Source organism: Aedes albopictus, chromosome 3 (assembly GCF_035046485.1).
Source record: "Aedes albopictus strain Foshan chromosome 3, AalbF5, whole genome shotgun sequence".
NCBI classification, from domain to species: domain Eukaryota; kingdom Metazoa; phylum Arthropoda; class Insecta; order Diptera; family Culicidae; genus Aedes; species Aedes albopictus.
Genome location: NC_085138.1, coordinates 225,302,742 through 225,578,217, shown reverse-complemented (window position 1 = coordinate 225,578,217; position 275,476 = coordinate 225,302,742). Strand labels below are relative to the sequence as shown.

The 275,476-nt window shown below is 41.6% G+C and overlaps 2 protein-coding genes and 2 long non-coding RNA genes across 4 annotated transcripts; 3 read left to right on the top strand and 1 right to left on the bottom strand.

The window, feature by feature from the left end:
• Positions 1-2,709: 2,709 nt before the first annotated feature.
• LOC134289668 (uncharacterized) lies at positions 2,710-3,069 on the bottom strand. The gene is made up of 2 exons (XR_009998606.1): positions 2,963-3,069; positions 2,710-2,893 (listed from the first exon to the last, which is right to left on the bottom strand). It is a non-coding gene; the product is annotated as an uncharacterized LOC134289668 (long non-coding RNA).
• A 115-nt stretch (positions 3,070-3,184) lies between these two features.
• On the top strand, positions 3,185-3,631 carry LOC134289667 (uncharacterized). Its single transcript, XR_009998605.1, has 2 exons — positions 3,185-3,311; positions 3,378-3,631. It is a non-coding gene; the product is annotated as an uncharacterized LOC134289667 (long non-coding RNA).
• Positions 3,632-71,469: 67,838 nt separating this feature from the next.
• On the top strand, positions 71,470-274,035 carry LOC134291451 (potassium channel subfamily K member 18). Its single transcript, XM_062859206.1, has 10 exons — positions 71,470-72,952; positions 166,657-167,350; positions 177,172-177,319; positions 184,657-184,805; positions 224,302-224,403; positions 224,626-224,756; positions 249,160-249,296; positions 249,419-249,542; positions 268,889-268,993; positions 273,619-274,035. The coding sequence occupies exons 2-10, from the start codon at positions 167,212-167,214 to the stop codon at positions 273,721-273,723; spliced, it is 1,140 nt and encodes a 379-aa protein (XP_062715190.1). The 5' UTR covers positions 71,470-72,952; positions 166,657-167,211; the 3' UTR covers positions 273,724-274,035.
• On the top strand, positions 119,526-124,586 carry LOC134290636 (uncharacterized). Its single transcript, XM_062857811.1, has one exon. The coding sequence runs from the start codon at positions 119,526-119,528 to the stop codon at positions 124,584-124,586; it is 5,061 nt and encodes a 1,686-aa protein (XP_062713795.1).
• Positions 274,036-275,476: the final 1,441 nt, after the last annotated feature.

The window sequence follows — 275,476 nt, the reverse complement described above, 5'->3', positions numbered from 1 at the left end:
AGCAAAATGTATACGAGGATCAAAAACTATAGGTAAAGAACTCCATCTCTAAATTATTTTCATGTAAAAGTAGTTAATATTGACTTTTTAAGCGAAAAATTAAATTCTTTGGTGTGTTTTCCTTTTTTAACAGTTTCAACCTGTTCTACAATCACATTTTATTCTATTTGTCAGTGTTTGACATTTATGTTTGGTAAATCAAACAAAATGAAATTAAAATATGGCCTTGAAAGGCTTAACTGAAGGGGTTTCGATAAAATAGAACTAAATTCAAGTATATCAGACGGCTATCCCCATAGACTGTAATACGACTTAAAGTATGCAATGACCCTGAAATTACAATTTCTCCAATAGCTTTCATTCAGAAAAACGTTGACTACTCAAAAGTACGCACTTTTAAGCAGCTGGATTTTCTATTAACCTCAAATAGGATGTAAAATCTTGTGTTATAGGTCGTCTCGACCCAGCAATCGCCAGCAATCAAAAACTGCAGATGTTTCTTTGTTTGTTTTCACCTGAGGGAGCCCTAAAGTATGAAACTATACACATTTTGCAGACATGAATTATGTTATCACCTTGTTGCCACGTTTGTGGTATGTTTTGTCTATCGAAACTGACTTTGCGGTTAAAAACCTGAACACATTACCAAACGGCCAGAGACAAACTTTAGTCAAAAATTGTAAAATTCCTTAACCCTAGCTTTGACCTAAAGCAGACTTTGTGTAGGTTTGTTTGATGGAAATTCGAGTATAGGGCATTATTCCACAACTATCCATGTAGGGTCTGGGACCATTTGGGCAGGAGCACCTATTTAGGGCACTTGCTGCTATGACTCAGTCAATTTTGAAGCGATTGACTTGATTTTTGAAACACGATCAGATAGGCACAGTATCTAGCCATGTTCAAAAATTCAAGTCAATCGGTTTGAAATTGACTTAGTTATAGCAGCAAGTGCCCAAAATAGGTGCTCCTACCCAAATGGTCCCAGACCCTATCATATTCAGTACACGTTTTCACAATATGAGCGACTTTGAAAAATGACTTATGGCCAGCTAGATTGGCCAAACGCCCCTTAGTGCGCCGGCATTTCGAAACTTCATGGATTCTGAGAAAATTCATGTGGGTGCACAGGACCCACGTATGACCGGATTTTTTGTGGAATATTAACGTTATCTCCCTTGTAACCATCGGTTCCAAATTATGCTTGTAGCGCCACCACAAATTTAGTATTTAACATTTTTCCAATTCTTCTCCCAAATTTCTTGCTTCAAATTAATACGCCCTTTAAAAAGAAAGAACCAACTAAGACTATGATGGGACAGTGGCTACTATCAGTGGCTTGGTGGGAGTAAGAGCGTTGTCCCACTATCGTTATGCATATGGTTTGAGTGGCGATCTGCTGTATAACAGTAGAGCTGTCATGGCAAAAGATTACGCAGCCAATGATTACTGACTTCCAGATAGAGCTAGTAAAAATAGAGTGTTTCATCACATTTCTAGCATTAAAAAGGAAATTCATGCAAACAGCACTCGACAGTTACAACGACTGCTGTTTGTTCTGCAGTTCCTTACGAAGCAGAATACACACGCTATAATGCGAACCAGTACATTCCACGTGAAGAAACGCGCATACTCTCTAAAATAAAAACTCTAATTTTTGGTTAACACCCATGCCGCACAGGCACTGTGTTGGAAACACACATTTTTTTAAATTGCTCGTACGCTCACATTTTTGCAAAATATCAATATTTTTCGGTATTTGAAGGTGGTTTATAAACCCAGTAAGGTTGCCATGTCGAAATTATTGCAAAATACATGCTCATGTGAGCGTACGAGCAATTTAAAAAAAATGTGTGTTTCCAACACAGTCACTGTGCGGCATGAATGTTTACTAAAAATGTGCAGGCCGAACACATTTTTGAGCGTAGCCGTTTTTGCGTGTAGGGAATGTAAATACAGGTACTCTTCGATATAACGTACAGAAAAGTTTTCTCTTTGTACGTTATATCGAAGTGTACGTTATATCGAAGCAGAGAAAAATTTAATATTTTTTATGCTAGTATTGATGTATTCGACGTGAAATTAATCCTAAATAATGATTCCGGTGAAATTCACAAAACCAATAATTAAAAAACTTGAGTTTTGACGAAAAAGTCATTTCGTTTTTTGTGCTTCGATATAACGTACATTTTGCTTCGATATAACGTACACTAATTTTTTTCCCAAATTGCGCCAATTCTGGGTAACAAGGCTAATGCTGCAACAAAACATGGATTTGAGTGATTTCGTAGTTTATCTAAGGGTTATTCGTGGGAAAAATAAAATTTTTCTATGTTATATCGAAGCAAAATGTACGTTATATCGAATTCGCTATATCGAGGGTACGCTATATCGAGGGTACGTTATATCGAAGAATACCTGTAGTTATTTATGTAACGAGTTGCAAAAAGTTGATTTTTTCAGCACGAGTCGTACATTTATCCAACGAGGCTTGCTTTTCATTCTACAACTCATTTCAGTTGCATAATGAACCAGTTCAGAAAAAATGGCCCTTATGAAACCAAAATGAGTTACATAAAATAGAAATTATGATACTGAATTGCATAAAAATATACTTAAAATTTCTTGCTAGCCACAATACTACAGCACGCAGTGCAAACTCAAATTCTGCAGTTAGGACGTCATCGTATGGAGTATAACCGAGACAAATAATTCCCTCCCCATAATTTAATTCACATAAGCACGATTTCAGCCTCTGGCCGACAGTACAGAGTTATACCATACGAAGAACAAAAGCAGACGTTTCCATCCTGATAGGTCTCCTGGTTCAGCTCATTACAAGACAGACCATTCAACTGCATTGCCAACATTTTTGCAAAGCACGACAACGGACCTGTGGATAATTGCAGTGGTTAATGTCAACCAAAATAAAACGCTTCAAGACATGTATCTCGTCAATTACCTGCTAAGAAAAATAGCACAATAATTAGGAGAGTTGGCAAATGTGTTACTTTGAACATCGTTTCAGACAACCGAATGGTGAGTCGTTAAAGCTGCCATCATGTTTTATCGCTCTTTCGAATCACCAGACGATTAACAAGCATTAAGCAAATTAAATTTGATTGGATGTGGTCGGGTACATGGCCGTAATCAGTTTGCATGCCTTTCAAATCGGGTTTCATATAATGTCTCCGACGAGTGGATTCCGTTTCTAGTATACTAATGATCAACGCACGCAAAACAACTGTAAAAGATGAGACAGGTGGCAATTTTTCTGCTGGGATTACTTGTTGTGGTGGTTTGCGTAGTTTGTAAGTTATCGAGTTTAATACCAGTACATCATAAGTAATAAAATTTGTTTCTAAATTCACTACCAGATTCACAAGGACAAGCGCTGAAAGGCAAACCTTTGGGTCAACCATGTAACAAACCAAATACAATCGTACCAATTGGACAAGGAATCCACTGTGTCTGCAACCAGTGGAGCTATTATCAGGCGTGCCGTCGAGAAATGCTAGATCCTCCCGTTTCTAGCTGATTTATTCAGTTATAAATATAGATAAATACCTATTTCAAATTCAACAGTTTTTTTTTGTAAACTAGAAACGATTCTTAAAATGATGTTATTCAATTTGGAAGCTATTTCTTATCTTTGTGAAATCATATTCGTTGTAAAACTGTCACGTATGTATCGTTTTTAACTCTTTAAATGTTCGATTGCTAATACACCTGATATGAAGAATTTTTTTTTGGCTGAATTGGGACTTTGGTCAAAAACGCGTATTGAAACGATGTACTGTCGGAAGTCACCATGATTCGAAAGGTTAGTTAGGTGAAATGTTACTTCCCCATTGCGCCTGTTAACCTAACTATCTACCCTCGGGATCAACCTGGGTCCACCATCCTTTGGTGGAACTGTCTGCCTCTTGTGCCACGCATTTCGAAGCACTCTTTGTCCTCCCCGATAAGGGACTATCAATTAAGTACGTCGCGGTCCTAAGGCGAGGGGGGTTTAGTGAAAATGTGATAAGCAATGTATTAGGTATGGTAAAAACACGTAAGAAGGGGGGAGGGGGCTCAAAAATTCCCAATATTATCGTGACGCACTTAATGGATGCTCCCTAAGTATACATCGGTATCCTTTCACCATACCAGTAATGGCGCAGGGCACATCGTGTCGCTCCAGTTTCTTGGATTTTATCCACTCCTCCACAATCGCGATCGAGTGGGCAGCCAGCAGTCAGTTCCACTTATTCACCGTAAACCTCCAGCGTAATGTTCGGACCTCACAAGGAATATCGATTGGCAAAAATATGCAGAAGCGGTATCTTTAGGCATCAACTCATTCAATCGCCTCCCACCTTTGGATGAATATCGATTCCTGTCTGAACTGATATATAAGAATGCATTAGAATCACAAAAACGACGTGTTCCAAGTGCAACCTTCAAAAGAAGGCTTGGATGATGATTGCACCCAGTTGTGTCTTAGAAAATCTGATGCTTTCAAAAATTTTCGTAGACGCGGTACCTCAGATCTTTATCAAGAGTACGCTAAGCTCGAAAGACTGCTGAAAGCGATAAAGCGTAGTTATTGGCGACACTTCATTGAGGGCCTCTCAAGAGAAACTTCAATGGCAACGCTTTGGAGAAAGGGCTCGCAACATGCGAAACCGCTCTTCTTCTAATGAGAGTGCCGAATACTCCAAACGTTGGATATTCAGCTTCGCGATAAAGGTCTGCCCAGACTCAGTCCCCGCACAACCGATTTCTTGGGAAACATCCTCAAGAGACGGTTCTCTGGACAGACCCTTCACTATGCTGGAATTTTCTATGGCTCTCTTTCATCAAATAATTCCGCTCCGGGACGCGATATGATAAAGTTCAATCTTCTTAAGAATCTCCCAGATATCGCGAAAAGACGACTACTGGACCTGTTCAACTCATTCATGGAGAACATCATTGTTCCGCCAGAATGGAGACAAGTCAAAGTAATAGTTACTCAAAAGCCTGGTAAACCAGCGTCTGATCATAATTCATACCACCCAATTGCTATGTTATCATGATTAAGAAAATTGTTGGAAAAAATGATCCAATCGCGACTCGACCATTGCACAATGGTCCGAGGACCAACATTAAGTGGAAAAAATTAATAACTCAAAAACCATCCAAGATAGAGTCTTCATGTCTTCTAGACATTTGCTCGTGAGTCCAAGCCGCGTTATATGCAAAAGTGTCCTAAACGCCAAATCTTAAAATACTTCATATTTTAGCACCTAACTTTTTTATTTCAAAAGATATCGAAATAAAATGTTCTGCAAAGTTGAAGAAGGTAAAAACCCCGACAACTTTCTCGAAGAGCAGTTTTTTCTATCTCTTCAATCTGAGGAGATATAACTTATTGAAGAAATAAAAAGTCCGAAATCGGTTTTTTGTCATATGTCAAAAACTATCATTTTTTCAAGCCTACTATGTTCAGAGCAATTGTACATATTGCCAAAATACACATTTCGTCAGAAGACATCAAAGCTGTACGATGTTTCTATCAAAAGATATAAGTATTTTTGTACTTTTTTAAGGCAATTTTTCTAGCGTAACATTTGAAAAAGGCGCAAGTGAATCATTAATTTTCTCCCACCACCGGATCTAGTATGGCAAAAACTGCATTTTAACAAATTTTGGAGAGGGTGTTTTTTTGTTTTGCGTTTTAAATGTGATTTGACTATGACCGTATTTTAGGCATCAAATTCACGAAAAATGACATCCATAATGTCCGAGTTCAACATCTACTCGTGTTTCAAGATCACTTATCTTAAACATTCGAGTAGCGATGAACCCAATGTTGTCTTTTTTGTTTTGTTTTGTTCCTTTGTGTAAGTGAGCAAAAATATAAAACAAATTCCCTATAGTTTTTCGATTTCTTAATTCATCAGATATATGCATCTGGTGATCGTATGCAAATTTTAAATTGAATTGTGGACCGTCCAGTTTTATATGTTTGACATATATTATGAAAGGCCTTTGATCCTAGGATAGGATGCGACACGTAGTCAGTCAATTTCGTCAACGATCAAAATCAAGTGCTGCCACTTTTCTTTATTCCAAATCTTTAAAACTATTTAACTTGCTCTTTCAATTATGATGAAATCTATCAAAAAATCAATTGATTTTGCACCAAATCAATGGTTTTAACCGGTGTCAAGCCATGGGAGTCACATTAGGTTGATTTGCTTTTTAATGCTGACATATTTGAGGCGATAAAGCTTGAATAAAAAAAATACAATAATTTGAAATGTTGGTATCAAATGCTAAACCTACAAACTAGCAACACGGCCAAGCCAACAACAAAGCGATATGATCGCAGCAAACGGATATCAATTTCGACCAATCAGCGACTGGTCTCCGTTTGACAGCAAATTGGTCTCAAATTGACTGACTACGTGTATCATCCTATCCTAGGATCAAAGGCCTTTCATAATATATGTCAAACATATAAAACTGGACGGTCCACAATTCAATTTAAAATTTGCATACGATCACCAGATGCATATATCTGATGAATTAAGAAATCGAAAAACTATAGGGAATTTGTTTTATATTTTTGCTCACTTACACAAAGGAACAAAACAAAACAAAAAAGACAACATTGGGTTCATCGCTACTCGAATGTTTAAGATAAGTGATCTTGAAACACGAGTAGATGTTGAACTCGGACATTATGGATGTCATTTTTCGTGAATTTGATGCCTAAAATACGGTCATAGTCAAATCACATTTAAAACGCAAAACAAAAAAACACCCTCTCCAAAATTTGTTAAAATGCAGTTTTTGTCATACTAGATTCGGTGGTGGGAGAAAATTAAAGATTCACTTGCGCCTTTTTCAAATGTTACGCTAGAAAAATTGGTTTAAAAAAGTACAAAAATACTTATATCTTTTGATAGAAACATCGTACAGCTTTGATGTCTTCTGACGAAATGTGTATTTTGGCAATATGTACAATTGCTCTGAACATAGTAGGCTTGAAAAAAAATGATAGTTTTTGACATATGACAAAAAAACCGATTTCGGACTTTTTATTTCTTCAATAAGTTATATCTCTTCAGATTGAAGAGACAGAAAAAACTGCTCTTCGAGAAAGTTGTCGGGGTTTTTACCTTCTTCAACTTTGCAGAACATTTTATTTCGATATCTTTTGAAATGGAAAAGTTAGGTGCTGAAATATGAAGTATTTTAAGATTTGGCGTTTAGGACACTTTTGCATATAACGCGGCTTGGACTCACGAGCAAATGTCTAGAAGACATGAAGACTCTATCTTGGATGGTTTTTGAGTTATTAATTTTTTCCACTTAATGTTGGTCCTCGGACCATTGTGCACTCGTCATTGAGGAAAACATGGCTACCAAATGGAAGCGGTGGTGGCGGCAGTTCAAGTGGTATTCGGTCGCGACAGAGCTTGAAAACAAACCACCACCAATACAAGCGGCAACGTTTCTCAGCTGTATTGGTGAAGAGTGCGTTCGCGTGTTGGATACTTTCGGTCTGACAGATGCCCAAGAAGCAGACATCAAAGTGTTAAAAGACAAATTCGAAGGATATTTTGTTCCGAAATCGTGCATCACATATGAGCGCTATGTCTTCGGAAAAATCGTGCAAAGTGAGGGAGAACAATGTGATGGATTTTTCACCCGAGTTCGCGAACAAGCAAAACGATGTGCATTCAGTGTGTTACATGATTCGATGGTGAAGGATAGAATAATTGCTGGCACGATTCACACGAAACTTCTTCCGCAACTACTGAACGATGACAACGATCTTCAAAAAACGATTGATATTGTGCGGAATCATGAACAATCGGTGAAACAAACAAAAGTGATGCTTGAGAAATCAGCTATAGAAGTTGCCGTCGTACGGCAGAAGAAATTCGAGAATAATGCCCAGAGTGAAACACCTTTTCCATGCAACCGTTGTGGCCTAGAGCATCGTCGAAAAATGTGCCCGGCATTCAACAAGAACTGTTTGAAGTGTGGGAAGAAGGGGCATTTTGCTAGCAGGTGTTTTGGTGGTGGTGCTTCAGGCGGTTGTGCGGTTGCTGCGAGTGGTAGTGGTGCTGCGGGCGGTGGTGCGGCGTCCGGCGGTTCCGCGATAAAAAGAGCGAACAGTCGATACGTGAAAGCATTGGAAGTCGCAGAAGAAGAAGATGAAGAGCTGTCAGTGGAAGAGCTTTACATTGCTGCAATTGATGACGATGACGAAAATAGTGATGAAGTGTGGTACGAAACAGTGTCGATTAACGGGAAGAATGTCACACTGAAATTGGACAGTGGAGCAGCGTGCAACGTGCTACCGTGGCATATTTTTTGCAACCTGGGGAAAGAGTTGCAACAGTCCGACACAAAGAGGCTGATTTCGTACACAAACCATAAAGTGAGTGTGAAAGGTGAAGCAAAACTTCCAGTAGTAGTGAGGGGCAGAAAAGAAAGTGCAACATTCAAAGTGGTCGAAGGTGATATGATGCCAATTCTGGGAAGGAAAACAAGTGTCCGTTTCAAGCTGATCACGCGTTTGGATGAAGTGAGTATGGAAGGGTCGTTGTTCAATGGGCTCGGGTGCATCAAAGGATTTGTCTACGATATCGATCTGGTGGACAATCCGACGTTCAGGAACGACTTGCCCAGACGAATTCCTCATGCACTTCGGACGGCGGTTAAAACGGAACTGGATTCGATGCTACAAATGGGAGTAATTGAACCCATTGCGGAGCCAACGCCCGTGCTAAATGCAATGGTCATAGTGCGGCAAAAAGGTAAGCTCAGAATTTGTATCGATCCATCTCAAGTGAATAAGAACCTCCTCCGGCGCGTGCACCCATTGTCTACCGTAGAAGAAATTTCCGCGAGGATTTGCGGCTCCAAGCACTTTTCGATCTTGGACATGAAGAAAGGTTTTTGGCAAATACCAGTGTCAGAGCGAACAAAGAAATATCTGGCATTTGGCACACCTTGGGGAAGGTACACCTGTAGGAGATTGCCTTTCGGATTAGCATCTGCACCGGAGGTATTTCAAAATTTGATGAGTTCGCTGTTGGAAGGTATTGATGGGGTTGAGAGCTCAATGGATGATATTCTCATCCATGCGGCAACCGAGGAAAAATTGAACGAGATTACCAAATTGGTACTAAAAAGGATTGAAGACTCCGGTTTAAAACTTAATAAAGACAAATGTATATTCAACCAACCAACTGTCAAGTTTTTGGGACATTTGGTCACCGATACAGGGCTAAAAGCCGACCCTGAGAAACTTGAAGTCATTCAAAAATTGAAGCGACCGACGAATAAGCTACAACTCCAACGGGTTCTGGGAACAATAACATATCTGGGAAAATTTGTTGAAAACCTATCAGCGATTACAGAGCCACTAAGAAGACTGTTAGCAAAAGATACGGAATGGATATGGGAACATGAGCAAGAGGAAGCTTTTAAGAAAATCAAGCGTATCATGATGACTCCACCTGTTCTTGCGTATTATGATGTCAATGCCAATGTCACGTTGTCCGTTGATGCCAGTTCTAAGGCATTCGGCGCGGTTCTTTTGCAAAACGGTAAGCCGGTTGCATATGCCTCAAAGTCGTTGACCAAGGCGCAAGAAAATTATCCGCAGATCGAAAAGGAGGCGGCAGCAATTCGGTTTGCATGCAACAGGTTCCATGACTACATTTATGGTAAAAACATAAAAATCGAAACCGACCACAAGCCACTGGAATCGATTTTTAAAAAATCACTAGATAGAGCTCCTCCTAGGCTAAAACGTATTCTTCTTGACGTGCTCCAGTACGCCCCAGAAATAATATACAAAAAAGGAACCGATATTCCTCTCCCAGATATTCTCAGCAGAGATGTTGACAACGTGAAGACAATAGAACCCCATGATGAGCTAGAAGTTCACATCGTCTTGCCAATGTCGAAGCCAGCGCGACAAGAGATTGTTGCAGAGTGTTCCAGGGACACAGAAATAGTTAAGCTGACTCAAGTTATTATGGATGGCTGGCCAAATGAGAGGAAGTTGCTTCCAGATAACCTTCGGAAGTATTGGTCGTTCCGAGATGAAATGGCGGTCTATGAAGGACTCGTGTTTCGGTCTCATCAAATTTTGATACCAAGTGGTCTGAAGAACAAGATGCTGAAAGAGATACACAAAGGTCACACGGGAATCCAAGGATGTACACGTCGAGCAAAACAATCCCTGTTCTGGTTAGGAATGACTTCGGACATAGCAAGAATGGTAGAGCAATGTACAGTCTGTGAAAAACATCAACGATCAAACGTCAAACATGAGTTGATGACTAGCGAGATTCCGGCGCTACCATTTGAGATAGTAGCATCAGACATGTTTCATTTTCATGGGAAGGACTACCTGCTGATAGCTGACAGTTATTCAGGCTATTTCGACTTCGAGGAACTGAAGGAACCCACAGCGAGAGTCGTCATCGAGAAATTGAAACGATGGTTTGCAACACACGGTATACCGAGAGTGCTATACACCGATAATGGGCCACAATACTCGGCTAATGAGTTTGCTATATTCTGCCAAAAGTGGTCTTTCGATCATGTTACTTCCAGCCCGCACTTTCCTAGAAGTAACGGGCTTGCAGAAAGGTTTGTGCAAACTGCGAAAACTCTGCTTAAGCGGTGTGCGGAGGATAGTTCGGACGTTCAGTTGGCCCTACTGTCGATGCGGAATACGCCCAGAGATGAGGAATTACAGTCACCGAGTCAAAGATTGATGAACCGTACTCTACGTTCTACCATTCCAGCATCGGACGCGGTACTGAAGCCACGGATAATCAGCGGAGTAGCAGAAAACTTGGAGCGGAAAAGACTACAACAGAAAAACTACGCCGATAGAAGTACAGTCAAGCCACTGGAGTACCGAGAAGGACAAGCAGTCATGTTGAGGAATGTGAAGTCAGGCTTATGGACAGGAGGAAGAATAACGGAGAAACTGGAACAACCGAGATCGTATACTGTTCAGCTAGGAAATGGAAAAGTAATAAGAAGAAACGTTCGTGACATCCGAGCCAAAAAGACGCCGAGTGAACCGTTTAACGAGAGCAGATACGAGTTACCTACCGAGTACTATCATCAGGATCAACGCGTAGCAGAGCCTGAGGACAACGAGGGTCCAGAGAGACTGGAAGAGGATCAGCAGTTGATTGACCAAGCCAGTACGCCCGCGACCCCCACAATTAGAACAAGGAGCGGACGAGTGGTTCGTCCGATTCGGGATAATGAATTTGAGTACTACTAAATTGCTTAAAAGGGGGGATGTGACAAAGATGCGTTCTATTTGTTTAACGTGTATTACACAACACCTGTTTAGACAACAGACCTTTACTCTACACTATCCACAATGTAACCACACATACACACAGATACACAATCCAAAGAGAGAACCGAATAAACCATTCTGTACCGAGACTCCGTCGTCTTTACAAGTCGAATATCACACCTATCTGATTCAGATGGAAGAAGTGGACGAAAACGGTCGTTTCGTTGTGAATTTAGGTAATGCACAATTTTGTTCACCTGTAGTGTTGGGAAGGTTTCGGGTCATTTGGCCGAATGCCGTTTGGCCGAAAAATGGTGCAGAAAATTGCACCGAAAAGGTACCGAAAACACCGTTAAAATATAGTTGGAACAATACTCTACAACTTTGCCGAATACACTACGGTGTTTAAATTGCTTATTTCAAAGTTATTCAACAATTTTCGTTAAAAAATCTCGGAAAAATACAATATTTTTACGGTTTTTCATGTAAAAGTCATGTAAATTTACATTGTTTTAAGTGACTAATTTAATTAGCTATTGCTCCTATGTGTTACAAACATTTCGTCCATACATCATTTTATTGTAGGAATTCGTTTTCATTGACTAATTATCAAAAGTATGTCACGTTGATACTAAAAATCGCATAGAGTTGCCAGCACAAAATTAAACGAAGTTACCCATGATTGAAACGTCATTACATTTCTTTGTCTCATCTGCATCAGTTTCAATTTGGTGTAGATGGTTGAGCATGAGACTGCCGATTCGAAGATTCAAGGTTCGAGCCCTGGAATAGGATTTTTTGCTTCTCGATCCAGCTATAAGTTAATGAGACTACGCTCTGCATCTCATTGCAATTTGGCATCATAGCCTTGCTTCGAAACCGTAGAGTGCATAGTAAGAATGAAGTTTCCCTTTATCGTTTAGTTGTGTTACTTGTGGCTAGATAGATGCAAGTAATCTCCACAGTTGTATGATAAATTTTGCATCCAGAAGCAGTTCCATCTTCGTGTTGAATTGTTTTAGCTAAATTAATCGGTATCAAACAGATGTCCAATATTTCGTCCAGCTGATCTCGTCGACACGATTTCTTGTCAACAAGTAAACTAAATATCTAGCTAGTCCTGGAATGGGCTTAATTTGCAGGTCCCGATCATCATTATTTGGGAGATTGCGTGTAAGTCATGGCAGATTCATCATCCTAACTGCTACAAAGAAAGAAAAAAAAGTTTATTATGTATTTGAGCTTGAACCTGGGACCTTCTGATCCGCAGGCTCGAGCCTTATCATCTGCGCCATTTCTGATACTTGAATCAAAAGACATTAGAGTACGATGGCATGACGTCTTAATCATGGGTAACTTTGTTTTAATTCGTGCTGGCAACTCTACGCGATTTTTAGTATCAACGTGACATACTTTTGATAATTAGTCAAAGAAAACGAATTCCTACACAAAAACGATGTGTGGACGAAATGTTCGTTACACAAAGGATAAATAGCTAATTAATTTAGTCACGTAAAATAGTGTAAAATTGTATGACTTTTATATGTAAAATCGTAAAAATATCGTGTTTTTTCTTGATTTTTCAACTAAAATTATTGAATAGCTTCGAAATAAGCAATTTAAACACCGTAGTATCTTCGGCAAAGTTGTAGAGTATTTTACTAACTATATCCTAACGGTATTTTCGGCACCCTTTCGGAGCAATTTTCTGGATTTATGAGTAAATTTCTGTGAAAACGGTTAAAAAAACACAACATCGATTTGATACACCTTTACATCTTCATCAATTTGGCTAAATTTTGGACTGAAGACTTGTTTTTGCATGTGGATTGATAATTTGATGTGTCACGGAGAATCGAAAAAAAAAAGTTTCAAAGTGAACAGGTCTAGTATACAGTATAATAGAGCCTGCCACACGATATGTGTAGGTACTCATGCAAAACGGCCATTGGCAGAGGAAGCTATCAGTTAATCAGTTAAGGACAAACGTCTTGAAATCCCACTTCAACAGCGTATCAGAACTTCAGACGCACAAATCTTAAGAAACAAGCTTCAAACAACAGCGCATTTAATTATTCTGTTCTTGCTCACTTGTAATAAGCTTAAAATAAGAAGATCAGGTGCACTGGTTTTGTTTACGAAGAAATTTGTGCGCTCGAAATTGTGAGTAGGTGCCAAAGTCGGCCATTGTGGCGGCCATTTTGGGATTCTAACAAGTCTGTCCTTAATGCAAGGATACAAAAAACCACAGCGATTAATTTCTTTCGAAAGTGATTGAATAATTCCAGTTTGGTTATTTGATCTTTCTCTTCTCTGATGAAGCTTAGAACCATTGCTCATTTATTGTAGAGAACACAACATTCTTGCATGAAGAAAGGTAAACCACATGCCACAAAACCAGCACATGGTTGACTATGTCGGTATGGATCAAACGTTCCGAAATCTTGCGTAGTTAAAAATACATTAGAAGCATTGGTCTAAAGAATACTGCGGATAGCCTCCGTGTCAGATGTCACTAAAAGTGTGGTTGGCTGACTGTCAGTCTGTGCACAGAATTTCCGCATCCACCCCCAAACACATCACACACTTCTCCCGGTAAACCACACTCCAATATCGGTTATCCCCGCACGCGAACGACCGTACAACATCCGTCACACGTACCTATAATCCACAATCGTATGGAAGATTGTGGTCAGCTCACATCAGAAATTCACACCACCTCTCAACTAAACTCCTGCACGTTTTCCAAACGGCGAAAAAAGAAATACAAACCGATCGCATAACTCGCAATCTGCAAACCGCTGCCATATCCAAACCTTCCCAACCGATCGTCAACGACATCTACCTAGGAGCATCATCAGGCAAATCGTCATCAACGAACGAGCAGAAGGCAGCAGCACAACAGCGCAGCGGGGTCAGCATCAGGAGGGTGCGAAAAGCCGCAACAGAAATAAAAAATGTATACATCGAAAGGTCCGTCCCGCCTCAAATAAGCAATGGATGTCAAAACAGCAATATTTCCTTCACGTCTGTGCTATTTTTGGAGCGCGGGGGAGGCGACGTGCGCTGGTCTGGGGCAAAATTCTCACTTTTATTTATCGCCGTCGGTCGCCGACGTTTTAAATATAGTTTTTGGCGTGAACCCACTACCAGCACGCTGAGGCTTTGTGTTTGGCCAATGACAACCGTAGTTTTAGTCCGTGTTCAATGGTTGCATGGATAGCGGAACACGTTTTATGCTTTTATATGCAGTATGGCCATTGGATGTTTGGATGTAATCCGTTTAGCACGTGGGAGGGTTCATAAAATAGAACTGCAGTGGATATTGGGTTTTTGGTGAGGCGAGACATCGTAAGCACACCTGGATGTCCCCGTATGGCCATACTTGCAACCAAAGGATGTGTTCTGTTTAGGGGTCGCAGTACCGACCACTTTTGGTGAGTACCGGTATTTCGGAACTGGAGCTTACAGTACCGGTAGTACCGGTAAAATACCGGTACTGGGATTTTTTTTTACTCATGAAGAATGATCTATTGCATTGTAGATTTCCTAATTTCCAGTTGTATTTCGGTTTTCAGGGATGTCATATCCCGAGCAGAGGGGAATATCAAATTAATAACTACGAAATCACAAAACCTGTTTTTATATCTTGTTTTGCTATTATTGAATTATCAAGGCATTACGTTTCCATAACATGTTTTGTTGGACAATCTTATTTTGTTATGACCAAGCAATTGGTATGCAGCCCATAAATAACATTTCAATATTACATTCTGTTGTGGAACAAGTTTGGTTATTATTGTATTATTGAGAGTGCACACATACTTTATGGTATTGCTATCTAAACTAAAACAAATTTTGAAACAAAACCTACGTCATTATACTACGTTATTTACAGCATTTGAGGGAAAGCAACTGCATATTCACTCATCAATTTGTCTTCCTCTTCCATTTATCATTACATCCAAACTGAGACAAAGTGCATGCCCCATATCACTAGCTAGTATTCCGTGGGAAAAAGTTTGCATAATGCACCAGAAAAACTGTTTAACGATTTTTTGAAAAGTGCGCAAAGTTAGGCCCTAGGTGCGCAAAGTATGGTACGCTTACCGTATCACATTTGATAAGAGGTGTGGTATATTACGTGACATGGAGGTGCTGTACACATTAACAAAACAAAGTCCCTGCTGGGCGGCGCGAGGTTTTGCTAAATTTCTGAAATTGACTGAGTTGTAGCTGAAAAGTACCCAAAATACCAGCCACTGCCCAAGTGGCGCAGTACCCTGCATACATCTAAACGAGAACATAGCAGACGATATTGAAGGTTTTTAAGGTTTTCAAAGGGACGTTCCAGATTCCGCCTTTGACATGTGAATTTCAATGATAAAAATGTCAAACTTATGGAGTAAACTTGTATGAACGAAGCTAATACAGACAGCTGAATATGGTTTTGAATGGGATTTTTCAGAAATATTTTGTATTTCACATGTTTTCCCTGTCGTTCCAGAGGATGAAATCGGATCTACCTATTTGAAAGATAGGTACATGAATAGTTGAAAATACACCTATTAGGGAAGAGAGAAACTGAAGTTCGCATTCTCACATGTTGGTCTAAATATATAGAATTCTCAGCCATCACGAAGTCATATATGATGTAGAATAGGATGCTAAAGTGGAGGCCATACCCGACTAGATGAACATAACAAGAATATATCATAATTATATCTTAATGTGATATAACTAACAAATTATGTCATAATTTTGTTATGACATGGACTGTTTCAAACTTTTTCAAACTAAATTATAACAAAACATATTATAATCTTTTGTAACTAGTTTTGTTACAAATAAATCAGAACAAACTCTGTTAAAACTTTGTTATTTTTGCAACTGAACAAAATAATCAGTTGCAAAAATAACATAATTATATCAGAATAGGAAATAATTTTAATTTTTAGCTATATTACAAAAAATGAGAAATTTGATTAAGTATTCGTTTTTTTTATTGCTTGTAGAGCAAAAGGTCGATGGATAGCAGGTAAAAGATCAGAAAATGCTTATAAGGAAACAGCTTTATTATATGCAATTGAAAAATTAAAAAAAAAACATTCAATTGCTGTTAAGGGCTGCAGTTTTGCTTGTTTTTTCATTGCGTAGAATGCCGGAAGCGTATCCGGCTACCCTCAAAACTGAAAAGTACTCATATTTTTTCAACTTTGAACCGATTTAAGTGAACTTCGACTCGTTTGAATAAGAAATCTTTTTTTTTATTTATTGGTTATACGAATAGAACGATTGGGTTACGCGGTATTCCCAAAAGTCCAAATTTTCTGGAACATATCCTTATGCTATTGAGGGGCCCAGATGCAAAGAGGTGTAAGTGGCCGTTTTGTCGACTTTGAGCTGAACATATCAAAAAACCTTCAGATTTCAAGCTCACAAGAACTTTTTAAAGATTATTTTTATGATTAGAAAAATTACAGTAAATCAGAGAAAATTGGGTTGATATTGAAACTCCATACATTTTGAATGGGATGAAAAACTGGTGAAAAACTTCAAAGCTCATTTACTCGAAAGTGGGTTTTTGTAACTTACACCCCTTTGCTTCTAAGCTCCTCTATTCTAATATCGGCGTTGTTGGAGTTAGCGTATTGAAAAGACATGGTCTCTCGTGAAACATGCTTCGTAATTACACTGTTGAAAACGCTTTGACATCCACGTGCAGCACAACAGAACATGTGTTCGATGAACAAATTGAGATTTGAATTTGTAAATGCTACGGTCAACCTTGGCTTGGTCAGCCAAAGCAAAATCAAGAAATTGACATTTATGCTTCGTAATGATTACTTTGAAGTCAATACTTTGGGCCTAGGCTGGGCAGATATGCTATTGGTGATTTGATGGTGCATGAAGAAGAAGAAGATCGATGGTGTTTTGAAAAATCCTATCCCTACCACACAGGAGAAGATTTTAAAATGCCTCTATAAAATCTAAAACAAAATCTAATTAAAAACGGTTTGATGTACGGTGTAAGACTTTGGACGGACTACATATTGAACGTATAAATTTAAATTTAACATTTTTTTCTTGGTAAGGTACTTAATTTGTATCAATCACCAATTGGGTTTTTAAATTAAGAATAATATATTGATTTTTTTTGATTTTATTCGAAAGAGCACCTTTTTTCAAGCCAGTATGATTTTTTTCAGATTTTTAAAACTTTATTTTGATATCTAAATTCAATTACAAAAAGATTTTTTGAAATCACCTTTTGACAGCTGGGCAACTGCTTGACAGCTCCGCCCAGTACGAAATGCGACGAGGGGTGATTCGACAAATCGCTCCCATACAAACTTTAAATCGATTTTTAAATAGGTTCCCGGGCACCAAAGTTCATGGAAATTTGGATTTCGGCTCAGTTTGGCTTGTAGATTGTGAATATGAAATTATCTCAACACCACTAAAGAAGCCAATTGCAGCTGGTCTATGGAAAATTCCACGTGTATGGCAATTCGGGTTTTTTTCTTAACTCACGATGACCAGATCGGTTCAGTCGGATTTGTTTTTGATGAAAAAAAAAATAATCTGGATCAAATGAGATCAATATTGTCAAAATCGGAGAAAATTTATCGCAGATATAACCATTACATAGTCTACCTTCTTTATTTTATTGTCTGCTGTTTCATATTATGAAGTAAAAAATAAAGGCATTGCAACTTCTAGAAATTTCATCAGACTTTTCCGTATTTTTTATTTTATTCATTGCTATAATTTGAGTTTTGGGTAAATATAGCATCATAGCTAATGATATGTTTATCTTTGTATTAATTTCCTTCTTTCAATATCCCAGTCCCGTTACGGTGCCAAATTCCTATCACTTTTCTACGATTCCCAATTCTTAAAGGCACACTTATTTTAGAGTCACTTGTTCAGCTGTTCTATTTTCGGTAAAAGTTCGGATTACCGAAGTTCAGCACAGTTTTACCGAAGTTCGGCTATTACCGATGATTCAGTAGAGTTTACCGAATGTTCGGTAATTTTTTGACGAGCTTCGGTAATATATTGCTGAACATTCGGTAATCTGAACTTTTACCGAAAATAAAACAGCCGAATACGGTACTTTAAGTGGGTTAAGTAAAATTTTAGCTTCAAAAAGTGATACATCTGCAAATGAGTTTTTTTTATCTCAAAATTGAGTAAACTTAGTTGAATTTATATGTCATTTTTACAGTACTGCTATTCTAACCTCTAATTATAACGTCAAAAACTACCGAACAGACTATGTAATACGAAGTAATGAATGTAAGTGAGAGTGGAGATAGCAAATATGGTACCTACTAAATAATTCTAATCAATAAAAATGTCAACTATACAAACAATTCTGCTCAATTGATGATTGCATTTGTCTATTATAACTTTTTTCTTTCGATCTATTATTATTCGATCATATATTGTTTGACATTATGTCATAAATATCTTTTTTCATTACTAAAAATAATCTAAAACAGAATAAAATAAAACAGCATCTGCAGAAGTAATCATATCGGCATATGATATAATTACCTTTTACCTTCGCTCACGTAGGTACGTGTATAATCGCCGTTCTCACAACGCGAACAAAACAAAAAATAAAAAAAAATCATCTCCGTCTGGAAAGAATCTTTGTCGCCGCCAAAATGCACCCCATGACGAAGCTCAATCATAAATAGTCGACGAGCAACTTTTTCGTCGTTCTCTTTGTTCCGAAACAGCCGACGACGGGCCATGCGAACGTCACCACTGTTATTAGTGTTTCTGTGCGCATGTCTGCGCACCGCGATAGCGCTGATGGTAAGAGAGAGAGGTTCATTGTTTGATCTTGCATTCAAATCTCTGTCTATTTTTGTCCTGCGACTGACAAACAAGAGATGGGGGAATAGGGAAACTGGCAATAGGGAATCGCGCCACTTGGGCGGTGGCTTCTATATTCGTCTGTTTTCCACTATAACTCAGTAAAATTTGAACCAATTGACACAACTTTTGGAATTTGGTGAGATAGGTATAGTATCTACTCGTGTACAACATTTCAAGTCAATTGGTTTAACATTCACTGAGTTATAGTGGAAAACAGACGAATATAGAAGCCACCGCCCAAGTGGCGCGATACCCTACGTAGAACCAGTAAGCTTCTTTCGTCCCTCACTTCAAGTGCTGTGATAGCCTCATTGGTAAAGGCGACCGAAAATTTACGATGGCAGGATTGGTGGTTCAAATCCCGTCCATGTTTGCAAGTTTTATCATGAACTCGAAAGTTTTTTTTATGTGACCTATCATTTTCTAAAAATAGAATAACACACTTAAAATAATTACCCAAAAATGAGTAAAAAAGGTAGTTTTTACCCTAATTTTGCTTCGGAATGTTATCAATAACTCTTTAATATCAAAATTTGTTATTGAAATATTTCCCAAATTCACTGTTATTAAGTTGTTATTGCCACTAACAAAACATGTTATTAAATTGATTTTTCAGGAACAAATTTTTGTTATGTGACTTGTTATTTTGCCGCTTATGACAGACAAGTTTATAACTCAATATGTTATGTTAATAACATGAAAATCACTAATTCCATTATGCAGTTATTTTGCCAAAATAACGCATTTTGTTATGCTGTTGTTATTCTCTTCTGCTCGGGATAAGCTAACCATAAAATACTAAATTGAACAAAAAATATAGATAGACAAAAAAGATAGAAAGAAATGAGCTGTATGAAACTGTTTTTGGAGCTATTCTTATAGCTCAGTTTCACAGGCAGTATCTTGGTCAGTTTGAAATGAAAGAGGAACAACTTTACATTACCCAAATCAGATAGATAGCTGTGAGGTGAAGACAGAAGAAGTTTTAACTGATTTTTCCTTGATGATCCAACGGATTCTAAAAACTGAAGAAATAACAAGAACCCCTAATCTAACAAGTTTTATTCTATGTTAGTTAATCCATTTCCAAACTTCAACGTTTATTGAACCAATCATTACTAAGATATCCTGGATTTGCAGAAAGGTTGCATATATGGAATGTTTGTTTGTCAAAGTAGTTGGTTTTAAATGTTTTCGTTTATTTTCACTGCATATTGGCTATACTAATGACCGGATCTCAGCATTTCGGGAGAGATTTCACGGTACCGAAAGTACCGGTACCAAGGATCAGTCAGTACCGGTATTTCGGTACCAGGAAATGGTCGGTAATACCGGTATTTTCGGTACCGGTACTACCGGTACTACATCCCTAGTTCTGTTAGACGACCAGCACTTTTTGGGCATAATCGATGTGAGGAACTTTCGAGACTTTTACATTAAGAATCGTGGTCATAAACAATAACTCACTCATCGTTGCGTTTCGTAAATAGCCTTCGAATGATTCAACACAGAAAGTGTGTCAGAAAAATACCGCGTAGGGAATTCAATTGCTTCCACGGCAAGCACGCCGGGAGAAGTCATGGATGAAGCGTGGTTGACGAGGGCCATGAACTTAAATAGAGATGGGCTTTCTGTGATGGACGTGGCTGCATATAGCAGCTTGACTTAGCGTTCTCTAAGTTGAATAACAGCAAAGACGAAAAAAGGGCTTGCTGAGACTTCGTAAGTCGATGAAGCCAAGCAAGACCATGATAAACTCAAGTTGAAAAGCTACAAGGCGGCGTTCGCAAGGTCAGAAGGTGGTTAACCCCAGAATTAAAGGACAGTGATGGCAGCAAGTTTTTTGGGCTGTAAAACGGTGAGTCGATTAGGAGAGCGTTCAACATAGCTCTGGTCCTCACAAGTTCCTACCTCATGCTTCCACGGGTCAAGCGATGACAAAGACCGCCAGCTAAGAGTTGTGTGCTTAGCTGGTAGTGCAGCCTGGGCACTGTTATCCGTGAAAATCGTTGTCGGTGACATGCACGCGCGGGTAGAAAGGGATGACATGTACAGACCGGTAATCGGGCGAAACAGCCTGCACGCCGTAGCGAATGATAACGGCCAGCGATGCGTAAACTTTGCAGCCTCCCGTGGTATGGTAGTCCGAAGTACCTTCTTCCCCCGCAAAGATATCCACAAAGCCACCTGGAGATCACCCGACCACAGTGAAGAGAATTGTCATACAAAAAAGGCACAAAACAAGCAACAAAGAAGGTGCGACAATTAGTCTTTATCCCTACTGGTGACAGATAATGACATGATCTCGAAATTTTTTGTTGCAGACAAAACGGAAGCTGAATTTGTTGCGTATTTTTCAACTCGTGAATAATCAATTATTACTAACCCAAAGTCGAAACTGTTTGATGATAGAGCTTCACCAAAGTTGCAGTGTTTACCGACTCGAAGTTACCGTTCGAAAATCGAAATGCAAGGCTTAAAAATCTCTAAACTCGTGGTGTACGATGTTAATCCCATTATTTTCAAGTTGGGACAAACTTATGTCGCATGGGTTGTTTTGTCGCAACAAATACAGGTTGCGACATTGTCATTATTGTTGCGCGATGGTTGAATTTTGATTCACTGCCCGACCATCAAACAGAAAACCAAATCGACCACGTTCTAATCGTCGGTAAATTCTTCTCGGATATAACAATGTCCGCACATACCGCAGTGCGAATATAGATTCGGATCACTACTTAGTAGCTGTAATGATGCGCTCAAAACTTTCGACAGTTATCACCACGCGCCGAAGTCGAACGCCACGGCTCAACATCGAGCAGCTGCGTAACGTAGAAGTGGCTCAAGACTACGCGCAGCAGTTAGCAGTGGCACTACCAACGGAAGAGCAGCTTGGCGCAGCTACACTTGAATATGGCTTGAGGAATGCTACATCACCGTACGAGAGCGAATGAGGCACGTTATAGACAGGCGCGGAACAGGCAGAACTCAGCCTTCCGGATGAAGAAGCACCAGCAGGAAGAACGAGATCGCGAAGTGATGAAAGAGGAACCACGCTAAGGACACTCGGAAGTTCTTCGAGAAACTGAAGTTCTACGTGAACACGGGAATATTCTCACGAGCGAGCGTGAGGTGGTCGACAGGTGGCGGCAGCATTACGATGAGCACCTCAATGGCGACATTGCAAGCACCGAAGGTGGCGCAGTAACAGATCTAGGAGTACGTGCGCAGAACCAAGGTTGCGACCATTCATTTGCAAAGATTTACATTCATTTGCTATTATCTCAGTTCAGAAGCATGCTATCGAAAAACAATGTATGGGTGAATTTAACCTTGTAATTTTCTCTTAAAGTTTTCCGAATAACATTGGGGTCGCACACGCATATCAAAGTCGTGAGCGAGCTGTGAAGGCAACTTTTCACAGCGTGAATGTAATTTACATTCACCGCGTGGAGAGTTGCCTTCACAGCTCGCTCACGACTTTGGTATACGTTTGCGACCCCAATGTTATTCGGCAAACTTTCAGATAAAATTCCAAGGTTTAATTCATCCATACATTGTTTTTCGATAGCATGCTTCTGAACTGAGATAATAGCAAATGAATGTAAATCTTTGCAAATGAATGGTCGCAACCTTGCGTAGAACGAAAGATTTACAGCCCCTTACCTCCAAGAGATTGAAGAGGAGGTTAGCCGGTTGAAAAACAACAAAGCCGCTGGAGCAGATCAACTACCAAGCGAGTTACTAAAACACGGAGGAGAAGCACTGGTGAGGGCACTACACTGGATCATTACTAAGATTTGGGAGCAGTGATGGAAAACAGTGAGGATTGCAGCTGAGTAGACACAAACGCAAAGCTATCCTACTCGTGAATAACAGAAGCCAGAATATATTCGCACTTCCTTCACTCGCGAGCTAACGAAGCTGGTCGTACTCGTGATTGATTCGCGAAGCAGCTCTGAACATTTTTCAATTTTGTGAAAAAATTGTCGTGTAAATTCGGCCGACAGATTAACTTTTCAGGCACAATAAAGCACAAAACACTTCTATCTGATGAATAATTACTTGTTTTGCTATTAAAATCGCACTAAAATGCAATTCCCGCATCTCCACTTGTTCTTCGCGAATAAAAATTCATGAGTGTTTTTGTTTTTGTTTTGCTTCATACTCGTGAAACAAGCGGGTGCCAATAAACTCACACACGGCTTACTCTCGGCACCGTGAGTAAACCGTTTGTTGCTTTTACACTCGCGAGTTGATTCACGATGAGAGTATTTCCATCTCTGTTTGGGAGGAGGAAGTATTACCGGAGGAATGGATGGAAGGTATCGTGTGTCCCATATACAAAAAGGGCGATAAGTTGGACTGCGGGAACTATCGCGCGATCACACTACTGAGCGCTGCCTACAAGGTACTCTCTCAAATTTTATGCCACCGTCTATCACCGATTGCAAGAGAGTTCGTGGGGCAATATCAGGCTGGATTCATGGATGAACGCACCAGATGTTCGCCACCCGCCAGGTGTTGCAGAAATGCCGCGAATACAACGTGCCCACACATCACTTGTTCATCGATTTCAAATCGGCGTATGATACAATCGATCGAGTACAGCTATGGCAGATTATGCACGAATATGGATTCCCGGATAAACAGATATGATTAATCAAGGCGACAATGGAACGAGTGATGTGCGTAGTTCGAGTATCAGGGACACTCTTGAGTCCCTTCGAATCTCGCAGAGGGTTACGGCAAGGTGATGGTCTTTCGTACTTGCTGTTTAACATTGCGTTAGAAGGTGTAATTAGGGAAGCGGGGATAAACACGAGTGGAACGATTTTCACGGAGTCCGTTCAGCTGCTTGGTTTCACTGATGATATTGATATTATAGCTCGTTAATTTGACACGATGGCGGAAACGTACATCCGACTAAAGAGTGAAGCCAGGCGAATCGGACTAGTCATTAATGTGTCGAAGACAAAGTAGATGATGGCAAAGGGCTCCAGGGAGAAATAACCGCGCCCGCCACCCCGATTTTATATCGACGGTGATGAAATCGAGGCGGTTGAAGAATTCGTGTACTTGGGCTCACTGGTGACCGCCGACAACGACACCAGCAGAGAAACTCAGAGGCGCATTGTGGTAGGAAATCGTGCTTACTTTGAACTCCGCAGAACTCTGCGATGGAATAAAGTTCGCCGTATCACGAAGTTAACTATCTACACAACCCTGATTAGACCGGTCGTCCTCTATGGGCACGAAACATGGACCCTACGTGCAGAGGACCAACGCGCCCTTGGAGTTTTCGAACGGAAGGTTTTTTTTATCTGTATTAACGAGATTTTTAGCCCTAGGCTAGTTCATCTCGGGACCCACACTTTACTTCCTCACATTTCGCAAGTTTGTCGGGAGTGGGATTCGATCCCCCTCGGCGTGATAGTCAACCACCACACCAGGTCCGCTCCACGGTGAACGGAAGGTGTTGCGTACCATCTACAGCGGAATGCAGATGGAAGACGGGATTTGGAGAAGGCGAATGAACCACGAGCTGCATCAGCTGCTGAGAGAACCAACCATCGTCCATACCGCGAAAATCGGGAGGCTACGGTGGACGGGTCACGTCATCAGGATGTCGGATAGCAACCCGACTAAAAGGATTCTAGAGAGTCATCCGATCGGTACAAGAAGACGTGGAGCGCAGCGAGCTAGGTGGGTCGACCAAGTGGAAGACGATCTGCGGACCCTATACAGAGTGCGGAACTGGAGACAAACAGCCACGGACAGAGTGGAATGGAGATGGCTACTATGTACAGCAGAGGCCACCCCGGCCTTAGCCTGATCGGTAAGTAAGGTTGGTATCCACCGAGATAATTCTCCACCGTAAGAAAAGGAGCATTCGCTGCTGTCCAGTAGTAACCTTGAGTGTAATGAACGCGTTCGTTAATGTAAGTTGGGCAGCTATTGCCGATCTGAACCTTCATCTTGGAACACCCCAGTATGTACTTATATTAGATTTTCGGAAGCTACTTTTGAAATAGAATACTGGTACAACACAGGGGTAGGTAGGAAGTGATTACAAATAACCTCAGGACTTCCGCAAGATTGAAACTTTGGTCCGGTGTCATAGAATGTCATGTAGGTGTTGTTACAGTTTCAGGTGGGCGTGGAAATCATCAGTATTCTACTCCATCGCAGTTGTGGAGGAGTGGATGAGCTCCAGGAAATTGGAATTGGCTCACCACAACTAAGGTGGTGGTTGTTTACAACTGAAAGTCTATAGTACTAGGAAGGACCCAATCTTTCAGGGGAGAGAGGACAACCTAAGGCGGTAGCTGCACAATGGTTTATTTTCCTATTTTCACGCTCTTAAGGCCGCACGGGAAGACGTGTATTTTGACGTTGAATAACGTCCTTCGGCAACATATAGGGGTGTAACTTCAGAAAATCCAAAAATCGGCCGCGTCACGAAAAGTGGTCAGCTTTTGAACGCTAATAACTCGGTCATTTATGAACGAATTTTAAAAATTTTAGCACCGATCAGACGCAAATATTTCCAGCAATTATGTCAATTAACAACAACTATTGATTTTCAACAGCGAACTATTGAAAATTTAGGAAAAGTGAACCCATGTTTTATCCAGCCAATCACGTTCGAGCACAGTTTTGGACTTTTCCGTCGAGCGCCTGGCAGTATAAAAGCTATTTCTTCTTCCCCTCTTCCTTCATTCTTCATCAACACCTCGAGGGGAACGCATCGGCAGAGAGCTGTGCAGTTTGCTCCGTTTGCGTTTTCATTTAGTGTTCTTTGGCAAGCCGAGCGCGGTGGTCGGTGCGGTGCGTCTTCGCGCGCGGCAGCTCGAGCGGAGTCGTTCACCGGATCAGAACGGAGGAGCACAGCTCGGTTCGCATTTTCGCTCAGCATTCTCACAGCACATTTTCACGCTGTCGACCGCGGTAGACGGACGGACGCAGCAGCAGCGACGGTGGTGGAATAATTTATCATTTCCCCAGTTCGGAAACGGATGGGCGCCGACGACACGGCAGCAACGCGGTTAGGTTTTGTGAAATGAAAATTAAACAGCCCTTATTAGGGCTACAATTTTAAATTCCACGAAAGAGTTGATTCGAATTCCACTAGAAATTGAAGAAACGCAAGTGAAACATCTTGAAACCTACTTCGAGAGCACCGCCGAGCGCGGTACAAGCACCGCCAGCAACCTAGCAGCAGCGGCGGTGGCTTATTAGCATTTTCCCCGTGCGGTAGCGAATGGGGCATGGCAACAACTGGGAATATTTTAACCGCTTGATGTCGAATCTATTCTAAATTCAAGATACGGTGACAAAAGCCTAAACTTATGCGCGCATAATAAATCTGCTTAAAATTTCTTCAACTTTGAAGAATGGCAGGTTTACTGGAAAATGAAAATGTTAACCAGCGTTGCTAAATTTCAATAACAATTTTAGAATTTCAAATATCTGTAATCTTAAGAAAGTTTTGGTCGAAAATACATGACTTTTGTACTATATACTGTCATTCCTTACTAAACATTATAATATTGGTTAATCCTAAGCCTACATACTGATTTGGAAATGGCTAATAATAATCATTTTAGTATATTTTAATACTCCGCTATAATGAATTATTGCAGATAAATTTGTATGGCATCGTTGAATTTTACTCCCCTCACATTTAACCAATCACGTTCGAGAGGGGAAGCCCGGTCATTGTGCCGTATAAAAGCAAACTGTTCTTCTCATCTTCCATCATTCTTTCTTGACCCGTCGAGGGGATCACATAGAAGGAGAGCTAGCCAGTTTCTCCGTTTGCATTTTCCATCAGTATGCTTTGGCAAGCCGAGCGCGGTTGTTGTCGGCTGTTACGCTCTCCTTCGTATCGTTGTACGCGGCGCCAGTGGAGCAATCAGCCAGTTCAAACTGGTGCGCGGCAACAACGAGGGCTTTCTTTTGCCCCGAGTTTGCGCAGCATCGCCATCGCAAAACCCCCATCGGAATCAACGCCACCGATGGCGCTCTGGATTTGGTTGGCATAGCTACCGATTTTCACCTCATGCAACAATTGAACGATTATTGTACAACAAATGAAATTAAACAGCCCTTCTAAGGGCTTCAAAAATGTTCCTCCCAAGAGTGAATCGAATAATTTTCTTAGACGACGCGTCGGGTCACAAATATGTCAAAACCGACTAAGTCCTAAAACCGTAGCATAAACTTTGCAAGCGGAATAGTGGAAGTATATTAGATTGTTGTAGCATCCTTTATATTTCCCAGCCAAATATCAATGTGTGTTGTGTTCGCCAAAATTGAACATTTCTTTGCCCATTTTTGTCACACAATCTAGAAGAAAACTGTATGATATCTAGAAATTCTTAGTTATATAAATACATATTGGTAATTCCAGTCCACCAATTAGCATAAGCTAAATGATTTGCATTTTTGATTGGTCTGTTAGATTGCATCTGTTTAAATTCTTATAAAATGAACGGTTAAATGGTTTTGACAAATTCGTTTATGGAAACATTTTAAAACCAACTACTACGCGGAACAAGTCTTGTCGCGTCCATTCTAAATTTCTATATATAAACCAGCAAAAGCAGAGAAATTGTGCGAGAGGATTTGAAATCTGCATCAATTTTCTTCGCAAAATAATTACCTGTTAGCATCCAAAGAAATTCAAAGGTCTAGCAAACTACAGTTGGCCCGCTGAAATTATTTTGCAAATTGACTCACTGTATTTCGAGAGCAACAACATAGTTTAATGAAAGAGAAACTAGTTACGACTACCAATACCTGGGCTGCCCATAAATGGTGAACCAAGAAAACCTAGTGCTGGGCTAGTACACAGGTTTAAATAGTTCTGACGTTCGATTTGAATAGGTCGTATCTGTATAGCAATCCAAGCAAATTTACGACCTATTCAAATTGAACGGCAAAGTTTATAAGGAATGAACCGGATCGAAAATAATGATAAATAATAAACTCCACTATCAATTGCCGTCTACAATCAAACTAAACTAAACCAAAATTTCACATCACAGTCTTTATCAATGTTAATACAGCATTCAATAACCGAAACTAATGATTGATTAATTGATTGATTTGTCTTTATTAAAGAGACTTTCCGAAACTAATGCATAAACGGACGTTATTCAACGTCAGACATGCGGTCGTGTCTAGTATACAACCCCTCCAACTTTTTTTCGTATCTTCCCTCTCTTTCTAACAATTTGCCTCGCAATTTTGAAGATGCAAATATCAATTTCCACTGCACTGACGTAGCTGAAATTTTAGTCGATTGTGCACCGCCAGTGAGCAAATGACCGATCAAATTTCTAGCCAATAATATGAAGTAGAAGTTGAGATTTGCTTCTTACTAGCAACAGAGCAATGGCGGACCATTCAACCACCGTCCCGTCCGGCCTTAAATAATAGCTCATAGGGTTGAGGAAATAGAGCAATGATGTCTTCGGCAAAGTTAACGGGTATGACCATCGCCTTCTTTTGACAGTTAGAGTTTTCGGATCAATCCCCCTAAAAGTGAGATACAAAATTTATTTTTTCAAATTGTTGAGATAGAGGGTTGACGTCTTCGGCAAAGTTGTAGCATTTTTGATTCCAAACAACTCTTCTGAAGACGTCAATGTTGTAATTTTCACACCAATGGAGATAGAGGCCTGTGTTTGAAAGTTAACCCCGAAAACACGTTTTTTAAGTAAAACATACATTTGTTGAATTTTTAGACCCACACAATGTTTTGCAAAGTTGTATGTATCAATAAAATACGCAACTTTGCCGAAGACATCAAAGCTGTAAGAATTAAATGAGACGAGTTATAGATAAATTTATGATGTTTTTATTCGAAATTTAGGGATAAATATCTTTCTTAGGGGCAAAAAGGTGCAGCTGAGGATACCCTTATCAGAAAGTACATCTAAAAAGCTTTCAAATAAGGGTTAGTTTGTCCGTCCACGATTGTCTACTGAGGAGATATGACCATAATAAAAAACGTTCATATTACGATTCAACTGCATTCAATTCTACGTTGACAGTAAAATTCATGGCTACTATGACCAAATAATATATAGCCTTCTCTAAGCTAATTTGCGCAACAGTCCGGATTGTTTTAAATACCAAATTTGTTCTAAAAAACGTTTTCCACTGCCTTTTTATAAGATATCCACTATTTAGTACAAAACCCATTCATTGAATAAAATATTAAAATTCATCGGGGTTTCATACGCTCTCACAGAGCCAAGCAACTCACGAGTTCTTCTGGAAATCAATTTAAAATTTAATATGAAGAAAGTCAACACAATGAACTTCTATTAAGATAAGAAGAAAGTGGGTTTAACTTATATTTCATCATAGTAGCCATGAATTATTCTGTCAAAGTAGATTTGATTGAAATTAAATCTTAGTAAGGACATTTTTTATTGTGGTGATACCTCAGTAGACAATCGTGGACGGACAAACTAACCCTTATTTGAAAGCTCTTTAGATGTACTTTCTGATAACGGTATCCTCAGCTTCACCTTTTTGTCCCTAAGAAAGATATTTATCCCCAGAATTCGATGAAAAAAATCATAAATTTATCTATAACTCGTCCCATTTAATTCTTACAGCTTTGATGTCTTCGGCAAAGTTGCGTATTTTATTGATACATACAACTTTGCAAAACATTGTATGGGTATAAAAATTCAACAAATGTATGTTTTACTTAAAAAAACGTGTTTTAGGGATTAACTTTCAAACACAGGCCTCTATCTCCATTGGTGTGAAAATTACAACATTGACGTCTTCAGAAAAGTTGTTTGGAATAAAAAATGCTACAACTTTGCCGGAAACGTCAACCCTCTATCTCAACAATTTGAAAAAATAAATTTTGTATCTCACTTTTAGGGGGATCGATCCGAAAACTCTAACTGTCAAAAGATGGCGCTGGTCATACCTGTCAACTTTGCCGAAGACACCATTGCTCTATTTCCTCAATCCTACGAGCTATTAATTAAGAGCGTGAAAATGGGAAAATAAACCATTGTGAGCTGGTGTGGTGGAACGCTGACCAATAGAGAGTACACTCATGTACAGTCCCCCTTCTCGAAGCATTCGAACCAACCGATACGATCGTTGTTTACCGAATTAGATGATCGATCGCAATTGCCAACTGGGATTCAGCAGCAGAATATCGGCGCGTTTCCGGTGGCTATTCTGAAAGAACAGACCGAGATCATGGAATGCAATGAGAAGACGGAAGGAGAGAAATTTGTACTCTTGCCTTGCCATGCTGGCGAGAGTAGCGCAACGTTTCGAGAACTACGGAATTAGAATACTGAGTTGTACCATATACAGACGAATAGCTCTTCACATCTGTATGGTTCCACCGATCAGGGACTACCGATCATCGCATCCCCACGAAAGATGCAGCACAATTTCGTAAATGAGAGAAACACCATGGGCTATACGAAGTTAAGAAAAACCGAATGTCAACCAGTGGTCGATACCCAGGTAGCAGAGAGAGAGCGAACCAAGTGCCGTGCGGCAAAAGACTGGGTAACATTGATCGACGTTCAGATGGATCCAGATACTGGTGGATTGGTGAATCTGTTGGATGTGTTCGACAGGAATGATGACGTTGGAGCGTACCAGAATATTCATAGCCATGGCCGAAACGTTTCCGTTTGGATCACTAGAAAATACGTAAACGAACCATGGAAACTATACATTAATTGTTGTTACATCGCATGGGATCAGAAGTGTCATAATGATGAATTGGCATACTTGAATCATGAGACACAAGAGGTTGCTATTCCACAATCGATTGGGGATTTTGTCTGGAGTTGTATCGGCCGAAATCGCTGTGGCATAAAAATACTGGAGAATGAGGGGAATGTTGTTCGTGTTAGCGAGTTGCATCGTGCTGTCTTGGATAGAGAAGTGAAGTGTGCAGGCATGATCAGGTGTACAGGCAAGGGAAGGGCCAACAATTTGTGAATGAAAATCGTGATAACCGGAATGGCAGACTACGGCAGTTAAATGATGTTATCATCAGGCAACAAAAAGTTGGAGGGGTTGTATACTAGACACGACCGCATGTCTGACGTTGAATAACGTCCGTTTATGCATTAGTTTCGGAAAGTCTCTTTAATAAAGACAAATCAATCAATTAATCAATCATTAGTTTCGGTTATTGAATGCTGTATTAACATTGATAAAGACTGTGATGTGAAATTTTGGTTTAGTTTAGTTTGATTGTAGACGGCAATTGATAGTGGAGTTTATTATTTATCATTATTTTCGATCCGGTTCATTCCTTATAAACTTTGCCGTTCAATTTGAATAGGTCGTAAATTTGCTTGGATTGCTATACAGATACGACCTATTCAAATCGAACGTCAGAACTATTTAAACCTGTGTACTAGCCCAGCACTAGGTTTTCTTGGTTCACCATTTATGGGCAGCCCAGGTATTGGTAGTCGTAACTAGTTTCTCTTTCATTAAACTATGTTGTTGCTCTCGAAATACAGTGAGTCAATTTGCAAAATAATTTCAGCGGGCCAACTGTAGTTTGCTAGACCTTTGAATTTCTTTGGATGCTAACAGGTAATTATTTTGCGAAGAAAATTGATGCAGATTTCAAATCCTCTCGCACAATTTCTCTGCTTTTGCTGGTTTATATATAGAAATTTAGAATGGACGCGACAAGACTTGTTCCGCGTAGTAGTTGGTTTTAAAATGTTTCCATAAACGAATTTGTCAAAACCATTTAACCGTTCATTTTATAAGAATTTAAACAGATGCAATCTAACAGACCAATCAAAAATGCAAATCATTTAGCTTATGCTAATTGGTGGACTGGAATTACCAATATGTATTTATATAACTAAGAATTTCTAGATATCATACAGTTTTCTTCTAGATTGTGTGACAAAAATGGGCAAAGAAATGTTCAATTTTGGCGAACACAACACACATTGATATTTGGCTGGGAAATATAAAGGATGCTACAACAATCTAATATACTTCCACTATTCCGCTTGCAAAGTTTATGCTACGGTTTTAGGACTTAGTCGGTTTTGACATATTTGTGACCCGACGCGTCGTCTAAGAAAATTATTCGATTCACTCTTGGGAGGAACATTTTTGAAGCCCTTAGAAGGGCTGTTTAATTTCATTTGTTGTACAATAATCGTTCAATTGTTGCATGAGGTGAAAATCGGTAGCTATGCCAACCAAATCCAGAGCGCCATCGGTGGCGTTGATTCCGATGGGGGTTTTGCGATGGCGATGCTGCGCAAACTCGGGGCAAAAGAAAGCCCTCGTTGTTGCCGCGCACCAGTTTGAACTGGCTGATTGCTCCACTGGCGCCGCGTACAACGATACGAAGGAGAGCGTAACAGCCGACAACAACCGCGCTCGGCTTGCCAAAGCATACTGATGGAAAATGCAAACGGAGAAACTGGCTAGCTCTCCTTCTATGTGATCCCCTCGACGGGTCAAGAAAGAATGATGGAAGATGAGAAGAACAGTTTGCTTTTATACGGCACAATGACCGGGCTTCCCCTCTCGAACGTGATTGGTTAAATGTGAGGGGAGTAAAATTCAACGATGCCATACAAATTTATCTGCAATAATTCATTATAGCGGAGTATTAAAATATACTAAAATGATTATTATTAGCCATTTCCAAATCAGTATGTAGGCTTAGGATTAACCAATATTATAATGTTTAGTAAGGAATGACAGTATATAGTACAAAAGTCATGTATTTTCGACCAAAACTTTCTTAAGATTACAGATATTTGAAATTCTAAAATTGTTATTGAAATTTAGCAACGCTGGTTAACATTTTCATTTTCCAGTAAACCTGCCATTCTTCAAAGTTGAAGAAATTTTAAGCAGATTTATTATGCGCGCATAAGTTTAGGCTTTTGTCACCGTATCTTGAATTTAGAATAGATTCGACATCAAGCGGTTAAAATATTCCCAGTTGTTGCCATGCCCCATTCGCTACCGCACGGGGAAAATGCTAATAAGCCACCGCCGCTGCTGCTAGGTTGCTGGCGGTGCTTGTACCGCGCTCGGCGGTGCTCTCGAAGTAGGTTTCAAGATGTTTCACTTGCGTTTCTTCAATTTCTAGTGGAATTCGAATCAACTCTTTCGTGGAATTTAAAATTGTAGCCCTAATAAGGGCTGTTTAATTTTCATTTCACAAAACCTAACCGCGTTGCTGCCGTGTCGTCGGCGCCCATCCGTTTCCGAACTGGGGAAATGATAAATTATTCCACCACCGTCGCTGCTGCTGCGTCCGTCCGTCTACCGCGGTCGACAGCGTGAAAATGTGCTGTGAGAATGCTGAGCGAAAATGCGAACCGAGCTGTGCTCCTCCGTTCTGATCCGGTGAACGACTCCGCTCGAGCTGCCGCGCGCGAAGACGCACCGCACCGACCACCGCGCTCGGCTTGCCAAAGAACACTAAATGAAAACGCAAACGGAGTAAACTGCACAGCTCTCTGCCGATGCGTTCCCCTCGAGGTGTTGATGAAGAATGAAGGAAGAGGGGAAGAAGAAATAGCTTTTATACTGCCAGGCGCTCGACGGAAAAGTCCAAAACTGTGCTCGAACGTGATTGGCTGGATAAAACATGGGTTCACTTTTCCTAAATTTTCAATAGTTCGCTGTTGAAAATCAATAGTTGTTGTTAATTGACATAATTGCTGGAAATATTTGCGTCTGATCGGTGCTAAAATTTTTAAAATTCGTTCATAAATGACCGAGTTATTAGCGTTCAAAAGCTGACCACTTTTCGTGACGCGGCCGATTTTTGGATTTTCTGAAGTTACACCCCTATATGTTGCCGAAGGACGTTATTCAACGTCAAAAGAAATTTGCGATGAAAGATTGCAGGACTATAATAAAGGTGACATCAATCAACGATTTCGTTTAGGTGATTCATGTAGTGAGGAAAATTATGATTTTGATCACGTTATTGTTTTCATGACAGAAAACCTTCAATTGAGACAAGCTGTAGGAATATGATTGGTGAAGGTCGCGAATGTTGTTTGATAATGAATGATCGTTTTTATCAACATGTAATGACAACATTCAGCAAAAGCAAAACAGTAAGTGTAGGAATGCGGCAAGAATTGTGTTTAACGATATGTTTGGTAAAACTGGAACCACCAGTGCTAGACCTAGTGACCAGTATTACGGGAGGGGAGTATGTTGCCGCTGGGAACACTGCTTTCTCTCCGATATTGACAGGCGAGAACGAAAGCGATCGACAGGAAAGCATAGAAAAGATAACTGAGTACTGAAACCACAAGTGAACTTCTATGACCACTTTAATTGTGTGAATTCTATACGTAATTATTATTATTCTTTATAAAATGAAAGCAAATGAACTAAACGTACCTTAATTACAGTAACGATTAATTGTTATGTGTGGATAGGCAGATATTGGGCATATGTGCGGGGAAAGCACTGATAGTGTAAGTTCCTTGTAATGTAAAACTTAACCTTCAAATCTAATAAAATTAATTTGCAGTTTAAAGCTGTCCTCAACCGAAGCCCGATGTTGAAGCTGCTAAAAACCCAGTGTCCGAACCACCAATTTGCCTGCCGCCGTAACAAGGGGTCATTGCCGACATCTATAAGCAGCTCACAACTCAGGATTGGTGTGAATCAGCTGTAAGCTGAAATATTTATTTCATATTAGATTAGGGTTCACAAAGTTTACATATTACTTACAAAAATCGGTTTCGGATAGTATTTTCCGGTTACCTCCTTGTTCGTGCCGTTTTAATTCATCTTCTGTGATTTTAGGTTAGATTAGGAACTGTAAAGTAGCACTATTCATTTTAGAATTACTTACGATCTGTGATTTCAAACTGTGATAATTACACTTAGATTTAAGTAGTATAAGTTCAATTTTAGCACATTTGTAGTTTAAGCATTCTTATTAGAATTGATTGTTAATGCACTAATTTCACGTGACGATTACGTTGCATCATCGTATATACTTGTATGAAGTATGACATCTCTCCTATCTCTTCCATCTGTCATATCTGTCATTTCACACCGTTCGATTTGAGCGACAGTGACATTCAGTTGCGGAGCAGTGTTGCCAGCAACACCTACCCTTCTGTAGCTGTTATGCGCCTCCGCGGTGGCCGATCGAGCGGTTCACGCAAATGCTGGACCGCTTAACGACTGTGCTAACAGGGCGAAGGCCGGTGGTAATAGCGGGTGACTTTAATGCCTGGGCTGTGGAATGGGGTAGCCGTTTCACGAACCAGCGGGGTCAGATCCTGCTAGAAACACTGGCCATCTTAGATGTCGACTTGGCTAACGTCGGTACCAAGAGTACCTATAGTCGAAACGGAGCGGAGTCAATTATTGACGTGACCTTTTGTAGTCCTGGCCTAACAAGTAGTCCGAACTGGAGAGTAGATGATGGCTACACTCACAGCGACCACCTGGCGGTTCGCTACAGTATCGACTACAACAACAGCAGACAGCGGATAGAAGAATAGGCGGCTAGGCCAAGGGCAAGCCCTCGTAGGTGGAAGACATCATACTTCGACGAAGAGGTATTTAGGGAAGCGCTCCACCGTGAGCGAAACTTAATCGGGTTAGACGGCGACGAGCTGGTGGCGGTGCTCTCACGTGCGTGTAATGCGACCATGCCTAGGCAAGTCCACCCTAGAAATGGGAGGCCACCGGCTTACTGGTGGACCGACGCGATTGCGGACCTGCGCCGCGCCTGCCTACGGGCTAGGCGGCGGATGCAGCGAGCACGATCAGAGGAAGAGCGAAACGATGGGCGGGTGGTGTTCGCCGCTACAAAAGCCGCGCTCAAGACCGAGATAAGAGCAAGCAAAAAGGCCTGCTTTGAGGGTCTCTGTCAGAGTACCAATACGAACCCGTGGGGTGACGCCTACAGGATCGTTATGGCCAAGACGAGAGGTGTGATGGCTCCTACAGAGCAATCTCCAGAGATGTTGGAGGGGATCATTGGAGGACTTTTTCCGCGTCATGATCCTAGTCCTTGGCCTCCTTTCGTAGGACATCCGGGGACTAGGGCTGGCGATGAGAAAAGGGTCACCGATGTGGAACTTGCGGGGATAGCTAAGTCCCTTAGCGTAGGTAAGGCCCCAGGTCCGGACGGAGTTCCGAACCTGGCCTTAAAAGTAGCTATTGCAGAGGCTCCCGAGATGTTCAGGTCTGCTATGCAGAAATGCCTGGACGAGGGAGTCTTCCCAGAAGCTTGGAAGAGGCAGAGCCTGGTACTATTGCCAAAGGCGGGGAAACCACCCGGAGACCCGTGTCGGCATATAGACCAATATGCTTGATTGACACGGCGGGGAAGGTGCTCGAAAAGATCATCCTCAAAAGAATGTTGAGGTTCACTGAAGGCGTAAATGGTCTCTCGAGCAACCAGTATGGCTTCCGGAAGGGGAGGTCCACCGTAGACGCTATCTTGTCGGTTACAAAAACCGCCGAGAAAGCACTCGAGCCTAAGAGGAGGGGAATTCGCTTCTGCGGAGTAGTGACTCTGGACGTAAGGAATGCATTTAATAGCGCCAGTTGGGCTGCTATTGCCGATGCGCTCTTGCGTCTGGGGATACCGGAGTACTTGTACAAGATTCTCGGAAGCTACTTCCAGAATCGCGTACTAGTTTACGACACGGAGGTGGGTCGGAAGTGCTTTCACATAACCTCAGGAGTCCCGCAAGGTTCCATCCTGGGTCCGGTGTTATGGAATTTCATGTACGACGAGGTGTTGAGGTTAGAGTACCCAGTGAGAGTGGTGATTGTCGGATTTGCCGACGATATTACGCTCGAAGTCTACGGTGAAACGATCGAGGAGGTAAAGTTGACTACCAACCACGCGAATGGAGGAGAACGTGCCTCTAGAGCCGACCTACTGAACCACTCGATCAAGGTTGTGGAGGCGTGGATGCGGTCCAGGAAACTGGAGTTGGCTCACCACAAGACAGAGGTGACGGTTGTTAACAACATGCAATCGGCGCAGCAGACGGAGATCAGTGTAGGAGAGTACACTATCATGTCTAAGCGCTCTGTCAAACACTTGGGCGTGATGATCGACGACAAGCTTACTTTCGGTAGCCACGTCGATTATGCCTGTAAAAGAGCCTCCACAGCTATTGCGGCACTGTCCCGGATGATGTCCAATATCTCTGCGGTGTACGCCAGTAAGCGCAAGCTTCTGGCTAGTGTTGCTACGTCCATACTTAGGTATGGCGTCCCGGCGTGGGGCACCGCGTTAAGTACTGAATGCTACCGACGGAAGCTGGAAAGTACTTACAGGCTTATGTGCCTGCGGGTTGCGAGCGCGTACCGTACCGTGTCACACGACGCTCTCTGCGTCATTACTGGTATGGTGCCTATCAGCATTCAGTGAGGACATGGAGTGCTTCGAAATGCGCGGCACAAGAGGCATACGCAGGACTGCCAGGATGGCCTCTATGGTCAAATGGCAGCGCGCGTGGGACAGTTCCACCAAAGGAAGGTGGACCCATAGATTGATACCGAGGGTAGATAGTTGGATTAATAGGCGCCATGGGGAAGTTACATTCCACCTGACACAGGTCCTTACAGGTCATGGTTGCTTCCGACAGTATATACACCGTTTCGGGCATGCGGATTCTCCCGAATGCCCAGTGTGCAATGGTTTAGAGGAAACGGCGGAACACGTTTTGTTCGTGTGCCCGCGTTTTCGCACAATGCGTGACCGCATGCTTGCCACATGCGAGGAGGACACGACTCCGGACAATTTGGTCCAGATGATGTGTAGGGATGAGTTTGGCTGGAACACCGTTTCAACGGCTATTACCCATATCGTCTGGGAGCTACAGAGGAGGTGGCGCGTGGACTCGGGGAATGGCTAGTCCAGATGCAGTACAAGAGGTGGTCTAGGAGTTCGAAGTCGGCTTCGTAGGTCATACCGGTACCCTGCGGTCGAGATCCACCCTTACAGCGAACCCTGAAGCAATACCTTCTTGGTGGTTCCGGACAGACGTAGGGTTTGACGACCATAGGAATGTGTTTAGTGGGTCGAGGAGAGAGTAGTAGTCCTGGCTTCTACTATTGTAGTATAAGACGGCCTCAGCCTCACACTATCCTATACTTCCTGTTAGGGTGTCTGTTTGCAGATTATCCCCCTATGGTTTAGAAGGAAAAAAAAGCCATCCCTACCGAGCGTACCGCGAAAGTAAGGAAGAGAGAGAAAGAATTTTTAGTGAGTCGATCCCCGCATACTCCTCTTGGATATCTGATGAGCTGGTTTTCTTATTCTATATAAAATAAGATTCGTTAAGATGCGATTAGCTGGAATGCCGTTTGTTTAGAGCTACAGCGGATGCGACGCCTGAAATCTAGGTGTGGTAGTCTGGCTGTAACTAAAAGATGATCCGAGGTTACTGTTGCTGCGTCTAACAATATTGAACTCAAGTCAGCGAATGTTATCTGGTCCAGATAAAGCACGTGGTTGAGAGAAGTCCCATTTCGATAAGTCCTTCCTTGCGTGAGCAGATGAAGCCATATTGTCAGGAGGCAATATTGCGGTGTAGGGTATCGCGCCATATAGAATCGTCTGTTTTCCACTATAACTCAGTCAATTTAGAACCAATTGACTTGAAATGTTGTACACGGGTAGATACTATACCTATCTCACCGCATTCCAAAAATTGTGTCAATTGGTTCAAATTTGGCTGAGTTATAGCGGAAAACAGACGAAAATAGAAGCCACCGCCCAAGTGGCGCGATTCCCTATTATCTTCTTAGGTTCAGTTGATCAGATTTTCCCAATCCTTGACATGAAAAACGACGCTGATGATTTTTTTTACGAATGTGAGAAACCAACAATATACTCGAGGATTTATGAGATCTACTTACGCATTATGAGTAAAACATCATTAGCTTAGTTAGACAATAACTTATTAAAAATGTTGTTTTGTGTTTATAATTATTTGTCACTTCCAAAATGAATCGCTCCCGCATTATTGGTGGAAACCGTCCCTAAAGCAAAATGAAAAGTTTTTCTTTATGATTGTCAAACCTCTTGCTAAAAAGAAGTCCTTTGTCAAAACTCTTGATTAGAAATGATTATTTAGGACACTTTTCAATCCCATCACCCGGATCCTCACTTTTCTTTCTCATATCTGTATAATCTAGGAGCTCGCACTGGATTCTCTCTTCAACTTAGGGTTCGATATTAAAAAAGATGCCTTTTCAATTAGCTTTCCACTGGTCCCGACTCAGACGCAAACTATGACGAAAGCAAACACATTCCATTCCATTGCTGGAGACCCATAAATGAGGGAAAATCGACGATTGATATGATTTGATTATTCCATTCCACCCTGACACATTTCCTCACACTTCACTGCTCCTTGCGGAGGGTTCTTCCGAAGGATTTTGGAAGATTTTGTGGCATTCCAGTGCGTATCGACTCCCGGGAGTAGCGCGAGAAACCGTCTGCCTGTCGGATCAGTTCAGCTTATGAATAATTGAAAAATCGATTCACCAAATATTGAAACTGGCTGAGCCTGCCCGGTTGAAAAGCCTCGCTTCTATCTTCCTAACGTGCGTTGATGTTTAGCTGCGGTGTGGCGTGGCGTGGACTGGACCGATCCTTTTTTCCATTTCGATGCGGCCAGAGCGACAGGAAGTTTTGAGCACACGGAAGAGGATTATGTGATTTGTTCGTCAGTTTGGCGCGTTGTTGACTGACTGGGTGACTGCTGATTGGATGCTCTTCACCATATGCCATCGTGACCGTGTGCGTAAAATGTAAATTTTCTGTTTATTCAATTAAGTTTCGATCAACCGACGGATAGTTATTGTTTCTAATCGAAGCTGCCAGCTCAGCCGAGTCGCGAATGTGCATCAATATTTGAGAGAGGGTTTTTTGCACTCCATCGAGTGCGAGTGCAAACTATATCAAATGGTAATATATATTTTTTTTTATTTTACTCAATGCACCCTTATCTGAAGTACGAATGAACGTGAAAGCGTTGTTGATTGTAGCAGTTTGTGATTGAAGTGCTATTCACAAGTCGAAGCTTTTTCATGCTAACTTTGAGTTTTGGTTGAATGGTCAGAAGATAAATTGACATGTATCAATCTTCACGAGGAAGTGCTGTTTCCATTTCGTGCATTAATTTTTTGAAGCGGGTTGAATTGTGTAATTTTTTTCGAGTTTCTGGGACAGTAGGTTGTTCGTCTAGGATCACTTAATCACCGTGGTGGGGCTGCCACCTTAGGTTTAGCCAGGGATGGGATCATTCATTTGCAATCAGTTACATTCACTTGCTGTTAACCCGCTACAGAAACATCGTAGCAAAAATCAACTTTGTAGACCAATGTACACTGGTACCTCTTTTTATGTACATGGCTGGGACTGCATAAATTAAAAATGTGCATGAGTTTGGGCTTAGAGAATCTAGTTCACGAGAACAGATCTTGCTCCTGGGCAGTTGAGGTAGGGCTAAGGGGGTTTCCAGAAAGTTCCCAGTGAGCCCAAAAAGGGTGTTCCAAGAGGCTTCAGGGGCGTTTTGAAGGGTTGTTTCGGGGCATTTGAGGAGCCTTTTAAGGGTGTTCTGTCATGATTTTTGGTGTTTTAAGGAATTTCAGAGTCTGTTCTGAAACTTCCTGAAATGCTTCCAAAATCCCCCTTGAACCCCCCGAGGACTCCATGTTACGCTCCTGAGAGGCTTCGAAACCTCTGAAAACTCCTCCGTAACGACTTTGAATCCCGTGAAAATGCTCTGAAACGTCTTGAAATGCCTCCAAAATCCCCCTTAAACCACCTCGGACCACATGTAACGCACCTGAGAGGGTCCAAAACCCCCGAAAACTCCTTCCTAATGCTTTCGTAACGCTTCTGGATCCCGCCGAAAATGGTCTGAAACATCCTGAGATGCCTTCAATATCCCCCTTAAACCCCCTCGGACCCCATGTAACGCGTATCGTGACGTCACATTAGTTGGAAGCTCAGCTTCGTATTTGTCTGCGCTCCTGGTGACGAAGCTTCCCTGGATTCGGATCGGCCGCGAGCGTGTCGTCGTCGTCGTCGGCTATTTTACAGTGCTCATCTTCGTACGGGGCGGTTTATAGCATGCACTAGGTAAGAAACAAAACCTACTCATTCCATATCATTTTCACAATGAATTTTGACAAAAATACACATACACCGGGTTGGTTACAGATACTTCATGCCAGATACGTCGCTTTTGTATGGTACCAGTTCAAAATGTTTGAATGCGGTCTCCTTTTGCCAACCGACGTTCCCCACTGGGTTTCCGTATTAATCTGGAACCGGTCAACAAACTTGCCCAACCGATGCTTTCTATAAAACGGTAATAATTTCCAATTGTTAGGTCAAATTTTCATCAAAATCGAGTGAAAATTGCAGAAAATAGAACGAAATGAACATCAAATTTTAAGTACGACGTTGGTGACGCAAAGGTTAAGACTGCCATATTGGGATCATTCATGGAATACATAAAAATACTAAAGGAAGAAGGATAGTTCTACCGTTGTGTTAGCGCTCATATAAAACTTATAAAAAAATCCGTTTAAATGCGGGAGAGGGTGTAAAAATGTGATATGTTGTGCAACATAATATTTGAACTACTCTCTATCTTAAGATGGAGTGATGTGCTTTGGAAATATAGAGGCCAATAATCATTTACATAACAGTTTGTAACGGAGGGTTTCGTTAAACATTTCTTATGCAGTATACTAAAATATATTGCTTTTTTAAGCAAACTTTCAATGCGCCTCTCTATCATGGAGGTTGGAACTTTTAATTAGGATCACTATGGGGGCTAAAAACGGCAATATAACATACAAACTCTGTATTATCAAACTCTAACAATGTTAACGGTGGTATCAGCCCTTTTAGGTGGATTAACCATCTTTTAAAATTACCTAAGATTTTATTCGTCATGGTTTTAAGTAGGTTTACTATATATGATCAATCAAATTTACTTATATTCTTAGACAGGCGACTTTGAATACTTTGACTAATTCTCACCCCCTCTAAGGGGTGAGATTGGGTCAATTTTAAATCATAAGTAAATTAGTAAACAATTCATATGATTTGATACTTTCTTGCCAAACTATTATGGCCACATAGAAGAGTATATATACGTAATAAAAAGTTATTCTGACTTCAATTGCATTTGTTATGTAACAAACAATCTTTGAGTATCCTTTTTTGACCCATTCTCTCCTCCAGCGATGGTATTCATTTTTCGAGTTTACAATTGTCAATGGAATTTCGCACCTCCGGATAAGGCGGCCGTTAATGGAATGGCACCTTAATATTAAACGAGTGCTGTACGTTATGGATGGGATATTCACCAATATGGAACAAGATACGCTGGAAGCCTCAGACTACCGAACTACAGAAAAACATGCACGCCAAATTCGTTGCTTCACAAAGGACATATTTAGTTTGTTTAACCATTTGCTTAAAGATGCACAGTGTTCCGACAACCTACGATGGGCATACACGGAAGTAAGAGGAAACGGCGGAACACGTGTTGTTCGTGTGCCCGCGTTTTCGCACAATGCGTGACCGCATGCTTGCCACATGCGGGGAGGACACAACTCCGGACAACTTGGTCCAGAGAATGTGTAGGGATGAGATTAGCTGGAATGCCGTTTCAACGGCAATCACCCATATCGTCTGGGAGCTACAGAGGAGGTGGCGCGTGGACTCGGAGAATGGCTAGTCCAGATGCAGTACAAGAGGTGGTCCAGGGGTTCGAAGTCGGCTTCGTAGGTCATACCGGTGCCCTGCGGTCGAGATCGACCCTTACAGCGATTAAGTGGCCGCGGAGAGGAAGTCCCGGTAGCGGTGCTGTCGTGGCGTCGGTCTACTGGGTTGGATCTGAGCCCGCGGTTGGAAAGGGGTCCCCGGCAAGGGTCGGGGTAGGTGAGATCCTGCTGTCTGCAACCTACGGGTGCATCTGATAGGGCCTGAAGGGTAGTGATACCCTTCCTTTGCGGGCAGGTCAGATCGGGTTGCACGTGGGCATCAGTTCTTGATGTCCGCTCAGCAGTAGGGCGCGGGCGGGGTTGACCCTGCCCGCCTTCCGAGGACAAAGGGAGTGGCGAGGACCACTCGGGAAACTGGCTAAGCGCCAGCATGCTATCGTGATGGACTCTCCAGTGCGAGTCATCGATGTTCGTTGCTGCTAGGCTACGGCAGCTAACCTTGAGGGTGCGATATGCACTAGCCCCTCTCTGAAGCAATACCTTCTTGGTGGTTCCGGAGAGACGTAGGGTTTGGCGACCATAGGAATGTGTTTTAGTGGGTCGAGGAGAGAGTAGTCCTGGCTTCTACCGGCATTGTAGAAGACGGCCTCATCCCCACACTACCCTAACCTTCCTGTTAGGGTGTCTGATGAGCAGATTTATCCCCCTATGGTTTAGAAGGAAAAAAAAAAAAAAAAAAAAATACACGGAAGTAAAGTACAATCCAAGGGAACTCTCTGAAGCTGTTACAAAGCATTTCGAAAGATATCTGCTCATAATCTTTCCATTAGGGTGGCCCACACTTATATGAAAAACAAACATTTCGAAAAATGCCAAGTCTTACCTCCTAAATCAGTTGTTTTTGACTCCCAGAAGCTACGTTCAAAATTTGAGCAAAATCGGTTGAGCCTAAGGGGGCGCTCAAAACGCTTGAAGTTTGTTTGGGAAAACTTGGCCAAATGTATGCAGAAATTTTAAGTTTTCGTATTTTGCCGCTAGGCGGCGCTGTAAGCATTCAATAAATAAACCCTTTTGTATTATTGTAGGTGACCATATGCCAAAGAACTTTGTTGAAGACCGCGAGGTGATCCGACGGCTGTGAAAAAAGTTATACCCTAGGTAAAGTAAGGCCAAGTGTTGAGATTTTATTATTGATATTATTCTTTTACATGTATTAGAAAAACAACAATAAAGTTTATCTTCACTTTTACATAGGGTATAACTTTCTTCACGGACGTTGGATCACTTTGCGGTCTTCGACAAAGTTGTTTGGCATATAGTCACCAACTATAATACCAAAGGGTTTGATTATTGAACGCTTACAGCGCCACCTAGCGGCAAAATTCGAAAACTTAAAATTTCTGCATACATTTGGCCAAGTTTTCCCATACAAACTTTAAGCGTTTTGAGCGCCCCCTTAGGCTTAACTGATTTTGCTCAAATTTTGAACGTAGCTTCTGGGAGTCCAAAACCAACTGATTTAGGAGGTCTTACCTTACCGGTCAGGCTAAGGCCGGGGTGGCCTCTGCTGTATTTTTTTTTTTATGTCTTTATTTATGAGATTTTCAGCCCGAGGCTGGTTCATCTCAGTGCCTCTGCTGTACATAGTAGCCGCCTCCATTCCACTCGGTTCATGGCTGTTTGTCTCCAGTTCCGCACTCTGCGTAGGGTCCGCAGATCGTCCTCCACTTGGTCGACCCACCTAGCTCGCTGCGCTCCACGTCTTCTTGTACCGGTCGGATGACTCTCGAGAACCATTTTAGTCGGGTTGCTATCCGACATCCTGATGACGTGACCCGCCCACCGTAGCCTCCCGATTTTCGCGGTATGGACGATGGTGGGTTCTCTCAGCAGCTGATGCAGCTCGTGGTTCATTCGCCTTCTCCAAGTCCCGTCTTCCATCTGCACTCCGCCGTAGATGGTACGCCACACCTTCCGTTCGAAAACTCCAAGGGCGCGTTGGTCCTCTGCACGTAGGGTCCATGTTTCGTGCCCATAGAGGACGACCGGTCTAATCAACGTTTTGTAGATGGTTAACTTCGTGTTACGGCGAACTTTATTCGATCGTAGAGTTCTGCGGAGTCCAAAGTAGGCACGATTTCCTGCCACAATGCGCCTCTGAATTTCTCTGCTGGTGTCGTTGTCGTCGGTCACCAGTGAGCCCAAGTACACGAATTCTTCAACCGCCTCAATTTCATCACCGTCGATATGAATTCGGGGTGGCGGGCGCGGTGATTCCTCCCTGGAGCCCTTTGCCATCATGTACTTTGTCTTCGACACATTAATGACTAATCCGATTCGCCTGGCTTCACTCTTTAGTCGGATGTACGTTTCCGCCATCGTCTCAAATTTACGAGCATTTATCAATATCATCGGCGAATCCAAGCAGCTGAACGGACTTCGTGAAAATCGTCCCACTCGTGTTTATCCCCGCTCTTCTTATTACACCCTCCAAAGCAATGTTGAACAGCAAGCACGAAAGACCATCACCTTGCCGTAACCCTCTGCGAGATTCGAAGGGACTCGAGAGTGTCCCTGATACTCGAACTACGCACATCACTCGATCCATCGTCGCCTTGATCAACCGTATCAGTTTATCCGGGAATCCGTATTCGTGCATAATCTGCCATAGCTGTTCTCGATCGATTGTATCATACGCCGCTTTGAAATCGAAGAACAAGTGATGTGTGGGCACGTTGTATTCGCGGCATTTCTGCAACACCTGGCGGATGGCGAACATCTGGTCCGTTGTAGCGCGTTCACCCATAAATCCAGCCTGATATTGCCCCACGAACTCTCTTGCAATCGGTGATAGACGGCGGCATAAAATTTGAGAGAGTATCTTGTAGGCAGCGCTCAGTAGTGTGATCGCGCGGTAGTTCCCGCAATCCAACTTGTCGCCCTTTTTGTAGATGGGACACACGATACCTTCCATCCATTCCTCCGGTAATACTTCCTCCTCCCAAATCTTGGTAATGACCCAGTGTAGTGCTCTCACCAGTGCTTCTCCACCGTATTTTAGAAGCTCGCTTGGTAGTTGATCTGCTCCAGCGGCCTTGTTGTTTTTCAACCGGCCAACCTCCTCTTCAATCTCTTGAAGGTCAGGGGCCGGAAGTCTTTCGTCATGTGCACATACTCCTAGATCTGTTACCACGCCACCTTCGGTACTTGCAACGTCGCCATTGAGGTGCTCATCGTAATGCTGCCGCCACCTCTCGAACACCTCACGCTCGCTCGTGAGAATATTCCCGTGATTATCTCGGCACATGTCGGCTTGTGGCACAAAGCCTCTGCGCGAGCGGTTCAGCTTCTCGTAGAACTTTCGTGTGTCCTTAGCGCGGTACAGCTCTTCCATCGCTTCGCGATCTCGTTCTTCCTGCTGGCGCTTCTTCATCCGGAAGACTGAGATCTGCCTGTTCCGCGCCTGTTTGTAACGTGCCTCATTCGCTCTCGTACGGTGTTGCAGCATTCTCGCCCATGCTGCATTCTTCTCGTTTTTCAACTGTTCACATTCGCCGTCGTACCAGTCGTTTCTGTGATTCGGAGTCGCGAAGCCTAGTGCTGTAGCCGAGGTTCTACCTATGGCGGATCGGATGTCCCTCCAGCCATCTTCAAGTGTAGCTGCGCCAAGCTGCTCTTCCGTTGGTAGGGCCACTGCTAACTGCTGCGCGTAGTCTTGAGCCACTTCTACGTTACGAAGTTGCTCGATGTTGAGCCGCGGCGTTCGACTTCGACGCGTGGTGATAACTGTCGAAAGTTTTGAGCGCATGCATACAGCGACTAAGTAGTGATCCGAATCTATATTCGCACTGCGGTATGTGCGGACGTTGGTTATATCTGAGAAGAATTTACCGTCGATTAGAACGTGGTCGATTTGGTTTTCTGTTTGTTGGTCGGGTGATCTCCAGGTGGCTTTGTGGATATCTTTGCGGGGGAAGAAGGTGCTTCGGACTACCATACCACGGGAGGCTGCAAAGTTTACGCATCGCTGGCCGTTATCATTCGATACGGCGTGCAGGCTGTTGCGCCCGATTACCGGTCTGTACATTTCCTCCCTTCCTATCTGCGCGTTCATGTCGCCGACAACGATTTTCACGTCACGCGGCGAGCAACCATCGTATGTTTGCTCTAACTGCGCGTAGAACGCTTCTTTCTCGTCATCAGGTCTCCCTTCGTGTGGGCAGTGGACGTTGATGATGCTGTAGTTGAAGAAACGGCCCTTAACTCTCAACATGCACATCCTTGCGTTGATCGGCTGCCACCCGATCACACGTGTCGCATCTTGCCCAACACTATAAAACCTGTTCCCAGTTCATTGGTGGTGCCACAGTTTTGGTAGAAGGTAGCCGCTCGATGCCCGCTTTTCCACACTTTCTGTCCAGTCCAACAAAGTTCCTGCAACGCCACGATGTCGAAGTTGCGGGGATGTAGTTCGTCGTAGATTATCCTGTCACATCCTGCGAAACCTAGTGACTTGCAATTCCATGTTCCAAGTTTCCAATCGTAGTCCTTATTTCGTCGCGTGGGTCTTTGCCGATTGTATCGAGTCGTATTTTCTCCTATGTTATTCGCAATGGGGATTTTTACGGGTGGCTTATTGGGCCTACGCCAACACTCCTGTCTCGCCGGAGGGCCATCGTGCCAGTTCTGTTTAACGTCCCAACCAACACTGGGACGACCACGCTGATGGGGCTACCACCTTGGATCTAGCTGGGCGTGGTGCAGCGTTTCTTACTCAGCCGCTGGATGCCAGAACAGACGCTGTTTGAGCCGCATCTCCTTGGTGAACAGACACTCGGATCGTACCTTCTCAATCTAGCTGAAGTCAGAAGGACAACAGTGCCCAGGCTGCACTACCAGCTAAGCACACAACTCTTAGCTGGCGGCCTTTACATCGCTTGACCCGTGGAAGCATGAGGTAGGAACTTGTGAGGACCAGAGCTATATTGGACGCTCTCCTTATCGACTCACCGTTTTGCAGCCCATTTAGGAGGTAAGCATTTTTCGAAATTTTTGTTTTTCATATAACTGTGGGCCACCTTACTTTCCATACTGCAAAAGATGTATGTGGGTATGAGGTGGGCCATCCGAAGAATCTTTATGCTTTGGTATCCGACGAGAAGGAAACAACTTTCAATGGGCTATGACTGTACCACCTACGAATTTGTGCGACTCGCCTAATGCGTATGCAAATGATAAATCAAGCTGAAAAAAAATCTTGTTTTTGGAAATGCAAGTTAACCCTCGAGCAGTCGCGTCTTTAACTACCTGTAGGGACGCTGCGCTCACGCTGTGTACCACATGCGTGCATTTTTCATGGTGCGTGTGCTCAGTACACGACGCGACCGCTCCCGGGTTGTTTGTCAATTTCATGATCTATAATTAATGTATGCTTCCAACCAACCAAATTTTCATGTTTTAACTAAGTCACAAACTACACAAATAAAGTAAGCTTTGCAACCAATATTCACTGCTATATTTCACTCCAAACTGTGGGACCCCACGCATCCTAAAATATACAACTAACAAGAAGTAATTTTCAACCATGCAAAACAATCTTCCCTCAACGCAATTTTGAGACGCCCATTGCCAAATTCCTTTCCTTGCGATGATGGGAAAACAGCAAGCTAAGAAGAAAAGGAAACCCATTCTCAGCGTAACATCATTTCGGAGATACATATTTCTCATGTACCCTATAAACTAAGTTGACCGAACTGCCAGAACCGAAAAAGCGAATAAAATCCATACTGAAGCCAGTGGAGAGCCAACAACAAGAAGAAACCCCAAAATATCTTGTCTAATTATCTAGAAAACGACATGCCAAGAAGCGAGATATAAAACGTGTAAAAAGCGAACAGCATCGTCCCGTAGTACGTAGTATAAAATTTTCACCATCAATTTCGAAACAACAACAAGATTTTTGCTGACGCTGAGCTGCCGCCAAGTGTTACAGTATATATGGTATTCGCCTGCGGACGGGACGCCATGCCACCGCGCCACTGGCCATTCAGTGACAAGATTTGGCATGTGCCATGTGACGGCGGCCAGAAGATCCATCCCCGAGACCGAGATGGGAGATGGTGACCCGACCGGCCAACCCGAACGCGCTCGCCCGGCAGTTAGTGGTTAGTTTTGTTCTACGCCCGAGTTGGTCTCCATGGACGGACAATTTTGCCCCCGCTTGCCACATCGTATAACGTGGGAAATTGCACGATCATCAGTCATTTTGTTGCGCTTTCTTCCCGGTGATGGTTTTGCGAGTTTTATTTTTCAACTTTCAACATACCGTGTCACGTTCCTCCTCCGAATGGTTGCTAGCTAGGTACACTGCCGAAGGTGGGTGGACAGAGATTGGACGCTTTTGGCTTATTTCATGAAACTGACCGTATCCATGGGATCACCCCTCGGGCAACGGAGCAACGTGGACGTTACCTACTGCTACTGCTGCAGAGTTATTTCCCCCTTAGTATTTATGGCATGCTTCTGTTACCTGTGGTGTCTCCAAATGGACGGAATCAACATTATTAAAACGTATAAATTTGTTGGTTTGTGGTTCTGGTTTGGCTTCTGGTTATGGCCCTAGTCGCGTCGGTCGGCCAGGGCCAGGTGTTTGAAAGTTTGGTAAACTTATGGAAGCAATAGCAATCATTTACCAGGTGCAGCAAATAATGGCATGTCGACGCTAAAATTGAACAGGACTCCTTCTCTGTTAGAGGTATTGATTGGATATGTTGATAATCGCGTGCAGTGATTGAAATTCATTTGTTTTTCAGTGTCATTGACTTTTGTTCTTTAGGAAATCCATTTTGAAATTCATCTGACTCCTACACAACAAAAATTTCTGAAAATTACACCAGACGTAAAATAAATTGCATATAAATTTCATTTTATTTCACTGAATTTTACATTAAAGAATTTCTTGTGTGGAATTGTATGGAATGTTGAACACAAGCTTCATACTGAGAGCAAGCTGTAAATTTATAAACAGATTTTAAAATGTGTGCGATATCACGGGGTCCTTTTGTTACAGGTGATATGCTGTAACATTTTTTAACTGTGTAGTCTCACTCTGATTTAAACAATTAGCATTTTAAATTCCAGCAAAAGTAATTTCACCGTTCATTGACGCAGTCATCCTTAGCGCCGGAACGCCTATGCGGGGGAAAAGTGGATTGATACGATCATCAGATGGAGAAATTCGTGGAAAAAAGAAGCGCCCTTCACGAAAGTAGAAAGTAGGACATCCTGGAGGCGGGTCCGTCAACGCAAGAAATCAGGAGCGGCGGGGCAAAGATAGTCCAAATGAAAGAGGCATGTAACATACGTATCGCGAAGAAGGAGGGTCCACCGTGGGGGTGGAAGCTCAGGTAAAATATTATCTCCCCGGCGAAGACTGGCGCTTGAGCCTAGCTATTTAGCACTGTAGTTGGAGGAAATGCCAATGCAGAACCCGTAGCTACTGGGATGGTAAGCCCAGCTCCCTGGGTTAGTGGGTTGGTGTCAGGCCCTGCGAGCCAGCCGTAAAAAAGACTAGCTCCGGAAAATCAACAAGAGAAGAATGCGAACCGATACCAATAGCGACGACCACAGCGACGAAAAGGAACTTGCGATTGGAAGCTCGGTACGTGGAACTGCAGATCTCTCAACTACATCGGGAGCACCCGCATACTCGCCGATATACTGAAGGACCGCGGGTTCGGAATCGTAGCGCTGCAGGAGGTGTGTTGGACAGGATCTATGGCGCGAACTTTTAGAGGTAATCATACCATCTACCAGAGTTGCGGCAACACACGTGAGCTGGGAACAGCTTTTATAGTGATGGGCGACATGCAGAGGCGCGTGATCGGTTGGTGGCTGATCGACGAAAGAATGTGCAGGTTGAGGATCAAGGGCCGATTCTTCAACTTCAGCATAATAAACGTGCACAGCCCTCACTCCGGAAGCACTGATGATGACAAAGACGCATTTTACGCGCAGCTCGAACGCGAGTACGACCTCTGCCCAAACCACGACGTCAAGATCATCATAGGGGATCTTAACGCTCAGGTAGGCCAGGAGGAGGAATTCAGCGCCCACCAGCTGACGAACGAAAATGGCCTATACCTTTTCGATTTCGCCGCCTCCAAGAACATGACCATTCGTAGCACCTTCTTCCAGCACAGCCTCCCGTATCTTTACACTTGGAGATCACCACAACAAACGGAATCGCAAATCGACCACGTTCTGATTGATGGACAGCACGTCTCCGACATTATCGACGTCAGGACCTATCGTGGCGCTAATATCGACTCTGATCACTACCTGGTGATGGTTAAACTGCGCCCAAAACTCTCCGTTATTAACAACGTACATTACCGGTGGCCGCTCCGGTATGACTGAAACAACCGGATGTCGCCACCGCATAAGCGCAGAATCTCGTGGCAGCGTTGCCGGACGAGGGTGTGCTCGATGTGGCCCCTCTAGAGGACTGCTGGAGTACAGTCAATGCAGCCATCAACAACGCTGCCGAGAGCACTATCGGGTACGTAGAACGAAGTCGGCTGCAAAACGGTGAGTCGATAAGGAGAGCGTCCAATATAGCTCTGGTCCTCACAAGTTCCTACCTCATGCTTCCACGGGTCAAACGATGACAAAGACCGCCAGCTAAGAGTTGTGTGCTTAGCTGGTAGCGCAGCCTGGGCACTGTTGTCCTTCCGACTTCAGCTAGATTGAGGAGGTACGATCCGAGTGTCTGTTCACCAAGGAGGTGCGGCTCAAACAGCGTCTGTTCTGGCATCCAGCGGCTGAGTAAGAAACGCTGCACCACGCCCAGCTAGATCCAAGGTGGTAGCCCCATCAGCGTGGTCGTCCCAGTGTTGGTTGGGACGTTAAACAGAACTGGCACGATGGCCCTCCGGCGAGACAGGAGTGTTGGCGTAGACCCAATAAGCCACCCGTAAAAATCCCCATTGCGAATAACATAGGAGAAAATACGACTCGATACAATCGGCAAAGACCCACGCAACGAAATAAGGACTACGATTGGAAACTTGGAACATGGAATTGCAAGTCACTAGGTTTCGCAGGATGTGACAGGATAATCTACGACGAACTACATCCCCGCAACTTCGACATCGTGGCGTTGCAGGAACTTTGTTGGACTTGACAGAAAGTGTGGAAAAGCGGGCATCGAGCGGCTACCTTCCACCAAAGCTGTGGCACCACCAATGAACTGGGAACAGGATTTATAGTGTTGGGCAAGATGCGACAACGTGTGATCGGGTGGCAGCCGATCAACGCAAGGATGTGCATGTTGAGAGTTAAGGGCCGTTTTTTCAACTACAGCATCATCAACGTCCACTGCCCACACGAAGGGAGACCCGATGACGAGAAAGAAGCGTTCTACGCGCAGTTAGAGCAAACATACGATGAATGCTCGCCGCGTGACGTGAAAATCGTTGTCGGCGACATGAACGTGCAGGTAGGAAGGGAGGAAATGTACAGACCGGTAATCGGGCGAAACAGCCTGCACGCCGTATCGAATGATAACGGCCAGCGATGCGTAAACTTTGCAGCCTCCCGTGGTATGGTAGTCCGAAGCACCTTCTTTCCCCGCAAAGATACAGCACTAGGCTTCGCGACTCCGAATCACAGAAACGACTGGTACGACGGCGAATGTGAACAGTTGAAAAACGAGAAGAATGCAGCATGGGCGAGAATGCTGCAACACCGTACGAGAGCGAATGAGGCACGTTACAAACAGGCGCGGAACAGGCAGAACTCAGTCTTCCGGATGAAGAAGCGCCAGCAGGAAGAACGAGATCGCGAAGCGATGGAAGAGCTGTACCGCGCTAAGGACACACGAAAGTTCTACGAGAAGCTGAACCGCTCGCGCAGAGGCTTTGTGCCACAAGCCGATATGTGCCGAGATATTCACGGGAATATTCTCACGAGCGAGCGTGAGGTGGTCGAGAGGTGGCGGCAGCATTACGATGAGCACCTCAATGGCGATGTTGCAAGTACCGAAGGTGGCGTGGTAACAGATCTAGGAGTATGTGCACAGGACGAAGGACTTCCGGCCCCTGGCCTTCAAGAGATTGAGGAGGAGGTTGGCCGGTTGAAAAACAACAAAGCCGCTGGAGCAGATCAACTACCAAGCGAGCTTCTAAAATACGGTGGAGAAGCACTGGTGAGAGCACTACACTGGGTCATTACCAAGATTTGGGAGGAGGAAGTATTACCGGAGGAATGGATAGAAGGTATCGTGTGTCCCATCTACAAAAAGGGCGACAAGTTGGATTGCGGGAACTACCGCGCGATCACACTACTGTGCGCTGCCTACAAGATACTCTCCCAAATTTTATGCCGCCGTCTATCACCGATTGCAAGAGAGTTCGTGGGGCAATATCAGGCTGGATTCATGGGTGAACGCGCTACAACGAACCAGATGTTCGCCATCCGCCAGGTGTTGCAGAAATGCCGCGAATACAACGTGCCCACACATCACTTGTTCATCGATTTCAAATCGGCGTATGATACAATCGATCGAGAACAGCTATGGCAGATTATGCACGAATACGGATTCTCCTCGGATAAACTGATACGGTTGATCAAGGCGACGATGGATCGAGTGATGTGCGTAGTTCGAGTATCAGGGACACTCTCGAGTCCCTTCGAATCTCGCAGAGGGTTACGGCAAGGTGATGGTCTTTCGTGCTTGCTGTTCAACATTGCTTTGGAGGGTGTAATAAGAAGAGCGGGGATAAACACGAGTGGGACGATTTTCACGAAGTCCGTTCAGCTGCTTGGTTTCACCGATGATATTGATATTATTGCTCGTAAATTTGAGACGATGGCGGAGACGTACATCCGACTAAAGAGGGAAGCCAGGCGAATCGGATTAGTCATTAATGTGTCGAAGACAAAGTACATGATGGCAAAGGGCTCCAGGGAGGAATCACCGCGCCCGCCACCCCGAATTCATATCGACGGTGATGAAATCGAGGCGGTTGAAGAATTCATGTACTTGGGCTCACTGGTGACCGACGACAACGACACCAGCAGAGAAATTCAGAGGCGCATTGTGGCAGGAAATCGTGCCTACTTTGGACTCCGCAGAACTCTACGATCGAATAAAGTTCGCCGTAACACGAAGTTAACCATCTACAAAACGTTGATTAGACCGGTCGTCCTCTATGGGCACGAAACATGGACCCTACGTGCAGAGGACCAACGCGCCCTTGAAGTTTTCGAACGGAAGGTGTTGCGTACCATCTACGGCGGAGTGCAGATGGAAGACGGGACTTGGAGAAGGCGAATGAACTACGAGCTGCATCAGCTGCTGGGAGAACCAACCATCGTCCATACCGCGAAAATCGGGAGGCTACGGTGGGCGGGTCACGTCATCAGGATGTCGGATAGCAACCCGACTAAAATGGTTCTCGAGAGTCATCCGACCGGTACAAGAAGACGTGGAGCGCAGCGAGCTAGGTGGGTCGACCAAGTGGAGGACGATCTGCGGACCCTACGCAGACAAACAGCCATGGACCGAGTGGAATGGAGGCGGCTACTATGTACAGCAGAGGCCACCCCGGCCTTAGCCTGACCGGTAAGGTAAGTAAGAACGAAGTCGACGAAACGATTGGTTCGACGAGGAGTGCAGAGTGGTTCTGGAGGAGAAGGATGCAGCGCGGGCGGTAATGCTGCAGCATGGAACCCGACAAAATGTGGAGCGATACAGACAGAAGCGGAAGCAGCAGACCCGTCTCTTCCGAGAGAAAAAGCGCCGCCTGGAGGAAGCGGAGTGTGAGGAAATGGAACTGCTGTGCCGTTCACAAGAAACACGTAAGTTCTACCAGAAGCTCAACGCATCCCGCAAAGGCTACGTGCCGCAAGCCGAAATCTGCTGGGTTAATGACGGGAGTCTCCTGACGGACAAACGTGAGGTGATCGAAAGGTGGAAGCAGCACTTCGACGAGCACCTGAATGGCGAAGAGAATGTAGGCACGGAGGACCAAGGCAGCGGAGGAAATGACTATATTGGTGCAGCAGAGGACGGGAACGAACCAAATCCCACGCTGAGGGAAGTTAAGGATGTCATCCACCAGCTCAAAAACAACAAAGTGGCTGGTGGGGCGGTCCAGAATGTCAAATTGTTTAAAAATCCATATTCACTAAAACTGATGTGGTCAGGGCGTTAACAGTGTGCACCCAAAATAACCAAAATTGGCATTTTATAATATTTCGCTACCTGATGGGGCGGTCCAGAATGTCAAATTGTTTAAAAATCCATATTCACTAAAACTGATGTGGTCAGGGCGTTAACAGTGTGCACCCAAAATAACCAAAATTGGCATTTTATAATATTTCGCTACCTGATGGGGCGGTCCAGAATGTCAAATTGTTTAAAAATCCATATTCACTAAAACTGATGTGGTCAGGGCGTTAACAGTGTGCACCCAAAATAACCAAAATTGGCATTTTATAATATTTCGCTACCTGATGGGGCGGTCCAGAATGTCGAATTGTTTAAAAATCCATATTCACTAAAACTGATGTGGTCAGGGCGTTAACAGTGTGCACCCAAAATAACCAAAATTGGCATTTTATAATATTTCGCTACCTGATGGGGCGGTCCAGAATGTCGAATTGTTTAAAAATCCATATTCACTAAAACTGATGTGGTCAGGGCGTTAACAGTGTGCACCCAAAATAACCAAAATTGGCATTTTATAATATTTCGCTACCTGATGGGGCGGTCCAGAATGTCGAATTGTTTAAAAATCCATATTCACTAAAACTGATGTGGTCAGGGCGTTAACAGTGTGCACCCAAAATAACCAAAATTGGCATTTTATAATATTTCGCTACCTGATGGGGCGGTCCAGAATGTCGAATTGTTTAAAAATCCATATTCACTAAAACTGATGTGGTCAGGGCGTTAACAGTGTGCACCCAAAATAACCAAAATTGGCATTTTATAATATTTCGCTACCTGATGGGGCGGTCCAGAATGTCGAATTGTTTAAAAATCCATATTCACTAAAACTGATGTGGTCAGGGCGTTAACAGTGTGCACCCAAAATAACCAAAATTGGCATTTTATAATATTTCGCTACCTGATGGGGCGGTCCAGAATGTCGAATTGTTTAAAAATCCATATTCACTAAAACTGATGTGGTCAGGGCGTTAACAGTGTGCACCCAAAATAACCAAAATTGGCATTTTATAATATTTCGCTACCTGATGGGGCGGTCCAGAATGTCGAATTGTTTAAAAATCCATATTCACTAAAACTGATGTGGTCAGGGCGTTAACAGTGTGCACCCAAAATAACCAAAATTGGCATTTTATAATATTTTGCATCCTGAAAAAAAAATTTTTTTTTGAACTGAAGAGCTGGTTACTCAGTGCGTAACTTGGAGTAACCACGATGACACCACTGCCCGAGGGGGCGGTCCAGAATGTCAAATTGTTTAAAAATCCATATTCACTAAAACTGATGTGGTCAGGGCGTTAACAGTGTGCACCCAAAATAACCAAAATTGGCATTTTATAATATTTCGCTACCTGATGGGGCGGTCCAGAATGTCGATTTGTTTAAAAATCCATATTCACTAAAACTGATGTGGTCAGGGCGTTAACAGTGTGCACCCAAAATAACCAAAATTGGCATTTTATAATATTTCGCTACCTGATGGGGCGGTCCAGAATGTCAAATTGTTTAAAAATCCATATTCACTAAAACTGATGTGGTCAGGGCGTTAACAGTGTGCACCCAAAATAACCAAAATTGGCATTTTATAATATTTCGCTACCTGATGGGGCGGTCCAGAATGTCGAATTGTTTAAAAATCCATATTCACTAAAACTGATGTGGTCAGGGCGTTAACAGTGTGCACCCAAAATAACCAAAATTGGCATTTTATAATATTTCGCTACCTGATGGGGCGGTCCAGAATGTCGAATTGTTTAAAAATCCATATTCACTAAAACTGATGTGGTCAGGGCGTTAACAGTGTGCACCCAAAATAACCAAAATTGGCATTTTATAATATTTCGCTACCTGATGGGGCGGTCCAGAATGTCGAATTGTTTAAAAATCCATATTCACTAAAACTGATGTGGTCAGGGCGTTAACAGTGTGCACCCAAAATAACCAAAATTGGCATTTTATAATATTTTGCATCCTGAAAAAAAAATTTTTTTTTGAACTGAAGAGCTGGTTACTCAGTGCGTAACTTGGAGTAACCACGATGACACCACTGCCCGAGGGGGCGGTCCAGAATGTCAAATTGTTTAAAAATCCATATTCACTAAAACTGATGTGGTCAGGGCGTTAACAGTGTGCACCCAAAATAACCAAAATTGGCATTTTATAATATTTCGCTACCTGATGGGGCGGTCCAGAATGTCGAATTGTTTAAAAATCCATATTCACTAAAACTGATGTGGTCAGGGCGTTAACAGTGTGCACCCAAAATAACCAAAATTGGCATTTTATAATATTTCGCTACCTGATGGGGCGGTCCAGAATGTCAAATTGTTTAAAAATCCATATTCACTAAAACTGATGTGGTCAGGGCGTTAACAGTGTGCACCCAAAATAACCAAAATTGGCATTTTATAATATTTCGCTACCTGATGGGGCGGTCCAGAATGTCGAATTGTTTAAAAATCCATATTCACTAAAACTGATGTGGTCAGGGCGTTAACAGTGTGCACCCAAAATAACCAAAATTGGCATTTTATAATATTTCGCTACCTGATGGGGCGGTCCAGAATGTCGAATTGTTTAAAAATCCATATTCACTAAAACTGATGTGGTCAGGGCGTTAACAGTGTGCACCCAAAATAACCAAAATTGGCATTTTATAATATTTCGCTACCTGATGGGGCGGTCCAGAATGTCAAATTGTTTAAAAATCCATATTCACTAAAACTGATGTGGTCAGGGCGTTAACAGTGTGCACCCAAGATAACCAAAATTGGCATTTTATAATATTTCGCTACCTGATGGGGCGGTCCAGAATGTCGAATTGTTTAAAAATCCATATTCACTAAAACTGATGTGGTCAGGGCGTTAACAGTGTGCACCCAAAATAACCAAAATTGGCATTTTATAATATTTCGCTACCTGATGGGGCGGTCCAGAATGTCGAATTGTTTAAAAATCCATATTCACTAAAACTGATGTGGTCAGGGCGTTAACAGTGTGCACCCAAAATAACCAAAATTGGCATTTTATAATATTTCGCTACCTGATGGGGCGGTCCAGAATGTCGAATTGTTTAAAAATCCATATTCACTAAAACTGATGTGGTCAGGGCGTTAACAGTGTGCACCCAAAATAACCAAAATTGGCATTTTATAATATTTCGCTACCTGATGGGGCGGTCCAGAATGTCGAATTGTTTAAAAATCCATATTCACTAAAACTGATGTGGTCAGGGCGTTAACAGTGTGCACCCAAAATAACCAAAATTGGCATTTTATAATATTTCGCTACCTGATGGGGCGGTCCAGAATGTCGAATTGTTTAAAAATCCATATTCACTAAAACTGATGTGGTCAGGGCGTTAACAGTGTGCACCCAAAATAACCAAAATTGGCATTTTATAATATTTCGCTACCTGATGGGGCGGTCCAGAATGTCGAATTGTTTAAAAATCCATATTCACTAAAACTGATGTGGTCAGGGCGTTAACAGTGTGCACCCAAAATAACCAAAATTGGCATTTTATAATATTTCGCTACCTGATGGGGCGGTCCAGAATGTCGAATTGTTTAAAAATCCATATTCACTAAAACTGATGTGGTCAGGGCGTTAACAGTGTGCACCCAAAATAACCAAAATTGGCATTTTATAATATTTCGCTACCTGATGGGGCGGTCCAGAATGTCAAATTGTTTAAAAATCCATATTCACTAAAACTGATGTGGTCAGGGCGTTAACAGTGTGCACCCAAAATAACCAAAATTGGCATTTTATAATATTTCGCTACCTGATGGGGCGGTCCAGAATGTCGAATTGTTTAAAAATCCATATTCACTAAAACTGATGTGGTCAGGGCGTTAACAGTGTGCACCCAAAATAACCAAAATTGGCATTTTATAATATTTCGCTACCTGATGGGGCGGTCCAGAATGTCGAATTGTTTAAAAATCCATATTCACTAAAACTGATGTGGTCAGGGCGTTAACAGTGTGCACCCAAAATAACCAAAATTGGCATTTTATAATATTTCGCTACCTGATGGGGCGGTCCAGAATGTCGAATTGTTTAAAAATCCATATTCACTAAAACTGATGTGGTCAGGGCGTTAACAGTGTGCACCCAAAATAACCAAAATTGGCATTTTATAATATTTCGCTACCTGATGGGGCGGTCCAGAATGTCGAATTGTTTAAAAATCCATATTCACTAAAACTGATGTGGTCAGGGCGTTAACAGTGTGCACCCAAAATAACCAAAATTGGCATTTTATAATATTTCGCTACCTGATGGGGCGGTCCAGAATGTCGAATTGTTTAAAAATCCATATTCACTAAAACTGATGTGGTCAGGGCGTTAACAGTGTGCACCCAAAATAACCAAAATTAGCATTTTATAATATTTTGCATCCTGAAAAAAAAATTTTTTTTTGAACTGAAGAGCTGGTTACTCAGTGCGTAACTTGGAGTAACCACGATGACACCACTGCCCGAGGGGGCGGTCCAGAATGTCAAATTGTTTAAAAATCCATATTCACTAAAACTGATGTGGTCAGGGCGTTAACAGTGTGCACCCAAAATAACCAAAATTGGCATTTTATAATATTTCGCTACCTGATGGGGCGGTCCAGAATGTCGAATTGTTTAAAAATCCATATTCACTAAAACTGATGTGGTCAGGGCGTTAACAGTGTGCACCCAAAATAACCAAAATTGGCATTTTATAATATTTCGCTACCTGATGGGGCGGTCCAGAATGTCGAATTGTTTAAAAATCCATATTCACTAAAACTGATGTGGTCAGGGCGTTAACAGTGTGCACCCAAAATAACCAAAATTGGCATTTTATAATATTTCGCTACCTGATGGGGCGGTCCAGAATGTCAAATTGTTTAAAAATCCATATTCACTAAAACTGATGTGGTCAGGGCGTTAACAGTGTGCACCCAAAATAACCAAAATTGGCATTTTATAATATTTCGCTACCTGATGGGGCGGTCCAGAATGTCGAATTGTTTAAAAATCCATATTCACTAAAACTGATGTGGTCAGGGCGTTAACAGTGTGCACCCAAAATAACCAAAATTGGCATTTTATAATATTTCGCTACCTGATGGGGCGGTCCAGAATGTCGAATTGTTTAAAAATCCATATTCACTAAAACTGATGTGGTCAGGGCGTTAACAGTGTGCACCCAAAATAACCAAAATTGGCATTTTATAATATTTCGCTACCTGATGGGGCGGTCCAGAATGTCAAATTGTTTAAAAATCCATATTCACTAAAACTGATGTGGTCAGGGCGTTAACAGTGTGCACCCAAAATAACCAAAATTGGCATTTTATAATATTTCGCTACCTGATGGGGCGGTCCAGAATGTCGAATTGTTTAAAAATCCATATTCACTAAAACTGATGTGGTCAGGGCGTTAACAGTGTGCACCCAAAATAACCAAAATTGGCATTTTATAATATTTCGCTACCTGATGGGGCGGTCCAGAATGTCAAATTGTTTAAAAATCCATATTCACTAAAACTGATGTGGTCAGGGCGTTAACAGTGTGCACCCAAAATAACCAAAATTGGCATTTTATAATATTTCGCTACCTGATGGGGCGGTCCAGAATGTCGAATTGTTTAAAAATCCATATTCACTAAAACTGATGTGGTCAGGGCGTTAACAGTGTGCACCCAAAATAACCAAAATTGGCATTTTATAATATTTCGCTACCTGATGGGGCGGTCCAGAATGTCGAATTGTTTAAAAATCCATATTCACTAAAACTGATGTGGTCAGGGCGTTAACAGTGTGCACCCAAAATAACCAAAATTGGCATTTTATAATATTTCGCTACCTGATGGGGCGGTCCAGAATGTCGAATTGTTTAAAAATCCATATTCACTAAAACTGATGTGGTCAGGGCGTTAACAGTGTGCACCCAAAATAACCAAAATTGGCATTTTATAATATTTCGCTACCTGATGGGGCGGTCCAGAATGTCAAATTGTTTAAAAATCCATATTCACTAAAACTGATGTGGTCAGGGCGTTAACAGTGTGCACCCAAAATAACCAAAATTGGCATTTTATAATATTTCGCTACCTGATGGGGCGGTCCAGAATGTCGAATTGTTTAAAAATCCATATTCACTAAAACTGATGTGGTCAGGGCGTTAACAGTGTGCACCCAAAATAACCAAAATTGGCATTTTATAATATTTCGCTACCTGATGGGGCGGTCCAGAATGTCGAATTGTTTAAAAATCCATATTCACTAAAACTGATGTGGTCAGGGCGTTAACAGTGTGCACCCAAAATAACCAAAATTGGCATTTTATAATATTTCGCTACCTGATGGGGCGGTCCAGAATGTCGAATTGTTTAAAAATCCATATTCACTAAAACTGATGTGGTCAGGGCGTTAACAGTGTGCACCCAAAATAACCAAAATTGGCATTTTATAATATTTTGCATCCTGAAAAAAAATTTTTTTTTTGAACTGAAGAGCTGGTTACTCAGTGCGTAACTTGGAGTAACCACGATGACACCACTGCCCGAGGGGGCGGTCCAGAATGTCAAATTGTTTAAAAATCCATATTCACTAAAACTGATGTGGTCAGGGCGTTAACAGTGTGCACCCAAAATAACCAAAATTGGCATTTTATAATATTTCGCTACCTGATGGGGCGGTCCAGAATGTCGAATTGTTTAAAAATCCATATTCACTAAAACTGATGTGGTCAGGGCGTTAACAGTGTGCACCCAAAATAACCAAAATTGGCATTTTATAATATTTCGCTACCTGATGGGGCGGTCCAGAATGTCGAATTGTTTAAAAATCCATATTCACTAAAACTGATGTGGTCAGGGCGTTAACAGTGTGCACCCAAAATAACCAAAATTGGCATTTTATAATATTTTGCATCCTGAAAAAAAATTTTTTTTTTGAACTGAAGAGCTGGTTACTCAGTGCGTAACTTGGAGTAACCACGATGACACCACTGCCCGAGGGGGCGGTCCAGAATGTCAAATTGTTTAAAAATCCATATTCACTAAAACTGATGTGGTCAGGGCGTTAACAGTGTGCACCCAAAATAACCAAAATTGGCATTTTATAATATTTCGCTACCTGATGGGGCGGTCCAGAATGTCGAATTGTTTAAAACTCCATATTCACTAAAACTGATGTGGTCAGGGCGTTAACAGTGTGCACCCAAAATAACCAAAATTGGCATTTTATAATATTTCGCTACCTGATGGGGCGGTCCAGAATGTCGAATTGTTTAAAAATCCATATTCACTAAAACTGATGTGGTCAGGGCGTTAACAGTGTGCACCCAAAATAACCAAAATTGGCATTTTATAATATTTCGCTACCTGATGGGGCGGTCCAGAATGTCGAATTGTTTAAAAATCCATATTCACTAAAACTGATGTGGTCAGGGCGTTAACAGTGTGCACCCAAAATAACCAAAATTGGCATTTTATAATATTTTGCATCCTGAAAAAAAAATTTTTTTTTGAACTGAAGAGCTGGTTACTCAGTGCGTAACTTGGAGTAACCACGATGACACCACTGGGCTGGTAAGGACGGTATCGCAGCAGAACTCATCAAGATGGGCCCGGAAAAGTTGGCCACCTGTCTGCACCAGTTAGTAGTCAAGATCTGGGAAACCGAACAGCTACCGGAGGAGTGGAAGGAAGGGATAATCTGTCCCATCCACAAAAAAGGCGACAAGTTAATGTGTGAGAACTTTCGAGCGATCACCATTTTGAATGCCGCCTACAAAGTGCTATCCCAGATCATCTTCCGTCGTCTTTCACCTAAAGTAAATGAGTTCGTGGGAAGTTACCAAGCCGGTTTCATCGACGGCCGGTCGACAACGGACCAGATCTTCACCGTACGGCAAATCCTCCAGAAATGCCGTGAATAGTAGGTCCCAACGCATCACCTGTTCATCGACTTCAAAGCGGCATACGACAGTATCGACCGCACAGAGCTATGGGAAATTATGGACGAGAACAGCTTTCCCGGGAAGCTGACTAGACTGATAAGAGCAACGATGGGCGGTGTGCAGAACAGCGTTAGGATTTCGGGTGAATTATCCAGTTCATTCGAATCTCGACGGGGACTACGACAAGGTGATGGACTTTCCTGCCTACTATTCAACATCGCTCTGGAAGGTGTTATGCGACGAGCCGGGCTCAACAGCCGGGGTACGATCTTCACGAAATCCAGCGAATTTGTCTGTTTTGCAAATGACATGGATATTATTGCTAGAACATTTAGAACGGTGGCAGAACTGTACACCCGCCTGAAGCGCGAAGCAGCAAAGGTCGGACTGGTGGTCGATGCGGCTAAGACGAAGTACATGCTGGTAGGTGGGACTGAGCGAGACAGGACAAGCCTTGGCAGCAATGTTACGATAGACGGGAATACTTTCGAGGTGGTAGAAGAATTCGTCTACCTCGGTTCCTTGCTAACGGCTGACAATAACGTGAGCCGTGAAATACGAAGGCGCATCATCAGTGGAAGTCGTGCCTACTATGGGTTCCAGAAGATACTGCGGTAGAAAAAGATTCACCCCCGCACCAAATGTGCCATGTACAAGACGTTAATAAGACCGGTGGTTCTCTACGGACACGAGACATGGACGATGCTCGCGAAGGACCGGAAAGCACTCGGAGTTTTCGAGCGACGGGTGCTAAGGACGATCTTGGGCGGCGTGCAGGAGAACGGTGTGTGGCGAAGAAGAATGAACCACGAGCTCGCTGCACTCTACGGTGAACCCAACATCCTTAAAGTCCCTAAAGCTGGACGGATACGGTGGGCAGGGTATGTTGCAAGAATGCCGGACAACAACCCTGCAAAGTCGGTTGGTACAAGAAGGCGTGGAGCGCAGAGAGCACGATGGGCGGACCAGGTGGAGCGTGATCTGACGAGTGTTGGGCGTGACCGACGTTGGAGAGCTGCAGCTGCAAATCGAGTATTATGGCGGCAAATTGTTGATTCAGTATTATCATGAATGTGATGTTAACTAAATAAATGATGAATGAAATGATGATGAATGAGGGTCCACCGTATGGATAGAGCAGAAGTGGTAACTGCGAGGGATAAAGACCAGGTGATGAGCTCAGGAAGCTCCTCCAGCACCGGTCTGCAACTGCTCCAGCCAGTCTCTTCTGCGATCTAGAGGAGGAGTTGTACTGCTGAATGAAGGACGGTGACATGCTCCGGGAGCTTATATCGTTTTCGAATCCAGAGATTTCCACTACACTGCAGCTGGCCAGTTCAGGTGAGTTCCGAATGTGGCACGACGGAGAGTCAGCTTATTAATGTTTCTTCAAAAGGAAGAATCATTAATAAGCTAATGCTTCGTCATACTGAAAAAAGTCAAAACCGTGAGTTCCGTGTGGGATTGTCCCCCGGAAGGGCTTATATGCCCCAGTCGGAAGAGGCTTCTTCTCTTCGTGCAGATTTTGATCGTTTTTAAAAAATGCGCTTCAGAGCAAAGAGCAACTCGTTAATATCCTTACAGGCGTAAAAGTAGATTTTAGAGCCCATGTCAGGGTAGGTTGAATGCTGTTTCTCCACCTGGGAGACCTAGATGTTAGAAAACTGGTGTGCGTAAAGGCGGCCGTATCGTCAATCAAAACATCCCAGATGCTGCTGGACCACCTGTAGATTCATCTCGGACCTTCGTACATGGGACGGTTACAAATGAGGTGTTAGACCAAGTTGTGTATGCTCACGGGGAACTCGGAAGGTTCACCGCCAAAGTTATAGGCAAATCGAACGTGACCCATCTTGAGACGCAACTGAAACTGGTTCTTGAGAAAATAGAGTTCTGTTCAGCGTTCTATCTCTGACCTGACGAATTCCTCCACCACCTTCAAGATATCCCCGTCTATCGTAACATTACTACCTAGACAATCCCAGTCGTGTTCGGTTCCGCCTGCCAGCATGTGTTTACCTACTTTGTTTTTGACGTATTCATCACAAGTCCAATCGGGTGTATTGTAACATTACTTACTAGAGCATTGGCGTAGTCGTTCCCTCCATTGTCGTGATATTCCGTTCCTTATCACTGTATATTTGGGCTCGTGGCATGAATCTGTTGCAGGATGCGTTGAGCTTCTATAAGATCTTCCGTTTTCCATGGGAACGGCACGGCTGCTCTATTTCTTCGCTCTCCACTTCTTGGCTCTTTTTCTCCTGAAAGAGGCAGGTCTGCTGTTTCCACTTCCACTGCACCTAACGTTCCACATTCTGTCTGGCTCCTTGCTGCAGTATTAGTTTTTCAGTTTTCTCCTCGGAAATCGCTCTGCATTCGTTGAATCATTCGTTTCTTTGACTTTTTTCCACGTATCCGATGGTGTTCTCGGCTGCATCGTTGACGGCTGCTTTTTTCTGTACTTCAGTAGTCCTCTAGAGGATCACATCGAGCACACCCTCGTCTGGCAACGCTGCCTCGAGATTTTACGCGTATGCTGAGGCGACATCCGGTTGTTTTAGTCGCTCTAGATTGTACCGTGGCGCGCTGCCATTTGACCATAGAGGCCATCCTGACAGTCCTGCGTATGCCTCTTGTGCCGCGCATTTCGAAGCACTCCATGTCCTCACTGACAAGAATGCTGATACGCATCATACCAGTAATGACACAGAGAGCGTCGTGTGACACGGTACGGTACGCGCTCGCAACCCTCAGGCACATAAGCCTGCAAGTACTTTCCAGCTTCCGTCGGTAGCATTCAGTACTTAGCGCGGTGCCCCACGCCGGGCCACCATACCTAAGTATGGACGTAGCAACACTAGCCAGAAGCTTGCGCTTACTGGCATACACCGCAGAGCTATTGGACATCATCCGGGACAATGCCGCAATAGCTGTGGAGGCTCTTTTACAGGCATAATCGACGTGGCTACCGAAGGTAAGCTTATCGTCGATCATCACGCCCAAGTGTTTGACGGAGCGCTTTGACAGGATAGTGTACTCTCCTACACTGATCTCCGTCTGCTGCTCCGATTGCATGTTGTTAACAACCGTCACCTCTGTCTTGTGGTGAGCCAGCTCCAGTTTCCTGGACCGCATTCACGCCTCCACAATCTTGATCGAGTGGATGGCAGTCAACTTTACCTCCTCGATCGTTTCACCGTAGACTTCGAGCGTAATATCGTCGGCAAATCCGACAATCACCACTCTCACTGGGTACTCTAACCTCAACACCTCGTCGTACATGACATTCCATAACACTGGATCCAGGATGGAACCTTGCGGGACTCCTGAGGTTATGTGAAAGCACTTCCGACCCACCTCCGTGTCGTAAACTAGTACGCGATTCTGGAAGTAGCTTCTGAGAATCTTGTACAAGTACTCCGGTATTCCCAGACGCAAGAGCGCATCGGCAATAGCAGCCCAACTGGCGCTAATAAATGCATTCCTTACATCCAGAGTCACTACCCCGCAGAAGCGAATTCCCCTCCTCTTAGGCTCGAGTGCTTTCTCGGCGGTTTTTGTAACCGACAAGATAGCGTCTACGGTGGACCTCCCCTTCCGGAAGCCATACTGGTTGCTCGAGAGACCATTTACGCCCTCAGTGAACCTCAACATTCTATTGAGGATGATCTTTTCGAGCATCTTCCCCGCCGTGTCAATCAAGCATATTGGCCTATATGCCGACGGGTCTCCGGGTGGTTTCCCCGCCTTTGGCAATAGTACCAGGCTCTGCCTCTTCCAAGCTTCTGGGAAAACTCCCTCGTCCAGGCATTTCTGCATAGCAGACCTGAACATCTCGGAAGCTTCTGAAATAGCCACTTTTAAGGCCAGGTTCGGAACTCCGTCCGGACCTGGGGCCTTGCCTACGCTAAGGGACTTAGCTATCCCCGCAAGTTCCACATCGGTGACCCTTTCCTCATCGTCAGCCCCAGTCCCCGGCTGTCCTACGAAAGGAGGCCAAGGACTAGGATCATGACGCGGAAAAAGTCCTCCAATGATCCCCTCCAACATCTCTGGAGACCCTCAAAGCAGGCCTTTTTGCTCGCTCTTATCTCGGTCTTGAGCGCGGCTTTTGCAGCGGCGAACACCACCCGCCGTTCGTTTCGCTCTTCCTCTGATCGTGCTCGCTGCATCCGCCGCCTAGCCCGTAGGCAGGCGCGGCGCAGGTCCGCAATCGCGTCGGTCCACCAGTAAGCCGGTGGCCTCCCATTTCTAGGGTGGACTCGCCTAGTCATGGTCGCATCACACGCACGTGAGAGCACCGCTACCAGCTCGTCGCCGTCTAAACCGATTAAGTTTCGCTCACGGCGGAGCGCTTCCCTAAATACCTCTTCGTCGAAGTATGATGTCTTCCACCTACGAGGGCTTGGCCTTGGCCTAGCCGCTTCTTCTTCTATCCGCTGTCTGCTGTTGTTGTAGTCGATACCAAGGGGTCGGACAGCTCATTGATACTGGGATTAATATTGGTTGATATTTTTAATATTTATTAAAATCCATAATTTCATCAAAGCAGCTTTGGTTTTCTTTTCAATCAACATCTGTCATAAACCAGGATGTTGAAGACAACGAAAGTCAAACCGTAGACAAACATTGGCAATGAATTGAAGTATTTGAAATCATATTTCATTTTTCTATTTGTAGTACATCACACACAATTTTTACAGTTTCAGGAGCTGACGATACAAAGACCCACACCAAAGAGGATCCTTTGCTGAAGACGAAATCAGCTCTACTTGATGTTCCTTGAGATAACAAATCAAATACCAAGATCTCTTACATATAATCTTTCAATAAAACCTAATTCCTTTAAGGCAGATTCCATGCAAATATGTTCAACAAGCGTATGTGTATCATGCTCGATTTCCACGTAGCTGAGGGAGGTTTGGTAAATCAAACTCTGGGGTATATATTATCATAAGAGATTATTTATTAAATTATGTACCGACACGTAGAAGGCTCTCAGAATCTACGTGTCTATAAAAGTAGTGAAGTATTTCAGGGGAAAATAATTACGAAATGAGAACCATAGAGCTTGGGAGGGTAAAATTTTAGCCAGGGTTTCGGTTTCTTTGATGATTTGTTATGTTTCGAAAACAGTATGTTATTGGTATGATTTGGGTATCGCTTCCGAGGCAGGATAGTTTCATATTCAGGCCGCTTGATGCCACAAACTAAGCTGGCAGTACCAGCATACATTAAGCAGCATCTCATTGATAAACAAACGGTTGTTCTAACAAAAACCCAGGCTAACATAAATTTTGAATATACCCTGTGCACAAGATGAAGCTGTATGGTAGCGAGGACCGAGGAGTACGGAAATGGCCAGCGGTTTTTTATGTACAACATCAGGCTGTTCACAAAATAAGATCTGTACTAACTTCTGTGGCATTCTTGTTTGACATGATAACAAACAAAAATAACCATCACGGCACACTTGATCATTTTTGTGATATTTGGATTAATATTTTTAATATTTTTTGATATTTCGATCCCAGATCAGGCTGTCCGACCCCTTGGTCGATACTGTAGCGAACCGCCAGGTGGTCGCTGTGAGTGTAGCCATCATCTACTCTCCAGTTCGAACTACTTGTTAGGCCAGGACTACAAAAGGTCACGTCAATAATTGACTCCGCTCCGTTTCGACTATAGGTACTCTTGGTACCGACGTTAGCCAAGTCGACATCTAAGATGGCCAGTGTTTCTAGCAGGATCTGACCCCGCTGGTTCGTGAAACGGCTTCCCCATTCCACAGCCCAGGCATTAAAGTCACCCGCTATTACCACCGGCCTTCGCCCTGTTAGCACGGTCGTTAAGCGGTCCAGCATTTGCGTGAACCGCTCGATCGGCCACCGCGGAGGCGCATAACAGCTACAGAAGAAGACCCCGTTTACTTTGGCGACCACGAAGCCCTCGTAGGTAGTAGACACCAACTCCTGCACGGGGTATTTACCCGTCGTCCATATCGCCGCCATTTTCCTGGTCCCATCCGAGGCCCAGTTGCCGTTGCCGGCGGGTACTCGGTATGGGTCCGAAATGATGGCGATATCCGTCTCCCACTCAGAAACCGCCTGACAAAGCAGTTGCTGAGCCGCATCACAGTGGTTCAGATTCAGCTGCGTTACCTGCACTGTGATTTGTTGTTCACTGCGGCTTTCTCAAAGGCCGGGCACCCTGGACCACCCATCGTATGTCTGTTTTTCGAGGTTTTCCCGGTACAGATCATGCAGATGGGCGGACTCGTGCAGCTTTGGGCATACTTCGGTGATCTCGTCAATGTCTTTGACCTTCAGAGTCGCCTCATGTGTCAGAGCCCTCACCTGCACACCCTCACCAAGGACCTCTTCTGCCAGCCTCTTGTAGGCGGCGCCCTTGTGTTCCTTCTGGTGTTTCAGCTCCAGGATCATCTCACCCGTACGAGTACGTCTAATACTGCGTACGTCGGCTCCAAGACCTTCAAGCTTGGCGTCGCTTCGCATCGTCTTCAAGACGTCCGAGTACTTAGACTGTTCCGTCTTGATGACGATAGCGTCGCCTTTCTCGCGCCTGGCACCTGCCTTCCTACGCCTTGGCTTGCCGTCCTGCACTTCTGCCTGCGGATTCACCTTCTTCTTCCTCTTCCGCTCTACCTTTGTCCAAGGAGGGTCCTCTCCTTGGATCGCCCTGCTCTGTGGCTGCTGAGGGCCCACCATTGGTCGCAACCCCTTGTTCCCATCGTTCCGGAACGGGCCAGCCTTTTCAGGCCCACCCTTCCCAGCTTTCCGGGAACCCTGGCTGGGGTCCGACTTTCCGGCATTACCACCGGCTTTCGGGGTTAATATACGCCTGGCCTTGCGGGCGCCGCCAGACAGCTCCTCACCTGACGGCTGCCTCGCCCGCTTCTGCGAATGCTTGTCAGGGGCTGTTCATAAACCACGTGGTCATTTTTTTGATACTTCTCAAACCAACCCCCCCCCCCACCGTGTGATCATTAGTCCATACAAAATTTTTTATTCGTACATACAAAATGGTCATTGGCCGAACCCCCCTCCCCTCCCTCATGACCACGTGGTTTATGGACAGCCCCTCACGTTTGTCACGAGCATTCGCTTCCACACTCTTCCTGCTACTGCAAAGGAGAAGGCCTCCGTTTGTGTAAACTTCGACGCCTTCTCTTTTGCGGGTTCCACCGCTACAGCAGCCAGCAACGCGACCGCGTGCTCCTGCTTGGCCTCATCGACAGACACTCTAAGTCTAAGCAAGGCCGTTTTCAGGTCCTTGCTTATATTCGACTTAGTTGTCGCAAAGTCGATGATTTTGCCAAGCTGGTGCTCAGCAACCTCTAATGCGGGCCGTCCTTTTCCTACTTCTTGGCTGATGCCCCTCAGCAACCACGCTCCGTCCATGACCTCCACCGGCTGGCTTGCCGTGGAGTGGACAGCAGCTCCCACGCTTGAGTTACGTAAGCAGCTTCCAGCACCTGACTCCTCACTTCTCCTTGTCGGAGACCTCATCAACCCGCTTCTTGCGAAGGGGTTGATCGCACCACTACTTCCACCTATGTTGTAATTTTTTGAATTTTTGCTCATAATGTATTCCCACGAGTTGCACGAGAAAGAGTGTCCGCCACGCCAGAGCTCTGCATTAACGCGGTAAGGGACAGCTTACTGTGGGGGGTGCCCAGGTTCCCCACAGGCTCCGTTAAAGATCGAGCATCTTTTTCACCCCCTCGATTACTCATTCCTCGGCACGGGTCGCTTGACACCTTGAATTGGGGTTAGTAGTCCTATTCTTAGCCGGCAACTACGCGGCTGACTCGCGAGCGGGAGGGTGCGTCAGGCCCCAGGACATCCGTCCCTGCTGCCCCCAAAATTAACACAGAACAAATCACTCCATCCGGATTGCGTAGCAGTGGAAAAATCGGAAAAGCACCGGAATCGTGAAAAAGAGTAAAAACAAATACTGGCGAACGCTAAGGAAATGTGAAGAGCAGCTCAAAACACACCTGCTCACGACAATGCCTACTATGTGCTCTCATTAATCCTGTGTGGAGATTGGTGAAGAATTACCGCACCCGCCCTGTAGTATGTATGTATGTATGTATGTGGATTGCAAGGCGTTTTGCCCCGGGGGTGCATATTACCCCAGGTTACCCTACCTAGGATTTAATGGCACACCGATAGGCATAAACTGAGTGGTATCGTGTTATAAGATTATCGACTGTATTTACATTTTCCATACATTTCCCAGCTTACAAACATGGATAAAACCGGCCCCACTGTGCCCAAGATAGGACAACTATTGTCAAGGTCTCCTCTAACGGTCGTGCGTGATCGCAGCAATATTTTCTCCGCTAATGTTGTTCTTCTTTCATCACGGTAAAAATAGTCCAATATAAACTCGACATAACTAAAATTGATTACTGTCGTTGTCGTCGTCCCGAATCTGTGAAATGTCCATCGCAACCTGACTCAATATCTCGAGCAAGCGGCAACCCTTGCTGGTTCGTTTGTTTGGGATCCCATCTTGCATACAGATTGCCTCTGCTCAGCTCATCTCAGCTCAGCTCGGCTGGTTTCGGCTTCGCTTGCTAGAGATCAGTGGCGTCATTTCGAACACGTGTGAGCTGATGATCCAAATTATGCGCGCACTCAATCTACTTTCGTCTGCGGTTCTGACTCTGACACACGGTGGACACAGCCGGAGCAGAGGCCCCGATGAGCGGTTCTGGTCGGTCTGGATGGATGTGGGATGTTGAGTTTTTGCCAGTCGCGGTCGCCGTTTTCGTCGTCGTTGATTCTCTTGAACGTCATTACTACCACACTCTCGAGGCGGGAATTGCGGCATTCAAAGTCTTTTACCGCATCGCCGTCGCGCGCGCGATCTCGCTGTTTTCCAATAACGGCGGCGGTGGTGCGCGGCGGCAGGCGAAATCACCATGAGGAGCTGCGATGAGTGTTGTGAACACAGTAGTGGTCCATTGAAAAAACGTGTTCGAGATGGTGTGTCGGTCGAATTTTCGGCCTCGGTAGACTGTTATTGTCGGTACGTGCCCCTTGAGCTAAACGAGAGTCAAAGTTTTGGCCGTTGAGGAAAATGAGAGGAGAGCCAGCTAACAAACCATGCAACTGTTTTGCGGCAGCTTAGATTGAATTTTCTATACAGTTTTGTCATAAAATCCGTCGAGTAAGGAGTGACGCGTATTTTCACGGGTGAAGAGTGAAATTTTTTCGAACGTGCGTTGTTTTTTTTTCATGTGTTACACTTTGCCGGAGATATATTTATCTCGGTTCACCGTGAAGAAGCGGCATTTTCTTCTGGGAGCAACTCATATCGTTCGCTGGTTGAATGCGCGAGCCGTGGCAATCATCGTGAAAAAGCGAATGAATGTAACTTCATGTGATAATGCAATATATTGTACGTGAAAATTACATGAGAATCAAATATGAAAAGAAGAAAATGTGCCCCCAGCAACGAATGATTTCGATTAAATTAGATAGAGTTACAGCTTGCATCGATATCCAGAAATAAAGGAAGAAATGCCGGTTTTCGAAAGGTTCTGTTGCTGTGAAATAAATGAGTGTATAGTGGATTGCGATAAAAGTTTTGGATTGGAAAACCAAGTGAAGCCGTTCAAGATGGCATTGATTCAAGGAGCAATATATCATGCCGAGTAATAAAACAAACCGTCGTTGACTTCACCAGATTCGAGAGCAGCTATACAGGGCAGTCAATTTTGTAGCAAAGTACCAACAGGAATGAAAATTGTAAGCAATAATAAAATTTAATTAAAATTAAGTAAAACTTGAAGTGGGATACTAGAACTTACTGTTATAGGAACAATATAACTTTAACGCGAACGTCATTCGCATTTTTAATTTCGGTACGTTATATTTTTTTTTCAGAATTTGGTTTTAAACGTATATTTTGAAAAGATCATTACCCTATAATCATGTTATTTACTCAATAGTGGTTTTAAGTTTTTCTTAAATATGTTTTTTTCTTCATAGCAGTTTAAATATTTTCAAAAATAAGTAAAAACATACATAAGTTAAATTTATAGCAGCGTGCCTTTTATATCTAACTATTTAAAACATAAAGCAATTTGATTCTTCTTCGATATTACAAGTAGATCTGGTCAAGCGTCAAACGTATCTGTTGATGTGATTATAAGTAAGAACTCTTCCCAGCAGGTGGCGCTGGTGTATGCAGAAGTGGAAAATGTAAAATTTTCCGTCTAATGTTGTCTTTAAGAAATCTTCTTGGAATTCCTACAGAATACACTCGGCAATTTACCCAGGGATGGAATTACCTACTCATGAAATACTTTTTGTGTTCGAATGAGTGTAATTGGTTTATATCTTTTAATTCCACCGTATTTGTGTTTCATGTTGGAATTTCTTAAGTAGCTTCCCCAGAGGTTTTTCCTAGGATCTTTTTATGATTCCTTCATAAATTTTTGCTGGGTGCTAGGATTTCTTTTGGAATGTCTGCTGCATATGCTACAGATGTTCTTGATACGATTCCCCCAAAGATATCACCTGTGGTTTCTCGAGGGAATTCCAGAGATTTTTCCAAGGATATATTCTGTAACTCTTATAAAAAAATCTACTGGGATTATTCTAGTCATTTCTACTCCATAATCCCTGCATAAATTCAACTATTGCTGCTCAAGGAGTATTTGCTAATATTTACATACGAATTCATGCTGGAACTTATTCAGACTATTTTTTTTGTTTTTTTATAATTTCTACAGTACTTCATACTCAGATTTTTCTGTAATTTCTCCCGGAGTTTCTTCAAAGATTTCTCAGAAATTTCCTTCTGAGGTTGGTAATTCTTCCAAAACTTATCGCTTCTTGCTTCCTTTTCGCTGAAAATTTTTGACCAGTATTTCTCTAGAATCTCCTACTTGGACGTCCCCAGGGATTTGTTCACAAGAAATATCATTGCATCCTTGGTAGCAATTCCTCCTGGGATATCTCACGGAACTTATTCAAGAAATTTCATCATACATTTATCCAGGATTTTTAAGAGTTCTTCTAGGGATTTCTTCAAAGATTCATCCAATGATTTCTCAAGAAATTCCCCCAGGAAATTTTCCAGCGATTAACTGAAGGGTTTTCTATAAGACTGAGTGGGTTTTTTCGTTAAGCTGTCAAACACAGTATCACATTAAATGGAATTCGCTTCCACTGTTGTCAACTGCAATGTTGTTGGGAGTTTAAAGATTGTCATCCAGTATGGATTTTATGTCAAGAATAAGTGAAAGATGTAATAGTTATTGTTTATTTGTTTATATAAAGTCGCAGTCGAAAAAATTTCTCATCACAAAGCGTTTTATACTGGAAATTTGTTCCACTTAAACCTACTCGCCCCCCCCCCTCGGGTTTACGCCAGTGTCAACAGGTAATACAAATTACCCCAATGACACTTAACTTACATTTACAGACTAATGTGGCACCTTACATAATTAACGTTTAAAATTACACTTATTTGCCTTGCGTGATACACATAAAAATCACATAAAAAAACAGAATAATATACTATATTGAACACGCGGGACATGCTATGAATCGGTTCGTACTTACTTTACCGATCAGGCTAAGGCCGGGGTGGCCTCTGCTGTACATAGTAGCCGTCTCCATTCCACTCGGTCCATGGCTGTTTGTCTCCAGTTCCGCACTCTGCGTAGGGTTCGCAGATCGTCCTCCACTTGGTCGACCCACCTAGCTCGCTGCGCACCACGTCTTCTTGTACCGGTCGGATGACTCTCGAGAACCATTTTAGTCGGGTTGCTATCCGACATCCTGATGACGTGACCCGTCCACCGTAGCCTCCCGATTTTCGCGGTATGGACGATGGTTGGTTCTCTCAGCAGCTGATGCAGCTCGTGGTTCATTCGCTTTCTCCAAGTCCCGTCTTCCATCTGCACTCCGCCGTAGATGGTACGCAACACCTTCCGTTCGAAAACTCCAAGGGCGCGTTGATTCTCTGCACGTAGGGTCCATGTTTCGTGCCCATAGGGAACGACCGGTCTAATCGGCGTTTTGTAGACGGTTAACTTCGTGTTACGGCGAACTTTATTCGAACGTAGAGTTCTGCGGAGTCCAAAGTAAGCACGATTTCCTGCCACAATGCGCCTCTGAATTTCTCTGCTGGTGTCGTTGTCGGCGGTCACCAGTGAGCCCAAGTACACGAATTCTTCAACCGCCTCGATTTCATCACCGTCGATATAAATTCGGGGTGGCGGGCGCGCTGATTCCTCCCTGGAGCCCTTTGCCATCATGTACTTTGTCTTCGACACATTAATGACTAATCCGATTCGTCTGGCCTCACTCTTAAGTCGGATGTACGTTTCCGCCATCGTCTCAAATTTGCGAGCTATAATGTCAATATCATCAGCGAAACCAAGCAGCTGAAAGGACTTCGTGAAAATCGACCCACTCGTGTTTATCCCCACTCTCCTTATTACACCGTCTAACGCAATGTTGAACAGCAAGCACGAAAGACCATCACATTGCGGTACTCGAACAACGCACATCACTCGATCTATCGTCGCCTTGATCAATCGAACTACATAGTTTATCCGGGAATCCGTATTCGTGCATAATCTGCCATAGCTGTTCTCGATCGATTGTATCATACGCCGATTTGAAATCGATGAACAAGTGATGTGTGGGCACATTGTATTCGCGGCATTTCTGCAACACCTGGCGGATGGCGAAAATCTGGTCCGTTGTAGCACATTCACCCATAAATCCAGCCTGATATTGCCCCACGAACTCTCTTGCAATCGGTGATAGACGGCGGCATAAAATGTGAGAGAGTATCTTGTAGGCAGCGCTCATTAATATGATCGCGCGGTAGTTCCCGCAATCCAACTTGTCGCTCTTTTTGTAGATGGGACACACGATACCTTCTATCCATTCCTCCGATAATACTTCCTCCTCCCAAATCTTGGTAATGACCCAGTGTAGTGCTCTCACCAGTGCTTCTCTACCGTATTTTAGAAGCTCGCTTGGTAGTTGATCTGCTCCAACGGCTTTGTTGTTTTTCTATCGGCTTACCTCTTCCTCAATCTCTTGGAGGTCAGGGGCCGGAAGTCTTTCGTTCTGTGCACATACTCCTAGATCTGTAACCACGCCACCTTCGGTACTTGCAACGTCACCATTAAGGTGCTCATCGTAATGCTGCCGCCACCTCTCGACCACCTCACGCTCGCTCGTGAGAATATTCCCGTGGTCATCTTGGCACATGTTGACTTGTGGCACAAAGCCTCTGCACAAACGGTTCAGCTTCTCGTAGAACTTTCGTGTGTCCTTAGCGCGGTACAGCTCTTCCATCGCTTCGCGATTCCGTTCTTCCTGCTGGCGCTTCTTCATCCGGAAGAATGAGTTCTGCAAGTTCCGCGCCTGCCTGTAACGTGCCTTATTCGCTCTCGTACGGTGTTGCACATTCTCGCCCATGCTGCATTCTTCTCGTTTTTCAACTGTTCACATTCGCCGTCGTACCAGTCGTTTCTGTGATTCGGAGTCGCGAAGCCTAGTGCTGTAGCCGAGGTACCACCTATGGCAGATCGGATATCCCTCCAGCCATCTTCAAGTGTAGCTGTGCCAAGCTGTTCTTCCGTTGGTAGGGCTACTGCTAACTGCTGCGCGTAGTCTTGAGCCACTTCTACGTTACGCAGCTGCTCGATGTTGAGCCGCGGCGTTCGACTTCGACACGTGGTGATAACTGTCGAAAGTGATCCGAATCTATATTCGCACTGCGGTAGGGGAGGAAGGGGTAACCCCGTCACCTTAAGCATTTGGATTTTTCAAAATAAATGTAATACGAAATTTGATATTTTCAGTACGCAGAATATTTGATTCATTAGTTTTTTATAAGACCTGTGCATTAGAATTGTCAAATTATGTTGATTCTGGTGAACAATGCACATAACACAACCATAATAAATATTGATGTTTTTAATTCAGTGCGGGTAAGACCGTCACCCCTATGGGGTAAGTCCGTCATATATATTTTTATATTGATACTTTTGATGATTTCAATTTTAAAATATTTTCATTACATTTTTGAAGTGCAGTGAAGGTTTACCAATCTTTCAACAGTCGATACTCTTATAAAATCACTGGTCGGGGAGCGCAATTGGAATCCGCTTAATAGGAGACTAAGCTTATGGGATTTGAGCTTTTTGGGGATGTGGCCATTTATCCCGGGTGTGTTAAGAGATAGCGCAATACTTTCTTCGGCAAAGTTTTAGGGTTTGAAAAGATCTAACATTTAGAACTTTGGTTGATATGATTAGTTTATGGCTTGGCCACCAGAGGCGCCACCAACAGTTTGATGCTAAATTTCACTGCAGGAACCATATTAGGTTGTCAAGCAAACGTTACGATATGCGACAGCTCAAGACCCTGATAATTAGAAATAGTCTTCGGAAAAATTATTGGATACGCTAATAACTTACAGATGATGAGCTACGAAGTTCGAAATTCCCCCACTGGGCGGCGCTAGTGAGCATGTAAATTTTCCAAACCTTATATCTCAGAATCCAATGATTTGGTGTCTTCGGCAAAGTTGATCAGTATGACATAGACTTACATAAAACGGGACACGTGTTTCGAAATTCTGCCACTAGGCGGCACTAGTGAATTTGCAATCGCTGAAAAAAACAATCCACAAGTTATGCCCTTAGAAGGTCCAGAAGGAACAGGAAGAGTCCAAGCCGGAACTCCTAAAGAAATCCTAGTAGATTTTGTTGGATAAACCGTAGGAAATACTGAAAGAAGCCTTAGAAAAAATCCCGCAGGAATCCCAGGAGAAACCCATATGGGGTCGTCCATAAATGAGGTAGCATTTTTTGACGATTTTTGAAACCCCCTTCCACCCCTCGTAGTCTATTTTCCAATACGTAATACATAGCTCGTAGCATAATTCGAGACTCCAACTCACCCCCCCCCATAAAATGCTACGTCATTTATGGGCGACCCCTATAGAAATTTCCCAGGTTGGTCATCAGTTTGTAGTTGCGTGGCATCTATTAGAAATGCCTAGCCAGTTCAACAAACATCCGGTGATCTGAAGAGCATGACGGTGTTACCCCCACCGATGAGTGACGGGCTTACCCGAAAAGGTCACTTTTCTTAAATTACACCGTAATGTCTGAATAATTGTTGAAACTGACCATTCAAAGAATCTTGGCACTAAAGAATAGTACAGATGAGAATACATGATTGATGAATGTTAGTTTTTGCACTTCTTTTATATTCCAGAAGCTAAATTCTACCGACGAAATATTACATCCGGCGTTGGTACAATGACGCGCGCGTTTGTTTTATTTATTTTCTTCGTGTTTGACAGGTCAATTTTGGTATCATTTGTCTCGAAAGAGTAAAAATGGTAAAAACAAATAAGGCGTATGGCCGAAGAGCTACTAAATAACTGTTTTCTGGTAAAATCATTGGGGTGACGGGCTTACCCACCCTGACGGTGTTACCCACTTTTCCCCTATGTGCGAACCAGGGATGCCATATATACAGATTTATCTGTATTATACAGATTTTTGAGCACCCGTACAGATTTCGTTTTATATGAAATACAGATTTTTGAGCAAGAGAGGCCATTTTATTTTGTATGGGATACAGATTTTCGAAAAGATTGATATAGATTTTTCAAAAAATCATCTGGCGAACATTGGTTATATCCGAGAAGAATTTACCGTCGATTAGAACGTGGTCGATTTGGTTTTCTGTTTGATGGTCGGGTGATCTCCAGGTGGCTTTGTGGATATCTTTGCGGGGGGAAGGAGGTGCTTCGGACTACCATACCACGGGAGGCTGCAAAGTTTACGCATCGCTGGCCGCCCGATTACCGGTCTGTACATTTCCTCCCATCCTACCTGCGCGTTCATGTCGCCAACAATGATTTTCACGTCACGCGGCGAGCAACCATCGTATGTTTGCTCTAACTTCGCGTAGAATGCTTCTTTCTCGTCATCGGGTCTCCCTTTATGTGGGCAGTGGACGTTGATGATGCTGTAGTTGAAGAAACGACCCTTAACTCTCAACATGCACATCCTTGTGCTGATCGGCTGCCACCCGATCACACGTTGTCGCAACTTGTCCAACACTATAAATCCTGTTCCCAGTTCATTGGTGGTGCCACAGCTTTGGTAGAAGGTAGTCGCTCGATGCCCGCTTTTCCACACTTTCTGTCCAGTCCAACAAAGTTCCTACAACGCCATGATGTCGAAGCTGCGGGGATGTAGTTTCTGTCACACCCTGCGAAACCTAGTGACTTGCAATTCCATGTTCCAAGTTTCCAATCGTAGTCCTTATTTCGTCGCGTATCGCCGATTGTATCGAGTCGTATTTTCTCCTATGTTATTCGCAATAGGGATTTTTACGGGTAGCTTATTGGGCCTACGCCAACACTCCTGTCTCGCCGGAGGGCCATCGTGACAACACTGGGGCGACCACGCTGATGGGGCTACCACCTTTGATCTAGCTGGGTGTGGTGCAGCGTTTCTTACTCAGCCACTGGATGCCAGAGCAGACGCTGTTTGTGCCGCACCTCCTTGGTGAACAGACGCTTAATTAGTGATATCAAAACACAGTGCGGGCTCGGAACCTTTCGGGTGGCGTTGTCTACGTCCTGCAGGTCAAGCTGTTTATCAACGAACACACTACTGAATTGAGAGCGGAACAAATCGGTAATTGCGGCGGTAGTATTGGCTCCATGTAATCCATTAGTCAGCGTAGAGGTGTTTTGTAGGCGGTCTAGGTTAGCATTTTAGAGGCGATCATTAAGTTGCTTATAAGCCATGTTCGCTTCTAGGGTATCGCGCCACTTGGGCGGTGGCTTCTATATTCGTCTGTTTTCCACTATAACTCAGTCAATTTTGAACCAATTGACTTGAAATGTTGTACACGGGTAGATACTATACCTACACACCAAATTTTTCGAAACGCTTCCAGCACAAAAAAATCAGCAAAATAAATTGCTGAATTTCAGCAAAATTTTTGCTGAACTTCAGCACAACGTTGCTGATCAACTGTCAAAATTGCTGGATGGTTCAGCAAGTTGAAAAATAATTGCTGATATTCAGTAAATTCATATTGCTGAATGAAATCAGCACGAAAAAAATCAGCAAAATTTGCTGAATACCAGCAAACAAAATTTGCAGTGTGTAGTCAATTGGTTCAAATTTGATTGAGTTATAGTGGAAAACAGACGAATATAGAAGCCACCGCCCAAGTGGCGCGATTCCCTATGTAACATGATCTAGTAGAATCCGTGCAATATTTGCTGTGAAGTCTCAGGGCTGCTTGTTCCACTCTTTTCGAGGTCGGCATTTGACCAAGCGGGTTTTGCCGGTTCACGTTTAGACTTTTTGGGAACAAACTGGTCAAAAGCATATAGCAAAACACTAGATAAGGTGCTAGCAGCAAGGTTTACATCCGAATTACTCAAAATTGCGTTCCTATCGACATGAGCAATGGAACCATCCATTTCGTTGAAGTTTGCTCGGCTGAAATTATACGTGACGCTTTCAGAAGGGTCGTGGAAGCAACGATATGTTTTTTTTTTAATTGATCAACAGTGGGAGGCGATCCCTCCTGATTTTAAAGAGCGGTGCAGGAGCTTGCGTGAACATACAGTTAACGGTCTCAGCTCGTTGCTCACAAAGCATAAATCAAGTGACCGATTATTCTCGTTTTCCACTGTGTCTGTCTGAGCCCAGCGGTACAATATGCTTCAAGCAGCTCGCGTAAAGGTTCACCAAGTGAAGATCGGGAACAGCGTGGGAAGAAAGTTCCGAGGGGATTATGCTGCCAGGAAATCGAGCTCATGTTAAACTCTCTGAGTTGTGCTGTAAAGAGCTTGATAACATTTTTATATACAACAAGCTTTCAGTTATTTTTACCGGAAATTCTCATGGAACACTGAACTAATAAGCAGGCTTGGTCCCAGTTATGATGTTATGCCAAGAGGAAGAAAACTGGAAGGGAGTGTCGTGGGGTAAAATTGTGTTAGGAACAAGAGTAAAAAATCAGGAGCTGTGATATTATGACATTATGTCGTGAAGCCCCACATTTATTTGTGTAGTTTTGCTAGATTGAATACGGAAAAAAAAATCATTTTTGAAGTGTGTGGAAAATCCTTATAGAACATGGAACAAATATGTGGTATATGGTATTGGTAGAACAAAATTTATTGAAGTGGAATCGTAATTTTATTTTGTGGCGCGTATGTAACTACAATTTTACCCGACGTCATGAAACGAAACATGTTTCGACCTCAAGCAGAGCATAATGCAAACTGAAACTGTTGCGAATCAAGTGGGATGCGAATCGTGGCCTGATGGCGTTCCACTTATCCGTGCAAGCTGACCCATCTCTGGTTTCACACCCACGTTTTCCCAATTCCACACCGCACAGCCATGCGCCAGTCGTCACTAACGAGCTTCGGTGTGGCGTCGAGCGTCGAAAACAACGCTAAAATCTTCACAAACGCTGTGTGCCAAAAATTTACATTTTCAATAATTCAGTTTTCCTTGAAATTCTTGCTCGTTGTGAGAGTGGAGAAGATATAAACCATTCTTGTTTGAAGACAGCGAGTTCATCCCTCATGATCCATGTTGTTGTTGTCGTGTCGGTAAGGTATAAGGGTGACTTTCTCGTCTTCCGGCGACGAATCGATTCAAGTGACGGTCTCCGATGAATGGAATTAAGGTAACGGGTGTGCTGTTATCATCCTGATGGCATAAATTATCCCACGTTCCTCTAAGCATTTCAATGGCACTTCAGCCTTCCAGCTGGCGAGGAGTCCTCCTGCAGAGCTACTATATACTCACTATCCGACCCCCAGTTGCCAATTAGTGCCACTTTAGATTGTTTCTGTTATTGACCATAATCGAACTAATTAGCATAAACATAAATTCTGTAGCTCACTGCCAGTTGCTCACATCCAGCCGGTTTACACAATATGAGAAACCCCGTTGCTGAATTGCAGGGTCGGCTTATGGGGAAATTTGCATGAACTCCGAAATCGATGTTGAAAATAAGCGCCGGAAAAATAATTGGCAAGTCTTTTTCTTTTCGTGGTTCAATGTTTGCCAGTGAACATATCTTCTCGACTGGATCACAGACAACAGACAGTTAAGTCCAATTCAGATTTTTTTTAGTAAACCGCTCAATAAGAAGTAAATACTAGGGCACTTAGAGGTCTTTTCTTTTAACTGAATCATATGGTGCTATAAAATCAATGGACAATACAGGCTTACCAATGAAATGGTAAGCCTGTAAGTAACACTTTTAACGTCATATTTCTTAACAGAAGTATGCTTCTGCCATCAAAACCTGAAACGCCATTCTCTTTCTTTATCATTCCTACACTTCTGAACAAATTTTTAAAATAATCGTTAGACGAAATTCTGAGTTACGCCCTTTTAAAGGGCCTTACCCCTAAAAAATCAGGGTTTCTATAGAAAATCATCATACAGGGGATAGACAAAATGATCGGGACAAGCAAAATTTTCACTTTTTAAAAAATGTTCAACTAGCTGTAACTTTTCGAAAAGTGCATCAAATATTCTCAAATTTTTACTGTGAGTGCATCAACTAGTTGTGCATCTGTGGTTAAAATTTGAAAAAGATCGGACCATTCTCCACGAAGTTATAAAGATTCTTAAAAAAGGTAAAATTATCCGATAGCCAACATTAAGCTGTTATATCTCCGGATTCAATGAACCGATTGAAATGAAATTTTGACCATTTATGACTTATATAATAAACTCTGAAAAACAATTGACTTAACTTGACATTTTTAACAAGAGACAAAATTATAGCGATTTTAATTTTTTTCACGATTTTTTAGCAAATTGGTCCAGTTTTAATATGCATTCTATAATTTTATCAATTTATTGGTAGTTATGTTGTTACTTTCCTTCAAAACACATTTATATATAATTCAATTAGAGGGAAATTAAATGAACTATAATTTGCATCTTGAATTTTGAAACGATGTTGATATTTTGGAAAATTTGGTGTTTTATTAGAAAAATAGTCAAATCGTTATAATTTTCTTCCGTGTTAAAAATATTAAGTTAAGTCAATGGTTTGTCATAGCTCATTATATAAGTCATAAATGGTCAAAATTTCATTTCAATCGGTTCATTAAATCCGGAGATAATACTGCTCAAAGTTGGCTATCGAATAATTTTACCTTTTTCAAGAATCTTTATAACTTCGTGAAGAATGGCCCGATCTTTTCTAATTTTGGACCACTGATACAAATCTAGTTGATGAACTTACAGTAAAAATTTGAGAATTTTTGATGCACTTTTCGAAAAGTTACAGCTAGTTGAACACTTTTTGAAAAGTGAAAATTTTGCCTGTCCCGATCATTTTGTCTATCCCCTGTATTTCATAATAAAAGCATGCCTTGAAGTCCCAAATAATAAAACGTATCATAAATAATGCTACAATTTGATACTATGCGCTAGTATTGGCTATTTGTATTGATGTTTGTATTAAAAAGTATTTTCAAACATGTAGGAAGCAATCATTTTTGTATCAATTGCCATTCATAGCGTGGGACGTAAGTTTTTTGTATTGCTTTTTTTTATAGACAAAACAAGCGATGACATGCGCCTTTGTCATTCGTTAGTTTTATTGGTGAATGCCGTTTTCAATTAATAAACATACAAAAATAAGGATTGAGATGATCAATTGTAATGATAGTTCTATATTTAACTGCTAAACTACGTTACTGAAAAATAAACATGATTAACTGAAACTAAGTTTTATAATAATATTCTTAAAGTACTTTTAACCTTCAAATGGGCGTAACTGAAGAATTTGACCAACATTATTTTTGAAATTCAGTTTATGGGTGTGCAATAACTATATAAGTGAAAAAAATAAATGAACTGTCGTTTATGTTTTTCATTGTATATTGTTCTGGCTATAATAGTAAATGAAGCCGAAAACGTCCGTATCCTACAGGTTAAAGAATACTTCCCTTATACTGGCGTTATGGCTAATTTTTATACAAAATGCCGTCAATATTAGTGCATAGTATCAAATTGTAGCATTATTAATGATACTTTTTATTGTTTGGGACTTTGAAGCATGCTTCCGTTATGAAATATGATGTTTTTTTATAGAAACCCTGATTTTTTAGGGCTTAGGCCCTTTAAAAGGGCGCAACTCAAAATTTCGTCTAACGATTATTTTAAAAATTTATCCAGAGGTGTAGGAATGATAAAGAAAGAGAATGGGGTTTCAAATTTTGTTGGCAAAAGCATGCTTCCGTTATTAAATATGATGTTTTTCTATAGAGATCCTGATTTTTTAGGGGTTAGGCCCTTTAAAAGGGCGTAACTCAAAATTTCGTCAATCGATTATTTTAAAAATTTATACATAGGTGTAGGAATGATAAAGAAAGAGTATGGCGTTTCAAATTTTGTTGGCAAAAGCATGCTTCCGTTTTGAAATATGATGTTTTATATAGAAACCCTGATTTTTTAGGGGTTAGGCCCTTTAAAAGGGCGTAACTCAAAATTTCGTCCAACGATTTTTTTTTTAAATTTGTCCAAAGGTGTAGGAATGATAAAGAAAGAGAATGGCGTTTCAGGTTTTGATGGTATATTTTTTTTGATAATAACGGTAAATGAAGCACCGTGATTTGATAACTTATTTGTGCCTGATGTGAACCATATAGGCTTTTCGATTTCGTCAATAACGTGTGAAATAACTCCACCCGCAGTCCATAAGACTAAAGCAGCAGTGCTAATTACTATTGGTGTCTTCGGGTCAAAAAATGTGAGAACTTTCGCGCTTATTATTTTTTTCTTTACAGTTTTTGAAAGCTTTCTCACATTTGATGTTCCATAGAAATCTTACATTCTTTTTTAACAAATGATAGAACGGATTTAATGTAGTTGTTTCTGGAATTTTTGGCGCTAAATCGGTCTTCGGGGTTTCTTTAAAAACAACCGGTTAGGTTAAGAGCCGACGTTTCGAATGTTTATTCATTCATCCTCAGGGCAAACTACAAATTTCACATTTAGTTACTTATTAACATATAACATACAGATTATTCAAATTACTTACACCAAACAGTTATTTCTATGTCAAGTGGTTTTTGAGCATGTATTTTAGAAGGCGAAATAATTTTATCTCTTTCTAGCAGATTTAAATGGTCCAACACCTTGTCTTTCAATCTGTAAGGCATCTCATAAGGCTTCCTGAATATAGTTCTATCCTATTTTAGTATTAAATCCGCCTGAAATCCTATAATCGGCGATGGAAAATCGCTATTAAAAGATTCCGAATAACGCTGTGTGACAATGGCTATGGCTTGTTCTCCATTGTCACCAACGCTATTCACTCCGCATATATTTGTTTGTTTAGAATGTTTCAAAAAACTGTCTCTCCAGCTCTGATCCAGATGATCCCCGTTTAAAACAATCAGTTCCAACTCAGCCACAGTATTTTCAAACGAAACTGAATCCAAAGCTTTGCCAAAAATCTTCAAACTTGACCCATTGATCACTATCAATTTCCTAGAGCTTGTTTTAAATTTGACGCCATGAAACTTCTTTTTGAATTCAAATTCGCTCATCACAGACACTACCGAAACACTGTTCAACTCCATTGAACAAAATTGACCTTCTAATTTGACCTCGAGTGCTAATTTTTCTAACAGAAGAAATCATAAGACAAGGATAATCACTTTTTTCCTCACGCTAAAACCGCTCAGCACTATAGTGCATAATTTCCAGACTACACCAAAAATGTGTAACACTTACCACGGTGCCCCCACAGACCGTAATTATAAAATAAAAATGTCCATCAAAACTAAGTTCAGGGATCGAATCCTGGTGCCATTCTACACCTCTGGGCAAATTTTTAAAATAATCCTTAGGAGGAACCTCGAGAAATCTCGATTTGATGTTTTATACTAAGAAATTCCAAAGAAATCCATGTTCAGATTGGACAATATCGCTTAACTACCTACAAAAAAAGTCCCCAAGTTTTCAAAGTTGTTCCAAACCCGTATATATTTATTAACGTTACTTCAATTATACTTATTTACTACTCACCCAACTCAATTAACTGATTAAACTGACTTTAGTATGCTATTCTAAGCCATGCATTGGTTTTAAGGAACGCATTTAAAAATAGATTTTTTCATCATTGTTTCATAAACATATTTTACTTCCAAATGTTATAGGATAAGTGTACCAGTTATGGCTATAGTGGTTCCCTATTTGGCCATACTAGAAGTTTAGAAAGTTTTCAAGCTTTGATCTATTATGAAAGTTTTAATAGCAGGAATTCGAATGTATCTTGCCCTTAAAACTCTTGAAATGATGCTAAATATGCAATTATCTCAAATAACAACTATGGCCAAATAGGGAACCTCTATGGCGATAACTGGTACACGCAGCCTACATCAAAATATTCCCCGATTCTACAACATGTTTACAATTTGCACTCTAATTTTCATAGCGATATTATTACTGTGGAGTTATGGCAATGAACGTGAAACAGTGTTGAAACATATTTTTTTTTTCTACAACTTTCTTCTGAGTTGATTATGTGAGTTGCGGCATATACGATAGACGATCTTCATAATCAGAATCATAATTAAAGATTAGCTGAACTTGAATTTGAATAACTTACACTGACATAACCCGGTATCTCAGCATCATCTTCCAAACATTTGGCAGTGTACAAAAATCAGAAAAAAAATCTTAGCCAAACGTTACTTGTTGTATGTGCTTTTGATTACCAACACTATTGTTAATGTTAGAAAAACTGGAGCTGGCCTTTGAAGGCAGTTTTCTTAAAATGAATAATGTTTTTGTCAGAATACTCCAAAAATTTGTTCTTTTTTATATTGCTTAGCAAGCATTTTGAATAGGGGCGCTCAGTGTTTAGTATTGTATTGTTCCTTGCTGTAAATGCATTGCTCCTATATGGGGTATTGACACATAGTCGATCCGATGACCGTAAGGACGTGGCCAGCGCTGTTATTGACTTTCAAATGATGAACTGTCCAATTGTGCACATTAAGAATGGTTAGCTATTCCCAAACCTTACATTCATTGACTCTCTGTGCAACTACGATTGATCTGGTCAATCACGGAGTAGCAACTACGATGTCTATGGTTATCATTGATTTGCTTTGATATTGCCTAGAATATTGAAAATTTTTTGAATGAAAAGTGCTACATACTCTTGCAAATGAACACTACGAAAGTCACTGAGAAATATGTGTTAAATAAATATCTAATAGTACACCAATTTTGGGAGAACAGGAATCTGCGACGCAACGTACCTAAGTAACCACGGTGTTGAAGCCTTATTGCATGCTGATATAGGGTGTTTTTAGAGGAATCATTACTTTCCATGCAAACTTAAGGTTGATTTAAAGTGGAAATGGGCAATTATAGAATCAAATTACGATTATACAGGTATAATCTTAAATCAGTCGCATAATTGCCATTTCCACTCTAAATCAACCTTAAGTGTGCATGCACAGTAATGATTACTTTAAATACGGTGTATCTGCATGCAAAAAGGCTTCAGCACCGTGGTTACTTGGGTAGGTATAATCATAAATTACATAATGCGTTGTTGTGGAGTGGATTCATGTCGAAGTATGATAATATCTTCCAAATGATATTTCCTTACAAAATAGGATAACCTCTCGTGAACATTTGGCGCTATTTATATGAAAGTTGGCCACATTTTTAAATAATATGATTTACGCGAGGAGAAATATGATGCAACTGATTTTCTTTAAAATTCACACCCAACTGAAAAATAAATATTTTTTTAAAAATTAATTAAGTTTTCCATACATTTGGTTGATAACGAAAGGTGTATCAGTATGCATTTTTGAACAGTTTTATCTCAACGGAGCATAGAGGCATACCACAACACACTTAATCAACTCAGTAGAAAATCATAGAAAAAATGTGTTTCAACACTGTTTCACATTTATTGCCACAACTCCATTATGAACGCTAATATCGCTATGAAAATTGGAGTACAAATACTTAACAAGTTGTAGAATCGAGGGAAATTTTAATGTAGGTATAACACACGAATGTAAAATATGTTCATAAAACAATAAGGAAAAAATCGCTTTTTTTTATGCATCGTTTACCCTCCTTTGGCATTAGGGTCATTTTTGACCCAAACTGAACACTACGTCGCGTCAGCGAGCTGCTGCCATAGTGATGCAAAAAGAAGGTTAAAATCGATGCATGGCTTAGAAATATATATTTGTGTCAGTTTGGTCAGTTAATTTAGTAGGGTGAGTAGTAAATATGTAAAATTGAAGTAACGGTAATAAATATATACTGGTTTGAAACACCTTTGAACACTTTGGGGACATTTTTTGTATGTATTTAAGCGATATTGTTAAGGTGAATATATAATGAAACCACACCTCGAATTTTCAAGAGCACAAATCTGACGAACTAAAAGACGGATTGCGCTGAAAAGTTGATTGATTGGTGATACGCTGGTGGTGACTAATCGATCAACTTTTCAGCGCAAACCAAACATCAAATTGAGATTTCTCGAGATTCCTCCTAAGGACTATTTAAAAAAAATTCTCAGAGGTGCAGAATGGCACCAGGATTCAATCCCTGAACTTAGTTTTGATGGACATTTTTATTTTATAATAATGGTCTGTGGGGGCACCGTGACTTATACATTCACAAAATCTGCTCCAGCGTCCGCAATAAATATCATGAATTTGCAAACAAATTCGTACGGCGATCTAGCTAGGTTTACTAGTGACCTTGAAAAACAAAAAAAAACGACATTTCGCATCTAGAAGAGTGTACGAGCTGTTTTTGTGAATGTGTAACTATTACACATTTTTGGTGTGGTCTGGAAATTATGCACTTATGAGTGGGGCTTACAAATTTTAGTGTGAAGTAATCGTGAACGTGAACATCTCCAGCAGCGTTTTCCTCTTCCTTCTCTGAATGTATTTCCTTCTCGAATTTTACGGAGCTCTTGTGGCTGTCTATGCACCGATAGCATTTTTTTAAATGTGGTCACGCTTCTTGCAGAAATGGCATACAAAATTTGCATATCTGCCTCGGCTCAAACTCCTGTGATCCGACCTCGAACGTCCTTCATAGCTTCTGTAATCTTGCCTGTAATTACTCCGAGAAACCTAATTCCTATAATAGGGCCTGTTCATAGGCATGCTCCGGCTGCGGCTGCGATGTCTATCCGTCTTGGATTTCCTATCTCCTCCGAGCCTATATTTCACCGAATTTACTACGCCATGATTTTCGGCTGATTCCGAGTGGAAATACTGCGTGTTGCTATTCGCCATCTCAGTAAAGAAACAATAAAATAAAGAAAACAATCATCGTTGCACTAGTGTAGAATTAGCATAAGTTAAAATACACATAAATACAAACAAAAAAAAAATCGTTGCACTGTTTCTTCAATCAACCGATCCGTTCCAACGACGCTGTCTGCTTGATGTGCCCGGTCCTACTACCGGCTCGACGTTCTACTGCACTCCGATGCTTCCCCAAACACCGTATGCAACTCACAATCCGCAAAACCACCAGCTAGATTTCTACCTACAGCTTCCGACCTCGCTATGCCACCGCTTTCACGCATCAGCATCACCCTGAACAACCAGCGTCACCCTGAACGTCGGCGTCGCTACACGACCAGCTGACTCAACATGGAAACAGAAAAAAACTCAAATTAGCACTTTTTCCCAATACCTTGTTTCTTCTATAATTCCACAACTCATCGGACAAGATCTCACCTTATGCGCACTCCGTACAATTGCCTTCACTGCCTTAATAGCTTTTCCGCCGACCGAAATTTTCCCAAATTGGCTTTATAGAATTCACTTCGCGACCATTAGCTCTTTCCGCACTGAATGTTCAAAGCACCGCTTTTGGTTTACCACCGAAGACACTGCCAACTATTAGGCTTTAACGCCATCGCACTACCGTGTTTATCTTCGTCGCGAACTGAAACAAACTAAACTCCAGGTTTGTTGTTCAACTTACGAATGCTCTCGTTTATTGGCTTCATATTATTTATATCCTTTTTCAACAATAGGTGATTATATTTCTTCTTGAAAAGGGTTAATAACAACAACAGTAACAAGTATAGTATCTGACAACTACCAGAACCACCATTATGATTCTGAGAGCCACTGTCGGCGGTATTCACTTCCCTTAGGCATAAGCGTAACTAGGTCATAGGCCTAAGGGGGGCCAACGCCAAGTCGAAATAGATTTTTCATACTCCAAAGATACTTATCCACCTGAATCTCGTGATGTTTTTTCCTGAAAGGATTATTCTGGAGAGGGCCAGGCAGCCCCCTGACCACCCCCTATTTACACCAATGCTCTTAGGTGCACTGAACGAAATCGTACTCAACACCAGCCAATGCTAGTTGCTTGTATATCACTGCAGTATTTTACTCTTTTAATCTTCGCTATTGCGTCCTCGTCCTCGGGCGACGTGGGAATTATTTCCTGGACCGGAAAGCACCCGGTTGTACTGAATGCCGACGTTAGCTTGGCCTTATCCGTTACTCAGCTCCCGTTATCGGGAGGGATGCGATGTCTGTACTTGACTCCGAGACTAACTGCCACAGCAACTGTTGTGCGGCTTCACAGTGGTTCGGATTTAGATGTGTAACCTGCACTTGAACCTGCATTATCAACCACCTCGTGTGCCTGGACATTTGGGCCTGCCCTACATGTGGCCCTTTTTCGTCGTGCAAATCATGCATTTTTGTGGCCAGTTCACTCCCTGGCGATGTTTCACTCACTGCAGAGTTTTCTCATGTCCTGGCCTTTACACGCCCACAACTTGTGTCCTTACTCGAAATACTTGAAGCACAGCTCTGGCGACACGTAGGTGCTGAGCAGGCACATCGACCAACTAACTCTGATGTTGTCGACTGCAGTCGTCTTGTTCACCTCCTTTCGTGGCGATCCTCATGGCTTTGCAGTGGTGCATCTTTTCACACAGCTGCTTGAGGGCGGCTGTGAGCTCCCCTGCGTCGGTGATCTCGTCCAGCTTTTCAAGGCTCTCACCTGCACCTTCTCATCCAATGCCACCTGCCTTAGTACCTTGTAATAGGTTCCCTTATTGGCCGCCTCTTTCTTCAGCACTAACATCATCTCTACGGTCGTGGTGCACCGGATGCGTTTTACTTCCGCGGCCAGCGGTTCAAAGACGATTTTCGCCTCGCAAGTCCCTCAACCTCAGTTTTGAAGAGCAGTGCGTCACTCCTCTCGCACTTTCGGATTGGCTTTACTTTTCTCAAAGCCTTCTTCTTCCGAACCGTGATGTCAAAAGATCGGTTGGCTCCTAGTTTTCTTAAGGTTTGCCTCCTGGGGCTTGGTTACTCTGCTCCTTGCGCGTTTTGCATGCGGCTTGGGAGCGTGATTGTTCGCGCTGGCCGTCCCCTCTTTCTTCGACGTTCCGCTTTCCTCTGCCGGGTTTTTCTTGCTTCCCGGAGGCCACGCCTCCTTGGTTGGTCTCTCCCCTACGGCCCAGCGAGCTGCATGGTTTAGTGTGCCATCGTCGCGCTGACAGCAAAGAAGAATCTCTCCGTTTGAGCCAGAAGGCCATGGTCACCAACTTGCGGAGCTTCAGCAGTTCTTATTAGAGATCCTTGCTGATGTTGCTCCGCCCGCTCGTGCAGCCAACCAGCTCGATGAGTGCTACGTCCTCCTTAGAGCCACTATCCGTCACTGCCAATAAAGCAGCCGCCCCTGGTAATTACCTAAGTTAGCAGGGAGGCCACTTGAGGGTTGGTCTTGGCACAGACCCTTATGAGGACTTTCTAGAACACACGGTGACCTTTGTGGTTACGCGAGTACGTTGCCAACATTATCAAATATCAGTAGGTCGGCTCCAGAGGCACGTTCTCGTCCGTTTGGGAAATGTATACCATACAGGTGGATATTTTCGCAGGCCACTTACAATTAAGGACAAGTGATGGCAATAATTATTAATTGATCTTCGGTAGTGCCATATTCATAAAAGTATCTAAATGAATCAGTCGAAAGCCTTTTGTTGTCATATTCACAATTTTACAAATTCCTCCTTCCATATGTTCATTTCGCCCGTCGACTAATCCGGCCCTTCATCCATTCCCGCATATATCGCACTGCGCGCCAACAACGGTTTATTCATGGATCGAAGACTGCCTCAACACGTGGATCGATTTATATTATGTTTCACTAAACAATTTCCACATTCGCCATATCCGGCAGGCAAATGTTTGCTGAGTGGTGCTATCGCTCGGATACACACATTTCACAGATAATTCAAATAACGCACTGGGTGGCGGAGCAATTTGCCACACTCAACTGGTTTCGCCTGCTGCCGACGCCCGACCGAGACCGTAGGTAATCCAGGAGATCCTTCAACCGCAACCATGTGTGCCGCCATGGTGCAGGGCATTACACACTTACTTTGAAATTAAACCAATTCTTATCGATTTATGACCCGACAAGTGCGCAATTATTCCGATACCCACTGGCGTGGTGAATTATTCAACCCGGTGAGTAATGCAAACAGCAGCGGTCGGTCGGTCGGTCGGTCGGTCCGTGCTCTAGCTGGCCTCCGACGAGGTCAGGCCAAGATTTATCACCCCGGTTATCTGAAACGGGGTGCTGACGTATTTATCAAGGCCAAAGCTAATCATCACAGCTTGTAGCTACATCAGTTGGCACGGGCGTGTGTGTGATGACAAATGGATTTTGTTGCACCAGCCGGGCGGTTTCCGATGCAACTGGAGATCGGAGATGATTGCAACGAAACGGACGTTGAAACATCCATGAACAACTCAAGAAATAATCATTGAGTGATTAATTCTACACAGAGGAGCAAATTCATAGGAAGAAAGAACTTAGAAACCAATTTAAAAAAAAATCAAATCAACTGTTGTGAGGTGATACAAGCATTTACACTCCCGAAAAGTTTGGGGTCACCCTAGGTTTCATTCAAAAAATAATAAGTCAAAGAAACTTTGAACATGATTGAAAAGACACTTTTTCAAAAAAAACTGTATGTAAACTTAACCCAAAGTTGCCACATATTCTTAAAAAACGAATATAAACTTACGACAGTGTCGCTGGAAATTGGGTCGACCAAATTTTAAGATGAGAGTGGAAATATAACCTATTTTCTATTAGCTTTCAACTACTTTCTACAGAACCTAGATAAAACAATCTAGAAAAAAAGTTATTAAGTAAACTAACACTTGATGTCACCTACCGAAAGTTTGGGGTCACCCCTCAAAAAGGTGTATCGGCCAAAAGTTTGGGGTCACTATCGTAAATCATGGAAAAGTGATTTGTAGATATCTTTGTCATCTTTCATCCAATTTTAATTCTTCTTGGCTTATTTGAAACATAATATTGAACCACACATATTTGTTGAAATCTACATACTAAAACTTAACGTAAATTTGCCTCATTTTTTATAATGTGATGAATTGTGGTAACTTTACATAACATTTTCATATGCAAAAATCGTTGAATACGTTAAGTTAAAGACATCAAACGTAAATTTAGTTAATTATCTTTGAAATAAGCCAAAAAGAATTGAAATTGAATTATAGATGACGAAGATATTACCAAATCACTTTTCCATGTTTTACGATAGTGACCCCAAACTTTTGGCTGATACACCTTTTTGAGGGGTGACCCCGAACTTTCGGTCGGTGACATCAAGGGCTAATTTACTTAATAACTTTTTTTTCTAGATTTTTTTATCTAGGTTCTGCAAAAAGCGGTTGAAAGCTAATAGAAAATAGGTTATATTACTACTCTCATCTTAAAATTTGGTCGACCCAATTTCCAGCGACACTGTCGTAAGTTTATATTAATTTTTTAGAATATGTGGCAACTTTGGGTTAACGAAGGAAAACCCCAGGAATTCCTTTAGAAATTCTTTCTGGAGGATTCAGGGTTGCCTTCTAGAGATATGTACATCAGATATTCATCCAGAAGATCCACAGGGTCTGAGAGTTTATTCAGGGATTCCTTCTGAGTTTCTTTAGGAACTAGTCCAGGAGTTTCCTCAGAGATTCCTCCAGGACATCCTTCACAAATTCAACTATAATTCCAACAAGGGATTTCTCCTGCTGTTTTGTAGGGATCGCTCAAGGAGATCCTTCAGGATTCACTCCGGGAGTTTTATCAATGCTCCCTACAGGAAGTCCTTCTGGCATCCGTCCTGAAATTCCTTCGGAGATTCCTCTTGGAATTACTTCGCGATGCCTCATGAAAATTTTTCAGAGATTTTTTCAAGAATTCTTTCCAGGATTGCTGCATCCTTCGATGATCTCTCCAGGAGTTCGTTAAGGGATCCTAATAGCTTCAGGAGGAATGCCTCCAGGCGTTCAATAGTAATTCCTTCAGAAGTTTATTTAAACAGGAGTTCGCTTAGCTATCCTTCCCAGTGTTGGTAAAAACTCAAGTTCTCAAAACTCATGGTTGAGTTTTTTCACGCGCGATTCTTGACTCGCCAAACTCACCGCCAAAAAAATCAAGCATGAGTTGACTCATGATTTTCCTCATTTGTTTATTTCTCGGTCTGCTTATTGTTTACAACAAAGTGTTAACAGTTGCATGACATAATGAGACGACATCTTGCATCTAATAACATTAAATGTCTTTTAAATTGATATGGATTCGTTTTACAAACAAACGAGTTTTCGGCGCTTGACTCGCGAGAGCGAGATTTCGCATGAAAACCTCGCGCGTGAGAAAATGATTCAGAGTCGCGCGCGAGTTTGCTCACGCAAGAGTGGTTCATGAGTGAGACTTGAGTATGATTTTACCAACACTGATCCTTCCAGAAGTCCCTTCAGAGATTCTTTCAGGAGGATTCATATATACCTCCTAGAGATCCATCAAGAATTCCGTAAGAAGTTTCTTCAGGAATTTCTGCAAGAGGTCTTCAGAAATTAATCAAGGGGTTCATTCAGATATTTCTCCTGAAGTTCTTCAGGGATTCCTACAGAAATCAAAAATCTCTCCAGGAGTTCCTTCAGAGAGTCTTAAAGGAGATTCCAAGAATACCTCCAGAAGAATTCAGGGATATCCTCGGAGGTTTATTCAGAGAGTCCTATATAAGAGTTCCTTCTAAGAATTCTTTAGGATATCCTTAATCCCTTGAGAAGTTTCTGTAGGGATTCTTCCAGGGATCGCTCTTTCAGATTGTAGATTAAAATAGAGAATTTTCCAGGAGGACTCACGGATGCCTCCATGAGTAACATCAGAGATCTCTCCAGAAGCTCATTCAGGAATTCCTACAGGAGTTCGTTCAGGGAATGTTGTAGGAGTTCCTTCAATGAATTCCTTATGATTATAATCACGCATATCTCTCGAATATTCTTGAGGAATCTTACATGGTGTTTCTACAAGAATTCCTCCAGGATATTCTTCTGAAATTTGCCTACATTTGCTACCACTGTTAAGATTTCGCACGCCGCCCATTTTGACCACAGTTCGGAAATCCTTCCTAGAATTCTTTCGGGGGTTCTTTCTGGACTTCCTTCGAAGATTCCTCCTTAAATTTATCCGACGATTCCTCCTGATATTTCGTCGGGGATCCCTCCTGGAATTCATTCGGGGTTTTCTCTTGGAATACCTTTGGTGATTCGTCTTATTTTTTTTCCGAGATTCCTCCTAGAATTCCTTCTGGGATTTCTCCTGATATCCAATCGGAGATTCCTTCTAGACTTCGCTCTTGGAATTCCTTTCGTGATTTCTCTTCGAGTTTCTTCAGAGATTCCTCCTGGAATTTCTTCGGTAATCCGTCACGGAATTCTTTCGGGGATTCCTCTTCGAATTCCTTCAGGGATTTTTCATTGAATACCTTCCGGGATTCCTGCTGGAATTCCTTCGAGGATTCCTCAAGGAATTCTTCGGCAATTCCTCCTAGAATTCTCTCAGGAATTTATCCTGCAATTCCTTTAGAGATTCCTTCTGGGTGTTTTTCGTTGATTCCTCCTAGAAATACTTAGAGAGGATTTCTTCTCAAGTTTCGTCGGGGATACCTCCTGTAATTCCTTTGAAATTAAGGAATTCTGCAGGAATTCCGGATTCCTGCTTGAATACATTTGGGGAATCCTCCTGGAATTCCTGTGGGATGATTTCATGGATTTTCATATCAAATTCCTCGAAAATTCCAATCAGGAATTTCTTCAGAAGTTTCTGTCGGGATCTCTCTAAGGGAGACTCTTGTACCACCAGAGATTCCTGCAGATGTTTCTTCAGGGTTCCATATATTTTTTGTAGACAAGACTGAGGTGCTGAGGTGACGGTTGTGAACAACTGGAAGTCGGAGCAGCAGGCGGTGATCAGTGTAGGCGATTGCACTATCCCGCCGAAACGCCCCGTCAAACACTTGGGCGTGATGATCGACGATAGCCATTTGATTACGCCTTCAAAAGAGCCTCCACATTTATAGTGGCACTGCCCGGGATGATGCCAGTAAGCGCAAACCTCTGCCTAGTATCGCCTTGTCCATACTACGTAGGTTTGGTGTTGGTTTTTGAGGAAACGGCGGAACACGTTTTGTTCGTGTGCCCGCGTTTTTGCACAATGCGTGACCGCGGAGAGGGCATAACTCCAGGCAATCTTGTCTAGAGAATATGTAGGGATGAGTTTGGCTGGAATACCGTTTCAACGGCTATCACCTACATAGCTACAGAGGAGGTGGCGCGTGGTCTCTAAGAATGGCTAGTTCAGATGCGATACAAGAGGTGGTCCAGGAGTTTGGAGGAGGCTGCGAAGGTCATACCGAGGCCCTGCGATCGAAATCGACTCTTACAGCGATTAAGTGGCCGCGGAAAGAACATCCTGGTAGCCTTGCTGTCGTGACGTCGGTCTACTGGGTTGGATCCGAGCGCGGTTCGAAAGGGGTCCCCGGTAAGGGCCGGGGCAGGTGGAGGCCCTATTGTCAGCGATCTTCTGGTACAGCTAATAGGGCCTGAAGGGTAGTGATTCCCTTGCCTTCAGCAGGTCGGATCGTGTTGCACGTATCCTTCAGTTCTTGTTGATGCTTGCAAAACAGTTGGGCGCGGATGTGGGGGTTGGCCCACCTTCCGTTGACAAAGGGAGTGGTGAGGACCACTCGGGAAACTGGCTATCTTGGCCAATTCTCCAAAGCGAGTCATCGATGTTCGTTGCTGCAGGCTACGCAGCTTACCTTGAGGGTGCGATGTGCACTAGCCCCTCTCTGAACCAATGCCTTCTTGGTGGTTCCGGAGAGTCGTAAGTTATGGTCACCATGGGAATGTGTTTAGTGGGTCGAGGAGAGAGTAGTCCTGGCTTTTACTTGTTTGTAGAAGACGGCTATAACCCCAGATTACCCTGGTTTTCATGTTCGGGTGTCGTTTGAGCAGACTCCCCCACCCCATGATTTAAAAGGCTCTTACATACATGTGAATTTGTGTTTTGACCCAGTATGGTCAGGTCTGTGATTTCCCATACTTCAATTATAATTGGATGCTATGGTCATTGGTCATGCATTGCTAGAAATATTAGTTGTACTTCATTCTGAACATTGAATGCAATTTAGAAAGCTGTTGCCACTAGAGGCCACTAAGAGGCCATTTGACACGACCGGACGTAACACAATGAAATTTATGAGCTCTGCTCTGATTGCCTCACTCTGGAGTTAAAGAAGCCCCAATCAATCAGAACCCATCTGGCTGGCTGGCTATAGGTTGCGTATTTCAGTCTCACTCCTCTGAGCATGGCGCAATAAAACATCCACTTTCGCTGGACATTTTTACGAGCACGTACTTTCTTCTTCGACCAGGTCATCCCAAATATGTTTGCCATGCCCTTATGCGTGAGGTCCATAAACCATAAAATCGGTAACAGATTACCTCTAGTCATGTACCACCCCGCCGTCACGGACACTACTGTGCTGTGACAGTCAGTGTTGAGAATGAAATATTATCGTCACCCTGCTGAAACCCATCATCAGTCAGCAAGCAGTAGCCAAAAGGTTAGTCGAAGACATTTGCAGCACTCGCTCCGTTTCGCACATGGTAGTAAAACGTCGTCGTCATTCCCCTTCATCGCTGACGGACCCTTCTCTAGTTAGTGCTGGCGATCTCTATAAAAACGAGAGCGAACATACTCCTTCATCATATGCGTATGGAATGGTCGAGGGATTGGTCACAATATCAACCAAAATACGGCCCTAATTAAATGTCGATGTCTTTCTAATCATGCTCGGTTGTCATATCATAGTTGATACATTTGCCATTTGTAACAGTTGTTTCAAACATCCCAAAAACACCTCCTCCATCACGTTTCGGTAGGGCTGACATTCTTCTTAGGTTCGCTCGTCGTAAAACTAGTTCTACCAACCTCGTAACGACTAGCAGCGACGACGACGACGACGACGAAAAGGCAATCCTTGTCGACCGACAAAGGCAACAGCTGTGATCTCTCTTTTGACGTCACTTTGAAAAATATGATTCTTTTTATGTGACGATAGGTTTGCGGTAGTTTTGGCCTGTCTCCATTCGTCTCCACGACCCCAAACAGTAGGTAGGTGTAGTCGCAGTGAGTGTTCGCCCTTCCAGCAGTCACGTGTTGGGATGTTTGCGTGACGCTTTTCAACACTCACCGAGCGCCGCCGGTTTGGATGACGCAGGTGCCATTGTGGATAAATTATGGCGCACAACAAAAATGGAGTCTGCGGTGGAAAAATTATTTGTGCGCTGCTGAATTGATTGTGCATGTTCTTTTTTTGCTGACGGTTACTGCGGATGTGGTGAACGGGCCTACTCACACACCGCGCTGAAGTACACTCAGCGAAAAATACTAGCGAAATTCATCGAAATACCTTATGAAAATTTGCTATAACTAATTCTTATGGATGACATAAGAATACCTTATGAAAATCGATCGTGCTTGCTATGACAAATTTCATAAGATAGGCTTATGAAAAGAACAAAAAAATCTTAAAATGATGCAGACTGGATTCGATCCATGAACGTCGGGATCACCGAGCCCGTGTTCTATCCACACGGCTACCGACGCTTGAGAATACCAAGTTGCTAAACATCAATAAAAGCCAAGCTGTGAGACGATTTTACGTCATAGAGTGACCTTATGAAATTCATCCGAATCATTATGAATTATTTAAAGGCCGTTTCATAAGTTGGGCGTTATGGAAATCTTAAGGTTATTTGGCTGAGTGTAGTGTTTATTTGATGAAGTGCATGTGCCACATGTTGTACATTGAAGCGTACACCTAGCTCTGTTTCGCAATTGCGGGACATTGGTCATTAAATATGTTGATGGCGAGTTTAGGCGCTAGGTGGGGTATTATAACCAATCTCTGTGTGCAGTTTCACCTAGAGTTATGTATTTTGTTTTAGACACATTCATCACCTCACCAGTCTATTGTACTGGAAGTCTTATCTTCGCTGCTTCAAAGTTCAGGTAAATGTGCATCATTGCTGCCATTTCTACTATTTAGTCCTGTACACCTATTTTTAAGTGGTGTACACTACTGCAGTTGTGAGGTCACCATTCCATTATTTATGAACCTCAGGTATCTATAACCGTTAAGTGTTATTTGATCGTACACACCAGGTTTCACTGCCGGTGAACACAGCACAGTTACGACTCACTTGAAGTGCAAATTTTCGGTAATACCAATCCGTGTGGTCAAATTATGAAATTCAAATAACTCAACGTACATTTGTACAGATGGGTAAATTATTGGTTAAATTGGGAAAAAATCCACAGCTCAGGTGAGATTTGAACTCACGACCCTTATTCGCTAGACCATGGTTTCCCAAACTGTGGGTCGCGACCCCCTAGGGGGGTCGCCGACGTTCATCCAGGGGGTCGCGAGGGACAGTAAAATATTTTACTGTAACAGACAACAAATGAGGGAATTTCTATGGGGGGTCGCGAAAACTACGTCAGTTGGCAAAAGGGGGTCGCGCGACCTGAAAGTTTGGGAACCTATGCGCTAGACAAGTGCTTTACCAAGTAAGCTACCGAGCCAATTAATGACCCGACAACTTAGTTGTCATAAGGTTCAATTCTAATCTCATCGATCTATATCATCTTCCCCTAAACCGCAAATATAATCATCTCTGTTGTACATATGTACGAAGAGCGAAAGCGATTTGTTTATTGTTTGAAACTGTTTGCCTATCGTACAGGCAACGCTTCCTCAACCACTTGTAGAGGAAGAACAATGCTACCTGGAAGGCGATCAAACGCGTCGTTCGCATTCTATTTGATACAACGGGTAACTAGGGTAATTGATCCGATCATGGAGGAGTTAAGCGCTGGGTTCATGTTTAAACCACAATTGTATCGCCCCAAGCAAACTTTTTACATGGATTGAATTGAAAATAATAAAATCCATCCTTAATCTACGGGAAAATAACGAAATATTGCCACTTTGATGTTGTTATGAGCATTTTATTCGTTTTTATCTGAAAGATCATTGTGTTCCTAATGTTGCGGTATGTGTTCCTAATGTTGCGGTATTTTGTTCCTATTGTTGCGGTATCCCATTGAAATCATATGGGATACCGCAACATTAGGAACACTACCGCAGCAATAGGAACACAGCAGCAAACACATTTATGAAAATATTTTTTTAAAATAGGTTTTTGGGCAAATCTTAAGCAAACAAATGGTGCAATCTCAGCACCATACATCTATTAAAAATACCTTTTGGTAACATTTCAGTCGAAAAAGTGCTCAATTGCCATTACCGCAACAATAGGTACTACCGCAACGATGGGAACAATTACCCTACGTTGAGTTATTTGAATTTCATAATTTGACCACACGGATTGGTATTACCGAAAATTTGCACTTCTAGTGAGTCGTTTTCGAGCATCTACCTCTACGTAGGGTCTGGGACCATTTCGGCAGGAGCACCTATTTTGGGCACTTGTGTCTATAACTCAGTCGATTCCAAACCGATTGACTTGAATTGTTGCACATAGCTAGATACTGTGCGTATCTGATCGTGTCTCAAAAATCAAGTCAATCGGTTTGGAATTGACTGAGTTATAGACACAAGTGCCCAAAATAGGTGCTCCTGCCGAAATGGTCCCAGACCCTAGTTACCCGTCGTATCAAATAGAATGCGAACGACGCGTTTGATCGCCTTCCAGGTAGCATTGTTCTTCCTCTACAAGTGGTTGAGGAAGCGTTGCCTGTACGATAGGCAAACAGTTTCAAACAATAAACAAATCGCTTTCGCTCTTCGTGCATATGTACAACAGAGATGATTATATTTGCGGTTTAGGGGAAGATGATATAGATTGATGAGATTAGAATTGAACCTTATGACAACTAAGTTGTCGGGTCATTAATTGGCTCGGTAGCTTACTTGGTAAAGCACTTGTCTAGCGAATAAGGGTCGTGAGTTCAAATCTCACCTGAGCTGTGGATTTTTTCCCAATTTAACCAATAATTTACCCATCTGTACATATGTACGTTGAGTTATTTGAATTTCATAAAATACAGCACAGTTTTCAATTCGAATATTTGGATTACGGTAAGACAAAAATCTGATTGTTTTGATATACTTATTCTAGTCTCGACAAAGCAGCTCTTTATTCTTTTTTCAATCCAGTGGGGGTGGTAAATCCGTTCAACAGACACCTTAACCATCCGTAACTCGCCATCGAATGGCCATCACCGTCAGCACCGCTCTAATACTGAATAATGAAAGAGAATTTTTCAACGTTATATACGAAATACAACAACGCGATTACTCGAGGGTCAAATGAATTTCAGGCAGTGAGGGACTGGGATCACCTTCGACGCCATCGAGGGAGAAGGGGCTAGATACGTCCCAATCTAACCCTAAACTTGTGAGAATTGGGAAATGCTTTAGCGTAGGTATGTCCGCAGGCCCAGACGGAGCTCCGAACCAGGCCTTAAAAGTGGTCATTGCAGAGGCTGTTCAGATCTACTCTGACTTAACAACCTTGAATATTAATCTTCTTCTTCTTTATGGCTCGACGTTCCCACTGGGACTTGGCCTGCCTCGCTTCAACTTAATGTTCTTTGAGCACTTCCCACAGTTATTAATTGAAGGGCTTTCTTTGCCTGTCATTGCATGAACTTGTATATTGTGAGGCAAGTACAATGATACACTATGCCCTGGGAGTCGACACAATTTTCTCGACCGGAACGGGAATCAATCCCGCCGTCTCCGGATTGGCGATCCATAGCCTTTACCACTAGGCTAACTGGAGACCTCATTGAATATTAGTATTAATACTTATATCATCAATGACAAAACAATATCACATGCTTTTTCCAAGCAGCGTTCGAGAAGCAGTGTGGGTGTTTGAGGGGCTTTGGGACAGAAGGTCGAAGGACAAATGGTCGAAGGACAAAAGGTCGAAGGACAAAAGGTCGAATGGACAAAAGGTCGAATGGACAAAAGGTCGAATGGACAAAAGGTCGAATGGACAAAAGGTCGAATGGACAAAAGGTCGAATGGACAAAAGGTCGAATGGACTTAAGATCGAAGGGACAAAAGGTCGAATGGGACAAAAGGTCGAATGGGACAAAAGGTCGAATTATAGTAGACCAATTTACCAGCTGGTATTTCTCGCTTATAAGACAAACATTTTTGAGAAGTCTTTGTTGCCGCTCATTGAAAGAAACATTGTAGTGCTGTTATAGAAATCATATGCATTTCAGTCACTAACATTTCCATAGGAAATTTTTCCTTCTTTTGTTTGTAGGCTGTTCTTTCAAGTTCTGTTAATGTAGTATTTATTTAATGGCAATTTAGTTTAGTTTTTTGTTCAGGAATTTTTCCTTCCTAAATTTATAGGCTGTTCTTTTAACTTTAGTTAGTGAAATAATTATTGACTCCTTAGGGACTTATTTTTCAATCAGAAATTTTGCCTTCTTCTTTTCAATATCTGTTCTTTCTAACTGTACTGCAGAAACATTCAATAACTACTTGTGCTTAGTGATCATCCCCTCTTGGATTGATAGGTAGATCCTAATAATTATACTGTATAAGTAAACAATTTCATTTTGTTTGCTCATACAGGCGTTACGTCAAAAATTGAGAATTTTCGATCCCCCTCTCTCTGTCCTATACTAACTATATTGCTTGTTACACTTTTGCAAACCACCCTCCCTCTATAATCGTGACGTACTTCATGCATCACCCCTATAATACCCAGAGATTTGTCATTGTCTAATTTATAGACTGCTTGACTTTATTTAATCGCATTAATGATTGGAATTTCAAATGAGAATATTCCGATCTATGATTCATCCTTCTTTAACCCATAGGCTGTTCTTTCAAGGAATCAGAGATGGCATGCTCCTCAGTGCGAAACGTGTGAAGAGAAAACATACACTTCACACACGACTTTCAACGAGAGCGAGGGTGAACTACGCAACTTTTTTCACACACAAACCACCCGCTCACCCTCAAAATGAGTGCTCAAACAAATGTTACCACAAACATGTTTTTTTTCAGTTTCTGCGTGCACATTATGTGCGCGCAGAAAATGTGCACACAAAAATTCGTGTTGAGAGCGCACTCAGTCGTGCTTCCAGTGCAATACTGTGTGTACCACAGGAGTATAAAAGTACTTGCTTGTCTAAGATATCACATAAATCACAGACAAATAGATGTGACACTAACGAAATTTCAATCTCATATATCTCATGATCCTGATTACTTAGAAAGTTGGTGTCTTCGGCAAAGTTGTTTGACTGGTCAAGGACTAACAGATAATAAGATTTAAGATTCAAAATTCCACCGCTAGGCGGTGCTAGTGAGCTAAAAAATTTTGTTTTTCATAAATATCAGGACAATTTGCCAAAAAATGCAACTAGCGCCGCGTAGCTGTTGAAACTTGAACCAAACGGTAATTATTCTGACAGCCCTTGATCTACCAAACCATATTGCCGAAGACACCATCTTTCTACAAAATGAGGATGCTGAGATATGCGAAATTTAAAATTTGTTTGCTCTCTAGCGCCGCCTAGTGGTAGAATTTTAAATCTTAAGTCTTATTATCGGTTAGCCGTTGACCAGCTAAACAACTTTGCCGAAGACACCAACTCTCTAAGGATTCTATATCAGGTATCAGTAGGTCGGCTCTAGAGGCACGTTCTCCTCCATTTGGGAAATTTGTGCCATCGCCATGAACACGAGCCTATTCATCATTTACCTGACGGAGAAGGGAAGGAAAAAGGATAGGAGATGGGAAAGGACAGGTAAGGGAATAGGATCGTCATACTCGCAAAAGCGTACCACAATGGGTTCACATAGCGTCCTGAAAAGGACACTGTAATAACGCATAAGCGTGCCACAATGGGTTCGAACAGCGCCCTGAGAAGGGCACTGTGATAATGCATAAAGCGTTAAGAGAGCCTATAGCTCTTTACCACAGCGGGTCAAGAACAACAGAACGTCCTGAAGATTTAGGTTTCTGAAGTCAGTTTCACTTAATAAGTGTTTCCCGAGTACTCGGAAACGCAATTGCGCAAAAGCTGGACAGTTACATATTAAATGATACGAAGTTCCATAATCGGATTCACAGCTATCACATGCAAATGAATCAGCTTGCTGAATATTCGCCATGTGATAACTGAGTCGGCAGTGGCCAGTCAATGCTTTGACCAGCATGCTGCAATTCTGCTTTGACAGATTTGTTAGATACTTTGCCACCCCTAGAGATGGCTCAGTACAATACAATTTTGTTTGACGACATGACTCCAAACTATTCCAGTATTGTTTGTGCTGAGTGGCAGCCCAGGTGTCAATCTGAAGCTTCACCCAACACTTGGATACCGGAATAGCTGGCTCAGGGCCAATGAAGTCATGTGATGCTCCAGTGCGAGCTAACTCATCAGCCAATTCATTTCCAGCGATGGAAGAATGGCCAGGTACCCATACAAGGTGAACAGCGTTTGCTGAATTCAGCTCCTCAATTTGAGTTCGACAAGCGATAACTATCTTCGACCTGGAGTTGGTCGAAGCAAGTGCTTTAATAGCAGCCTGGCTATCTGAACAGAAGTATATTACTTTGCCCATTACGTGCTGCTGAAGTGCTGATTGCACTCCGCACATAAGCGCAAAGATTTCGGCCTGAAAAACGGTGCAGTGTCTGCCAAGTGAATAAGACTGATACAGCCTTAGCTCACGAGAATAAACACCAGCACCTGCTCGACCTTCTAGAAGGGAGCCATCAGTGTAACATACGATGCCGTCTGAAATACTTCTCTCCAGATAACCAGATGTCCACTCTTCCCGGGAAGGGAATTTCGTGGAAAATGTCCTATATGGAAAATTACAAGCAATTGTAAGATCACTTGGAGCAAGGACAACTTTGTCCCAATTCACCAAAAGTGGAAACAACGAGGTGTGTGTTGAACTGCGGTTCACAGGAGTTTCCTCTAGTAAACCGAGTACCCATAGACGGTAAGTGCAAGAAAGTGCTTCTTGTTTGAGATGAATGTGTAGTGGGACAACGTCAAAGATAACTTCGAGCGCTGCCGTGGGAGTTGAAGAGAACGCTCCAGACATCGCCATTAAGCACATCCTTTGGAGATGGCCTAACTTTGATTGGACCGTTCTCACTTCGCCCTTTTGCCACCACACAAGACATCCATAGGCCAATATTGGCCGAACAACAGTTGTGTAGATCCATTTGATATACTTGGGTTTTAGACCCCAAGTTGTACCAAAGGTTCGCCGGCATTGCCCGAAGGCCATACAAGCTTTCTTGATTCTGAACTCAACATGAGGTGTCCAGGAAAGCTTGGAATCAAGAATGACTCCAACGTACTTTACCTGTTCAGTCACATTGATTTCAGAATCAAAGAGACGTAAAGTTCGAACACCATTACGGTTTCGCTTTTCCGTGAAAAGAACAATAGATGTTTTACTCGGATTTACCGAAAGGCCATATTGGCGACACCAACCCTCAACTACCTGAAGAGCGTTTTGCATCAGGTCGAAAAGGGTGCTGATGCACATACCGACTAACAATGTAAGGTAGTCGTCGGCAAAACCATAAGTAGGAAAACCGCTATTATTGAGTTGCCTCAATAGCGTATCTGCTACGAGATTCCATAAAAGTGGTGATAAGACTCCCCCTTGGGGACATCCACAAACACTCAATTTCCTAATCGCCGCTTGACGCAATGTCGAGAAGAGATGTCGGTTTTTGAGCATTTGGTGAATCCAATTGGAAATCATTGGAGATATGCCATGACCCCGTGCGGCTTCCAATATGGCATCGAAAGGCACGTTGTCAAAGGCACCCTCGATATCTAAGAAAACACCCAAGCAGGATTGCTTTTCAGCGAATGCCTTCTCGATATCGTAAACAACTTTGTGTAAAAGAGTCACAGTGGACTTTCCAGATTGGTAAGCATGTTGGTTTACATGAAGAGGCACATTGGCCAGATAAACATCACGGATGTGATGATCCACAATGCGTTCTAAGCATTTCAAAAGAAAAGAGGTCAAACTGATAGGTCTGAAGCTCTTTGCTTCTTCATACGACGCGCGACCCACTTTCGGAATAAACTTCACAGTAATATCCCGCCAGGATTTGGGAATATACCCTGTAGCAAAACTGCAAACAAATAGTTGTTTCAAAACATGTTTGAAATGATCAAATCCCTTCTGAAGCAAAATAGGATAAATCCCATCTGCCCCAGGAGATTTGAAAGGAGCAAAGCTATTAAGTGCCCATTCAATCGATTCTAAAGTTATGATACTCCGAGCCGAAGCTAAAGAATCATAACTACAAGAAAAGACATCAGGTTCATCCGAAGATGTAATATCCACACATCCGGGGAAGTGTGTACTGAATAAACATTCTAAAACTTCCTCATCAGAGGAAGTGAAATCACCATTTGGCAAACGAAGTTCGTTCACTTGAAAATCCTTAGATTTTGCAAGGATTTTGTTCAATCGACTGGCTTCACTCAGACTGGAAACATTTGTACAAAGGTTTTTCCAGCCGGATCGTTCAGCAGACCGAAGAGCTTTCTGGTAGGCCTTGCGAGCCGACCTGAAAGCCTCCGATCCAGCCGAACGTCGTCTGTTCCAACCTTTTCTACATTGTTTCCTGAGCTTCGCCAGATCGGAGTTCCACCAAGGGGTTCCTCTTGTGGTCTTCACAGACCGCAGAGGGCAGGCTTCTTCAAAAGCTTCCATGATGAAGGCCGTTGTAGTATCAACGGCATCATCTAAATCACTTGGAGTGTCAATTGATGGTGAGTATCCATGAAATTTGGCTGCAACCAAATCGGTAAAGAGATCCCAGTTGGTTGACCGGGGATTCCTGAAACGCAAAGTTTGCGAAGTAAAATTCACATGTTCAAACAAGATGTAACGATGGTCAGATAAAGATTCTTCATCTGACACATGCCAATTGGTCAGCTCATGACTAATTCTGCTAGAGCAAAGCGTTATGTCTAACACTTCCTCTCTACCAGATACCATGAAGGTTGGGCGGTTGCCTATGTTAAGTAATCCAAGATCTGTACTACTCAAGTATTCCATCAAACTGGAGCCTCTCAAATTGATGTCTGAGCTGCCCCAGATTATATGGTGAGCATTAGCATCACTACCAACAATTAGCGGAAGGCCTTTTGAAGTGCAGTATGCAATGACTTGCTTGAAAGCATCCGTAGGGGATGGTTCATCATGCGGTAAATAAACCGAACAATAAACGTATTTCCTGTTGAGGTTTCCAACAGATACATCTATTATGATAGCACATACATCTCTGGTAGTTAGTTCAGAGATGAGTGTAGCAACGATTGCGTTGTTGACAAGCACACATGCTCGAGGCATGACACGTGAGTTTGCCATTTCATTTTTACTGAAAGTAGCAAACACCGGATTCACAAGGTTTCCTAAATAGAAATTCCCCTTACGAAAGTAAGGTTCTTGGACTAACGCCACTTGGGCTGTACCATTTTGCATAAGTCTTCAAAGATTGATCGTTGCTGTTCTTTTGTGCTGAAGATTGATCTGAGCTATCCTAACCGTAGCCACTACCCAAACTAGGCAAGATTAAACTCTTAACAATCACAGCACAAAAAAGAACAGCAACAATAAAGCCAGATCGGTATCGAATTGAGTGCGCCAAAGGCGAGGATGCACAGAATACACTGTGTAAAACGCATAATGCGAAACCATATAGGTGAAAATCTAAACTAATTAACAACATCTTCATAATCCCGCCCTTATTCAGCCTCAAGTATGAGATTGAAGAAGGGCAGCTGATTGTCTCGGAGAAACACAAGGTCCACCGCGCTATTGCTCCGGTTAGCACAGTAAGGGCAAATACTGTGGAGGGTGCCCTGGTACTCCACAGGCTCCGTTTGCGGTTAGGTTTTTATTAGACCCCCCTAGCCATTCATTCCTAGGCACGGTAAGCATAAAGCCGCATAACACCATGAATTAGGGGTCACCTGATTAGTGGATTCCTACCACTGGAACAGGCGGTCCGTAGTGCTATTCTTAGCCAGTTCAACTAACCGCTACCGACACTACACAGCTATCTAGGCTGATCGGGAAAAGAAGTTGATATTGGTGATCAACTTCATACGGGCCCGAAAAGCCGGAAAAGTTTGTCACATTATGTGCGCGCAGAAAATGTGCACACAAAAATTCGTGTTGAGAGCGCACTCAGTCGTGCTTCCAGTGCAATACTGTGTGTACCACAGGAGTATAAAAGTACTTGCTTGTCTAAGATATCACATAAATCACAGACAAATAGATGTGACACTAACGAAATTTCAATCTCATATATCTCATGATCCTGATTACTTAGAAAGTTGGTGTCTTCGGCAAAGTTGTTTGACTGGTCAAGGACTAACAGATAATAAGATTTAAGATTCAAAATTCCACCGCTAGGCGGTGCTAGTGAGCTAAAAAATTTTGTTTTTCATAAATATCAGGACAATTTGCCAAAAAATGCAACTAGCGCCGCGTAGCTGTTGAAACTTGAACCAAACGGTAATTATTCTGACAGCCCTTGATCTACCAAACCATATTGCCGAAGACACCATCTTTCTACAAAATGAGGATGCTGAGATATGCGAAATTTAAAATTTGTTTGCTCTCTAGCGCCGCCTAGTGGTAGAATTTTAAATCTTAAGTCTTATTATCGGTTAGCCGTTGACCAGCTAAACAACTTTGCCGAAGACACCAACTCTCTAAGGATTCTATAACATTTACCCGAAAACCATTTACTCGAAAACCATTTACCCGAAAGACATTTACCCGAAAACCATTTACCCGAATGTAACATATACCCGAATGCCAAATACCCGAATGCGACATTTACCCGAATGCGACATTTACCCGAATGCGACACTTACCCGAATGCGACACTTACCCGAATGCGACATTTACCCGAATAGTTTATTACTATGCACAAATTATGATTTTGAGAATAAAGTTCACTTATTTTGTTCTATTTAAAAAGTGCATGTATTATTTTGTATTGTGGATCAGAAAAGCATTTTGATATTCCTCAAGAACCCATTTTTTCAAATTTTCCCTGAAATGATCCGCGATAGGAATTCACAGGGCATATGCTTGAATAAAACTCATAACTGCAGCCTACATTTGTTATGTTAACGCTGTTAGCGTTCACTCTAGATATTTACCCTTCTTTGATTCATATGCTGTTCTTTTGATAAGAAAAGAACAGTTTATGATTTAAAGAAGGGGAAATCTCTGTTTGTATCCCAAGGTGTCATTAGTTCGAAACGATTAGAAACAGCCCTCGGAAAATCAACATATCATTAGAAAATAATATTTGACAGAAAAGTTTGCAGATTGTTCACCAAACAGAACATCCCATTATTAAAAGAAGGAAAAAATCTTAGATGTAGACTTGGAATCCATCACTCAATCATGTAAGAGTGTAATTCAAAAGAACATCATATAATCGAAACAAGGACAAAACTTATATGCATCCCAACTAACAATAATGGTAGCTGAATAACAGCTTATTCAATCAAAACTTCAAAAATTAAGCTTATGATTGACTTATTATTCTATTGTACAGCAACTATGTTTGTTCTGCAGTTAGTAGTTCGAACGCCAACAAAATATGCAGCAGTGCAACTCGAAAGAACAGCCTTTGAAGAGAAGAAGGGAAAATCTCCGAAGGATAGGTAATAGTTTGGCCACCAAAGAACACAGTGATACTATGTCTGTTAAAGAAACTCTACCCCCTTACCCCGAATGACATCATAACCTCGAATAGGACATTATTCCAAAAGCCATTTCCCCGAATGGGTCATCACCCCGATAGATATGTATAATAGTTCCCTAAAGGATATAGATAGAAAGATGGATTCACGGGTCTCCTATGGAGTTTGTAGTTCGTCCGCAACAAACTAAATAACATTTCAACTCCAACTTGCAAAAGTAGCCTCTTATGGAAAGAATGAATACATTATATGGAGAAATTACCAGTTTAGCCAGTACCAGCCGACCAACTCATCAACAGTTTACGGGTGGACAATGTAAATTCGAAAGGACAGCCTATTTTAAAAAGAAGGCAAGTCTTAGAAGAAGTGGATAATACTTGCGGTATGGCTGCCAGTTTGTGATCGTGTATATAAGTAGCTAATTTTGCATTTTTTGGGCGACCTCCTGATTGATTCGGATTGACGTTCGGGCTAATTGGATGGAGCCGTAAAAGAACAGAATATCAACAAAAATCCTTTGATCAAAATAGCATTGTGACAGCCAGTTAGTCCTGTATGAGGGTGCTTGATGATCACTCAGATTATTAGGTCTAACCAAAGCCTGCTATATGATACCGGGCCATAATATATACCGCATTTAGTTCACTACTGGACTGCGAACTGCGACATTATAAGTGCGAAAACGTAAATAAAAGTGCGCGATTGCATCAAATCAGGTTGATGTCTTCGGCGCACTATTTCTTCAATCTATAGAGAACAAGTGCTCTGAAGACACCGAGTTGATTTGATGCAATCGCGCACTTTTATTAGCGTTTTCGCACTCGTGAAAACTAGTGCGATAGTCCAGTGGTGAACTAAATGCGCTATATTTGTTATTGGCAAATCATATGGGGATCAAGTACACATTTTTTTTATTTTTCGGGTAAGTGTCGCATTCGGGTAAATGTCGTATTCGGGTAAATGTCGCATTCGGGTAAATGTCGCATTCGGGTATTTGTCGCATTCGGGTATTTGTCGCATTCGGGTAACTGACGTTCGGGTAAATGTCATTCGGGTAAATGTCTTTCGGGTAAATGGTTTTCGGGTAAATGTTATAGAACCCTCTCTAAGTAATCAGGATCATGAGATATATCAGATTGAAATTTCGCTAGTGTCACATCTACTTGTCTGTGATTTATATGATATCTTTGACAAGCAGATGCAACACTGACAAAATTTCCATCCCATATATCTCAGGAACCTGATTACTTAGAGAGCTGGTTTATTCTGCAAACTTGTTCAGCTGGTCAAGGGCTTCAGAATATGGGCCGTGTGATTTTTGATTTCACCGCTAGGCGGCGCTAATTAGCGTACAAATTTTACATTTCACATATCTCAGCATTCTGATTCTTTAGAAAGATGGTGTCTTCGGCAAAATTGTTTGGTAGATCAAGCGCTTTCAGGATAATTATCGTTTGGTTTGAGTTTCTGCAGCTAGGTGGCGCTAGTTGCAATTTTTTTGCAAATTTTCCTGATATATATGAAAAACAAAATTTGTTAGCTCACAAGCACCACCTGTTGGTGGAACTTTAAACCAAAATATTCATCAACTGTAAGTCCTTGACCAGCTTAAGACGTCTGCTTGTCTCTGATATCACAGGATTTGATACCCCTTAGCGGGTTTTGGACTTACTGGCATGCTTTCGGTTCACCAAATGCTCAAACAACACTGACCCCTTGAAACACACTGCGTGTGCACTGAGTTCTGTTTTTTCTGCGTGCGCGCAGAAATTGCGCACTGGGATTATGATCTGCGGGCTCTCATTGCTCTCACGCAGCACTCTAATCACCCGCACAAAAACTCTGCGTGAGAGAAATTATGTACATTTTATTGTGCATTTTTTCTCTTTCTCTTTTGTAAGGTAAATGAAACTGAGAAGTTCAGTGAAAGATGAGCGTAAATGGGCACAATTTCTGCGTGACATGCCATGCAAGGAATATTATTTTCCATATTTAACCTTAACTTTCGAATTGCAAAAATTGCTGCATATAAGCTATTGCATGTTTTAGAAGACCCTTTCCTATTTTCCAATAATGATTGTTTTGAACTTGTTGAATAATTTTTCTATCACTCGTTCTATTTTTTAATCGTCGTTTTTGTGTCGAATTCTGATCACTTTTTCATGTCTTCCAATTTGTCTTTAGTCTATTTAACCTCTTTACCCTTTTAGACCTTTTGTCCATTCGACCTTTTGTCCATTCGACCTTTTGTCCATTCGACCTTTTATCCCATTCGACCTTTTGTCCCATTCGACCTTTTGTCCATTCGACCTTTTGTCCATTCGACCTTTTGTCCATTCGACCTTTTGTCCATTCGATCTTTTGTCCATTCGACCTTTTGTCCTTCGACCTTTTGTCCTTCGACCTTATGTCTTTCGACCTTTTGTCATAGATTCGACTGCGGCATAAGGGCCTCAATGGCCTAATGCCAACGTGCGTGAGATAATTCCAGCAAAGGAAGGTGGACCCACAGATTGATTTTGAAGGTGGAGATGGTTGACTACACACTCAATCCTGAATTGGCTGTTCAGTAAAAAATTACCGAATACTGTAAAAAAATCTAAGTGTGTACCAACGTCTACTCAGACGGAGGCCTTCGCATTCGCAGGTAGCCATAAGAGTGCGGTGGAAGCTGTGACAAGCAATCATAGGAGCATGTGAGGTGGGCAGCCGTCAGGAAGGACGTTCCAGATCGAAGGGAACAAGGGGTTGCGACCATTATTAGTAGATCCTCAGCCAACACTTGGTTAGGGCGGGTGAGGAAGAGGACGCCCCTTGTACCCTAGTTGAATGAAAGAAGAAAAAGCCTGAGGGACAAGGGTGCAGGGACACCTGGCCAAGGAAATCTAGAAGGGCATGTGCCAAGTGAAAGAAGGCCCCAAGTATACGGAGTCAAATGTTTGACAGCAAACTAACTAAAGAATTAACATCTGTTTGGCACTTATGGAAATTCGAGCTGTTTGAGCATTGATTTGTATTTGGTCAAATATTTGACCTTGTGTACTTGAGAGTCTTGAAGGCAATGAGGAGGCAAGCTCGTCCCGAGCAGAGGAGAATATCAAATTTATTACAACAGAATCACATTGCCTGCTTTTATATCATAAATTGTTATTTCTAACTTATTTAAGTATCACTTTTTATAACATGTTTTGTTCGGCAATCTCATTTTGATATGATCAAGTTATTGAGATTCATCCACTAAATAACATTTCAATAATAAACTTTGTTGTAGACCAAGTTTTGTTATTATACTACTATTGAAAATGTACAAATATGTGATAAACTATAACACATCAATAACAAGTTTTCAAATTCACAGCTAGATTCATTGTTATTAAGTTGTTATTGAGGGGATGAAATATTATCTCCTGGGCGCCCATTAAAAACACCACTCCCGGCGAAGACTGGCGCTTCCCGAGCAGAAGGGCATCAGGTATCAGTAGGTCGGCTCTAGAGGCACGTTCTCCTCCATTCGGGAAATTTGTGCCATCAGAAGCAGAAGGGCATACCTTACAAATACCATGCAAAGAGCAATATGTGGTCTAATACCTTAAATTGATATTGCTGCGTTATTCTACGAAATGTTATGAGAGCATCACAATAACAGTAGGAGGTATTTGAGCAGAGTTTGGTATTGATGTAGTATTTGTTGGTTAAGCAGTGAAAATAACCGAAGAACAAGATTTGCTATTAAATCATGAAATCATCAAACAAATGAAACATTTAATAACAAGAAATGTTATCAGTTTGTTATTCAATAACTTTGGAATAACAAATACAGCTCTTGAAATTTTAGGTATGCATTCATTATTGAAATAACAAGACTTGTTATTTTCTAGGTGTTATTTATACAAAACTTTGGTATTCATTATTGTTATTTTGCCTCTTATGTCCACCTCATGAAGGGCCTCTGGAGCCGGCCTTCTGATACCTCATGAAGGGCATATCTAGGTATGGTAGTATTTAAGATAAATACCTTGATATGTTATTCACTTGTTTTTTTCTTCTGCTCGGGTTGAGCCTAGCTATTTAGCACTGTAGTTGGAGGAAATGCCAATGCAGAACCCGTAGCATCCGGGAAGGTAAGCCCAGCTCCCTGAATTAGTGGGTTGGTGTCAGGCCCTCACGCAAAAACGGCTACGCTCAAAAATGTGTTCGGCCTGCACATTTTTAGTAAACATCCATGTCGCACATGACTGTGTTGGAAACACACATTTTTTTTTAAATTGCTCGTACGCTCACATGAGCATGTATTTTGCAATAATTTCGACATGGCAACCTCACTGGGTTTATAAACCACCTTCAAATACCGAAAAATATTGATATTTTGCAAAAATGTGAGCGTACGAGCAATTTTAAAAAATGTGTGTTTCCAACACAGTCCCTGTGCGGCATGGGTGTTACTCAAAAATGAGAGTTTTTATTTTAGAGAGCTGCGAGCCAGCCGTAAAAAAGATTAGCACCGGAAAATCAACAAGAGAAGAATGCGAACCGATACCAATGGCGACGAAAAAAAACTTGCGATTGGAAGTTCGGTACGTGGAACTGCAGATCTCTCAACTTCATCGGGAGCACCCGCATACTCGCCGATATATTGAAGGACCGCGGGTTCGGAATCGTAGCGCTGCAGGAGGTGTGTTGGGCAGGATCTATGGTGCGAACGTTTAGAGGTAATCATGGTCCACTGCACGAATTTATGCTGGCCTGCTTACTCTCACGCGAAATTTGACGTTTGAGCGGTGCCGACACCGCTCAAACGTCAAATTTCGCGTGAGAGTAAGCAGGCCGGAATAAATTCGTGCAGTGGACCATACTGTTCGCGCGTACGTGAGGCACCATTTCGACATCTATCATCATCACCATCATCTGTTCGACGACGATCCACCACTAGGGCAAATCAGGCGAAATGCATCAATCCACTGAACCGAAACTCGCCAGTCATCGTGCTTCGGGACTTTTCGGAACGAGTGATGGCGATCATCGGCGGCGATTATAAATACGAACCCGAAACGCCATGAGCTTCTCTCTTGTACCAGCAGGTTCGCATCACGGACGTTAGGAAGCCGCCATACCAGTGTTCGGTGTCATACTACTAATCAGTATACTAGATAATTATTTGAATTTTTGCATTGTAAGAAAAGTTACGATGAGGAAGATCGCAGCAGTCTGTGAACGCGCGCGGATGCATCAAAATTTTCTGCTGTCATTTTTTTGTACCTTTTAATTTTTGATTTGTTCGACCCCTTTTGAACTATTTAATATTTATAGAAAATGCATTGCGATTTCGTGAATTTATTCAGTGCTACAAAAAGTGCAACATGTACCCACAGTTTCAAATCATGATTTGTACATAACATGCAAAAGTTCAGTCACGCGGGTTTTTCTCGGAAAATTGTTCTTGTGAATGGTGATTCGGCTGATAAGTATAATCGAAACGGTGCATTTCCTGTGAGCTTTTTTTTATCATACGGACAGCATTTCATTTACCAGTTCTGGGAGCGTTTTCCGATCGTCGGTCAGTTTTCGGGTCGTTTCGGGGTGATTTTGGACGTTTTGACCTCAAAATGTGTTGCAAAGGGAGAGTCTGCGGTCGTGTCTCTCGTATTATTATGACGAGAAAAATTGTGTACAACGAAAATAATCCGGAAACCTGGAGAAATTAATACGTCTATGTGTGGTGAACCGGAGAAACTTTGGCATTCGGCAAAGCACCGGCGGCTGATGCATCAGCTTGGTGGATCATCGACAAGGAAACGCTATTCGGGTGAGAAATTTCCAATTTTTGTTGTAGTAGTGTGTAAAGATCTAGTTGAATGGAAAGTTTCTTTTGATTTCGCTGGGCTCGACGACGACGCTGCTCGGAGTTTGGCGATGATTGGTGCCTCTCTTTCCGAATCGAGCGGTCGATGGTTTCATGATGAAAGAATGTTTTCGTCAAGAAACCTGGAGACTGGATTTCGATTTTCAGGTACAAATCGAATAGCAAAAATGCAGCTAAAATCCATAAGCATATTTCATAATTTTGATTTTATTTTATTTTTAATTCCTTTGTTATATAACTACATAAAGTTGGAAATTCGCTATTTTCATCATCCTTTCATCTATTGGAAGCTGCTTCAGTTCTGGGCTCTTTCTAAGTTGATGAAGGGATTTAAAAATGCTTGCAAGGACTTGGCCAGGTGTGTGGAGCTGAGTGAGTCTATGGCATTGTAAATAGTAGCGACATCAGCAATGTCAATGGATATATTCAACTTTGCAACTCCATCCAAGATTTGTGCAAGTATTCATGCTATGCTATGCTATGCTATGTAAGAAAAGTTACGATGAATTAGTTATTAGTAGAAATAAGAAAAGTTGAACTTAAAAATAAAAAGTGAATTCGTGGACAATTAGTAGCAAATTAAGTGAAAGTTTGAGTTAAATAAAGAAGAAAAGGAAGAAGAAGAAGACTTACCTGTAGTGACGCTAATACTTACCAGTTGAATTACCTGAAACCGTGACCTGAAAGAAAGTGTACCCGTGTAAACCCTCCCGCTATACTGAGCACCTAAGACATGGTCCTTCGAGCCGGATGAACGTCGAACTCCGTTCATCAACGATCCAGCCCGCCAGATCCGCCATCTTGCTTCTGGAACTCTCTGGAGTGTCCAGCCACGTGGTACATCCCCTGGAAAGGTCATCGTAGACGCAGTCATCCGGTCTTTAAGACGTTAAAAAACTGCAAGGCATTGAATTGCCTATTACAGGTAATTAGCTTTCCTATCATCTACCCCCGTATCGTTTGAGCTACGCGGTCTTACGTTTGCAGGCCATGTCCTCAACCGAACGCCGCGTCCGTCACCTCAAGCTGCGGCTTCGCAGCATTTCTGCATCGTTCTTCCTCATCAAGAACTTCGTAGACCGTTATGAAGAGGAGAAAGATGCCCCGGAAGTTGCTGTTCGTCTGGAGAGCCTTGTGGATCTGTGGAACGACTACCTCAAGGTCCAGACGGAATTGGAATCGTTGGACGAAGCTTCCATTGCACTAAGGGCCAGACTCGCAATCTAGCGGAACAAAATTAATTACTCCAAAACGAAGCATTTCCGGCACATGGTATCTTCGACAAAGTTGCTTGACATCAGCAGGGGCATCTATTGCTATGAACGTAGTAGTTCGCAAATCGTCCGCATAGGTAGCGCCACCATCTAACTTCTTTGTTTTACATCCTAGAGACTTGGCGTCTTCGGCAAAGTTGTTCATTTTGGCAAAATAAACAACACTCTCTCAGACGTCAAAATTCCACAGCCTACTGTTTTCGAGTTATTTTAAAATTAAAATACATTCAATGAAGAAACAGTTTTTTAAGTTTATTTTGACATTTTTACTAGAAACCATGTGAGTTTAAATTTTTTCTCAATGCGAATATATCAAACCAAACACATTCTATGGAAATATATTCAATATTATCATTAAAAATTTTAAATTAAAATACAAATTCGAAAAAATAGTGTGAATTTCAAGCCTTAATATCTCACAAAGCGCAAAAAATCGCAACTTCAAATTTTCAGCAAATACGAAGCAATACTAGGTGAACATACTGTCAAAAATTTGGAGAGGTATTTTTTGGTGTTTTTGAGATAATAGCTTTTTAGTAACACCATAAATATAAGTAGTGCCAGCGTGTAACTTTTTACTGTTGCACATTAGAGAGTTTATGTCTTCGAGAAAGTTGTTCATTTTGACTAAATAAACAACTGTTTCTTAGACGTCAAAATTCCACGGCCTACTGTTTTCGAGTTATTGTATATAAACTAGATTTTATTGATAAAATTTGTCAATAAAACACATTTTGATGCAATAGTATGAACTATTTTTTATTGTTTTAATTTTTACGATACATAGTAGGTCATGAAAATATCAGTATACTATTGTCAGCATGGCTCAAGGTATTCTTAATTTTCTGCATGTTATTTTCCAAATGTTGTAAGCTTAACCTTTTTTGTCAATCTTTTTAAATTTTAGACCGCGAAATATCTTGCTGAGAGCTCGTGGATTTGTTCCTGGATGGAAAGGACGTTGATCAATCTCTAGAGATTGTGAAACTGGAGCTCCACGAAACTGACATTTTCATGACCTACTATGTATCGTAAAATCAAAAACAATAAAAAATAGTTCATACTATTGCATCAAAATGTGTTTTATTGACAAATTTTATCAATAAAATCTAGTTAATACACAATAACTCGAAAACAGTAGGCCGTGGAATTTTGACGTCTAAGAAACAGTTGTTTATTTAGTCAAAATGAACAACTTTCTCGAAGACATAAACTCTCTAATGTGTAACAGTAAAAAGTTACACGCTGGCACTACTTATATTTATGGTGTTACTAAAAAGCTATTATCTCAAAAACACCAAAAAATACCTCTCCAAATTTTTGACAGTATGTTCACCTAGTATTGCTTCGTATTTGCTGAAAATTTGAAGTTGCGATTTTTTGCGCTTTGTGAGATATTAAGGCTTGAAATTCACACTATTTTTTCGAATTTGTATTTTAATTTAAAATTTTTAATGATAATATTGAATATATTTCCATAGAATGTGTTTGGTTTGACATATTTGCATTGGGAAAAAATTTAAACTCACATGGTTTCTAGTAAAAATGTTAAAATAAGCTTAAAAAACTGGTTTTTCATTGAATGTATTTTATTTTTAAAATAACTCGAAAACAGTAGGCTGTGGAATTTTGACGTCTGAGAGAGTGTTGTTTATTTTGCCAGAATGAACAACTTTGCCGAAGACGCCAAGTCTCTAGAACGTAAAACAAAGAAGTTAGATGGTGGCGCCACCTATGCGGACGAGTTGCGAACTACTACGTTCTTAGCAATAGATGCCCCTGCTGATGTCAAGCAACTTTGTCGAAGATACCATGTGTCGGAAATGCTTCGTTTTGGAGTAATTAATTTTGTTCCGCTAGATTGCGATTCTGGCCCTTAGTGCATTGAGGACCAACTCAAGCAACGGTCTGATATGGAATCCCAATACTACCGAGTCAAAGGGTTTTTGCTGAACAAGTCGCCTATCGCACCACCCCCCTCGCCTGCTCTTCCTCCAAGCGCCCAACCTCATGCTCCGTCTACACACGTTCGTCTACCAGATGTGAAGCTCCCTGTTTTCAACGGAAGTTTGGAGCACTGGCTAAACTTCCATGACCTCTACATATCGCTAGTCCACTCTTCGCAAGACCTGTCCAGTATCCAAAAATTCTATTATCTCCGGTCGTCACTTTCCGGAGAGGCTCTGAAACTGATTCAGACCATACCAATTACCGCTACAAACTATCCCGTTGCGTGGAATCTGCTGGTTGAACATTTTCAGAACACTGGTCGTCTGAAAGCTTCCTATGTCGATGCGCTTTTCGAGTTCCCCACCCTCAAACGAGAATCGTCTGTAGAATTACACTCTCTCGTAGAAAAGTTTGAGGCCAACGTCCGAATTCTTCAGCAACTGGGGGAGGAAACCAACGCTTGGGACATTCTACTAGTCCGTATGCTAAGCAGTCGCCTCGATCCCACTACAAGGAGGGACTGGGAGGAGCATTCGTCCACCTTACGTGCCGTTACCTTCAAGGAGCTCACCACTTTCATTCAACGGAGGGTCAACGTACTACAGAGTATCAGTCATAAGGCTCCTGACACCTCTGGACCCACCTCTGTTAAGAAGCTGTCTAACCCACGTCCATTCGCCAGCCACGGGGCTTCTCCGGTCAACGGCAGAAAATGCATCCTCTGTCCTGAGCAGCATCCGCTGTACATGTGTCCTACGTTTTCCAAAATGCACGTCGAAGATAAGGAGAAAGAGATACGCCGTCACCAACTCTGCAGGAATTGCCTTCGCAAGGGACACATGAGTAGAGACTGTTCGTCAAACAACACCTGTCGGCGATGTAAGGGTCGTCATCATACTCAACTGTGCAGCAACGATTCGTCATCCACGCAGAAGACACCTGAAGTCGCATCGAAACAACCACCATCGCAATCTACGAGCGAGCAACCTACCACCTCCGCGTCTGCAACACACATGCAACCGAAAAGCTACGCTTCAGCTGGCCGAAACCGTGCAACCGTACTGTTAGCTACTGCGGTCGTGCACATAATCGACGACACCGGCACTTCGCACATCGCTAGAGCGCTCCTCGACTCGGGAAGCGAATGTTGTTTTGCAACCGAAACATTTTCTCAACTCTTGAAGGTGCATCGCAAAAGGGTCTCTATTCCAATCGCCGGCATCGGGCATTCTACTACGCAAGCCAAACACAAATTCACCTCTACGATTCGTTCGCGAATCAGCGACTATTCTGCCACCGCCGAATTTCTCGTGCTCCCAAAAGTCACGGTCAGCTTACCGTCAACGTCGTTGGACATCTCGACTTGGGAAATTCCTTCAGGGGTGCAGTTGGCAGACCCATCGTTCTGCACCACCAGCACCATTGATCTTGTTCTTGGTGCCGAAATCTTTTTTGATCTCTTTAAAGTCCCTGGCAGAATTCCCCTTGGTGAAGATTTGCCGATGCTCATCAACTCTGTCCTTGGCTGGGTGGTCTCCGGTCGTTCTAACCATTGCCAACCGTCCACTACCATCACCGCCAACGTCGCAGCTGTCGGTGACCTGCACCAGCTAATGGAACGATTTTGGACCATCGAAGAAGGCGAAGCATCCCCCTGCCACTCGGTAGAAGAAGCAGCTTGTGAAACACACTTCCGTCAAACCGTTACTCGCACTCAAGAAGGCCGATACGTCGTTCGTCTCCCACTGAAAGATGACGTCATCAAGAACCTTGGCAACAACCGTTGCACCGCTGTTCGCCGTTTCCAACTGGTTGAGTCACGCCTGCAGCGAAACCTTCATCTGGGCACCCAGTACAGCAGCTTTATGAAGGAGTACTACGACCTGGGCCATATGCAACGAGTAGCTCACACCGAAGAATCAACCACCCAAACATATCACCTCCCCCACCATGCTGTGATACGCGAGGATAGTGCGACGACGAAGGTGCGCGTCGTCTTCGACGCGTCATGCAAGACGAGCAGTGGAAACTCCCTCAACGATGCGATGCTAGTTGGACCGATCGTACAAGACGACCTTCGATCCATCGTTCTACGTTCTCGGATTCATCCCGTGATGCTAATTGCGGACATTAAGCAGATGTACCGCCAAATATTGGTCGACGAACGAGACACGCCGCTGCAGCGTATTGTGTGGAGAGAGTCCCCCGACAACGCCCTCGACACCTACGAGCTCAAGACTGTTACATACGGAACCGCTAGTGCCCCATTTCTAGCAACGCGAGTCTTACAACAGCTAGCAGACGATGAACAACACGAGTTCCCGGAGGCAGCTGCAGTCCTACGTAAGGATTTTTATGTGGACGACCTTTTCTCCGGTGGCAGCAGCATACCCGAGACGATCAACCTCCGAAGGCAATTGCACTCATTGCTGGAACGTGGGGGCTTCGAATTACGAAAGTGGGCATCGAATGAGCCCGCAGTTCTGGAAGATATCCCGGAGGAAAACAAGGCTCTGCAGCAGACTGTCGATTTGGATCGAGACCAGCTCATCAAAACCCTCGGACTTCATTGGGAACCAAACGCCGACATATTGAGGTACAACGTGAAACTACCTCAAGCAGATCCGACCGCAACGCTCACCAAACGCCTGGCCCTCTCCTACATCGCTCAGCTTTTTGACCCACTGGGATTGGTGGGCCCCGTTGTAACAACCGCCAAGCTGTTTATGCAGGCATTGTGGACTCTCAAAAGCAGCAACGGCAGTATTTGGGGTTGGGACGAAGAGCTTCCTGTAGCAGCACGGGACCGTTGGCAATCCTACCACGAGCAGCTTCCGCTGCTAAATCACATCAAAATCGACCGCTTTGTCCTATGCTCTGATGCGACGACACTGCAGCTGCACTTCTTTTCGGATGCATCGGAGAGTGCATATGGTGCATGTGTCTATTTGCAATCCGAAAATTCGTCTGGGCAAGTTAAGGTTGCGTTGCTGACCTCAAAATCAAAGGTTGCGCCTTTGAAACGGCAAAGCATTCCACGTTTGGAACTTTGCGGTGCCCTTCTCGCAGCGCAATTATTCGAAAAGGTGACCTCCTCTCTGTCTATGCGCCCCGAAACCTACTTCTGGGTCGACTCGACAACTGTCCTCAGTTGGCTAAATTGTACACCGTCTACTTGGACAACCTTCGTGGCGAACAGGGTTTCCAAAATACAGCTGTCCACAACCAATTGCAATTGGAAGCACGTAGCTGGTGAGCAAAACCCCGCTGATTGTCTCTCTCGAGGAACCTCAGCCGAGCTTCTTCTCTCTAATGACCTGTGGTGGCACGGTCCAAGGTGGCTACAACGAGACCAAGCGGACTGGCCCAGTGGTCATCTAACTGCAGTGAATCCTCAAAGCGAATGCGAAATCAGGAAGACACCAGCAACCATCATCTCTGCAACAGTTGAAGAATCTTTCATCGATCTCTACGTCAGCAGATTCTCCAACTACCAGCGCATGCTTAGGGTGACCGCATACTGCAGACGTTTTCTGCAAAACTGTGGGCGAAGCAATCAACCTCGAACAGCATCTCCCATCATCAGCGCAGAGGAAAAACAAGAAGCTGAAAAGACTCTGATTAGATTGGTGCAACAACAATCCTATCCTAACGAGTGGAAATGCCTCCAAAACCAGCAACTCGTTTCGACCAAGTCCCGGCTAAAATGGTTCCACCCTATTCTCGATTCGGAAAATCTGATTCGCATTGGAGGCCGCCTGCACCGATCCCAGCAATCCTACGACACTAAACACCAAATCATTCTTCCATCGACTTCCCCAATCTCCGCTCTACTGGTTCGGAGCATTCACGAGGAAAATCTACACGCTGCCCCCCAACTGCTGATTGGTCTTCTCCGCCTCCGGTACTGGATTACAGGGGCCAGGGACCTGGCCAAGAAAATCTTCCACACATGCACCATCTGCTTCAGAGCACGTCCGAAACGCATCGAGCAGTTCATGGCGGAATTACCATCAGCCCGAATTACTGCATCACGACCTTTTTCCTCGACTGGAATCGACTATTGGGGACCGATCTTCGTACAGCCAACACAACGCAAAGCATCACCACGGAAGGCCTTCGTTGCAGTTTTCGTGTGCTTCTGCACAAAGGCCGTCCACCTTGAATTGGTTGCCGATCTGTCTACAGCCAAATTCCTCCAAGCTCTGCGTCGATTTGCCTCCCGGCGAGGACTGTGCTCGGATATCTACAGCGATAATGGGCGAAACTTCGTCGGAGCTGCCAATGAGTTACGCCAACTTCTTCAGAACAAGGAACATCACGAGCAAATCGCCCAGGAATGCGCACACAACAACATCAGATGGCACTTCAATCCTCCTAAGGCGTCCCACTTCGGTGGCCTCTGGGAGGCCGCAATTAATTCGGCACAGAAGCACTTTATCCGGGCTCTGGGGACACAAACACTCCCGTACGACGACATGGAGACGTTGCTGTCCCAGATCGAATGCTGCCTGAACTCGAGGCCCCTTGTGTCCATCAGCGATGACCCGTCGGACCTGGAACCTCTAACGCCTGGCCACTTCCTGGTCAGATCAGCCCTCAAAGCAGTTCCTGACGCTGACGTCACTTCGATTCCCTTTAATCGGCTGAAGAAATGGCAGCAAACGCAGAAACTCTACCAACAAATATGGGAGCGATGGCATCGGGACTATCTCGTCACACTCCAACCACGATCGAAATGGTGTAATCCTCCTGTTCTCCTCGAAAGGAATCAGCTCGTCGTTCTGTTGGATGAAAACCTTCCTCCTATGCGCTGGCCGATGGCCAGAATACACGACGTGCATCCCGGTCCAGACGGTGTCGTTCGTGTTGTCACCGTCAAAACATCCACCGGCTTGTACACGCGGCCGGTAACGAAAATATGCCTGCTGCCAATCTCTCCAACAACGCCTCCATCCGATGAATCACCACAAGCACCAAACAACAGCATCCAAATCGAAGAAATCCAACCAGCCTGCAACTGACGACTTCGGCACTTTCTCCGAGGTTTTCCGCTGTCCTGCTGCTCCTGCAATAAAAATTCAAGGCCCTAATTGATTAGGGACTAGGTAAGCACCTGTCCATTCTGTTTATCCCCGCAAAAATCAGGCTACCGGGTCTTATTTGATTGCCAGGTTAGAACGAAATGACCAACGATGAACGAAGCGAGTCCAGCAATGTAAACAATCATCCTGTCATCAACATCGTCATCATCGATCCACCCAACGAGAGAAGATGCACCGCTTGCTCCCTCTATGACTGTCAACGATCATCATCGAATCAGCACACCAGAAATGGGATTTCTGGAGGGGCCAGTGTGTTCGCGCGTACGTGAGGCACCATTTCGACATCTATCATCATCACCATCATCTGTTCGACGACGATCCACCACTAGGGCAAATCAGGCGAAATGCATCAATCCACTGAACCGAAACTCGCCAGTCATCGTGCTTCGGGACTTTTCGGAACGAGTGATGGCGATCATGGGCGGCGATTATAAATACGAACCCGAAACGCCATGAGCTTCTCTCTTGTACCAGCAGGTTCGCATCACGGACGTTAGGAAGCCGCCATACCAGTGTTCGGTGTCATACTACTAATCAGTATACTAGATAATTATTTGAATTTTTGCACTGTAAGAAAAGTTACGATGAATTAGTTATTAGTAGAAATAAGAAAAGTTGAACTTAAAAATAAAAAGTGAATTCGTGGACAATTAGTAGCAAATTAAGTGAAAGTTTGAGTTAAATAAAGAAGAAAAGGAAGAAGAAGAAGACTTACCTGTAGTGACGCTAATACTTACCAGTTGAATTACCTGAAACCGTGACCTGAAAGAAAGTGTACCCGTGTAAACCCTCCCGCTATACTGAGACACATACCATCTACCAGAGTTGCGGCAACACACGTGAGCTGGGAACAGTTTTTATAGTGATGGGTGACATGCAGAGGTGCGTGATCGGTTGGTGGCTGATCGACGAAAGAATGTACAGGTTGAGGATCAAGGGCCGATTCTTCAACATTAGCATAATAAACGTGCACAGCCCACACTCTGGAAGCACTGATGATGACAAAGACGCATTTTACGCGCGGCTCGAACGCGACCACGACGTCAAGATCATCATAGGGGATCTAAACGCTCAGGTAGGCCAGGAGGAGGAATTCAGACCGACGATTGGAAAGTTCAGCGCTCACCAGCTGACGAACGAAAATGGCCTACGCCTCATCGATTTCGCCGCCTCCAAGAACATGGCCATTCGTAGCACCTTCTTCCAGCACAGCCTCCCGTATCCTTACACCTGGAGATCACCACAACAAACGGAATCGAAAATCGACCACGTTCTGATTGATGGACGGCACTTCTCCGACATAATCGACGTTAGGACCTATCGTGGCGCTAATATTGTTTCTGATCACTACCTGGTGATGGTTAAACTGCGCCCAAAAGTCTTTGTTATTAACAATGTACATTACCAGCGGCCGCCCTGGTACGATCTAGAGCGACTGAAGCAACCGGATGTCGCCACCGCATACGCGCAGTAGCAGCGTTGCCGGACGAGGGTGTGCTTGATGTGGCCCCTCTAGAGGACTGCTGCAGTACAGTCAAAGCAGCCATCGGGCACGCGGAACGGAGTCGACGAAACGATTGGTTCGACGAGGATTGCCGAGCGGTGCTGGAGGAGAAGGATGCAGCGCGGGCGGTAATGCTGCAGCATGGAACCCGACAGAATGTGGAGCGATACAGACAGAAGCGGAAGCAGCAGACCCGTCTCTTCCGGGAGAAAAAGCGCCGCCTGGAAGAAACGGAGTGCGAGGAAATGCTGTGTCGTTTACAAGAAACACGTAAGATCTACCCGCAAAGGCTGCGTACCGCAAGCCGAAATCTGCAGGGATAAGGACGGGAGCCTCCTGACGGACAAACGTGAGGTGATCGAAAGGTGGAAGCAGCACTTCGACAAGCACCTGAATGATGAAGAGAATGTAGGCACAGAGGACCAAGGCAGCGGAGGAAATGACTATGTTGGTGCAGCAGAGGACGGGAACGAACCAACTCCCACGCTGAGGGAAGTTAAGGATGCCATCCACCAGCTCAAAAACAACAAAGCGGCTGGTAAGGACGGTATCGCAGCAGAACTCATCAAGATGGGCCCGGAAAAGTTGGCCACCTGTCTGCACCAGTTAGTTGTCAAGATCTGGGAAACCGAACAGCTACCGGAGGAGTGGAAGGAAGGGATAATCTGTCCCATCCACAAGAAAGGCGACAAGTTAATGTGTGAGAACTTCCGAGCGATCACCATTTTGAATGTCGCCTACAAAGTGCTATCCTAGACTAGATCATCTTCCGTCGTCTTTCACCTAAAGTAAATGAGTTCGTGGGAAGTTACCAAGCCGGTTTCATCGACGGCCGGTCGACAACGGACCAGATCTTCACCGTACGGCAAATCCTCCAGAAATGCCGTGAACACCAGGTCCCAACGCATCACCTTTTCATCGACTTTAAAGCGGCATACGACAGTATCGACCGCACAGAGCTATGGAAAATTATGGATGAGAATAGCTTTCCCGGGAAGCTGACTAGACTGATAAGAGCAACGATGGACGGTGTGCAGAACAGCGTAAGGATTTCGGGTGAACTATCCAGTTCATTCGAATCTCGACGGGGACTACGACAAGGTGATGGACTTTCCTGCCTACTATTCAACATCGCCCTGGAAGGTGTGATGCGACGAGCCGGGCTCAACAGCCGGAGTACGATCTTCACGAAATCCAGCCAATTTGTCTGTTTTGCGGATGACATGGATATTATGGCTGGAACATTTGGAACGGTGGCAGAACAGTCGCCCGCCTGAAACGTGAAGCAGCAAAGGTCGGACTAGTGGTGAATGTGACTAAGACAAAGTACATGCTGGTAGGTGGGACTGAGCGAGACAGGACAAGCCTTGGCAGCAATGTTACGATAGACGGGAATACTTTCGAGGTGGTAGAAGAATTCGTGTACCTCGGTTCCTTGCTAACGGCTGACAATAACGTGAGCCGTGAAATACGAAGGCGCATCATCAGTGGAAGTCGTGCCCACCATGGGCTTCAGAAGAAACTGCGGTCAAAAAAGATTCACCCCCGCACCAAATGTACCATGTACAAGACGTTAATAAGACCGGTGGTTCTCTACGGACACGAGACATGGACGATGCTCGAGGATGATCTGCAAGCACTCGGAGTTTTCGAGCGACGCGTGGTAAGGACGATCTTTGGCGGCGTGCAGGAGAACGGTGTGTGACGGAGAAGGATGAACCACGAGCTCGCTGCACTTTACGGCGAACTTAGCATCCAGAAAGTGACCAATGCTGGAAGGATACGGTGGGCAGGGCATGTTGCAAGAATGCCGGACAACAACCCTGCAAAATTGGTGTTTGCTAACCATCCGGTTGGTACATGAAGGCGTGGAGCGCAGAGAGCACGATGGGTGGACCAGGTGAAGCGTGATCTGGCGAGTGTTGGGCGTGACCGACGTTGGAGAGCTGCAGCTGCAAATCGAGTATTATGGCGACAAATTGTTGATTCAGTATTATCATGAATTTGATGTTAACTAAATAAATTAAATGAAATGAAGTTGTTATTGAATCTAACAAAACATGTTATTAAATTGGTCTTCCAAGAACATTTTTTGTTATGTTTTTTGCTATTTTGCCGCTTATGACAGACAAGATTATAACATGATAAGATATGTTAATAACATAAAAAATACTGATTACATTATGCAGTTATTACGCCAAAATAACATATTTTGTTATGCTGTTGATTTTCTCTTCTGCTAGGGGTGGATCTGGGAGCTGTCGTTCGCAGATATAGACGTATTCGTACAGGTCGAGGATGGTTCTCGAGCTTAAGCGCGACAAAACGCGCAAATGCATCGCCTACGAGTGGCGGAAGAGGTCCTCGGCGAGGGTGTCGAGGTAAAGGCTCTAACAGCGGAAGCGAAGACTAAGACCTAGACCTGGCGCAGCAAAACTCACAGCATCACCAGAGAAGATGAGATCGGGATTTACGAGCGTTACGCTGTGGCTCTTCCAGCACTGCTTAAAACCGACTAAAAATTCGCGATCCGATACGCCTTACCAGTTGCAACAATAGGCTACAATGAGGCCACCCTCCAAAAGGAGGTTTTATGCTAAGTAAGATAGACTGACTACCGGGCAGAAAAATTTTCGACTGCGAAACTTTAAAATAGTAATGTTGTGCTGTGAAGTAGATAAAACGAATGCAGGTATAGGTACAGAAAGTGTACCGAGGATGAGCGAGTGTTAGCGTGGTTCCACGTTAGTCGGCATCCACCAGTGCCATCCAACGATTTGCTGTCGACGCTGCCCAGCCAGGAGAAGGCCCTAGAATTTCTTCACCGCTACGCCACGTCCTGCAGACCCCGAGTCCGTTGGAGGTAACCACCCATCGGCGAGTGCCGGTGATCCCCGCTGAACGACCGTCGACGCGATCCGGTCGAGTTCGGGACATGCCGTTCAACAAACCGTATTGAAGTAGTCTACAGTGTCAGCCAACAGTTTGGTGACCCAAGTCACCATGAAGGTTAAATCTTTCCTTTTTTATTATAAATCCTAAAGTTTATAAAAAGTGCGCGCACAATCCTAACCAAAACTAAAAAATAACTAGGATCCTACTATACAACGTTACTGTATCTTCCATTTTACTAGTTTGTTTGATCTATTTGATAATAATTTCGAATGGCTTAAATTCTAGGGTTTTGGATTGAGCTTTGAGGGTGGATCGCGTTCGTCATTCCTGCCCTGAGCAAGCTACCGGGAAGGCTTCAACAGGCATCTTCGCATCATACTTGCGAATTTGCTGTTTAAATTTCAGTTTATGGTGTGGTCGAAGCCAGTTCGCGACAGATGAAAAGCAGATTACCGTACACTTTGGTCGAGTTGGATTTGGAAAGTTGTGAGTGATTGCCTGCCTTCCTTTGATGCAAACTTCAGTGACATTTTGTGGCCATGCACATCACAGTTTCGCAGCAGTGGAAGACATCATACTCAAACGACGAGGTGTTTAGGCACACCACGTGGTCAAAACTTACTCGGTTTGAGCGCTGATGAGCCCATCCTAGAAATACGTGATCACCGGCTAAACGGTGAACTCAAGCTATTGCAAACCTTCCACTAGCGTGCGCAGGGTTCTTGCTTAGGGGGGGCACTATAATAATGGTGCAATATATGTATGATCATGGTGCAAAATAGAATGATGGTGTTACACGCAATATGAATTCCCAAGTAGGGGTTTCAACATGTTGTGGTGTTAACATCTCCAAGTACTTCATATTGGGATTCTGGAGAAGGCTTCGGATGGTGATGATTTCAAGGCAATACGAAACTTTAGTATGAAGTCATTATCTCGACTCTTATAAAATTTTATAAACGTATCAAATACAATGGAAAATATCTAGAAAATTATCAATTATAGAAAAAAAATATTGCCGTTGTGAAAGAATTTTGATCCTAGACAATAAGTGATGCTAGAATTGGAGAATGTCAGAACTCCTAGATAGAACATTTTGATCGGAATCCTTGTTGCAATCTACAGAGATTCCTCCAGGATTTCTCCAAAGATTCGTACATGAGTTCCTCCAATAATTCCCCCAGAAAATCTTCCAATAATTCCTTCAGAAATTCCTCCAGGAAGTCTCGTATTTCTCCAGAAATTCCTCAAATAATTCCTCCAGGAATTCCTCCAGTTAATACTCCAGGAATTCTTCCAAAATTACCTCCAGGAATTCCTCCTGAAATTTCTTCTAGGAAAAATCCTCTAGAAATGCAGAATTCCCCCAATATTTCCTCCAGGGATTCCTCTAGGAGTTGCGCCACGGAATCCCTCAGAAAATCCTGAAGGAATTTATGAAGAATATTTTCCAGGAATTCCTCGAGAAATTCCTCCAGAAGTTTCTTCAGAAAATTATCCAGGAAATTCTCAACGAATTTCTTCAGCAATTCCTTCAGGGATTCATACATGAATTATCTCAAAAAATCCTTAAATTCCTCAACAAATACCTCCAGAAATTTCTTGGAAATAACGCCAGAAATTCCTACAGGAATTCCTCAAAAAAAAAATCCTCCAAGAATTCCTCCTGAAATTCCTCCAGGAATTTCTCCAGAAAATCCTCCAGGAATTTCTGCCAGAATTTCTCCAGAGAATCATAAAAGAATGTCTCCCGGGACTCTTCCAAAAATTCCGCCAGGAATCTCTACAGGAAATCCTCCACAGATTCCTCCAGTAATTTCTCCAGGATTTTTCCAGGATGTTTTTTTTTCAGGAATTCCTTCAGGAAGTTCATTATTGAATTTCTTCAGAAATTCCTCCAGATATTCCTTTAGAAATTCCTCGAGGGGTTCCTTCAGACATTTCTTTAGAAATTCCTCCAATATGCAACCAGTGATTTTTTTTCAGGAATCCCTCCACGGATTCCTTCAGAAAATCCTAAAAAATATCCTCAAAATTCTTCCAGGAATAACTCCAGGCAATCCTCCAGAAATTTCTCCAGGAATTCCTTCAGAAATTCCTCGAGGAGTTCTTTCAGACATTTCTCCAGGAAGCCTCATATATTTCTCCAGAAATTTCTCAAATAAATCCTCCAGGAATTCCTCCAACAAATACTCCTAATATTCCTCCAGAGATCCCTCCTGACATTTTTCTAGGGAAAATCCTGAATATCTGTCTGTCAGAATTCCCCCAATATTTACTCCAAGGATGCCTCCATAACATGCTAAAGGAATTTCTCACGACATTCTTCCAGGTATTCCTCAAGTAATTCCTCCAAGGATTTTTCCATGGATTCCTTCAGGAATTACTTCAGGATTTTTTCCAGCAATTTATCCAAGAATTCCTGCAGGAATTTATTCATAAATTTCTTCAGAAATTGATCAAAAAAATCCTCCAGGTATTCGTTCAGAATTTGCTCGAGTAGTTCCTTCAGACATTCCTCCAGAAATTCTTCCGAGATGCCTTCGATTTCGCCCCGAAATTCATCCATGGACTCCACCAGAAAATCCTAAAGTAATTTCACACGAAACTCTCCCAGGAATTCCTCCAGGAGTTCCTCGAATGATTCCGCGAGAAATTCCACCAGGGAATCCTCCACGGAATTCCTTAGGAATTTCGCCAGGATTTTTTTCCTGAAATTTGTTCAGGAATTCCTCCAGGGATGCAATAATTAATGTCTTCAGAAATTCCTTCAGAAGGTATTCCTTCAGAAATTCCTTGAGAAGTTCCTTCAGGCATTCCTCCATTAATTTTCCAGAAAACCTCATATATTTCACCACAAATTGCTCAAAAAATTACTCTGGTAAATACTCCAATAATTCCTCCAGAGATTCCTCCTGAAATTTTCATTTAGGAATGACTGACAGAATTCCTACAAGATTTCTTCTAGGGATTCCTCCAAGAATTGATCCTCGCATTCCTTTAAATAATACTAAATGATTTTTTAACGGAACTCTTCCAGGAATTCCTCCTAGAATTCTTCGAAAAATTCCCCCATGGATTCCTCCAGTAAATTCCCAAGGCATTTCTTCAAATTGCTCAAAAAAATCCTTCATTAATTCCTCGAGGACATTCCTCCAGGAAGCTTTAAATATTTGTCCAGAAATTGCTTACAGAATTCATCCAGGAGTTTCTCTAGTTATTCCTCTAAGAATTCATAAATGAATCCAAAAAATTCTGTAGGAATTTATCCAGAAATACCTCCCGGAATGCAAACATGGATTATCCCAGAAATTTTCCCAGAGATTCCTGAAGAAAATCATCCAGGAATTTCTCCAGGAATTCCTCCAGGAATGTTTCGCAAAAAATACCTCAAAGAATTCTTTCGGGAATTCCTCCATTCATTCGTTCAAAAATTTCTTCAGTAATTCCATCTTGAATTTCTACAGGGGTTCCTCCAAGAATTTCTGCAAGGATACTTTAAGGAATTCCTGCTCGGATTTCTCCAGAAAATCCTGAAGAGATTTCTCCCGGAACTTTTCCTGAAATTCCTCGAGAAATTTTTCCAGGGATTTCTACAGATTTTTTTTCAGAATTTTTTTTTTCTGGAATTTTTCCAGAAATCTCTCCAGAAATTTCTCTTGGGACAACTACAAAAATTTCTCTAGTTTTTGCTCCAGAAAATCCTCGAAAAAATTCTTCATGGGTACCCCCAAGAATTCCTCTAGGTATTCCTCCAAGAGTTCATCCACGGATTTCTCCAGAAAAAAAAACTTCTCTTGGAACTGTTCCAGGAATTCCTCTAGGAATTCCTCTAAAAATTTCTCCATGGATTTCGCCAGTAATTCCATCAATGAATTTTTTCAGATATTCCTCAAAAATCCTTCTAGGAAATCTTTCAGAAATTGCTCGAGGAATTCCTTGAATCATTCCTCCAGGAAGCCGCAAACATTTTTCCAGAAATTTATCAGAGAATTCCTTAAGGAAATCCTCAAGAATTTTTTCCAGGAATTACTTCATTTTTCCAGGAATTTCTCTAAAAAAAAACCTTTAAGGATTCTTCCAGAAATTTTTCTAGGAATTCTCCAGGGATTCATCCTTGAATTCCTTCACAGATTCCTTCAGAAATCCCTCCTAGGATTACAGCAGAGATTTTTCCCGGATCTTTTCTTGGAATTTCTGTAGGAATTCCTTTAGGGATTTCTCCATGGATTGCTCCAGGAATTTCTCCGCGAATTCATCTAGGAGTCCATCCATGAGTTTCTTCAGATATTACTCAAAAAAAATCCTTCAAAAAAATTCCTTGAGGAGTTCCTCCGGGAAGCCTTAAATATTTGTCCAGAAATTCGTTAAAGAATTCATCCAGGAATTTCTCTAGTTATTACACAACAAAATTCTTCAGGAATTTATCCAGAATTACCTCCCGGAATTCAAACATGGATTCCTCCAAGAATTTCTCCAGAGATTCCTCAAGAAAATCATCCAATACCTTCAGGAATTTCTACAGATATTCCTACAGGAATTTCTTCAAGAACTCCTAAAGGAATTCCTGCTCGGATTTCTCCAGAAAATCCCGAAGAAATTTCTCCCGGAACATATCCAGAAATTCCTCGAGAAATTTATCCAGGGATTGCTACAGACATTTTTTCAGGATTTATTTCTGGAATTTTTCAACGAATCTGTCCAGAAATTTTTCCTGGGACAACTATAAAAATTTCTCTATTAATTGCTCCGCAAAATCATTCTTCATGGATTCCTCCAATAATTCCTCTAGGTATTCCTACAAGAATTTATCCACGGATTTCTCCAGAAAATAAACTTCTCCTGGAACTGTTCCAGTAATTCCTCGAAACATTTCCTCAGGTATTACTCCATAGATTTCGCCAGGAATTTCTCCAGGAATTTTTTTTCAGGAATTCCTCCAGGGATTCATCAATGAGTTTCTTCAGATATTGTTTAAAAATCCCTCTAGGAATTCTTTAATCATTCCTCCAGGAAGCCGCAAATATTTTTCCAGAAATTTTTCAAAGAATTCCTTCAGGAAATCCTCTAAAAATTCTTCCAGGAATTCCTACCTTTTTTTAAGGAATTTCTCCAGAAAAACCTCTAGGGATTCTTCCAGAAGTTTCTCTAATAATTCTCCAGGGATTCATCCTTGAATTGCTTTACGGATTCCTTCAGGAATTCCTCCTAGGATTACAGCAGGGATTTCTTCAGGAATTTTCCAAAGCTTTCTCTATGATTTTTTCTGCGAATGTCTCCAGGGAATCCTCCAAGTATTCCTCCTTAAAATCTTCCAGAAATTTTTCCAATGATTCTTGAAATAATGTCTCCAGAAATTCCTCCAAGAATTTCTTTTCGCGGATTCTTCCAAAAATTCCTTCAGGAATGACTCCACTGATTCCTCCAGAAATTGCTCCACAAATTCCTCCAGAGATTTCTCCAGTAATTTCTGCAAGGATTCGTCATTGAATTCCTCGAGTAATTCTTCCACAAATTCATGCAGGATTTTTTTCAAAAAATCTTTCAGGAACTCCTCCAGCAATTCATCCTGGAATTCCTCCATGAATTATTTCATGGATTCCTTCTTTTACCCCTCCAGTGTTTCATCCTGTAATTCACGGATTCCTTCAGGAATTCCTCCAGGGTTTACACCAGGGATTTCTCCAGGAATTTCTCATAGCTTCCTTCAGGAATTCTTCTAGAAATTCCTCCAAATGTCCCTCCAGAAATTTCCTCAGGGATTCCTGCAGAAGTTCCTCCGGACATTCTTTCAGAAGTTCCTCTAGGAATTCTTACAAGGAAACCTCCAGGCATTCTCCCAAGGATTTCTTCAGGAATGCCTCCAGAGTTTATTCCAGGGGTTCGTTAATGAGCCCCTGTTGGAACTCTTCCAGAAATTTGTACAGGAGTTTTTCGAAATATTTCTCCACAAATTCCTCCATGAACTCTTTCACGAATTTCTCTACGGATTCCCCTTGAAATTTTTCAAGGATTCCTTTAGGAATACCTCCTGGGAATTCCTTCAATAATTTTTCCAGCAATTCTTTCAGTAGTTCCTCCTGTAAATTCTACAGGAATTTCTCTAGACTCCTCTTCCAGTTTTTGAGAGCTTCGTTTAGGAATTCTTTCAAGCACTTCTTTAGTAATGCCTTCAGAGATTCCTCCAGAAAGTCCTTCAAAGATTCCTCCTGAAATTTCTCCAGAGATTTCTCCTGGAATGCCTTCACGGATTACTCCAGATATTTCTCGAGCTGGTAAAGTGATTCTCAAAATGATCCACGGAATGCTGATTGGATGCGCGAACTAAATGGTATATAAAATGCAATTGTGGATGATACAATGAACACGAAGAAGGTGCATAGAATTTTAAAAAGGTGTGTGATGTGAGTATGGTACATTATATACCTTAATGATCATGGGAACGTCGAGATAGTGCATGCGTAACAAGTAATTACAATATGATGTATAGAATATAGAAGAAGATAAAACATGAGATTTGGAGATGGTGTAAACATAAAAGTGTTTGTGCTGCGTAAAAATCAAATTGCGTGCGGCAATAAAGGTGCATGATGTCACCGTGGTGTATATGTAGGATCTTCTGATAACACTGAGTTCATTGGTATGGTGCATTGAATGCTGATATGGAGCATGTCATTCAAAGATGGTGCTTGATGTCAGTATGATGCATTAGAGTTGACATCGTACAAGAAATGCAATTTCGATGTACGAAACTTCATACAATAATAATGGAGCAATGGATGCCTAGATGATATAGTGAACGCCACGATTACGCATTAAAAGCTTTAGTAATGCATGAAGTTTAACGATGGTGTATTATTTCGCAATTAGGCACATATTTGATTCAAAGATAATGCGTGAGATGGTGCCTGGATGATTCTGTGAACATCATGGTGGTGCATGGAATGAATGATGTATGGTGCATTAGCTATGATTCTGTTATATTCGTCATGTTTCATATTAAGGTTCACATGCAATTTGTGCAAAGGTGCAGGAAACTCAATGTGGCACTGAAATCGACATGTTCCAGTTACCTGGAATACTATTTTGTATACGAAATGCCATAATGGTGCATCAAATTTAAATGTAAACCACATCATAATGGTGCATAAGATACCTAGATGGTATAATGAATGCCAAAATGGTGCATGGAAAGCATTGAAGAAGGCGTATGATGCTAATGTGTTGCATTAGTTGTCGCCGTTATTCAAAGGTTATCAACATGTTGCATGGTTAGGTGCACGAATTGCAAAAATGGAGCATAGAATGCTAAATAAAAGTATTTTATGTGATGCTCATAAATAAATAAATAAATAAACATAATGGTGCATCAGATGCCTAGATGATATAATAAACGCTGAAATGGTGCTTGAAGAGCTGTGATGGTGCATGGAATTTAATGATGGTGCATATCTGTATGATGCATTAGATTTCTAGTTGATTAAAAGATATTGAATGAGATCAGCATAATGCGTGGATACCTAGTTCATTCTGTGGACGCTTTGAAGAAGGTACATTATGTTAGTGTGCTGTATTAGTTGTTACCGTTATTCAGCGGCACTCGCCATTGTGTATGGCTAGGTGTACGAATTGCAAAAATGGTGCTTGGAATTCAATGTGGTGCCGAAGTCACCATGGCTCACGTACATGGATTACAGTTTTGGAATACGAAATGCCAAAATGGTGCATGTTATTCGAGTATGGTGCTGACATCACTGATTAGTTAAAAGATGGTGCGTGAGATTAGCCTAAAAATGATTCTGAGAATATCATGGGCGTGCATGAGATACTAAGAAATTGTATGTATCAGGGGTGCATTTGTTGCCACCATGATTCAGTGATTCTCAACATTGGGTGGTTAGATCCAAAATACAAGAATTGCAAGAATGATGAAAAGAATTTAATGTGGTGCGGAAGTCATCATGGATCAGGTACATGGAATACATTTGGGTGTACGATATGGCAAAATGGAGCTTATGAAATTCAAATGTGAATTAAATGCTTAGATGACGCGTGAGTCTCCAGTTAGCCTAGTGGTTAAGGCTATGGATCGCCAGTCCGGAGACGGCGGGTTCGATTCCCGTTCTGGTCGGGAAAATTTTCCCGACTCCCTGGGCATAGTGTATCATTGTGCTTGCCTCACAATATACAAATTCATGTAATGGCAGGCAAAGGAAGCCCTTCAATTAATAACTGTGGAAGTGCTCAAAGAACACTAAGTTGAAGCAAGGCAGGCCAAGTCCCAGTGGGGACGTAGAGCCATAAAGAAGAAGAAGAAGAAGATGACGCGTGAGATGGTGCTTAGATATTTATGTGATCATCATGGTGGTGCATGGAATGCAAAGGAGCTACATGTTGTCTGTATGGTGCATTAGTTTTACCATGATTCAGTTATACTCAACAAATTCCATATGTAGGTGCACGAATTGCAAAAATGGTGCAGGAAACTCAATACGGCACATAAATCAACATATTCCAGGTACAATGAATGCTATTTTGTATGCGAAATGCCAAAATGGTGCATCAAATTCACTTGTCAACCACATCATAATAGTGTATAAGATGCCTAGATGATATAGTGAATGCCAAAATAGTGGTTGGTAAGCTTTGAAGAAGGTGCATGATACTAGATGATGTATCAGTTGTCACCGTTTTTCAAAGCTTATCAATATGGTTAGGTGCACGAATTGCAAAAATGGTGCATAACATACAAAAAAAATGTATTTTATGTGATGCTCACGGCATTACGGTGCTTTAAATGCCTAGATGATATGATAAACGCTGTAATGGTGCTTGAAGAGCTGTGATGGTGCATGAAGTTTCATGATGGTGCATATCAGTATGAGGTATTTGATACTTAATTAATAAAAAGACATTTCATGCGGTCATCATAAAACGTGGATACCTAGATCATTCTGTGGACATCATGATGGTGCATTGAAAGCTTTGAAGAAGGTGCATGATGTTAGTGTGATGTATTAGTCGTCACTGTTATTCAGTGTTACTCGTTGTTTTGTATAACTATAGGTGCACGAATTGCAAAAATGGTGCTTAGAATTCAATGTGGTACCGAAGTCACCATTGTTCACGTGCAAGTAATACAGTTTTGGAAATTTCGTATGCCAAAATGGTGCATGTTTTTCAAATATGGTGCTTACATCACTGATTAGTTAGAAGATGGTGCGTGAGTTTAGCCTAGATGATTCTGAGAACATCATGGTTGTGCATGAGATACTAAGAAATTGGCATATAAATGGTGCACCACAGCTCAGTAATTCTCAACATTGCGTGGTAAGATCCAAGCTGCGAGAATTGCAAAAATGGTGCACAGATTTTTTTTTATAGAAGGGGGGGCAAGTGCCCCCCCTTGCCCCCCCCCCCCCCCCCCCCCCTGTGCACGCTAGTGAAACCTTCGCCACGCATGTCTACGGGTTACGCTACAGATGCTGCGAGATGTGGCATTCAAAACCAGCAAAGTTGAGTTCTAGATCAAGATAAAGTCAAACAAAAAGGCTTGCTAGAGATGGGCCTCTGTCAGAGTGTCAATTTGAACCCGTAAGGTAATACGTGAATCGCAGTTCCACTAACGCAGCAGAAATACATGCCGACATGACGTCTCTGTTTACTCAGATCCAATGTAGTTGGTTGACACCATGACATTGACATTCCATTGTATCCCCAGCGTGGTCAGCTGTCCGAGTTCGAACGGAGTTTAGTTTTTAGCCTGAGGCTAGTTCATTTTGAGACCTACGGCTTTACTTCCATTCCAAACGAAGAATACACAATTTGGTCTACTCCCGCATGTTAACCACTTTGGCTATTCAGATCCGAGTATCGGAATTCATTTGATACAATTTGATACTTTCATTGTATGAAACATTGGTACATGCAGGTAATTTGATTACATCTTAAAAAGTGGTATAATAAGTTCGAACAAATCATAACCACTAGATGCAACTTTTTTGCATATTGCATATTTTTACATAAACGCATCACAGAGGTTTCATATGAGTAACCATAGGCAGATATTCATGATGAGTGTTTTGTATAATCTTCAACGATATTGCAATTATATAAACCAATTCAACGAGTCGGAAAACCAAACTCATATCTGGCAATCTTGAATCATTTTTGATACCTATCGTATTAACGCTAACCTGGCGTTCCCGCATGTGAATGACCTTATATTTAAATATGGTTTTTATGTGTTTGTGGTTATTGTTTTTCAATTAGTTTAAATTGCAGCCATCGGGTTTTTCGAATCGGAGAGAAAAATACACCCTGTATGCTCGTTTTGTGGCCAATTTCCAGCTGCGGAGCAATTTACAAAAATATACATTCGAAACCGATAAAATGGTTAAACAAGCATTTGACTCAATGAGCACAAACCGGTTGAAGCACATGTTGAATTTGATCAGATGTATGCCACCGGCTGCAGTACCGTCCGTAGCCAGCAGAACTCGTATTTTGACCAATTTGATTAAAAGTAAATGTTTGTGCTGTTTATCTAGTTGCGTTTTCAGGTAGCACACGCCATGTACGTTCGGATTCGGACTTGAGTGGCTCAGGCAGAGCAACCCGAGTACGAAAGTGTAACATGGGGAATAAATTCACACAAGCTTTGGTGATAAAACTTCGATCTTCGGTTTAGCTTTTTTCAGACAACTTCAAGAGGCAAAAACTCGCACAAAATTCGGGTATGACGATTAGAAAGTGCAGCGTACACCAGCCGGGAAATGCAAAACGATCTATGACTCATCCTTTTCCTGCCTCAAAGAACATGGTTATTTGTAGCACCTTTTTACAAACGTGATTAGTAGTCAGACGAAATGCCGAGACCGTGGTTGATTTTTTTTATTATAATAAATACTTTATTTGGTAGGCTCATGCGCATGAAGGCTTAACGGAGCAGAATTTACCATTTTAAAATTTCAGTCGACAAGGTCGAATCACAGCTACTCTGTTAACACTGAGTTGCACATTACTTCATTTTATCTTTTCTGTACTTCGTTGATAGCCGCCGCTTGTTGGTGCCACCGTAAATCTTGTACGTTGAAGATGAACTGCTGTTCGTCGGCGCAGTATCATAACGTCCGAGGCCATAATGTCCCAGGACTTTGTGGCGCGTTTTTTCGTGGCATAACGTTCGAACATGCAGATACGCTACAAAGTCCAAGGAAAGATGGCACATAGGATGTTATGACGCATCCAAACTTTTGGACGTTATTTCGCAAAAGAAAACGCGACTTAACGACCGGGACAGTATGGCCTCGCACGTTGTGACCCGGCCCCATCCGCGTCGTTGTCTTCATTTGTGCTCTGCTGTTTGGTAAGGTTCGTTGAAGTGGTAATCGTTTTGGTTTCGTGTTCGGCAATGGCACACCTGCTTCTTGTTACAATTTAGATGAAAGAATAACTCACATCAGGGGAAGATTCACTGGATTGACTGCACATCGGTGGAAAATCAGCTTCGCTGAATATCGATTCGCTTGGTGGGACATTTGCTGCTATTGTCACTGCCGTTTCGGTTTCGGGTGCGTTCACATCCAAACATCGCTGTTTTGGATGTACTCGTCCAGAGCTTCGTCTACAGATTCTGACCTGATTTAGGTGCTCCACATAGCAGATTTCACTTGCTATTGTGAGATACGAAGGAATTGGGTGCTTGATTCGCATCTGCAACACACGGACCCCGTTGGGTATGCCAGCAAAGTAGTGTTTCCAGCGTTCAGTTTGTATAGAGAACACATCACCGTACTTTTGTTCTTTTGTGACTGCAGTGAGAGACGGAAGCATTCGTGGTACGATCGTGTGTGGGGATCTAAGTCTGGCTGGTTTTGGCTGGAGTGGGTTGGAAGTTGATAGTGGAAAAGCAGTAAAATGGGAAAATGGATGAAATTTTGTTGTGGGTTGTGGAAAAAATTGAGTTTTTGAGAAACAGTGGTTATACTGAAAAGGGTTGTAAAAACATAACGGGTTTCTGGATTATTCGATGCTGGACAGTGAAAAATACAGTTGGTACATTTTAAGGTGTTTACGCAGCAGTTTGGAAAAGAAAGCGAGAACAGTTGTTGATCAGAGTGAGTGTCGCTCGATTGAAATTCGGAACGGTGGAGTCGACGACGGTGACAACTCAAAACTGGGGAAGTGTAGCTGTGAGGGCCAGGGTTATTTATGTTGAGTAGTAAGAGAAAGACAGAGAGAGAAGCTAGAAGCATTAAAGAACAACTGGTTTCGGCACGAAATGTGGATGGGTTAATAGTGTATGTATTGGTCGATCAATAAGTGGTAAATAACAGAAAACACAAGCGAGTAAATGGGAAATAAGTTGATGGTGGAACCGAATTGCGTAATTTGCGAAACAGACCCCCCCCCCTTTTTACACAATAAACAGACCTTGATGATGATCCCAACCACCGGATCGAAACGTATGCAATGATTTTAAATAATCAACGCTCTTTCTGCGACTGAAAGCCGAAAAAAACACCAAGTTTCATTAAATCCAGTCAGTCCCCGTAACAGACTCAGAAAAATGCACCATCGCTTCTTTTCTGATAAATCTAAGGCAAATACAGACATGCTCCGCTCGGTTGAGTCTACGTACAATGAACTTGCTCACATTGACCTACCAAGGATACGTAAGTAGATTAGAATCCAACCTTGAGCAGAACCGAACGATGTTTTGGAAATACGTCAAGTCCCAAAGATCAGGTAATCAAGCTCCGTTACTATTGAAAAACTGTGGCAGATTATCGGTGGTGCCTGCAATGATGTTGTTCAACCGTTCCTCAGACAAAAAACCTTCCCAAGTTTATGGAAACTCGCCTTCATGATTTTCATTCATAAAACCGGAACTCTGAGTCATGTGGAAAACTACCGTGGTGTCTCGATTCTTTGTTGCCTGGGTAAGGTTTTAGAATCTCTAGTACACTCAGAAATAAAAGTATACACGGAATTACTATTATTTATGCATTTTGTATCCGCATCTCTCTCACTCTTTTTCTGTTTTCATGCTATCTGCCGTTTAGCCTGGGTTGAAGAGAAGTGTTTCGTCAACCCAGGCGAAGCACCAGATAGCATGAAAACAGAAAGAGAGTGAGAGAGATGCGGATACAAAATGCATAAATAATAGTTATTCCGTGTATACTTTTATTTCTGAGTGTACACGAGATTGTGATCAACGCTGCTTAACCACTAATCGCGGAGTTCCGGCATGGCTTTCTAGCGGTTGTCCGCAAAAAAAAACATGACATTTGAACCATGCTCGAGAAGGACTTGCATTTGAGTTCTCGAGCGACGAGTGCTAAAGATGATCTTGGACTACGTGTAGGAGATTTGTGGTGCGATCTATGAGCTTGCTGCAGTCTACAGCGAAACCTGCATCCTGATAGTCAGGTCAGTAGGGGGGCTCCAGAGGCACGTTCTCCTCCATTTGGGAAATTTGTGCCATGAGTAGCATCCTGAAGGTGGTCAAAGGCGAGTATGGATAGAGGATGTTGTAAGAATGAAGAAAGCAGCAACATATTGAAATAAGTGGTGGTAAAGTGTTGACTCAGTGCTTATTACAAAGTTAAATATTGTTTGTAAATCGAGACTTATATGTCAAAAGGGCGTAACAGCTATTGCGAATTATTGCTTCTCCCGTTCCTCCTGGGCGTATTTTCAATTATTCATGAAATCTCTTACCAGTAACAGATGGAGCACTCCTCTGCTGAAGCTGAAACGCGCAATGGTTCTTCCGCCCTTTTTTACGTGTTGGTCTAGAAATGAACAAATTATTTTGTAGTTGAATTGTTCTTATATTCCGTTCGGGAAGTCAGCCTGCCAGCAATGTAGGTTTCCAGATTTCACCAGAAATCTATGTCCCGATCCAAATCGATACGTAGTGGATTTTCGCCAGAAAGTCCCTCGCAGTTGATGAATCACAGCAGATGCACTGCAAGGATATTGACTGGCGAGAGCGTCCAAGCCAAGCTAACACAGAAATGTCTGTTTCGCTTCGGTTTTTTTTCGTCGTATGGCCGTAAAACGCTGACACGGAAAAGCCGGTTCGAAATTAATTATCAAAGTGCGTTCCAATTTGTGGACCCCGCTTCGACAGCAGACAACAGAAAGTGCAGACGTTTGATTTGTTCCGTCGACCAATCGGTGACGGTGGTAGCGTGTTTCATCGAACGATTCACCACTTATCCATTGACGGCAGTTTCTAAACACCGAATGGCTTGGTAGCGAGTCACATCATTGGGGCTATATCAAAGGGTAGATTCTAAGGTTCACTCTAGTACTTAATGCTCTGCGAATTAAGAGAAGAATGAAGTTCTTGGGGATTAATGTGCCAAAATACTAAGCTCTTTAGGAAGCATGAATGTGGAATGAAAAGCAATTATCTCACTTGCTTTTTGGATGAGGCCGCACTGCTTGAAGGCGTTTCTCTTTTGCAATTTGTATGCAAATGCAATGATGTTTGAATGGGATGATTGAGGTAAATCGTATAATGCTATCTCAGATATAGATGACGTTCAATTAATTTACTTTAAATCATATATTTTTCGTATATTAGAATGATCATATTCAACTACGCAGTAACTTCACTCTTTGGCGAGCGTTCGTTCGAGACAGTCGCAACTTTTCGTTCGTCCGGTTTGTACTTTCCAGTTCGGTGGCTATTTTCGTGCTAGTGTTTCGGAGTGATCAAGTTTATTAAGTAATTATCCCTAGTGGGACCCGTGCGGTTGGCTAGGCCACTAATTTTGCCGCAAAAGTTCGTTTGGTTTGAGTAAAGTTCACGTTTTCTTTATATCACGTGGCGCATTGACCGATTATCGAGCATAGCAGTGCAGCACCCCCCGCATACCGCGCCGCTCGCGCGGCCGTGATCGGCTTCTTCCAGTGAGTACCCAAGCTCATCGTCGGCGACAGCAGCAGCCCACCGAGAGAAGAGCAGAGAGCGTTCAACCGCCGCACACCAACGACGGCGCTCAGTAGCAGCTCGCTTCCTCCCAGTGCGGGCGATCCGATCGCTTGGACCTGTCGTCGTCGAGCCTGTGACTAAACAGAGTGCACAAAGATAAGTACATAAAGTCACCCCTCGTTGTTCCCCCCTCTCCTCTGACTCTTTGATTAGATTTAATTTGGTACATAAGCAGTTTTTTCTCACTTTTCCTGTAGCGTTAATTTTGTCCCTTGTTTTTCGATTATTTCTCGTCCCCGTGATAGTGTTAGTTTTTGAGTGCCCCGTGGTGGTAGTTAGCTACCACAATGGGCGACGATGAAGATGGTGGGGGTACGTCGTACCGCATCAACGAAGCTACATTATTGGCATCGGATTGCTCGAGCCAACAAGGCGATGTAAATGCTAATCCCTTTGTCTCCCTTCACCATGACGCTTCTGCAATGGACACCAACAGTAAATCTGTTTCGACGTCCCCCCGCCTCAAGGCCTACCCTCCCGACTTTGGCGGGCCATATGTTGTTTTCTTCCGACCCAAAGGCAAACGTTTGAACACCGTTCAGATTAGCAAGGACTTGACAAAGCGGTTTTCTTCTGTTATCGCCATTGACATGGTTGGTACAGGAAAGCTTCGGGTTTCGGTTGGAGACCGAAAGCAGGCTAATGAGATTGTGGCCTATGAGCTCTTCACACTTGAATATTTCGTTTACATTCCAAGCCATCAGGTCGAGATCTCGGGGAAGGTCGCCGAAGGATCTTTGACCTGCGAAACGATCATGCAAGGCTGTGGTCGCTTCAAGAACCCTTCTCTTCCTCCTGTCCAGATACTGGACTGCCGGCAACTGCATTCGGTCTGCCAGGAGGGCGAGAAAAAGGTTTACACACCATCGGATGAGTTTTGTGTGACCTTCTCCGGATCAGCATTACCAGACCTGCTGGTGATTGGCAAACTTCGGCTACCTGTGCGGCTGTATGTACCAAAGGTTATGAACTGCACCAATTGCAAGCAGCTGGGCCACACTGCCCAGTACTGCGGCAACAAACCTCGCTGTGCAACATGCGGGGAGAGACATGTGGACGGTGCGTGTAAAACGCCGCCAAAGTGTGTTTATTGTGGCAGTGACCGTCCACATGATCTCAATGTCTGCCCGAAGTACATACAGCAAAAACAACATCAAAAACGGTCGTTGCAGCAGCGTTCAAGGCGAAGCTATGCCGAGATGCTGAAGAAAGCTGCTCCGGTCGTTGAATCACGCAACATCTACTCGTCTTTGTCTCTCGATGATCAGGGCTCTGACTCTGAGGTTGGAGACGGGGTTCCCTTTGTGTTCAAAGGTGAAACGAGGAAACGGATGAGGCTCCAGAGACCAACCAAAAAACCTCGGAATCTGCCTAGCAGTGACCCCCAACCCACCGTGACAAATTCTAGGAGTGTTAAGAAAGGCACCAAACGTTCACCTCCTGGATTCAAAATCCAAGATGAACGGGACTTTCCTTCGCTCCCAGGAACATCAAAAATCCCAGATGTTCCATTTTTTTCGACTTCTCAGCCAGAGGGGCAGCATTCAGAGAACCAGGAACAACCCCTTGGTGCTCCGATGTTTACGCTGTCTGGCATCGTAGACATCATTCTCAACTTCTTCAATGCTCCCGACTCAGTGAAGAACATTATTAAAGGACTTCTTCCTTGTGTGTCCCCTCTTTTGAAGCAGTTGGCTTCTAAAATGCCTCTTCTTGCGACAATCGTATCTTTCGATGGCTAATTTAACCACCGAGGTCGAAGATATGATTTCTGTGCTACACTGGAACTGTCGTAGTATAGTACCGAAATTAGACGATTTTAAATTTTTACTTAGCAATTTACAATGCGATGTTTTTGCGCTCTCCGAAACATGGCTGACACCTGATGTGACCCTACCTTTTACCGATTTCAATATCATCCGCCTTGATCGATCCGACTCGTATGGAGGGGTGCTTTTAGGGATCAAAAAGCAGCACTCATTTTATAGAGTCGATTTACACCCGATGACAGGCATTGAAGCCGTCGCATGTGCAGTGACTATCCGGGGGAGAAGCCTTAGTTTCGCCTCCATTTATCTTCCACCGAGAACTGCGATATCTCGCAGAGATCTCGCCCACATCTGCTCGGTTATGCCTGAGCCACGGCTGCTGATGGGAGATTTTAACTCCCATGGTACAGGCTGGGGGGAACTGTACGATGACAGCCGTTCGTCTTTGATATATGACCTCTGCGACGACTTCAACATGACAATTTTGAACACTGGGGAAGTTACGCGAGTGGCACCTCCAGCTAAAGATGGCAGTCCTAGAGACAGCCGATTAGACCTCTCAATCTGTTCGAGCTCACTATCGCTGGAGTGCACATGGAGGGTTATCCAGGATCCCCATGGTAGTGATCATCTGCCGATCGTTGTTTCTATTTCCAATGGCCCACAGCAGCCTCCATCTATTGACATCACCTATGACCTCACGAAACACATTGACTGGGGGAAGTACGCGGAAGCAATCATCGACGGTGTGCAATCGGTAGAAGTCCTTCCACCGCGGGAAGAGTATCAGTTTCTCTCAGAACTGATCATCAGTAGCGCGCTTCATGCACAACGTCGGCCAGTACCAGGTCCGTCGGTTCGTAGGAAACCCCCCAATCCATGGTGGGACAGTGAGTGTACAGAAATCTATCGCGAGAAATCCGCGGCGTTTAAAGAGTTTCGTAAACGCGGTACGGTCGAAAACTTTGAGCGGTACGCTTCCCTTGAACGCAAGTTTAAGAACTTGATCAAGGCGAAGAAAAGCGGTTATTGGCGTCGCTTCGTCGAGGGCTTGTCGCGCGAGACTTCGATGAGAACTCTTTGGAACGTCGGGAGAAGAATGCGTAACGCGTCGTCGGTTAACGAGGATCGGGAATGCTCTCCCCGGTGGATTCTCAAGTTCGCAAAAAAAGTTTGTCCAGATTCCGTACCCGTGGAGCGAATAATTCGTAACGTTTCCGAAGATAGGGATGACATGGATAGGCCGTTTTCGATGGTGGAATTCTCACTTGCTCTCCTTTCATGTAACAATTCTGCTCCAGGGATGGATCGAATCAAGTTCAACTTGCTTAAAAACCTCCCTGACGTCGCTAAGAGGCGCTTGTTGAACTTGTTCAATCAGTTCCTGGATAACAACATCGTTCCGGATGATTGGAGGCAAGTGAGAGTGATAGCTATTCAAAAACCAGGGAAGCCCGCGTCGGATCATAACTCGTACCGTCCAATCGCGATGTTGTCTTGCCTACGGAAGTTGTTGGAGAAGATGATTCCACAGCGCAACATTTTTTTGTCTCAAGAGCAAACTTATGTGTCTTCAAAGGAATTTGGGCCGCTGAATTCGAATCTGGGCTCAGATTTGCTCCAACACGTCACAATTTTGAGCTATACCTCAATTTATAGGGCAAAATATGCGATTTTGGGCTTTTTTGACTGCAAGCCATTAAGCATGGAAATATTTTTTTAAGCAATCAAAAGGTTAATTGGCCAATTAACATCTAAATTAACGACTCATGCAAAATATTTCGTTTTACCTAATCAAATTTGATAGATTTAAGCATTTTATGTTAGTATGAAAACTTGCATACAACTTTTGGAGGGTGACTTGTATGGGAAATATCGTACCTAACATAAATCGCTTAAAACTATCAAATTCGATTTGGTAAAACAAAATATTTTGCATGAGTCGTTAATTTAGATGTTAATTGACCAATTAACATTTTGATTGCTTAAAAAAAACATGTCCATGCTTAATGGCTTGCAGTCAAAAAAGCCCAAAATCGCATATTTTGCCCTATACATTGAGGTATAGCTCAAAATTGTGACGTCTTGGAGCAAATCTGAGCCCGGATTCGGATTCAGCGGCCCAAAATCTGTCAGAGACACATAAGTTTGCTCTTGAGATAGACCAAAAGTTAATTTTTGTTACGCTGTGTTCTCTTTCGACTGGACAAATGGGTTGAATCGAGGGGCATGTTGTCAGATACACAATTTGGTTTCCGCAGAGGCAAAGGAACGAACGACTGTCTTGCGTTACTTTCTTCAGAAATTCAGCTTGCCTTTGCTCAAAAACAGCAAATGGGCTCAGTGTTTTTGGATATTAAGGGGGCTTTTGATTCAGTTTGTGTCGATGTTCTTTCCGACAAACTCCACGAAAGTGGCCTTTCACCAATTTTAAACAACTTTTTGTATAATTTGCTGTTTGAGAAGCAGATGAGATTTGCTCATGGTGACTTGACAGTTTCACGAATTAGTTACATGGGTCTCCCCCAGGGTTCATGTCTAAGCCCCCTTCTTTACAATTTTTATGTCAGAGACATAGATGATTGTCTCATGGAAAATTGCACGTTAAGACAGCTTGCGGATGACTGTGTTGTTTCTGTAACGGGATCAATAGCAGTTGATCTGCAAGGACCATTACAGGATACTTTGGACAGTTTGTCTACTTGGGCTCTCAAGCTGGGTATCGAATTCTCTCCGGAGAAAACTGAGATGGTTGTCTTTTCTAAAAAACACAAACCGGCTAAGTTTCCGCTCGTTCTGATGGGTAAGACAATCACTCATAGCATGTCTTCTCAATATCTCGGTCTCTGGTTTGACTCTAAATGCACCTGGGGGAAGCACATTGTGTATCTGTTACAAAAATGCCAAAAGCGAATCAATTTTATGCGAACTATTACCGGAACATGGTGGGGAGCTCACCCGGAAGATCTGATCAAGCTGTACCAAACAACCATTCTGTCGGTTTTAGAATACGGTAGCTTCTGTTTTCAATCCGCGGCGAAAACACACTTGCTGAAGATTCAACGGGTTCAGTACCGTTGCCTTCGGATCGCGTTAGGTTGCATGAACTCAACTCACACTATGAGTTTAGAGGTACTTGCTGGTGTACAGCCTCTGACAGACCGCTTTGCGGAGTTATCGTTCCGGTTCCTCATCCGATGCGAGGTTGTGAATCCATTGGTCATTGAAAACTTCGAAAAGCTGCTTGAACAGAACCCTCAAACTCGTTTTATGAGTGTGTACTACTGGTACATGACGTTGGAGGTAAGCCCATCTCCGGTTAACACCAATCGTGACAACTTCTCAGACTTCGACAGTTCCTCTGTGGATTTTGATCTGTCCATGAAGGATGAGATCACCGGAATACCAGAATCTTTTCGTTCCGTGTGTATTCCACAAATTTTTGCAAGTAAGTTCGGGCATGTTAGCGGGGACAGACAGTTCTTCACAGATGGTTCGAAAACCGATGATTCGACTGGTTTCGGTGTCTACAACGAATTTCATAGCGCCACCTTCATGCTTCAAAAGCCATGCTCGGTATACATTGCTGAGCTAGCGGCTATATATTACACCTTAGAGTACATTCGCACTCTCCCACCTGAGCACTACTTCATTTTTACCGACAGTCTAAGTTCTCTGGAGGCTGTTCGGTCAATGAAATTGATGAAGCACTCAGCGTACTTCCTGAATGGAATTCGCCAAGTCTTGAGTGCTTTGTCCAAACGCTCATACACCATCACCATAGCTTGGGTCCCTTCACATTGCTCTATTCCGGGTAATGAGAAAGCGGACTCTCTGGCTAAGGTGGGCGCTAGCGAAGGCGATATTTACGAGCGTCAAATTGCCTTCGACGAATTTTTTGCATTAGCCCGTCAGGAGACCTTGATCAGCTGGCAACACAAATGGAGAGATGGAGAGATGGGTAGATGGTTGCACTCCATCATTCCGCAGGTATCGAAGAAGCCATGGTTCAAAGGGTTGGATTTGGGCCGCGATTTCATTCGGGTAATGTGTCGGCTGATGTCCAACCACTATTTGTTAAACGCACATACCTTCCGTATTGGGCTCTCGGAAAGCAATCTCTGTGTCTGCGGCGTGGCTTACCAGGATATCGAACATGTCGTGTGGGGATGCGATGAGCATCGTGAAGTCAGATCTAAGCTGTATGAAACTCTCCGGGTCCGAGGAAAACAACAGAAACCCGTTAGAGAAGTGTTGGCAGGTCTTGATTTGGAGTACATGGATCTTATTTACCAGTTTTTGAAACGTGTTGATGTCAGAATTTGATCTCGTACGTTCCTTGTTTTCGTTGCCCGAAATTTGGTTTTATTGTTCGCTCCCTGTCTCTCGTTGCCCCCCTTTCCGTTTGTCCTCTTCTTGTCGTTGTCTCCCGATAAAGCCCTTTCTGTTTAGTCCCGTTACAGATCAGGACAGTCGGTCCCATCAAGGTTTTTAGTATAAGATAGCAAGTAATTTAGTATAAGTCCCTTAAATCCCTCCTTTCCAACTTTATATATTTGTTATCCCTAACCTCGAAACAGCCGCGAGTACTTCGGCTCCCAAAACTAACCTAGTATTAAGTCAGTATAAATTTAAAAACAACATGTAAAATCAACAAAAAAAAAATGTAAAGATGATTTCGGCTCTGTTATGCCCAAGTGGCGCCCGAGCCTTCCAAATAAACGAATAAGTAAAAAAAAAAAAAAAAACTACGCAGTAACTTAAGCAGTAACACCTATGCAGAAGCTTTAAAAGAATCAAATAAAAAGTTTGCTCTCGAAGTCGCTACCCATTTCAACCCTGACTCTCTCCATCCCCTATCGGACTCTCGGTCACCATGTCGGACACCATCGCCATTGAAAACGAGTGGCTCTAATCGTGTACTAGTGCAAAGGATGTCCATGTTTTCCATTACCATATCAAGAATATTTCCCTGTCAACGGTTTGATACCCTCTTTCGCATCTCACACACACCCGGTTTTGACTGACACGATGATACTCTGTCTACCGACCGGCGAAGGTTTTCCTCTGTAGTCTGGTGTGTACACACATCTCTTGTCGTCGTCGGTCGGTGCTCGTATGCAATGCATTTGGATGACCGTCCGGTCGAAATGCGAGTACACTACAGATCTACCGCAATGCAAGGACCAGGAACCAGCATTGGCTACTTGTCGCTAGTATCGATCACAAGATGCAAACTATTCATGTCGTACGCGTATTTAGAGATTCTCTTATCACATCTCTACAACCAGGCGCTCCGGGTGTCCTACTTTCTTAAACCCTACCCAACATATGCAGATTTCGAGTCTTTTGCATGACTGCTTCTACAGTGGCGTTCAGAAGTTATTTTATAAATAGGTTCTAATTTCCAACATATTGGTTCATAAAACAGATGTTATGTATCGAAAAATGGGTGTTTTCTTTTAATTATTCTATCCTTCAGAAATTCCATGTTATCGTGCAACCATGCTACTGTTTCCGAGAGAATTTCTGTGTATTTTTATTTTCTTCCTTCTACCTCTTCTTCAGACTGCGACTGCTCTTCCTCCCGCCGCTCCGCCACCCTTTGGAGTCACCGTTCCCAGTGGCGTAGCAAGGGGGGGTGCGGAGGTGCGGTCCGCACCGGGCCCCCGAATTCAAGGGGCCTCCAAATCAGTGAAGGTTTCTTACACTAGTTTGAATAAAGTTTTTTAAATAGCGAAAGTTTGCTACAATTATAAGTTCAATACTTGCAGATCTGCTGAAGGGTTTGCAGGGGCCCCTTCGTGAGATTTTGAAATGGGCACACAGGTGACTTATTTGAAGTCCTTTTTTTCGATGATTGCTCTTTGTATCTACAGGGGTCCCAAAATACAAAAAAAAATTGCTAGAAACCAAAATATAATTTTACGAAATTCAGTAACCGATATGGAAGTAAAATGTATGAGCATAATGAAAATGTCCCTGATACTTATCCCAACCACAGGACCAAACATAGATGTTTACTTAGCTTAGGATAGCAGTTGAAATTCAGAGGTCACATTTATTAAAGTTAAACACATGTCACGTCAAAACTGTAATAACAAAAGTTTGTGGATAAGTTTTACTCTCGTATAAAAAATGCAATCAACTTATTGCAACTATTTCATCAAGTATTTCTTTCTACATGTTCCTTGAAGGGTTTATGCGGGAATTCCGTCAGTTAAGGTACTTGTCTCTGGGGATATCTTTTACGATTTATCAGGAGTTATATCAAGAGTTCTACAAAAATTCCTTTAAGATTAACTTCAGAACTTTTTTCAGGGATTACTTCAGAAATTCCTCTAAGCATTAATTAAGGAAAGCTTACAATATTGCATTCTTTCAGAAACTTCTCCAAGCATTTCTACAGGAACTTCTCAAGAAATCCTTCAGGAATTCCTACAAGGATTTTTTCAGGAATTTCTTCAAACATTCGTTCAGGAATACCTCTTCGAATTCTTTCATAAAATCCTACGTGGATTACGTCATGAAGTCCTTCAAGGAATCCCTCAGATGAGTCTTAAGAAATAATCTTGTAGGAGTTCCTCATGGAAAATATTTTTCATGAATTCCAGAGATCACGCTTGGAGCCATACCTGAATGGATCGTTGGAAGATTTTCTAAAGAAATTGTGGAGGTATTCCCGAATGAATTCTTGTAGAAATGTTTGCAAGAATTTTTGGAGGAATTTCTAATAGAATCTTTGTCTTGATGAATTCCAAGACGTATTGGGAAAGAATCATTGGGTTGATTTTGCAGGTACAGTACAAGGAGTAGCTTGAGGATTTAGGTAAAGAATTCCTGAAGAAATTTTGAAGGCAAAGAGATTTTTGGAAGAACTAATGATGACATGCCTATTATTTCTCAAAAAAAATCAATGGCGGAAACCTCAATGAATTCCTCTCAAATTCTTTGGAGCAAATCGAAAAATAAAAGAGATCCTGTATATTTGGAGGAATTTATGCAGGAGGCCTTGGGGGAAATTCTGTATAAATCCTTTGGGGATGAATGTGTTCATATTTGTAGGATTATCTGAAGGAAATCCATGAACGAATATTTGTATTGTAGCTTGAAAAAAAATCCTTGGAGAAAAAGATTAAATCTTCACCGAACTTCTATAAAAGATTATTGAACGAATTGTGAAAAAGGACTTGAAAAATTCGCATAAGGAATCTTTGGTAGATTTTCTACAGCAATTATTGGAGGAATTCTGATGAAATCCCTGCAGGTAGAACTTAAGAAATGCTTGAACAAATTCTTAAGACATCATTTGAAGGACTTCAAGAAAAACCAAAATTTCTGTGGCTATTATTTTAGAAACTGTTTCAGCTATTGTGTCGAAAATTGAGTGCGCTATCCCTTTGGTAAAAATTCTCAAGCTGAGAAATTGTTAGGCAATTTCCTTGAAAACTTCTTTAATGAACTCTCGGCAATGCTTCAGCAATGACTTTACGAACTTCAGATTCTTATTTCTACGGAAATTTCTTCAAAAATTTTGTCTGCAACCTTTTGCTGTTTTTTTACTATTCATTTGAAATATCATCTGATAATTACTTTGGGAATAACTTTAACACTCTTTTGGAAACTTCTTCGCCAATTCATATGGAAAATGATTAATTAATTCATTTGGCATTTTTTTCGGCAATTTCTTTGGAATATGTTTGGTAGCTCTTTTGATAATTTTTCGACAATAATATTCGAAATTGATTTGAGTTATTATTTTTGAAGTTTCGATATTCTTTGGGAAATTGCTTTGGAAATTTATCAGGAAACTCCTACGGGATTTCAGCAATTTCATTGAAAGATTCACCGGCAGTCCCTTTGCTAATAAGCCTGAAATTTACGTTTGTTTTTATTTCAATAGTTCCTTTTGAAATTCATTCGACAGGTACTTTGAAAATTCCTTAGTCAATTCGTTTGGCTGACTCCGGTAATTCATCAGAAAATTCCTTTGGTAATTCCTCTGGATTTTTTTTCATAATTCTCTACGGAATTATGTCTGTTATGCAGCTGGTTTTTGTCTGGTTTTGCAGTTCCATGAGATAAACTCATGCGAATTAAAAAAAAACAAGATTTTAAAACGGAACGGCCGAAGAAAATTGCAAAGGAATTACCTAAGGAATTTCAAAAAAAAAAAATAACCAGAGAAGTTTACAAACAATTTCCTAAGAAAATCACAAAGCAATTTCTAAAAATGTTTTTTTTTTTATTTTATTTCTTGAAAAAAAAATCTAATATTTTTCTTGAATATGTTCTGGAATCCTTGAATAAATTATTGGAGGAATTTCTTAAAAATCTTCGAAAAAATCTTGCTGAAGTAATTATATAAATACATGAAGAAATCCTTGCATGAAAGAATGCCCGAAAGATTTGTTGTAAAAAAAAAATAATTTATGAAATACTTGGGGACATCTGTTTAACCCTTCAGGACGCGCGACGTTGTAAAAAGTACAACAATGCCAAAAAAAAAACCTCGCTCGTCGTATACAGCGCAAGCACAGTGTATTTTTAGGCTCGAACAGGCGAGCGTCCTGAAAGTTTAAGTAAGAATGAATGAAATCAATTGAGGAAAGTCTAAGAGAATACTTTATAAAATTTTTGAACGAATCTTTGGAGAAATCGTAAGAGCATGTATTGGATGAACTACTAAAGACATCTTTAGAAAAATTCCCGAAGAAAGTTTGGGAGGGATTTCTAAAGGCCACTTTGAAGGAATTTCTTTAAAATTTTGAATAAAACCTTGGAAGAATTCCTAAAGCGAGTCCTGGAAAAGTCCCAAGAGTAATCCTCGGTAGAATTATTGGAGAAATTGTTAAATAAATTAAACAAGGAAAGCTTTATCCGATTGATGAAACCCTTGCAGTAGTTTTTAAAAAGATCCTTAAAGGAATTCTGAAAGAATTATTTTGATAATTTTCGAAAGTTTTGTTTTGGAGAAATATTTAAGAAATCCTTGGAAAAATTCCCGTAGGATTTCTAAAAGCGATTCCTGAAGAATTGGATATCCTCTATGAAATCTTAATCTTGCATTAATCACTTAAAATATGCTTCTAGGCATTCTTAAAGAATTCCTGAAGAAAGTAGCTAAACAGTCTTAGAAGGAATCCTTGGAGTAACATGAGATTTTTTTTATTTTTTAAGATAGGGCACCTGTTCCTTTACTATATGCGTATATGCTTACGCTCCAATTTTCATCCGTCTCAAATCAAAGGAATGAAGCGCTTTTGTCTTGTTTCTTTTTTTGTATTTTTGTTAAAAGTGAGCACGAATGATTACAAAAATTACGTAATTATCGGTTTCGTAGTCGCTTTGTTTTCGAATAGAATTCATTTGCGATTGTAGGATTATTAAGGGCATGTTGACCGGACCCTACCAGGAATTCTCAGAGATTTTTTGAACGATTTTTTTGGAGGAATTTCTAGCGGAATCATTAATATCCTGGTAAAAGAAGGTCTCGAAAGAACTTTGAAAAATCACAATAGATTTTTTTAAAATAGTGCCCAGAGAAATATTAGCAAAAAATCCTGTAGGAATCCTTGGAAAATGTCCTTGAGTTGATGAATATAAAAAAAAATCCAGAAGGATTTTTCGAAAGAATTTCTGCAAAACTCCTACGAAGTTCCTCTGAGAATTTTCTTAGAGGAACTTCTGTAGGAATCCTTGGAGATTAAAAAAAAAATATCCAACGGATTCTTTGGGACTTGAAGAACCCTTGCAGATTTTTATCGAAACAAGCGTTCTTCAAGAAATCATTGGAGGAATTTCTGAAGAAATCCTTGGAATCCTTGTGAGCATAACGTGATTTTATTGCGTTTCAATTCCTTTGTGTTCCCGGTTAAATTAACTAAACAGTTTTAATTTGCGTGATTAGAATGACAATTCAATCGATAAAATCACAGTTCACCCCGAACAAAAAAAAATCCCCATACAAACTTTAAATGGATTTTAAAAATAGTTCCCGGGCACCAAAAATGATGAAATTTTGGATTTCGACTATTTTTTGGACGGAGATTCCGATTATGAAATAATCGGGATACCCCTACAGAACTCGATTCTGATTTTATTTTTTCGGAAGATTATGTGATTCCAAAAAATCTTTGGAGAATTTTTCGTAGCATTTTTTTCTGGAATCTTCTAGATGAATCTTAAGAGATATTATTGATAGAAACCCTGGTGGACTTCCTGAACAAATGTTTCGAGAAATAGTCGATGAAGCCTTTGCAACAATCTTTTGAAGTACTTTGAAGTATTTTTGAAAACATCCTCGGAGACAACACTGTAAGAACTCCTGAAGGAGTGCTTATAGAAATACTGAATGACATCCTTGCATTAACGGCTTGAAAGATTCTTGAAGAAAAATTGTTCTTCAAGAAAAATTTTTTTTAAAGAAAACGGTAAAGCAATCTTTGAAGGAATTCCTTAAAGATTACTTGGTACAATTCCCAAATAATTTGTTAAAAAAATTCGATATAATTCTTAGAATAAATCTTACGTTCATTGATGGATTTCATTGGTTTTGTACAAAATACAACAGTGCGATCAGCAATTTTCATGGGGGCCCACGAATTTTGTTCCGCACCGGGCCCCCAAATTCCTAGCTACGCCACTGACCGTTCCACCTGCCTCTCCATCTCCTCGACGATTTCAGAGAGAATTTGTGGAAATCCACACGCTGGGTAATACTGATTGACATTCCTTGCGCCCATTTCGTCCACACAATGATGCCCCAGACAATACTTTCAGTAATTTTCCAAGACTCCATGCGGAAATACCTTCAAGACTTCCATGGACCTTCATATTGATATTCCTTGAACCCTCACTTTTGTTTGATTATACTCCAAGAAATGAAACTGCAAACTGTTACATACAATGATTCAAAAATACTGTTCCAAACATACGTTTCGATGAACCATATTATGTTCTCTGGAGGTCTGGCTATGTAGCTCCTTGGTTATGTTTCACACTGGCATTTCACCAGTGCCGCAGAGAAATCTTTGGTTGGAAAGAACGACAATGACACATATTGCCCATTTTACTGGCATTTTATCAGTTGCTGGTACGTCTGAAACATACTGGAAAAACTTGTAATTAGAAGGCACGAAATGTTGCTAATTGACAAATTGAGAGATGAAAAAATCGCGCTCTGGTGGGATACGAACCAACGACTCCGTATTAGCTAGACCGGCGCTTTAACCAACTAAGTCACAGAACAAGTAAGGGAGCGTCCATAAATTACGTCACGCAAAAATTGCCCATTTTCACCCCCCCCTCCCCCCTATGTCACACTTTTTGTATGAGACCTCTGAAATTTTTGTATGGGTTGTCACACTTTGCTGAACCCCCCCTCCCCCCTAAAAGCGTGACGTAATTTATGGATGTCCCCTAATGACCAGACCACCAGAACGCGATTTTTTCACAAATTTCATCTCTCAATTTGTCAATTAGCAACATTTCGTGCCTTCTATTTACAAGTTTTCCAGTATGTTGGATAGAACGATTTTTTTTTGTGGAAGACTTCCTTCTAATAGTGGACTGTGCACATATGCTTCTTGGTACTTGGGATGTAAGGAAACCGTTTGGTTGGAAAGAAAATTTCTTGAAGGTGGAGGACGATTCCATCACTGGAGAGCACTGACTGGAATTTAAACTAGAAATTTGGAACTAATGTTCACTTCGGTGAGAGCCTAGGATTCCTTCTCAAGCGAACCATATCCACACACCAGTGTGGGTTACCACCTTTGGCACCAGGAGGTGACCGAGCTCCGGATACACGGATAGCTCAAGCGGAGTAAGCCGAGGCGTGGTGGGAGCTCACCAGTTGGCTTCTCTAGAAATTCGACAAAACTCTGTACAAGTTACATAGGTAACTCTGTACTCCGACCACCTAAGAGTGCCTCCGGCACATCAGGGACGGTACCAGTGAGTTCCTGATTACGGTATATCGGTCTTGATTTGGAATCGGTACCATAAATAGGGGGCAGTTCATCACTTTTCCTCTATTCTTTTCAATAAAATCATGTAGAATGCATATGATTCCAAACAAATATTTTTAAAACATGTACTGAGTGGACCTGTATCAAGTTCAACTTATATGTTAACATCAATTTTATCTCAAAACTATATTCAATAGGCCTGTCATGAATGAATATGAGTCATCTGAAGCACAAAACGTTGATGGGAGGTGATTTTTTCAAAGACAGTCTTTTTACTCATCCAAAAACGTCGATATTTTTATGTGAAATTTGGCACAATTGAGCATGAGCATGAGCATGAGCATAGATGACCGCACAATTTGTAGTTGCTACTCCGTGATTGACCAGAACAATCGAAATTGCACAAGGAACCAATGAATAGGGCTTAGGACTAGCTTACTATTCTCAATGTACACAGGTCGATAGCTCTCAACTTTATTAGGGTCAATAACGGCGCCGGCCACGTCCTTACGGTCATCGAGGATGGGAGGGAATGTTAGTAAGACAAACGTTGTTATAAAGACCGCGAATCGCTGCATCTCCACGTTTGTCTCAGGAAGGATTTATTGTTAGTAGGGTTAGGTACATTGTCAGTCCGGGAGTCACCTATGGTTGGTGATATGATTTGACAATGGATCAATATACACAAACCGCCGTTAACAACCGACCACTTTTCGACGCAAAAACTAGCCAAAAAGAAAATTCTATCACGCGTCTCCACTCCACTAGGGAGCAGAAACCTTTAGTCTATTCCACACAGAAATACACTGAACGCGACTCACTTGTCGGCGCTCGGATTTTTTTTCGACCGGCGAGCCCGAAGTAACACTTTTCACTCTTTTGTGTAAATGCAAAAAATGAAAGAAAATATTTATTATCAATTAAAAGTGTATTGGGAACTAGCGCGACGGGAAGCAAAAAAAATCGGAACTGACTCGATCCACGACCACGACGCGTCCACCGCACACTCACCGCCGTCGAAATGCTCACTTCGGAATACAAAATGGAAAAATTGAACCACCGAAGCAACGCGCGCGAACTGGCACCCGGACAAAATTCTATAGCACACTCTGTGAAATTTGGCACAATTGGTTCAAAAATTCTTCTAATATTTTGATTTACGTCAACAGTACTTCCATTGAAACAGAATTGTAGCGTCCTCAGCGGTTGAAGGGCGTGGCTCAACTTTATCCCGTTAATCAACTAGGTACGCCCCAGATTACGGTTACCTACTAAGATGATGAACGGTTATGCATAAGTGAGCAGGTAAGGTAACCTGGGGTAATACGCACCCCCGGGGCAAAACGCCCTCACGCTATTTCATTATACAAGGGAAGTTCCGTCCGATGCAAGCAAACTAGACGTAAAATTGAGCCGGACAAGCGCAAGAATGACAAGAATATTTCTCGGATACTTTTTCAAAACGACGTATAATACACGCAAATCATATGTTGATACGTCGTTTTGAATAAGTATCCGAGATTTGATTGAAAAGCGTGGAAAATGATGATTTTCCACATTTGGAAAGATTGTCTAATTTGAAGCGCACGAAATTTAAGCAATTGCGCGCTGATTATATGGAACCAACCTATTAACTACCATCCGCCTCCTACACCTTCCATTTGCTGCCGTAAATAGTAAGATGGAGCCGCCTGGTATTTCATTAGAATTCAAAGCGGAAAATGCCAGAGGTCGTATTGCCCCACCTCAAGGTGCGTTTTGCCACCAACAGTTTTTCAGCACCCAGAACGTAACACTTTTTTAAATTGCTAATTTGATTCGGTAAAATTGATATCACGCGGACCAAAAGTTGGCGTCTTTTAATCAAATAAGTGAACAAACTTTCAAAAAGACACCCATAAAATCATCTTAATCTTGGTTAAAGGGTCATGTTTGCTTAGGGGGTGCATATTACCCCACCTTCCCCTAATCACGGCATTCCATGCGCTTAGTAAGCTCGGCTGACACTGACCTGAAACGGCGGATGGACCAAAGTCAGCGTTGTTTTCCATCCCATAAAACCGTAGTGAGGCCATAGAATATGTTAGAACCCCAAAATGGCCACCATAATAGCCGACTTTGGTACCTACTCACGACTTTGAGTGCACAAATCTTTTCGTCTAGTCTAGTCTACACATACACAGCCATTCATTGAAAGAATCCTAGAAAATGATAGAATCGACTACTTCTATCATTTTTCTTGCCATTATTAATGTTTGCAGTGCATCAGAAATACATTACAAGCATTAAAGCGGCCAGGCCTACTGTGCAGCGTTTTAGATTTTACCATATAATCAATGAGTGGGAACATCTCGTACCAACCGCTCAGTTTTGTAGAAAACAATATACGAGAAAATCGGTGGAGGTGACGATGCTAAGAAGGTTAATGTCACCCCTTGATGCTTGGTCCTTGGTTTCCTGGGATGGAACACAGGTATTTGATCCGTGTCTTGGCCCTTGTGCCTAGGCTTAAGCGCCTTTGCTCGCTCTCTGAAATGAAAGTGAATCAAAATACCATTTCCTGGGTTCATGGAAATGTGGCGTAATCAAACATTACTAGCTTATAAGCGCCCCAACAAGAGCAAGAGAGAAAAAACATAGCCAGGGACGATCTCACCATTGTATCTGGAACCTACGGTGTCTATTATCCCCAACGCTACTGGACGGTTATCTGCAGTTTACTGCAGTTTGATGCCTTTGATAGTATAGAGGAACTCGGCATCCCGGATTCCTGGCTCGATTCCATCTCGATCACACCATCGACCTGTTTGAGCTTGTGTCGCATCTGCTTCATGCCTTCGCACTTGCGCCCAGGGAATCGGCAATTCTGCAATCCTAAATCCGAAGCGTTTGATTAGCTTACAGCCGCTACACACTCGCACGCAAACATTAATTCACTGTGATTTTCATTCTACCGGTTGATATGTCACTAATCACTTTTATGGCAACGAATGAATGAAACCAATGAACTCCGTTTCGCACGTGCTGCAATCTGGGTTACGTAGTGCCAACCTTGCGCCTTTTCCCGCTTCACATTTTTTATTGATTTCGTATTATAATTACGGGTCCAATCAATCACAAACACATCGAATTTCGAATATTTATTCACATTTCTATTATTGGCTTATCGACATATCATCATTTGTCGATGCCTAATTCGGCCACCCGAATTAAAAATCGCGAAGAACCGAGAAAAAATGAGACAGCTTGCAAAAAAAATGCACCTGCTCGCGCGCGTAGCCTACTGCGATCACCTTTGAGTGCACAAATCTTTTCGTAAACAAAATCAGCAAGCCTGATCATCTTATTTTAGGCTTACAAGTGAGCAAGAATAAAATAAAACCAAACTATTGTTTGGAGCTTGTTTTTTGAGATATGTGTGCTTGAAGTTCTCATGCACTGTTGAAGCGGGATTTTAACATGTTTGTCCTTAAAGTACGTTCCTAACCTCTCTCTCTCTCTCTCTTCTTGGCGTAACGTGCTCACTGGGACAAAGCCTGCTTCTCAGCTTAGTGTTCTATGAGCACTTCCACAGTTATTAACTGAGAGCTTCCTCTGCCAATGACCATTTTGCATGTGTATATCGTGTGGCAGGCACGAAGATACTCTATGCCCAAGGAAGTCAAGGAAATTTCCTTTACGAAAAGATCCTGGACCGACCGGGAAGCGAACCCGTCACCCTCAGCATGGTCATGATGAATACCCGTGCGTTTACCGCCTCGGCTATATGGGCCCTTACGTTCCTAACCTGTACCTAGCTTAGACAACTAACTAGGTTCGTATTAACATTCCAGATTAGTGCTGATCTGGTTCCGAGCTCAGCCCCCATATATCCCAAGTAACATTTTGATGGCCAATTAGTCTTGTAGAGATTTTTAGAACCGTCATAAAGCCGAATACCTTTTATTTCGGTTTTACTATGGTTTTAAGAACCTCTTCTAGTCTATTTGACTAAAAAATGATACTTGGGATACCTGTGCCAACACTCGGGTGGCCTCTCGGCTTGCATAGAGAACCATCTAGATCCTTGGAAACTCCTTTATTGGCATAAAGGGATAGTGGCACTAAGAGTGACCCTACAGCCATGACAACTAAAAACCCATAAAGTGAGCGAGAGTGGTGTGTGGTTAACCCGTTCGCGAGAAATAGATTGGCAAGATCACCATTACGAGCGGTGAGGGTGGAAACTGGAGCGAGCAAGTTGGAGCGACACAAGGCGATGCAACGCCGCCGGCTGAAGATGCGCAGATGACTAGCACAGACCTCACGCGGGCGCTGAACCTCAACAAGAGTAGGCTACCAAAAATAGTAGTAGTAGCTGAGCAGCTTGACGAGCTGATTGGCTACACGAGCGGGCAAAGCAACATCAGCAAGGTCCTCGAGCAAGGTCTGCTCCGCTAGTCAGTAGCCCATGCCAAGGAGGATAACGACCTTCTGGCAAATGAGCGGAACGCGGATGATGCTCGCAAAGAAGAGAGCAGTTAACTCAAACAGACAGCATCTTTTCACTGGAAGTGCAACAATGGCACACGAATCCATGCAACTCGCCGGAGCTGTAGGGAAGAGGACAAACTGCCCTACGGCTCGAGCTGAATAGCCGAAACCTACCGAAGAAGCGTGGTCCCCGGGCGACCAGGTGCAGAAGGAGACGGCCAAAAAGGGCATCGCCTATAAGGCACTAGTGCAGGAGATAGCAGGCGAGAAGCTGTGGTTTAGAGCCCTGAAAACGGAGGCGACTCTTTAGTGAGCCCTGGACGAGATTACCGACGCAGAGGAGCAGGCAATCACCCTCAAGCAGCAGTGTGAGGTAGACGCACCAAGTGCATCAATCCGCCTGCGAAAAGATCGACAGGCACGCAGATCGCCACGATTAATCTCCCACTGAGGGAGGTCGCCAGCGAGTGTAATTTCGGCACCAAAATGCCTGATTTTCCCGGCAAACAAGGGCCACACGACGGGTGGGCCAAAATGACCAGGCACGCGTGAAGGACGAAACAACCGACCGACCGATTGCCTGTGGGATGATGTGTACGCGTGTAGAAAAGTTAAGTGGCGAGCTGACCAACAGCATGTTAAGTAGCCCCCTTCCCCTTTCAATAGCTTGACTCGAACGGAGTTGTGAGATATAAGATGTACTGAATAAAGCTGTGATAAAGAGAATGATCACAGCAGGCGATATAGCGCATTTGAATGTGATGCGAACTGTCAAGCAGACAATGTTGGCATCCCTGCTGTAGAAAACACACTTTGCTATTCGGTTTACTAAATAACAATGATTTTATTGTAACCTTCTCCTGTCAGTCCTCCTGGCACAGCCTCCTATAACTGATGATGTTTCGCTATACTACATCTCTCCCTTTTTCCAATAAATATAAAATATAAAATCAAAGTTCAACGGACAACAGTAATGTGAATGATGCACTTAAGTATTTGATGACTGCTGCGACTGCACGTGGCATTTGCACTACGATTAAATTGTTTCCATCATTGAAGGCCTTGGAAAGTAGTCACCATAGTTGTGTTTTGCTTGCAACGCACAATATCCTACTGCAATAAAACACATCATCGCACATCAACATATCTTACATTATCATCTACAACCAAGGCAATACACTACGCTTGCAAAACCACAGTAGTAAATCCTACCCTTGATCCTACCTGAATCCAAACGTGCTGCTTATAGGGTACAACTCTTGACACCATCTCGCTCTCATGTCAAACCTTTTTTTAAGCATCCGCGTTGCTCTTTTCACAAGCTTGAAAGGCCCTTCATGCGGCTTCACTCCAGCTCCTCATCGACTTCTACTTTCTGTTCCACCCGAGTCCCGATAAAGACATCCGATTGATGCTGCTTGTCTGATGTCTGGTACGTTCCAGTAGGTTCCGGTATTCCTTCTTCCATCCACGACCGGACTTCCTCCTGCGCATGTTTTGATTATGCTCGTCGCCAATGCACATTGGTCGGGCTCCATACAAAGGGGCGGCCAAAACTCTCAAAAAACGAAATTGATATTTTTAAACATTATTTCACCTTATAACAAAGCTAATGTATTGTAGTTTTATGATTCTGAATTAAAAGCATACCAGCTTTTGTATTTCAATGACATGTTCACCGCCAAAGTGGCCTAAGTCATAAAATTGAAAAATGAAACATTCGAAAAAAGTAAAATAATAATATTTTGAGAATGGAATATATGTTTAATGTTATCCAGCATATGAAAGCTTGTTGTTGGGCTGTTTGAATGCACGTATGGTGCAAAATTAATATGTTACAAAACTTTTCAAATTTTCATATATTGTACCTTATGATTTTTGGTAATTTTTAGGTTAAAAAACGGTTCGTGTCGTCACGTGTCGCCGCAATTTCGAATAGTACATCCTAAACATCATGCTTAGGGCTGCATAAAAACGTTTAAATATTTTGCAGAAATTTGCAGTTTTTCAAATTAGAGCTATTTAAAAAAGTCATTATTTTTCATATATTTTATGTTATTTTTCCATTTGTGACTGAAATAAAATTTATCTTCCCACATTTTTCACACGTTTTGAACAAACTTGATTGGATTTGATCGAAAGTTGATCATTTAATTAAATTCAAATTGATTTTCTAACAAAAAAACGCAAAAAATTTGGGGTTTACTGTTTTTTACCATTTTTGAAATTATTGAGGTTACGTAGTTTTTGAATACCCCTTTTTAAACACTAAAAATACGATATAACATATCTAGACAACCTATAACGTCGATTAAACACATAAAAAGAGTTTTGGCCGAACTTTATCTTTTTCCGACCATTGTGCAATGTAGAAAACACACTTTGCTATTCGGTTTACTGAATAACAATGATTTTATTGTAGCCTTCTCCTGCATCTGCATACTTTTAGGCGTTTATCAATGTATGGAAATTTATATCCTAATTTACAAAATTGCTTCAATTTCGTAAAAACACACTTCGTTAAAAGATTCAAGGCCAGATTTGGAATCTACTATGATGAATCTATCGAGAATAAGAGTCTATTCATTGGAAAAATAGTTGTAACGAAGTCTTATAGCAGATTGTTTGAAGGGGTTGACAAATGACAAAAATATCAACAATTTTTATTTTTTTGCCTAAAAAATGTATATAAACTAGGTTTTAATGAAAATACGTCTAAGATGAACTTTCATATGTATAGAATTGATGTACATTTGCCTTTTTCTTAACTGGCTGAAGGAATCATAGTTATAGGATATACTATACAATGCCTGCCGCGATATCAAAGTTACCCGCATTATCAAAGATACCCCGTTTTAGGGTACATATGTTTCTTTTAATTTTATTGGTAAACGTTGTTCGGAGAATTTGTAGCAAACAAGTATATCTTCCTATTTCTGCAGGAAAAAAATAATTTTCGACAAATTCTAGTGTAGTTATCATTTTTTGAAGTTCGAAAATAGTCGAAAAACACAAAATTTATTTGATGCTCCTCTTAATTTCAATAGATTTGGCTGAAATTTTGACCAGTGACTTCTTTTTGTATGCCAATCAAAATATGGGGGTGGACTTGAGAATCAGAGAACATTTTTGAAAAAGTGGACAGGCCATACCACGGAACGCATCGAACGCGTTCAACGATCGTTTCTAAGTTACACTTTAAGGATACTTCCCTGGAGGCTACATCCTGGGGGTGCAAGCTCATTCATCTTCAACCATTGACTAGTCACAGTGTAATGCTCCAAAGGTTGCTGATATACGACATTTTATCCAGCAAGATTGACTGCTCATCATTACTAGGCGACATTAAAATGCACGCACCGCATCGCCGGTTAAGAAACTGAGGTTTCATTTCTCTACCGTTTCGCAGAACACTCTACGGGCAGAACAACCCTTTCAGCCGCTGCTGCCAACACTTCAATGAAGTTTCGACGTGTATGACTTCGGAATATCTAGGATTACATTTAAAATAGCTATTAAGGACCTGAGACAGTTTTTAAGAATCAGTCTGTGCAGCATTTGCTGGAGGGATTCCCATACAACATGTGACAATCATGCGTAGAACGGCAGAACAGGACAGTTTTAGTTTCTTGTGGTCATGGACACAGGGGGGTCTTCGAAATTGGCGAGCGGGAATAGAAGCATTTCCTTGGGGTCTTGTGAATAAGTTCTCCGTGGTGCTGCTTCCGCCTTTCTATCACCTCAGATCCACCCGTCAAGCGGCTTCCGTCCATATCTTTAATACTTGTTTACGTAAATTGGTGACTGCCACTGTAGGTAGCAACGCCGTAGGAGGAAGACATTGGACCACACATGAAAGTGACATCGAGCAGCACAAAAACCGATTCGTTGTCAACTGATTAAAACTTGATGTTTGTGTTTGCATTTATGCCGAGATGGATGATTTTCGGCTGTCTGTCTGATTGATGGTTATTGCAATCGATATCTGATTGATAGGAGGACCTAGTCTAGTTTGAAAATGCCTGTGTGTCTCTTTTTCTCGGGTCATAAAATGTGTTTCAAATTGGTACGCATTCGGTATTCAATGGGGGTGATTACCATTTTTCCATTTCACTTGGAATCGGGTTGGAACCGGTGTGTGCGGTGCTCTACTTATCCACTGGCTGGGATCTAGTGTTGGATGATGAAAGACAAAGTGGAACCTATCTGAAAGCTTTCTCGATCTTGAAACGGCTAAAATACGGCCAAGAAAACCTCAAGAACGGTTGAGTTTAATTGGAAGAAAATCCATTAAAGAAAATGCATCTGCGAACATAAATTGCTAATTGTGTTGTGTCAATTTTCTCTTTTCTCCTATCTCCTCCAGGAAAGTCAGCTCAAGCCCGGAGCGTGGGAGTGAGTATAATCGCTGAGTGAGTGGTTGGTGGATAATTCGAGAATGAAAATGAAGCAAATCGGCGCGGCGGGAAAGTGTTTTAGTACTTTGCTGTGATTGGATCGTAAATTGAGAAGAAAAAAGTGTGCACCAGAATAAAATGGAACCAGAAGAAAAATGAACGAAAATAGTGGAGGCTGCAGCAACAGGCATAACAAAATTATCTCCATTCTAATAAAATAGTTTTGATGAGTTGTTTCTGCTGCCGCGCATTCGAGTGCAATACAAGTGAACGAGCGGTGCACTGGGGTGCATCCGCCAGAGTGTGTCCAACAGTGGCGCGGTTTGTGGAAACGAATCGAAGGAAAAAAGTGTGGTGTAGATTCGAGGAGCGGAAATCAGCCAACGGAGTAGAAAATAACTTCCGGCCACGCGCAACCGTACCGGAGCAAACCCGCTGCCGGTGGTCCTGACGTGGTCCCTAGGCCGGTAGTATCAGTGGCCATCGGCCGCCGGGTAGCCGGGAAAGCATAGCCTACTACAGCCATGGAGCGCAAACGTTCGATCCGGCGGCGACAGAAACCACCGTTTGCGGAGCGGTTAAAGGATAACTGCCGAAGTTTCACTGCATTTATGTTCAGCAATGTGGGCATTATTTTTTTAGTCGTCCTCTACATGATTGCGGGTGAGTACAGTTTACATGTATTATTTAGGGTAATTTTCCAATTGTTGCACGGCTTAAAACTTGCCTAGTGTTGCATACTCCATGTTATTCTTATGAGGTGTGCAACAATTGACCAATTTTTAGCCGTGCAACAATTGGAAAATTACCCTACACACCAAAAATCGATTAAGAGTTTCAGCAAAATTATGCTGAATTTTGCCGAGCTGAAGGCTTCAGCACAAATTTAGCTGGAATTCAGCAAAATTTTGCTGATTTGTTCAGTAAACTCTGCTGATCACCAGTAACGTTTTGCTGAAATTCAGCAAATCTTGCTGAAAATTCAGCAAAAAATTTTGCTGGACCCTTCAGCTCGGCAAAATTCAGCAAAATATTGCTGAAAGCGTTTAGTGTGTAGTTACATGCGTAGTCCAGATTAAAGGAATATACAACATTCAACCTTAACAAATCAATTGGACACTTTAACATATAAGAATTCGTTTAACATCTTTTTGCCTTTCTCGTACACTAAGTGTAATGGAAAGGCTATATGTTCACTCCAAAAATGACTTTTTGATAGGAGTCCCGGAGGGTCGAGTCACATATACCAATCAACTCAGCTCGACGAGTTGAGGTGATGTATGTGTGTGTGTATGTACACACTTATTTTTGAATTGCCTGTTCGGTACTTTTTTGATGAGATTAGAACAGCAGTACGATCTCGGTAGTTTCGGTAATCGATTTTACTGAGGTTCAGTAAAACAACTGTCAAAATCGTATGGAAAAGGTAAACAATGCATTTTTGCTGAACGAGCTCGGTGCTCAGCAGTTCTAATCTCGTCAAATAATTACCGAACTCGGTAATCAAAATTAAGAGTGTATTAGGGCAGTTCAGACTTTAAACACGTCAAAAATTCAAAGCTCCCATATGTTCATTGTAATTTGCAATGAACTAAACTGCAATTGCAAAACTAGAGTCCTGTCAAATTTTCAGCCATTTCGGTGATGATTTGCCCAAAATCAAAATAGGTTTATATGGGAATTACTATGTAGAATTTTCGAAAAAGTTCTATCATGACTATGACTATCACGCCGAGGACCTGGGATCGAATCCCACTCCCGACAAAACTCACAAAATGTGGGTTCTTCCTTCGGAAGGGAAGTAAAGCGTGGGTCCCGAGATGAACTAGCCTAAGGCTAAAAATCTCGTAAATACAGATAAAAAAAAAGGAAACCGTAGCTCGATCGATACGCTTGACACGCAATCATAGTATGCGTGTTACCTCCTTGCACATCTTGTAGGACATCGTGTATAAAAATGCGCATGTGAGTGAGAATTTGTTTAATAACTTTTTACCCGATTGTCGAAATAAGTTCCGGTCTTCGACAACATTCATCATTGAGATCTGGAGAATTCAATTCGGCTTTGACCCTATGAATTCATCCTTGTGAGTAATGCTCTACAGTGCGGAGAACCTTTTTTGAAAATTCTCCATAGTAATTCCCATATAAACCTATTTTGCTTTTGGGCCATCATTACATCACCACCGAAATGGCTGAAAATTTGACAGGACTCTAGTTTTGCACCAAGGATTGAAATGAACATATGGGAGCTTTGAATTTTTGACATGTTTAAAGTCTGAACTGCCCTAGTGTGTATGTGTGTATGTGTGTGGTCAAAATAAACTCTCATCACTTTTTGGCAGTAAACCTCAACCGATTTTAATGACCAACGGATCGTTTGACGCGGAATCTGGTCTCCTTGTTTCTTATTGAAAATGGTTCGGATCGGTCCAGCCGTTCCGAAGTTATGGCCATTTAGGTGTTCCGGACCGGTACCCCAGGCAGGGGTCAGATATGAAAACGCTACAAACCCATCCATGCGACACATCAAACTACGGCATTTCCGATAACTTGATGAATGGTAACCATGAAAATAGTCTCAGACCATATTTGAACCGGTAGTGTTCCGGAACCGGTTCCAGATGTCCCACTGGAGGTGGCCAAGTATAAAAGTTAACCAAACCCATGCATGCGACATATCAAATGGTGGCTTTTTTGATATCCTGATGAACAGTAAGCAGGAAAATATTCTCAGAACATATTTATTTATTTATTTATTAAAATTACATTCATCGGATTTTATATCCTAGTGAACATTACTAATTAAAACATTTATAAAAATTAAAACTAATATTCATTGTAAATTTAGAGCAAGAACCTTGTCCCTAAAGCTGGCTAACGACATGTTAAAATAAAAAAGCTGCTGCACTTTAATGAATTCGTTAATCATCGCAGGAAACGGCGCGTAACTTCCATAATTAGTCCTCTGCAGACTGGGGCGCAGGAGAGTGTGATTACGAAGGGCCCTTGGAGGAGCATAAACAGGAAGTAAGGAAAGAAGCGTACAAGAATCAATGTCTCCTTTCAAAAGCTTGGCAACAAAAATTGCTTGGTTCACGTGACGTCGGTGCTCTAATGTATCCAGGTTGAGTAACCGGCAACGATCTCGGTAGGGCGGTAAATTGACTGGGTCCCTCCATGGTAGGTTAGCAAGGGCATGTCGAAGAAAACGTTTTTGGATGCCTTCGATACGTTGAATCCATGTAGACTGATACGGAGTCCATACAACATCAGCAGTTTCGACTATCGATCGTACAAGTGAGCAAAATAGTGATTTCAAACAATAGGGATCCTTTGGGGCTGTCCATAAACCACGTGGTCATTAAAGGGGGGGGGGGGGGTTTCGGCCAATGACCATTTTGTATGGACAAATAAAAATTTTTGTATGGACTAATGACCACGCGGGAGGAGGGGGGGGTGGGTTGAAAAGTCCCAAAAAAATGACCACGTGGTTTATGGACAGCCCCTTTGCTGGTTAAATGTGAGATTACTGTCCAACAAGACCCCCAGATCTCTTACAACTGATGATCTTTCAAGTGGAATGTCATTTATCTTATAGTTAAATACCACAGGGTTCAACTTCCTATGGAACGAGATCACTGAACATTTACAAATGCTCAGCGACATATGATTGCGTGAACACCAAGCAGCAAATTCATTCAGTAAAGTTTGCAGCAATTGGCAGTCGTTTTTACTCCGAATGACGACGTAGATTTTAAGGTCATCAGCAAACAGTAGTCTGCAGCCATGAGGAAGAATATTCGTGACGTCATTGAAGAAAATGGAGAACAATAATGGCCCTAGATTGCTTCCTTGAGGAACTCCTGATGTGCATGAGAATTCCCGCGAATAGCAAGATCCAATTCTTACTCGAAGTTTACGCCCAACCAGGTATAGCTTTTAAGCCACATCACAAAATTATCAGTAGGCGAATTCCAGCGCACTTTTTCTTCGAAGAGAAGAAAATTTTCTTGCTGGTAGGCAATGGAAGAAAATTTCTTCTCTTCGAAGAAAAAGTGCGCCGGAATTCGGCCACAGATGCGCCAATTTTCCTGATTTTCTCCAGAAGAATGTGATGATTGATCCGGTCGAAGGCGGCGGTGAGGTCGGTGTAAACCGCATCAACTTGCAGTCCTTGCTCAATACTGGTGAGGCACGTGGTAGTAAATTCAACCAGGTTCGATGTTACAGATCTTCGTGGAAAGAAGCCGTGTTGGTCGGACGAAATGTATTGTTTAACTTTAAAAACCCTGATTAATCCACCTAGCGGTGATGGTGCCTTTCTCGTGCTTTAAAATATCCTTTCATCAAAACTCGAGCGACATGTTGATGACATTGACATAAATACAAAATGAAAACTGCTTGCCAAATCTACTCAATATGGATACATTTTATATTAGCATCCCAAGCAGCACACAAGTCACAAAGGAGTGTAGACAGCGCAAGTTTTTGGTTGTATAGGAGTTATATTCGTGTAATTCTAGCCAAAAGGCAAAATAACTTGAAAATGACTCGTGTCGAATCAAAAACCTGCGCTGTCGACACTGCTTTGTAACATGTGTACTGCTTGGGATAACATCCAATATTCAGAAAATATAAGACAACGATCCAAAACTCAAAATAAACAAATGTCATGAAGCCGCAAAATTTTGAAACGTCATTTTAGATTTTCCGGTCATCACTTTATGACTCCGGATATCTACCCCAACTAAACTAACCGCCATCTTGAACATTGAGACACCATCTTGGATGTTCCGGTATTCATTTTTGGACTCTGCACCTAAAATTACATAAAATAGTCGCCGTATTGAATTTTGGCATGTCGTTTATGATTTTCTGGTTACCAGTTTGGACGAAGACCGGCATTCTTTCCCATTCAAACTATTGCAGACCTTGTGAAACAGCGCACAGCTTGGGTTTTCTGATTACAAATTTTGAATTCTGGACATATTTTCATACAAAATATGCCCATAATGCAAGAATTTAAAATCCTATAAAATAGGCACTAACTTGAATACTGGGCCATTATCTTGGACTTGGGACCGTTATCTTGAATACTCTGGTGGACTCCAAACATATTTCCCATACCAAATACACTTATTTTACATTGTTTTAGAGCTCAAAATTCCTTAAAACAGCCACCATCTTCTGTTGACGCGATCAAATTCTTATTTTTCCATTCAACGTTGACCCATCCTGCTATAAATTTACACCTTAGGAATCTGAAATGGTACGATTTGATGAGATCGCTTTACTTTTGTCTATATTTTGTTCTCATATATTCGTCACTGTTGTTTATACCTAATGTTTATCAGGCCATTAAACAAAGCCACGATTTAATTTTTCACATGAACGTTGGTTCTGCTACACAACAGCTAGTCTCTAATGTGATCTAAGGCTATTTTCTTGCTAACCGTTCATTAGATTATCAAAAAAAACTGCGATCTGATCCCTAGTAGCACACATGCTTTAAAATAGTATATGCAACGTTTATATGACCAAATTAGGCCATACAAGACTTCCATATACTTTTATGGAACATATGTGCCACTCGGGATGTGTCGTATGTATGGGTTTGGTTCATTTTTTGGCCACTTCCAGCGGGACGCCTAGAACCGGTTTCGGAACACTACCGGTTCAGATATGATCTGAGACTATTTTCCTGCTTACCGCTCATCAGGTTATCGAAAATGCCGTGGTTTGATGTGTCGCATGCATGGGTTTTGTTCACTTGTATATTTGGCCATTTCCAGCGGGACGACTAGAACCGGTTCCGGAACACTACCGGTTCAGATATGGTCTGAGATGATTTTCCTGCTCATTGTCCATCAGGTCATCAAAAATGCTGTGGTTTGATGTGTCGCATGCATGGGTTTGGTACAATTGTATATTTGGCCACTTCCAGCGGGACGCCCAGAACCGGTTCGGGAACACTACCGGTTCAGATATGGTCTGAGACTATTTTCCTGCTTACCGCTCATCAGGTTATCGAAAATGCCGTGGTTTGATGTGTCGCATGCATAGGTTTGATGTATTTTCATATCTGGTCCCTTCCTGGGGTACCGTTCCGGAACACCTAAATGGCCATATCTCCGGAACGGCTGAACCGATCCGAACCATTTTCAATAGGAAACAATTTGACCAGATTCCGCGTCGAATGAACCATCGCTCATTGAAATCGGATGAGGTTTACTGCCAAAAAGTGATGTGAGTTTTTTTGTACACACACATACAGACACACACACACACGCACACACATACACACATACATACACACACACAGACATCACCTCAATTCGACGAGCTGAGTCGATTGGTATATGTGATTTGACCCTCCGGGCCTTCTATCAAAAAGTCATTTTTGGAGTGAACATATAGCCTTTCCAGTACACTTAGTGTACGAGAAAGGCAAAAACAAGTCGTAAATGAGTGACTATCTCGAAGATCTTAGACCCAGCACTCAATGAAGTTATCCCACGATAGTTGGAGATGTCCCTTTTCGATCCTTTTTTAAATACTGGAAACATGATGGAGCTTTTCCAAACCTCTGGAAACTTACGTTGCCTCAAAGCTTAGATAATTAATACTAATTATCTAAGTTCAAAGATAGGTTGAAAATAAACCGTAACGGCGCGAGAAGCAAGGCGAGAAGGCACTCGGCACACTTCTTGTAGATTACCGCAGGGATACCATCCGGACCAGGTTTATGGGAACTTTTCAACTTGTCTGTAGCGCGTACGATCATCGAGTCAGTTACTTCAAAAATATCAATATCCACAGCGTCTGTAGCAACATTATTGGTTGCTTGTTTCAGTTCAAAATCGGTACATGATGTATTGTTGAACACACTACAGAACCGTTCAGCAAATAACGTACATTTATCACTAGCCGTAGTACAGTGCTTATCGCCAAAGAACATGTTCACTGGAAAGCCGTAGTCTTTTCGTTTGCTGTTGACAAAAGCCCAACATGATTTTGGATTACGACGAAGATGATTTTGAGTTCTCAGAACAAAACCACGGTAGCGATAGGTGTTCATCGTCGTATAAGCTCTGCTGATAATCTTAAACTCGGTTCTCAGGAGCGGTGTACGAAATTTTCGCAGTTTACGTAGCGCTGCATTCTTTCTGCGCTTGAGGGTCCGCAATTCGTGATTTTCCCAGGGAGGTAGCCGTGGCTTACGTTTAATTGGAACATGTTCGACTAACTAGTTATTCAGCACACATAGAAAATAGGCAGTAGCTTGATCAACATCACTGCAGTTGTGCATTGGTGACCAGTCAAAGAGGCTGAGATATGTTACGAGAGCATCAACATTTGTCTTTTTGAAATCCAGCTGCTGATCTTCATCATTGGTGCATACATCCTCAACGTAAAATGGTAAGAGTATTTCAAGCGATGGGTGATGCAAGTCCGGTGCGATAAGTACATCGTTGGTTTCAGACACAGAGAAGTCAATTGAGTTGGAAAAAACCAAATCAAGAGTATGTCCATTTAGATTTTTAGTTGGATTGATCTGAAGCAGATTGCAGAAGGCCATTCCATCAATTGTCGAATAACGTGCATGGTTTAGAGAAGAGATTGAATAGTCAATTGTAACTGAACCTTGCTCATCCTTCATACAATGGATTTCAGAGAAGTTATAATCACCAAAAATGAGAATTGTGTCGTCACAGGAACTACAGGAGTCAATTTCACGTACTGACTTTAGATGAGATTCAATGACTTGTGAATCGTTCGTCTTATCAGGAGGAAGGTAAAACGAAGAAATGTATAGGCACTTGTTGTTGAACTGCCCAAATACGCATAGTCGATGTAAGCGCCACTGTAGTTTGCAACACACATGTGCAATTTTGACAATGAATAAAGATTAAATTCAAGATTTTTTCCTCGGTGACATCTAAGTGACGGTTGAATCTTGCACTCTACTTAATAAAACTGGTCAGAAATATGCATATGCGTTATATATTAGCTTTTGTATGCTGACATTGGCAATGGTGGTTACGTCGACTATGCGAGCATGGGCAGTGAAGTCGAGCTTGACCCATACTTGTTCCAAGCAGCTATCACAGATGCTGAGCTGCACAGAAGAAATCGTCTTCTTTACGGCAACGAGAACTCCACCTCCCATGCGTTTAGAACTGTTAACTCCGTTTCGATCGCATCTGTATACGTCATTTAGAGGCCCAAATAATTGGACGGAGTGTATACGGTTATCCAGCCAGGTTTCAGTCAGCACAATAACATCAAAATCACATCCGGTCACGGCAAGAAACCAAGCATCGATTTTTGTTCGAAGACCTCGAACATTTTGGTAGTAGACTTTTAGAGATGAAGCGGCAGATGCAAGATCAGTGATAGGATTATCGTTCAGATGACTAGGTCGTGGATCACTGCGAGAGGAAGACAAATCACCAAGCCGGAAATGTTCAGATAAACGGTGGTACTTGCCTGGAGAGGCATTTTGGATGCCCCCTCCCGGCCCTTCGACGGCTGAGGTGCCAGGACGACTTTGTGTGTAACGTTGATCAAGATTAGCATTTACGTCGAGGTGGTCAGGGGCATCCAAAGTGCTTTTTTGTGTGCGTCCTGGAAGGCCTGTGCTGGGTTGTGACAAGTCAATAAGGCTGGTGGTGTGAGGATGAGTCACCTGGCTAGATATGTGGAGCGCATCTATGACAGCGCCACAAGTGGTGGTGGTGGTAGTGTTGAAGTAAAGTTCTCTGGGAGAATAATATGAATCACCGGACGGTGGATGCTCGGAAACAGATCTGTACAGATCTGAACAGTCAGCTAAAACGGAGTGGTCAGGGGCATCCAAAGTGTTTTTTTGTGTGCGTCCTGGGGAATCCGAACCGGGTTGCGTTCCGACGAAAAGTTTAGTAGCCCAAGGATGATTCAGATGTTTAGTCGTATGGTGAGGCTCCGCGGTAACGGTGCCGTAGCTGTTTGGGCATACTCGACGTTCACTGGGAAAGATCAGCAAATCAACGGACGGCGAATGTTCAAAAACAGAGTTGTACTTGCCTGAGAAGGCATTTTGGATGCCCCCTTCCGTTCCTGCGACAGCTGAGATGCCAGGACGACTTATATATTTGAACCGGTAGTGATCTAGAACCGGTTCCAGGTATCCTGCCGGAAGTGGCCAAATATAAAAGCGAACTAAACCCATGCATGCGACATATAAAACCGTTTCAGATCATATTTGGGACTACCGGTAGTGCTCCGCAACCGATTACGGATGTTCCATAGAAAATGGCCAAACGTAAAAGAGAAACAATCCATGAATGTGACACATTCAATGACTTTTAAGGTAACCTGATGAACGGTTAACAAGAAAAAATCATAGACCATACTTTGGAAAACCAATAGTGTGCCGAAACCGGCAAGGCCTCTCAAAATCAATAAAATTCGGATAATATTGACGCAGTTCATCTAATTTAGGCATATTCATGTGAAAACTAGTGCATTGAGCTGAAAAAACTTGAATATTGTCCAATTTTGGAGAGCTTCGCTAATAACCACCCCCCCCCCCCCCCCCCCAACTACGTAACAAGTTGGCGCCTATGCCCATCAATAAATTTTTAGTCATTTAATGATGGCTTTGATAAAATGCTTGCTTTCTTGTAAAGTATCAGGATTCAGAACACTTTCACTTACGTCGACGGAAAGATCGTGAGAACATATTCAACGAGAAAGGCACTACATATCATCACTGGGTGGATAAATTTGGGTTTTTTTCAAGTGAAACCGTTTTTGAGGGCACCGATTCTAAAGTGCGCAGGCTTAATCATTTTTTGTATGTTTTTTTACTATCACTGGTCGCATAACATAAAGTTATTGATCATTTTTTATATACATGTACAAATGCGATTAATACTAGAAACATTCTCGGGATGATATGAATAGCTGTCCATTTTACCCCAATTTGCTCTATTTTTTATGTAATGAATAAATTAATTTCTTTATTTGCTTGTGTCTGAATTGATCTGCTTCTGGTACTGAAACCAATGCAATGTAACCTAAAATATCGACATGTATATGGCTTTTTGTAATCTCAGTTTTTGGTGGGGAACTAAGGTCTTGCTGAATACCCGCATGTTAACTGCTTCAGCCACACAAGTCATTTTAAACTTATTTAGTTGGGGAGGGGAGCAATACATCATGCTCTCTGAATAATGCCAAGACCATTTCAAAATCCTTGGTGTTTTTCTGCCCATACATTTTTTCGCATATCATGCACCATAATTAGAATGTCTCACTCGGTCACTTTCAATCTGCCTTTATCTAAATCTTTGCTTCAACTGCCAACTTACGCCCAGTGAATCGTCTGCCCTACCGGCTGTCTCTGTTCGTTCACTGCTCGCCGCACTGCTCAATGTTAAGCCGTAATGTGTAAGCTCACCACTCGTACTCATCTATTATGTATACTTCAATTACAGGTGCGTTCATGTTCATCGCGATCGAAGGTAATGAAGCTTTAGAAAGGTTTGCTCAAATACCGTCCAAGAGAATTGAGACTGCCATGCGACTGTGGCAGATATCCTGCTGTGAGGTGAATGTGTTCAACAAAAGCGTGTTCGAGGAAAGGTGAGTAATTTTCCATCACTCCCCGGCTGCCATTTATCCGCCTCGACGAATGTAGCCTTTTATAGCCATTTCCTTCCGTTCCGTTCCGTTCATCGTTGCGTTGGCTTGTACGCTTTTGTTCGTGGAACCCCCATCCATACTTACCGCCTCATTCAACCCGATTGTCTCTTTCAAATGAGACATTTTTCAACGATAGACTTTGACCAATTCGCACCACTCAACCAGGATGGCTTCACATTGGTTCGTTTTGGAGACTTATTCCATCCCGTTTAAATCCGGTGTAATTTGTTCGGCTTCTTCCGTTCGACCCGGTTTGCTCTCGATAAATCATTTGTGTGACCTAGCACTTTACGGTTCACCAGTAGGACTTCAGGCGTTAATTGCCTACTGTAATGATTATGTCTTTCATGGCAGTTATATTCTTAAAACAGTGGCTATTGAATCTCATTAATGGTTAGCCAAATTTGAGAATGATATTGATCCGCTGACCCGTTCTTGAGTCAAAGCGTGACATACAAACACCACTTCATTTAAATTTTTTAGATAGATTTCTCATCAAAGTTGCATAGAAACGACTTTCAGAGCTTTCAAAAACGCAGATTTCATGCGTAGAGATTGTTGCTTTGTTACCGTAAACCGGGGTCTAATTGATCAGCGGGGTGAAATTGATCACTTGGGTACTACATTGTAATTCCATACTAGGAACTCTTAAGCGTCGTAATGATCTTAAACTTTTTACGTCATCTGATTCGTATATGTCTAGAGATGAGTGTAGACTTTTATTTTTTAGAAAAAAGTTAGTTTTGCCTTATTTTTTTAAGGAATTTGCATTGTATTTCTCATTTAGCTGAAATCATTGCTACTAAACAATCAATTGCTAATAGGACGTCCCGTAAATTCTCTGTTTTAACATTTTTGTGGAGCCTTGGTTGGGATGTTATGCAGTTAATCAGAACAAGAAATAGTTATAAAAAGTTCATTTTATGATGAAATAGTCATTTATTGATATAGAAATCATTTATTTCAAATGAAATTGCCTACCTTTAGGCGTTTAAGGGGAAATTTCAAAATTTAATTTTGCATTTAAGTTATTAAATTCGCTAGTTGTAAGATATTAGACGCGTTATTCGGTTTTAGAAGAGCAAAATTAAGCGGATAAGGAAATTTTCTTTTCCAACCGATGTTTAATTGTAGACTGATCAATTTCGCCCCAAAGTGGCATTTCCAGTATTTTGATATTTGGAGTTATTTAACTAAAAGTTCAAATTTGTTGAACAAAATTCTGACACATGGTTCCATGGAGATCCACAGGGTACTGGTTTTTCAGAAATTCTTTTGGCAATATTTGAACAGGCACTGATGTTATCCGCAAAAGTTGTTTCAAAGTGATCAATTTGACCCCGGATTACGGTACTTCTTTCCTGGAAGAAGTTTCATCGAGGGTTTCCATACAGAACTTCTGGGGAAATTTCCAAAGCATCTGCCAGAAATGATAGCAAAGCAAGTTTTTGAGGAGGTCCTGTAGAATTCTTGGATCAACTTTCGGAAGAATCGCTGGAGTACGTTCTGAAAGAATTCTCAGTAGAGCTTTCGGACGAATTTCTGAAGGAACTTCTGGAAAATATCACGAATAATCTACTGAAAGAACCCAATGAGGAGCTTCTGGATTCTGGGAGAGTTCCCTAAAAACATCTGGAGCAATTCCCTATGGAACCTTAAGAAAATATTCTAATGGAGCTATCCCAAAAATATTCTAGAATATGTATAAGAGAATTTGCTGGAAGAACTCTAAGAGATGTTGAAAACACCCTTTAAGAATTCTCGAAGAAGTTGGGAAATAATTTTTGGAGGAAGTTTTATAAGAATTTCCAGAGCAACTTTTCGAACAAATTTCTGGAACTCCCGGTGGCAATTTTAAAACAATTTCCAAGTTAAAATCGTAGAGAAATAATTGTTAAAATATCTAGAAAAAAATATTTAAATACGTAGAGAGAGTTTCCGACAATCCTAGACAGAGGGATTTCGGATCTCTTGGAGATCCCGATGTTACTCCCGGATATTTTCTCAGCAATTTGCTTAGGAAGCTCTCCTGAGATTTCCCTAGAAATTCCTCATGAGATTCCTCTAGAAAATTCTCCAGCGATTTCTGCTGCAATTCCTCCAGGGATTCCGCCAGGAATTACTCTGGGAATTCCGCTAGCCATTGGTCCAGAAACTCTTCCAGAGATTCCTTCAGGCATTTCGCCGGAAATTTCTCCGGTAATTTCTCCAGAAATTCCTCCAGCGATTCTTCTACGGATTCCTATTGGGCTTTCTCTAGCGATTCCTACATCATTTATTTCCGCCCATATAATTTATTTAAAAAATTCCTCCTGGTGTTCCTCCAAAAACTGCTTCAGGGATTCCTCCAGAAAATTCCTACAGGTATTCCTCCAAGCATTTCTCCCGAATTTCAACAAGGAATGCCTCCAGGAACTCCGCCCGGAATTCTTAGAAAATTCCTCCTGAAATTCCCCAAGAAATTCCTCCAATAATTCCTCCAAGAATTCGTCAAGGTATTCCTTCAGGAATCTCTTCAGGATTTTTTCAAGAATTCCTTCTGTGATTTCTTAAGTCTACCTCTGGAGAATTCTTCAGAAAATCCTTCTTGGATTTCTTCAGAAATTCCTCCAGGGATTTATCCTAGCATTCCTTATACAATACCTCCAGGATTGTTTCCAGGTATTCTACAGGAACTCCTCCTGGGATTCCTCCAGAAATTCAATCAAGAATTCTTCCGGAGATTCCTGTAGCGATCCCTACAAGGATTGCTCTAGTGATTCCTCTAGAAGTTCCTCCAGGAAATCCTCTTGGCATTTCTCCAGGTATTGTAGAGTTTCTTCCAAGAATTGCTTCACGAATTCCTGCAGCATTTTGTCACGGAATTTATTCAGGAATTCCTCCAGGGCACCTTAAATGAGTTGTTTTAGGGATTCCTGCAGGAATCACTCAAGGCATTATTTCAGGCATTCCTCCAGCATTAATAAAAGCATTCCTCCAGTTCTTCCTCCTGGAATTCCTCCAGGAATTCTTCCAAAGATTCTTCCAGATATTGTGTTAGAGATTCCTCTAAGGATTCCCCAAGGAATTTATTCAGGAATTCAAAGGTTTCTCCAGTAATTCTCCAGAGATTACTCCTGGAATTACTTCAGGTATTCCTCCGGGAATTTCTACAGGAATTCCTCTAGAAATTACTCCAAGAATTTTTCCAGGATTTTTCCAGATATTTCATAAGAAATTCCTCCTGGCATTCCTCGGTGAATTCAATCAGAGATTCTTCCAAGAATTCGTTTCGGGATTGCTCCAAGAATTCATCCAGTTATTTCTTCAGAGATTCCTGCAGGAGTTCCTTCAGAAAAATTCAGGAAGTCCTCCAGATATTCCTTCAGAAATTCCTCCTGAGATTCCTCCAGGAATTCCTCCAAGGATTCCTGTGGAAATTCCGCCAGGAATTGCTCCAGGGATTTTCCCCAAGGATTCCTCCAGGCATTCTTTCCAGGCATTTCTCCAAGGACTCCGCCCGGAATTCCTCCAGGGTTTTCTCCAGAGATTTCTCCTGGAGTATTATTCAGGCATATTTCCGGGAGCTCCTTCAGGGGTTTTTCCAAGAATTCCTTCAGGATTTTTTTTTCAGGAATTCCTTCAGGGATTGCTCCGGCAATTCTTCCAGGGGTTGCTCCTAAAATTCCTGTTGTGATTTTTAAGAAATTCCTCTTGGTATCTCCACAAAAAACATTCAGGACGATCAGGTATTTCAGAAATCTTTCTATTACTTTTTTCAAGGATGCACCCAAGAATTTTTTTCAGGGATGCCTCCAGGAATACCTGAAGTCTTTTTTGAATTACTTCAAGGACTTCTAGAGGTTTTTCTCTAGCGATTTATGTTGGAATTTTTTAAGATAACTTTAGAGGGATGTATGATGGAGCCAGTAAATTCTCGAAGTAGCCATCCAGGAACTCTTACACAATTTTCTCCAAGAAATTCTTCTTCAGTGCATCCACGGAATAATTCAGGGTTCCTTCATGAATTCTTGCAAGAATAACCCTGGCAGTTCCTGCAAATGGATTTCTTCGAATTTTTTTTGTCTGTATTAACGAGATTTTTAACCTTTTAGTTCATCTCGGAAACTCTTCGAAAATTCGTCCCTCGATTCTTTCAGAAATATATCTTAAGATTCTTTTTTTTTCAAATAAATCCCTAAACAAGTTATCAATGGATTTCTTCAGAAACTCCTCCAGAGCTTTCTCAGGGATTTTTGTCTTGAGGGTGTAATTTTAGAAAGCCCTTCTGGTTTTCTTCCAAAAAATTGTCAAGCGATTTCTTAAAAAAATCCCTCAGGAATGTCTCAAGGGTTTCTTCCAAGGATTGTTTAAGGATTTATCCTGGAATTCCTTCCCGTATTTCACCTTCCAAAATTCGTGTAGGGATTTCTCCAAAAATTTCTCGTGGAAATTTTCTAAGAAGTTGTCTGTAAATTTTCCAAGGATTCTTTCGAAAATCCTTTCTCAGCAGTTTCTTTTGTAGTTTACCCAGGGATTCCATCAGAAATTCTTACAATAGTTCCTTCAGGGATTATTCAGACATTTCTCAAAGGGGGGGGGAGACCTTCAAGAATTCACCCAGTGAAGACTTTTTCGGAATTCTCCCAGGGATTCCTCCCGGGTTTTTTTTTTATGAATGCACCAAGAATTCTTTTAAGAATCCCTTCTCAATTTTTTTTTTTGAATATATTCCAGCGATTCCTCCAGGAATTCTGGTATTTGAGTTTAAGAATGTTTCTTAAGATTCCATTATTTGAGAGTTACCCGGAAATGCCCCCAAGAAACACCTCTTTAAGATTTTCTCTAGGTATCCCCTGCAGGAATTTTAACAAGGATATCTCGAGGGTTTTTTCCAAAGATAGTTTGAAGGCTTTTACGAGAATACCTTCAAGAATTGTTTGAAGGTTCTTCCAGGAACCATTCTTTAGGCTTATTCTCTGAGGTGAGTATATGCACTATGCAGTATATGAGTATATAAAACTATCATAAGGGAAATTCCGGCAAGTAACCAAAAGTTCAGATAAAAGGGTACTTTATAAGCTAAGCAGTTTGTTCGAGGTTGCTCATGAGCCTTCTAAGCAGCTTCATTTTTAAGTTATTTTGGAACTTGAAAGTTAACATAAGCACGCTGGATAGCCTTCTTAGCAGCTTCTGATAGAACTTTGACAAAATTCATACAGAAACAAAAATGTATATTTTGCAGAATCACAAACTCTGTTGTTGGGTTTGTGATTAATGTTTGGAAATTGCTTCTGATAATTATATTTTCACACATGTCGCTGCTTTGATTTGAACTGAATCCTCCTGCGTGATAGCCTGCCGTCTTACCGCTGCGCTCACAGCAAAAAACATCTTGTGATATCACATCATTTTCGGTGCACATCAGTGACGTCGTAAAAGTGATGTACACATTACATCCTTTCTAGGCAGCTAATTAGCCGCCGCAGCTTGACAGAGGGTCTAGCAATCGCTAGAACCGGAACGGTATATGAATCATATATAAATAAAATATTGGCATGGATTCGTACACTGATCCGTGGATTGTGAGGCATATCCCTTACCTCTCGGCTATTTCACTGAGTTACCAGGAATGTGATAAATATGATACTGCTTCTAAATATCTGCTGGAATGGGTTTGTTGACACTTTCCAGTGCCAATCAGGGTGTACAATGGTGAGTGTGATAATTGTTGGAAATCGATGTATACGAGTGTGATTACGTTCGAAAATAGATATATCGCCAGAAATTACGCGCCTGGATATTACAAAATTATTTGCTGTGCTGCTAAAGATACTTGACAAAGTCAGACTTTACCTACTGTTCACTCAATCGCAACTTTAGTACTGTGGTAGAGCGTTGGGTTCTCACGCAGCGACTTTGGGTTCGAATCCGATGGGCGGCAATTTTTTTTTTGCTCAAGCTCATAATTTGTTAAATTCATATTTGTCTTTTATTCGTGTATGCTTAAACAGTTGATTTCTGTAAAAGAAATAAATTTATTCTTCATTGAAACACAATGCTACTGAACTGAATTTCTATGAGTTCCAGTTGTGGTTTATGAACCCATCGTTTAAATTTGAACGAATTTAATTTTACACGACTCAATTTACAGGTCGTGTATTTTTAAAACATCACTTAATTTTGCGTTTATTTCGATGCTCCAAATATGTGCATCGAAATAAACGCAAAATTACACGAAAATTTTAACTGTGTTCGTTTTTTGGTCTCATCGTCTAACTCTTGGTCTAACTGTAAATGTCTGGTTGTTTTGTTGTTGGTACATGACAACAGCGCTAACAGCATACAGTCCGTTGCAAAACTAGACAAACGAAAATTATCATGTACCAACAATAAAACAATCGACAGATACAGTTAGACGAAACATAAGACCAAAAACGAACAATTAGTTACCCCTGAAGATGACACAAGACCCCAGTGTCGAAACGTCGGGCAAACAATAAACCTCGTTTTCCGTATTGAAGACTGCGTAGCCGTTCAATTCCTGCAGTTTTGTAGATATTTAACAAAATAAATATGAGCTCCAGAAGAAATCAGGCACGAGTAAAGAAAAATCTCTTATTTTCTAGAAATTGGCCATAGTTACCAGCTCTACACTAGTTTGTGTAGAACAGAACATTCGAGATTTTTTAACGTGTTATACGAAATGCAACTGCGTGACTACTGAAGGGTCTAACGATGCTTTTAGAATAGAATGTTTTTTAATTCAAATTCATCGTTTTGCGTTTGGTTATAAAACCTAGTAGGTATAAATTTGCTAAGGGTGCTCAACTACCCCTCTTCCCCTGACCTAAAAACTGGCTACGTTCATGGAAAAAGGTAATGTCATTTCCATAAAAGCGAATAGAGAACATGCTTGTTTTTCTACGCACATGCCAGCATTTCATTTGATGGTGTTTTTTTTTTTACACAATAGCCACCTATAGTGGAAGCAAATGAAACCTCTATTAAGAAGATTAGCAACACAATATCACCCCATAATGAGCCTTGACATTCAAAACCCAGTTCCTTGAAGTATCGACATCAAACACCCTCTCGAATTCATCCGCCACAGATCACCCCCAGCATTTCCGTTGTCTTGGCGACTTCCCCTTCCGGTTACAATTTCCCCTTCCCTTAGCTTAGCATTCGTCGAATGAACACCCGATAAAGCCCTAATTCAATTATCGACTGCTTTTCTTAAGAAATTTATTTTCCTACATTTTGTTTTCTTGCCGGTTGCCTTGTTTCCTTTCTAGAGTAGGAGAAGAAATTCGCGCCTACCAGGAGAAGATTGTGCTGTGGGCTCGCCGCGGCTGGCAGGGGAGTGACATCACGCTGGAAAGCGAGACGCAGTGGTCCTTCTCCGGAGGATTCCTGTACTCCCTCACAGTCATCACCACCATCGGTAAGTGCTTTCGAGTTTTTTTTCCTCCTACGCTTCTATGCCACAGATCAGGTTTTTTTTAAGAACTTTTTCAACGCCATGAATATATTGGGGATACGTTGGGTAGGGTGGAGGTGCAGTCAAAGTTCACATATGGGACGTTCTGGTGCAATGTTATCTTCCAAAGGAACTATTGATTCAATATGTCTTACAAACTACAAGTGCGACATGAGTTTGAGATTGCAAAATAATCCTAAATACTCAATACTTATCCTTCATGTAGTCATTTTAAGTATTATCTAAAAGACGCAATTTGCCTAGAAATACTGTACCTCGGGCACGTGAGTCTATGATGTAGTAAATCTTCATGAAAAACAGGATGTGTATCACGGCCGATGAAATATGTATAAGTCAGTTTAGGAATTCTATTCAGCGCACAGATTATCCCGGGGGAAGCTCATGGACATACCTTTGTTGGCCGAAAGGTATCTGACCTACACGCTCGGCTGTTTCTTCAGTGAGTGCAGTACGACTGTGTAGAGAAGATGCTTCCGCCCACGGATTCCGTCTCAACCATTTCGCTCACTTCGGAGATAATTGAAATTCTATAAACGTCGCTCCTCATGAGTCAGTCAGGGAATGGTAGCAGCAGCAGAACATAAAAAATGAAACTACTTCGTCACGGCTGTTGACAAATTCAATAAAGAGGACGGTTCGGTGCAACATTTTGCTACGTGCGAAAAATCCCAAGCTACATATTCTAATCGTCTTTAGGTCACGGGTGTATTTCATAAAGAACTTCGTCCTTCTACTTTCATGAGGATTTAATGATTTGGAACAGTTCTTTTAGCTTTTTGAATTTGGATGCCAGTAATAAAATAGAAATGAGTGCAAGCTAACAAATAAGGGGCCGTTCATAAACAACGTAGACTTATAGGCTTGAAGTTGGGGGGAGGGGGACCTTGCCAAAGTCTACACTCCATACTCAATTTCAATTTTTTTTGTATGGGGCAGGGGGATCTGAGATGACCAAAATGTGTTCTACGTGGGTTATGAACAGCCCCTACCCAAAATTTTTGCTGCATAAGAGTGGAACAAAACACTCGTAAGCAAACTTTGGCTTAAGATACTGTTGTTTAGCTACACTGTGGTGCATAATTGATCGGAAAAACGTCGATTTTCATACAAAATGGCCAAGTTTGAGATGCTGTAACTTTAGTTTGCTTTGGAGGATTGAGCTCAATTTTTGACACGGAACTACGAATATGCAGAATTTTGTGTATACAAAGTATAAAATGATTTCGTTCACAGGTGTGGGCGTGGCAAGGCGTTGAAAATATTGCAAAAGTGATCGGACAGCGGTACCCCTTTGATTTACACGCGTGCCGCTGTCCGATCACTTTTGCAATATTTTCAACGCCTTGCCACGCCCAGACCTGTGAACGAAGACATTTTATATTTTGTATACACAAAATTCAGCATATTTGTAGTTCCGTGTCAAAAATTGAGCTCAATCCACCAAAGCAAACTTAAGTTCCAGCATCTCAAACTTGGCCATTTTGTATGAAAATCGGCGTTTGTCCGATCAATTATGCATCACAGTGTACTTCTGTTCCTTGGGTAATGCCTATCAAATCGATTGCGAAGTATGCAAAGCAAAACAAAGATAACCATGCACAACACATTTATTTATTTGTTTATTTATTTATTTGTTATTGATCCATCTGACATAAGTCTTAATGAATGTTACTTATACTAATTTAAACATTATTTGGGTGCATTGAATGTTTGACGTGGCTTCTGAACAGCGTTGAAGACATTCCAAATTCGAACAAATAGGCTACATTATTAAAGGCACTTATAATAGAGGACATTGGTTCGTTATAGCCATACACTAAATGATGAAATTGTGTAGCCAGCATCCGTTCAAGACTTCTGCGTTGAATTCTGTTGGGAGCGTTCAGAGATAGCCTTGTGAGAAGATTCGGACAGTCTATTTCACCATTTAATATCTTCGCAGCGGTAACAGCTTGTTGAATGATCCGGCGTTGCTCAAGTGTTTCAATTCCGAGTAAGCAACACCTGTCAACGTATGGTGGCAGATTGGTACGGTCCCTCTAAGGAAGTCGTCGTAGGGCATAGCGCACAAACCGCTTTTGAATTCGTTCCAACCTGTCCACCCAGCTTGCTTGATATGTACACCATACAACGGATGACGTTTCCAAAATAGACCGAACAAGCGAGGTGTAGAGTGTTTTTTTAGGCACCGGATGTCATGAAAATCTTTGGCTGTTCGCATAATGAACCCCAGCTGTCGATTTGCCCGATCGATGATTTCCGAGCGATGCTCATTGAAGGAAAGTCTAGAATCGAGCAGTACACCCAAGTCTTTTACTTGACTAACACGCTGAATAGATGTGTCGCCAATTTTGTAAGTAATCCATGCGAATCGAAGCAGTACAACAATAGAAATACACTAGAACTCCAATGGCGCTGTAGTCACTTTTGCTAATAAATTATTTTAATAACTTTAATTGTAAAAACTGACTATTTTTAAGTTTCCATCTTGTAGAGGGTATTTTGTTTTGGTAAACAAAATTTATTTGACACTTCTAGTACCGCTAATGACGCTGTAGGGGCGTGGCAAACTAGATGTTAGTCACACGAACAGTCGCGACATTGGACTTCTGTGGCTAGTTATTCTAATAGTACAACGATGGAAGGTTATCACGAAGCATTTGTTGATGCTGAGCGTCATGCGATTGACTTCACACCAACGTGCGAAGGCGTTTAGTAGTTCTTGCAATCGTTCACAGTCGGATAGACGCCCAGTAAAGCAGCGACATCGTTGAAGTAAAGTGCGAAGAGAAGCGGCCCAAGATTACTCCCTTGTGGTACGCCCGAGGAATTAGTAAACCAGGTAGAAGTGTACGATCCGATCCTGACGCAAAGCTTTCTGCCGCAAAGGTATGACTCCAGCCACTTTACCATGTCGTCCGACGCACCCAGCTTTGCCAACTTGCATAATAAAATACGATGGTCGATTTTGTCGAAAGCTGCCTTCAAATCGGTGTAGATTGTGTCAACTTGTTTTCCATTTTCTAGCTGGTTGATGCAGGTTGAGGTGAAGCAAAGAAGATTCGTCGTAACTGACCTGCCAGGATAGAACGAATGCTGGGCAGTGGAAATTGTCGTCTTTGTCCGCGAAAAAAGGTAGTTGTTGATTATCGTCTCAAATAGCTTGGAGCCAGCACACAATGATGTAATACCCCTGTAGTTCCGAACATCACGTTTGTTACCATTTTTGTAGATTGGAAACATGAAGGATTTTTTCCACTGCGCAGGAAACTTCTTCTTCTGCAGCGACAGGTTGAAGATGTAACACAAAGGTATTGCGAGTGCGTCAATGCATTTCTTGAAGACGATGGCAGGAATCCCATCAGGCCCAGGCGTTATAGACGGTTTCATCTTCTTCGCAGCATGCCGTAGCTCAGCTTCAGTCACAATTGGTATACCAATGTCGCAGAGATCTTCAGGCACAACGGAGGCAGCACGCATTGCATCATCACTGGTTGCGCACTCGACATTGAAAACGCTGGAAATATGATTTGCAAATAGTTCGCATTTATCAGAGGCAGTTGAGGCCACCTCACCGACTAAAGTAACCGTGGCAGGAACACCGTCATTTTGCTTGCGCTTGGAGTTGATGAAATTCCAGAAACGTTTAGGATGCCGACGGAGACTCGCATTCGTTTACGGCTAAAAATAGTTCGTCGACCTTCGTCCGTAATCCTCTAACGTTTTGAAAATATACCTACATGTATCTCACGAATGGACTGCGAGGGCTGAAACGATTGAGCGGGAAGTGATTCGGTTCCGAGATCTTCGATGAGCAAGTACTCGTCTCTGACGGAGGTGCGCGCACCTCCGCCTTCCTCCAGATGACGCGTTATTCCAGGACCACATGTTGAATTCTCTCTCCGAACGCCATAATCTACGTCGTTGTTTCCGTCCGCTGATAAGACACTACCAGATATCCCATCATCATCGATCAGCTGCAACGGGCAGAAATTTGGTGCGGGATCGTCAAGTGTTAAAATAAAATACTCGCCTCTGGTGGAGACCGGTTGGTCTCCACCGTCTACCAAAAAACGTCTCAAGGTTGGTTGAGTACCATGGGGCTGTCGAAAGGGATGTCAACAGCAATCCTTCTCGGACGACGCATAGGTAGATCTTCTCAAAGCGAGCTAGCTCGCGCAAAGCTAGCTCGCGAAGGTCAGGGCTCAAACCGATTTTGAACGAGATGAATGTCAGCTTTGTGATGTCAGCATCCTTTCCAACCAGACGGACAACGTCAACAGGGTCGGATACATCCATACAACGAGCCACAATTTTCTGCACATCTTCAATCTTGATCAGTGGTTGAAATCCTGATAGGTAGAGCCAGAATTTCGGGGGTTGCGGGGCAGGAACAATAAACGGAACAGAAAGATCCGATAGCTCGATTGAACATATTCCACGTTCAGTGGCAGCCTGAACAACCTGACCGTTGTTCCCACGACGTCGTTTAACACCTGGTTTTGGCCAATTGGGTGTGCTCACCGATCTAGCTGGCTGGCGCTCGTTAACGATGTTCTCAACTTGCTTGCTCAGAGACTCAACCACGCGAGCAAGTTTCTGCACTTGATTGCAAAGCAAATTCAAGTCAACGGGTGACGATGACGGAGTACCCAGTGACTCTTTGAGGAACGAGCAAACGCTATGACCGTTTAGCGTATCCCTGAATTTGGGGCAGATGAACATTGCCTTCCCATTCGCAAAAAGGTCTTTATTGGCGCGTGTGTTAAAACCGCAACATTGCTGGCTGATATGGAAGTAAGCATCGCAAAACCCGCAACGGACTGGTTCAAGTTCATTGATGACCGAGCTGCATTCTCCGCAATGTTTTTTCTCCATTTCTGTTTATACACTCTTTCTTGGTGATAGTATCCAACGAAGTAGTTGAAGAGGCTGGTGCTTACGGTCGCGGCGAATCAAAGACAGCAGGCCGAGGAATTGTATGCAGAAATCACTTGCAGGGCTTCCGAAAAACAGCAGAATTTCAGTTCTTGAGTGTACTCCGGGGTTCAAAAAGCAATATTCCGATACACAAACGACGATAGACACGGTACAACAGTAAAAAACAGTGATAAAAATATCGCAGTAAAACGTACAATCATTGAAGTTGCTACTCCGTGATTGACCAGAACAATCGAAATTACACGGGGAACCAATGAATAGTGTTTGGGACTAGCTAACCATTCTTAATGTGCACGATTTGAGAGTTCGAGAGTTTAATAAGTCAATAACGACGCACGCGACGACTTTACAGGCATCGGGAAAGAAAACGAATGTTAGTTAGATAACCACTGCTTCTAGGAACCGTGGAATCCGCAGAATCCCCACAATTGTCTCGGGAAAGAGTGTTTGTTAGTAGGGTTCGGTAAGGTGTGAATCTAGGACTCACCTTTGGTAGGGGAATAATTCACTTTTTTTAGTTAAAGATACGCGTCCGATCCATGTAAACTATTTATTTTATTTTTTTTTCCGAACAATGCAGTTTAACTTTCGAAACTTGTCCTACACAGCCGTTGCTGATTACACAGCGTAACAAAAAATAACTTTAGGTCTGTCTTAAGAGCAAACTTCTGTGTCTCTGACAGATTTTGGGCCGCTGAATCCGAATCCGGGCTCAGATTCGCTCCAACACGTCACAATTTTGAGCTATACCTTAATTTATAGGGCAAAATATGCGATTTTGGGCTTTTTTGACTGCAAGCCATTAAGCATGGAAATATTTTTTTTAAGCAATCAAAAGGTTAATTGGTCAATTGACATCTAAATTAACGACTCATGCAAAATATTTCGTTTTACCAAATCGAATTTAATAGTTTTAAGCGATTTATGTTAGGTACGATATTTCCCATACAAGTCACCCTCCAAAAGTTGCATGCAAGTTTTCATACTAACACAAAATGCTTAAATCTATCAAATTTGATTAGGTAATACGAAATATTTCGCAAGAGTCGTTAATTTAGATGTTAATTGACCAGTTAACCTTTTGATTGCTTAAAAAAAAAATACTTCCATGCTTAATGGCTTGCAATCAAAAAAGCCCAAAATCGCATATTTTTCCCTATAAATTGAGGTATAGCTCAAAATTGTAACGTGTTGGAGCAAATCTGAGCCCGGATTCGGATTCAGCGGCTCAAAATCCTTCGGAGACACATAAGTTTGCTCTTGAGACAAAAAAATGTTGCGCTGTGTTATTGTTCCACGCACTCGCGATAGATATGTAACCTCATCAAAACTGCCTCGCACATACGTTATCTTTCACATCCGCCGTACAATGTATTCTAGACGAAAGCACCACCGGATTAATTTTACCATCTTAAGGAAAATCCAGGCATTGCTTTCGAGACACGAGTACAAAGTGGAAAAAATAATAATGTCTAAATCATATGTTTTAGCTATATGCTGTCTTCGGGAAAAATTCTTCATATATTTTGAACATTTTTTTTTTCAATAAGTTGAAATAAGGGTGGTCCAAATGGTTCTCAAGATCAAAATGACAACTTTCATTGTTATCGTATAGAGCAACAGAATGTTCTACAAAACTGAAAAGCACTTGATTCTGACTAACTTTGCGAATAATCCATATTGTTAGCTCTTATGGTGTCAGAGATATTATTTTTTAAAGAACAAAATTTAGGGAGACACCCAAAAAAAATTTCTATCAGTAACTTTTTATACATTGATTTGAAAAAAAAAAACTTTGTTCCGAGCAGATTTAGAGCTTCTAATATGCAACAGTTTTTCCAAAGTCAGCAAATTTCTATATTCTCAAGTTAAAAAGTTATCCATTTTCTTCTAAAAACGGCATATTTTTGACACTCAATATCTCAGAATGGCGCTAGCCGATTTCAAATCTTTTAGCACATACTTTTAGAGTCGTTCGAAAGATCTTATTTTCATTGAGTTGCGATGGGGATCTCGATTGTGTAGGAAAAAGTGAAAAAAAAAACCTCGTGTTTGGGGCAGTTGCGATGGCGATCTCGATCAGGTGGCATTGTTCGGCGGAAAAAAATGAAAAGTGACGCGTGTTTGCAGCAGGTGCACATTGTCCTTCCTCGTGAAGTGATAAAAATGGATGCATACTTGACAGCCAACAGTATTGCAGAAAACTGAAGGAGTCAAGGAGTGGTTGCGGTCATTCGACGACATGGAACTGGGCGAGATCATTCCAATTTTTTTTTCTTTACATTCTAGAAGGAGGTGAGGTAATTCCGCCAATGCGTTTTCATGAGGACTCCTGAAGTCTGATAATATTTGCAAATTGATCTTGTAGCTCTGGTGCTGACCTAATATTGAAGCAAAAAAAATGCTAGAAGAAAGAATTGCAGTACACAACAATCATTGAGCAAATTAAAAATAATTGGCATAGTTACCTCAACGGCTGTCGATCACAGATAACGCATGGGACTACTCTTAGTAAAATATACAATTCGAAAAAAGCTATCTAAGCTTGAAAGTATATTCACCGTATACTCTATGGTCAATACTATGAGAAACGCGCGACTATTTTCGTGAGTCGATCGGTTTTCTCGGTGGGAAGATGGGGACGTGAATACTGAATGCGGAATCAGAATCGCGCGATAACTTTCGTGGGAAAGTCGGGTTCCACGGTTAAGTAAACGATCAATGCGGTGATGCGTTTAATATTGAACGATTGTTGACGTAGGTGTACTACCCTTACTATCGCGACCAAATAAATCATAATCGGGATGAAGACCATGTAGTCTATTTTCATATAACTAGTGGATCATATCATCTACCAAAGGTGGCTCCAAGATCCATGCCTTACCCCTACTATCAAATACTCCTTCCTCAGACAACTGTGGGGATGCTATGGATTCCACGGTTTCTAGTAACAACGGTTATCGAACTAACATTCCTTCCCCTTTACCGATGACCGTAAGGACGTGGCCGGCGCCGTTATTGACTTTCAAATATTGAACTCTCGAATTGTGCACATTAAGAGTGTGTAGTCTAGTCCCAAGAGAGTGTCTAGTCCCAAGCACCATTCATTGGATCTCTGTGCAACTGCGATTGTTCTGGTCAATCACGGAGTAGCAACTACGATGTGTACGGTTATCTTTGCTTTGCTTCCCCTAAAGTTACAGGAAAATTAGGAAAAAGGGATCAAGTCTACCCCGTCCCCCCTATATGTTATTTTCAAATGAAGAAATGCCAATTTCAATATCTCTCTTTTTCTCTGGTTAAACATTAAAATTCAATATGGTCAACATTATCCATTATCAAAGTGTTGCAATACTTTTTCGGGGATTCCTATGTCAAAGTAGGAACATGGTTTCTGACAGATAACGACATCGTTAGGACTGCTATGAAAATGGAATGAAAATAATTGTGAAAGAGAAAAGGCGACTTAGAGTATAGAACTTTAATGAATTTAGTGAACTAGTTATTGAAATAGTGCTTGTGTATTACAAAACATCATAAATTCAAAAATTTACTTTTGGTCTGTCTCAAGAGCAAACTTATATGACTCTGACAGATTTTGGGCCGCTGAATCCGAATCCAGGCTCAGATTTGTTTCAACACGTCACAATTTTGAGTTATACCTCAATTTATAGGGCAAAATATGCGATTTTGTGCTTTTTTGACATTTAGAATGGAAATATTTTTTTAAGCAATCAAAAGGTTAATTCAAAATCTAAATTAACGACTCATGCAAAATATTCCGTTTTACCAAATCAAATTTGATAGTTTTAAGCGATTTATGTTAGGTACGATATTTCCCATACAAATCACCTTCCAAAAGTTACATGCAAGTTTTCATACTAACATAAAATGCTTAAATCTATAAAATTTGATTTAGTAAAACGAAATATTTTGCATGAGTCGTTAATTCAGATGTTATTTGAACGATTAACCTTTTGATTGCTTAAAAAAATTAAATGGCTCGCAGTCAAAAAAACCCAAAATCGCATATTTTGCCCTATAAATTGAGGTATAGCTCAAAATTGTGACGTGTTGGAGCAAATCTGAGCCCGGATTCGGATTCAGCAGCCCAAAATCCTTCAGAGACACATAACTTTGCTCTTGAGACAAAAAAAATGTTGCGCTGTATTATCAAAGTGAGTTCGTGTCATCCAAATACTGTGGCATTGGTTTATTAATGCATTATTTAATTACTACAGCAAACACCGTAGATCCGGCGAAGCTGATGCCAATAGTAGTTTGCATAGAGTGAGGGAAGAGGTAGTAGAGGTCGCACTGAAAAATTGTGAGATATACACTAAATCTAAGATGAAAAGGATTCGAATTAACAAATTTAATTTCAGCTTTAGCTTTTCCATCAAACGACGGCTTTGAATCTGCTCAAAGAAGTTCAGCTATCCCACCCTCGACCCTACCCTACGCAACACTAAAGAATTTTTCAATTGAATCAAAATTGCTGCACAATATCTAGTGAGATAGAAGTACCGTGCGAAAAATGTAAGTCACCAGTTCTCCTATCAATTTGTCTAACGTGTGCAACCTGTGAGAATCATTACCACGCTGAGTGTGTGATGGTTGACATTTCGACACCTCGTCGGAATTGGGAGTGCAATGATTACTCGTCATCAGCACCAGATTCTCCAGTCATTCGTAAACTTTAGAGACTTCAGGAAGAAATAACTCTGGAGAGAAATGCCATCACAAAGCGATTTGAGGTTCTGCAGCAGCAGTTCAACACACTGAAGGCACAATCGAGAATCCACCACAACATGTCCGCCCGAGTCGATCTGCACCAGTGTGCGAGATAAACAAATCAACCGATGATGAGGGCAATAGCGAAAGCAGTAGTGTCGTGGAATCGGGATTGACGAAATGTTTTCTCGACAAGTTATTCCCTCCGAGCTGCCAATATTCACTGGAAAGCCTGAAGATTGGCCCATCTTCATTAGCTGCTTTAGGAACTCTACAAAGGCATGCGGATTCACGGACGTAGAAAATCTTATAAGATTACAGCGATGTCTACGTGGTCCCACCCGTCAGGCTGTTTGTAGCAAACTGCTACTACCAGACTGTGTTTTTGCCTTTCTCGTACACCAAGGTGTACCGAAAGGCTATATGTTCACTCCAAAAACGAAAATTTGATAGAGCCTCCGGAGGGGTCAAGTCTTATATACCAATCGACTCAGCTCGACGAATTGAGGTGATGTCTGTGTGTGTGTATGTGTGTTTTTTTTTTCCTTCTAAACCATAGGGGGATAATCTGCTCAACAGACACCCTAACAGAAGGTTAGGGTAGTGTAGGTCTGACAGGCCGTCTTCTACAACAAAAGTAAAATCCAGGACTACTCTCTCATCGTACCCACTAAACCATTCCTATGGTCGCCAAACCCTACGTCTCTCCGGAACCACCAAGAAGGTATTGCTTCAGAGAGGGGCTAGTGCACATCGCACCCACAAGGTTAGCTGCGTAGCCTGCAGCAACGAACATCGATGACTCGCTTTGGAGAGTCCATCACGGTAGCATGCTGGCGCTTAGCCAGTTTCCCGAGTGGTCCTCGCCACTGTGTATGTGTGTGTGTGTATGTGTGTGTGTGTATGTGTGTGTACAAAAAAACACATCACTTTTTTGAAGTAAATCTCATCCGATTTCAATGACCGACGGTTCATTCGACGCGGAATATGGTCCCATTGTTTCCTATTGAAAATGGTTCGGATCGGTTCAGCCGTTCCGGAGGTATGGTCATTTAGTTGTTCCGGAACGGTACCCCAGGAAGGGACCAGATATGAAAATGCATCAAACCTTTGCATGCGACACATCAAACCACGGCATTTTCGATAACCTGATGAGCGGTAAGCAGAAAAATAGTCTAAGACCATATCTGAACCGGTAGTGTTCCGGAACCGGTTCCGGGTGTCCCGCCGGAAGTGGCAAATATCAAAGTGAACGAAACCCATGCATGCGACACATCAAACCACGGCATTTTCGATAACCTGATGAGCGGTAAGCAGAAAAATAGTCTGAGATCATATCTGAACCGGTAGTGCTCCGAAACCGGTTCTAGGCGTCCCGCTGGAAGTGGCCAAATATACAATTGATCCAAACCCATGCATGCGGCACATCTAACCACGGCATTTTTGATGACCTGATGGATAATGAGCAGGAAAATCATCTCAGACCATACCTGAACCGGTAGTGATCCGGAACCGGTTCTAGGCGTCCCGCTGGAAGTGGCCAAATATACAATTGAACCAAATCCATACATGCGACACATCAAACCACGGCATTTTCGATGACCTGATGGACAATGAGCAGGAAAACCATCTCAGATCATATCTGAACCAGTAGTGTTCCGGAACCCGTTCCGGGGTTCCCGCTGAAGTGGTTAAATCTGAAAAAGAAACAAACCCGTACATGCGTCACATCAAATAGCGGCTTTTTAGATTACCTAATGAACGGTCAGCAAGTATTTCGGAATCGAATCGGTTTTGAGTGGCCGGAAGAGGCCAAATGTAAAAGTGAACCAAATCCAGGCATGTGACACATCAAATCGTGGCTTTTGCGATAACCTGTGAACAGTTAGCTAGAAAATAGCCTTACGTCACTGGTAGTGGTCCGGAATTGGTTCAGAGAGTCCCGTCGAAATTGTCAAACCCTGCATGTGGCACCTTCAATTTGCAGCGTTTTTGGTTAACCGATGAGCAGTTAACAAGACAATAATGTTAGACCATATTTGGTTCAGCCGGTAGTTACCCGGAATCAGATCCGGGTAGTAAAATGTAAAATTTAACCAAACCCATGGATGCGGTACATCAAATCACGACCAGTCTTGTAAACATTCGACACTTTTTACTACCTTCATTTCGTTTCCGCAGTCGGGTGTCAGTCGGCTTTGTTACATTCGTGCGCTATCGTTACCTCTTACCTACACACAACACGAGCAGTAGAACGAAGACTGATCACGACTTATCGACAACCTGATGGAAAAATAGGGTCAGACCACATTAGATTCCCGGTAGTGTTGCGGGTTCAGCTGTGGCTTCGAAAGTGGTTAGAAGTAAAAGTGAAGCAAACCCATTCATGCGATATATCAAATCGCGGTGATTAGGTAAATGTTAATAAATAGCAATAAAATATTCTCAGACCATAATTGGGACAACCGGTAGTGTCATGGTCCATGACTTATGGAATCAGATCCGGCTATCCCACCGGAAATTACCAAATATAAAAATGAACCAAACCCATACATAAGACACATCAAATCGCAGATTTTTTGATAATCTAATGAACGGTTAGCAAGAAAATAGCCTTAGATCACATTAGAGGCTTTCCACGGACCAGCACGAATCCATTTTAATCGATGTTTTTAATTTACTTGATATTTTTGTATACTATTTCTTTTCATGTGAGAAACCATTTTTTCATATCAAAAATTCATATTTTGTCTCGACTAACTTTCAAATAGGGCCTATGAAAAAATGGAACACAAGCAAATAAAAAATTATAACACGGAAACGGCTTGTTCGATCGGAAAGGTGTCTTCAGCAAAGTTGTAGAATAATATATGGCGGCTCTCAGAAAAATACACATTGAAAAATTTATTTAGTTTTTCTTCTGAAAAAACTGAATTTTGTTACTAAAAATTAAATATCTCAAAAAGTTATTTTTTTACCTTCGTGTTTTTTTGTGAGAATAAAGTTCATTCTGTTAGCTATCATCTGTAATTTTTTTATAGTGGTAAAAAAATGTACAAAAAAGTTATGGCACTTTGAACATTTTTGATTGCGTGTTTTTGCCTTTCTCGTACACTAAGTGTACTGGAAAGGCTATATGTTCACTCCAAAAACGACTTTTTGATAGAAGGCCCGGAGGGTCAAGTCACATATACCAATCAACTCAGCTCGACGAATTGAGGTGATGTCTGTGTGTGTGTATGTGTGTGTGTATGTGTGTGTGTATGTGTACAAAAAAACTCACATCACTTTTTGGCAGTAAACCTCAACCGATTTTAATGACCGACGGTTCATTCGACGCGGAATCTGGTCCCATTGTTTGCTATTGATAATGGTTCAGATCGGTCCAGCCGTTCCAGAGTTATGGCCAATTACGTGTCCCGGGCCAGTACCCTTGAAAGGGGCCATACACAAAAATGTAACAAACACATACATGCGACACATCAAACTGCGGCATTTTGGATAACCTGATGAACAGTTAGCAAGAAAACAGTCTCAGACCATATCTGAACCGGTAGTGTTCCGGAACCGGTTCTGGATGTCCCGCTGGAAGTGGCCAAATTTAAAAGTGAACCGAATCCATGCATGCGACACATCAAATTGCGGCAATTTCAATAACCTGATGAACAGTTAGCAAGAAAACAGTCTCAAACCATATCTGAACCGGTAGTGTTCCGGAACCGGTTCCGGATGTCCCGCTAGAAGTGGCCAAATATAAAAGTGAACCAAATCCATGTATGCGATATATCAAAGCGCGACTTTTTTGATAACCCAATGAAAGGTTGGCATGAAAAAAGACTCAAACCATATCTGAACCGGTTGTGTATCGGAACCGGTTCCGGATGCCCCGTTGGAAGTGGTCAAATATAAAAGTGATCCAAACCTGTGCATGCGACACATCAAACTGCGGCATTTTCGATAACCTGATGAGCAGTTAGCAAGAAAACAGTCTCAGACCATATCTGAACCGGTTGTGTTTCAGAACCGGTTCCGGGTTTTTCGCCGGAAGTGGCCGTATATAAAAGTTGACAAAACTTTTGCATGCGGCCCATCAAATCGCGGCTTTTTCGATAACTTGATGACCGGTTATTGAGAAAGTAGGCTAAGACCACATTATGGACTGTCAGTAGTGCCGAAACTAGTTCCGGATTTTCCTCCGAAAGCAGCTAAATATAATATTGAACCAAACCCATGGCTTTTTTGAAAACCTAATAAACTTAAGCAAGCAAATAGGCTCAGACTATTTAAGAGACTATCGGTAGTGTTCCGCAACAGGTTCCGGGCCGGAAGTGACACCAAGCCCATGCATGCGATACCTCAAATCACGGCTTTTAGGTAACATGATAAACAGTTGCAAGAAAATTGCCATATCAGTGTGTTCCGGAACCATTACGGGTGTCCCGCCAGAAATAGTCAAAAGTAAAAGAGAACCAATACATGCGGCATATCAATGACTTATTCAGTAACAAGATAAACAATTAACCAACAAATTATCTCAGACCATATTTGGGAGAACCAGTAGTGTTCCAGAACTGGTGACAAGACGAGTAACGCGTTATTATTATTATTATTATTATTATTTATTTACGACACTTTACCATAGTAGGCATTCGTGTCGGTGTAACGCGTTGGAAGTGGTAAAATATAGTAGGGAACTAAACTATAGCGGCGTTTTTGATAATCTGATGAACGGTCAACAAGAAAATAGTCTCAGGCCACATCTTGAACTTGTATGTAATAATATTTCGGAATCAGTTGCGGGTGTTCCATCGGAAGTTATTTAATAGAAGTGAACAAAAATCATGCATGTGGTACATAAAATCGCGACTTCTTCGAAATTTGCCGAACTGTTAGCAAGAAAATAGCCAGGTAACCCGATGAACAGTTGACAACAACATAGTCTCAGACCACATTTGAGACAACCGAAATCGGTTTCAGGTGTCCCGCCGGAAGTGGTCAAACGTAAAATTTAACAAAACCCATGCTAGCTGCACATCAAATAGCGGAATTATAAAAGTGAACAAAATAAATGTAAAAGCGATAAATCAAATTATGGCTTTTTTGATAGCATGTAAACGTTGGGTAAGATTATAAGTGAAGAAATGGTCAAAGTCTTCATATATGCAAAGGAGAAAAAAAGCGATCTCTTCAAACCACACCAATTCAGATTCCTGCGGTGTAAATGTATAGTAGGATGGACCAACGTTTTATGGAAAAAATATAATTTAATCGCATCAACACCTTATACAGTTTTTCAATCTTCAATCTCCTTATACTTCTTAAATTACTGCTCACAATTTGGGTGCGGCTGGTTGAGCCCTCACTCTTCAAATTGCGATTGAAATTTGAATGGAAAATTTACATTTTCTGCCTTTTTCAAATTTTACATGAGTCGTGTGACCAATGATAATAAAATATAGTCTAAAGTGTGCTGAAATAAACATTGGTGAAGATTACAAAGTGATCTGTGATTGTGAATAAAGTTGACCTTCTACATGAGCATCAGCTGATGCTCACTCCGCTGCCGTAGAGGATGAAATGGGGTCATAATGACCCCAATACACGACTAGGGTCGTGGGGCTAGACACTGTGCAGGAGTGTGCATTTTTCTTCTCAGAGTTGCTCAGAATTTCTCCCGTTTTGCTGAAGTGTTGCCTGATACTATCGCAAAATCAAAACAACATTGCCCGATAACCTGCCTGTCGTGCGATTTTAGGGATGTTTTTCGACAAATTTCGTCGACCATTGGTAAATAGAGTAACTCTGGATTTCTCAGAGTAACTCTCGCTTGCACAGTGTCTTGCCCCTAGACTAGGGTTAAGGTGGTCAAGCAGTCAACTGAGAGATCTGATATTTTTCTACTCCGTTTTGCTGTTGAACACAATATCGGAATATGTATCATCAATAAGTTTCTAAAATCGATGATGGCTTTGTTAAAATTGTTGTTTTTCTATGTAAAGTGTTTTCAGGATTCAGCAACATTTTTGATAACGTCGACGAAAAGTTCATGAGTACATATTCGACGAGAAAGGCATTATCACCACTAGGTGGATTAATCTGGGTTTTTTTAGAGTGCATGACGAATTTCCCGCAAACTAGATTTTGGGGTTGGCAGCACCCTCTCAGATTTCAATGGAATTGTGTAGGTATGAAGACTATGTACTTTAAAGCAACGTTGCATACTTTGTTGTTTTTTTAAATTTATCTACACTAATATTTGAAAAGGGCTTAAGTTTTTGACTATTTTATTCATACCAATATAACTTAAAAATAACATGACCTGCAAAAAAGTGTGGTATGTGTGACTTTAAGGAATTTGTGTAAACTTTCAAGTAAAAAATTGAAATATTGAAAAAACGATCACGCTAAAAAAAGTTAAAAAATAAATTGAAGTCAATTTGGAATACATGCCTATTTGCGAAATTAAATTAATCCTATTTCGGATATAAATGGATCAAAGTAATTAAATTGCTATTGTCTAAATCTAACCCAACACAAAATGGTTTTTTTTTTGAGTCAAACCAATTTTTGGGTATTTTTATACGTGGATTTTCACATATTGATATTGAACATAGCTTTACATGTGGGGATTTTTTTTATTACCGAACAGGTTTGGGCCGAAGGGTCTCCGATTTCAATGAAAATTTCACCAGAGCTAGAGGTCGTGGATATATGATCAAATTTGGAATTCAAAAAAATCAAAGTGGGCTATTTTCCCGAAAAACACTAGATGAAATTTTACAATTTTCCCAAATTTTTCAAAATACTCCAAACTTCAAAAAATCATATCTCAAAAACTATGCATTGTAGAATAAGCTTTATTTAGTGAAATCGACGCCAAATTACCTCAGCAATCTGATAAAAATACATTGAGAAAAAAGTTTCTCAGAAAATTTTTCACCATAGAGAAAAAACGTCTAAAAATGCTGATAAAAGTACCGTCTGTATCATAGATTATTTTGAACAAAATTTTTCCTAGTGCAAAAATTAATGTTCTTAATTTCGTTCTTTGACGCCAAAATGGAATCTCTTACCGTTTTAGAGGTATAGCCAATAGGCTCATAGGAAGCCATCAACAAAAGCGGCCGTTCACTTGTTGCAACATATTTGCTTTGCGGCGAGCAAATGACATACGCTAATTGCAACGTAATTTTGACACTAACGTGAATCGGAGTGCACTGACAGCACATTAGTGCCTTTTAAATGCAACAACTTTTCAAATTTTGAAATTAATGGATTTGTAACTAGAAAGCGTTGCAAATGACAAGTTTACAACGAGCAAACGCATATTTCAACGTTTTTTTTTTCAATCAAAGCAATCATATGCCGTTAGAGATGAGTGGATATCAGGTAACTATAAGGTCTCTTTACACATGTAAAGCTTTATTTTGTTTTTATATAGTTTTTGTTGCTTAATTGATCATTGGTATGTGGATTCTTCTATACACCATAAAGAGACATTTTCCACTCAATATTTAATAAATAGCATGGTCTGTGCATAATGTGTTTGTATAATGTGCCTTAGAAAAAAAAACACTAATTTAAAACTTAACGGAACTTTAAAAGATATATACCATGGATGAGAGGAACAAACATGTACTCTCTGGAGCGGATCTGGTGTGATGGTTACAGCTCGTGACTGTCACGCCGAGGACCTGGGATCGAATCCCACTCCCGACATACGAAGGGAAGTAAAGTGTGGGTCCCGAGATGAACTAGCTTATGGCTAAAAATCTCGTTAATACAGATAATAAAATAAACATGTACTAATTAGTACGGGCAACAAATTGAAGTTTACCATGCAAACAACTTCTTAACGCGCTAATAAAACATTGTTGCTTCAAACCAAGCTTTTCCTGTTCTAAGAAGCGACACAATTCCAACAGTGACGATAGTAATATTCAGCAATGGTTAGCAAAGATTAATACCGAGCTCTGTATGGAGCTACTGAGTTGACAACAGTTGAAACAGCACGGTACGCTGGAGGATCGATCATTACCGTTAAAGTAAGTTTTGACATTGATTAATAGAAAAAAAACACTGAAATGTAAGATCAATCAATTCATCACTTTTTTCTAACTAACAATTTGTTGTCAAAAAGACTACATCAGTTTTGAGAACGAGCATGACAAACGCATACTACTACCCATAATATATTCGAATCAACCAATAAGTCGGTGCACGGTTCGAATGATTGAAATATTGTCTAAAATTGTTTAATGCTCTAAGATGTCAAGTAAATGTTTAATTTCAAGAAATCCTCTAACGTCCTCATTTTCATTCACAGCCTGTGCATTTACGAAGCTTCATGGGTCAATATTGGATCCTCAACTATCTATATCTTTTGAAAATTTCTAGAATGCTTTCGTTATTTCTGAACAAAAGCAAAAGATTTTTAATCAAAAAATTCTACACAACTATGCATTTTTGTTACTTACACAGTTAAAAATGTTATATCATTTAACCTGTAACAAAAGGACCTCGTCGTATCGCACACATTTTTCCATCAGTTTATAAATTTACAGCTTGCTCTCAGTATGGAGCTTGCGTTAAACATTCCATACAAGAAATTGTTTGATGTGAAATTAAGTTAAATAAGATAGAAATTCGTATGCAATTATTTTTTTCGTTAGGTATAATTTCAAATATTTTGCTGAGTAGTAACCATTCTCCGTTTTCTTTGTTTTCATTGTTTTCTTAAATTGAAATGGAAAACATATAAAGCAGTATGTAGTGCTATAAGTAATTTTACGCTCACCGGTGGCATGAGCTCGTTGTTAACTTGTAATTTGAAACACATTTTAGTTAGAAACCCGATCATTGCTAAACATGACTATTTAATGCATTCAAAAGGCACTCAAGTGCTATATACGTGCTGTCAGTGCACTCCGATGCACGTTAGTGTCAAAGTTACGTTACAATTAGCGTATGTCATTTGCTCGTTGCAAAGCAAACATGTTTCAACAGGTGAACGGCCGCTGTTGTAGATGGCTTCCTATGAAAATATAGCGACTGGCCGTTGGTTTTTTGGCTCTATCTCTAAAACGGTAAGAGATTCCATTTTGGCGTCAAAGAACGAAATGAAGAACATTAATTTTTGCGCTAGGAGAAATTTTGTTCAAAATAATCTATGATACAGACGGTACTTTTATCAGCATTTTTAGACGTTTTTTCTCTATGGTGAAAAATTTTCTGAGAAACTTTTTTCTCAATGTATTTTTATCGGATTGCTGAGGCGTCGATTTCACTAAAAAAAGTTTATTCTACGATGCATAGTTTTTGAGATACGATTTTTTGAAGTTTGGGATGTTTTACAAAATTTTGAAAAACCGTGAAATTTCATCTATTGATTCCCGGAAAAATAGTCGACTATGATTTTTTTGAATTCCATATATGGTCATATATCCACGACCTCTAGCTCTGGTGAAATTTTCATTGAAATCGGAGACCCTTCGGCCCAAAGTGTTCGATAATAAAAAAAAAATCCCCATGTTTCAATTATAAATCTATCTGTATTGGAACAAAGAATATAATTTAGGATTCTCTTTTGAACCAGAACACCAGATTTGTTACACAGAAATTCAGAACATCAACCAGAAGTCGAATTTCAACTTAAAAGTTTTCTTATTCATAAGAGAATAAAATAAATACTTTGCATTAGATAGACTTGTGATTTAAACATATGGAGCTATGTTTAATTTAATATCTGTAAAAAACGCCCTGGATAAAATCTTTTGTTTTCTACCGAAGAGAAACACGCAAAATGATGACATGAAGTATTTGTTGTTAGGAACCGTCCATTAAAGACGTAGCATTTTAGAGGAAGTTTATGATATTGCTAGGAGCCTTCTATTAGGTATAGGAGAATATACTTTAAGAGGGGAGGAGCTGTCAAAAATGTTCTACTAATGCTACCGTGATTTCGAATGCAGCCATATGGTCAAACTCAAACATTACAGAATCCTTGAAAAAGGTCCAATAAGGACCGAAACGTCGCGTTAAGAAAACATATAGTTCTTTTTGATTGACCAAATTAGACTGAATTGCCAATTAAAGATATCATCCAACGTACAGTCGATCACCCAAAGAAAGTCAAACTCAAAGCAATAAACAAGTACGACCACGATTCTCATCAGTCAACGAGATTGAAACTTTTACTACAAATCATTTTATTGCAATAGGTAAATATCATTGAAAATAAAAAATCAATAATTTTGCTTTCGGGATGAAATTGATCAGTAAATGAAATACCTTTGCATGTGCCAAAAATATGTTTTCCACCTGAATTAACAACCCCAGAATGCGAAATGCCGCGCAAAAGTTTAACGAGTTTTCTCAATTTTTAATTATTCAAGTTTTAAATTTAGTAAATTTTATGAAAACGCCTTAAAGTATGCACTTTTCATACTGAAAAAGTGATTACTTCCGAAAAGTGCAATTTTATGTATTAATTCGAATATTTATAAAATTTTTGATGATGAAATCGTGTTTAGCAAATACTTGGCAGCTAAAAGCATCCATTCGAATATTCATTACATGTGCGATACAGCCACGGTAACAAAAGTTTGAGAGGGTATTTGAGGTTCGCCAAACACGCAATTACGGAAAATATTGAATTTAATACAGAAATATGTGACTAATTGACTGTAAAACATGTAACTCATCATTCAATAATCCTTTAGCCGGATGATGGTCATTTTCTACAAATTGTTTTAAGTTTAAAGCAATATTTTTAACAAATGAACATGACCTTCACGTCGATCAATTTCACCCCACTGATCAGTTTCACCCGAAATCACGGTACCTCAGAAATGCTTTTCTTCAAAAGTGCGCATCTTGCGATATATGGCAAAGTTTTCAATAATTACAAAAATTTCATGTTTTGCAAATTGAAATAATTTTTCTTATTTGCTTTTTTTTACTTTTAAAGCGTATTGACATTTTTCAATGTTATGAAAGTTCACATGATTATCTAAAAGTCACCCATTCATAACTTTTTTGTAGGTAATGTCATTTTTAAGTTATATTGAGTAAAACACGGTCAAATACCTTAGACCTTTTCAAATATTAGTCTAGGTAAATAAAAAAAACAACGTATGCAATCTTGCTTTAAAATACGTCTTTAAAGCTAAGAAATTCCATCGGATTCTGAGACAGTTTTGCCAAACCCTTACGGCGAGTTTGCGTGAATTCGTCATACACTCTAAAAAAAACACAACCGAAAATGTTCAAAGTGCCATAACTTTTTTGTACATTTTTTTACCATTATGAAATTTCTACAGATGGTAGCTAACAGAATGAACTTTATTCTCACAAAATATCACGAAGGTAAAAAAATAACTTTTTGAGATATTTAATTTTTAGTAACAAAATTCAGTTTTTTTAGAAGAAAAACTAAATAAACTTTTCAATGTGTATTTTTCTGAGAGCCACCATTTATTAATCTACAACTTTGCCGAAGACAGTTTTCCGATCAAACAAGCAGTTTCAGAGATATGATTTTTCATTTGCATGTGTTCTATTTTTCATAGGCCCTATTTGAAAGTTAGTCGAGACTCAATAAAAAGTTTTAATATGAAAAAATAGTTATTTATATTGATTAGAACAGCTGTGCAAAATTTTATGCAAATCAAAAATGCAAAATTAAAAAAAATGGATTTTTTTCGTGCTGCTTCGTGGAAAGCCTCATTAGAGACTAGCTGTTGTGTAGCAGAACCAACGTTCATGTGAAAAATTAAATCGTGGCTTTGTTTAATGGCCTGATAAACATTAGGTATGAACAACAGTGACGAATAGGTCTAAGTTCTCATATATGAGAACAAAATATAGACAAAACTAAAGCGATCTCATCAAATCGTACCATTTCAGATTCCTAAGGTGTAAACTTATAGCAGGATGGGTCAACGTTGAATGAAAAAATAAGAATTTGATCGCGTCAACAGAAGATGGTGGCTGTTTTAAGGAATTTTGAGCTCCAAAACTATGTAAAATAAGTGTATTTGGTATGGGAAATTTGTTTGGAGTCCACCAGAGTATCCAAAATAGCGGTCCAAAGTCCAAGATAATGGCCCAGTGTTCAAGTTAGTGCCTATTTTATAGGATTTTTAATTCTTGCATTATGGGCATATTTTGTATGAAAATATGTCCAGAATTCAAAATTTGTAATCAGAAAACCCAAGCTGTGCGCTGTTTCACAAGGTCTGCAATATGACTATAGTTTGAATGGGGAAGAATGCCGGTCAAAACTGGTAACCAGAAAATCATAAACGACATGCCAAAATTCAATACGGCGACTATTTTATGTAATTTTAGGTGCAGAGTCCAAAAAAGAATACCAGAACATCCAAGATGGTGTCTCAATGTTTAAGATGGCGGTCAGTTTAGTTGGGGTAGATATCCGGAGTCATAAAATGATGACCGGAAAATCTAAAATGACGTTTCAAAATTTTGCGGCTTCATGACACTTGTTTGGTTTGAGTTTTGGATCGTTGTCTTATATTTTCTGAATACATATTGGATGTTATGCTAATATAAAATGTATCCATATTGAGTAGATTTAGCAAGCAGTTTTCATTTTGTATTTATGTCAATGTCATCAACATGTCGCTCGAGTTTTGTTGAAAGGATATTTTAAAGCACGAGAAAGGCACCATCACCGCTAGGTGGATTAATTAGGGTTTTTTAATCTGTATTAACGAGATTTTTAGCCCTGGGCTAGTTCATCACGTTTTCTTCCCTTCCGAAAGAAGAACGTGTTGTGAGTTTGTTGGGAGTAGGATTCGATCCCAGGTCCTCGGCGTGATAGTCACGGGCTTTAGACATCACACCAGGTCCGCTCCACACCAGACTGTGTGAGTCAAGTAATCAATACTCTGCAATTGCTCTACGGAAGACCAGAGCTGTTGATTTCCTCTCTCATCTCCCAAATTCATGACATACCAGCACCGAGGAATGACGATCCCAACTCTTTGGTTGTGTTCGGTTTAGCTGTTAAAAAAATGTCCGATCATATTATCGCTGCTGGATTACATTCACATTTGAACAACCCATGCCTACTTCAAGAAATGGTAAATAAACTACCAACACATTTGAAGCTGCAATGGACTGGCCGTAAACGAGAGCACAACGACATAACTATTGCAACGTTCAGCGGGTTTATGTCTGAGTTGGTTACAGTTACAAGCCAAGTCACATCCACGATCACTCTGGACCAAAACAATCACCGAGATAAGAACAATGACGAAAGCAGCGATGAAGTCGAATCCAATCGATCGTCGCCTCACACCAGTCGCAGAGAAAAACGTAAACGATGTAACATATGCGGTGATTGCAATCACCGGCTTCCGAATTGTGCGAAGATCTCTTCAATGCAGGTAAACGAACGTTGGGAGCTCATCAACGAACTAAAGATGTGCCCCTGTTGTTTGAACCGCCACTTGCCGTGGCCGTGTAAAACAATCAAAAATTGTGGTATCAACGGATGCCAGATGAAGCACCATCCGATGCTGCATTCTGTTAATGATACTCCATCAACAAGTGCATGCACAGTTGACCTTGATACCGGTACACAAACTTTGATGAAGTATATCCAAATCACATTACACGGAAAAGCTAAAAGTATTAACACGATTACCTTTATCGACGAAGGATCATCGAGTACCATGTTGGAAAGAGATTTTGCGGAAAAACTTGGAATCGAAGGAAATGCGGATAAACTGAGTCTCAAATGGATTGATGGTTCGGTGAAGACTATTATGACCAGAGTCACAACAGTAGGGATTTCCGAAGAAAATAGTCAAAATCAATTTACGCTTGGGGATGCGCATACAGTCAGTCATCTTGATCTACATGTGCAAAAGATAGACCCATCGTTTAGGAAAATTAATCACCTGAGAGATAAACCCTACCTTGAATACAAGAAGGCAAAGCCAAGGCTGTTGATAGGATTGTACAATGCCCACTTAGTAGCTCCATCGATAGTTTGCGTAGGAATGCCTACTGAACCCATTGCCTTTAAATGCGCCTTAGGGTGGTGCGTTTATGGTAGGACAGGAATGAAATGACCGCCTAGATTTTGTAAAACATTCATGAAATGATTGTGTTACGGGGGGGAGGGGGAATGTTGTGATACTATTTCAAGGATTCCTATGTCAAAGTAGGAACATGGTTTCTGACAGATAACGACATCGTAGGGGCTGCTGTGAAAATGGAATGAAAATAATTGTGAAAGAGAAAAGGCGACTTAGAGTATAGAACGGTAATGAATTTAGTGAACTAGTTATTGAAATAGTGCTTGAGTATTACAGATTATCATAAATTCCCGAGCACAAGAGAATAACAACAGCATAATAAAATGTGTTATTTATTCAAAATAACTGATTAATGGAATCAGCTATTTAAATGTTATTAACGTAACATATTATGTTATAAACTTGTCTGTCATAAGCGGCAAAATAACAAATATCATAACAAAATTTTGTTCCTGGGATACTAATTTAATAACATGTTTTGTGTGTTTCAATAACAATTTAATAACAGTTAATGACTACAATATTTCCATAACAAATTTTGAAATTCACTTGTTCTTGATAACAATCGAAAAACAAAATTAATTATTAATTTGATTATGAGTAAGTAAGTAGGTAAGATAGTAAAGTAACAATTTGATAGTAAGTTAATGATAAAAACAAAATGAGCAAACCGTGAAGAATGACAACCAAACAAATTTCACAGCTGATTTTGTTTTTGGAGTTCCTGATCTCGTATCCCAAGTGATTACCAATTAGTCTTGCAGAGGTTTTCACAGTCTTCATGAAACCTTAAACCTTTTATTTAAGTTTTGGAACTGACTCGCGATACATGGCAGTATGACAGTATGATGGTAACCGATTAAAAAAAATGCGGCAACAACAGGTAATACTTGTCATGTGTGCTCATGAAACAGTTAGCTGAAAAGCTGTGTCTATCCAAATCGGGATGCAATGCCAGAAAGAAGAGATGAGAGAGATGATGAGAAAATTTGCACACGTAAATATCGAATGATGTAGTATTAGTTTCTAAACTTGTCATTGATAGCATAACAAGTATAACAATAACTTAACTTGTTCTACAACACAACATATTATTGTAATGTTATTTAATGGATGTATATCAATAGCTTAACCATAACAAAACAAGATTGACTAACAAAACGTATGATGGGAAAGTAATGTCTTGATAACTTACTAATAACAACACAAGATATAATAACAGGCTATGTGATTTTGCAGTTATAAATTTACTCTTCTCCTCTGCTCGGGTTATCAAAGTGAGTTCGTGTCATCCAAATACTGTGGCATAGGTTTGTTAATGCATTATTTAATTATCACAGCAAACACCGTAGATCCGGCGAAGCCGATGTCAGTATTAGTTTGCATAGAGTGAGAGAAGAGGTAGTAGAGGTCGCACTGAAAAATTGTGAGATAATTAATAGATAATTAATAAATTTAATTTCAGCTTAAGCTTATCCATCAAACGACGGCTTTGAATCTGCTCAAAGAAGTTCAGCTATCCGACCCTCGACCCTACCCTACGCAACACAAAGAAATTTCAAAATAAGCAACAAATATTATTTTAGAAATTCTGGATCAAACGCTTCGCGATGTTTCCTGAGCCGAACAGAGTTCTATTTGGTTACTCATTTGTTGTAACGTATTAAATCCACATGTTGTTTAATTAAACTCTTCTCACTGCTCATTCACCAGCAAAGTTACAGCTAAAAATTTTTACAATTTCCACTCTTCCTGAACAACCATTCAAGCTACAACCTTGCGTTACTTGGGCGTGGAGCACTCTCAGGTGTTGGCATACAGATATCCGTGCATTTCTAGGGAGTGGCGAAACCTGAGAATCTGCAACAAAATCTTGAAAATACTTTCTTCTTCGCATCTTGCTGCATTTCCGTTGGTTGGTTGAATAGCAAAAACCGGATTCCAACAACCGACACCGATGAATTCTGCTCGAGCCGGAACGGCGAAGCATGCTGGCTGACATGTGGGTGATGGAGAACAACGTGGAACAAGTGGTTACAAGTGTTTTGTTTTCCCATCTCGGGGCATTTTGTGTTGCGCTGATCCCACTTGTTTCCCGAATGCTACCAATGCAATGTGCCGGCATGCATGGGGGTGTCTCCTTTGTTTCTCTTTTCTGCTCAACGACGGTGTTGTCAACCGGTATGATTTAATATATATCTACCACTCAGTTGCACATTCTCTGTGGGGGGACAATTTGGACCTTCCAGCTCACCGAACAACAAGTATACCAGAGTAGAATTATGAGTCTCCATTGTGGCCTGATGTTGCAATAATGCCTCAGGTGGAAATGTATTTCCTCATTGACCAAAAGCGGAAAGGAACAAGCAAAAATGGTTGGTTTCAGGCTCTTTGCCTTCTTACTAATTGTGAAGAGGGTATGATTTTATTCTTGCTCGACAATTTATAGTATTTTACTGATAGGTATTATTATTTTACTCTAGAAACAAAATACGTTCACATTTTAATATAATTTCGAAATGTCTTACATTTTTAACAATTTTTAATATGAACACCTAGGCTGAGTGTACCAGTTATCGCCATAGTGGTTCCCTATTTGGACATAGTGGTTATTGGAGATTGTTTAAAATTTTGCATCATTTCAAGAGATGTAATGACAAGATACATTCAAATCCTTGCTACTAAAACTTTCATAGTAGGTCAAAGCTTGAAAACTTTCTAAATAACCACTATGGCCAAATAGGGAACCACTATGGCGATAACTGGTACACTTACCCTATACTATTTGTTTTCTTCTTAGCAATCCCTGGGGAATCTGCACTACACACACCTGAGAAGACAACTCATAGTGGAGCACTGGGCCCAACTTCTAGGACATTTTTTACAAGAACAGGAACCCCTTTTGTCCTACCTTAAGTTGTTTGCTACAAATAACTTTACTACAAAGCCGAGCGTTTTGTAGAGTATCATCTTCGTCGGTCTCCTCCAGTTTCCTTGAAGGTGTATTGTATATGGATCGCAGATATTCTTCAACCACATGTAGCCAGCGCATTCGCGGCCGTCTACGAAGTCACCGACCTCTACCTGTTTCCCTGCTAAATATTGTTATCGCTATTCTTTCCTACGACATTCGCACTACGTATCCAGCCCACTAAAGTCTACCTTATTTTATACGATTCACAATATTAGCATCTTTGTACACTTGGTACAACTCGTGATTCATGCGTCTGCGCAACACTTTATTTTCTTGTTTCCCACCGAGAATTGCCCGCAGCACTTTGTGATCGAAAACTCCGAAAGTTTTTTGGTCTACCTCTTTTAACGTCTACGTCCCGTGACCGTAGAGGACAACCGGAAGAATCAGCGTCTTATAATAAGCGAATTACGTTGGCGTTTGCAAGTTACGGGACATAAGCTGGTTACGCAATCCGTAAAAGACCCTACTCGCAGCTGCAATACGCCTTTTCACTTCACGGGAAACGCCATTGTCACATACCACAAGTGTTCCAAGATAAACAATTTCTTCAACAACTTCGAACACTACCTCAGCACTAACACTACTAGGCATGCTTCTGTCTCTACCCGCTATCATGTACTTCGTCTTGATAGAGTTAATCGTCAAGCCTTTCCTCGCTGTTTTCTCAGAGGAACATAAGCTTCCTCCACTGCCCTACGATTGTTGTCGATGAAATCAATATCGTCCGCATAGCCAAGGAGCATGTGCGACCGTGTAATGATAGTGCTATTCATCTGCACGCCAGACCTCCTGGGCATAGTGTATCATTGTACTTGCCTCACAATATACAAATTCATGCAATGGCAGGCAAAGAAATCCCTTCAATTAATAACTGTGGAAGTGCTCAAAAAACACTAAGTTGAAGCGAGGCAGGCCAGTGCGGACGTAGAGCCATAAAAGAAGAAGAAGAAGCCAGACCTCCTAATCGCTCCTTTGAGTGCAATGTTCAACAGCAAATTTGCAAGAGCATCCCAACTAACAATCACTCATTTAACAGGCACCATTATGACGAATTAATTCAGCATAATGTTGAATAACATTTGAATTATTTTCACGTACAACCTATATTCGGGTTTTGTTCACACAAATTTGGAGAAGCTGTAAAGCATCATGTTGTGCACCAACTTAATTATTTGTTGTTCAAAGCGTTTTGCAAATGTACAAGAAAGTTGTTATTAAGCTTCGGCAAAAATGACTGAAAATAAATAAAATGCAAAAATCTTGAACTCTCACGAGAGAAATTATTTGCTCCCATGTTGAGAACACCTATTAAGAAATAAGAATTACATATAAAATTACCTAAATCCGGATTAGAACTCGAGACCTGTCGATTGCCAGCCGCATGCTTCCTATCAGCGCCATCCTAGAGATGGTGAGTTGCAGCACCCAAAGCAAAACATAATCTTCCCATGACTCAATAATGATCGCTCCTGGACTTGTGTTCAGCAGTGGTGAATTAGCACAGCACGTGGTAATCAACTGAACAACGCCTTATACTTCAACAGCTGTTCAGCTCAAAACACGTGTTTTCCATTCTGATTTCGCTGTCAGTATTTTTATCGCACGGTGAGAAAACTTGTATCGAAAGCGGCCAAAAAGTGTTGGTCCTTATTGAAGATATTGTTTCCAGACGTACTAGTTGCGATATGAATATGTTTTTATTTTTATTATTAAATATCGATCTTTAAAAATGCATGACAGTATGTGGTGCGGGGTCTTAGACATGGTGCATTCACAGCATATGTTCAGAAATTCTACTCATGCTCAGTCAAAGATCCGTTATGCATTTTTTTTATTTATGCTTTTGTCATGGAATCTTGATATTATGTTCAATAAATAGTGCATAAGGTTGATTAGGGATACTTGAAATGTGTCGATTTCTGAATGCTGTTTGTTTATCAAGGTGACTGTGGGAACAATATTCAGTAAACACGACAGCACTGAAATGTCAAATGCATCGATCCAAGCGTCTCGTTCAATCGAACTGCTGCGGAAAATAAAAAGAAAATAATAATCAAGGTACAAAATATCTTGTTACAGAATAATAATAATAAATAAATGCCTCATTTTTACGTTGATTACGTCTCTTGACGCTCAATATTAAACTACATAATTCCATTTTGTTTTATTTTATGTGATTCGTTTTAAATTTTGGTTCTTCAATAACTTGGTTGTCTAAACAGTTTTAGCCATGATTTATCCCATAGTCCAAACAAAGTTCCGAGTTAAACTATGACGGGCTGAAGGCGTTTATTTGACAAGTGAAAAGCACATTGTTCAGGAGCATATGCTTATCGATTCATCAGCTTAATAAGATGCAGACAAATGTTTTGTTAAACTCTTTTGTTAAGGAATCAATGCTTGTCGAACAAATTTCTTGTTAAACTTTTGAAAAGTGTTTTAATTTATCATTGTTATACCGATGAGGAAAGTCAAACATTGACTATTTTCTCAATAGAAAAGTGTCGTCTTTAGCAAAGTTTTTAGGAATTCGAAATCTCTGTGGTGATTCAACATTTAGTTGATGCTTTCGCCGCTAGGTGGCGCAAGTTTTTAGGTAAAATGTTAAACTTCTCTAGCTCGCGATCAAGAGCAGATAGAAAAGTGTCGTCTTCGGCAAAGTTCTACAAGAAGGCATTTCGCCTCTATGTGGCACTAGTTGTCAAGTAAAGTTTCAAACTTCTTTATTTCGGGATCCATAGCAGATAGAAGAGGGTCGTCTTCGGCAAAGTTCTCCAGGAAGTCAAGAGCAATTTTGTGATTCAACATTAAGTTGGTGATTTCGCCGCTAGGTGGCGCTCTTTGTCAAGTAAAATTTCAAACTTCTCTAGCTCGCGATTCAGAGCAGATTTAAGAGGGTCGTCTTCGACAAAGTTCTTCTAGAAGTCAAGGGCTATCTAGTGAATTAACAATTAGTTTGTGATTTCGCCGCTAGGTGGCGCTAGTTGTCAAGTAAAGTTTCAAACTTCTCTAGCTCGCGATCCAGAGCAGATAGAAAAGTGTCGTCTTCGGCAAAGTTCTTCAGGAAGTCAAGAGTCATCTCTCTCTCTTCTTGGCGTAACGTCCTCATTGGGACAAAGCCTGCTTCTCAGAGTGTTCTATGAGCACTTCCACAGTTATTAACTGAGAGCTTCCTCTGCCAATGACCAATGACCATTTTACATGCGTATATCGTGTGGCAGGCACGCAGATACTCTATGCCCAAGGAAGTCAAGGAAATTTCCTTTACGAAAAGATCCTGGACCGACCGTGAATCGAACTCGTCACCCTCAGCATGGTCATGCTGAATACCCGTGCGTTTACCGCCTAGGCTATATGGGCCCCTCAAGTCAAGAGTCATCTTCTGATTAAAACTATAGTTTGTAAATTTGCCGTTAGGTGGCGCTAATTGTCATGTAAAGTTTTAAAACACTATCTCAGGATCTATAGCAGATAGAATAGTCCTGTCTTCGGCAAAGTTCAACAGGAAGCCAAGAGCATTCTGGTGATAAAACAATAAATTGATGATTTAGCTGCTAGGTGATGCAAGGCTGCTCGGAATCCATAGCAGATAGAAAAGTGTTATCTTTGGCAATTTTCTTCAGAAAGTATAGACTATAGAACAACCTAGTGATTTAATAATTAGTAGGTAGTTCACCGCTACGTGGCGGTAATTGGCAGATAGAATTTTGAACATCTCTATCTTGGATCCAGACCAGGGTTGACAATCGTCGTTCTCTTCACCGCCGCGCAAAGAAAAAAAAATCACATTATCCCGATAGAACAACATTGGCGACTAGCTTTTTCATTGCCGGTAAAGGGTTCCACGATGAACCCGAGGATGAGCCTCAGTGATAAATAGTCGACCACCAACGTTTTTGTCATCCTTTTTGTCCCTTTGTAAACGAGCGGCAACCGGCCAATGAAACGCCACCAGAAAGTAGCATTTATTAGTGTTTCAGCGTGTATGCTATTGTTGCACCGCAATAGTTCTGCTGCTTAATAGTAATTCCAAGTAACACGCTTGTCACATAAGAGCGGAACAAAAACCTGTTGCTGTAACTTTTATGTGACAAGTGTTTGATCCCAGATGCAAACTTTTTTGTACATATAATGAAATTCATATTTGTGTGTTACTGTGCGACAACATAGACTCCGTCCACAGACAAACAGACGTAACACTCTTAAACATGGCTTGGCACGTGCATTTAAGGATCAACTCAAATTTCATTTAATTTCCACTATCCTTCCACCAGAGGCGCTAGTGTTCGATCGTTTTGACGTTTGCCAGTGTACACGTTGCTGAATCATGCAATCGACAGTATCTCGAGCGGTTCAAACAGGTGGCTGTGTGCTCATGGAAAATATACCGGGCAAAAGTTCTTGAAGAATTTTCTATAAAAGTTTCGACAAAAGATTTCATTTTTCTTAAAAATGCAAGCCCTTCATGCAACTAATTGTTGAATCACCAGATTGCTCTTGACTTCCTGAAGCACTTTGCCCAAGACGAACCTCTTCTATCTGCTCTGGATCCCAAGATAGAGAAGTTTGAAGCTTTACTTTACAACTAGCGTCACCTAGCGGCGTAATCACCAACTAATTATCAATTCACTAGATAGCTCTTGATTCACTGAAGAACTTTGCCGAAGACGACACTTTTCTATCTGCGCTGGATCGCGAGCTAGAGGCAAAACCACCACCTAATAGCGAAATCACCAACTAAATGTTGAATCAACAGATAGCTCTTGACTTCCAAAAGCACTTTGCCGAAGATGAAACTTTTCGATCTGCTTTGGATCCCGAGATAGCGGAGTTTGAAACTTTACATGCAACTAGTGCCAACTAGCGGCGAAATCACCAATTTGTTACATCACAAGATTGTTCGTGACTTTCTGAAGAACTTAGCCGAAAACGACACTTTTCTATCTGCTCTGGATCGCGAGCTAGAGAAGTTTAAAATTTTACTTAAAAACTAGCGTCACCTAGCGGCGAAATCATCAACTGAATGTTGAATCACCACTGAGGTTTTGAATTCCTTAAAACTTTGCCGAAGACGATACTTTTCTATCTGCTCTGGATCGCGAGCTAGAGAAGTTTGAAATTTTACTTGACAACTAACACCACCTAGCGGCGAAATCACTAACTAAATGTAGAATCACCAGATTGGTTTTTACTTCCTGAAAAACTCTGACGAAGACGGCACCTCTCTATCTGATCTGGATCGCGAGCTATAGAAGTTTGAAACTTTACTTGACAACTAGCGTCACCTAGCGGCGAAATTACAAACTAAATGTTTAGTCATTAGATAGCTCTTGACTTCCTGAAGAACTTTTCCGAAGACGATACTTTTCGATCTGCTTTGGATCCCGAGATAGCGGAGTTTGAAACTTTACTTGACAACTAGTGCCACCTAGCGGCGAAATCACCAACTAATTGTTGACATCACAAGAATGTTCTTGACTTCCTGAAGAATTTTGCCGTAAACGACCCTCTTCTATCTGCTCTGGATCGCCAGCTAGAGAAGTTTAAAACTTTACTTGACAAAGAGCGCCACCTAGCGGCGAAATCACCAACTAACTGTTGAATCACCAGATAGCTCTTGACTTCCAAAAGAACTTTGCCGAAGATGAAACTTTTTGATCTGCTTTGGATCCCGAGATAGCAGAGTTTGAAACTTTACATGACAACTAGTGCCACCTAGCGGCGAAATCACCAACTAATTGTTACATCACAAGGTTGTTCGTGACTTCCTGAAGAACTTAGCCGAAGACGATACTTTTCTATCTGCTCTGGATCGCGAGCTAAATAAGTTTGAAATTTTACTTAACAACTAGTGGCACCAAGCGGCGAAATCACCAACTAAATGTTGAATCACCAGATAGGTATTTACTTCCTGAAAAACTCTGACGAAGACTGCACTTCTCTATCTGATCTGGATCGCGAGCTAGAGAAGTTTGAAACTTTACTTGACAACTAGCACCACCTAGCGGCGAAATCACAAACTAATTGGTTAACCACCAGATTGTTCTTGACCTACTGAACAACTTTGCCGAAGACAGCATTGTTCCAAATCAAGTAGATCTTGAGATATCGCAAGCGATATCTTATGAGTGCTTCTACTGGCGAGTGAACATAATCAGCCACTTCTACATAGCGCCTCTATCGGCCAAATTGCCAACTAATTGGATGTTAGTTCGCATTGTGTGGTAGATCTATTCTAATACTACAACTTTGCCAAAGAAAGTATGGTGCTATCTTGTAATACTCCTGATATATTCGCTCACACCCCCAATTAGGTGAAATCCCATAAGCTCTGGGATTCCTTCAACACGGATTCCAACTGCACCCCCGAACTAACCGTGTAATAGGAGTCTAGACTGTATTGCGTTCGTCACTAGATAGCCCGTGGCCCAGCCAACAAATTTGTTGAAGACACCACCTACTTAAATTATCACGTTACAACCTCGATATAACGTAACTGCAATTTTATTTTCGTTACGTTATATCGAAGTTACGTTATATCGAAGCAAAATTTTTTTTTCACGAATTTCGTTTTAAATACATATTTTGAAAAGAAAATTTCCAAAAAGATTATGTTAATCACCCAACAGTGATTTCCTGCCTTTCTTATATATATTTTTTTTTCATCATTGAATTTTATATATTTTTTAACGCTGATAACGCTGATCAAACGTCAAACGTTATCTATTGGTGTGATTATAAGTAAGACATCTATGTGACGCAGGCAAAATTATAATCCGATGATGCCTCCAGGAATTCCTCTCGGGATTCCTCTAGAAATAATTCGGGAATTCACCCAGGAGTTCCTGGTTGAGTACCTCATGAAATACTTCATGTGATTCATCCTGAAGTTCTCTAAGGATATTTATCCAAGGATCCTTCAATCTTCTATGATTCCTCCATAATTTCTTACTGAATTTTATATCTGCTACGATATATTTAGGAACGCCTGCCTTAATTGCTTCAGATGTTCTTGATATGATTCTTCCACGTGGTTGCTCAAGGGATTTCTGTAGGATTCCCCAAAGAGATTTGCTTTTCAAGATTTATTCTGTCCAAGATTTTTCTAAGGCTTAATTCTGTCGTTCCTCTTAAAATTTCTACTAGGATTTCTCCAGTCACTCCTGCAAGGATCCTCCAAAAAGTTCCAATATTTCAACTATTCCTGTTCGAAGAGTCCCAAGTAACACATTTGTTGCAGAAGACTCACGGCGGCGCAGGTTTTGTTGCGCAGGAGCCACTGTGACTTACTTCTAACAAATGAATTCTTACTTGCTGGAAGTAAATCGCAGTGACTTCTTCTTCTTCTTCTTTATGGCTCGACGTCCCCAATGGGACTTGGCCTGCCTCACTTCAACTTAGTGTTCTTTGAGCACTTCCACAGTTATTAATTGAAGGGCTTTCTTTGCCTGCCATTGCATGAATTTGCACATTATGTGGCAAGTACAATGATACACTTATGCCCAGGGAGTCGAGAAAATTTTCACGACCGGAACGGGAATCGAACCCGCCGTCTCCGGATTGGCGATCCATAGCCAACTGGAGACAGTGACTTCTGTGCCATGAAAACCTGCGCCGCTGTGACTTTTCTAAGACAAGTGTGTTACTTGCAGTATTCACCAAGATTCACCCAGGTATTCTTGCTGCAACTCATCCAGCACAATGACGGAGTTTCCAAAAGATTTCCTCCTCAGATCCCGCTAGAAAAACTTCTGTGATTTCTCCAGAAGTTTCTCCAGTAATTCCTTGGAAATTTCCTTCTGAGATACAGAAGTAATTCTTTTAAAAAATATTGCAAGGATTTCTCCAAGAATAACAGATGGAATTCCACTAGAAATTTCTTCAAAGATTCCTCCTGATATTCCTTATTTGATTTTTCCAGGAATTCTTCCTGGAATGCAGCGCGGATTTTTTTAAAATTACTTCAGGAATTCAACCTGAGTTTTTTTTCATGGATTCTCACTGTGACCCTTCTTGAAAATCCAACTAGGATTCCACCAGTACACGAATTTCTCCAGAAGTTCCGGCTGAGATTTATACAGAAGTTCCTTATGTAATTAAGGACTGCCCCTGAATTGTTACCAGGAATAACTGTGTTTATAGCGCTAGAAATTCCTCTGAGGATAAAGCACGATTTTTTCTCCAGGCATTCCTCCAGGAGTTCCACCATTTATTCAGGTATGTCTTTAGAAATTCATTCAAGAGTTCTTCTGAGGATTTCTTCGCGAATTTCTCCAGTGATTTCTCAAGAAATTCCTCCAGGGATTTATTAGAGAATTTCTCTAGTGATTTTCTGCAAAATTTACTCTAAGACAAAGCGGACCGTTACTGGCGTTCTTACACCCAGTATCACACGAAATCTAGTTCACTACCAATGCTATCTACTGTCATCTCGTTTGGAGTTTAAAGGCTATGTTCCAGTAGGGATGTTATGTCAATAATGAGTAAAAGATGTAATGTTTGTTCCGTGAAAAGCTATATAACATTTCTTATCAACAGTGACACCGAAAATTCTTATAAAACTTTGAAATTTGTCATATAACCCATAACTGGATATCAGGCTTGGTTCCAGGAAGGGTGTAATATCATATAGAAAATTTTGTAAATCACTCTACTTATTTAAATAGTGAAAAGTTGGACCCAAAAAAAAAAGTTACGTTATATCGAGGTAAAAGTTACGTTATATCGAGTTACGTTATATCGAGGTTACGTTATATCGAGGTTACGTTATATCGAGGTATGACTGTATTGAGATACACACATATACGTTTGTATTTTGCATCCGGTTTGTATGCACACTAGCGCCGCCTATCGGTTGAATTCCTACTTACTTGGTTCGTCATTGGATAGCCCGTGGCCCAGCAAACAACTTTGTCGAAGACACCACACAGTTAAATTATCACGTTATTGAGATACAGGGGCCCATATAGCCGAGGCGGTAAACGCACGGGTATTCAGCATGACCATGCTGAGGGTGACGGGTTCGATTCCCGGTCGGTCCAGGATCTTTTCGTAAAGGAAATTTCCTTGACTTCCTTGGGCATAGAGTATCTTCGTGCCTGCCACACGATATACACATGCAAAATGGTCATTGGCAGAGGAAGCTCTCAGTTAAAAACTGTGGAAGTGCTCATAGAACACTAAGCTGAGAAGCAGGCTTTGTCCCATTGAGGACGTTACGCCAAAAAGAGAGAGAGAGATACACGAATATACGTTAATACTTTTGCATGCAGTTTGTATGCACACTAGCGCCGCCCAGCGATGGATTTGCCAATGATTTAGTTCATCACTGGACAGCTCTTGACCATGCCAACAACTTTGCCGAAGATACCAAGTTTTTATAAAGCAATATCGCAAGAATATTTACAATTCTAACTGTATCTCATTTTTATCAGGTACTTGCGTCTCCATCCAGCGACGGGTGGTGACACCGCAGATGGCTGTTACCACCCTCTTCCACACGCAAAACGTGCAGTGATGCCAATTAAAAAAGTTAGAAATCATGCGAATAAAAGGTCCATTGTTTCGAAATTTAATAACGCCCTTATCTTAAGTGCAACTAAAAAGTTGTCTTCTAACAAAATGTTCCCTAATATATGCTCTAAATCTTCAAGGGGGGAGCGGATTTTTAGAGTTGCTTCAAGGTGCCTTTCTCTTCAAAAAGTTTGAAAAGTTGGATTTCCCCATACTGAAAAATTAAAATTCCCATATAAAACTTCAAGTCGATTGCGGACTAGCTTACCGATTTTTTAGAATTTTTAAATTTTGCAGGGCTTCATTTGGGTCCATTTGCAACCATTTGTGACTATTCGGGATTGTGCACTCGCAATTTTGCAAAAATCGACACGGCCTAATGTCGCATGATAGGGTTTTTGGGCATTTTCACATTCCGGCGCTTTCACCGGTGCTGGTCCAGATCACTTATGGTATATGGTATGGAATTTTAAGCAACTTTCATTAACCCTAAAAGGGATACCTTCATGGCCTCAGTTTCGTCACCTCGCTGAGTATGTTCCACCAAAGACGAGCTCTGAAAGGCGCCTGGGGTCCAATGGACCCCAGATATCCATTTTAGGGTTAATAATACAAAAAAAGCACGTTTTCCATGTTAAATCCCATACAAATTTCAATCGCGATGCGCAAAATGTTGGGCTAAACCAAGCATGGCCAAATTTCGCACCCTCCCTATCATACATACACACACATACATAGCCAACAAACACCACACAAAATAGAATAACAAATTGGATACTTCAATCAAATCACTCGAAATCACGGTAGCACACTTCGCGGAATTGCATTTTCTAAAATGAAGAGAATAACCTCTAGTTTGCTGAGAAGAAATAAAATTCAATGAAACCTTGCATATGATTCCATTTGCTAATACAAATGCATATTTATATCGGGACTCGGAATGAAATTTCTATTGCTAGCTAATGGATACTTTAATTCCTGATTACACAGCCCTTATTCTTCAAACGAATTTATTGTTTACCCAATATCTCGGCAGTTAGAGAAGTTTCTGTAAACAATAAACCCGTTTGAAGAAAAAAGACTGCGTATTAGGGAGGCCCACACTTATATGAAAGACAAAAATTTCGAAAAATGCCAAGTCTTACCTCCTAAATTAGTTGTTTTGGACTCCCAAAAGCTACGTTCAAAATTTGAGCAAAATCGGTTGAGCCTAAGAGGGCGCTCAAAACGGTTGAAGTTTGTATGGGAAAACTTGGCCAAATGCATGCAGAAATTTTGAGTTTTCGACTTTTGCTGCTAGGTGGCGCTGTAAGCGTTCAATAACACAAGTTTACAAAATAAAATGAAAGTCGTGAACTTCTGTCAACGACCAAAATTTTTGAAGCACAATTTAGTGCTGATTTCGAAACCGACCTTCAAAAAATTTTTGAGTTTTAGCTCAATATCGAGTTTTATAACTTTTCAAAATATGTAATTTACTAAAATGCAAATAACTTGCGTTTTGTTCAACCAATTTTAAATCTTTTTCCATAAATTAAAAGCTGAATACAATACAATTCGATCATCTGAATACAGGTTTTGCGCCAGATTGATGAAATTCAAGATATTGGCGAGCTTTAGGGACGATCTTCTCAAATTTTAGCCAAATTCCCAAAATTTTTTGAAGAAATGTATTTTTTTCAATAAGAAAAAAACAACTTAAAAATTCTTTCTCGACGTTTAGTTGACATATCATATGTAGGCGAATTGCAGTAAAAATTTCGGCTCAATCGAAGAATTGATTACGGAGAATTAGATGTTTGAAGTGAGCGACTTTGCTTAAAAATAGATCAAAAATCGATTTCAAATCATCAACCTTGTATGGAAAGTCGAAAAAATTTCCGCTCTACTGTAATTTTTTTTCATTCGCGTTTTCGAACTCAGGGCATGATTCTACACCAAAAATGATCATCAGCTTACCGAGTTCAAAAATGCTGTAAACTAGTGTAATCAAACCCTTTGGTATTATTGTAGGTGACTATATGCCAAACAACTTTGTCGAAGACCGCAAAGTGATCCGAAGGCTGTGAAAAAAGTTATATCCTAGGCAAAGTGAGGCAAAGTATACCGCATTTAGTTCACCACTGGACTGCGAACTGCGACTTCATAAGTGCGAAAACGTAAATAAAAGTGCGCGATTGCATCAAATCAGGTTGATGTCTTCGGCGCACTATTTCTTCAATCTATGGTGAACAAGTGCTCTGAAGACACCGAGTTGATTTGATGCAATCGCGCACTTTTATAAGCGTTTTCGCACTCGTTAAAACTAGTGAGATTTCATTATTGATATTATTCCTTTACGTGTATTGGAAAACAACAATAAAGTTTATCCTCACTTTACCTAGGGTATAACTTTTTTCAAGCCAAGGGCTGAAAGTCTCTCAAATAAAGATAAATCAATCAATCAACTTTTTTCACAGACGTTGGATCACTTTGCGATCTTCGACAAAGTTGTTTGGCATATAGTCACCTACAATAATACCAAAGGGTTTGATTATTGAACGCTTACAGCGCCACCTAGCGGCAAAATTCGAAAACTTAAAATTTCTGCATACATTTGGCCAAGTTTTCCCATACAAACTTCAAGCTCGAGACGAATGCCTCAGAGGTAAAGTCTCTCCAATAAAAAAAAAAAAAAAAAAAAAAAACTTCGAGCGTTTTGAGCGCCTCCTTAGGCCTAATTGGTTTTGCTCAAATTTTGAACGTAGCTTCTGGTAGTCCAAACCAACTGATTTAGAAGGTAAGACTTGGCATTTTTCGAATTTTTTTTTTTTCATATAACTGTGGGCCACCTTACTGCGTATCCACTAAAAGATAAGATTTCAATCGATCCTCTGAAGCGATTCCAGCTACGTCAACGATTATTACATAGTTCTGCGGTATTATCTATATCATTTAAACAATATCATACCAAGATAAAAAAAAACACCCACCAAATAAAAGGAGAACAAAACAAGGTTTTCCTAAACTGAAGTTCGGAGGTTAGTTGGTTTTTGTTCCTCTCAAAACTATTTTGCTACTCCTGACTGGTAGCACCGAGCGGGTTATTACATTAGGAGTAGCTGAACAAGTTTAGAAAATGTACAAACTACTTTTGAACTTTGCCGTTTCTCACTGCGTTACTTTTCCGAAACTTACCGTGCTGCATATTTCTTTACCCTTTCAGGTTATGGCAACATAGTTCCTCGAACGGAGTGGGGCAAAATTGCAACGATATTTTACGCAATCATAGGAATGCCACTATTCCTTCTCTATCTTTCCAACATAGGTAAGTTGCTTACATTCACGGAGCATTTCCCATTTCCGCCAATGGGAGACGAAACTTGCCAGAGAGTTCAAGTAGGATTAAACTGGTTCTAATTTTTCACCTTTCCTCTTCTTCTTTTTTGTTCCCGTCGGTATCTGTTTTCAACGACGTGCTTCCCAACCGGACACCGCCTTCCGTGACCCATCTTCCTGTAAAACCGACGCCCGGAACGTGGTGTGCCAGGTGATATTTTGGCTAAATCGTTCAAATGGATCTACGCCAAATTCTGTTTATGCAGGGTATGTCCGGGTGTTGCTCGACGGCGTGCCCTCCGAGCCAGACGGAGAGCAAGGACTGAGGAACGTGACTACCAGGTAAGTGCACTCTGCTGCATTGCAAAGCAGAGGTTTTCCTGCCAACCGCAATGTGCAATGGCTAAAACCGGAAGCAAAACCCTCTGGTTGCATGTGTAATGTGATGCCGAATAAACAATTTTATCAATTTCACTTCAACCGCTTACACCTGTCGGGCCCTGACAGGAGCATATTTAGCACTGTTGCTTCTTTCGCTGCTGCCTCTTCCGGTTGCACACCTACATGGAATTTCCCCACTACTGGCAGCTGGCTGAATTATGTTTTCAACAGTGTCTAACTTGCCCAGGGGCAATGGCAATGGGAGTAAAAGTTCAGGGGCAAAATTTGGGAAGTTCGAATACTCATGTAATATCTAAAATAGTCAGTCTTCTTTAATGAAAATATATGAATGTCGGACCATGTGAGTAGTGAGTCCTATTTTGTATACTTTCTGCTATAACTCAGTACATTTTATACCAGTTGACATTTTATACCAGTTGACATTTTATACCAGTTGACATTTTATACCAGTTTTCACACATGACTGGTTACTGCATGTATGTATTTCACGAAATACAAAAATAAGTTAATTGATATAAAATTGACTGAGTGTTTCGGCAGTTCGAGCCCGCATGTGTGAAGTTTATCTCAATCAGTCTAGATAGCTGTGTAGTGTCGGTATTAGTAGGTTGGCTACAGAGGCAATGTAGTGTAGTGTCGATAGCGGTTGTTTCAATTGGCAAAGAATAACACTACGGACCGCCTGTTCCGGTGGTAAGAGTCCACTAAGCCGGTGTAATGCGGCTATATGCTTACCGTGCCTAGGAATGAATTGCTAGGGGAGTTGCACGTTCACAAAATCTGCTCCTGCGTCTACAAAATCGTTAAAGTTGCATTTTTTTTTTGTAAGGCAATCCTTACCTAAAACCTAACCACTAACAGATCATGTGGAGCACCAGAGCGCCCTCCACAGTATTTTGCCTTTATTGTGCTAACCGGAGCAATGGTGCAGTGGAGCTGCTGCCCTTCTTCAGTCTCACTTAAGGCCAAATAAGAGCGGGGTTATGAAGATGTTGTTAATTAACATAAAGTTTTACCAATATGGTTTCGCATTACGCGATTTACACAGTGTATTTATCCTCGCTTTTGGAGTTTTCCAAACGATACCAATGTGGTTTTATTGCTGTTGTTCTTTGTTGTGCTGTAATTGCGAAGAGTTGATTCTTGCCTAGTTTGGGTAGTGGCCACGGTTAGGATAGCTCAGACCATTCTTCAGAATAAAAGAACAGCAACGATCAATTTTTGCAGACTTATACAAATTGTTCTATATGGATCATCACCGTTGTTGATTATGTTGAGGGTTTGTTCATCGGTTTTTTTCGGTGAAAATGATTAAAATTCAGCATTTCCCGAACGTTTCGACCTACCACTGTTTTCGGTCATCCTCAACGGTTCCTTAAATATTTATTTAATCAGTAATTTATATAAAATATTATCAAAAACTTACATGCTATGGGGCAGAACTATAACCGTTGCCCATTTGTTTACTTCTGTTCATTCGTTCATTCACTGTAAATTTGCAAAAAGACTCTATTAAGTTCAGGTCCGCATACAACGGCCTGATCGAAAAACTAAAAACACAAAACACTAGCACCAATATAACACCGAACGAATGAATATAAGTAAACAAATGGGCAAAGGTTATAGTTCTGCCCCATCGCATGTAAGTTTTTGATAATATTTTATATAAATTACTGATTAAATAAACATTTAAGGAACCGCTGAGGATGACCGAAAACAGTAGTAGGTCGAAACGTTCGGGAAATGCTGAATTTTAATCATTTTCACCGAAAAAAGCCGATGAACAAACCCTCAACAGACTTATACAAAATGGTACAGCCCAAGTGGCCTTGGTCCAAGAACCTTACTTTCATAAGGGGAATTTATATCTAGGAAACCTTGTGAATCCGGTGTTTGCTACTTTCAGTAAAAATGAAATGACAAACTCGCGTATCATGCCTCGAGCATGTGTGCTTGTCAATAACGCAATAACGCAATCGTTGCTACACTCGTCTCTGAATAAACCACCAGAGATGTAAGTGCTATCATGATTGATGTATGTGCTGGAACGTTCAACAGCAAATACGTATATTGTCCGGTTTATTTACCGCATGATTAATTATCCCCTACAGATGCTTTCCAGTAAGACAGCGCATACTGCACTTCAAAAGGCCTTCCACTAATGGTTGACAATGGTGCTAATGCTCACCATATCATCTGGGGCAGCTCATACATTAACTTGAGAGGCTCCAGTTTGATGTAGTACTTAAGTAATATAGATCTTGGATTACTTAACATATGCAAGCGGGGATTTTCGGCTTAACATAGGCATCCGCCCAACCTTCAAAATATAAAGGAAGTGGTAGACATAACGCTTTGTTCTAGTAGAATTAGTTACGAGCTGATCTGTTGACATGTGTCAGATGAAGAATCTTTATCTGATCATCGTTACATCTTTTTTGAACACGTGAATGTAACTTCGCAAACTTTGCGTTTCAGGAACCCCCACTCAACCCACCGGGATTTCTTTACCGATTTGGTTGCAGTCAAATTTTATGGATACTCACCATTCATTGACACTCTTATGTGATAAAAATGATGACGTTTATACTACAACGGGCATCATCATGGAAGCTTTTGAAGAAGCTTGCCCTGTGCGATCTGTGAAGATCACAAGAGGAACCCCTTGGTGGAACTCTGATTTGCTGTAGCTCTGGAAACAATGTAGAAAGAGTAGAAACAGACGACGTTCGGCTGGACCGGAGCACGGTGTGTCTGGTAGGACAAATTTATTACAAAAAAATGGGCATCGCTAATTTCTACGCTACGTGAAAGTTGACGCTACCAGCTTTCATTCAAGCCCAACATCGAAATATTCCATCGGGGGAACTTTTTCATACAAAAATTGGGTATGTTTGTTAAATAGAAATAGGGATTAATTTGGAACCGTGAATTTTGTATGGGGAAAAACAGTATTCTGAAAAAGTTGCTCGGGATCCCTCGGTGGATTTTTTTGAGGGACCCTGCAAATGAAAGCTGAAAGCCTCTATTTTTGAATAGTGAAAAATTTGACGATGCCTATTTTTTTGTTATAAACTTTTCCCATACACACACGGAGGCTTTCAGGTCGACTCGCAGGACCTACTAGAAAGCTCTTCGGTCTGCTGAACGATCCGGCTGGAAAAACCTTTGTACAAATGTTTCCAGTTTAAATGAAGCCAGTCGGTTAAACAAAATCCTTGCAAAATCTAAGGATTTTCAAGTGAACGAACTTTGTTTGCCAAATGGTGATTTCACTTCCTCTGTTGAGGAAGTTTTGGAACGTTTATTCATCAGTACACACTTCCCCGGATGTGTGGATATTACATCTTCGGATGAACCTGATGTCTTTTCTTGTAGTTATGATTCTTTAGCTTTGGCTCTGAGTATAGTAACTTTAGAATCGATTGAATGGGCACTAAATAGCTTTGCTCCTTTCAAATCTCCTGGGGCAGATGGGATTCATCCTGTTTTGCTTGAGAAGGGATTTGATTATTTCAAACTTATTTTGGAAAAAAGCTAGTTGTTTGCAGTTTTGCTACGTGGTATATTCCCAAATCCTGGCGGGCTGTAAAGACTGTAAAGATTATTCCGAAAGTGGGTCGTGCGTCGTATGAAGAAGCAAAAAGTTTCAAACCTATCAGTTTGACCTATTTTCATCTGAAATGCTTAAAACGCATTGTCGATCATCACATCCGTGATGTTCATCTGGCCAATGTGCCTCTTCATGTGAACCAACATGCTTACCAATCTGGAAAGTTCACTGTGACTCTTTTACACAAAGTTGTTTACGATATCGAGAAGGCATTCGCTCAAAAGCAATCCTGCTTGGGTGTTTTCTTAGATATCGAGGGTGCCTTTGACAACGTGCCTTTCGATGCTGTATTGGAAGCCGCACGGGGTCATGGTATATCTCCAATGATTTCCAATTAGATTCACCAAGCGCTCAAAACCCAACATCACTTCTCGACATTGCGTCTCGCTGCTTGGAAATTTAGTGTTTGTGGATGGAAAAGCGAAATCGTAATGGTGTTCGACCTCTGCGTCTCTTTGATTCTGAAATCAATGTGACTGAACAGGTAAAGTACGTTGGAGTCATTCTTGATCCCAAGCTTTCCTGGACACCTCATATTGAGTACAGAATCAAGAAAGCTTGTATGGCTTTCGGGCAATGCCGGCCAACCTTTGGTACAACTTGGGGTCTAATGCCCGAGTATATCAAATGGATTTACACAACTGTTGTTCGACCAATATTGGCCGATATTAGGCCATCTCCAAAGGATATGCTTAATGACGATGTCCGGAGCGTTCTCTTCAACTCATACGGCAGCGCTCGAAGGTCTCTTTGACATATTTATCTCAAACAGTACTCGTTTTACAAGAGGAAATTCCTGTGAACCGCACTTCAACACACACCTCGTTGTTTCCGCTTTTGGTGAATTCGGACGAAATTGTCCTTGCTCCTAGTGATCTTACAATTGCTTGTAATTTTCCATATACAGTGGTTTTTCGGTTTTATCACGGTCGAAAAAATTTTTACCGTGATATAAACGAAACCGCGAATTTGGCGAAACGAGAAATAAATGTATTTTTTTATCCAAAATCGTTCAGGTACAATAAATCGTTCAGCTGCAATATAAAGTTGTAGCTTATATTTTTTAACTGTTTTGGTGGACTGGACAATGCTGTATTGATTTTATATTGATTTCGGAATGTTTTAATACAAGTGTGATGAAAACGAAATGAAAATCGTGAAATAATCGAATAGGAAACCGTGAATTTGGGCGAGTAGTGATTAAAACGACTAGTGATAAAACCGAAACGCCACTGTAGAACATTTTCCACGAAATTCCTTTCCCGGGAAAAGTGGACATTTGGATATCTGGAGAGAAGTATTTCAGACGGCATCGTATGTTACACCCAGGTAGCCTATAAGCATTTAAAATGGCATTATTTTGGCACTATATGCGCCTTTACAGCAGGTCTTTAAATGCCAATAAGCCGTATATGCGCCATAAGTGCTAATTAAATGCAGGTTTTGGCCCGATATACGGCTGATTAAATGCTTATGCCTCCTATCCCCCAGATTGTCAAAAATAAAAACAAATATTTTCCCCTGCCCATTTTACGACTTTCCCGTTCTCTTCTATTTTTATCTCACTCCCGTGGAACTTTTGAGGTTCAGGGCATATTCTGAACGGTTGTTGTTGTTCTTATTTGCTGATTTCGGCCAAATTAGGATTCGATCCCTCGATCCTCGGGTTGACGATGTTGCTGCACAGCGCTACAGGGTAAGCTATAGATGATTAGATAATGTGCACTGGATTTTAGATCTATTTAAGGCTTACACCAGTGTAATCATGAGATTGGGAACAACCAGCAGTTTTTTCGTTATGCTACGGGCTCGGCAGGTGTTGATAATTATATCAATCATAGGTAACCGACAATGGAATTTATTTGCCAAAGCATGTTATTCCCATTGATTTCCTTCGTTGTTACCTATAAATGGCAGTATATGCGAATGATAGTGGCTTCTACAGCCGTGGCATGTACATTAGAAAGTAGAAATGTTTTGTGGTTTTAGCATCACTCATCTCGTTTAGCAGATTTATGGCAATAAAGTAGCAGTTATGATGCCTGGTAACCAAAACCTACCATGCATTTGAAATGCTATGCAACTGCTGTCAGATTTGAGATAGCATTTAAATTGTTAATATAGGGCAGTTTAGCTGTCGAAATGCTATGATACGGCAGAAAGCAGGTCGAATGCAGATATGAAACAGAAATGCGGCTTATTCAAATGCTTATTGGTTACCTGGGCACTGATGGCTCCCTTCTCGAAGGTCGAGCAGGTGCTGGTGTTTATTCTCGTGAGCTAAGGCTGTTCCAGTCTTATTCACTTGGTAGACACTGCACCGTTTTTCAGGCTGAAATCTTTGCTCTTATGTGCGGAGTGCAATCAGCACTTCAGCAGCACATAATGGGCAAAGTAATATACTTCTGCTCAGATAGCCAGGCTGCTATTAAAGCACTTGCTTCGGCGAACTCAAATCGAGGAGCTGAGTTCAGCAAACGCTGTTCACCTTGTATGGGTACCTGGCCATTCTTCCATCACTGGAAATGTATTGGCTGATGAGTTAGCTCACGCTGGAGCATCACATGACTTCATTGGCCCTGAGCTAGCTATTCCGGTATCCAAGTGTTGGGTAAAGTTTCAGATTAACACCTGGGCTGCCACTCAGCACAAACAATACTGGAATAGTTTGGAGTCATGTCGTCAAACAAAATTGTATTGTACTGAGCCATCTCCAGGGGTGACGAAGTACCTTACAAATCTGTCTAAGCAGAATTGCAGCATGCTGGTCAAAGCATCGACTGCCCACGGTCGACTCAGCTATCAGATTTCGAATATCCAGCAAGCTGATTCATTTGCATGTGATAGCTGTGAGTCCGATTATGGAACTTCGTACCATTTGATATGTAGGTAACAGTTTTTGCCCAACTGCGTTTCCGAGTACTCGGTAAACTAGAACTGACTAGAAACCTGAATCATCAGGATATTTTTTTGTTCTTAACCCGCTGTTGTAAGGAGCTATAGACTCTCTTTACGCATTATGCGCTATTACAGTGCTCTTTTCAGGGCGCTGTTTGAACCCATTGTGGTACGCTTATGCGTTAGTGCCCTCTTTCAGGGTATCTTTTCATATTTCCCTACCTGTCCCTGTCCCCAACATGATCGTAATTATCTTCCTTTTCCCTCAGGTAGATGATGAAATAGGCTTTAATTATGGTTATGGCACAAATGTTCCAAATGGAGGATAACGTGTCTCTGGTGCCAGCCTTCTGACACCTGAATACCAGTTTGGCTTTCTAGTCCGCAGAATCGGTGCCAGTTCTGTGGCTTAGTAGGTTAAAGTATCGGTCTAACGAATACGAAGCCATGGGTTCGAATCCCACCAATACCGGATTTTTTTTCACAATTCCATCTCTTAACTTCTTACTGCATCAATATTCTGTGTCCTATAATTTTAAAGTTTTTCCAAGTCATTTTTACGGGAAAAATATAACCAATTTTAAATGCCGTGCATTAGACATCGGAGCGTAACTGTTATCATTAAACTAAAAATCTTCTCATCTCATCCGTTATTCAGGTTGGGCTTCACCAATCCTCAGTTCAACCCAGGCCAAAGCTCACTCTCCTCAACACCAAGGCAATATCCCGAATCATCGGTTTTTGCGTTCCCCACTGCCCTGCCCTGAATGCACAATGCAGTCAGATTCAACATTGTTGTTTGTCTTGTCTACTTCCTACCCCTGTCCAGAAATCTTTTGGCTCCGGTAGCCACAGGGCTAGGACAGGTGGTTTGTTTTAGAACAGCACTACAACGGCCCGGATTTTTTTGCTGTGTAATTGAAAATTTAAATTTATTTTGCACAACGATTCGGATTTTGTTTCTGAAAACGGAGCCTTCACCGAAGAACAATTTGCATCTTTCGTTTCTTGGTCGTTTCGTTTTGAAGAACACAATACACCATTTGGCTGGCTGCCTGCGGTTGGTTGTTTTTCCTTTTGGCCCTCCAATTGCAAACCACTACCTATACGATAGTAGCGAGCGGGACGGATGGCGGGAAAACTCTTTTGCACTGCAGCAGATCTGCGTCGTTTTCCTCCCTTGTCCCGGATAGTGATGGACCGGTGTTCACTGTACAATACATGTTGCTAGCACGTGACCTTCGGTTTATGCAAGTCCATGATGCGATTCCGCAGTTTACCGGTGTTGGTCATAAAAGATGCAGTGCGAGATCTTCGGAGGCATTTGGCTGACGGTGCATCTTTGGTGCATTGTATTGTCCATAGCTTCTTCTTTTTTGTGCCTTTGTGAGTAACATTTATGGGTGATTTTCTTTTCACTAGGACTCTGCTTTGTATTCTATAAGCACTTCCACAACTGATGTTTTTTTTTTGAATTGATATTTTTGAAATTTGAATTGTGCGCCATGAAGATGGCGACACAAATTCCATCAATAAATAATGCTTGAATGATTCAGGACTAAACCCAGCGCGGTATACATATCCCGGGCAGAGTTAAAGTACTGACGATCAAAATGTGATATTGGTTTGTTGGAGATAAGAGGTAAAAGTACTGAAAATAAAAGCAAAAATTTGTTCTTGAACCATCCAACCAATAGCAAAATATGATATTCGAAGACCAATCAAATAGCTCACTGCTATTGGTTAGATCTTACCAAGAGCTAAATGTGATATGATGATAATGTTCTAGGAGTAAAATTGAGATATTATTTTCAGTACTTTTACCTCTTATCTCAAATAAACAAATATCACTTTTTGTACTCCATATCTCAATATGCTATTATTGAGCTTTTTTCCTCTGCTCGGGATAAGCCAATATTTATTGAATGGAATTTCATAAAAGTTCAATCGCTGGTAAACCTTAGAAAACTGTTTTACTTGTTTTTTTTTTTTGGTTAACATATTCTTGAAGACTGAACCATGATTACAAAGACACCTAATCAAGCGCAAGTTGCTTGAGTCGCGGTCCCAAGGATGTTTTCGATCACCTTGCAATCATTTGATTCATTTGTCTACAACTCAGTTCAGAAGCATAATATTGAAATGTGGTATTTGGCAAACTTGTATATTGGTGTTTTTCCTATAATTATCACCAAGGACGCCATATTCTAACTCTTATGTATAGGCTGTGAAAGCGCTAGTACCACCTACTCATACTAATCGATCGAAAAATTTGATCGTTTAGTATGACTAGGTGGTACTAACAGTTTTACGCCGTAAATATTAGAGTTAGAATATCGCGTCCTTGGTGATAATTGTAGGAAAAACAATGATCTACAAGTTTGCCGAACACCACATTTCAATATTGTGCTTCTGAATTGAGTTGTAGACAAATGAGTCAAATGATTGCAAGTTGATTGAAAACATCCTTGGCGGTCGCAACTGTCAACTACGAGATTCTCATTGATACTCCTTCTGGGATTCCCGAAGTACGTTTCGAGGTTCCAGCAGGAAGCCTTTCTAGAAGATCTACGTCTTTTCTGTGATCCCAGAATATATCCAGGAGGTGCTTAGGAATCCCTGTAGAAGTTCGTTAGAAATATCTTAAGATTTTTTTTTTGGAAATTCCTCCTGGAAATTCCTTAGGAGTTCCGTGCCACTTCCTCCAGGTATTCCTTGTAAATTCCTCCATGAGTTACTCAGATATTTCTTCAGGAGTTCTTAGGAAATTCCTCCAAAAGTTGCTCGACAATTCCACCAGGAGTTCTCCGTTAATTCTTCCAGTAGTTTTTTTTTTCCAAAATTCCGACAGGAGTTTCTCGAAAATTTCTTCATGAGTTCCTCGGAAATATCTCCAAGAATTTTTCAGAAGTTTCCCAAAAAGTTACTCGAAATCTTTTCCAAGAGTTTCTTGAGAATTCCTCCAAAAATTCTTTTTTAATTCTTTCAGAAGTTTCCCGAGAACTACTTCAGGAGTATCTTGGAGATTTCTCCAGGAGTTCCTCGACAATCAGTCCAGGGTTTCCCTTTAATTTCTCCAGTAGTTCCCCGAAAATTCCTGTAGGATTTACCCGGGAATTCCTCCAAAAGTTTTTAGGAAATTTCTTCAAGAACTTTTCCAGAAGTCCTTCCAATAGTTCCTCAGAAATTCCTCTACGAGTTTCTCGGCAATTCCTCCTGGAGTTCCTCGCAAATTCCTCAAAGAGTTCTCTGAAATTTCTTCAGGATTTCCTTAAGAAACTCTTCAAGAGATACTCGAGAATTTCTCAAGGAGATCCTCAAGAATACCTTAAGGAGTTTCTCGAGAATTCCTTCAAGCACTTCTTCAAGTATTCCTTGAGTTATTCCTGAAAAATTCCTTCAAGAGTTGCCAGGAAATTCCTCCAGACGTTTTTCGCGATTTTTTCCAGGAATTCTTTCGAAATTTCAACAGGAGTTCTTCGACAATTTCTCCAGGAGGTACTTTGGAATTACAGCAGAAGTTTCTCGGAAATTTCTTTAGGAGTTCCTCGGAAATATCTCCGGGAACTTTTTAGGGATTCCCCTAAAAGTTCCTCAAGAACTTTTCGTGGAGTTCCAAGAGATCCTCAGCAATTCCTTCAGAAGTTCCCCGAGAACTACTCCACGAGTTTCTTGGACATTCCTCTAGGAGTTTCCAGGGTGTTTTTCTCCACGAATTTTTCGTAAATTCCTTCAGAAGTTCCTGGAATTCTTTCTATAGTTTTTCGGCAAATCCTTCAGGAGTTCCCCGAGAAACCCTCCTTTTTTCGGCAATTCCTTCTGGAGTTCCCCAAGGATCTTTCAATAAGCTCTCTGAAATTTCTTCAGGATTTCCTAAAAATATTCTCCGAGAGATTCTTGGGAATTTCACCAGGAGCTCCAAGGAAATTCCTCCAGTATTTCCTAGGGTATTCATACAGATGTTTTCCGGTAACGCTCCCGGAATTCCTAGGAAATTCTGCAAGTTCTTTCACAAGAATTTCTTCAGTAGTCCCCAAAAAATCCTCCAGAAGTTGACAGGAAATTCCTCCAGGAGTTCCCGGAAATTCCTCCAGGAATTTCTCGGGCATTTCTTAGGGTTTTCCCCTAGAAGTTCTCCAGGAGTTCCTTGCAATTTCTTCAGAAGTTCCTCGAAAAAATCTCTAATTTGTTTGTCAGGAATCCTCGCGATTTTTTCAGGAGTACGTTGGAAATTTCGCCAGGAGTTCTTCGGCAATATATCCAGGTTTCCCTGGAATTTGTCAGGAATTTCTCGGAAATTTCTCCAGGAATTCCTCAGGAATTACTGCAGAAGTTTCTTGGATATTTCTTCAGGAGTTCCACAGGGATTCCCCCAAAAGTTCCTCAAGATTTTTTTCTGGAGGCTCTCGAGAATTTCTCTAAGAGTTCCTCGAAAATTCCCGAGAACTAATCCACGAAAGTTTCTCGGAAATTTCTCCATGAATTTTGCGGAAAATTCTTCAAAACTTTTCTAGGAGTTTTTCGAGAATTCTTTCTATATATCCTCGGCAAATCCTTCAGGGGTTCCCCGAGAATTCCTCCTTTTTTGGCAATTCCTTCTGGAGTTCCCCAAAGAGCTTTCAAAGAGATACCTGAAATTTCTTCAGGTTATCCTAAAGATATTCTCCGACATATTCTCGAAAATTTCATCAAGAGCTCCTTGGCAATTCCTCCAGTATTTCCTAGGGTATTCATCCAGATGATTTCTGGAAACACCTCCAGGAATTCCTAGGAAATTCTTCAAGCTCTTCTATAAGAATTCCTTCAGTAGTTTTCTAAAAATTCCTCCAGGAGTTCACACGAAATTCCTTCATGAGTTCCCGGGAACTCAGGAATTTCTCGAGATTTTTTTTTCAGGTTTTCCTCTGGAAGTTGTCCAGGAGTTTCTCGGCTATTTCTACAGAAGTTTCGCAAAAACTGTTTCAAGAGTTCTCCGAAAGTTTTTGCAAGAGTTCCTCCTCAGTTATTTCTCCTGGAGTACCTGGGGAATCTCCCTGGAGTTCCTCAGAAATTCATCCAAATATCCATTGGGTAAATCTCCAGGAGTTTCTCGGAAATTCATCTACGAGTTCCTCGAGAATTGTTGCAAGAGTTTCTGGGGATATTTTTTTGTTACCTGGGAATAACGGCAAACATTGCTCAAGGATTTCTGTATGAGTTCTTTTGGAATTTCTTCATTTGCTCCTCGGGAATCCCTCCAAGAGTTTTTCGAGAATTCCCTCCGGTAACTCTGACGAAATCCCCACGAAACTCGTAAAGGAAGTTCCAGGAACTCCTGGAGGAATTCTCTTGGAACTGCTGGAGGAAAAATTGAACTTCGAGAGGTAATTCCGAAAAATTTCTAGAGAAATTCCCGAGGAACTCCTGCAGGGTTTCCCGATGAACTCATTCAGAAATAACTAATGTACTTCTGCAGGAATTCCCGAGTAACTCCTTGAGGAATTCCTAAGGAAGTCCAGGAGAACTTCCCGAGGAAGTGCTGGAGTGCTTCCCGAGGAAGTTCTGGAATAATTCCCGATGATCTCTTAGAAAAGCTCTTGAGGAACTTCTAAAGGAATTTAAAAAAAATCCTATGGCAATTTCTGGGAAACTCCTGCAGGAATTCCCAGAGAGCTCCTGGATGAAATCCGGTAGGAATTCTTGATGAATTTCTGCAGGAATTTCCGAAGATCTCTTGGAGGAGTTCCTAAGCAACTCCTAAAAAAATTGCGGAACTGCTGGATGAACTCCCGAAGAACTGATTTTTAAATTTCTTTTTATTCAATAATTATAATTTATTCTTCACACAACTGCCGAAGAACTTCTTGTGGAATTCCCGCGGACGTCCTGAAGAAATTCTCGAGGATCTCCTTGAAAAACTCCTGTAGAATTTCTGAGTAGATATCTGAGATAATCCAGTAGCAATTGCTGCAGGATTAACCACTAGAAGAATTTTAGGGGAACGCTCAGAGGAACTCTTGTAGAACTCCTTGAGGAATTCCCTAGGGAAGCCTTGAAAAATTCACGAGAATCTCTTGGAAAATTCTTGAATAAATTCTGAAGAGATGTCCGAGATACACCCGCAGCAACTCCTGGGAAACTCCTGGTGGAATTTTCATGGACGAATTCATGGGGAGCTCCTGGAGTAATTTTGCGAAAAACTCCGGAGAAATTCACAGGGAGCCACTGGAGAAGTTCTTCATAGAGGGGAAATGCCCGAGGAAATCGTGAAGAAATTTCAAAGAAAATCCTGGGGGAGTTTCCGGAGAACTCCTGAAAGATTTTCCGAGCAGCTACTGTATCAATTTCAAAGGAATTCCTGGAGAAATTTTCGAGGAAATCTTAGAGAAACTCCTTGAGAAATTCCCGATATCTTGGAGGTCTTCCTGAAGAAATGTCCAAGAAACTCCTGAAGTTATTTCCGGAAAACTTTAGGTATGAGAAGGGTGATGCTCTCGGCATCAAGACGGACCAGTCCAAGTACTCGGAAGTGTTGATATGGCGATGAGGAGTGATGTTTACAATAAGCTCGTGGATGTTGAAGCCGACAAACGCAGCATTTAACAAACTCGTTCTGGCGAAATGATCCTCGAGCTGCAAGCCCGATAAAACTTGCATGGTCAATACAATCGACGGTCTGTGGTACTTACCGCGAATAAAAAAACCCAAATGTCGAAATATTGTACGAGATAACGGACGCGGAAGAGTCCGTTAAGATGGGGAAGTTCAAGGTGGGTTTGGCCCAGGGTGACCTGTGTTTAACCCTTTGAAGTCAGAACTTTTCTAACGTTATTATACAGTTTATTCTACGTATTTCTGTAGATCGGTGCCCAACAGCATAAAAAGGGTAGTATGTAACTAACGGCAGTTCGGCCACAGCTACCGTTGGCTGAAGACAGGGTCACAGAAGGTGACCCTTCCCAGCGGCTAACGAGACTGTATAAGGACCTCACATCTCAAGGGTCGGCACGCTTATCCTTGCTATTTCGAGGATTCAGGAAAACACTTGAGCTACCTTTTTCACAATCCTGTTTATTCCTCCAAACTTCGTGCACTTCCTCTCTATCTTTCCCTAGCTCTCTACTTTCACTCTACTTCCACCCACTTTCTTAAGACTAATCTGACCTTCTGTCTTCGGGGCCCCTTTCTCCTGTTGCCCTCAACCACCGATCCTCTCCTTCCGCGTCCTTCTTCTTCTCGTTCAATGCGACCTTAACCACCCGATCGAATCGGGGTATCTGCGGCCACTGGAGTACAGCTCTTAGGGTGGTCCTCGGCCTGGTTTAGCGAATGGCCGGATCATCATCTGCCCAAGCCTTCGCCGGATGCAGCCACAGCGGAAGGTGACCCATTTTGGGGTTAGGATTCACCTCTTTGGTAGTGGTAAAACCACGGTATAACTACGGTAAAACCTCGGGGTTCTGTGTCCTTGGAATCCACCACACACACAATAGGAACACATTAAACACTATAAGTACAGCGGACTTCACGAGTGTCGATCACTTGGGCAAATGCCAGATCTTATCTTCCCGATCAATCCAGGATCTACTCAAACATGGCCTCCTTTCGCTACCAATGGCTACCGACATCATGCTTACATGTAGAGTCCTCTGGTGAGTGAAGTTGCAGGGTATTGATAGCTGATATTGTTGGCTGCGTCCTTTTCGGGTGACTATCAAACACACAGAGTAGAAACAAACAACACAAACACATTCCTGAATTTCATTTAACAAACTGACGAATACTACTTTAGACCACGACAAACTCTCATAAACATGCTGAGGGGGTACTACGAGCCGTTACAAGTATATGATTCAGAGTATTTTTCCGGATATCGTAGGGCATCCAAACACTTCTTGAATTTAGATCCTTAAGTCTACGAGTGTAATGATCACTTTTTTTTATTATACAAAGCTACGAATTTTGTCCAGTAAGTCTTCCGAAAGTTCAATAGACAGTAACAGATCAGTCAGGATATCCTAGATCATCCAAAGTATTATGATGTGTAAAATCAACCATCTACAGCAATTGAAATTTCTGTTTGGCTTTATAGAGTTATGTTGTATAATCTATTTAACTTACTGGAGCTTCTAGAATATCATCAGAGACTATGGCATAGCTTCGGGATATTCGGAATCCTACAAACTGTCCTGCAATAAATTACATTAAGTCTACTGTCGTAATATATTTTGCTGTTGTGAGTCACACAACATTTTTAATCGGATTGATTGTATCTCGTTCATCTAATTAGCGTTTCATTACAATGGATCACTAAAATAGCTAAAACGACCGCTATGAAATGAACAGATAGCGCCACCGTAGCCTTGTGTGTTTGACGTAACTCGACTGCTGTCACTGTGTTACCGTCCATATACGGTGGCGCTTTTGTTTTGATGCGGTGGATAGCGGATAAGTTGGCTTCAATGATCCATTATAAAAAAAAAAAACTGAACAACACTTGATTCGTGGCTGCGTCCCACATTTGTCAGATCGTTCTGCATCTGGTCCACTCACCTTGCACGTTGCCTTCCAGGTCTTCTTGTAATATCCGGATCTCTTACAAACACCAGCGTTGCCACCTTCCGGATGCTAGGTTTGCCGTAGAGTGCAGCGAGCTCGTGGTTTTTTGCCGCCACACACTGTTCACCTGTACACCACCAAAGGTAGTCCTATGCACCCGAAGATCGAATGCTTTGAATGCTTGCATGTCCTTTTCGAATGACTCTAGAAATGTCAGGGCAATTACAGATCACAGCTGCATGTGTGATGTTAATGTGAGAATAACTACTGTTACTGACAAGAACTAAACTTCAGGACAGTTTGGACGATCTGAATATCCCAAAGGTTTATAATAATATCTAGTAGACTTCAGGTTGGTCTATTAACTACGGTTGATAATGTAATGTTATTCAGTTGAACAGATATGGCTTACCTGGTATATACCTATAGTGTCTCTAAACGACATTTGAGATTTCAAGAGCTTCACGGATCCCAACAAATCATGATATGTTATTATTTATGGCGAATACGCATAACCACGCATAACGTAGCACCTTCTTCCAGCACAGCCTCCCGTATCGTTACACCTGGAGATCACCACAACAAACGGAATCGCAAATCGACCACGTTCTGATTGATGGACGGCACTTCTCCGACATTATCGACGTCAGGACCTATCGTGGCGCTAATATCGACTCTGATCACTACCTGGTGATGGTTAAACTGCGCCCAAAACTCTCCGTTATTAACAACGTACATTACCGGCGGCCGCCCCGGTACGATCTAGAGCGACTGAAGCAACCGGATGTCGCCACCGCATACGCGCAGAATCTCGAGGCAGCGTTGCCGGACGAGGGTGTGCTCGATGTGGCCCCTCTAGAGGACTGCTGGAGTACATTTAAAGCAGCCATCAACAACGCAGCCGAGAGCACTATCGGGTACGTAGAACGGAGTCGACGAAACGATTGGTTCGACGAGGAGTGTAGAGCGGTTCTGGAGGAGAAGGATGCAGCGCGGGCGGTAATGCTGCAGCATGGAACCCGACAGAATGTGGAGCGATACAGACAGAAGCGGAAGCAGCAGACCCGTCTCTTCCGGGAGAAAAAGCGCCGCCTGGAAGAAGCGGAGTGCGAGGAAATGGAACTGCTGTGCCGCTCACAGGAAACACGTAAGTTCTATCAGAAGCTCAACGCATCCCGCAAAGGCTACGTGCCGCAAGCCGAAATTTGCAGGGATAAGGACGGGAGCCTCTTGACGGACAAACGTGAGGTGATCGAAAGGTGGAAGCAGCACTTCGACGAGCACCTGAATGGCGAAGAGAATGTAGGCACGGAGGACCAAGGCAGCGGAGGAAATGACTATGTTGGTGCAGCAGAGGACGGGAACGAACCAACTCCCACGCTGAGGGAAGTTAAGGATGCCATCCACCAGCTCAAAAACAACAAAGCGGCTGGTAAGGACGGTATCGCAGCAGAACTCATCAAGATGGGCCCGGAAAAGTTGGCCACCTGTCTGCACCAGTTAGTAGTCAAGATCTGGGAAACCGAACAGCTACCGGAGGAGTGGAAGGAAGGGATAATCTGTCCCGTCCATAAGAAAGGCGACAAGTTAATGTGTGAGAACTTTCGAGCGATCACCATTTTGAATGCCGCCTACAAAGTGCTATCCCAGATCATCTTCCGTCGTCTTTCACCTAAAGTAAATAAGTTCGTGGGAAGTTACCAAGCCGGTTTCATCGACGGCCGGTCGACAACGGACCAGATCTTCACCGTACGGCAAATCCTCCAGAAATGCCGTGAATACCAGGTCCCAACGCATCACCTGTTCATCGACTTCAAAGCGGCATACGACAGTATCGACCGCACAGAGCTATGGAAAATTATGGACGAGAACAGCTTTCCCGGGAAGCTGACTAGACTGATAAGAGCAACGATGGACGATGTGCAGAACAGCGTAAGGATTTCGGGTGAGCTATCCAGTTCATTTGAATCTCGACGGGGACTACGACAAGGTGATGGACTCTCCTGCCTACTATTCAACATCGCCCTGGAAGGTGTTATGCGACGAGCCGGGCTCAACAGTCGGAGTACGATCTTCACGAAATCCAGCCAATTTGTCTGTTTTGCGGATGACATGGATATTATTGCTAGAACATTTGGAACGGTGGCAGAACAGTACACCCGCCTGAAACGTGAAGCAGCAAAGGTCGGACTGGTGGTGAATGCGGCTAAGACAAAGTACATGCTGGTAGGTGGGACTGAGCGAGACAGGACGACCCTTGGCAGCAATGTTACGATAGACGGGGATACTTTCGAGGTGGTAGAAGAATTCGTCTACCTCGGTTCCTTGCTAACGGCGGACAATAACGTGAGCCGTGAAATACGAAGGCGCATTATCAGTGGAAGTCGTGCCTACTATGGGCTCCAGAAGAAACTGCGGTCAATAAAGATTCACCCCCGCACCAAATGTACCATGTACAAGACGTTAATAAGACCGGTGGTTCTCTACGGACACGAGACATGGACGATGCTCGAGGAGGACCTGCAAGCACTCGGAGTTTTCGAGCGACGGGTGCTAAGAACGATCTTTGGCGGCGTGCAGGAAAACGGTGTGTGGCGGAGAAGGATGAACCACGAGCTCGCTGCACTTTACGGCGAACCCAGCATCCAGAAGGTGGCCAAAGCCAGAAGGATACGGTGGGCAGGGCATGTTGCAAGAATGCCGGACAACAACCCTGCAAAGCTGGTGTTTGCTAACCATCCGGATGGTACAAGAAGGCGTGGAGCGCAGAGAGCACGATGGGCGGACCAGGTAGAGCGTGATCTGGCGAGTGTTGGGCGTGACCGAGGTTGGAGAGCTGCAGCTGCAAATCGAGTATTATGGCGGCAAATTGTTGATTCAGTATTATCATGAATTTGATGTTAACTAAATAAATGAATGAACGCATAACCACATTCTTAGAGAATGGAAGGACTTCATTATAGGACAGCTTAGGACAGCTTAGAACACCTATAACATTTCAGATATTTTTGACAAAGGGTAAACAAATACATACGAATGTAACCCATATCCTAATTCAACTTTGAGAACAACTGATATGACAATAATTCCATTTCTCCAAACTTCATGGTGTTAAGGATGTTCTAGGTTGTCAATGAAGACTCAAGCACAAATATTCCTACTATTCCTTAACCCTTGTAGGATGTTGGGGTCAATATGACCCAGACAGGCATGCCGAACGTGCACTACGCTTTTGTGGTGCGAAAAACAACATCTTAGGAGGGTTTATAGAGGAATTAATTTGCAAGAACTTTTCCGAAGGCAGTGTTCTCTTTTATTGAATGTGTGAAATTGTACAGCCGTTTCTATGTTGGGGTCATATATGACCCCTCCGGCTCCAAAGGTTTTGAAGCTGACAAATCGCAGTAACAAGTCCCCTCCCTAATGTACAAGGTCATTTTTTGGGTAAAATTTGTTTACCCAAAAGGTACACTACGTCAGCGATGTTTTCCCAACGTGATGCTTTAGGAAGGTTTAATAAAAGCTTTCCCTGTCAATGACCATTTTTCATGTGTACAGGCACGTCCAGGAAAGTGACATTACGAAAAGTTACTGGACCAACTGGATCGAACCCGTTACCCTCAGCATGGTTATACTGCATACAAACGCCTCCACAGCTGTGGCTGTATGTTGATAGCTCATTATATTCTTCTATTAAACTTTTGCAACTTTGAAAAATCCCTTATCTCCTAAACTACCAAGGGTCCAAAAAAAGTCGGAAGTCCAACTTTGCCAAGGCATTTCTCGGCCGTTTTTCAACCGATTTCAAAACTTTTTTTTGCAATGGAACCGGACAGGTTTCAAGATCATCGTCCATTTAAAAAATATAAAATAGATGCGTCTACCCAAAGTTATTAAGCAAAAGGCACTTCCTAGTTTTTTTGAAAGCGCATTTTTTGCGCACATTGATCAATAAAACAAAATTTAAAGCGATGACATATGGTTTTTTCGACTCTAAATCATGCGTACAGCTGGAGTGAACACGTTTATGCAAAATAAGTGATTTTTCAGTACACTGATAATTTACCTTACTTAAAAAACTGCTAAAATACCCTATTTTTCACATAAAATAAGCAATAAATCAAAATTCAAAGCGATGACATATAGTTTTTTTGGTCTCAAATTGTTCGTAGGATTGTACTCGACATTTTTGATGAACAATGAAAATGTTCTAATTACACTCTTATTTTGTTTTACCCGGAAAACTACGAAAATTCCGTACTTTTTACACAAAGTAGTCAACAAAACTAAATTTAAAACGATAATATGTAGTTTTTTAGCCTTAAAATGTTCGTAGCAGTTTGGGGGACATACTTGAAGAATAATAGTGATGTTTTCATTACACTCAAATTTTGATTCACTCAAAAATCAACGAAAGTACCACATTTTTCACGCAAAGTGGTTAACAAAAATGATGGCTTACAATGCAAAGTAGTATTTTACCTTTAAATTATTCGGGAAAGCGTACTGGACGTTCTTGATAAGTAATAGTGACGTTTTCATGACACACTTAATTTATTTTACTCGAAAAACTACAAAAATACCATAATTTTCATACAAAACAGTCAATAAAACAAAATTTAAAGCCATAACATGTAGTTGTATGGCCTTAAATTTTCCGTTTTAATGTTCTGGACCTGTTTTTGATAAAATGTTGATGTTTACATTACACTTATATTTTGTTTTATAAAAAAATATACGAAAATACCACAAAAAAGCGAATAAGCCAAAGTTTTAAGTAATGATATGTAGTTATTCAACTTTGAATTTATCGTAGTAGTTTGGTGGATTTATTTGAACAATCCTTGTGAATTTTTTATTACACTCATATTTTATTTCACTCGGAATATTAGGAAAATACCACATTTTTCACACAAAGTAGTCAACAAATAAAAATATAAGGCAATGCATTCTGATTTTTTGGCTTGCATTTTTTCGTGAAATGATGAACGTTGAACAATAATACCGCCTTCATGACACTCTTAATTCATTTTACCAAACAAGTTTTTAAAATACCATAATTTTCTTACAAAATGGTCAATAAAACAAAATTTGAAGCAATGACATGTAGTTGTTAGTCTTAAAATTTTCTGTTGGAATGTATCAGACATGGATTTGATAAAATTTTGATGTTCACATCACATCCACGTTTTGTTTTACTAAAAAATCACGAATGTGCCATATTTTTCACACAAAATAGCCAATAACACAAAATTCAAAACAAACACATGCAGATTTCTATTACTGACTTTTTTGTACCAGTTTCAGGTTATCTAATACCTGAAAAAAATACAAGGCAAACCGAAAATTTACCAGGGATTTTTTTTTATTTGAGTCCATTTGCGTCTCCTGTAGTAGCAATCATCAAAAAATAAACGGAAATCCCGTGAAAATGAAAAAAAGTTACGAACTTCACTGGTTTCCAAAGTTAAGGTTAGGTTATGTTTCTTTATTAGAGAGATTTTTAGCCTCGGTAAGCGTAACCGGTAAGAGGTAAGTAAATTAAGCCTGACCGGTAAGGTAAGTAAATAAAAGAAAAACACTTTGCATGGGAACTAGGATGGAAACTAGGAAGAGAACTGCAGAAAGCCAGAAAAATCTTCAAAAATGCTCCAGGAAAAAAAAATAAGAGATTGCTGAAAAAATATGATAATATTCTAAATGAGTCCTTGGAGAAATTTATTAACCAATCGCTAGAGGAATTTCTGATGAAAACCCAAAGGAATAATACACGGAAACATTTCAAAAGTTTTCTTAAAGAATTCCTCGAGAAATAGAACCCCTAAATAAATTCCGCATGAATCCTTGATGTTTTTGAAAATATCCCTGAAGGAATCTCTGGAATATTTTTGAAAAATTTTCGAAAAGAACCAACGACAAAATATTTTGAAAGAATCTTTGAAAGATATCATGAAATATAAATGCACCTTTTGGGAAATTTCTGAAAAACAAATGTATATAGAAGAGTTTCTGATGCAATACCGTAAAACGGGGTAGCTTTGATAGTTTTTCAGCAAATTTCCCTAATATTATTCCATGTATTTTTCCTGATTTGATAATTTTAAAACAAGTACTGGTGTCTCAGATATAATTGCAATGTAAGGATTGGACAGTTTTAATTGTTTTGGGTGATCAATATAATTTTTTCATATGAGCGAGAATCACATTTTCTTTTTGGGGAAACTTTGATAGCGCTCTGACAAACATATTAAATCCCAAAAAATATTACAGATTGCAACGCAAAGAGTATCAGCATGATGGAAAAGTCGTATGAAACATGATAGTTTCATCAAAACATGAAGAATTTTATAAAATTATAAATAACAAATTGAGTCAGTACTCCACCTGAGTGAAAATCTCAGTGCTTTTAGCTGTCAAAAATAATTATCTGTGTAAAAATATATTTTTTTACGGTACATCAACATGTGACTATAAGCGGCGCATAGTAAGTTCTCTTTATTTGAGTTGTTTTTGATTTTTTTATAAACAAATTTAGAAAACAACGAGTGTAATTGAAAGATCCTAATTGTTTATCAAACAAGTCTAGTACTTTTTTACAAATAATTTCATGGCAAAAACACTATAATGCATTGACTCCAATTTTTATTTGATGACTACTTTGTGTGAAAAATGTGGTATTTTCCTAGTATTCCGAGTGAAATAAAATATGAGTGTAATAAAAAAATCGCTAAGATTGTTCAAATAAATCCACTAAACTACTACGATAAAATCAAAGTTGAATAACCACATATCATTACTTTAAATTTTGGCTTATTCGCTTTTTTGTGGTATTTTCGTACATTTTTTTATAAAACAAAATATAAGTGTAATGTAAACATCAACATTTTATCAAAAACAGATCCAGAACATTGTAACGGAAAATTTAAGGCCATACAACTACATGTTATGGCTTTAAATTTTGTTTTATTGACTGTTTTGTATGAAAATTATGGTATTTTTGTAGTTTTTCGAGTAAAATAAATTAAGTGTGTCATGAAAACGTCACTATTACTTATCAAGAACGTCCAGTACGCTTTCCCGAATAATTTAAAGGTAAAATACTACTTTGCATTGTAAGCCATCATTTTTGTTAACCACTTTGCGTGAAAAATGTGGTACTTTCGTTGATTTTTGAGTGAATCAAAATTTGAGTGTAATGAAAACATCACTATTATTCTTCAAGTATGCCCCCCAAACTGCTACGAACATTTCAAGGCTAAAAAACTACATGTTATCATTTTAAATTTAGTTTTGTTGACTACTTTGTGTAAAAAGTACGGAATTTTCGTAGTTTTCCGGGTAAAACAAAATAAGAGTGTAATTAGAACCTTTTCATTGTTCATCAAAAATGTCGAGTACAATCCTACGAACAATTTGAGACCAAAAAAACTATATGTCATCGCTTTGAATTTTGATTTATTGCTTATTTTATGTGAAAAATAGGGTATTTTAGCAGTTTTTTGAGTAAGGTAAATTATCAGTGTACTGAAAAATCACTTATTTTGCATAAACGTGTTCACTCCAGCTGTACGCATGATTTAGAGTCAAAAAAACCATATGTCATCGCTTTAAATTTAAATTTAAATTGTTTTATTGATCAATGTGCGCAAAAAATGCGCTTTCAAAAAAACTAGGAAGTGCCTTTTGCTTAATAACTTTGGGTAGACGCATCTATTTTATATTTTTTTAAATGGACGATGATCTTGAAACCCGTCCGGTTCCATCGCAAAAAAAAGTTTTGAAATCGGTTGAAAACCGGCCGAGCAATACATTGTCAAATTTGGACTTCCGACTTTTTTTGGACCCTTGGTAGTTCGCGGGAGTTTTTACCCCCTCGGTAGTTTAAGTGTTATAAAGTCTGCCCGAAATGTTTACCCCTTAAACATTCCCTGAGTCTCCCTTATGTCCCCCCTTTGTCCCCTTATGGTCACTCCACTCAACCTCCATGAGACTCCCTACTCTATTGCCCGCTTTAACTACCGTATCACCGATGCAGTTCTGCATTGTCGTTGGCTCTTTAAGTGAAGGTTACGGTCAGGCTTGCCCTTGAATTTGGAACTCAATAGTTTCTAGATTTCTCGGTCATATTGCTTTGTAAAGCCATCTTATGTCAGTGGTGTCGGGAGATGCTATAAACTGATTGGTCATCGAAATTTGTTCGAATTGTACTATTTCTCCAGCATTGGCAGACAACTGTATTTATCTGGCTTTCTCAAAACAGTATTCCTTCCTGTTAATCAACAATCGGTTGGATTGGTCCTCGTTCGGATAGGAACTAGCTGTCTGCACCTGACCATTTATCAAGTTGTAACGTTGGTGTGAACTGTGTGTTATTTCTCACCTCCTGCCCACTCGCAAGGACACGGAACTGCTTTTGTGGCAAAGACCGAGAAATTGCACAAACCAAGGACCTGCGTTGAATATCAATGACAGGAGAAATCCAGGCGAAGGCGTCGAAGGGAATAGCATTTCCTTATTTCCCATTGTTGCACTGCTTTTTCATCCTGCACGTTCCGTACTATAGTTCTGCTACGTACTACTCTTCCTCCATTATTGGACGGGCTGTTATTTCCGAAACCAGCTTCCGCACGAAGCAGAAAAGAAGTAAAAAATCAGACGTCTCGTTGCACTTTCCGCTCAACAGTGCGCTGTTGCTTGCGAAAATGCACACATTTAAATTTATGTTGCAAGTGGTAACAATCGCGTGAGAAATGGAACCACACCGGATCACTGTGTATGAGAATACGAAAAAATATGGAGGTTCCTATTTAACTCTGTGCATATTTGTCATTGTTGGCGTTGGTTAAAGAGGAAACTAAAGGATGTGCATTATAAAAAGGATATTTTAGAGAATATGCAATGGAATTATGAGATCTGAAATCAAAATATTGAAAGGATACATTCAGTTTATTTATTGAAACAAATAAAAGCAATTTACTCTGATTCATAGCATTCTTAGAAGGCTTACATGTAAATGCCCCCTCCGGTTTGCATCGTATTCACCTCATGCTATTCAGCATCATCCCCTTTTTGTCCGCATACCGTGCATAATGAACCATAATGCACAGGAAAGCAAATGTTTCATTCACACGCGTTGCCGTACCGTGGTGAAATGAAACAAAGTGCGACAATAAATTTTTATTTTCGGTATTATTTTTCAACGAAATTTACTCTTTTTTTCTGCCGTTTTTTCCCCTTTCACGCTCTCATGCACAATTCACCGCTACCGCCGATGCCGCTGCCAACCTCCATCAGTCGGAACTGGGTGATAACGGGTTCGACACTGCCACCATCACCACCTCCAACGTGGAGGACGAAATCGAGGAAGAAATCACTGCCGAGACGAACACCGTTACCGTTCCAATTACAATTTGTATAATGATAATGATCGGGTGAGTAATTGAAGAGAGCCTTTACCTCATTTCGTGGGCCTTCATTTGCCTAACCGTTCAAATGAACGATTCTTCAAATTGGTACCATTTCTTCGACTAATGTGTGTTTTTTCGTATTTCAGATATATATTTTTTGGTGCTCGATTATTCGCTGACTGGGAAAACTGGGACATTCTAGATGGAAGCTATTTTTGCTTCATTTCATTGAGCAGCATAGGATTTGGAGACATAGTGCCTGGTGCTTCGGTAAGTATTCATTAATGAATAGAAACAAGAAATGATAAGGATCAACTAGCGCTCCCCCTCCGATGCTAGGGCGTATAGCTTGTCTAATATATCATATCTATAATATTAAACTCAACAATATTGCGCATTTCCCACCCCACTGGACCAATATTGCAGTAAAGTATAAGTGCGGGATCGTGAATAAAACGGCGATTTTGCATCGAATCGTATAGAGATGTCTTCTGCGCCCTTATTCAGTACCTTGTAATGCATAAGTGCGCCGAAGACACCAAATTGCAGTTTTAATCACGATCCCGCACTTATACCATCTGCGAAAGGGGTCTAGTGGGATGGGAAATGCGCAATATTACGCAGCAATACTCGGTTTGTGGCTGCCACTTTATTCTTCATTCATGTCGACGCTCGTCAGATCACGTTCTATATCTTCTACCCATCTTACCGGTTGATCTCCTCGCCTTCATGTACCAATCGAATCTATGACTAACACCAATTTTGCAAAGCTGTTACCGGCATTTTTGAAAGATGTTCTGTTCATCCTATTCTTACTGCTTTGACCAACTACTGCTGATTTCACCGTAGTCTCAATTCGACTCGGTACATGGTTGTGCGTCTTCGCACTCTGCGAAGGGTCCGCAGATTGTCCTCCACTTGATCGATCCACCTCGCTTGCTGCACACCACGTCGTCTTTTACTGGTCAAATTGCCCTCGAAAACTATTTTTACCGGGTTGTTATTTATACGAAATCCTGGTAGAAGATGGTTAGTTCTCATAACAGATGATGTAGCTCGTGATTCATTCACCTTCTCCACGTTCCGTTTTCCATCTGCACTTCGCCGTAGATGGTACGTGACACCTTCCGTTTAAAAACTCCAAGGGCGCGTTGATCCTCTGCACGTATAGTCCATGCTTCGTAACCATAGAGAACTACCGGTCAAATTACCGTTTTGTAGTTGGTTAACTTCGTACGACGGCGAACTTTGCTCGACCGTCAAGTTGTGCGAAGTCCAAAGTAAGTTTGATTTTCTGCCTTAATGCGACTCTGAATTTCTCCGCTGTTGTCCACAGTGTTCACTCGGACGTCGATGCGATAACACGTGTTTTATCGACTGTACTGAGACTTTTTTGCCGCACGTCTAGTGCACCTTTTTATTTTCTCAAACGGATTCTATTCTTTGAATAGATATTACAAAATGGACAAAGTACGAAAGAATACGCTCAAGGTAGTTTTCGCGAGTGGACTCCGGGCACCTGCTCATCTGGATGTGATCCGGTTCACGGCAAATGTGCTGAAAATTCCCGCACCAGAGGTACACACGATCTACAAGGATGAAAACGACCGCTGTTTTTACATCAAGTTTCTGGACGAGCCGGACTTTAATTGTTTTGTATCGGGAATTGAGGAGCAGTACCGTTTTGAGTATGGAGACGGAGAATCAACGTTTGTAAAACTCGAAGTTGCCAGTCAGCTATTCAGGTACGTGAGGATTTTCAACCTCCCTCCGGAGGTGGACGACAGGGACATCGCCGCGGCTCTTGGCCAATTCGGGACGATACGACAACACGTTCGTGAGCGCTACCCTTCTGACTACGGTTACGCGGTGTTCAGTGGAATTCGCGGTGTCCACATGGAAATAGCCAAGGAGGTCCCTGCCAACCTGTACATCGGTCACTTCAAGGCGCGTCTGTACTATGAGGGGTTGAAGAACAGATGCTTTTTCTGCAAGCAAGAAGGGCATTTGAAGGCCGATTGCCCCAAAGCGAAGAGTATGAAGGTTTCTGCAACGGCAGGATCATACAGCGGAATAGTAGCCGGCGCCCTTGCGAACAATCGGTCAAAATCCAATGATGGCGCATCTCAATTGAAGATGACGCCATTGCAATCGAAAAACAATGGAACTGCTTCGAAAGCAAGCGAACATCCCGTGAACCAACCTGGAACATCAGGAGGAACAATTTCGAAAACGAAGACAACGAGTTCATCTGTATCAACACACCAAGAGAGCGAGAGCATGGATGCTGCCGATATCGCTCTTGAGCAAAATAGGGATACTGTCGAGGCATCGGAAGGCTACAGTGGATCATCCAGCAAGGTATCATCAAGAAGAGCACGCTCTCGGAGCAAAAAACAAACTGTGGAACGAATGGAACAACTGCTGTCACAATTGTCTGGTAGATCAAGGTCTCGGAGTACGGGTAAGCGCAGAGAAAAAGCGAAAGGTAAGGAGAGCGGAGATCAAGCGTAGTGCTTGTCTCTGAAGATAAATCTGTAGAGCAGTATAGGTGAGTGCAGCGTGTTTATCCGGAACTCACCAATCAAAATGTGAACAATCCATGCCGTTTATTCGTAATGTTGGTACAATCAACCTAAATGGGATTAACTCTCAGGTCAAAAAGTCACTTTTAAAAGATTTCATATGGAATCACGATCTTGATATAATCTTCATTCAAGAGCTCGCTTTCGAAAATTTTGCGGTTATAGGTAGTCATACGGCCATAGTCAACATCAGCGAAGACAAAAAAGGAACTGGAGTCCTTTTGCGTAATAACTTGAAGTACTCAAACGTTATACTGAATATCAATGGTCGAATCACGTCATTAACGGTCGATTCGGTGAATTTCATTAACATCTATGCACATTCGGGTAGCGGTTTTAGAAAGGAAAGAGAGAAGTTATTTCGTGAAGATGTACTCATTCATCTTGTCCATGGCGTAGAAAATGTGTTGGTGGGAGATTTTAACTGTGTGTTGAATGGAGATGACATGTTGGGATCGGTGAAAAATTTTTGTGGTGGCCTTAGATCGTTAGTAGAATCTCTCGATTTAAAAGATGTGGAAAAGTAATTTTGAAAAAGCATGCAAACTACACTTTTGTAAGAGGTGCATCCAAGTCTCGATTAGATCGGTTCTACGCATCAGAGCGTATGATTCATTCGGTACGGGAAATCAAAACGATTCCGTTGTCTTTTTCTGATCATCACAGCGTAATTCTTAAACTTGATGTTACTAAGAACCAGGAGGTGATTTTTACTGGCCGTGGATATTGGAAATTGAACCCGTTTTTTTTAACCATGACGATATCATGAAGAGATTTGCAAACATGTACACTAATCTGAAAAACCGCAATTCGTATAACAATCTAAATTTCTGGTGGAATAACGATTTCAAGTTTAACGTTAAAAAGTTTTTTAAAAGCGAATCGTTTCACCGTAACCAAGAAATTAATCGAGAAAAAAGTTTTTACTACAGATGTTTAGATGAACTGTTTATAGAACAAGCAAATAACAATCCTGTTGATAATGAAATGAAAATCGTCAAATCAAAGCTGATGCAAATCGAGCAGAAGAAATTAGAATTTTACAAAGGAACGTTCCACAACGACAATGTTCTACAAGATGAAAAATTAAGTTTATTTCAAATCGCATCCAGATTGAAAAAATCAACTCCATCGTCCGCAGCCGTCTTGCGAATCTACGGACAACTAACTTCCGAGGCCAGAGTTTTGAAGGCCGGCATTTTCGATTATTATACTAACACATTCAAAAAGCAAAACAGTGATTTGGTCGATCATGATAGTGCATTGAGTTCAGTAAGATTATTTTTAACTGACGAAGATAAAGAAACTTTAAGTAAACCAATTGAAATGTCAGAACTTGACGACGTTGTACGAAATGCATCCAAAAATTCTTCACCGGGTCCGGATGGATTATCATATGCTTTTTATCGAAAATGCTATGATATAGTTAAACATGATATGCTAAAACTTTTCAATCAATACCTAACACAAGGTGAATACCCACCCGCACTTTTCTCAGCCGGAATCATAGCTTTAATCCCTAAGAAAGGCGACAGCCATGATTTGAATAACCGACGCCCCATCAGCATGTTGAATACGGACTATAAATTGTTCACCAAAATTTTGTGGACAAGACTGCACCCTTTGTTGAGTAAACTGATAGGACCAGGTCAATCTGCCTGTGTTGCTGAGCAATCTTGCACAAAAAATGTACGCATCTTAAGAAACATCATGCTGAAGGCCAAACAGACAAGGCATTTCAAAGGAATGCTATTGAGTTTGGACCTAGAAAAAGCATTTGATCGAGTCGATCACGATTTTCTGTGGCTTGTTCTGGAAAAGTTTAATTTTCCTGGAATTTTTATTAATTGTCTAAAAATTATACAAAAATGCAACATCGAAAGTTATATTTAATGGATTTTTCACAAACTAATTTCCGATTCAAACTTCAGTGCGACAAGGATGCCCATTAAGTATAGCGCTTTTTTGCTTATACATTGAACCACTAGTTCGCATGCTTTATGATGCTGTTGGTGGTTGTCTGATAAGCAACTACTTCGTAAAGGTAGTTGCATACGCGGATGACATCAATGTCTTGATCCGCAACAATCACGAGTTTGATAAGGTCTTGGAGTTAGTCAACTACTTTAGCATCTATGCTAAAACAAGGTTGAATGTTGTTAAATCAAAATTCTTGCGATTTAACAATTGCAACTCAGGGCCCCATATGGTAAAAGAGGTCGACAATCTTGAAATTCTCGGAATAAATCTTCACAGTAATTACAGTTTAACAATTGAAAGTAATTATAACAAACTGATATCCAAAATAAAATTTTCTATTGCAATGCACGATCGTAGAAACCTAAACATTTTTCAAAAGACCGTAATACTGGTGTTATCAAAGCTGTGGTATACAGCACAAATTTTCCCGCCTAACAACAAGCATATTGCACAAATACGTCAAATTTGTTTCAGATTTATATGGGAAGGGCATTTTTACAGCGTATCTAAAGATCAACTTTATCTTTGTGCGGTGCACAATGTGGGAAGGCGTCGGTTTTGGGTTCCTCACGAACACGTCAATTCCTGTTACTGGCCAACAACCAACAGGCCAGAGATGAAGCAGTAATCCGTGTGGCGCTCGAACCGGTGTCCGCAAAAGATTGCCTCGGGTAGGGTCTTTTTGCGGATCGGAACGATGGGACACTACAAAATCTCTTGTTGGTGTTCCAGCAGCGGTGAGAATGACGCTGGCTTGCAACAGGTTGCCCGTGTGCAATCGAACCGGTGTCCACAGTAGATTACCACGGGTGGGGTCTAGCTGTGGATCGGAACGAGGGGGCAGACGCTTGTTGCCTCGCCGGAAAGTGCTCCGTTGAGCAACGGGATGAGTGGACTGTATTCCAATGCAGCGGGTCAGCAGCAGCAGCGGATGGCAGCCTTGGTAGTGGAATCTGGACCCAGGCGGTGCTCTTTCGGTGGTTGAAGGAAAAATCCGATTTCTACTCGATTTCACGTTTATTCGCGATGTGAACTTTTCGACGTTTACAAAAAAACTGATACGCTTCGCGTGTGTGTGTATTTAGTTTTGGAGAGGGACTTTAACCTAGTGGTCATTCGTCCCTTATCCCAGGATACGCTTCGCGCGGTATGGGGATCTTTATATACAAGATGATTCATTAGTGTGAGTGTAGCAATTATGAGGCATTGGCTCCTCCCATCTCCATGGGAACACAAACAAACGAGACAAAAACAAGAAAAATCGATGGTCCACTGCACGAATTTATTCTGGCATGCTTACTCTCACACGAAATTTCGTGTGAGAGTAAGCAGGCCAGAATAAATTCGTGCAGTGGACCATTGGCGACTAGATGGGAGGAACCTTCTAGAAAGAAATACATTTGGATGGATGTCTGACTTTTGGCTTTGCTGATATGATTTTACTTTTTGATATGGGGAAAGGTATTGGCATTTCATTAACTTAACAACTAAGGTTTCCCAAGTAACACACTTGTCACCGAAGAGTCACGGCGGCGCAGGTTTTTGTTACGCAGAAGTCACTGTGACTTACTTCTAACAAATAAACACTCACTTGCTAGAAGTAAGTCACAGTGACTTTTGCGCAACATAAACCTGCGCCGCCGTGACTCTTCGGTGACAAGTGTGTTACTTGGGTTACAAAACAGGGGAAAAGTGGGGTAAAACAGAAAGGGGAAGGTGGGGTGAAACAGAAAGGGGATAGTAGGGGCAAATTGACAACATTTTCAAAAAAAAAAACTTATTCATACAAATAAAAACAAAAACAAACGTTCGGAACCGAACAATCTTCCTGTTTACAAAGGAGGATTAGCACTAGAAGATATCGAATGCAAAGCAAAAAGCCTCTTTATAAGAAATATTTTGTACATGGACAAAACTCCCGCCCAAAACATTGATGATTTCATGCTCCAACAATATCAAAACAAATTCGTTACTCGAAATACTCGAGAATGGTTGCAAGCAGCTGAACGACTAAAACAGCAGACTGTTTTAAACACAACCGGCTTAATTTATTCTTATTTGATCAACGAAAAAGCTATAACACCTAGAATTCAAAACGAATTACCTAACGTAGACTGGGAAAACATCTGGCAAAATTTGAATCAAAAGTTTATAACGACATCGGCCAAATCAACTTTGTTTCTTATTTTAAATGATTTAATTCCTACAAAAAGCAAAATGTTAAGGCACAACGTATCAGGAATTCAGAATTCCCTATGTGAATACTGCAATTCTCGTGATACAATGCAGCACCGAATCGAAGTTTGCGGTGATTCTAAAGAAACTTGGAACTGGGTAAGAAATATAATCCGTGATAGAATGAAAATTGTAATCCAAAGTCCAGACGAGATATTGTCACTGAACATAGGGGAGAAGGATCACAAATCAAAAGCAGCTCTTTGGATTGTTGTGGAAGTAATGAAATTTAATATAAGTAATTTTGGTAAAAAGAAAAACTGCACAGACTGCGTAAATGAATTTAAAAATGTAATACGAGAATCACGATGGAACAATAAGTATTGTTTTGCAAAACATTTTAAACAGTTTTTGAATATATGCTAAATAAAACAGATAATAATGTAATGTACTAAATGTAATATTGTTACGTCAAAAGAAAATAAGAAAATAAAGCATTGAAAAAAAAAAAGTCCAAAGGAAGTTTGATTTTCAGCCACAATGCGTCTCTGAATTTCTCCGCAGCTGTCCACGTCAGATACACGAATTCTTCATCCACCTCGATTTCATCACCTTCGATAGAAATTCGGAATAACGGGCGCAGTAATTCCTCCCTAGATTAATGGCTAATCCGACTCACCTGGCTTAATTCTTTATTCGGATGTACGTTTCCGCCATCGTCTCAAATTTGCGAGCTATATTATCAATATCATCAGCGGAACCAAGCACTCGTGTTTATCCCCGTTCTCCCTAAGTATTACACCCTCTAACGCAATGTTAAACTCGAGAGTGTCCCTGATACTCGAACTACGCACATCACTCGATCCTTCGTCGCCTTGATCAATCGTATCAGTTTATCCGAGAATCCATATTTGTGCATAATCTGCCATAGCTGTTCTCGATCGATTGTATCATACGCCGATTTGAAATCGATGAACAAGTGATGTGTGGGCACGTTGTATTCGCGGCATTTCTGCAACACCTGGCGGATGGCGAACATCTGGTCTGTTGTAGCGCGTTCACCCATAAATCTAGCCTGATATTGCCCCACGAACTCTCTTGCAATCGGTGATAGACGGCGGCATAAAATTTGAGAGAGTATCTTGTAGGCAGCGCTCAGTAGTGTGATCGCGCGATAGTTCCCGTAATCCAACGTATCGCCCTTTTTGTAGATAGGACACACGATACCTTCCACCCACCCCTCCGGTAATACTTCCTCCTCCCAAATCTTGGTAATGATCCAGTGTAGTGCTTTCACCAGTGCTTCTCCACCGTATTTTAGAAGCTCGTTTAGTAGTTGATCTGCTCCAGCGGCTTTGTTGTTTGTTAACCGGCCAACCTCCTGCTCAATCTGTTGGAGGTCAGAAGCTGGAAGTCTTTCGTCCTGTGCACATACTCCTAGATCTGTTACCACGCTACCTTCGGTACTTGCAACGTCGCCATTGAGGTGCCCATCGTAATGCTGCCGCCACCTTTCGACCACCTCACGCTCGCTCGTGAGAATATTCCCGTGATTATCTCGGCACATGCTTCTCGTAGAACTTTCGTGTGTCCTTAGCGCGGTACATCGGTTCCATCGCTTCGCGATCTGGTTCTTCCTGCTGGCGCTTCTTCATCCGGGAGACTGAGTTCTGCCTGTTCCGCGCCTGTTTGTAACGTGCCTCTTTCGCTCTCGTACGGTGTTGCAGCATTCTCGCCCATGCTGCATTCTTCTCGTTTTTCAACTGTTCACATTCGCCGTCGTACCAGTCGTTTCTGTGATTCGGAGTCCCGAAGCCTAGTGCTGTAGCCGAGATACTACCTATGGCGGATCGGATGTCCCTCCAGCCATCTTCAAGTGTAGCTGCGCCTAGCAGCTCTTCCGTTGGTAGGGCCACTGCTCACTGCTGCGCTTAGTCTAGTCTTGAGCCACTTCTACGTTATGCAGCTGCTCGATGTTGAGCCGCGGCGTTCGATTTCGACGCGTGGTGATAACTGTCGAAAGTTTTGAGCGCATGCATATAGCAACTAAGTAGTGATCCGAATCTATATTCGCACTGCGGTATGTGCGGACATTGGTTATATCCGAGAAGAATTTACCGTCGATTAGAACGGTAAAACCTGTATCCATTGAACCAAAAGAGATAACGCCCATCTCAGTGCACGAAACGGCACGTCTTTAAATGTTCTTCAGGTGTTTTCTTGGGCGACTTAGATGAAAAATCGAAACTAAAAAAGCTAATGCCAGAAAACCGGTTTTTCTTGAACCTCCCTAAGCTAATTCAGAAAATTATCTCTGGATCGGTCAATTTTAAAGCTACATAAAAAGTGTCTTCAGCAAACTTGCTCAAAATTGATAGATCTACAACTTTCCCGAAGAATGTGTATAAAGACGGCCCCAGGAAGTATGGACGCACCTAGTCTTCAGATATCTGGATGTTATGGATGGATTCTGTGTTGGGTTTCGTTTTGGCTGTTTCTGCTTACTATAGGATCAAATTCAAACGTTCTTTGCCACGATGAACATTGGAATTTGAAATGTTAACTGTTTTGGCCATATTCCGCTCTGTGTAACTTTGAAGATTTTTGTGCTGATATGCCTTCATCATATGTCTATCTAAACGAGGATTAGCAAGACCTTTATTTTTGACTCAAATATTCGCTTATGCTTATGCTTATGCTTATGAGAACCGTGTTCTTCTTACCGTGCATCCTGATTGCTGCTTGCACGGTTTTCTCACTTACTCCCCTCATAGTTTTCTGATTTCCTAAGTGACATTTTAAGCTCTGTACATCATTTGTGCACAATTTTTCGACGGTGTTCCTCTAAAAGTTTATGTGTTTTGGAACAAACCGCTGCACAAATGATGAGAAAATTGGTTGATCAACAGGATGCAGCCTTCAAAGAGGACTAGTCATCAATAATTTTTAAATGCGAGTATTTTCTATCTGCGTCCATACTTTCTGGGCGGTCTTTAACCCTAAAAGGGATACCTGGGGTCCATTGGACCCCAGGCGCCTTTCAGAGCTCGTCTTTGATGGAATACACTCAGCGAGGTGACGAAACTGAGTCCATGAAGGTGTCCCTTTTAGGGTTAATTATTCTTGCAAATAAAAAAGTTTGGTTTCAAATTTCTGTGAAAATATGGTTCACCCTAATTTTTATGTACACTAGAAAGAGAGTTGTACTATTCTTTGCATAAGACCATATTTGTCTCAAAAATCATTTGAAGGTACTGAATGCATCTTTCCTCGTAAATCTGGTTCGAGGACCACTGTGTAGTGGACAGTTCAGCTTTAAGCTCTTCCCTAGTACTCGGACGTCGATCAGCCTCCTCTAACATGGCAAACTGACGGTGTTGTGAGCAACTCATTCTGGAGAACAGACGTGCAGGTTTGCAGAAGCAATCCCTTCCGCTTTCCGGTCAGCACAGGACCAAATTTCTACCCCATTTAGAGATAGGAATTGCAGAGGCTAGTGATTGCAATAAGTTCTGAATTTCACAATACCCGTGCCGTCTAAAAACAACATTCTATTACTTATCAAAGCGCTCACAATTATCAGCCTCGTTTGATTGATTCTAAAATTGCTGACAAATTCGTTCCCAGCACTTCAGGCGAAACGTAAATTTAATTGATGTCCTGCATCCTAGATGACTGACTGATGTTACTGCCAACGAGCGCACAAATCAGAGTGGGCTATAACACGATGGCAACTTCAAGATTGGAATTGTAGACATCTGGTATCTAAAGTAGATAGATAGAGGAAGATACCCAAAAACACACCATTTATTTGTTTCTGACATTTTTCCGTTCTAAACACCAGTATACATATATTTACTATTATCTGTCAAAACAGGAATCATGCGTCCACGTGAGCTAGAAGGCATATCTTCTATTTTTATGGAATTAGGAAAATTTGATTGAAGTTAACAACATTGAGAACTATAAAAAAACTTAACATAAATATTCCGGAAACTATCTAAGAAAAAAATTTAAAGACACATCACATCCCTCAACCCTGAAGAGCAATCGGAGGGAGCGAAGGCAAGGAGCAAACAATCACCATAAAATGCAGAAGCACCGCAAAACACAGCGAGATAAAGGCGTTTTTAAGCGCGGTTAGCTTTATGAACGCTTTTTTAATGATCTTGACAAGGCAGTTTCGAGCAGGACGGAAGTTAAATAAAATTCCGCCGCCGTCGTTTTCGTCATCGTCGTCGCCGCCATCAGGAGTGAGTATCTGTCAGCACGTGCGAACTGGTGTCTGCGATAAAGAACAATGTAACTCTATGGCGGCGGAGACACGCTTAACCGATTCGTCTGGGCTGTGGTTATCCAATGAGAAAATGTTGAGTTTGGATGATCCACCTACAAACCATTCGAGAGAACGAGGTGTGCCTTGTTCAACACCGAAAGTGATGGTCACTATTTTACATAAATATAAATTGTATGGCGATCAGAGCACGCCTTCCGGAACGGGAGGTTGGTAGGTATCATAATCGTATCCATTTCCCGTGGCTTGGCGGGGAGCTTGCTAAAGCTTTTCACCGAAGTGCTTTTCAACCCGAAACATACTACGCAGTGTGCTCGTATAGCACCATTAAATGAACTGTTCCACGCACAGTCACTCCCTAGAACGGGCGGTGGAAATAAAAATGTTCGTTTTATATTCGCAAATAAAAAGCTGCGTGTGTGCATAAAATTATATTAAATATAATAAAACTCCATGGTTTAGCATTATTCGATGCACTTTAGCGCTGACACGTACAATATTAAAACGCGAGAAGGTTTTATCTGCTCGATGTACTTCAGGTGCAGGTTGAAAGGGTTTTGCAGTTATCGATGCTAAGTTATAACTATCCGTTGTAATAGAACATTTTTTGGAGTTCCACAAGTAAATTAACTTATTGGTTCCAACTTTACATATTCTGAAAGTACATTGAATGATGCCAACCTAGAGCGTTGAAAAATCATAGTCCACTACTTCGTCTTTCACCAGAACATGCACATACTGATCTATCACTAACATAAGGCACTCTATACTCTACTCAAACCGTTTGACCAACATTGACTCCGCCCCAGGTTGTTCAAAGCAATCTATTTTTCTGTAACCGTTTGACGAACTGCCAAACGAATCAAGTTTCAACCATCGCGCAACAACAATGACAATGTCACAACCTGCATTTGTTGTGAAAATTTGCCCAATGCGACATATGTTTGTCCCAACTTGAACAGAATACATATGATCAAAATGGTACCTTCACATACCCGACCCCCAACATCTCATTTTCAAAATGCTGCCATTTCGTCAATTTTCATCCAATTTTTTTGAAGTCGCCCTCAATCGATCATAAATTGGTGCAAGTTTATTACACCCAAGTGGTCATGCAATATCCGGAACCATTACGGAGATATTCCGGATTATACTGGGGTCATGGAGGGTGCCGAAATGGCTAAAAATGATTATTTCGTGTGTTATTGTGTTTAAACCTTCGTTTTTGAGCGGAATTTTCGTTGCGAACAATAAAACACAACTGCTATAATCAGGTTTAAATAAGTTGACCCATCCGGATCACCGTGACATGTTCCGCGGGGGCCTCATTGGGGACACTTCTGGTTTTCATCTGTACTGTACTTCGCGAACATTAATGGAGAAGGCGCACGGGTCTGTCATCAGGACACGATGTATACACTTTGCTTGTTGGACATTGAATGAATGATTTTTATTAGTTAGAAAAGTTACACATTACCTGAGGAAAGAATAAAGCATGTTCACACGAATTAATGCTGCGTGGTCAATTCGAGCCGCGCATGGGGTGTTAGATGACATCGGCCGGTCAGGTAACCAAAAGTCGGCACGTTGTCGTTAAGCTAAGCATAATTCATTATTTCTCGTGGGAAATAATAAATTTGCGATGCAGAAAAAGATGTTGTGGAAAATTCCACTACACATCTAAAACATGTCGTGCGACATATCAAACTTCATGATTTCGAATGACTTAGTCAACCAACATGGCCACCCCGGAACATCTACCATAGGTCTCACGGAGGTGACATCGGGAACATTTCAGGTTTGTAACCAAAACATGCCGTGCGACATCGTGATTTCAAGAGAATCGGGCAGACAAAATTGACTGAAGTATGTAGCAACTGACATAGCCGCTCCGGAACACCTGAAACAGGTTCCGCGGGGGCCTCTCAAACACAATAACACATGAAATAATCACATTTAGCCATTTGGCGATTTTCGAGGGGTATCTTCGAGCCGGTAAGCACTACAAACGCTGTTGAAGATCTACCATCGAAGAGTTTCGATTTTGGCTAGAGTACTCGACTATTCACGCGTTGAAAAAATACGCAAAAAATTCAGCTTCTATTTTGTCTGAAGAATGATTTAGGTTATCCAAACTTCTCTGGATTTCATTTTTTTTAGATCTACTGGATCTACCATCATTTGTGTTCACTCTGTTCAAAAAATTTGTCACATTCATGTCCAAGACATCGCATTGCTATGAGTAACTCAATATTGTGGTAGTGGGAAATTCCGTGAAATACAAATGGCCTCCAATACACTTTGAAGTTTGGGCAACAATATCTACATATTGTCTCATGCTGTAATTGAAAAAATATTCGTGGAATGTACTCTATACTGCTGATGGAGCCTTAGTGCACAAATGATGCTTATTCATGGGTTATTCCAGGCTCTTCAAACTATTAAGGAATTCCGACCTTCAAGGCGTACTGGCTCTACTCTTGTTTCTCTTCACTCTATCGGCATAAATCTTTCACGATTGTGTCTGTTCAACTTCATAATATTACAAGTATCTCTATGTGTTGCTAGGTGAATGTCCGTCCACACTGGCATATAAATGTACCCCAGTATGTTTTGAAGTATGGTTCCCCAGGTAACCAATAAGCATTTAAATAAGCAGTATTTCTGCTATAAAACTGCATTATATCTGCTTGCTGCTGTATCATAGCAGTTCGACTGCTAAATTGCCCTGTATTAGCAATTTAATTGCGGCTTAAAATCTGACAGCTGTTATGTAACATTTCAAATGCACGATATTTTTTGGTTCACAAGCATCCTAACTGCTACTTTATTTCCATCAAACTGCTAAGAGAGATGAGCGATGCTAAAATTGCTACACAATCCAACTTTTCAATTCATTTGCCACGACTATAGAAGCCATTACCATTCAGATGTCCTATCATTTATTGATAGCAACGAAGCAAATTAATGAGAGAACAAATCTTTTCCAATTTAATCCCATGGAATAAGACACCAATTATGCCATCGTGCATTATGTGGATGGTTTAACTATCAGCACTTGTCCAAGCCGTTGTCCGGGCACAGCAAAATAACTGCCGGTGTGGTACTCAAGCCTTTAATAGATCAAAAAATCAACGCTTATTATCAGATCATTAATAGCTCATCCTGTACCGGGGTTCAGCATCATCATCAACCAGAGGATTGTGGGATCGAATATCAAATTCAGCGGAATCAGCAAAAAAAAAACAACTGCATAGAATTCCATAGAATAAATCCTGGAGGAATTTCTGGAGGAATTTTTGTGGAATTTCTGGAATATTTCTTGTAGGGATTTCCTGGACGGATTCCTACAGAAATTTCTGGATATATTCCTGGAAAAAAATTAGAGCAATTTCTGGAGAAATCCCTGGAGAAACGCCTGGAGTACTTGCCGGAGGAATTTCTGGAATATATCTTGGAGGAATTCCTTGAGAAATGACAGATGGAATTCCTGGAGGATTTCGCGTGGAATTTCGATGGAATTCCTGGAAGAATTTCAGGAGAATTCCGTGTGGAATTCATAATTCATTAAGGAGTTCTGGAGAAATCTTTGGAGAAATCTCAAGATATTTTCTTGAAGCTTACTTACCTTACCGGTCAGGCTAAGGCCGGGGTGACCTCTGCTGTACATAGTAGCCGCCTCCATTCCACTCGGTCCATGGCTGTTTGTCTCCAGTTCCGCACTCTGCGTAGGGTCCGCAGATCGTCCTCCACTTGGTCGACCCACCTAGATCGCTGCGCTCCACGTCTTCTTGTACCGGTCGGATGACTCTCGTGAACCATTTTAGTCGGGTTGCTATCCGACATCCTGATGACGTGACCCGCCCACCGTAGCCTCCCGATTTTCGCGGTATGGACGATGGTTGGTTCTCTCAGCAGCTGATGCAGCTCGTGGTTCATTCACCTTCTCCAAGTCCCGTCTTCCATCTGCACTCCGCCGTAGATGGTACGCAACACCTTCCGTTCGAAAACTCCAAGGGCGCGTTGGTCCTCTGCACGTAGGGTCCATGTTTCGTGCCCATAGAGGACGACCGGTCTAATCAACGTTTTGTAGATGGTTAACTTCGTGTTACGGCGAACTTTATTCGATTGTAGAGTTCTGCGGAATCCAAAGTTATCCTCGTACTGAAGATCATCTGGGACGAACTCAACAGGCACTAGGAGAGCCCTCGCTCACTCCACCAAATACCACTCCATCGTCGTCGCTTCTGGCAACCCGCCGGTGCTCATCAAGTTGCAGCCTTCTATCGTCCCGGTCGGTTGGTTGGAGAGAATGAGCAGAGGGCTCTCAGCCTGCCCTCGCAGGCAAGTAACATGGTGTTCCCCTATTATCCTGTCTCTGACGCTTGCCCAAGTTTTCAGCGAACTTCAGAAACCACCCTACTGTCTACACATTCCATCGAACTTGGTATCCTGTCGGTGTCCATCCAACAGCAGCTTTCTGCCATCCCGGTCGACTCGGTGATCCTGACAAGCAACCATCACCGTAAGCTGTTATTTTCATTCGTAATTAGTGTATTGTAATGTATGCTAAATACCGGCACTTCCTTCAAAGAGACAAAGTCTCACTGGAAGTGCCATTGAATTGTTATTATGTTGAAAAGAAGAGGAGGTTTTATGCCTTTTGGAGAAGAGGTTCAAAAGGAACTTCACTCCAAGGGGCTTTTCCCTGCTCCAAATAAAGAAAGAATTTGAAAAAAAAAAGTAAGAACGATTTCCTGCCACAATGCGCCTCTGAATTTCTCTGCTGGTGTCGTTGTCGGCGGTCACCAGTAAGCCTAAGTACACGAATTCTTCAACCGCCTCGATTTCATCACCGTCGATATGAATTCGGGGTGGCGGGCGCGGTGATTCCTCCTTGGAGCCCTTTGCCATCATGTACTTTGTTTTCGACACATTAATGACTAATCCGATTCGCCTGGCTTCACTCTTTAGTCGGATGTACGTTTCCGCCATCGTCTCAAATTTACGAGCAATAATATCAATATCATCGGCGAAACCAAGCAGCTGAACGGACTTCGTGAAAATCGTCCCACTCGTGTTTATCCCCGCTCTTCTTATTACACCCTCCAATGCAATATTGAACAGCAAGCACAAAAGCCCATCACCTTGCTGTAACCCCCTGCGAGCTTCGAAGGGACTCGAGAGTGTCCCTGATACTCGAACTACGCACATCACTCGATCCATCGTCGCCTTGATCAACCGTATCAGTTTATCTGGGAAACCGTATTCGTGCATAATCTGCCATAACTGTTCTCGATCGATTGTGTCATATGCCGATTTGAAATCGATGAACAGGTGATGTGTGGGCACGTTGTATTCGCGGCATTTCTGCAACACCTGGCGGATGGCGAACATCTGGTCCGTTGTAGCGCGTTCACCCATGAATCCAGCCTGATATTGCCCCACGAACTCTCTTGCAATCGGTGATAGACGGCGGTATAAAATTTGAGAGAGTATCTTGTAGGCAGCGCTCAGTAGTGTGATCGCGTGGTAGTTCCCGCAATCCAACTTGTCGCCCTTTTTGTAGATGGGACACACGATACCTTCCATTCATTCCTCCGGTAATACTTCCTCCTCCCAAATCTTGGTAATGACCCAGTGTAGTGCTCTCACCAGTGCTTCTCCACCGTATTTTAGAAGCTCGCTTGGTAGTTGATCTGCCCCAGCGGCTTTATTGTTTTTCAACCGGTAAACCTCCTCCTCAATCTCTTGGAGGTCAGGGGCCGGAAGTTTTTCGTCCTGTGCACATACTCCTAAATCTGTTACTGCACCACCTTCGGTACTTGCAACGTCGCCATTGAGGTGCTCATCGTAATGCTGCCGCCACCTGTCGACCACCTCACGCTCACTCGTGAGAATATTCCCGTAATTATCTCGGCACATGTCGGCTTGTGGCACGAAGCCTCTGCGCGAGCGGTTCAGCTTCTCGTAGAACTTTCGGGTGTCCTTAGCGCGGTACAGCTCATCCATCGCTTCGCGATCTCGTTCTTCCTGCTGGCGCTTCTTCATCCGGAAGACTGAGTTCTGCCTGTTCCGCGCCTGTTTGTAACGTGCCTCATTCGCTCTCGTACGGTGTTGCAGCATTCTCGCCCATGCTGCATTCTTCTCGTTTTTCAACTGTTCACATTCGCCGTCGTACCAGTCGTTTCTGTGATTCGGAGTCGCGAAGCCTAGTGCTGTAGCCGAGGTACTACCTATGGCGGATCGGATGTCCCTCCAGCCATCTTCAAGTGTAGCTGCGCCAAGCTGCTCTTCCGTTGGTAGGGCCACTGCTAACTGCTGCGCGTAGTCTTGAGCCACTTCTACGTTACGAAGTTGCTCGATGGTGAGCCGCGGCGTTAGACTTCGACGCGTGGTGATAACTGTCTTAAGCTTTGAGCGCATGCATACAGCGACTAAGTAGTGATCCGAATCTATATTCGCACTGCGGTATGTGCGGACGTTGGTTATATCTGAGAAGAATTTACCGTCGATTAGAACGTGGTCGATTTGGTTTTCTGTTTGATGGTCGGGTGATCTCCAGGTGGCTTTGTGGATATCTTTGCGGGGGAAGAAGGTGCTTCGGACTACCATACCACGGGAGGCTGCAAAGTTTACGCATCGCTGGCCGTTATCATTCGATACGGCGTGCAGGCTGTTTACATTTCCTCCCTTCCTACCTGCGCGTTCATGTCGCCGACAACGATTTTCACGTCACGCGGCGAGCATCCATCGTATGTTTGCTCTAACTGCGCGTAGAACGCTTCTTTCTCGTCATCGGGTCTCCCTTCGTGTGGGCAGTGGACGTTGATGATGCTGTAGTTGAAGAAACGGCCCTTAACTCTCAACCAGAGCGTTAATGATTAATCATAAATTTAATCATGATTAATGATTAATGATTAAGATTAATTAAAATCAGTAATCATAATCACAAAAAAATCTCATTTAATCATTAATCATTAATCTTAATCACACTGTTTTTGCAATCTAATCATTAATCAGTAATCATAATCATAAGGAAAAATATTAATCAATCATTAATCATTCATCACCAAAAATGATTCATCATATAAAATATATGATCCAATTTAAATTAGTTCCAATGCTGTTCTAAATAATATAATTTATGATTCTTTTTTCAAAAATCTCCCGAACAGAGGTACCTTTTACTTCGGAAACTTCAAAACCATGTTGAACAATAAATATATATTAATCATATCCAGTTTATTGTGATTGATAAATCATGATTAATCATGATTTTTAATCAATGAGCAATTTTTAATCATTAATCATAATCAATAATCACAGATAAAACCAATTTCAATCATTAATCATAATCTTTAATCATCCTTAAAATCAAATTAATCATTAATCATAATCAATAATCACTAAAATTGGAATTTTAATCATCAATGATTAATCATGATTAAAATTTTTGTTAATCATGAACGCTCTGCTCTCAACATGCACATCCTTGCGTTGATCGGCTGCCACCCGATCACACGTTGTCGCATCTTGCCCAACACTATAAATCCTGTTCCCAGTTCATTGGTGGTGCCACAGCTTTGGTAGAAGGTAGCCGCTCGATGCCCGCTTTTCCACACTTTCTGTCCAGTCCAACAAAGTTCCTGCAACGACACGATGTCGAAGTTGCGGGGATCTTTTTTTTTCGGATGTCCACGTGGATATTGGGGGAGGGGGGTAGGGGTCAATGAAAAGTCCACGCTTGTCCACGGGGAGGGGGGAGGGGGTCAAAAACCATGAATTTTCTGTCCACGTGGTATATGGACGGCCCCTAACTTTAGCATCGAAATCCGACTCTGTCTACCAGACACCTTGTTGAACTATACAAATATAGAGGTTGTAGTCTGTAAACCGGGTTTACTGGGTCTAATACGTCGTACAATTAATTGAAGCTTATGTACCTAGTTTAATGGTGCACCTGTTAGTTTATTCAAGGTGCGTTTGAATGTACATAATCAGTTACGAAAATTTGAAATTTGGAAGTGGCAACACAATATTTCTCTCACTATGTATCATAGTTATGATCAATTCTTCTCACTAGCTTTATTATTTCAAACAATATATTGAGTAGGCACAGAGATTCGTAGCAAAGGTCAAGGTTGACCCTACCCATTCCCTACTGTTTTGCTTATCCTGCATCCAACCCCAAAGCATTGTCCTTTCGTATGGCTTTTGAAGCTTGTGAATAAAATGCCTCTAAATCCTACGCCTACGAACCCCCTTTAGAAATGCTTTGAACGAGTACAAAAAAATGGGGTACATATGAATCTGCTTATCTTCGTTTTATGATAAGCAGGATATTCTGTCACACGAATCAAAAGAATACCTCCATACATGATGAGAAAATTTTCCAGGTACCACACACCAGATACTCTTCTGCGTGCCATCAGCGTGAGAGACACCTACCGGATTAGGTGGCGCACGAGGTACTCAGCCTTTCCGAATGTATTTCATATCTAAATATTTTTTTTCCTTTTCATTTCATTTTCATTTCATATCTTTCACCACCCGGATCGGTGCTGTGCCTGGAACCGCAGCTGCAAACGAAAGGTGACACCAAGATGGAAATCAGCTTTATCCTTTGCGCCATTTATCTACTGCTAGGCATGGCCCTGATAGCCATGTGCTTCAATCTAATGCAGGTAAGTTTCCACATAATAAACTTGCTACCGCCGGTGGGGGGTGAAGATGGCTTTAGCTTAGTTTGAGAAGACATTTATTTGGCTGGAACGCTCGCTATAGTACATCTAGTCAATTTTCCTTACGCTTATGAACGTTCAACGGGGTGCCAATGTCGGTCGTTTCATACAAATGTCAAATTACGGGACATGCTCGAGCTTATGAGAATTGTTTTAGGGTGTATGTACTATTTTGCGTGGGAGGTTTTACTCTTTTCGATTCGTCATCTTTATTTAGCTGAAGTCTATGTTATTCTTAACTATTATTTAGGGTAAATCATGTATTTTGGACATACTGCACAAAACGTAATGCTAGAAAATATGGCTTAACTTCCTTAGAAATCAATTTGAAATTTACTATTTCGCTTGTAATATGATTTTGCTTTGCGTTTCTGTTGGCAAAAACCTTAACAAAGGCAAATTAAGCTGAGAAATGTTTGATTTTATATCACCTAGGGTAAATCGCCAATTGTTGCACGGCTTAAAAACTCGCCAATAGTTGCTCACTCCATGTATGAGAAGTGCCGCAATTAACGAGTTTTTAGGCCGTACGGCAATTGGCAATTCATTCTATATGAAGGGCTATTTTTTTAACGTAGTCTTGAGATTATTTTGCACATCTTCCACAAGTTTATTCTTCCGTTTTGGTGAAAGATTCACATCTTCGGCTGTCTTTGTATCAAGCAACCTCGGTCAGTAAGTATCCAACGTACGATACCTTCTTCTGACAAAACCTGCTCCTTACGATACGCAGCAGTCGCACATGTTCGCTGAAAGTTTTCGTGGTGATCACAATATCGTACATGTGCACAAAGACAAAGGATTAGAACCTTATTACTTTGTCCATGGAATAGCACATTGTGAAAGCGGCGTTCGACAACCCGAATAAGGACAGATCTTAAAACGGTAAAAGCTTTTGGGTGTCCGAAACACCGTGAAATCGACTTTCCTCCTTTACGGCATCTGAAAGTATGCGTCTTTCAGATCCACCACAGAGTAATATTTCGCCTTCCCCAATCGATGAAATATTTCACCCATTTTCCTTTTTTTGTCAGCGCGTGGATCCTCCGAGAGTCGAAACATATACGTAGCTTCCCATTCGCCATCGCGGCCTTTATTACTGGAGAGCACCGATACAGTGGTAGATGTATCGGCTAAGCCTCTTCCTGCAGCACGATTTCATGCTGAATCACCGATGTCCTTTTTAATCGCTGCTCGATCGGGAAAGTTTTAATCGCCTCCGTCAGCTTATTTCGCTGTTCTTGAGTTAAATCGTGCTCAGTTTCAACCGTCTCCGGTGTTGTTAACAATGTCAAATTTGTTCGGGATTTCAAAACACTGGAAAAAATCATTTTTTTGACGTGAACTACGTCTAAGGAAAGGTACGGTATTTTTCCCTTATCTGTAGAGCCTTTAAAACCACTGCTTCCATTGTGTAGGAATATTGTGGCATGACCCATGTTTGCTTGAGTGCTTATCAAATATCCTGTCACAATTGAGTTGTGATGGACATTGGTTGATGTAGCACTTGATCCCAATTAGCTCAACTCGTTTTATGAAGTCGATTACCCTATTCGGATTAAATTGCCAAATTTCCAAGGGCTCTAATAACCCTTTCCCTAATATTGACGACCTTAAATTATATAATTCTCCACATTTCCATAGAATGTTTTCAGCAGTTTCATTTTCCGTTTGACAAAAACGACATTCAGAAGATTGAATTTTACCAATCTTATTTAAGTGATATCTGCTTGGGCAGTGCTCAGGCATCAGACCGGTTCACAGTGATGCGGCTCCATACAAAAGGTGTCAAAAAGTCTTAACATGAATGATATTTGTAGAAAGCTTATAAAAACTTTATTATTTATTAGAATAAATTAACTACAAGTCATGCTGACTTCCTATGGGCCACTTTCAGGACCGTTCCGGAATCCAGGTTCCCTTGGGGAAGTGGAAAAGTTGGAGATTTTTTCAAAACCCATCTTGCGACACATCGTTTGTCATGATTTTGCAAAATAGGTACACTTGAAGTCAATTCAGAACTTTTGGGCCAGATTGGTCATTTTCAGGACTGTTCCGGAATACTGGTTCCCCTGGGGAAGTGAACAATTTGGAAATGTTTTTTTACCCTCCAACGCCCAAAGGAGAACCAATGGAGATAACATTTTTTTTGAGTGAGAAGCGAATAGTACAATAGAAATGTTTATTTCGCCGAACCGTTTCATTTTACCGGTTCATTTTTGAACCGGTAGAAAATATTTTATGATTCCGATAAGGAATTAATAGGTTTTTATATAATTTATTTTCATGGGAAATTAAACATATGAATCAAATGTGTTATTGTGTGAACCGGTTTGCTCAACCGGTTCACTTTTGAACCGGTAAAATCAAGGATTTCGTCCAACTGGTATTATGCTGATGTTCTATATATTATGATGATAAACGAGTGGAGAATACATTATTGTTGAACCGGTTCGTTTAACGGATCTATTTTTTAACCGGTAAAATAATTACATTATATCTCTTGAGGATAGTTGTTTTATAATTACTTCTTATAGCTATCCTTCCACAAAAAAAATAAGTGATTTGGAAATCCGGTTCGTTTTTGAACCGGTAAAATCAAGAAATTTATCCCACTAGTAAATGGATGCCCATTCGACAAAAAAATATAACTTTGACAGCCGGTTAATCAAAAACAATAGGGGGGAATCACTTAAAACAGCGTCAACTGATTAAACGACGAGATCACCAAGGCAATCTTTGATTATTTCATTCGCAAAATCATGAAACATTTAAAATAAGCAGTTAATCATGGCTTACGCAGCAATTTAATCTGTTTAGTGAATACCCCTAATAATTTATGAACCGGTTAAATAATTTTGCTGTCCAACTTGATAATTGTTAATTTATAATTTATTTTGATGAACGATTAAACATTGGTCCAATATAATTGATAAGAAAAGCCGGTTCACTAATCCGATAATCTTTTGAAAAAAAAAATTCCGCCTGTGCAGTGTCAATGTAAAAGACATTAGGGGCTGTCCATAAACCAGCTTGACTATCAGGCATGTAAATGTAGGGGCAAATTTTGTCCTCCTATTTACTTCAATTGCAGTCCTTGGCTTGGACTGACTGTAATGAATTTTATTTTTTAATTTTACGGCTTACTTTCTAACATGGGCACGTTATTCTCTCTGCTGAAGACGGCATTGAACCGACGGCTTACCGGCGTTTGTATTTTGCATGTTGCGTGTTGGTTTTCCGTATCCATAGGCAGATGATTGCCCTTGAACGTTTGAACCAACATACCTGGAACCTTCACCAGCTTGATGGACACTAATCCCCGGACTGGCGCAGGAAGTTCAGTTTTGGATAACATACAGGGCCCCCTGCCAACCCCACTTGTCCCTGGCATAGCTAGGTCTTGCTGGTCTTGAATAGAGTCCGTGGCCACATCTTCCAGAGCATTTGAAGGAGTTTGCTCAGCAGTATTTAGTTGTCCAGAGCGTTTATTTTTTATGAGAATCTGCCTATACCTATAGTTTAATACAAACTGTCTTTCCCTGAGTTTACGCAAAGAAGCATCGTCGACTGTAAGAACGAGTTCGACATGATCTCCTTTTATATGCCGGCGGAGAATCATCCACGCGTCCGTAATGATATTATCGTTTTGACTTTCAATGAGGGAAAGAATCATATCATTGCTACATTTGCCACTCCATGCGAAGAAAGCGATCAGCTCGTCGGGACGTGGGATTTCATCTTCGTCCACTACTACAAGATCAGCTCCTTCCCAGAGAGTTAAAGAGTTAAACTTGTCCTTGACCCACTCTGCTGTGTCCTTGTCCTGAAATGTGAGCACTAAATACCCAGGACGGAACCGACAACAAGCAAATTTCGGCTTAAACTGTTCCGTCGCTGCTGCACAACCTTCAACAGAAGGGCTTCCTGAACCACTTCTTGTTGGTCGGTTGAGAGCTCGACAGCAGGATAATTTGTTGGAAAAATTCCCAATCTTATCCTGCTAGCAATTTCAGTGTACGATGGCGCTGGAAGGGCATCTCGTTCCCGTCCACGCCTTGCTTTTGGACCATATGGGCGTAATGGGTTAATGGAATCCCTGTCGTCCCCTACGTTCCTAACAGCAGTTACATTTGATTGTATGGCGATATTAAAATTTACCTGGCGCGGTGGGGCTTGATCATCCCTGCTACTCGCTTTACCTTGGTGGGAGACTCGAACCTCTCGAGTCTGTTTTGATGCAAGCTTCTCATCACTGCTATTCGTGTGGTCGAGATCGTCCCTTCTCTGCCGCTTTGGAGTGTTGGGTAAGGGGGCCTTTGCCTGTTCACGGGCTTCAACAAAGTCCACCCCACTCTTTAACAGCTTTTGAAGGCGCCTGCGCGCTGCACGTTTCTTCGGCCCCTTGTCATCTTCATAAGTATCTCCCCCCGTAACACTCATATTATGATCATCACTTTTGAATCTTCACACTTGTACTTTGTCGTTCAAATTTGTTTTACCATTTCATGGTTTGATTACTAAAAGTACATTAGCTAGTTTAACCTACCTCTTACTCTCGTCCACAGGAACAAGTCATCTACAAAATACGGTCCCTGAAAAAGTGCGTCCGTGGATGCTGCCAGTGTAAGAAAAACGTACCGCCACCCAGCGAGGATGACTCCGAAGGCTGAGAACGGCACATGCATTATCATTGAGAGGCTAGTGAAGAGAGATATCAACCAAAGGTCCCCTTGGCGGCCGTGACTTTCCGAAAACCGAATTCTAACACACCCCTATAGGCTATAAGACGAGACGAGCGATTAAAGACATTGCGAGACAGTTGTTAAGTTTTTTTTTTTTCTAGTCGATGTAAATAATTTTCAACCAATCTTACTTTTTCAAATCGATTTTTCAGAGTGAATAACTTAAGTCCATTCGTTGTAAGGGAATTCGGATCTTAACGATTGTTCAACATTCCAAACAAAATACATAACGAATTGTAATTTAGCTTTTTTTTCTTTCTTAGCAAATATCACAGTTCCCTGGAAGTGTGGAAACCGTAAGCGTCAGCGATAGAATAATTTTCCAGATTCAAAAGAAATTATTAACCGAGTTCCACCAAAAATCATCCTATATTTGTTTCTCTTCACCTGTGAAAAGCAGACACGCTCACGAAATTGGAACACCAACAAAAAAGGACGATAATAATCGTCATCAGCTCTGGCCAAATAACATTTAATATTAAACAACAGAATGAATGCAACACAAAAGTCACCCTTCAGCAGCAATCAGACGGAAGATGGTTGAAAGACGGAAAAGCGAGTGTCATTCTCACTACCGTGGGTGGCCTCTGGTGTATCCCCTTTCTATCGGATGCTGGATTCAAACAAAATCTGTTATTCTTTGGTAGTGGTTCTCAATCTTTAGTGCATGGGTCCTGTTTAACCAGAGATTTAATTTGCGATAGCTTCCAGAGTCAATGAGGACGTCTGCGGAAATCAACTTTAATCACTCGCTCTTACTTAAAACCCTAGTAAGTGTCTTTACCTTGAGGCTATCCCCAAGTCACGATTATTCATTCATTCGATCAGGCTTAGGCCGGGGTGGCCTCTGCTGTACATAGTAGCCGTCTCCAATCCACTCGGTCCATGGCTGTTTGTCTCCAGTTCCGCACTCTGCGTTGGGTCCGCAGATCGTCCTCCACTTGGTCGACCCACCAGCTCGCTGCGCTCCACGTCTTCTTGTACCGGTCGGATGACTCTCGAGAACCATTTTAGTCGGGTTGCTATCCGACATCCTGATGACGTGACCCGCCCACCGTAGCATCTCGATTTTCGCGGTGTGGACGATGGTTGATTCTCTCAGCAGCAGATGCAGCTCGTAGTTCATTCGCCTTCTCCAAGTCCCGTCATCCATCTTTACTCCACCGTAGATGGTACACAACACCTTCCGTTTGAAAACTCCAAGGGCGCGTTGATCCTCTGCACGTAGAGTCTATGCTTCGTGCCCATAGAGGACTACCGGTCTAATCAGCGTGTTGTAGATAGTTAACTTAGTGTGACGGCAAACTTTGTTTGATCGTAGAGTTCTGCGGAGTCCAAAGTTAGCTCGATGTCCTGCCGCAATGCGTCTCTCCTTTTCTCTCTGGTGTCGTTGTCAGCGATCACCAGTGAGATCAAGTACACGAATTCTTCAACCACCTAGATTTCACCACTGTGATAGAGATTCGGGTGGCGGGCGCGTAAAATCCTCCATAGAGCGCTTTGTCAACATCTATTTTGTCTACTACACAATATTGACTAATTCGATTCGCCTGGCTTCATTCTTTAGCCGGATGTATGTACGTTTTCGCCATTGTTTCAAATTTGCAAGCTTAATGTCAAAATCATCAGCAAAACCAAGCAGCTGAACGGAGTTCGTGAAAATCGTTCCACTCGTATTTAT

What these genes read in the sequence shown, in the direction of transcription:
- LOC134290636 (XM_062857811.1), top strand. Translation starts at nt 119,526, where the DNA reads ATGGAATCCCAATACTACCGAGTCAAAGGGTTTTTGCTGAACAAGTCG.
- LOC134291451 (XM_062859206.1), top strand. Translation starts at nt 167,212, where the DNA reads ATGGAGCGCAAACGTTCGATCCGGCGGCGACAGAAACCACCGTTTGCG. An exon ending in CACAGTCATCACCACCATCG is followed by an intron (nt 184,806 to 224,301) that starts GTAAGTGCTTTC and finishes TTACCCTTTCAG; the next exon opens with GTTATGGCAACATAGTTCCT. An exon ending in CTGAGGAACGTGACTACCAG is followed by an intron (nt 224,757 to 249,159) that starts GTAAGTGCACTC and finishes AACCTCCATCAG; the next exon opens with TCGGAACTGGGTGATAACGG.